General features: G+C 44.3%; 1 protein-coding gene and 1 long non-coding RNA gene across 3 annotated transcripts; both read right to left on the bottom strand.

Moving 5' to 3' along the window:
* Positions 1–1,394: 1,394 nt before the first annotated feature.
* LOC120946921 (alpha-2-macroglobulin-like protein 1) lies at positions 1,395–222,468 on the bottom strand. Of its 2 annotated transcripts, XM_040361746.1 has the most exons (38): positions 222,372–222,468; positions 219,275–219,458; positions 209,172–209,331; positions 207,231–207,283; positions 188,299–188,319; positions 184,840–184,996; positions 181,129–181,213; positions 170,971–171,124; positions 168,859–168,967; positions 168,668–168,783; positions 155,311–155,472; positions 147,807–148,043; positions 134,702–134,774; positions 133,323–133,468; positions 118,184–118,339; positions 115,883–116,011; positions 108,848–108,950; positions 103,522–103,594; positions 99,404–99,629; positions 96,949–97,069; positions 90,919–91,040; positions 89,094–89,145; positions 86,473–86,556; positions 86,216–86,392; positions 83,728–83,803; positions 59,614–59,770; positions 55,818–55,883; positions 47,724–47,886; positions 43,097–43,278; positions 39,044–39,259; positions 35,771–35,895; positions 32,275–32,365; positions 30,718–30,786; positions 26,762–26,864; positions 7,504–7,545; positions 7,239–7,367; positions 1,727–1,767; positions 1,395–1,690 (listed from the first exon to the last, which is right to left on the bottom strand). In XM_040361746.1, exons 1-38 carry the CDS (start codon positions 222,437–222,439, stop codon positions 1,553–1,555), a joined length of 4,566 nt encoding a protein of 1,521 aa, XP_040217680.1. In that variant the 5' UTR covers positions 222,440–222,468; the 3' UTR covers positions 1,395–1,552. The 2 variants fall into 2 exon arrangements, with proteins under 2 accessions (XP_040217680.1, XP_040217679.1); XM_040361745.1 differs by having other exon boundaries at positions 1,395–1,767.
* LOC120946923 lies at positions 3,650–6,457 on the bottom strand. The gene is made up of 2 exons (XR_005750801.1): positions 5,145–6,457; positions 3,650–4,324 (listed from the first exon to the last, which is right to left on the bottom strand). It is a non-coding gene; the product is annotated as an uncharacterized LOC120946923 (long non-coding RNA).
* Positions 222,469–243,793: the final 21,325 nt, after the last annotated feature.

The raw sequence follows: 243,793 nt of genomic DNA, 5'->3' as shown, positions 1-243,793 counted from the left end.
GGGGGGGGCGGGATCTGGGGGTCCCCTTTGTTAAAGGGGTCTTCCAGATTCCGATAAGCCCCCCACCCGCAGACTCCCACAACCACCGGGCAAGGGTTGTGGGGATGAGGCCCTTGTCCCCATCAACATGGGGACATGGTGCTTTGAGGTGTCACAGACCCCCAAAGCATCCTCATAATGTTAAGGGCATGTGGCCCGGTACGGTTCAGGAGGGGGGGGCGCTCTCTCGTCCCCCCTCTTTTCCTGCGGCCGACCAGGTTGTGTGCTCGGATAAGGGGTCCGGTGTGGATTTTTGGGGGAACTCCACGCCATTTTTTTTTTTACATTTGGGGTTGAGTTCCCCTTAAAATCCACACCAGACCTGAGGGGTCTGGAAAGGATATTTGGGGGAACCCCACATAATTTTTTTTTTAAATTGACGGCGGGGTTCCCCTTAATATCCATACCAGACCTGGAGGGCCTGGTAATTGAATTTGGGGGGACCCCCACGCTTTTTTTTTTATGAATGACAGGGAGTCGACAATTCATTATAGCCGTGAGTGATTTTAAATGACTTTTTCCTTCAGAAATTACACTTTTTGCAGACAGTTCTAAGCACGGGAAACATGCGCTGCTTTACAGGCATACTATACACCACCCCCTAGGTACGGAATATTTAACTGTTATTGTTTCACTTTAAGCATTATTAAATTCACTGCTCCCAAAAACTTTTTTTTGCATTGATACATGTCCCCTGGGGCAGGACCCAGATCCTCAAACACTTTTTGGGACAATAACTTGCATATTAGCCTTTAAAATTAGCACTTTAGATTTCAAACGTCCGAGTCCCATAGACTTTAACGGAGTTCTAAAGTTCACACAAACTTTTGGTCTGTTCGCAGGTTCTGGTGCTCATCCTTACTAGTGTGCATATAGGAGTCCCAAGCAAATTTGCATTGAAAATTCCTGGGCATCCCATAATTCCCAAATTCCAATCCAAGTTTAATCCCCTCAAATACAATAACAGAACAAAGCTATGGACTAGTTTATGTCTCCGAGTGACTAAGAGATGGATGTCTGGCTGGGCAGGGTGAACCACTATATTCAGCAACCCCTCCTAAGTTTTTTTGCAGGAAATCCGATTCATAATACCACAGGCAAAACTCAAGGTAACCAGTCTAACATACACTACAAGTGAACTATTGGCAAAGATAACCACACAAGGGCACAGGTAAAGATAACCACACAAGGGCAAAGGTAAAGATAACCACACAAGGGCAAAGGTAAAGATAACCACACAAGGGCAAAGGTAAATATAACCACATAAGGGCAAAGGTAAAAGGTAACCACACAAAGATAAGAAACTGAGACGAGATGTGTTAATGACCTTCAAATTAATACACAACATCTGGGCAGAGTGTCTATAGTTTTATTAAGGTTTCCATTACAGATCAGAAACATAATTCATATAACAGCAGCTTATTTAAGATTTTCCTCACTGTTTTCTATTGACAAAGATGTCAAGAAAAGAGGATTATTTTGCTGTTTGGTCTTTATAGACACTATTTTCTGATTAGTGAGCTTCTTGTGTTTGCTGGGTTTCCTGGCTAGGGTGAGCTTCGTGTGAATGATGGGTTTCCTGGCTAGGGTGAGCTTCTTGTGAATGATGGGTTTCCTGGCTAGGGTGAGCTTCATGTGAATGATGGGTTTCCTGGCTAGGGTGAGCTTCATGTGAATGATGGGTTTCCTGGCTAGGGTGAGCTTCTATGGCCTCTATGATATTGTAATCTGTTGAAAAAAAAAGAGAATGTGCATTGGATATTGTTAAGAGCTTAATTAATAATCTAGTGATAAATGAAAAGTAATACATTAGCCACTAACAGAAGAGATATTCATCCATACACTTTAAAGTGGAGTTCCACCCATAAATATAACATTACATCAGTAGTTTTAAAAAAATGTCATTAGTCCTTTAAGAAAAAACATTTTTTTTTAGATGCCTTCAAAGTGTTGTTGCTAGGCAGAATAGTTAATCTTCCCACTTCCTGCACCTAGGTGCTTAAGCTTCCTAACCTACACCGCACAGACTCCTGGGAATGTAGTGGGTGTAACTTTCCAGGAGTCTGTGCACTCCCCAGTCTCGAAGAATCATGTGACTTGGACAGTACAGGTGCTGAAACCTGATCTGAAACCTAATACACTGCTTGTGCAGCACTGAGCATGTGCGAGATCTGCAAGGCTGAAATCCAGGAAGTCATACAGTCTGGCTTCATGATGCCCACACTTAAGATGGCCCCAGTCAATTTCTATTTTATAAAGTGTCTAAATGCTGTAACAACCTAACAAAACGGACCTTAGTTTACAGACTAACTTTACAAGAATACATTAAGCTTGTGTATTACAGGGGTATTTATATTTAAAAAGTGAAATTGTGGCCGGAACTCCGCTTTAAAGACAGGTATACATCTGGTATTCATTCTGTCTGCCTCCTTTTACCACTCTACCTGTGCGGTACATTACATGGCCAAATGTTAACACCTACAGTATATGAGCTTTTTGGACATCCCTTTCCAAAACCATGGGCTTGAGGATGCAGCTATAACAGCCACCATTCTTTCTCCCTAGAGTGGTGTGTATGCGAGAATTTGTGCTCATTCAGCCAAAAGCACATATGTGAGGTCAGGTACTGATATTGGATGAAAAGACCTTCTAGATTGTAAGCTCTAACGAGCAGGGCCCTTTGATCCCTCCTGTATTGAATTGTATTGCAACTGTACTGTCTTCCCTGATGCTGTAAAGCGCTGCGCAAACTGTTGGCGCTATATAAATCCTGTATAATAATATAATAATAATAATAATAATAATAATAATAATAATATGATAATAATAAAGACCTAACTTGAAAATGACACTCCATTTCATTCCAAAGGCATTAGGTGGGGTTGAGGTCAGGACACTGTGAAGGCCACTAAAATACCTCCACACCAGAATTAATCTAGGTTTTTATGGCCTCCCCTACTTAAATGCTAATATACCTAAAGAACTGAAGCTCAGGGCAGAAAAAATGATGCTACAGTAAATAGGAGGAGTGGAAAAGACTTAAACAATCCATTTGCTCACGACAAAAGAGCACTAGAAACGGCTGTTCTGGATGACTGTCTGGAAGATCCTGGAAGGCGACTCCATCGAAATCATGTTTTTTGTTTTGTTTTTTAATCATCATACTGACCTAGGTGGATGCAGCATTGGACCGATGCTGCATCTGTCCCCCGCGGCCTCTGCACTAATAAACGAGTGATCGAACACCGAAGATGGCTCGGTTCTCACAGCTCCCCGAACAAAAGAGCTCCCCCCCCCCCCCCCCCGTGCTCACTGGAGCGCTGAGCTGTGGATGGACGGGGAGTGGCCGTCTCAGGCTCTCAGCGGCTCGCTGAATAACTAGACACATATAACCTATGATATAATAATAATAACAAGATCAAACATTACATTTAAATAAATATTTTTTATATATATACTTTTGGACACTGCATGAAGATATTACCAGCACGTTTTATGTCTATGTTTTTATAATGGACTTTTTTTATATCATTGAGGATTTGTGTTTGATCGTATTATTATTATATCATAGGTCATATGTGTCTAGTTATTAGTTTAATAGTTATTTAATTTTTTTTTTTTTTTTTTTTATATTTACTGCTATTTTCATTTTATTTTTAGCACTACACATTTGTTATATCAGTTTGTATTGTCACATTTGGGAAGTGTGGGTAGTGTTGGCAGCTGTTTTTTTTATTTTATTTTCACAATTTCATATTCAAATACATTTTTATTATTTTATTTTATTAATATTTTATATTTTGCTTGATTTTCACTGTAGGGTAGGAGTGTAGAAGCTCACAAAGTTTTTTCCACTTGCCATATTAATACACTGCAGAGATTTCTAAGCTTCCTTGTTTGTACTGTAAAGAACCTTAATAGAAGTAAAGTAAGGCACCAAGAAAATCAGCAAATGTGCTTTTTTTGAGAAAGGTATATTTTCTACCTGTTAACTGAAAGCTTACAGCAAACATGCCAGACATTTTTAAAACGTTTAAAGTTCTTAAAACTTGCTCTACAAATTTTCTGCTAGCCGGAAATGTTTCTTTGTGCCCTTCAGATTTGGTTTCATTTTTAAACTGAGAGTTTAACCGCCCTGACTTTAACTGCCCTCATCAAAGTTGGTATTCCTGACTGAAAGTTATAGCAGGGACCATTCCTTTAAAATGTTTAAATACTTAACATGTTTGCTCTGTTATCACAATTAAAAAATATATATATTCTGAGAACTGTATGAGGTTAATACCTGCAATTAGGGTTGTCCCGATACCACTTTTTTAGGACCGAGTACAAGTACCGATACTTTTTTTCAAGTAGTCGCCGATACCGAATACCGATACTTTTTTTAAATGTGTCCCCAAATGCAGCCATGTCCCCCCCATATGCAGCCATGTCCCCCACATATGCAGCCATGTCCCTCTAGCCATTTCCCTCACATATGCAGCCATGTCCCTCTAGCCATGTCCCTCACATATGCAGCCATGTCCCTCACATATGCAGCCATGTCCCTCACATATGCAGCAATGTCCCTCTAGCCATGTCCCTTACATATGCAGCCATGTCCCTCTAGCCATGTCCCTCACATATGCAGCCATGTCCCTCACATATGCAGCCATGTCCCTCACATATGCAGCCATGTCCCTCACATATGCAGCCATGTCCCTCTAGCCATGTCCCTCACATATGCAGCCATGTCCCTCTAGCCATGTCCCTCACATATGCAGCAATGTCCCTCTAGCCATGTCCCTCACATATGCAGCAATGTCCCTCTAGCCATGTCCCTCACATATGCAGCAATGTCCCTCTAGCCATGTCCCTCACATATGCAGCCATGTCCCTCACATATGCAGCAATGTCCCTCTAGCCATGTCCCTCACATATGCAGCAATGTCCCTCTAGCCATGTCCCTCGATGCGGCGGCGCGATGCGGCAGCGGCGGGGGGGGGAAGGGGGGGGAAAGTATTCTATTTAGGTATCGGGGGTATTTGCGCGAGTACGAGTACTCCCGCAAATACTCGGTATTGGTCCCGATACCGATACTGGTATCGGTATCTGGACAACCCTACCTGCAATGATGGTATTCAGCGTATTACAGTGATATTAAAGCTTCAGATTTTGTTAACATTAAAATGAACATGTTATACTTACCTGCTCTGTGCATAGTTTTGCACAGAGCAGCCCCGATCTTCCTCTTCCCGGGTCCCCCGCCAGTGCTCCTGGCCCCCTCTCTTCTGCCGAGTGCCCACAGAGCAAGCAACTAGCAATGGGGGCACCCAAGCAGTCTCGCTTCCAAGCTGCTGCTCTGCGTGTCCATTCACACAAAGAGCCGTGACTCAGGTTGCTCCTGTATCTCCTCATTGGCTCACTGGCTGTGATTGACAGCAGCGGGAGCCAATGGTTCCTGCTGCTGTCTTAGCCAATGAGGGAGAGTCCCCAAAGAGCAGAGGCTCTCGTGCACAGCACTGGAGGAAGATCGTGTTTAGGTAAGTATTGGGGGGCTGCTGCATATTTTTTTTTTTTTAACTTCATGCATAGTACGCATGGAGGTAAAAAACCTTGAGCCTTTAGAACCACTTTAATTTCACATGCCTTAATATTTTTATTTACACCTTTGGCAAAAATAAGACATTTGTTATCTTTATATGTAGTTTTTTTTTTTCATCTCATTTAAAATTTCAGTCCTAAATACCAGATACAACATTTGCAATTTCTGTCAAAAAGTGACAACCAAATTATGAGCCATTATAATATTTCTCAGGGTTGGTGAAGCCAATAATCACCAGATATAAAATTGTATTTGTATTAAAGCTTAAATGTAATCTGCTTATATACGTCTTCCCTGGTTTCTTCTTCCCCATGCTAATGACAATAAAATACAATTTTAAATAAAACCCTTCCATTTTCTTTACATACCTGACTTTAGATCCAATGATGTCATCAGATTTCTGTGCTTCTCTGGCAAATCATGACTGATGGGAGGGATAGCAGGGTTCTACACATAGCTTCCTGAATGCATTTCAGCACCCGGCTTTACTACACCTTCCAGGGGCCTTTAGCCCTGATGCAAGCAGTAGGCTGGTCCTAAGGGGGGACTTGTGCAACTATGGACTAAATGTCAGTCTGGGGTAGTGGGCTTTTCCTGGGAAGGCTCCTTTGAGTAACACTGAGCTTCTACATTTGAAATGACTGAAATCCAAGGAATAAAATGAGTGGTCCAGAGCCAATCAGGCTTGGGAGAAGAGAGTGCTTGATAGTGATTGGTGTCTTCCAGCCAAGAGATTAACCAGGCTCTATTGGCTTGCTCTAATGAAAAGCTCTTAGGGCCTAATCCTCAAAAACCTGGCGCAACGTAACTTTTTCCATTTAAGTTACACCGCCGCAAAATCTCTAACTAAGTGCCCGATCCACAAAGCACTTACCTAGAAATTTTGAGCGGTGTAACTTAAATCCGGCCAGCGCAAGGCGTTCCTCTTCTCCAGGGGGCGATTACCATTTAAATGAGGCGCGCTCCCACGCCGGCCGTACTGCGCATGCTCGTGACATAATTTTCCCGACGTGCATAGCGCGAAATTAGGTTACGTCGGGCTTTGTGGATTGCGACGGGACAATAAAGTTGCGTCGGGTAAAAAAAAAGATACGGCGCCAAAAAAAAAAATTGAAATTTAAAAAAAATCGCGTCGCGAGCAAGAAAGGTCTGTTTTTACAAGGTGTAAACAGTTTACACCTTGTAAAAGCAGCCCTAATTTTGCGTTTGCAAAATAAAACTTACGGAGAAAAAACTAAGCTGAAAAGCTTCGTGGATCTCCGTAAGTCCTAATTTGCATACCCGAGGCGGCATTTCGACGCAAAATGCCCCCCGCGGCGGATGCGGTACTGCATCCTAAGATCCGACAGTGTAATTCAATTACACATGTCGGATCTTCGTCCTAACTATGGGAAACTGATTCTGTGGATCAGTTCAATAGTTAGGACCAGGGATACGACGGAGTAACAGCAGTTACTCCGTCGTATTTCTTTTGAGGATTTGGCCCATAGTGTGCAATGAAATCAATAATTTCAGCCCAGGAGATAAGCCTCCACAACTGTGCAAGACTGCAGGTAAAGCTGGGATTCAGCTTTACGTAATAGGACATTTTGAATTATTTATGGATTATACTCACCATGGAAGAAGCACCATTTGGCATTCACAACGCTGTGATCATAGCAGCAATGGTTCTGTTTACACTCTTCCTCTGTGATTCCTGGTTTACCACAGTCCCTCCTCTCAGCGGCATGTGCATTACAGTGAGCTATTAACGGGGAGAAAAATGTATACGTCACGAGAAAGGTTAAGGTTGGGATCTCCTGAAGGTCAGTATTATATTTAGCTGTGACCGCTATTCAGATAAGACTAACACAAGCAAAAGAAGAAAAAAAAATCCTTACCTTGACTGCAAGGGGTATTATATGTAGCGTGAGATTTGATCACTGGAGAAAAAAAAGAACATTAGATTAGGGCAACAGGAAAGACATGATAAACATTGACATTTCCAATGACCAACCTTTGCTCTTAAATATACCCAGATTTTAAAACTGTTAGAGGGTGGTAGTGAGGGCAGGGGTGGGCAAGAAGTAAAAAAAAAAGTAGGTGGCGTGGGGGGTGAGCACATAACTATATGAGGGGGAGGGAAGTGAAGCAGTGAGTTGGGGGGGGAAAGAAGGGAAGGAAACGCGAAGGAGTAAAAGCAAGGAAAAGGTACACAACCATGACAAGTGACCAGTAAAACGGAGGTAATGGGAACAGCAGAGAAAAGTGGGGGGGTTAAATATTAAAGCGGGGGTTCACCCTATCGACAGTAAAAAAAAAAAAAATTTTTTCTTTTACCTTTAAATCAGGCACTGTAGCGCGAGCTACAGTATGCCTGTCCCGAATTTTTTCCCCCCATACTCACCTTGTAGTCGTCCATCGAAGATACCGGGGAATGGGCGTGCCTCTGGAGACGGAGGATGATTGACGGCCGGCTCTGGCGCGTCACGCTTCTCCGGAAATAGCCGAAATAGGCTTGGTCTTCACGACGCGTGCGCATAGCCTGTGCGCACGCGCCGTGAAGAGCCGAGACCTACTCCGGCTGTCTTCGGGGAGAGTGACGTGCCAGGGCCGGCCGTCAATCATCCTCCCTCTCCATAGGCACGCCCATTCCCCGCGGGAGCCGGAATCTACGATGGACGACTACGAGGTGAGTACGGGGTTAAAAAAATCGGGACAGGCATACTGTAGCTCGCGCTACAATGCCTGTCTCGATGGTAACATCATGGGATTGTGGGTGAACTACCGCTTTAAGGGATATCCAATCACAGGAATGATGCATATTTTGGAGAGTACCTCTATTATGACAGGTTTCATTTCAAAATTATAATGGGTATAGAATCGTAATTGTGTTTTTATCTGAAAATTAGTTCTAACATAATGCCAAGGATAAAAAAGTACAAGTGGAACCTTGGTCTTCGAGTAACGCATTTTGAAAGACGAGCAATTTAAAAAAAAAAAAAAAAAATCTGACTCGCTTTGCGAGGTTTGTCTCAGGGGCCTCACAAAACAAGCAGAAGTCAAGCTAATGGGGTGTGCAGTACCGCATTTGGCCAGAGGTGCGGGGGCGCCGGTGACACTCCAAAGGGTTCGTAAATATTCGGGATCACTCATAAATACTCCATTCCCGGGTGTTTCCGAGATCAGCTGATGGCCACGTGCGCAATTGCATGCAATAGAAGTCAATGCAGAACTAATTATTTTTGTTTCCATTGACTTCTATGGGGAAACTCGCCTTGATATGCGAGTGCTTTGGATTACAAGCATTCTCCTGGAACGGATTTCCAGTTTTTTGAGGAAGCAAGATTTCGCGAAACCGGTCGGGCGGAACGTGTGTCACATCGGATCACCCCCCATTGATTGCACTTTTCCTATCTATTTGGACGGGTCGTTTTGGTTTGCTTCCGGCTGGAGCTCCAAATTGACATGCCCATTTTACACTGCTTACATGTAAGTGTGTTTTTGTCTTCTTTTAAATAAATGTCATCTATGGTTTTACACTATTGCGGCCCTTATGTGTTTTCCATGGTACTCGGCATCCAAGTTTTCCATCCAGTGGTTTGAGACGGGGATATACATCATATGCAGCCCATCCACTTTTCAACTACCACAGTGTTTATCTACACGCTCTCTGGGGTCCTCTTTTAATTAAGGGACCACTGGACATCTGGTAAGCAGGCACATTAACCATATGGTGGAGGCTCTTTTTTCTATTGGATCGTCACCGCAGTTTATGATCAACACTTGTGGACTGTTTTTTTCTGTTTCCTTCACTGCACTGGTGATCAGGACTTACGTTGCTTTTGCAAAGACTCTGCTTATTTATTTATTCTTTATGGTTTGCAAAATTCACGAACAATCAATTGTGTCATGATTTTTAGGATCTATCTTGACTCTTATATTTAGCGCATCTTGTTTTTCTTTTTTATGTAACCGATGAAGCTGACTGATGGTCAGTCGTGCCTACACACCATCAGTTAAAAAACCGATCGTGTCAGAACGCGGTGATGTAAAACACAACGACGTGCTAAAAGAAATGAAGTTCAATGCTTCCAAGCATGCGTCGACTTGATTCTGAGCATGCCTGGATTTTTAACGGATGGACATGCCTACAAACGATCGTTTTTTTCTATCGGTTAGGCATCCATTGGTTAATTTTAAAACGTTTCAAATTTGTTAACTGATGGATAAATAAACGATGGGGCCTACACACGATCGATTTGGTCTGATGAAAACGGTCCATCAGACCGTTCTCATTGGATTGACCGATCGTGTGTACGCGGCATAAGTGTAGCAATAAGTTGCTAAATGTTGTACCTTCATTAAATGTAACCATATTGCTACACTTAGAGGCTCCTCTCTTCTCTTTTATACTCAGTTGTGACATGATGTTACTCTTATATCAAGACATCGCTTGTATATCAAGGCAAAACGCATTAAAAATGTTTGTTCATCTTGCAAAACACTCTCAAATCAAAGTTTTACTGTACGAAGTGTCTGACAAACTGTGCAGCAATATACAAGTAGACACTAATGACCAAAGCAGAGATCTCTAGCCTAAAACCTAAATCTTAATTTCCTGCAAATATTTTTTGTTCCATAAATACTTTTATAGTCAGTTATAATAAAATGTTGAATTTATCAGAGCTCAGCAACAGTAGGTTTAGTATATGGATACTGGACACCATGCTAGATTTTGTGCAGAGGTCTTGAGGATTAGTGTTGCTCACGAATATTCGCATTGCGAATATTCGACTCGAATATAGCATATTCGAGAAATCGCGCTATATTTCGAAATTCGCGGTGAATATTCGCAATTCCGAATATTCGATTTTTTACAATTTTTTTTTTGAATCAGATCACATCCTAGATATCTCCATCGACGTCTAAAAGCATTGCTGGTATCATTAGAGACCCTGGGCCGAGTAGCTGAAGCGTTCATTGAATTTTCCAGAAAGATCGCAATGCGATTATTCGGCAAACGCAATATCGCGCGATTATTTTCCTCGCCCCGATCTTCCGCATCAGAGCGATTTTTACAGTTTCATTTTTAAAACAGATCACATCCTAGTGATCTCCATAGACGTCTGAAAGCATTGCTGGTATGATTAGAGCCATTGGGCCGAGTAGCTGAAGCGATCATTTTATATTGCCGAATATTCGCAATGCGAATATTCGGCAATAGGAATATTGCGCGATTATTTGCTCCGCCCTTTTGCATCAGAGCCAATCAGAGTTCTCCTTCCACACTCGTCACAGGTTAGCAACCAATAGGAACCTGCCTGCATGGACATTATATAAGCTCACTCCCAGCACCATTTCATTGCAGATTCAGAAGCTGGCTATAGAGTGTGGAGGCTGTTTCTGTGTTCCTGGTTTCCTGTGTCTTTGTTCTTGATTGATTTAGATCATCACCAGCATTGCTATTTAGTGATTCCAGTGGATCTTTTCCAGTATATCAACTGCTTTTTTCAAAGCAATAGACCCAAGAGCTTTTTTCAAAGCTACGTTTTGTGCTGTTTTGTGCTGTTTTTTTCATTTGTGTTACTGTTTGATCCTGCAATCCTCCCTGTTCAGTTATATTTGCAAGAGATTTCAGAACACATATTGATCTGAGCTTTATAAAAGAGCTTTTCTAAAAGCTAAGTTTTGTTCATCTTGTGTTACTGTCAGATCTTGCAGGTTCGCTGTTCAGTGATATTTGATAGGCATCTCAGTTCAAATTTTGTTTAGTTTTCCCTAAAGAGCTTTTATAAAAGCTAAGTTTTGTGTTCAGTTTAGTTAAATTTTGTGTAGTAAGTGTACACACTGTTAGTGTACATTTATTTCATCTAGCTTAGCTTAGTGTGTGTTTAGTGTCTGTGTTTTGTGTTTAAAAAAAAAAAAAAAAAAAAAAGTTAGTGTTTGTTTAGTGCTTTTTTTTTTTTTCTTTAATTTTGTAGTCCTTGTCTGGTGTACTACTTTTCTTATAGTTTAGTAGCTGTCTGTGTACGTCTTTGTCTGCGTGCCTGTCTTGTAAAAAAACACAAAAACACATTTTGTTCACATTTTCCCCCCCAATAAAGTTTAACCCCCCCACACACATATCAGCAATTATGAGCGGCATCCGTGGCCGTGGCAGTAGGGGTAGGGGAGTTACTCCCAGTGCTGGATCGCTGCCAGCACGGGGTACCTCTCGTGCCCCTACTAGTGGTAGAGGATCGGGTGCAAGGGGAGTACGCCTGATCCGGGAGTTCTTCCCATCGGGCAGCCGCCCGATATTGCCATCTCAGGCTCAAGTAGTGGTGGACTACATGGGGCACAGCAGTGCCACTGAGTCGTCGGTCCCGACTCACAGTAGTACCACCATTACACCATTGCCTGTACTACCCCCCCCCAGCCCCCAAGAGTCCAGCATCTTACTGTTCGACAGCGACAGTGATAGGGATCTCTTGGGGGAGGCCATGCATCAGGCAGACCTCCAGCTCTGTCCTGATGGTCAGGACCTTTTTGAAGGGATGGATGAGGAGGATGGGATACCTGCTGGCAGTATCCCAGAGACATCCCTTCAAACTGGTGCTGCTGTTTTGGTGCAGGAAACAGCAGCACCTAGTCAGACCCAGGCGTGGGTGAGGGGACAGCGGAGCCAGGCTAGAGGCTCCATGTCACGTGGTTCCCTCAGACCAACACATCTCAGCCCTTGGTCTGACATCTCTGGGGGCGAAGAGGGTGACCCATCATGGTTGCCATCTGACGCGTCGGCTCACTACGTCAGTGACGACGGGGAAGGTAGGCACCCTGGTGAAACGGTGCGCCAGGTCACCACCAGGGAGACCATCGTCAGGGTCTCCACTGGTGATGGCAGCAGGAGGTGTCAGGAGGAGGAGCAGCAGCAGCAGCAGCAGCAGCAGGCAGCTCCACCTGTGCGCACCGAATCCCAGCAGGTGCAAGTAAGCGTCACCCCATCTGACAGGAGGGCGGTGCTGAAGTCACCTGTCTGGAATTTCTTTACCCTGGTGGCAGACAACCCTACCGTGGCCATCTGCCGGATTTGTAAAGTGAGGGTGAAGAGAGGGAAGTGTTTGGCTCGGGTGGGTACCACAGCCCTGAACCAGCACCTGAGGATAAACCACTGGGCGTTGTATGAGGAGATGAAGCGTGGTGGTGGTAGCAGCGCCACCACCACAAGTGAGCAGGGTACAGCAGCCCCTGCCACATCTTCATCTGTTTCCAGCAGGTCATGCCCCCCCGCTCCCTCTAGTAGAGGTACTGGTACCGGCAGCCAGACCTCTACTTCCACAGCACCCTCCACGTCTGTGTCCCGCACTGCCGTCCGGCGCCAGGCGTCGATTTCAGACGCCTTTGACCGCACCACTCCCTTCCCCCCTGGAGACCGACGTGTGCGTTCCCTCAATGGGCTCCTGGCAAGGGTTATTGCCCAACATCTGCTGCCCTTCAACATAGTTGACAGCAACCCCTTCAGGCAGATGTTGGAGCAGGCCCAACCCCAATGGCGTGTCCCCAGCCGCCATTTCTTTGCCAGGACTGGTGTCCCTGCCCTACACCAGCACATTGTGCAGAATGTAACCCTGTCGCTGGATCACGCTGTCAGCGACAGGGTTCATCTGACAATGGATGGCTGGACCAGCAGGCATGGGCAGGGACGCTACATCAGCTTCACGGCCCATTGGGTTTCCCTCCGAGGCGTCGGTGAGGGATCGTCGGCAACCGATCTTGTGGTGCCGCCCCGGGGTGTCCAGGGGAGAACTGCTGGTCTCCCTCAAGCCACTGTCTCCGCAGCTGCTGAGCCTCCCAGCAAGCGCCCCCGTAGCTACTCAAGTGTGGGGCACGTGCGCTGTCAGGCCGTGCTCCAGCTTGTTAGTTTAGGGGACCGGAGACACACTGCAGAAGAAGTGCTGAAAGCACTTCAAGCTCAGGTCCAGAAGTGGCTGACACCCCGGAGGCTCCAGCCAGGTATGGTTGTCTGCGATAACGGCAGCAACCTACTCGCCGCCCTCCATGCTGGCAGTCTGACGCACGTGCCCTGTCTGGCACATGTCCTCAACCTGGTGGTGCAGAAGTTCCTGCGCACTTATCCAGGGTTGAGTGACATTGTGGCAAAGGCGCGTAGGATTGCCAGCCACTTCAGGCGCTCCCCAACCGCTACCGCGTCCCTGTCCAAATTGCAGCGGAAGTACAATCTGCCCCTTCACAGGCTGATTGTGGACAGTGTGACGCGGTGGAACTCCACCCTCCACATGCTGAAGAGGTTGTGGGAGCAGCAAAGGGCGGTGAGGGAGTACCTGATGGAACTAGGCACTCAGAGGGCTTCACCACAACTCCCTTTCATCGCCTGTGCGCAGTGGGGGCAGATAAACCAGGTCTGCCAAGTGTTGTCCTCCTTCGAGCAGGCGACCAAGATGGTCAGCAGTGAGCAAATTGGCCTCAATAGCGTGCTGCCAATACTGTTCATGCTGGAGAGGACACTAGATCGCCTGCTCGAGGCTGGGGAGAGTGCCTTGGTGGAGCAGGAGGAGTCAGCAATGCTCCACCGAGACCAGGGCCAGGACCAGGAGGAGGAGGAGGAGGAGGAGGATGATGATGAAGAGGAGGAGGAGGTGGTTGCTGGTGTCGTCCCGGAGTCAGGGCCTGGTCAGGAGGGAGAGCCGGTGTTGGGGGCACCGATAGTCCGGGGGTTGGGCATGTCTGAGTTTGACCAGCAGCGCCTCAGGGAAGAAGAGTCGCACCTCATTCACCTGGCCAGCATTGAGGAGTCACAGCGGGCTGTGCTCTTCCCCATGGCTGCCCACATGCTCAGATGCCTCAGGAGGGACCCCCGGGTTAAGACCATCAAGACGAGGGATGATTTCTGGATGGCCACCCTTTTGGATCCCAGGTGCAAGGGGAAACTGGAGCAGTTCATCCCAGCCAGCCGGAGGCAGCACCGGATGGAGGAACTGCAGGCAGCCATTGTCAGACGGTTGGAGCAGGCAACTCCCCGGCCTCCAGTTGTCCCCCCTCATCTCACCCAACAGGTGGCTGCACCCAGCTGCAGCCGAGCAGGGGACCTAATGGAAGAGATGAGGATGTTCTTCCAAACCGAGCGACCCAGTACCACCACCAGCAGCAGCAGCAGCAGTCACCACCAGCGGCTGGCCCACATGGTGGCAGACTACATGGCGTCCGTCGGTGCTTCTGACAGTATGAGCACCGACGACCCCATGGAGTACTGGGTTGCCAGATTGGACACCTGCCGCGAGCTCGCTCAGTATGCGCTGGAGTTATTGTCTTGCCCCCCCTCCAGCGTACTATCTGAGCGGACATTCAGCGCGGCAGGTGGGGTGGTCACGGACAAGAGGACCCGTCTGTCCACAGAGTCCGTGGACAGACTCACATTCATAAAGATGAATGAGTCCTGGATCGGCGGTGACTTTCTGGCACCCGTCGTCGGTTCAGGGCGCTGAAGGGTCCCTTGCCATGCATTCCCTGATGAAGCCCCGGACCTGATGTATTTACAGTGCTGAATATAACTATTTCAACATCAGAGAAAATCAATGTTAATATTTGGTACAGTAGGCTTTCTTTGCAATTACAGCGGTCAAACATTTCTTGTAGTTTTACACCAGCTTTGCACACACTGGAGGAGGGATTTTGGCCCACTCCTCCACACAGATCTTCTCTACATCAGTCATGTTTCTGGGCTATCGCTGAGAAACACGGAGTTTGAGCTCCCTCCAAAGATTCTCTATTGGGTTTAGGTCTGGAGACTGGCTAGGCCACGCCAGAACCTTGATATGCTCCTTACAGAGCCAATCCTTGGTTATCCTGGCTGTGTGCTTTGGGTCATTCTCATGTTGGAAGACCCAGCCTCGACCCATCTTCAAAGCTCTAACTCAGGGAAGGAGGTTGTTGCCCAAAATCTTGCAATACATGGCCCCGGTCATCCTCTCCTTAATACAGTGCAGTCACCCTGTCCCATGTGCAGAAAAACACCACCAAAGCATGATGCTACCACCCCCATGCTTCACATTAGGGATGGCGTTCTTGGCATGGTACTCATCATTATTCTTCCTCCGAACACGGTTAGTGAAATTATGATCAAAAAATTATATTATAGTCTCATCTGACCACATGATTTTCTCCCATGACTCCTTTGGATCAGTCAAGACAATTATGTCAGCAGTTATTTCACACCCTATATACTCTTATTAAGACTGCTGTACATCATGGCAACTCCTGCCCATGTGATATGACTCTGTATCAACTACTACTGTTAATACTACTACTGCTGCTTCTGCTGCTGCTGCTGCCCAGTCAAGACACCTATGTCAGCAGTTATTTGACACTCTATATACTCCTATTCCTACTGCTGTTCATGATGGCACCTCCTGCCCATGTGATATGACTCTGTATCAACTACTACTGTTAATACTACTGCTGCTTCTGCTGCTGCTGCCCAGTCAAGACACCTATGTCAGCAGTTATTTGACACTCTATATACTCCTATTCCTACTGCTGTTCATGATGGCACCTCCTGCCCATGTGATATGACTCTGTATCAACTACTACTGTTAATACTACTGCTGCTTCTGCTGCTGCTGCCCAGTCAAGACACCTATGTCAGCAGTTATTTGACACTCTATATACTCCTATTCCTACTGCTGTTCATCATGGCACCTCCTGCCCATGTGATATGACTCTGTATCAACTACTACTGTTAATACTACTGCTGCTTCTGCTGCTGCTGCCCAGTCAAGACACCTATGTCAGCAGTTATTTGACACTCTATATACTCCTATTCCTACTGCTGTTCATCATGGCACCTCCTGCCCATGTGATATGACTCTGTATCAACTACTACTGTTAATACTACTGCTGCTTCTGCTGCTGCTGCCCAGTCAATACACCTATGTCAGCAGTTATTTGACACTCTATATACTCCTATTCCTACTGCTGTTCATGATGGCACCTCCTGCCCATGTGATATGACTCTGTATCAACTACTACTGTTAATACTACTGCTGCTTCTGCTGCTGCTGCCCAGTCAAGACACCTATGTCAGCAGTTATTTGACACTCTATATACTCCTATTCCTACTGCTGTTCATCATGGCACCTCCTGCCCATGTGATATGACTCTGTATCAACTACTACTGTTAATACTACTGCTGCTTCTGCTGCTGCTGCCCAGTCAATACACCTATGTCAGCAGTTATTTGACACTCTATATACTCCTATTCCTACTGCTGTTCATGATGGCACCTCCTGCCCATGTGATATGACTCTGTATCAACTACTACTGTTAATACTACTGCTGCTTCTGCTGCTGCTGCCCAGTCAAGACACCTATGTCAGCAGTTATTTGACACTCTATATACTCCTATTCCTACTGCTGTTCATCATGGCACCTCCTGCCCATGTGATATGACTCTGTATCAACTACTACTGTTAATACTACTGCTGCTTCTGCTGCTGCTGCCCAGTCAATACACCTATGTCAGCAGTTATTTGACACTCTATATACTCCTATTCCTACTGCTGTTCATGATGGCACCTCCTGCCCATGTGATATGACTCTGTATCAACTACTACTGTTAATACTACTGCTGCTTCTGCTGCTGCTGCCCAGTCAAGACACCTATGTCAGCAGTTATTTGACACTCTATATACTCCTATTCCTACTGCTGTTCATCATGGCACCTCCTGCCCATGTGATATGACTCTGTATCAACTACTACTGTTAATACTACTGCTGCTTCTGCTGCTGCTGCCCAGTCAATACACCTATGTCAGCAGTTATTTGACACTCTATATACTCCTATTCCTACTGCTGTTCATGATGGCACCTCCTGCCCATGTGATATGACTCTGTATCAACTACTACTGTTAATACTACTGCTGCTTCTGCTGCTGCTGCCCAGTCAAGACACCTATGTCAGCAGTTATTTGACACTCTATATACTCCTATTCCTACTGCTGTTCATCATGGCACCTCCTGCCCATGTGATATGACTCTGTATCAACTACTACTGTTAATACTACTGCTGCTTCTGCTGCTGCTGCCCAGTCAATACACCTATGTCAGCAGTTATTTGACACTCTATATACTCCTATTCCTACTGCTGTTCATGATGGCACCTCCTGCCCATGTGATATGACTCTGTATCAACTACTACTGTTAATACTACTGCTGCTTCTGCTGCTGCTGCCCAGTCAAGACACCTATGTCAGCAGTTATTTGACACTCTATATACTCCTATTCCTACTGCTGTTCATCATGGCACCTCCTGCCCATGTGATATGACTCTGTATCAACTACTACTGTTAATACTACTGCTGCTTCTGCTGCTGCTGCCCAGTCAAGACACCTATGTCAGCAGTTATTTGACACTCTATATACTCCTATTCCTACTGCTGTTCATGATGGCACCTCCTGCCCATGTGATATGACTCTGTATCAACTACTACTGTTAATACTACTGCTGCTTCTGCTGCTGCTGCCCAGTCAAGACACCTATGTCAGCAGTTATTTGACACTCTATATACTCCTATTCCTACTGCTGTTCATGATGGCACCTCCTGCCCATGTGATATGACTCTGTATCAACTACTACTGTTAATACTACTACTGCTGCTTCTGCTGCCCAGTCAAGACACCTATGTCAGCAGTTATTTCACACCCTATATACTCTTATTAAGACTGCTGTTCATCATGGCACCTCTTGCCCGAGTGATTTGACACTGTATTGTCAATGTCTACTACTACTATTACAGCTCAGTCAAGACACCTGTGTCCCAATTTTTTGGTACACTATTGAATACTATGACCACTACTGATGCTGTAAAGTATTCCCCAAGTGTTTTTATGCTATGTATTACTATTACCACTACTGCTTGTAAATCATGCCTGTGTGATACTTAGTGGGAATGCTTTAATAAGCATTCCTAGTATGGATACCCGTAAATGTATTAATCTTAATTAGTGTGAATGCTTTAATAAACATTTCCAGTATTGATATCCGTAAATTTAGTAATCTTATTATTCCTTAAGTTTTTTGGTTCTGCGTAACTTCGGCATACTTTCAGCTATTGAGACCATTCAACTGTAAAAATGTTCGTCTCGTTCAGCTAATGATGGGACTTCTTCAAGTTTTTTTCTACTTTTTACACTTTTATAAATTTTAAGCTTTTAGACCCTTTTTTTAAACATTGAAGTCAATGAGAACATCCTTTTCCCCTTTGAATTCACATGCCATGCCAAAAGTTTCAGCTACTTCATACTTTCACTTACAGACACTGAAAAAACTTTAAAGCGGTCACAAAATATTTAGCTATCCGGCTATGACTTTTCAGATCGTTATCGTTTACAATTTTTTGGTGAAAACGCAATTTACGTTTTGCGAATTTTTCACAAAAATGCAATAGGTTATAATGTAATCCTATGGAGGGGATTTAGAGTCTGTCATGTGACCTTAACATTGGAGATCTTTGTAATTAAAAATATCTTTACAAAAAGGGGAAACAAATTGGTCTCACGCCCACAAGATCTACTTTTCATACACAATTTTTAGATCAAAACGTAGCTATGCTTGTCTGGTTTATGGCAATGTGACCAATTCTGCGATACGTATTTTAGTTTTAATTATTGGAGCAACAGCCAGAAATTATGTCTCATAGACTCTCATGTGAAATTATCTAAAAAATGTTGCTGCAGAACTCACAAAGACGCTCTTTTCTAAATCGCAGAAATGGCCACATTTTTAAGTTTATCTACATAAATTTCATATCGATGCGTTTACAAGGGCCGTGTATTTCAAACGGTGTAGTCGTTGTATCAATTGCATGTACGTTTGAGGATTTATTAAGCTTTGTTTGGAGGCTTAAATCATGTATTAGATCTGTGAATTAAAAGCGTTTGTAATGTTATTTCTTTCCATAAATAACTTTCCTGACCTCAGTGCAATATTCCTCCTCACTGACCTGGGGGGGAGGGGAAACCTATTGAGGGGGGAGGGGCGACCAGGAAGTCAGCATACTCTATACTTTGCAGATAGAGAAAGAAGCTGTGTGTCCTAAAGATAGTGTAGTGGTTATGGTGAATGTCTTTGGCAAGGGGCTCACCAATTAAGCTATTCAGCATTCCCACTCGCATTTTCCTCAGGAAATGCATTGTCTAGTTATATTATATTTTAATACTCCTGCTGCTGCCTCCATGCTGAGTAAAGCTTCATGACCTTTCTGGCACAGCGGATCCACCAACAGCCTCCGCTACAAGCTACCAGACCGGACTACCAGACCGGATCTAAACAGCAAGTGTAACTATAACAATGAACCTTATGTTAAACCCTGTTTTGCGGCATTTATACTGCAACCATTGGGCTGACTGCAAGAGCTCATCTGCATTCTCTCTCTTTCTTGCTCTCCCTCTCTCTCTCTTTGTATATATATATATATATATATTGTTGCTTTTGTTATGTTCATTTTTCAACAGTTTATTTTGTGTTCGTCGTGTCTGTGTCGTGTGCTTTAGTTTGTCCTAGGTTAATGTTAAATAAAATAATAGTATAAAATGTTTTTGCTTATTATGAAGTTAAATGTGTTGATGTTGATTTGTTTGATGTGAAGTTAGATGTGTTGAAAAACCTACAACTCTATCTCAAAAAGAAATGAAACATTTCCAAAAAATAAGTTTTTTTAATACAAAAATAAATTTAAATATAGCTCTCAATCCGTTTTTGAATGCGGTGCATTTCCGCAATCTGACCCGATAGCTGCTGCTCTAGCAGAGCATTTTGTTGGTTGAGGTAGCTCATCTTACGCTGGTTCTGAAGGATCTTCTGGTGCGTCTTTTCAATGAGTATATTTTGCCTCTTCAGATCTCTTGATGCTTTTAGGATATAATAAAAAAACATTTGGATTTCAAATAACGTTACCAAATAAATAAATATTTTTTTTTGCTTATTAATCAATCATTATCATGTGTATACACTTGTTATGTGTCTAACACATCCCGGGAGTGCAGAATTATTAGGCAAATGAGTATTTGGACCACATCATCCTCTTTATGCATGTTGTCTTACTCCAAGCTGTATAGGCTCGAAAGCCTACTACAGATTAGGCATATTAGGTAATGTACATCTCTGTAATGAGAAGGTGTGTGGTCTAATGACATCAACACTCTATATCAGGTGTGCATAATTATTAGTCAATTTCCTTTTCTTTGGCAAAATTGGCCAAAAGAAGGATTTGACAGACTCTGAAAAGTCCAAAATAGAGAGATATCTAGCAGAGGGATGCAGCACTCTTAAAGTTGCAAAGCTTCTGAAGCGTGATCATCAAACAAAAGAAGCGTGTGGAAAAACAAAGGTGCAAAATAACTGCCCATGAACTGAGAAAAGTTAAGCGTGCAGCTGCCAAGATGCCACTTGCCACAAGATTGGCCATATTTCAGAGCTGCAACATCACTGGGGTGCCCAAAAGCACAAGGTGTGCAATACCCAGAGACATGGCCAAGGTAAGAAAGGCTGAAAGACGATGACCACTGAACAAGACACACAAGCTGCAACGTCAAGACTGTGCCAATAAATATCTCAAGAAAGATTTTTCTAAGGTTTTATGGACTGCTGAAATGAGAGTGAGTCTTGATGGGCCAGATGGAAGAGCCCGTGGCTGGATTGGTAAAGGGCAGGGAGCTCCAGTCCGACTCAGACGCCAGCAAGGTGGTGGTGGAGTACTGGTTTGGGCTGGTATCATCAAAGATGAGCTTGTGGGGCCTTTTCGGATTGAGGATGGAGTCAAGCTCAACTCCCAGTCCTACTGCCAGATTATGGAAGAGACCTTCTTCAAGCAGTGGTACAGGAAAAAGTCACCATCCTTCAAGAAAAACATGATTTTCATGCAGGACAATGCTCCATCACACGTGTCAAAGTACTCCACAGCGTGGCTGGCAAGAAAGGGTATTAAATAAAAAAAAGTAATGACATGGCCTCCTTGTTCACCTGATCTGAACCCCATTGAGAACCTGTGGTCCATCATCAAATGTGGGATTTACAAGGAGGGAAAACAGTACACCTCTCTGAACAGTGTCTGGCAGGCTGTGGTTGCTGCTGCACGCAATGTTGATGGTGAACAGATCAAAACACTGACAGAATCCATGGATGTCAGGCTTTTGAGTGTCCTTGCAAAGAAAGGTGGCTATATTGGTCACTGATTTGTTTTTGTTTTGTTTTTAAATGTCAGAAATGTGTATTTGTGAATGTTGAGATGTTATATTGGTTTCACTGTTAAAAATAAATCATTGAAATGGCTATCTATTTATTTTTTGGTTAAGTTGCCTAATAATTCTGCACAGTAATAGTAGTCACCTGCACACACAGATATCCCCCGAAAATAACTAACACTAAAAACAAACTAAAAACTACTTCCAAAAAAATTCAGCTTTGATATTAATGAGTTTTTGGGGTTCATTGAGAACATGGTTGTTGTTCAATAATAAAATGAATCCTCAAAAAATACAACTTGCCTAATAATTATGCACTACCTGTATACTTCTAGCATCAATACCATATTATGGTTCTACAATCTGACAGGTGCGCTTTATATGTTGTCCATTTTTATATCTACATTTTGTTGTTGAAATGTTATTAATCATTGTGCACATATTTACCTTCCTGAATGAGGCTCACAGGACCGCTCTCTTCCTCCTGCTCTTCTGCTTGAGAAGTTGGGGTGGTGGGGGGGGGAAGCTCCTCAGCTTGCTCCTCAACAGGAGCTGGGGTTGGGGAGTGGGAGGGCCCTGGCTGCTCCTCCTCATCCATGTCCTCCTCTGCCGCATCCTCCTCTGCCGCATCCTCCTCCTCCTCCTCATCGGCCTGGCGCCTTCTGCGCTTGGCGCGGACAACTGGCATTGGAGCTCCTATAATAACACAATGTTCATATATTATAAAAATGTTTTCTAATGACGTATGCAAATTCTGTGTACTGTGCTGTATTGTATATGAATACAAATTGATTTATATAGACAGTTAACCAATGGGACAATGTTATATTAAAGGGTCTTGTGGGCACTACAGGGGACTGAGCGTGAGCTGGGATGCAACCATGTTAAAATGAGCTGTTTTTGTCTCCTTTGTTTTGTTCAGACCATCTCATGTTAAAAAAAGGGCCTGATGGAGCACACGGGATTACTATAACAACCCCACTCCTAACACAGGAATTTAGTGGTAATCTATATATATAAAACTCAACGTGTGTGTGTGCATAAATGTATGTATGTATGTATGTATGTATGTATGTTCCAGCATCACGTACAAACGGCTAAAGATATTTATATGAAACTTGGCACACAGGTTACTTATATGTCAGCCACAAACATAGGATAGGTGGTTTAAACCTTACCCACCCCCACTTGCCATGGTCGGGGTTTTTCTTTAAAGTCCCATGCAAAGCAATGGGAAAATTATGTTCCCACATAACTTCTGTGTTCCTGTCTGCTGCCCCATGTCTTTTTTCAACAGTACTATGAATACCTTGGCCGGTGGTGATATATGTTAGCACAACATGGCATCTTGGTTAACAACATCTGACCTTACATGAATTACATATGACCTTACATAACTGTCACCAAAGGAGCTGCGGTGGCTCCACGCGATTGCCACTGCACTGACAACTGATTCACCTCTGCAGCTAGGGGTTCGGATCCCGCTCTCGGCTACCTGTGAATTGAGTTTGGTGGTCTCAGCCCCGCCACTGGTGGGTGTGCTATGCGAGGTTGGGTTGGGAGGACCCCCTCACACCCGCCATTGCCAACCGGGGCATGGAGAAAGGTGGCAGATTGCCTCTGGGGGAGGCCTCCCAACTCCTGCAGGCCGGCTCCTCTCTCTTTCGAGTTCACGCACAAAATACACTTTTTTAAAAAAAAACATAACTGTCAACAATAACTTACCTGGATGATATTTAGCCCGAAGACGTCTGACATTACCCATTTGGCGCCTCTTTAGATCAGACCACTTCTTAACAATGGCCTTGTGGTCATGATGGCCGCCAAAGTCAGCGATTAGGGCGCTGACCACAGCCCTTTTCTGTGGCTGCCGCCGCAGGTCATCGTATCCTGTTTCCAGGAACTTCTGCAAGATGAAGAACAAAGTATATTGTAATACTTCTGTTGACAGCCTTATGGATATATGACGTAAATGTATGCTATTCAACAATTGGAAGCATTCTCGCCTTATTAATCAATGACAGGGGTAACATGAAAGATTTTATATCCTGCCATTTCGGTCGCCACCTTTTTTGCATAAATATAGCAGCCATTATCATTTGCATAATTATGAATATATTATTAACAACACAGGATACACGTATAGGGGAGATATGCGTTGCTAACTCTTTTCCCTGTCAGGAGCCTAACGCCCCGGGGGGTCAGAGACGGGACCTTTTTCGGAGGACCACTGACGTATGTACCAGTCGCAGTTTTTTGTGATGTCACTCTTTAGGTGTGTGCACATTTTTCACTGCATCCGGGTGGAGTTTTTGGGTTGTGTTTTGCACGCCACAGGCTTTTCAACAGGAAAAAAACAGCTGGAGGCAGAATGGTTGCAAAACACTACGTGTTTGTTACTTAACTCTGGGTTTCAAGACCAGTCCACCTCCAGCTGTTGCAAAACTACTACTCCCATCAGCCACGGTCTGTCAGTGCATGCTAAGAATTTTACTTTTGCTGCATTTAGGGTGCCACAGTTTAGAGACCCGTGCATAAAGGCCTGAAAAATGGGGGCCTGCAGAACTTACAATACTAGAAGTGCCAGCATTCCCAGGCATGCTGGAAGTTGTAGTTCTGCAACATCTAAAGGGCAATATGTATTCGAACGTCCTTGGGCCTTGAGGACACTGAAGTCAGGACGTTCGCATACGTCCTATGTCCAAAAAAATTTTAAATTCATTATGCTAAATAACAAGGAAAAGTGCCTAAATACACATTTGCCAACCAGGGTGTCTGCAGCTGTCCAGGCATGCTGGGACTTGTAGTTTTGTAAAAGCAGGAGACACATTTTTTGTGAAATACTAATATATGATCATATATACTAACTTTTAAACTAGACTTAAATGCTGGGCTGGGCTGGGACTTGTAGTTTTGTAAAAGCAGGAGACACATTTTTGGTTAAATACTAATATCTGATCATATATACTAACTTTTAAACTAGACTTAAATGCAGTTGAAGATGATGAAATAACAGTGGTCAAAATACTTACACAAATCAGCAACTTTTCCTCAGACTTAGTGAAATTGCTTCCAACCATGTTGCTGTGTGATTGCGCTGCGATCATAAGTTGGAAACTGGCAAGGCTCCAGGAAATGGTCGCGTGTTGTTCGCGTGTTGATTGCGCTGCTTGGACCGAGATGGGTCCATATGGCTTCGGCTGTATGGACCACAGTAACTCTTTTCCCTGTCAGGAGCCTAGGAGCCTAACGCCCCGGGGGGTCAGAGACGGGACCTTTTCGGAGGACCACTGACGTATGCAACCGTCGCAGTTTTTTGTGATGTCACTCTTTAGGTGTGTGCAAATTTTTCCTTGCACCGGGTGGAGTTTTTGGGTTGTGTTTTGCACGCCACAGGCTTTTCAACAGAAAATAACCAGCTGGAGGCAGAATGGTTGCAAAACACTACGGGTTTGTTACCTAACTCTGGGTTTCAAGACCAGTCCACCTCCAGCTGTTGCAAAACTACTACTCCCATCAGCCACGGTCTTTCAGTGCATGCTAAGAATTTTACTTTTGCTGCATCTAGGGTGCCACAGTTTAGAGACCCGTGCATAAAGGCCTGAAAAATGTGGGCCTGCAGAACTTACAATACTAGAAGTGCCAGCATTCCCAGGCATGCTGGAAGTTGTAGTTCTGCAACATCTAAAGGGCAATATGTATTCGAACGTCCTTGGGCCTTGAGGACACTGAAGTCAGGACGTTCGCATACGTCCTATGTCCAAAAAAATTTTAAATTCATTATGCTAAATAACAAGGAAAAGTGCCTAAATACACATTTGCCAACCAGGGTGTCTGCAGCTGTCCAGGCATGCTGGGACTTGTAGTTTTGTAAAAGCAGGAGACACATTTTTGGTTAAATACTAATATCTGATCATATATACTAACTTTTAAACTAGACTTAAATGCAGTTGAAGATGATGAAATAACAGTGGTCAAAATACTTACACAAATCAGCAACTTTTCCTCAGACTTTGTGAAATTGCTTCCCACCATGTTGCTGTAATATTGGGAAACTGGCAAGGCTCCAGGAAATGGTCGCGTGTTGTTCGCGCAATTGCGCATGCGCGATCGAAAAATCGCAATCGCAATATGTATTTTGGTTAAAATATCATACATATTCGATTTCAGAGTGCTGCTACAGCAGTTTTCGAAATATCTGCAATAAATTTCGCATTCGCATGTTGCGATATTTCGATAAAATATCAGGAATATTCTGAGCCAATCAGAGCGCTCCTCCAGCATATCTCGAAATTGCGCAATAAATATCGCATTCGCATGTTGCGATATTTCGATAAAATATCAGGAATATTCTGAGCCAATCAGAGCGCTCCTCCAGCATATCTCGAAATTGCGCAATAAATATCGCATTCGCATGTTGCGATATTTAGATAAAATATCACGAATATTCTGAGCCAATCAGAGCGCTCCTCCAGCATATCTCGAAATTGCGCAATAAATATCGCATTCGCATGTTGCGATATTTCGATAAAATATCACGAATATTCTGAGCCAATCAGAGCGCTCCTCCAGCATATCTCGAAATTGCGCAATAAATATCGCATTCGCATGTTGCGATATTTCGATAAAATATCACGAATATTCTAAGCCAATCAGAGCGCTCCTACCGCAGTTATTAAAAAAAATCGCAATTATTTTCGCATTCGCAATAGCGAAAAATCGCATTCTATTAATTTCGATAAAATATCACGAATATTCGAATTTAGCGAATATATCTCGAATATTCGAATATATATTCGAGATATATCGCGAAATCGAATATGGCATATTCTGCTCAACACTATTGAGGATGAATGTGATAATATTCCTGTAAATAGTCATTAATGATCAGATAACTTTTACCTGTATACTCTCACATACCTGGAACATAGTAATCAAACACCGTCACTTTGGCAGGATGCAGGTTCTCCACGTGTGTGTCTTTTTCAATAGTGAAAACAAACTCTTTGCTCTGATGATCAAGCTTTAGGAGAAAACAATAGTGACAGTGATTAAGAATAAAGTAACAACCTGTGGTCAGCATCAGTATCTAAAAACTAAGAAACAAAAGAAGAACAAAGCACCGTTGCAAGCGGGGTATTGGTAGCAGGCTGAGTTCTTACAGTGAAACACCATGCAAATATTTTAAAATTCAATCCAGGTATCTATACATTAACCCTTTCGCTGCCAGAGCCATTTTTGCGATTTTTGCACACACGTTAAAAAAATATTTTTAGGCCTGAAGATTACACAAAACCCACAAATATTATATATTTCCTGAAAGCAGACACCTTAGGGAATAAAATAGTGGCAGTCGCAATTTTATGTCACACGTTACCGCAAAGGTCTAGGAAACACAAATTTTCAGTAAAAAATACAATAACGTGGATCTTAGGGCAAAAAAACACAATAAATTACCCAAATGTTTGATAAAATATAAAAGAGGAGGTTGCGCTGAGTAAATAAGAACCCAACATGCCAAACCTTAAATTTTGTTGCGCCCATGAAATGGCGTCAAACTTCAGTACTGTGTATTTTCTATAGGTGACGCATCAAAAGCCCCCTATAAATATCAGTTTAGTGTTATGTAGGAGGTCTTGTGGTAGCATTATTTCTCACAATCCGGCATGCGCAGCGATATGTAACATGTGTATCGCAACCTGCATGTCTCCCCTGTATTTTACTGAATGTTTTGCAAACATCCTTTTCCAGCTGAGCGAGCCGGGAACACCGACAGCTTGACCCAGAAGTGACATCAGAGACATTGATTCCAGATCATTAGAAGAAGGGGAGGAGAGCGGATGTGTGTTCACTCTTCTCCTTCCCCTCTACCCACCGACACCCGCCATGGACATCCTGGGCCAGCTGATGGGAGTCTGCCTGTCAGTTTCACACACAATTCCATTGGCTGCGGTCATCAGATTGTGTGTGATACCCCCCGCCATTAGGTCCGTACGACGTACAGACCTGGTGGCGAAAGGATTAAGGGACCCTTCACACTTTTGCATTTTGGTAACACCATGTACTCATTATAGCCTTGCGGTGCCACTCATTCTGAAGAGCCACTCATTCAGAAGAGCACCCCAATGCTGAGTGGCCAAAAAAGGTCAGGTCTGGTTTTAGTTGTGTTGAGGTCCATTGGCAGCCCATTGAAAAGGATGGTTTGAATTAATACAAAGTACATTAATATGCATGTAGTAATGCACCAGAATACACCCCAACGTTGTGAAGGGTCCTTCCTTAAATTACACTTGTTTTGGGAAAGTATAATGGCTCCCACAACTGACCATTTCTTCTGAAATGTTTCCTGACAGCACTGGTGTGCGCAGCCTATTGCATTAGAGTGTGCACCCCAAAGCTCAAACACGTGTGTGTGTGTGTGTGTGTGTGTGTGTGTGTGTGTGTGTGTGTATATATATTTACATAGTATCTCACAAAAGTGAGTACACCCCTCACATTTTTGTAAATATTTTATTATATCTTTTCATGTGACAACACTTAAGAAATTACACATTGCTACAATGTAAAGTAGTGAGTGTACAGCGTGTATAACAGTGTAAATTTGCTTCCCACTCAAAATAACTCAACATGCAGCCATTAATGTCTAAACTGTTGGCAACAAAAGTGGGTACACCCCTAACGTAAAATTTCCAAATTGGGTCCAATTATTCATTTTCTCTCCCCAGTGTCATGTGACTCGTTAGTGTTAGAAGGTCTTAGGTGTGTTAAATTTGATGTTATCGCTCTCACTCTCTCATACTGGTCACTGGAAGTTTAACATGGCACCTCATGGCAAAGAACTCTTTTAGGATCTGAAAAAAAGAATTGTTGCTCTACATAAAGATGGCATAGGCTATAAGAAGATTGCCAAGACCCTGAAACTGAGCTACAGCACGGTGGCCAAGACCATACAGCGGTTTAACAGGACAGGTTCCACTCAGAACAGGCCTCGCCATGATCGACCAAAGATGTTCAGTGCACGTGCTAAGCCTCATATCCAGAGGTTGTCTTTGGGAAATAGACGTATGAGTGATGCCAGCATTGCTGCAGAGGTTTAAGGAGTGGGGGTCAGCCTGTCAGTGCTCGGACCCTACGCCGCACACTGCATCAAATTGGTCTGCATGGCTGTCATCCCAGAAGCAAGCCTCTTCCATAGATGATGCACAAGAAAGCCCACAAACAGTTTTCTGAAGACAAGCAAACTAAGGACATGGATTACTGGAACCTGATCCTGGTCTGAGACCAAGATAAACTTATTTGGTTCAATTGGTGTCAGGTGTGTGTGGCAACAACCAGGTAATAAGTACAAAGAGAAGTGTGTCTTGCCTACAGTCAAGCATGGTGGTGGAAGTGTCATGGTCTGGGGCTGCATGAGTGCTGCCGCCACTGGGGAGCTACAGTTCATTGAGGGAACCATGAATGCCAACATGTACTGTGACATACTGAGGCAGAGCATAATCCCCCTCCCTTTGGAGACTGAGCTGCAGGGCAGTAGTCCAACATAATAAGGACCCCAAACACACCTCCAAGATGACCACTGCCTTGCTAAAGAAGCTGATGGTAAATGTGGTGGACTGTCTCCAGATCTAAACCCTATTGAGCATCTTTGGGTAATCCTCAAATGGAAGGTCTCTAACATCCATCAGCTCAATGATGTTGTCATGGAGGAGTGGAAGAGGACTCCAGTGGCAAGCTGTGAAGCTCTGGTGAACTCCATGCCCAAGAAGGTTAAGGCAGTGCTGAAAAATAATGGTGGCCACACAAAATATTGACACTTTGGGCCCAATTTGGACATTTTCTCTTAGGGGTGTACTCACCTTTGTTGCCAGCAGTTTAGACATTAATGGCTGTGTGTTGAGTTATGAGGAGACAGCAAATTTACACTGTTATACAAGCTATACACACACTACTTTACATTGTAACAAAGTGTAATTTGGCCCTACGGGCAATTTTGAATCGTTTGACAAGTGTTAAAATTGCTCCACAAATGCCTATTAAATTACAGTAAATGAACAAATCTTAACGCCCTGCAACCGCTGTGAAACTGCCTGCCAGAGCATTTGCGAGGCGTTACCATAGACTTGAAAGGGAGGAGTCAAACGCCTCCTGACTCGACGTGAGACTTAAATTTTGAAGCAACGCTAACGCTGTGTGTACAGTATAATGTGCTGTCTATTTATTGTATCTTGTGCATAGGTATTTGAGAGGCCTTTTTAACGCCTCTCAAACACCTGTGATCACTTTTAGTCCTATTACAAGGAATGTAAACATACCTTGTAATAGGAATAGGGCATGGCAGGTCTTCTTTGCAGTGAGATCGGGGGCCTATAAGTCCTCAGATCTTGCCTCTAGGCTGGAAAGCCTGAGATAAAAAAAAAACATGATATTGGCTTCCCACCTGAAGAAACAGCAGTGTTTACATCTCTCGAAGCCTGACACGATGTTATATTGTCTCGACCAGCCTCTGAAGGTCATAGAGATTGCCGAAGACCATCTGGTCCACGGTATTCTCTATGGTAAATGACCACCGCCAGTCAATTCATTCTCCGGCTCGTTGATCGCATGTGATTGTTTTTACATGACAGGGAATAACCAGCAGAAAAAAAGATGATATCTGTATGATGCCTGCAGCTCTCTCTACTGCCAGCCCCCCTGCTGAATTAGCAGCGCCAGACAGAGAAAACGATTTAATGATTTCAAAATATTGGGAGGTGCAGAACTTTAATAGAAAAAACAAACATAAACATACTGAATTAATACTCATTAAAAAATAATGTAATGGGCAGGTATTGTGACTACAAGATAACATACATATAAAAAATTAATATAGCTCTTACATGATCCAAGTAGATCTGGACCTCTCCAGGTAAGACATCTACTCTTCTTACATCGTAACGCCTATTCAGCTGGAATAAAAAGCATATTACAAGCATGAGTTCCTCTCAAAGATCTGTAAGAGCAATTGTGACCTAAAGAGCAGCTCTAATTTCTCATAGCAACCAATCAGATTCTTCCTTTCATTCTCTAATACTGCTTTATAAACATGAAATTAAGAATCTGAATGGCTGTTAAAAACAGTTCTTCCTTCTGACTTTTTCATAAAGTAAGCCTACATTGTGGTTGGCAGCTTCCTTGCCTTACCCACTTAAAGGATCAGTAAGGTGAAATGTGACTTATACCCCGTAGAGCTAAAATTGAATAATATATGCATCCCATGTTTTGAGTGAAGCCGTTGAGTGCCCCTGTGCTATTGATACAAACCTCCTCTGAATGGGCACACTAATGTGGTGCAGGAAATGCTGCGATCGGTGCGCGTTTCCGGCACCACATTCAAAATGCATTGCCCTTGTGATCCGCAGGGGGTGTCAGTGCAATCTAAACACCACCCCAAATGCAAGTCACAAACACAGTGTGTTTGCCAGCACCGGATCGCATGGTACAAAACAACCATGCAATCCAGTTGCAGTGAGGCGCCAAAATTGCTGCATGCAAGGCTTTGGTGCAATGCAGTGCGATTTGAGTCCATTCAAAATGAATGGGCTCAAATTGCACTGCACTGAATCACGTGTTGAATTAAACAGGAATGCGCTGTGGTTCCTGTGTGGTTCACATTCGGTTCATAGTGTAAACTGAGGCTCAGGAAAACGGTTTGCAGTTTCTACCTATTGCTTTGGTCTTCTGGGGTCCATCAGCGGCTGTCTGGGCTCCCCCCCTGCAAGAACTAACCTCCTTCATGGGAGCTCTCTCCCATGGGGATTAGTTCTTGTTGGCGTGCTCCCGTGATACAGTCTGAGGCTATAGCCGCCGACTGTATCACTCAGCCCCACCCCCCGGCACGCCGCGTCAATCATTTGATTGACAGCAGCATGAGCCAATGGCTGCGCTGCTATCAATCAACCAATGAATAAGCCGAGAAGCCCAGCCGAGAAGACAGCATGTTCACATCGTGGGACCTTTGAGGGGTTCAGGTAAGTAAACAGGGGCTCGGGGGGGGGCGCTTATCCTCAGATGTTTTTTCACCTTAATGCATAGAATGCATTAAGGTGAAAAAAACATGTACCTTTACAACCTTATAACTTATTCTAGGTTTTTTCAAACCTATCCTCAAACCCCAACCTATCCTCAAATTTTGCCTTGGAATGGTGAAGATTCTCTTTAACATCTCAAGCTGTATGTAAACCAGATGCACATAAGGTATACTGTATTTTACAGTTACTCCAGTAGAACATCTTCTCTTTCCATGTACAAAAGACAAGTTTACATCCTTTTCCTGACCTTGGTCTACCAACAAATCATAATGATTTCCCACCTTGATCTTGGCATGCTTCTCATCTATGAACTACTTCAGGTGAAGACTCTTTACATCAATCCTTCTACAAGTACATGGCACCTACCTTTCTAATGCTTTTAGCATTTGGAACATATCCTGATAAAAGTTCTGCTTCAATCATAATCATGTTGGTTTTAGTTCGTTTTCCTAAGTAACTACAAAAGAACACATTAATGTAATTTGAATCAACTCTAGGTTCTCATTTAACATTATTTTAATCAGAAACAAGAAACAATATTATAATTCAAATAAATTAAAACAAATTTAAAGTTATTTTTGTAACTTGCTTCTTTTTGAACAATATACAGCAGTATGTAGATAGGTTCTGATGAATGGTAATCATATATGACTTAGTTTACCCATTTTTGTACCAGCCTGTAATACCCCTTCATTGCCAGGCCATTTTCAATGCTGTGATAGTGTGACTGACAGACAACCAATGTTTTTATTAAAATTTTTTACAGACCATATCAAATAAAAATGCTACAAATTTTGGAAATAAACAAAGATGTTAGTAATGAAGTGGTTAAAAAAACAAAACACGGAGCTTGGTAATGGTGCTCTAAATACAGAACATCATTAATACGGTATATAGGTCATACACAGAGGGAGGAGGTGACGGGCTTAATGTACAGGTCAAAATTGGGGCAAGGAGATAAGGGGTTAATGTACAGGATAAGAGAGGCAAAGGATTAATGTTGATATACAAGTCACATAGAAATGTGATGGTGCTGAGATGTACAGGAGAGGAGGGGAGATAAAAGGTTAAAAAAAATCCCACAATCTTACCATAAATCTGCGGCCATCTGAGCCCTCGTTCACACTGAGGGCAGGTTTGAGTTCAGCTGAAATGATTTCAGTGCGAGTTTGGGGGCAATTTGAAAGACATCTGTGTGGGTTCATGCACAGACGTCTATTGAAATCATCCCCGAAATCGCCAAAAGTAGTACTACTTTTGGGAATTGGTGCAGTACCGCAAAGTCGACGTCGCACCTCTCCGGACGGTGCGGTTCCCGGAAATAGGCTCTGATTTGGCATGCGATTTGACATGTCAAATCGGCCAGATGTGAACGGGGGCTAAATTCCTCCTCTTCCTCCAATGTGAGTGTGTTTATATTTGTATTCATTGTCACAAGGCACAGAGCCACTCTGATCAGCTCTTTGCATTGGTATTGCTTTACTAAAGGCAAAAAGAGTGTTCACTTGCAATAGAAGTTGCACTTAAAATACATTTAGTCTAGTGAAAGAAGTGAAGCTCTGCTGACTTTCATCATCCAACCATGTGCAAGCAAAAAATTCTAATTACATTTTTTCCTTGGATGTGATTGAGTATACTTTGCAAAGCAAAAATTCACCATATTAACTAATCTAGAAAAATAACCTTGCAAAGTAAACATCCTATTTGTCTTTCATAAATGAATCCTATTGTGTCTATGGTCTGAGATGTCTGATAATGACTCAGATCACAGCCATTTATGGGCACACTGGGAGCCTGTGTGTTTTCTGAAGTGCCGTTTATTAAAGGCACTCTAGAAATACATGTCCACCCCTCCACAATTTCAAAACATACAGGGGTAGTAATGTGGTTAAAGACTATTTTTATGTTCTGAGTTTGCTATGAAATTTTTAAACTTGGGCCATTTTATAAAGGAGTGAAAGGTATTTGGAGCCAGGCTTACAACATAAGCAATCGCCGCTTCCTGAAGACATGTCAAACGAAACGGACGTAGAGGCGTCACCTGGTCACGTACCGAGGTCACCTCCGGTTCCCTTTGGCTCACAGCGGTGCAGGGTGGAACGCATGCCAGTGCACACGAGTCGGGACCATCTCCAACAATTTGTTTCTATGCCATCCAGCCTCAGTCCTGGGCCTTGGGTACTCCTAAAGTAAGCAGCCATTTGGCTTTTTATTTGAACATTTTTAAGTTTAAAAAACGGGATTACACTATTTCGGACCTTATCTTCTTATTTGCATATGCCGTCCTGAGTCTCCATGGGTTAATAGGCTATTCCATCATCTGCTTATTTCATCTGTTAATACCAAAGGCCAACTTGCTATGAAGCACATTTGAGCACTTTTTTTTCAGTAAAAGGGTCTACTACTTGTGGTAAGCTGCCTCCTTTTGAGCACTTTTGTGGGTGTCCTTATTAGAGTCGGTGAAGGTGGATCATTAACAGCTTTTATCACTGGATATTATTCCACTGGATGTTCGTGGAAATTGTTGTGGATCTTGCAGTACACTACAGTTCTATGGACTCATAGCAGCACATGAAACTATTGAATTTATGTTATTGTGATTATTTATGGAATATTGTTATTATATTCATTTATTTTTCACTTAATGATCACTAATTATCAAGTTTATCTATTAGGCACCTGTCACCATGGGGACTAGATGTTAACGTGTTTTTTTTTTAGATATTTAGGTTATATTAGGTAGGCTGGTGTTTCACTTGCTGTTCATTTATTTATTTATTTATTTTTGATTATAGTTATTTTTATTTAATAGCTATTAGCGCACTCACCCGTTGTTTTAATTACAACATAAGCATACCAAGAAATTAAGGCTGTGAATCTGTAGAGATAGTTACATGTACCTTGGGGATCTAAAAGACTTGCTGTTAAAAAACATGATCCTGGCAAGCCCTATTGACTGACTACCTGAACGGTCCGCCCGTGTGAAAGAGCCCAAAGGTGGCTGAATTCTGTTTGGAACCCAAATATGTTACAGCAGCAATAATTCAAAAATGTTGTTTTATATGGTTACATAAGTGCAAAACTTCTGAATAGTACTAAACTGACTTTGACCTGAACTAAAAAATAGCTACAGCTGTTGAGACCCTTGGATCCTTTGCCCAGGCTGTACTCCGGGCCTTGCCTTCCCTCCAAGTTGATAATAAAGCATACCCCTTCCAAATGCTATGCTTCATCATTAAAAAGTCAAATGGGGATTTGGCTTTTGGACAGCTAATTGAAAGGTGCAGGGCTTACTGTCAGAATACATGGCATAAGCCTGACTTAGAAGCATTTCACAGACCCATGTAAAGCCCGGGCTAAGGATCTAATGCCCTGTACAGACAAGCGGTTTTCCTGTGGGAAAAAAAACGGTCACACAAAAGTTGGGTGAACTTTTAACTGCCAAGAACGCGGTGACGTAAAAGACTACGACGAGCCGAGAAAATGAAGTTCTATGCTTCCAAGCATGCGTCGGAAATTTTGCACGTTGGGATTTGTACACACGATTGGAAATTCCGATCAGTTTTTTTCCTGGCGGGAAAAAATAAATCCTGCTCTCTATCTTTTTTCAGCAGTTTTTCCGTTGGAAAAAGTCTGATGGAGCATACACACGGTCAGGATTCCCAACCAAGAGCTCTCATCAGACTTTTTCCAACAGGAAAACCGATCGTGTGTACAGGGCATAAGCAACTCCAAGTGATCTGGGGGTTGATTTCAAAACTAACACAGATAATCTGATGCCTGAACATCAGCACTATTGTTACAGAAGGCACTTTTTTTAGTCAACTTCGCCTTTGAGTATACATTGGATGTTTGATCTCACCTGGCTTCTACATGGACATCAAACTTTGTCTGTGCATCCCGGGTGCAGACAGCTGGATCGGTGGTTACTTTAACAGAAAAGTGAACTTCACGCTCGTCAGGAACCTCAGCATAATGTAGATGTGCCTACAGAGGGATATGCGATTAAGACATTTACATTTGTGTTTTTGTTTTGTTTTTTCAATATGACATGTATAATTTTGTTTTACATAAATAGAGCTTTCTTTTGGTGGTTCACCACTTTTTTTTATCTATTGCTAAAAAACAAAAGAAAAAAAATTCTTAGTTTCTGTTATAACATTTTGCATTTTTTTTTTCAATTTTCCAAAAATTGAGAAAAAAAAAAATATTACAACTTCAAAAACTCACAGTTTCTCTTCCTAAATACCTTGGACTGTCTATTTTCCAAAAAACGGTCATTTGGGTGGTATTTGTACTGTCCTGGAGTTTCCGGGCCTCAAGAAATTACATAGGCTGTCAGTACATCAGGATTGACTGATTTTCAGATATACAGTGGGTGTACAAAAGAATCCCCCCCTTTAAAATAATCACATTTTGTGTCTTTAAAGCCTGAAATGAAGACAGACACAATTTTTGTTGTATCCATCTGTATTTTCTCTGTGCAACGTATAAAAGTAAAAGATCTAACACCAACATGTTAGAACAACAGAATTACTGAGTTGGATAACCCCCCCCCCCCCCCCGTTCCCCTCCCTTGTAAGTGTTTTGTTGAACCACATCTTGCTTTAATTACAGCCTTTAGTCTGTTGGGATTTGTCTCTACCAACTTTGCACATCTAGACTTTGCAATATTTGCCCATTCTTCTTTGCAGAATTGCTCTAGTTCAGTTACATTTGATGGTTACTGTTTGTGGTCTGCAGTCTTCAAGTCATTCCACAGATTTTAAATGGGGTTTAAGTCTGGACTCAGCAATGTAAGGACATAGACCTTTTCTAACTTAAACCACTTTGTGGTTATTTTTGCTGTTTGCTTTGGGTCATTGTCATGTTGGAAGGTAAACCTTCTTCCCATTGACAACTTTCTGGAAGCGGACAGCAGCATTTCCTCAAGAATGTAGTGATATTATGCCACATTTATTTTTCCTTCTATCCTGACAAAGTGCTCCAGTCCCCGCTGCAGAGAAGCATTCCCATAACAGGATATTACCACCCCCATGCTTTAGGAATGGTGTTATCTGGATGGTGTATTAGATTTCCACCAGACATATCGCTTGGTGTTGAGGCCAAATAATTCAATTTTAGTCTCATTTGACCAGAACACCTTTTTCCATGTGGCCTCAGAATCTTCAAGTCACGTTTTGGCACAGCTCAATGGTGACTGCATGTGGCCTTTCTGGAACCCTCCCATACAAGCAGCACAGTGGTGCAGTGAGTAGCACTTTCGCCTAGCAGCAAAAGGGTCGCTGGTTCGAATCCCGACCACGACACCATCTGCCTGGAGTTTGCATGTTCTCCCTGTGCATGCGTGGGTTTTCTCCGGGTACTCCGGTTTCCTCCCACACTCCAAAGACATGCTAGTAGGTAAATTGGATATTGTCCAAATTGGCCCAGTATATATATGTATATCTGTGTGTATGACTGTGTGTCCCAAGCGTGTCACGATCCTACGGGGTAAAATGACCGCACCAGCCAAAACAGACGCTGGCTGGAAAAAGCGCCCAGAGGCGATTCAGTTCGCATGAGTTGCGCTATACAAGTCATTCATTCACAAGCCATATTTGTGGATAATTTGTGATCATTGTCATCACATGCACACAATGACCACTCTGTCATAAATTCCTGCAACTGCTTCAGAGTTGCTGTAGGCCTCTTGGTGGCCTCTCTAGCCAGTTTCCTCCTGGCTCTTTCAGGAGCGACGTCCTGATCTAGGGGGGTCTGTGTTGTACTAAATACCTTCCACTTCTTAATAATAGACTTCACCGTGCTTCAAGGGATGGATAAAGCCTTTCAAAGCCTTTAGTATCTATCTCCTGACTTGTGCCTGGCCACAACTTTATGCAGGAGATCTTTTGACAGTGTCTTGCCACACATAGTTGATTGCTTGCTTCAGTTGCACTACCAGGGACTGAAAAGCTCCAGGAAAGCAATTTTCATGCTGAGCTAATCAAAATGACCACAGATGATCACAGTTGAATGTCAAATAGCTTTGTGCGCCATTGAGAAGGTGATTAGTTACACCTGATTGTGTTTACAAGTCATTTTAGAAGGGGGGTGATACTTTTTCAACTCAGTGATTCTGTTTTTGATTTTTGTTTATTTTTTTCCCGATATGTTGGTGTTATATCTTTCACTTGGATGTCATACAGTTATGTCGTGTACACACAGTCGGAAATTTCGACAAGAAAGGATTGAGAGCTGGTTCTCTATTTTTACGCTCGTCTGTATGCAATTCCAACGTGCAAAAAAACATGCATGCTCAGAATCAAGCAGAAGAGCCAAACTGCCTATTAAACTTCATTGATCTCGGCTCGTCGTACGTCTTGTACGTAACCGCGTTCTTGAAGGTCGGAATTTCCGACAAGATTTGTGTGACCGTGTGTATGCAGCATAAGTTTGAGCTAAAATTCCGTCAGAAAAAATCCACGGTTTTCTTGTCGGAATTTCCAATCGTGTGTACGCGGCATAAGTTGCACTGAGTAACTACAGCTCGATAAAGCAAAAAGTGTGCCTGTCTTCATTTCAAGCTGCAAAGCAACAAAACGTGGGGTGATTATTTTCCATACCCACTGTATACACCGATCAGCCATAACATTATGATCACTGACAGGTAAATCTGAAACAGAATATATATTGGCCTAAATTGATGAAGAAATTCGATTTTTAAAAATTTTCCATTGCATATGTTTTATAGCAGAAAGTAAAACAATTTTTTTTTTTTAATTATTGATTTTTTTTCTACCACCAAAAGAAAGCTCTGTTTGTGGGAAACAAAGGACGCCAATTTTGTTTGGGAGCCATGTCGCCACAGGCAATTGTCAGTTAAAGTAATGCAGTGGCGTATTGCAAAAAATGGTCAAGTGGTTAATGTTTTATTGGTACATCAGGGAGCTGAAAACTAGAAAAAAAAGGCATTAATAACATAACATCAACTTATTTTTCCTTTTTGTCTCTTTACTCGGATTTGATAGGCGACCTGCAGGTTTTATAGGTAATCTTCCCCCCCCCCCTAAAAGGGGGAACAAGATCTACCATTTGCACATTCTGGAAACATTAGAGAGCTCAAGGCGGTTGGAAAAAACAGCATTCTACTCACTTGAGTGTAAACACAGCCATCTCCTTTGATAGAGGCGGTGTAAGTTCCTGGGACTTTAGGCAGATCCACTGTTTGGACAAGGAGGCTGTTCTGCTTGGTTACGTGAACCTCTCGGTGAAATCCTGAATCACCTTCAATAATAACAGTTGAGTCTCCCTTCTTGTGGTTGACGGCCTTGGCATATTTAGCAAGAGCATGAAGAGCTAATGTAGTGTCCTGTAACATATAAAATCAATAATAAACAATGTCACTTAATTCCATATTTATCCATTTGCACAACTTTGTATATTATATGCATTCTCCCTCAGACCATGCAATCAGTAATGCAACTAAAGCTGTACAGAAAAAAATATATTTTTAGCTAAACCTCAGCTTAAATATTTGTGTACCCCAACAGTGAACACAAACATGCTTCCTGCAGTTTTAATCACACTAATACTTGGATATTTAAAGTGATACTAAATACAGTGGAACCTTGGATTACGAGCATAATACAAAGTACTTGCATATCAAAGCAAGTTTACCCATTGAAGTCAATGGAAACGAAAATAATTTGTTCCGCATTGACTTCAATAGCATGCAATACTGCATGTGGCCAGTGGTGGGGGGGGGGGGGCAATGGAGAGCCTCGGAATCACTCGGAAAGGTCACCTCGGAAGAGGACACCTCGGCAAAACTCAGAAAACCTCGGAAAGGCTTGAGAGCTGAGTATTTACGAGATTTTAAGAGCATTTCCGAACAGTGCCGACACCCCCCACCTCAGGCCAAACACAGTATTGCACACCGCTTTGGCTTGAATCCTGCTTGTTTTGCGAGATAACACTCGGAAACCGAGTCAGGATTTTTTTAAATACAGTGCTCGTATTATGAAACACTCGGTAACTGCGTTACTCGCAATCCGAGGTTCCACTGTACACACTGTTTAATTTACATTTAGCCAGATTCAGAGAGGTTTACGCCGGCGTATCAGTAGATATGCTCTGAATCTGCGCCGTCGTAAATTTAGGTGTATTCTCAAATTGAGATACACTTAAATCTAGCTAAGATACGACTGCGGGCGCTGTCGTATCTTAGCTGTCTATTTAGGCCGGCCGCTAGGGGCGTGTACGCTGATTTACGCCTAGAAGGCGTAAATCAGCGATATACGCCTATTCACGAACGTACGCTTGCCCGTCGCAGTAAAGATACGCCCTTTTACGTAAGGCGTTTTCAGACGTAAAGTTAGTCCACCAAAAATCTGGCCCAGCCAATGTTAAGTATGGACGTCGGTCCCACGTCAAATTTTTTAATTTTTACATCGTTTGCGTAAGTCGTCCGTGAATGGGGCTGGGCGTAATTTACGTTCACGTCGAAACCAATGAGTCTTTGCGGCGTAATTTGGAGCATGCGCACTGGGATACGTCCACGGACGGCGCATGCGCCGTTCTATAAAAACGTAATTTACGTGGGGTCATGCTTTATTTGCATAAAACACGCCCACCTCTTCACAATTTGAATTAGGCGCGCTTACGCCGGCACATTTACGCTACAGCGCCGTAACTTAGGACGCAAGTGCTTTGTGAATACAGCACTTGCCTCTCTAACTTACGGCGGCGTAGCGTATATGAGATACGCTACGCATGCCTAACGTTAGGCGCATCTTTTTGAATCCAGCTAAAAGTCCCTTGCCTTTCTGTATGTGGATGCAATTATTAAAAATAAAAACCTAAGTATCTTTTTTCTAATTGATATACGTACAGCTGTCACATGACCCAGATCTTTCCCAGCCTGTATGCAGGGAAACCTAAGCAGAAGGAGCTTCTAGTCCTTTGCTGCTGGTGACATGTTCAGAAAACAAACAAAAAAAAACCATTGGAATACAGTGTAAAAATAAATGCTTAATATCAATAAATTGTTTTAAATCATAATACAAATATATATTTGAAATGAAGTCTTTATTATTTTTTGGCAATAACATGGTGTAGGTGAATTTCTTCCAGTCACACACTCTGTCTTAAAATAAGAGAGAGGCGAAGCCTCCATTAATCTACATGTAATACCCCTCCCCCATTTTGTGTTTAGCTGGATAGTGGGCATGGAAGAGGGGGGAGGGATTCAGTGGTCATTTACCACTCTCTATACACCCACCTGAGTGACTCTATAGTCACATGGGCAGCTCAGATGTGATAGGGAGGGAATGCTCAACATAGAATATCACAGAAAACTGAGCATGTGCAGAGTTACCACCACAGCTGCAAAATCCCTAGCTGAATTGGGGACATGGACAGAAGGTGGAGATAGCAGGATCAACCATGTATTTTACAGAAAACAAATCTCATAGTGAATGAGTGAGTATGAACAGCATGTGGGTTTAGTGACACTTTAATAATTATCAAATTCCTGCAACCCAATGTGGGTTCCTTTCTATTCGCAGCAGTGAAATGTAGAATGGCAGATGGACAATGATGATTTTTACTGCCAAAGGTGATGCCAAGCACTTACTAATGTGTTTTGCCATGCTTAAAGCGGGGGTTCACCCTATTAATAAAAAAAAAAAAAAAAATTTCCTCTAGCATAAAATGAGGCATAGTAGCGCGAGCTACAGTATGCCTGTCTTTATTTTTTTATCCCCGTACTCACTGTGCACTCGTAGCGACAAGATTCCGACCCCCCTCGGGGAATGGGCGTTCCTATGGAGAGAGAAGGTGATTGACGGCCGTCTCTGGCACGTCACGCTTCTCCGGAAATAGGACTTGGCGCCTGCGCATAGTCTGTGCGCAGGCGCCGTATAGCGCCGTGAAGAGCCGAGACCTGTTCCGGCTGTCTTCGGGGAGCGTGACGTGCCAGAGCCGGCCGTCAATCACCTTCCCTCTCCATAGGAACGCCCATTCCCCGAGGGGGGTCGGAATCTTGTCGATACGAGTGCACAGTGAGTACGGGGATAAAAAATTAAAGACAGGCATACTGTAGCTCGCGCTACTATGCCTCATTTTATGCTAAAAAGTTGTCATGGAGGGTGAACCACCGCTTTAAAGAGGAAATAAACTTTCTCAATCAGCATGAACTATTTTAATCCTTATGCTGCTAGCCTTAGTAAATAGATAGGAAGGTATATTATATTTACATTACTATTAAGTTACATTATTATTTTACATTTCATTAGTTGCTTCCTGGTTTGTGGCATAAGTCAAAATGATGTCATGCATCCCAGGAGTCTTCATGGGAATTGTTTTCTTTCATCTAGAGGAGGGGAGCTCTCAGCTAAGAACAACCTTCTGCTTGTATGCCTGAGCTAAGGGCAGATGGATATAAGGAACTAAATGCTACATTAATCTTCTGCCCTTACTCTAGATCAGGGGTGTCAAACTGGCGGCCCTCCAGATGTTGCAAAACTACAAGTCCCATGAGGCATTGCAAGGCTAACAGTTACAAGCATGACTCTCACAGGCAGAGGCATGATGGGACTTGTAGTTTCGGAACAGCTGGAGGGCCGCCAGTTTGACACCCCTGCTCTAGATGAATGTGGCTAGAAATGCTAGGGGGGAGGGGGTGCTTTTTTCAAGTAATTTCTCAACAAAATAAAGCACTTGGAAATGGATGGATGGGTGAGCTTGCTTTGAATATTAAACATGAACTAAACAGCATTTTCAGATTATGGTTCTCAGATATAGTTAAGTTCTCGGTGAGGGAACCAGGAAGTGAACAGCTCCGGCTTCACTGTCCGATTCCCTACGGCGCATGCGCGAGTCGCGCAGCGCCGTACTCACTGTTCCCTGTTGTGTTCTGGGAGCCGAGTGTTTCCAAGAACACAACGTGGGGGGGGGGGGGCGGGAAGCAACGTAGTCCCCGCAGAGAGGACTCCCGGAAGTGGGTGCAAATACCTGTCTTTAGACAGGTATCTGCACCCCCCTGAAAGGTGTCAAATGTGACACCGGTTGGGGGGAGGGTTTCAATGAGTGGAAGTTCCACTTTAGGGTGGAGCTCCGCTTTAATCAATCTGAGATCGTCAAGGTACACTTATGTGCTAAAGTAACAGTTATAATCAGAATAAATAGAGTATTGTAAATATATAACCTGAGAAGAGTAGAAGCCACCCCATGGATTTTGTTTTGATGCAAGCCAATGGACAGAATAAGCACTTTGTTCAAGATCTTTGTGGTCGATTATCTTGTCAGAAAGCAGAGCCAAGATGGCATATGAGGATATTTCGACATCTCCATGACGATAGTCAGAACCCAGCCAGTGCTTGATTCCACCTAAATTTGGATGTACAGTGCAAATTAAAATATCTGCTTCAAGCAATACATTAACGTACATATGTTATGAGAGACATGTATAGGCTGCCATTGCTGAACTCCCTGGCTGTCATTCCAATAGTCTGGCCACAAAATATTCTGATTCGCTCATCTGGAACAGGTATAGTGGCATAGCATGAGTTGACCACAGGGGCATTTGCCCTGGGCAAAAAAATCCTAGGGGTGCAAAATTTCCCCAGACCGGCAGTAATTATTGGACACAGGATGATGATGGGGGAGATTGATAGAGCTGTGTCCTGAGAATGTGGCTGGGCAAGGAGAGACAGAGCCGTTTTGGAAGACAAAGAGGCAAGATTTGTTCTAGAGACTTTGGTGGAAACAAGTTTTGAGTTGGACTTTGAGAAAGAACCATGAAGAAGATTTCATCAATGGAAGTTAAGTAGCAGTTTAGTATATATATTGCATACATATTGTACATGCTTATTTGCTAGGAAGATTGTTTGTACATTGTAGACATATTTTTATTATACTTTGCATGCTATTAATTGTGTATCCTACAGTTTTATGTGCAGTTTTTCCTGTTCAGTAAGTACATTAATACACCACAGAGGTCTAAGATTCGTTGGCTTGTACCGCAAAGAACCTTTAACCACTAGCCTACCAGCCGCCGCAGTTTTACGGCGGCAGGTCGGCTCGGCTGCGTGAAATCACGTAATATAACGTGATTTCGCATTTCAGCCACTAGGGGCGAAAAATATGTAGAAGAATACGTATCGGGCTAAACTGAGGGGAAAAAAATGATTTTTTTTATATATTTTTGGGGGATATTTTCTATAGCAAAAAGTAAAAATGATTCTTTTTTTTTTTTCAAAATTGTCGCTCTATTTTTGTTTACAGCGCAAAAAATAAAAACCGCAGAGGTGATCAAATACCACCAAAAGAAATCTCTATTTGTGGGAAAAAAATGACGCCAATTTTGTTTGGGAGCCACGTTGCACGACCGCGCAATTGTCAGTTAAAGCGACGCAGTGCCGAATTGCAAAAAGTGGCCCGGTCATTGACCAGCAAAATGGTCCGGGGCTGAAGTTTTTTAATAGACACCAATCAAAACAGATGGCGATTCCTGTAGGCTGAATGTCATGAAACAGACCGATGGACTGTTTTCATTGGACAAACCGATCGTGTGTGGGCCCCATTGGTTTGTTTTCCATCGGTGAAAAAAAAAAAAAAAGAACATGTTTTCAATTTTTCCTATGGATAAAAAACTGATAGAAAAAAACGATCGCCTGTGTGGAAGTCCATCGGTCAAAGATCCACGCATGCTCAGAATCAAGTCGACGCATGCTCGGAAGCATCGATCTTAATTTTTCTCAGCACGTCGTGTTTTTTATGTCACCGTGTTTTGGCACAGTCGGATTTTTGACTGATGGTGTGTAGGCAAGACTGATGAAAGTCAGCTTCATCGGATATCTGACGAAAAAATACATCGGTTTAGATTCCATCAGATATCCGATCGTGTGTACGAGGGCCAGTTTACAATTTTTATGTATGCCAATTTCCAAACCTCCAGTAGGCAGCAGTATAAGGTAACTGTACCTGTTTTCTGGATTAATAATTAGAAAGAAAAGGTTTCGCTTGAAATGTGTTATATGCAAAACTTTTTGGCTTTACGTTTAAATAGAATAGGAAAATGGTTGTAACGTGAGACATTTTTATTGCTGTCTAAGTTTTTGTTTGGATGTGTTTCTAATGGTTTCTGAGGCACATTCAGATTTATAAAGTGCTTGTTCTCTCTCTCTGTATCATTGGATGAATTCCCCATACTTACTTTTGTCTGACACCCTTCAAATACAGCAATCTGCCCAACAGATATTCAGGCACACATAGATTTTAACCCTTCCCCTCCTCTATCAAAAACAAATGGAAAATGATTGGCTATTGTTGGGCTTTAAAGGCTAAGTTCACCTTTGTTCACCTTTTTTTTCTCTCTCTAAATTCCAGATCCCCTATGTAACAATATAGCATTAATGTACTTCTTTTGAAAAAATCTCAAAGTGTTTCATTAATCCCACATACACATACTTCACTGGCCTCATCCATGTTTCCAAACGTAACCATTACTTCCGCCTTACTTCCTGGACAGACTATAGGTCAGTGATGGCGAAACCTGGCACCCCAGATGTTTTGGAACTACATTTCCCATGATGCTCATGCACTCTGCAGTGTAGTTGAACACCATGGGAAATGTAGTTCCAAAACATCTGGGGTGCCAAGGTTCGACATCACTGCTATAGGTCATGACACAAGGAGGAGTTGACCAGCTGATCATATTAGCACACACCCTGCATCATGTACCCTTCTACCCACCCACCCACTCCCAGGTGTGTTTTTTAACCACTTAAGGACCAGTGCATGACTATATACATCAGCACTAGAAAGAAAGAACCGCCGCTCCAGATGATGTGCCTCAGTGATAAATAAAATAGCCCAAAATCCAGTGGGTGCAGGCAATGCACAGAGCATAAATGGGAGGAAAGAAATTTTGGACAGCCGCACTCCAATAAAAGGTAAAAAGGTATTGCCTTTTATTCTGGTAAAAAATACTACAAAAGCAAGAAAAAAACAGCAAACAGTGGGGTAATAGAGCTAACTAGTTTCACATTGATAACCAAAGTTATGTAAGCATTGGTTATCAATGTGAAACTAGTTAGCTCTATTACCCCACTGTTTGCTGTTTTTTTCTTGCTTTTGTAGTATTTTTTACCAGAATAAAAGGCAACACCTTTTTACCTTTTATTGGAGTGCGGCTGTCCAAAATTTCTTTCCTCCCATTTATATACATCGGCACAATGGCTCCTGTGGGAAGATGGACGTACCTGTATGGCCCCTTTAAGATGCGGCTTTGTGGGCGCGAGCGCGCCTTTGGCGCGGCAAGCTCCGTGAGTTCGACCACGGGTCATGCGGACTCTATGTCCATGGGGATACATGCAATCGTCTCACAGAGAGGAAGAACAGGGAAATGCTGATGTAAACAAGCATTTCCCCATTCTTCCTAGTGACAGGACACTGATCACAGCTCCCTGTAATCGGAGCAGTGATCAGTGTCAATGTCTTGTCACACATAGTTCACCCCCCCCTACAGTTAGAAGCACTCCCTAAGACACACTTAAGTGCCCCCTACTGGTTAACCCCTTTACTGCCAGTGTAATTTTTACAGTAATCAGTGCATTTTATAGCACTGATCGCTGTATCAACGACAATGGTCCCAAAATAGCATCAAAAGTGTCCGATGTGTCCGCCATAATGTTTCAGTCACGATAAAAATCGCTGATCGCCGTCATTACTAGTAAAAAAATATTATTAAAAAAATGCCATAAAACTATCCCCTATTTTGTAGATGCTATAACTTTTGCGCAAACCAATCAATAAACGCTTATTGGGATTTTTTTTGCAAAAAATATGTTGAAGAATACATATCGGCCTAAACTGAGGGAAAAAAAAAATGTTTTTTTATATATTTTTGGGGGATATTAAGTAGTTAAATGAAATCAGGCAGGCCATCGCACTACAGAATTGATGGTAGATCTAAAGGAGATTGTACAATCAGATCGTATAGTGTATGGTGAACTTTACAGAACACAGGACACACTTCTCCTGTTTTCAATACTACAGCTCTGCTCAGGGATGGACTGGCCATTGGGACTACAGGGAGTTTCCCGGTGGGCCGATGGCTCAGTGGGCTGGCTTCAGTGACAGCGGACTGCTGCCCCCCTCTGCATGGGGGGAGGGGACAAACAGCTGACTCAACAGCTATGGCCTGGGAGTTTCTCACTTCTGCCTAATCTTGTCCCATAAGGGGGGCACCGAACTGATTCTTTGGCCGGCCACCATGGGAGTGACCTGTCAAAGTGGGCCAGTCTGGATGAAGTCCAGGGCCAAATTTCTGTCCCAGTCCAACCCTGGCTCTGCTCCACATAGGCTGTTATCTCATCTGTCATTGCCTGCACATATCAAAAAGCCAAATTACGATCAATGCAATATTATAATATAGGAAGGGGAAGAAAAAAAATCGATGCCTGTGCATTTAGGGAGAAAGGTGATCATTATGAATTGCATTTCATTAAAAAAAAACCTGGGAGTGGGTGGGTAGGTAGGAGGATGGATGATACAGGGTGTGTGCTAATGAGGTCAGCTGGTAAACTCCTTCCTCTATCATGACCTATAGTCTGTCCAGGAAGTAAGGCAGAAGTAATGGATACGTTTGGAAACATGGATGAGTACAGTATATGTAGAATTAATGGAAAGCTTTGAAATTTTTGCAAAAAAAATTACATTAATGCTATATTGGTAGATAGGGGAACTGGAATTTAGATTAAAAAAAAGGACAACTTATCCTTTAATAACTTGTACAGTTTAAATTCTGTTCTTCACTCACTACTACTTACCCTCTATCTTGGCATTGTCATCCAGACGTTTTAGCATGAGCGCTCTCATCTCACTGTCTCCTAACAAGGTGAAGGCATATGCTAGGAGAGCCAATGCATGTGGTGATTTTGCAGTTTCTGCTCCTTTCTTAATGCAGGATTTGGCATTCTCCACAATTTTTTCCTAGACACAAAAAGTGGTCCATAAGCAATAGAATGAATAATAATAATAATTAAAAAAAAATCCTAAGTAAAACTGTATAAATTCTCATACAGTGCCTTGAAAAAGTATTCATACCCCTTGAAAATATTTACATTTTTTCATGTTACAACCAAAAACGTAAATTTATTTTATTGGGATGTTATGTGATAGACCAACACAAAGTGGCACATAATTGTGAAGTGGAAGGAAAATAATAAATGGTTTTCAATTTTTTTTTTTTTTAATAAATATGTGAAATGTGTGGTGTGTGTTTGTATTCAGTCCCCTTTACTCTGATACCCCTTAGCTGTGTGAGTGGCTGGAGCTGCGATGACATCACTCCCGCACATGGACTGTGCACCGGCTGCATCAAAAGTAAATATCTCCTAAATGGTGCACATTTAGGAAATATTTACTGTACCTATAGATAAGCCTTACTATAGACTTACCCAGGGCCGGTGCTACCACTAGGCAGCGGCAGTATGTAACTAATTCAGTCCCAGGCAGCTGCTCCATCCGACCTTTGGTGTAATTAGAGGCGCATCGCAGAAGTGAAACCAGCGCTAGAGGAAGGCGATGCCTCCTGTATATCGCTGCCTTCTGTCACATGGGTAGGGTAAAGGAGGTGGGGTCAGGGGTGGAGCCAAGGGGGTCGGCAAAAAAGGGATTTTTAATACAGCTTACCTGTAAAATCCTTTTCTTGGAGTACATCACGGGACACAGAGCAGCATATTCATTACTATGTGGGTTATATGGAGTACCTTCAGGTGATGGACACTGGCAATCTCAAACAGGAAGTGCCCCTCCCTATATAACCCCCTCCCATAGGAGGAGTACCTCAGTTTTGTAGCAAGCAGTATGCCTCCCAAAATGGTCCCCATAAGAGGGGTGGGAGCTCTGTGTCCCGTGATGTACTCCAAGAAAAGGATTTTACAGGTAAGCTGTATTAAAAATCCCTTTTTCTTTCTCGTACATCACGGGACACAGAGCAGCATATTCATTACTATGTGGGATGTCCCAAAGCAATGCTTACAATGAGGGGAGGGAGACATCTTCCCAAGACAAAAGGATTTAATTTAGAGATATACTTAAATCATAATAAATCCAACTTAGTTGAGAAAAAAATAATTTTAAATTTTACTCAAAGGGGAGCCCCCGGAATCCGAGGGTCTCAAACTGCAGCCCGCAGCACTGCCTGCCCAAAGGCTGTATCAGTATTCCTTCTTACGTCCAACTGGTAGAACTTTGTAAACGTGTGGACAGAAGACCAGGTTGCCGCCTTGCAAACTTGAGCCATAGAGATCTGGTGGTGTGCTGCCCAGGAGGCGCCCATGGCCCTAGTAGAATGAGCCTTTAATGATAACGGAGGAGGCAACCCCTTCAAGCCGTAGGCCTGAGTGATTAACTGTTTAATCCACCTCGAGATGGTGGATTTTGCAGCTGCCTGCCCCTTTTTGGGCCCATCCGGTAAAATGAACAACACATCTGTTTTCCGGATCTTCTCTGTAGCTTTAAGATAGGCTTTCATGGCCCTGACAATATCCAAGGTATGCAGCAACCCTTCCTTTTTGGAAGTAGGTTTAGGAAAGAAGGATGGTAATACCAAATCCTGGTTTAGATGAAAACTGGATATAACCTTTGGTAGGAAGGAAGGATGAGGGCGGAGAACGACCTTGTCCTTATGTAAAATAAGATATGGTTCCTTACAGGATAAGGCTGCCAGTTCCGATACTCTCCTGGCGGAAACCATGGCAACCAAAAATACTAACTTCCTTGTCAGTAAAACCAAAGGAATTTCAGCCAACGGCTCAAAAGGTTGTTTCTGTAAACTTGACAGAACAAGATTTAAATCCCACGGACAAAGTGGGGATTTAACTGGAGGATTAATACGTAAGACCCCTTGAATGAAGGTCTTAACTAGCGAGTGGGTGGCCAGTGGCCGCTGAAACCATACTGACAAAGCTGAAATCTGTCCCTTGATTGTGCTTAATGCCAGTCCTCTATCCACTCCTAGCTGGAGAAAACTTAATACTCTATCGATGGTAAATTTGCGAGAAAGCCATCGCTTGGACTCACACCAGCCTACATAGGCCTTCCAGACCCTGTAATAAATCACCCTAGAGACCGGTTTCCTGGCTCTGATTAGGGTAGAGATTACTTTCTGAGACAGACCTCTACCCCTGAGAATCAGGGATTCAGCTTCCAGGCCGTCAAATTTAGATGCCGTAAGGCAGGGTGGAGGATCGGACCTTGCGATAGCAGGTCTGGTCGTAGAGGAAGAGTCCAAGGGTCTCCCACTACCATCTTCAGGATTAGTGAATACCATGCCCTTCTGGGCCATGCTGGAGCTACCAGGATAACTGGTATGTGCTCCACCCTGATCCTGCGCAGCAGGCGGGGTAGTAACTGGAGTGGGGGAAATGCATAAAGAAGTTTGAAATGATGCCAAGGGCAAACTAACGCATCGGTTCCGCAGGCCCTGGGATCCCTTGTGCGGGACATGAACCTGTCTAGCTTCTTGTTCAGTCTCGATGCCATGATATCCACGTCCGGCACTCCCCATTTCTGGCAGAGTGTCTGAAAGACCTGTGGATGCAGAGACCACTCCCCCGGCAACAGAGTCTGGCGACTTAAGAAGTCCGCCTGTAGGTTGTCCACTCCGTGAATGAATATAGCCGATATGCAGGGCACATGGGCTTCTGCCCACAAGAAAATCAAGCTCACTTCTTTCTGAGCGGCCTGACTCTTGGTTCCCCCTTGGTGATTTATATATGCCACCGCCGTGGCATTGTCCGATTGTATTCTCACCAGGAACCCCTGTAGTTTGGACGTCCAAGCCCTGAGGGCTAGTCGAGCAGCTCTGAGCTCCAAGATATTGATGGGCAACTGCTTCTCTGCCGCTGCCCAAGTGCCCTGGCGAGTGCAACCATCCAAAATTGCTCCCCAGCCCATCAGGCTGGCGTCTGTGGTTACTATCTTCCAGGTCACAGGACTGAAAGTCTTTCCCTTCAGGAGATTCTGAGGGTTTAACCACCAAGATAGACTTTGCCGCACTCTTGGTGAGAGTGGCAAAGGAATTTCTAAGGCCTGAGGCCTCTTGCTCCATGCTGACAGGATGGCTGCCTGCAGGATGCGAGTGTGGCTCTGAGCGTACGGAACCGCCTCGAATGTGGCCACCATCTTGCCTAGTAGTCGCATACATAGGCGAACAGTTGGCCTTTTCTTTCTTAGAACTATTTGTATTAGCTCCTTGATGGCCTTGACCTTTAATAGGGGTAGGAACACCTTTTGTTGTTCTGTATCCAATCTCATGCCGAGATATTCCAGCTGCCTTGTGGGCAGGAATGCTGACTTGTCTCGATTTAGGACCCAGCCGAACCTCTCGAGGTACTGAACCGTGAGGGCCACTGCTCGTTCCAGGCCAGGAGACGAGTGGTCTACGACCAAGAGGTCGTCCAGGTAAGCCAGGACCGTGACCCCTTGGGTCCTTAGATTGGCTAGGATTGGGGCTAGGACCTTCGTGAATACCCGGGGGGCCGTAGCCAACCCGAAGGGGAGCGCCACAAATTGGAAATGACGCTGAGCCACCGCGAAGCGTAGAAATACTTGATGTGGCTGAAAAATTGGCACATGAAGGTAAGCATCCTTTATGTCTATGGACGCCATGAAGTCGTCCTTCTGGAGCACGGCGACAGCTGACCGAATAGTTTCCATCCGGAATGAGCGGACCTTTAGGTACGCATTTACTCCCTTTAAGTCCAAGATTGGCCTGACATCGCCGTTGGGCTTTGGGATGATAAACAGGTTGGAGTAGAACCCCAATCCCTGTTCCCGGACTGGTACTTCTACTATCACCTTCTGGCATAGCAGATGATTCAATGCCGCCATCAATGCGGCTCTTTTCACAGGGTCGCCTGGTACTCTTGACTCCTGGTAATGAGGAGGAGGGAATTTTAGAAATTCTAGTTTGTAGCCCGTGGTCACGGAAGACCGTACCCAGCAGTCGGGAATGCTGGCCTCCCAAACCTCTGCAAAGAGACGCAGCCTTCCCCCCACCATCGTGGGTGGGGGCGCCCCTTCATAAGGCCGACTTGGGGGCTGGCTTCGCAGGCTTGCGGTACCACTGCTTCTTGCCCCCCGTGGCTTGGCCATGCGGCTTATTGTTAAATCCTGATCTTGCAGGAGGCCGTCGATACTGTTTGGTATTAGAGGGCCCCTGCCCCGGGGAGGGCTGGCGCTTAAATGCGGGCCCTCGAGCCTTCTTCTTGACTGGCAAGAGAGTGCTTTTGCCGCTTGATATAGTCTGAATATATCTATCCAGATCTTCTCCGAAGAGACGTCCTCCATGGAAGGGAAACCCTACCAGGAGTTTTTTGCACGGGGGCTCAGCCTCCCAATTCTTCAACCATAAGAGCCTTCTCATATGGATTAGAAATAAGGATAAACGTGACGCCTGCTGGATGGAGTCCTTGATAGCATCCACCGTAAAGCGTATAGCCCTGGGTAAATCCGAAAATTCCTCTGCCTGTTGGGCAGGGATCAGTTTAAGCATTTGCTTAGTCTTATCTGATAATGCTTGGGCAACTCCAATAGCAGCCACAGCGGGCTGAACTATCGCCCCTGCTGAAGTAAAGGAGGCCTTAAGTAATGTTTCCAAGCGTTTATCAACCGGATCCTTAAACACCTGTACGTTTTCTACAGGGCAAGTTAAAGATCTGTTCACACAGGAGATGGCTGCGTCCACCGCCGGGGGCGCCCACCTTTTGGAGAATTTCTCCTCCATAGGATATAAAACAGAGAATTTTTTAGGTGGTAAAAAGACTCTATCTGGCTTGATCCAATCCTGAAATATGACATCCTCGAGTAGAGGATGGACCGGAAAAAACTGCGTTGCTTTGAGGCGCTCTTAATGAGCCTAAAGCTGAAACCGCCGATACTTGAGGTTCTGGTATGGGTAACTTAAATGCCTCATGGACCATGTCCGTTAAAGCTTGAACCCACAAACTTTCCCCTTGGGAGGTTGAACTAGACTCCTCAGTATCCGGATCCTCGATCTCTGAACCACCCTGGTCCAAAACGTCGGGATTATCCAATTCTCCTAGGGAAAGGATCTCTGAGTCTGAGGGTTCCTGCTCGGGTGACGGAGACCTAGTCCGCTTTCTACCCGATATAGCCTTAGCTATTCTTTTTGCCATTCTTTTCTCTAGTTCTCCTAAAGAAACAGCAAGCACCCTCTCAGTGACAAAGCCGGGGTTGGACTGAACTGGACCAGCCCCAGCACCAGATCCCCCAGGTCCCATCAGGGCGTGCCCTGATATATCCTGTGGGGAGAGCAGCGGCATAGCCGTGTCTGAGCCCTCGGATTTTGCGGGGGAATCCCCACCCTTTGTACCCTCTGACCTAGAAGCCATGGTACAATACCGAGGTACACCTGCTATCACCCAGCCACAGACGTAGCTAAGGGGATCTGCCGGTTTGGGAACGATAGAGACTAACGCCCAAACTGAGAAGGGAGATCAGAAGTACTTTCCCTTTTTCTTCTTCTTTTTTTTTTTTTTTTTTTTTTTTTTTTTATATATCCTTTTTTTTTTTTTTTTTTGAAGAGGAAAAGAAAATACTCTGTCTCCTAATAAGTATTGCCAATAGCCATCTGCTGAAAAAAAGGAAAAGGAAACCTATCTGTAGGTTTGACAGTCTATTCTTTAGAAAACGACTGTAATCTTTCCTTCCGCCACTGGGTGTCCTCAGCGAGCTCCGCACTGCGTCCTCCTCCTCTGTAACTCAGGAAGACACTGAGCTTTTTGGCAGCTACTGGAAGGGCCTCCCCTTCCTATATGTAAATCGCCGCCCACAGGGATGCGCCCCCACCCCAGCCAATGGCGCGAAAAAACTTTCATATCTCGGGCACGCGCGCGCGCGCGCCCCCGTCGGCGGGGGCCATCGCACATGGAGGAGGACGGAGCGGCGCAGCACCCAGGCAGGTAAGCCCTCAGGTAGGTCACAGACCTCCTCTTAGCATGGGAAACACGGCTCCTGTATTTCACAGAGATCCCACACCTAGCGCAGCAGACCCAGCTAAACAACACTTACCAGGGAGGACACCTATCACTGGGGGAAAAAGATTTGAATCATCCTGTCTCTGACCATAGACATAGTGATTCCTTGCCAATGCAGAGCATACCCAGGCATGACCCCCTGTGCACCTCCCTCCAGGGAATCTGCTAAGAACCAAGTTCCGCAGGCTCCCCAATACTTACCTGCTCCATGCCGCAGGACTTTTGCACAGCAAGAGGTCCAATCTTCCCCCATCTCCGTGGGTGGCGTCTAGACCTTCAGGCCCTGGGTTCCTATGAAGGAGCCACTGTCCTGGGCCCATATAGCACCCTGGCAAACAGGAGCTTTAGATGCCCAAGGTTCTAAGTCCTGGGCCCAGGGTCCAGCTCTCTAAAAAGAGAAGCGTTATGGGCAAACCCCATGGCTTTGGGGTCCGGATACTGTCCACTTTAGCACTGAGGCCGTTGGACAGATCCGGTTAGCCTGCCTTGATCCCAAGGATGTGGAGGCAAAGCTAAACCATGACCAACACCTAAGACACTGGCGAAAAAACTGAGGTACTCCTCCTATGGGAGGGAGTTATATAGGGAGGGGCACTTCCTGTTTGAGATTGCCAGTGTCCATCACCTGAAGGTACTCCATATAACCCACATAGTAATGAATATGCTGCTCTGTGTCCCGTGATGTACGAGAAAGAAATTAGGTTTCGCCTAGGGTGTCAAAAGTCCTTGCACCAGCCCTGGACTTACCTATAGGTAAAAGTCATGCATGGAAGTTTACTTTCATGTCACTTTTTGTGCTGTTTTTGGTTGTCTGACTTGTTAACCACTTAAGGACCGCCTCATGTACATATACGTCAGCAGAATGGCACAGGCAGGCACATCAACGTATATATACGTGCCCTGCTTGATGTGGGTCGGGGGTCCGATCGGGACCCCCTCCGGTACATGCGGCGGTCCCCGTGGCTTCAGGAGCGATCCGGGACGACGGCGCGGCTATTCGTTTATAGCCGCTCCGTCGCGATCGCTCCCCGGAGCTGAAGAACGGGGAGAGCCGTGTGTAAACACGGCTTCCCCGTGCTTCACTGTGTCGGCACATCGATCGCGTCATCCTATTTATAGGGAAGACACGATCGATGACGTCATTCCTACAGCCACACCCCCCTACACTAGTAAACACACACACAGTGATCCCTAAATGTTACAGCGCCCCCTGTGTTTAACTCCCAAACTGCAACTGTCATTTTCACAATAAAGAATGCAATTTAAATGCATTTTTTTGCTGTGAAAATGACAATTGTCCCAAAAATGTGTCAAAATTGTCCGAAGTGTCCGCCATAATGTCGCAGTCACGAAAAAAATCGCTGATCGCCGCCATTAGTAGTAAAAAAAAAAAAAAAAAATGCAAAAAAACTATCCCCTATTTTGTAAACACTATACATTTTGCGCAAACCAACCGATAAACGATTATTGCGATTTTTTTTTACCAAAAATAGGTAGAAGAATACGTATCGGCCTAAACTGAGGAAAAAAAAATGTTATATATGTTTTTGGGGGATATTTATTATAGCAAAAAGTAAAAAATATTGAATTTTTTTCAAAATTGTCGCTCTATTTTTGTTTATAGCGCAAAAAATAAAAACCGCAGAGGTGATCAAATACCACCAAAAGAAAGCTCTATTTGTGGGAAAAAAAAAAAACGCCAATTTTGTTTGGGAGCCACGTCGCACGACCGCGCAATTGTCTGTTAAAGTGACGCAGTCCCTAACTGTAAAAACCCCTTGGGTCTTTAGGCAGCATTTTGGTCCGGGGCTTAAGTGGTTAAGAAAATATGAAGACTGATAAGATCAAAGAACTTACATCATGGACAAGTCGATGTTCCAGTAGAGCGATGAGAACAAAAGCAGTCTGTGTGATCTCATCATCCTGAAAAAAATACATTTAAAGGGTCAGCATTTCAACAGTGATGTACCAGTTATGCAGCCAACAGGAGTAAATCCCCACATTTCATGGGTCTCTAAAAGATCAGATCTCCCCCATCATAATCCCCAGCTCTATTTACATCTGGAGTCTCACTCCTCCTGCTAAAAGACAGTAGCAGAGTAAAGACAATACAACTCCTGTCAGATTTTAATGCTGCCCATGTCCCCATTAGGGGTTGGGTTGGTAGTTTTTTTTTTATTATTGTTTTATGCTTATCCTATTGTGGGTACAAGTGATTTTAAAGGGGTTGTAAAGGTTTGTTTTTTATTTTCTAAATAGGTTCCTTTAAGCTAGTGCATTGTTGGTTCACTTACCTGTTCCTTCTAAATTTTTTTTTTGTCTGAATTTCTCACTTCCTGTTCTTTCTCAGTAAGCTTGCCCCCATCATCCGAGCCGTTCTGGCTGGGGTTAGTCAGTGAGCTCGCCCCCTCCCTTGGATGTCCCAAGGGAGGGGGCGAGCGCACTGACTAACCCCCAGCCAGAACGACTCGGATGATGGGGGCAAGCTTACTAAGAACAGGAAGTGAGAAATTCAGACAAAGGAAAAAAACATTTATTATTATTATTATTATTATTATTATTATTATTAAAGGGGTTGTAAAGGAAAACATTTTTCCTAATAAGCATCCTTTACCTGCAGACATTCCTCTTTTCACTTCCTCATTGTTCGTTTTTGCTCAGAAGTTGCTCTATTTCTTCTCTGTTCTGTTCACTTCCTGCTTGTCTGATTGTTACTCACCACCGTGAAGGGAGGCTTTACTGCGGTGGTCAGTGACGTGCTCGCCGCCCTCCTGGGAACTACATCTGTCTGGCAGGACGCTCTCTACATGTTAGAGACTTCAAGGAGGTGTGAATTACTGGGCCTGCCGCAATGCATACTGGGAAATGTAGTTCTTACATGAACGAGCGCCGCAAACCAGGAAGTGAATGAGAGAACAAAAACTAGAACGCCGGAGGTGATATAGATGAAGGAATTTAATAGGTATTTACTCTTTTTTTAACAGAATCATTACACTATTCTGTCTGTCTACCTTGCAGACATTAATTTTAGGCAAAAAATGTTTTTCATTTACAACTCCTTTAAGTAGGGAAATGGAAGGAAAAGGTAAGTGAACCAACAATGCACTAGCTTAAAGGAACCTTTACAACCCCTTTAAATAAAATATGTCCTGTGTAATGTAATAACATGTATTAGGTTGTGGTTTCCTTTTTTACTTGAACTTTTGTCATTGGTTTTGGATTCTGTGTTGTTTCCAAGGGGAGAACACCTTTATCTTTGTAGGCTGTGCCAGTATTTGTAGGTTTGTATTGTTTCTATGAGGAAAAATCCATAAATGTGAGTTGTCGCTAGGCGTAGCTCTGGATGTTTTTTGAGCGCCACACTTTTAGGACATTCAGCATTGATGAACAAGACAGCTTCCTGTCGTCAGTGGTTGCTAATGAAGCATTGGGTTTTACACTGTGGGACATTTTTGGGGATTTCACATTTTTTTAATAAAGGACTTTGTGTCTGGATGTTGTAAGCCATGTTTACCCTTTACATACCACCCAACTTTTTTGAGAAGGGAACAAGGGACACTTATTAGCAAAAGTATGTAGGCATAGATAGGACACACCCCCTGCTGGGTTACGAACAAGATAGGGTCTGTAGGTTTGTTCTTAAGTTGAATTTGTATATACGTTGAAACAGGTAAATATTTTAAGTGTAACTCCAGCCAAAAACATATTTTTAAAGTGTTATAGCATAGGGAAGGGGTAACACCCCTGCAATGTTTGTTTTGCTGTTTGTGTACCCTGTTCAGAAGATTTCACCTCACTTTTTGTCCCTGTGACAATTGGATTTTGAAAATGTTGTATTGTCATGGAAACAAGGATTTATGATAAAGCATTATAACTCATATGCCCCGTACTCCGATGGATTTTTCTGAAGGAATTCCGTTCAAGCTGTCTTGCGTACACACCAAACTCCGACCGTCCAAAACGTGGTGACATACAACACTACGACAACCTGAGAAGTTCAATGCTTCCGAGCATGCGTCGACTTGATTCTGAGCATGCATTATTTTTTCTCCATCGGAGTTCCATACAGACGAACGGAATTTCTGATGGGGCACACACGGTCGGAATATCCGATAAAAAAAATCCGTCTGACTTTTTCCATCGGAAATTCCAATCATGTCTACAAGGCATTACAGGAGTGAATTTCCCTTCCTAGGGGTAGATTTCCTCTCACTTCCTGTTGTCTGGAGTTGTTTGTAAGTTGGATGTATGTAACTTGGGGACTGCCTGTATTCCTTTATACTGGCTTGTAAAATTTACCAATGCAGAAATTTTGAAACTGGATGAAACGTTTAGCACTGGGAAACACTTTTTGAACTATAAATAGTGCATTTTATATTTAACTACAGTATTTATCTTCCTATAGCGCACACCGGCGTATAGCGCGCACCCCTGATCTAGAATGGAAATTCCTGGAAAAAAAAAAATTAATTACTTACAGGTTTGGTGTCTTGCCCGGCGTCCATCGGCGGCCTCGTCCGGTCCGGCGTCCATCTGCGGCCCTGGTGGTGTCCTCCCCGCTTCTCCCGCGATGTTTTTGAGCCGATCCCCGTTTCCTGCGCTGTGTTTGAACGCCGCCGTCGACATATACCGAGCGCAGTACACTCGGGCACGCTCGGCCACGCTCGGCTCCTCTCGCATAATGGCTAGGAGGCGGCACAGGGCGTGAACGCGAGCAGAGCCGAGCCTGGCCGAGTGTACCCGAGTGTACTGCGCACGGTATATGTCGGCGGCGGCGTTCAAACACAGTGCGGGAAGCGGGTATCAGCGTATATCGCGCACCCACGATTTTCCCCTGATTTTAAGGGGAAAAAAGTGCGGGGTATACGCCGATAAATACGGTATATAGATCAGACCAAAATGAGGGACAATTCAGGAGGAAAGAGGGACTTTGTTCTTAATCAGGGACAGTGGGGAGCTATGCCTTCATATTTCTCACATCTTCTAGCAGATCACTGACATTTACTAACAGAAGGTTAATATACATATTGCAGGCAGGAAGGATTCCAAAAAACTTGTGATGACAGAAATATGGAGACTGCTATCGCTAAGTTCTACTACTGAAGTCTAAGCCTAGTTGTTTCGATGTCAATCTATTGGGTTCAGTACTTCATAACTTGAAAAAAAATATGTGAATAGGGTGTTCTGGTTTTGACTTTGCTGGTTGCATATTCATTCCTTATTACCGAAAGGCAGAGCTTTTTTTCTCAGAAAATAGGTGCAGGAACTCAACCACGACCCCGTTCATATTTCACAAACAGTAGAAGGGTCTTAAAGGGGCATTAAATACCAGGATTGCATTCCATACAGTGCAGAATTCAGGGGGTTACATACAGAGTGCAGAGCTATCACTTGTAAACACAGAAACCAGACTTCTGTGTTTACAAGTGATTGTGGTGAGCAGGCACCAAAGGGTCTGAGCCAGAGGTGGTGAAACCGAGTTCCCCCTGAAAAAAAGCCCTGCCGAAAGGAATTTATAGACACCAGAGACATCCAGGCAAATAGTAGCGATTTGCCGTAAGCGCATCCATATTTCCCACATGGTGAGAGAATTAAAGATTTATAAGATACAGTACGTGTCAAGATATTAGTACAGAAGATCTGAATTACTCACGTCTATGTCATTGTAGAAATAGGAATCAGAACTATGAAAACATCCACTGGGTAACTGTATACTTTCCAGCCAGTGTATAGCTTTCTGAATGTCCTTCTCATCTACGTGGATAAACTGCCGAGCACAATTAAGAGCCTTAATTACCAAGGCTGTGATCCTGCAGGAGAAGAGAGGCTCCATTTAAAAATAAAAGCATTTCTAAAAACAGTTACAATTTCTATAGTGCAGAGCTTGTTCAGGAATGGCAGCAGGCAGGTGTGAGTACATCGGCACACACAGTAAGGCAAAGACTTTTGGAGGATGATCTGGTGTCAAGAAGGGCAGCAAAGAAGCCACTTCTCTCCAATAAAAACATCAGGGACAGACTGATATTCTTTCAAAGGTACAGGGATTGGACTGCTGAGGACTGAGGTAAAGTAATTTCTCTTATAAATCCCCTTTCTGATTGTTTGGGCCATCCGGAAAAACCCTTTATCCGAAGAAGATAACGTGAGCGCTATGATCAGTCCTGTGTCATTGCAAAAGTAAAGCATCCTGAGACCATTTATGTGTGGGGTTGCATCTCAGCCAAGGGAGTGGGCTCATTCACAATGTTGCCTTGGGGCCCTTTCACACTTGTGTGGCTTTTCCTGTGACTTTGGACATCAGAGTCGCATGACAAGTCTTACCCCATGATTCCCAATGATAACCATTCATATCTGTGCGACTTCAAGTCGCACCGACTCCCTGTACTACTTTGGTCCAACTTTGATGCGAGTTGAGGTCCATAGACCTCAAGTTTACACAGGCGTTCCTTGAAATTGCATCAAAATTGCGGCAAATGGCCGTAAAAAACACACAATTTTCAGTGTGAAAGGGGCCCAAGTACACAGCCATGAATAAAAAATGGTACAAACACATCCTCTGAGAGCAACTTCTCCCAATCATCCAAGTTTGGGGAGGAACAATGTCTTTTCCAGCATGATGGAGCACCTCGCCATAAGGTCTTGAAATAGAAGGGTCAACAACACTACAAATATTGACTACATAAACATAAACTTAATGTGATTGGCAATAATGAAATGCTTGTAATTATACTTTAGTATACCATAGTAACATCTGACAAAAAAGATCTGAAGCAGCAGACTTTGTGAAAATTAATATTTGTCTCATTCTCAAAACTTTTGGCCACAGCTGTATAGCATCATCTAAATGAGAGAGCAATAGCCATAATGAATAAAAAAGTCAGGGGCCCGGATTCAGATACATTGGTGTATCTATTGGCGGACGTAACACATCTCAGATACGTTACGCTGCTGTAAATTAGGGCGCAAGTTCCGTATTCAGAAAGAACTTGCGCCCTAAGTTACGGCGGCGTAACGTATGTGGTCCAGCGTAAGCCCGCCTAATTCAAATGTGGATGATGTAGGCGTGTTTTATTTAAATTACATATGACCCCGCGTATTTGAAGTTTTTTTTTACGAACGGCTCGAAATTACGCTCAAAATTACGCCGCAAATTGTCAATGTTTAAGACGTGAACGTAACTTACGTACAGCCCTATTCACGAACGACTTACGCAAACAACGTAAAATTTTCAAAATTTGACGCGGGAATGACGTCCATACTTAACATAGGATACCCCTCATATAGCAGGGGTAACTTTACACTGGAAAAAGCCGAACGTAAACGGCGTAAAAAAACATAGGATACCCCTCATATAGCAGGGGTAACTTTACACTGGAAAAAGCCGAACGTAAACGGTGTAAAAAAATGCGCCGGGCGGACGTACGTTTCTGAATCGGCCTATCTACCTAATTAGCATATTACTTGCGTAAATCTACGGAAGCGCCACCTAGCGGCCAGCGTAAATATGCAGCCTAAGATACGACGGTGTACGACACTTACGCCAGTCGGATCTTAGGGAAATCTATGCGTAACTGAATCAGTCGCATAGATACGACCCGGCAACTCAGAGTTACGACGGCGTATCCGGAGATACGCCTTCGTAACTGTTTTCTGAATCCGGGCCAATGTAAGTAAAGGTAAAAACTGAAAACATACAGTAGTGTGGTTATGTTAATAATGATAACTGATAACTGAAAACAAAGTTAGTTTCAAAACTATGGCTTAGGAGATTCTATATAAAATAAAATTACAGATCTGTTTTATTTAGAATCACAATGTATAGGCAATTGATTTTACTTTGCTTGGTAACCCCCTTTTAACCACTTCCTTACTGGGCACTTAAACCCCCTTCCTGCCCAGAGGACTTTTTGCGATTCGGCACTGCGTCGCTTTAATTGACAATTGCGCGGTCGTGCGACGTGGCTCCCAAACAAAATTGACGTCCTTTTTTTCCCACAAATAAAGCTTTCTTTTGGTGGTATTTAATCACCTCTGCGGTTTTTATTTTTTGCGCTATAAACAAGAATAGAGCGACAATTTTGAAAAAAAAAAATAATAATTTTTTACTTGTTGCTATAATAAATAGCTACATTTTTAAAAAAAAAATGTTTTTATCCTCAGTCTAGGCCGATACGCATTCTACAGTTCATATTTAGTCAAAAAATAAAACGCCGTTTCCGGGGACGGTGGTGTGAGCATGGAGGAGTGAGAGCGCGCTGGTCTAGCTGAGGTCCGTGGTGCGCTTCGATAGGAGAGCGGTTGATTCGAAACCCCCCCCCCCCCTGCGCTCGTTGCGGCTGGCAGAGAAAGCGTCTTCCGAAGCAGTATCAAACAGCTGATGTCGCGGCGGGGAAGGAGAGCTGGAAGCTCAGGAGGCACACAAGCGCCCGGTCACTCGTACATAACACGGTACATGACGGTGAGGAGGGAGAGTACAGAGCAGGTGGACGCCGGTGGAAGCAGCACCCTAAGGAGGAAATCCCTCATAGAAAGCTCCTACCAAGCCGCCGCTGTAACACCAGGAGTAGCGGCGGTGGGGATAGCGGAAGCAGAAGGAAAGCAGCTGGGCGCTGGTGCGGTGGGGGCCATAATATCTACAGTCCCAGCGAGTACAGCGGAGACCCGGGTGGCGCTGAGGGAGATAGCTGCGACAGGAAGTACCGCAGTAGCCCCGGAGGTGGAGACGAGAACGGAGGAGCAGCTCAGAGGCACCCTGCACCCCTCTGCAGAGGTACAGCTAGTATCAGTAATTACATCACTAATTACACTAGATACACGAGACCTGGCGGGGGGCTATATTGCAATGCCTACAGAAACATTGTCCGTACTACCCACACCTGAAGCTAAAGACGGGGACATGGATAATAAGGTGGGCGAAAAGTCTAGTGAAGTAAAGAAGGATGGCGGTCCTGTGGGGGAGGACATACAGCCTGACCCCCAGAATACAGGGGGGATGGCGAACGTATCTGAGCAAGAGCCACTTCTTGATATCAGACAATTAAGTAGGCTTATTCAGGCCCTCCCGACAAAAGAGGACATTCAAAAAATGTTGATGGTTATGACAGGCATGTTGAAGGAGGAAATGGAGGAGGTGCGGGTAAGAGTGTCTGCCGGGGAACAAAAAATATCTGTCTTAGAGAGCCAACAAACCACAGGGGACTGTAGGTTAGAAGCACTGGGAAAAAAAAGTCCATATGCAGCAACAGTAGCTGATTAGATTACAATTAAAGGCTGAAGAGGCTGACAATAGAAGCAGAAGGAACAATGTGCGCATAAGAGGTATACCGGAAAGCTGCGAGGGGGCGGCATTAAGAGAAGCCGTCCTGTCAATTTTTAATAAAATTCTAAAAAAAAGCCCAGGATCCCCAATAGAACTGGATAGAGTTCATAGGATCCCTACAGCACGGAATTAGAGTTACCCTCGAGATGTTCTTTGTCGGATACACTTCTTTGGAATAAAGGAGGACATTCTGAGGGAGGTATGGAAAGAAGGAAATATGATATGGGAGGGGGCGAGCATACAGCTGTTTCCAGATCTGTGCTGGCAAACAAAAGCAAGACGCCGTTTGCTGAGGCCGTTACTCAAGCATATACGCTCTCAAGAGGCCATATACAGATGGGGGTACCCGTTGGCTATCAATATAAAAAGGGCAGGCAGAAATTTCAATCTAAGAGAACCATCCCAGCTCCCGGCACTTTTTGAATTTCTTGGAGCAACGCCCATAGAAGTTCCAAACTGGCTGGATTTGTCTATTGCAGAACCAGAGATACAGAGAGCGAAGAGGGATAAGTGAAGGGATATGGTAAAACCAGCAAAGATATTTTTAAGATTCTACCCTCGAGATTGGAAGATGTGGGAGAGGAAGCACTGTACTAGACGCGAGCCAAGAGAGGACATGAGATAATAACTTGCATTCCCTTTCTTCTCCTCGCGGACTTTGGTTCTCTCTCTCTCTCCTCTATTGGAAGGAATTTTTTTTTTTTCTCTTTTTTTTTCCCGTTCTCTCTCCTATTTTTTTTTTTAGAGAAATACCTTGTATTTTGAATAGAGAGTGGTTAAGCCCGGATAAAGGGGTGTGTACAGATGTAACAAAGTCTATTTTTGGTGGGTTTTTTTTTTTTTTTCCAGTTTACCTTTTTGAGTCCTTTTTGGAGCTCTTTTTTCACCCTATAATCCGGAAAGGTCACTATTCTCTGACCTTGCCCAGACACTGGATATTGATGTTCCACTGATGGTGTAATAGTGTTATGCTTGTGTTTAAGTGTCTAAGTGTTTAAGAGATGCAGGATATGACCAGTCTCCTTGTCCACCACAGGGAGGGAAGGAATTGGATGGGAGGTGGGGGGAGGGGAGGAGGGTGGAGGGATAGGAGCATTCGGGGTCTGAGGGGGGGAGGGCGGGGTTTTTTTTTTTTCTCAAAATAGGATTTTCACGTTTTACTATTTATAGTCCGGTCTGGTGTTTCCCTTTTTTTTTTTTTCCTGGGTGTTCACATTTCCTACACCCCACGTAAGTGGAAAGGGCTATGGGGGGTGGGCGGGCTAGGGTGGATTGGCCTAGGAGAGGTCATTACCTCACCAATTATAGCACTATAAGGGGGGTTAAACACTATATGAATAAGTCAGAGTGGGGGGGGGGGGTATGAGTTAGTCGCTTGGAATCCAGGGGAGGGGCAGCGTAGGGATCCAGGGGAGCACGGGAGTAATCCCTCACAAGGGTACTAATAGAGGGATGTATGACACTGGACAATGTCTAGTACTATCTAGGCACACTAAGACACTAAAGATGAGGGGGTCTACATAGCCCACATAGGGCTAATTTATAGAAGCAACACGGGGAGGGGGGGGAATAGGGAGGGATAAATTTGTGGGGGGGGGGGTGGGAGACGACAGAGGATTGGGTAGGGAGGGGGGGTGGCAGGGGGGAGGGGTTGGTGGAGGAGAGGAGGTAGCAAGCAATCATCAAAGCTAATGAAAAGAAGGGTCGAGATTAAGGGCATAATGTGAAACTACCAGGAGCTTAAGAGCAGAGGGCGGAGAGAGAGGGGGAAGAACGGGGGGGAGGGGGGAGGAGGGGAACGTGGTGTATATAAAATGTATGTATAACACTGTGATTATGTGGATGCGGAGGTTGCTGTATGTGGATGAGGGGATCGGGGTGGCGGGGGGATCGGGGGCTATTTGGGGGGGTGGGGGGGAGGGTTTCCCCTCCCCCCTCCCCTCTCCCCGCCTGGGCCCCCTCCCTTCTCCATCTCGTGGATTTTGGGGGGGGGGGATTATAAGAGATAAATAGATGAGGGGCACCCGGACCCATGCGAAGGCGCAACTCGCCTCCGTGCTCATATACCGATCCCCATTATAGCGCCTCTCCTCCGTGTGGAGGGAAGTCAGAGACGCTAGGGGGTCCTTTTTTTTTTTTTTTTTTTTGCTGTCCGTCTGAGATCCTAGGGGATTAATCGGAGCGGGCCCTTGCTGTTTTTTTTTTTTTTTTTCGCTTCTCTCGGCACTCTCCCTCTCTCCCCGCCATCTCTCCCTCTCTCTGGTCGCGTGCCTCTGCCGCCGAGGGGAGCCTCTTTCCCCTCGACCCCCAGCCCTGAGGGAGCCGTGGGGGAACCCGGCAAAATCTCAAAATGTCAAAAATCATGGTAATGTCCTATAATGTCAAAGGGCTGAATAGCCCGGAGAAACGATCAAAACTAATGGCAGAATTATGGAGATCGAAGGCACAAGTAGTATTTCTCCAAGAGACTCACTTTAAAAAAAAAAAAACACCAAAGCTAGAAAATTATAGATTCCCAAAGGTGTATCATAGTTCCTCATCTCTAACAAAAACAAAGGGAGTATCAATTATGTTCTCAAAAATGATTTCATGGAAAGAATTAAGTGTAATACAGGAAGAGGAAGCACGGCTCCTTATTGTGAAAGGATACATTAACGACCAGAAGGTGACCCTGGTAAATGTATACCTGCCCAATGAAGGTCAAGTTGCAGCATTGGAGAGGTACACAAACAGGGTACAACAGAATGTGGAGGGGATTTTAATAATGGCAGGAGACCTAAACATCGCCCTGGATCCGATTTTAGATACATCGAGGGGAACCTCACATCTAGCATATAGTAAACTAAGCAAAGCAAATAGACTTCTACAAGAGATACAGGTAGCAGACTGCTGGAGAACCAACCATCCCCATGAGAAAGACTACACTTTTTTTCAGCTAAATATAGAACCTATTCTAGAATAGATTATATATTTATATCACAAAACTCCTTACAAAGTATAGAAGAGGCTTCCATCGGGTCCTTCTCAATATCAGACCACGCACCGACAAAATGTATACTAAAATGGGGGGGTGCCGAAGCGCGGGAATGGCAATGGAAAATCAATGAGTCCCTTATAAGAGACCCAGAATATGAAGGAAAGATAATTCAGGAGATGGAGTTGTTCTTCTCCAACAATGTGGCGGGAGAGGTGTCCCCAATGTGTATTTGGGAAACACACAAGTGTTATGTCAGAGGAATCCTGATATCCTTGGGGACTCATAGGAAACGTAAGATAGGAGCACAGATGGAAACTTTGTTAGGAGAAATTCGTAGATTAGAAAAAACACATAAAAAATCATTAGCAATACAGGTAGAGGAGAAGCTGAGGAAGGCACGAGAGGAACTGAATTCACTGCTAACGGATAAAGCAAAAGCATCCTTAAGAAGGTGTAGACAAGCTTTTTATGAATTTGGCAATAAACCAAGTAAAATGTTAGCAAGAGCTTTAGGAGAGGTAAGAGCGCAAAACCATATAGAGGGTATAAAAACATCAGGAGACAGGATAACGAAATCCCCACAGGAAATCGCGGAAATATTCAGAAACTATTATGTGAGTTTGTATCAGTTGAAGGGGGAGCAGGATTTAGAAAAAACTGGAGAGAGGGAGGGAAAAGTAAAAGATTACATAGAGAAGTCAGAAATGCCGAAGCTATCAGAAGAAATAGGAAGAAGTTTAGAAAGCCCAATAACAGCAGAAGAATTTAAAAATACGCTAAAGCAGTTAAAACCAGGTAAAGCACCAGGACCAGACGGTTTCAATCTTCTGTACTACAAGACATATGTAGAGGAGCTGTTGCCGAGATTTTTAGATGCATTCAACTCGATACGGGAGGGACAGGAGATGCCAGAGGAAACTCTTATGGCACACATAGCGGTCATAAAGAAAGAGGGGAAAGACCCAGCGCAATGCGCCAATTATCGCCCAATATCATTGTTGAATGTCGATCTGAAAATCTTCGCAAAGATCCTAGCAAATAGAATACTGCCACATATTCCTGGCCTGGTACACCAAGATCAGGTGGGTTTCACGCCAGGAAGAGAAGGCAGGGAAAATACCCAACTAGTAATAAATGCTATCCACCTCTCGCAGACATATAAAAAGCGCCTTAGTATTAGTATCTACTGATGCTGAAAAAGCATTCGACAGGGTAGATTGGAAGTTCTTGAAAGCAATCATTCAACATATAGGCCTGCGAGAGGGGATGCAAAGATGGATCATGAGTTTATACTCTAGACCAAAAGCGAAAATTAAGATAAACAGTATGATGTCAAAACCCTTCGAAATACGTAACGGGACACGGCAGGGCTGCCCCTTATCACCACTGATTTTTATTTTGACGTTAGAGCCTTTTTTGAGGACAATAAGATTAAGTACAGATATCAGAGGTATAAAAGCTAAGGGGGGAGAACAGAAATTAGCGGCATTTGCTGATGACTTAATGTTTTTTATTTCGGAACCAGTGATATCTCTACCCCCACTGCTAGCGGAGATAGATAAGTATGGTAAACTTTCAAATTTTAGAGTAAACTATAATAAATCGGAGGCAATGGGGGTAGAGATGAGCACTATACAACAACAACAAATGACTAGCTTCTTCTCATTCAGATGGACAAACTCGCATATAGGTTATCTGGGTACTAAAATCCCGAAGAAACTAAGTAGAATACATGAGTTAAACCTAGCACCCCTGGCAAGACAATTGAAAAAAGATTTACAGAAATGGGATAAGGAGGTGTTCACCTGGTTTGGTAGGATCAATATTATAAAGATGAATGCAATGCCGAGGTTACTGTATCTATTACAGACAATCCCAACAAGAATACCTCAGGGAGTCCTGAAAGAAATCAGAGCGAAGTTCGCGGGATTCATATGGGCAGGGAAACCGGCTAGAGTAAGAAGAGATATCCTAACACTACCTAAGGAAAAGGGGGGAGTAGGATTCCCGGACCCGCTAGCTTATTACGAGGCAGTACACCTGTCGAGAGTTCTGGACTGGTGTGTTATGCCAAAAAACAAACCTTGGATCCTCTTAGAACAAGCAATGACGGAGATTCCACTGGAGGGACTAATATGGCTCTCGAAAGCGGTGATACCTCAGACAGTGAAAAGACACCCGACGATAGGGACGACAATTAACATTGTTAAAAAGATATTCAAAAACCTAGAAGACGAAAATGAAGCGAATCCGATGACACCAATCCTGGGGAACCCAGCGTTCGCCCCGGGCTTGAGGGACCCAGGGTTTGCGAATTTAAAAAATAGCGGACAAACTAGATTGATACATTTTCAGAGAGAGAATCGGGTAATGACAAATGAAGAAATAGAAAGGGATTTATCCGAGTATTTAGACCCCTACAGGAGGAGACAGTTAGGGGGATTTCTCCGATCTATACGGGGACACATTAGGGTGAGAGAAACACCGTCAGAGTTCGAGAAAATGTGTCTTAGGAGAGAACCGGTGAGACACTCACTCTCTCTGTTCTACTCCTTGATAAATGAAATAAAAGCTCCGCGAGAGATAGGCTTTATCCAGAAGTGGGAAGGAGACCTAGGGGTTAGGTTCACGGAAACTCAGAAGAAAAAAATCTTCCAATTTAACCATAAAGCATCAATAGCATCCAAATTTCAAGAAGGAGGATATAAGATATTGAGCCGATGGTATAGGACACCAGAGGTATTAAACCAGATTTACCCTCAGGTGTCAAATATTTGTTGGCGATGTCAAAAAGAAGAGGGAACACTCTTACATATTTTTTGGAATTGCGAGGGGGTTAAAGATTTCTGGAAAATGGTATCTGAAGTGATAGAAGAAATAACGGAGATAGCACTAGGGGAGGAACCGTCAACTTATTTGCTATTAGATATACCTATGTCAACTGAGAAATACAAAAGATCCCTTTTGAGACATTTAGTGGTCACAGCCAGATCGTGTATCCTGGTGCTTTGGAAGAGCACATGTTCTCCAAGTAAAGCACAATGGCTAGCTAAAATCAAGGAAATGCAACGCATGGAGAACCTTACGGCATCCCTGAGGGAGGGGGAGGAGAGGGTGAGGGAGATATGGGGGCCCTATGTTGGATGGGAGGCGCGGGAGGGGGAGGATGGGGGGGGAAGACTAGGGAGAGGCGTCGAAGCTTGAAGTGCCTTTTTTTTTTTTTGCGCGTTTGGTCTTTTTTTTTCGTGGCCGAGAGAAGGGCTCGGAGGTAGGGGGGGAGGAGGGGGGGGTTGTAGTGCCTTGAACCGGGGAAGACCACGCCCAAGGGGAAAGATATGATAGGATGAAGAGGGATAGAAAGGAATAACAGTATTTGGAAATGTAAGAAATACAGTAATAGAAAACTGTTTATATTGTTTGATGTGATACTAACCTGGGTTCAAGGCAATGTAAGATGTTGAAAAATGTAAAATAAAGAATTTATAAAAAAAAAAAACGCAATAAGCGACTGGTTTGCGCAAAAGTTATAGCGCCTACAAAATAAGGGACAGAATTATTATTTTTTATTATTTTTTTTTTACTAGTAATGGCGGCGATCTGCGATTTTTATTGCGACTGCGACATTACGTCGGACACTTTTGACACATTTTTGGCACCATTCACATTTATACTGCAATCAGTGCTATAAATATGCACTAATTACTGTATAAATGTGACTGGCAGGGAAGGGGTTAACACTAGGGGGTGAGGAAGGGGTTAAATGTATTCCCTATATAGTGTTCTAACTGTGGGGGAAGGGGGGTGACTGGGGGAGGTGACCGATCTGTGTCTCTATGTACAAGAGACACCGACCGGTCTCCCCTCTCCCTGACAGCACCGCTGTCTGTGAGAGCCGGCAAGAGAAATGATCTCATATGTTTACATATGAGATCATCTCTCATTGGCCGCACAGATCGCCTACTGAACGGCCACTCCGATTGGCCGTTCACGGCGATCTGTGATTGGCTGTGTCCAAGGGACACGGCCAGCATAAAAATTTCCCCGCTGCGCGCTCGGGAGCGCGCGCGGGGAACACGGAAAGGGGCGGACGTCAAATGACGGCACCCCAGAGAAGTAGAACCACCCTGCGGCCGTATATAGTCGTACGGCCGTCGGGAAGTGGTTAAAGTGTTATTAAATCCAATAGCAAACTCTTATTATACTGTATTGCAGCTTATCAGTTCTTATGCCGCGTACACATGACCGTTTTTAATGACGAGAAAAATAAAAAAAATTTAATTGGTCATTAAAAACGATCGTGTGTAGTCTCCAGAGCATTTTTCTCGACAAGAAAAATGGGCATTAAAAATTTAGAACCTGCTCTATTTTTTCTCGACGTTTTTCACGTCGTCGTTTTTCTTGTCGTGAAAAATGGTCATGTGTAGGCTTTAACGATGGGGAAAAAAATAGGATTTTTGTACTCACCATAAAATCCATTTCTCTGAGTTCATAGACGGACACAGCCTTCTTTGACATTAGGGTTATGCTTCTTCCTACCAGGAGAGTTTAGGCAGAATTTAACAGCACTTAAAGTGTTAAAACCTTTCCTTTGTGCCTCTCCTCCCAGGGGGCGTGGCTCCCCCAGGCATAACACACACCCTGCTCTAGGAGCCTCAGTCCGTAACAAGCAGTACAAACCAAGGAGGGGTGGGTGCTGTGTCCGTCTATGAACTCAGAGAAATGGATTTTACGGTGAGTACAAAAATCCTATTTTCTCTTCCGTTCATAGACGGACACAGCCTTCTTTGACATTAGGGACGTCCCCAAGCAGTGTCAAAAAAATTGGAGGGGTGGGAAAATAACACAGCAAACCAGGTTACACCCCAAACAAAAACTGGAGTTGCTCAACGGAGAAACTCCAATCACAAACTGCCGCCCGTAACACCTGCGCCTGAAGGAGGCATCAAAAGATGCACACACATCCACCTCATAAAATTTTTTAAAAAGCGTGGATTGACGACCAGGATGCATCCTAACACCGCTGTAACACAGAGACATGATGCCGGAAAGCCCAAGAGGCCCCGATCGCCCTGGTCGAATGCGCCATAACCCGAAAGGGGGGCGCCCGCCCCTTTAGGGCATAGGCCTGAAGCACAATCCGTCGGAACCACCTAGGAACGGTGGCCGACGAGACTGCCAGGCCCTCTTGTAGGGCCAGCCACTGACACGAAAAGTGAGTCCAACTTCCGGAACGGAACCGTAACATATAAGTACACTCGTAGGGCCCGAACCACATCCAGAGGATGCAAAGTGGCCTCCTCCTGGCATTTCGGCCAAGGATGGAAGAACAATGTCCCCATCAATGTGAAAAGCCGAAACGACCTTAGGGAGAAAAAACGGCTGCGGCCGCAGCACCACCTCATCCTTACGGATGACCAAGTAGGGAGCCTTGCAAGACAAGGCCGCCAGATCAGACAGACACACGTCTGATCGAGGTAATCGCTACCAGAAATAAAATCACCTTTTGTGACAATAAACAAAAAACCTCCCGAATGTCCTCAAAGGGAGCATCCCGAAGCACCGTAAAGACTAAATTTAAGTCCCATGGGGGTAATGGAGGGCGCACCGGAGGGACCACCTGCCAGACCCCCTGACCCAACGTACGCACCCAGGAGTGCGACGCCAAGGGTCGCTGCAAGTAAAAACAGCCACAGCAGAAATCTGGCTCCTAAGCGTACTTAAGGCGAAAGCCCGAACCACTCCCTGCTGTAAAGACAGCAGAACCCTGTACACCACGTATGTACGAGGGTGCCATTTCATCTCCTCACACACAGAGATGTAGGCCTTCCATGTATGATGAGAAATCCTACGTGAGGTAGACTTTCGTGCACGCAGCACGGTAGAGACCACCGAGCCCAATAGGCCTCGGTCCTTCAGCCCCTGGCTCTCAACAGCCACGCCGCTAAAGCCGGTGGCTGTGAAACAGGGTGGAAGATCGGACCCTGTAACAGAAGATCAACTCCCAGGGGAAGACGCTAGGGGGCGTCTGCCACCAGACGCACCAGGTACGCGTACCAGGAGCGAAGCGGCCAATCAGGATTGATAGAATCCCTACAGCTTCCACTCAGTGCAACAGGCGAGGAAGAAGCTTCCGAGGAGGGAAGGTGTAAAGTAGGCGATAGTAACCCCAAGGAGCCACCAATGCGCCTGACGCGTCCGCCCACAGGTCCTTAAACCTGGCCACGAACCGTGGCACCTACCTATAGAGACGGGACGCTAGAAGGTCCACGTCCGGAGTGCCCCACATTTTGGCACAGACCCCGAAACACCTGCGGGTGGAGAGACCACTCTCCTTGGCCCAGTGTAGTGCAACTTAGGAGGTCGGCTAGCCAATTCCGTACTCCCGGAATGTACCCGGCCGATAGAGCCGGAACGAACCCTTCGGCCCACCGAAAGGATGTGCGCGACCCCCGTCGCTGCAACAGAACTCTGTGTGCCTCCCTGATGATCAACCTACGCCACGGCCGTGGCATCATCGGACAGGATCCCGACCTGTCGGCCCTGTAGATCCAGGGACCACCTGACAAGGCAAAGCTTGATTGCTCAGAGCTCCAGAACGTTGATCAGTAGGCAGGACTCCACCTGAGTCCAGTGCCCCTGGGCTGACTGGGTGCCCCAAGCGCCCCTCCCCAACCGGAGAGGCTGGCATCCGTCGTGACCACTGTCCAGTGGCCTGCAGAAAAACGACTTTCCGGCCCGAAGCACCGGAAACGCCAGCCACCACACCAGGGGAGACATGAGCAGATGACGCAATTGAATCTGGTAATCCAGAGATGACGGAAGCTAGTCCCATCGTGACAGCAATTCCCTCCGTAGTACCCTGGCGTGGAATTGGACATACGGAACCGCCTCGAAAGAGGCCACCAACGGACCCAGAACCTTCCTGCAGAATCGCAGAGATGATCGCTTCTGGGTCGGCAACTGCTGCACAGCAGATAGCAGAGTCTGAAGTTTTTCCGTTAGGAGAAAAACACTCCCGCCCCGGCGGAATCCAGGACTAGTCCCAGGTATTCCAGTCCCTGAGACGGAATCAACCCTGATTTCAGGACAATCCAGAAACCAACCGAACACTCGGAGAGCCTGACACGTGATAGACACGGGTCCACCAATGCAGAGCTCGAAGAAGCTCGTAGGAGAATGTCGTCCAGACATCCCATGATAACAAACCCCCACTGTCACAGCCGGGCCAGTATCGAGACGAGCACCTTGGTGAAAACCCGCCGAATGGGAAGGACACCAATTGAAAATGGTCCCCCTGACCGCAAAGCACAGAATCTCTGGTGCTTAGAGGATATGGGAACATGCAGGTATTTATTTATTTATTTATTACTATTTAACGTTCATGACATCCAAGGATGCCAGAAAATCCCCCTGATGGAGTGCCGCTATTACCAAGCGAATTGACACCACCTGAAAGTTTGCACCTTGACAAAACAAACGAGGGACTTGAGGCCCAGGATTGACCGGGCCCCATCCTCCGTGGGGACACAAACAGAATGGAGTAAAACCCCTGAGACCGTTCCAACGAGGGAACTGGCACAATCACTCCCCTGACCAGAAGATCCTGGACAGCACCTGACAGAGCCAACCGGCGAACCGGAGGAGGCCAGAGGCCGGAGGGAAAAAACCTGTTTGGCAGACAAGAGAGAAACTCAATCTTGTACCCCAAGGAAACCACTTTGCAACCCCAACGGTCGGAGAGGAGAGACCTCCACCGAGCCACGAATGTGCGAAGCCAGTCTCCCACCCGAGACACGGGCGGGAGCAGACCTTCAGGCGGAAGCAGGTATGTCTGCAGACTTGTTAGGCATGCGGTATCAGGTGCGCTGCTACCCCGCGGCGGGGATTTAAGCACCATGTAGACCTACCCCCACCGCACAGGGCGGGCGAAAAAAAAAAAGAACGCTCGGAAGTAGTCAAGGAGGGTCCTTGCACAGGGCGAGGTCCCTAGCCCTTCCCAGACTGTGGGAACAGCATGCGCTTACCACCCGTGGCAGCCTCAATGATGCCATTCAGGGAAGTCCCAAAAGGACCGTTCACCCTTAAAGGCCATCACCAAGGCCGCCTTAGAGGACTAGTCTGCAGACCAGCTCTTCAGCCACACAAGGCGGCGTAGAACCACTGCATAGACGGAAGCCCCGGATCGTATCCATGGCCGCCTCGCAGAGAAATTTCTGACCCTGAACCAATTGTTCAGCCAGGTCCCTAGAGGACTCGGAAGCGTCCCCTTCTTCCAGCTCCTGCAGCAGGAGCTTCGCCCTTTCAGTCGGGGCCTGACCAGGGCCCCGGCCAGAGCCGCCCTCACCGCCGAACCCACCACCGTGAATAGGGAGCGGGCCACGGCCTCCACTCTCCTATCAGCGGGATCCTGAAATGCAGGAGCCCCTTCTACAGGCAACGTGGTGGCCTTGCGCAGTCTGGACACAGGGGGGTCCACTGGCGGAGGAGAGACCTACTTTTTTTAAAAGTCCCCCTCAAGGGGGTAACGGGTTGCAAAGTTTTTTGACAAACTTTTTGCGGTGCATCCCATTCCTTGTATAACACATTGTCCAAATAAGGAACACAAAGGAAACACTTCAGCGGTGCGTGGTGGTCTGCGGAACCCAAAAGGTAATGACACGGTGGTGTCTCCACCACATCCTCAATTTTTAGAGTCTCACGCACCGCAGAAACAAGAGCTCCAACAAATTCTTGCCAGCAACTGACTCTGCAGCAGAGTCATCTTTACTATCCATGTGGGTTAAGCCCGCAGCCTCTGACATAACAGAACCAGAAAAACAGCGATTCTGTATCAGAGACATCCCCAGAAGCAGGCTCAGGGAGGGGGCGCTTTTTACCCCCCATCCGGGTACTAGCTGCTTCAAACCTTGCAAGAAACCCAGGACAGCCAACATAACAGATGTGGCAGGGGAAGGGACGTTAAGGGTTAACTCAGGCATAGCTGGAGAGGGAGACCTGGCTCAGGTTCCATAGTGTCAGCGCTGAGTCACCCACCCTGCAAAGCATGACAAAAAAAAAACACTGGTCACCTCCTTGCTGCTATGCAGAGTATGGAGGCCCCTGGTACTCACCACCCCACCCGGTGCAGCGTGGTCCGAGAAGGACAAGGTGTGCTGAGAAGCCATGCAGCGCTGTGTCTGTCTTCTCCTCAGACAGATCCGCGGTCTTTTGCAGCGCCAAAGCCGTCACACGAGGCAGACGAAAAAGCAAGATGGCCGCCGAATGCTGAGAAAACAGCATAGGACCACAGGAAAATGGCCGCCGAGCTATATAGAGCGGGGCTCCGGTAAAATGGCGGCCGTTGCGCAGCATTTAAAAAAGACAGTGACACAGCAAATGTCAGCACAAAAAAATCACCTTACAACACACATGAAAGGCCCTGTAGTGAACACCACAGCCCTCTGTAGTGACAACACACAGCCCCCGCTACACACAAGGGTCCGGGTGTATATGAGCCCCAGAAAAGAAAACCCTCACAGCCGCTACCCATAAGGGAAGGAGGGAGAGGAATAAGGGAGAGAGGAAAGCAGGGAAAAAACCCGCAGTCGACCTCCCCTGGGAACATTCCAGCCAGACCACTTACCTAAGTAAGGGGCCACTACTTACCGTCCTGCGACTACCCGGCTGGAGGTATCCCAGACAGAACCAACGTCCGTAAACGGCATGGCTGTCGGCCAGACACACTGTGACAAGGCCATAGAGACCGGTCATATGTGTGCCCTAGAACCGAAGTTCCCCGGCCGCCCCTGGAGCAACGGGGCCTGTCGTGGACGTCCCAAAGCTGAGCTAAGGGCCGGCACACGCTCGATGGCCGAACATGGGGGGACTACAAGGGTCGAGGACCCAGCCTGTCACCCAGTCGGCTGTTGATAGAAGAATCACAGAATTCAAAAATGCAGGAACAAAATAATAAAAGCGAGAAAAATCGCAAGAAAAAAACTCCAGAGTACAGAACTCCAGAAGTGCCTGACTCCTCTCCTGTCGTTAGGCAGAAAAAGACTGAGGCTCCTAGAGCAGGGTGTGGGTTATGCCTGGGAGAGCCACGCCCCCTGGGAGGAGTGGCACAAAGGAAAGCTTTTAACACTTTAAGTGCTGTTAAATTCTGCCTAAACTCTCCTGGTAGGAAGAAGCATAACCCTAATGTCAAAGAAGGCTGTGTCCGTCTATGAACGGAAGAGAAAACGCACATGCTCAGAAATAAGTTATGAAAAGGGAAATTTGCATAATCAAGCCCAAAGGGTAGCGCCATTCGAATGGAACTTCCCTTTTATAGTGCCGACGTACGTGTTGTATGTCACTGCGCTTTGTCGAGCATTTTTTATCACGATCGTGTGTATGCAAGGCAGGCTTGAGAGGAATCAAGTAGAGAAAAACTTTGTTTTTTTTCCATGACATGAAAAATGGTCGTATGTACGTGGCATTAGATGGGATGACTGCATTAACTATTTTTTTAGGCTTTGTTTCCTATGTTTTCACCTGGAAATATGGCTAGTAAGTCTGTTGTTTTTCAACAAAACATGATGTTCTGCAGATGTAGCAGTTAAAGGGTTGAGGTAAACCATTTACTACAGACAGGGGTGCTTACAATGATCAGCTTTTATTTATGTAATTGTAAACCTTTATCCTAAAAGGAACAAAACTGCTGCGACTGTGAAATGTACCGGTATATATGTAAAAAAAACTCACTCCAAAGGAAAGATCAATTTACTAAGTGTTTAATGACCCGGATTTGTTTAAGAGTCTTAAGGCCCATACACACGATACTAAAATTAGATGGGAAAATTCGTACCACCAACTGTCTGACAACTTTCGGATTGGAATCGACAGCCGATTTCACTTTTTCATCAGACAAAAGATGGATGTGCATACTATAAAGTTTTTATTAGATGTGAACTCAACATCTGATTTTCATTTCATTAGTACAGTTGTCGTACGGAAAATATCGTAACAGCAAGACTATGCATGCTCAAAAGAATACATACAAAATTATTCAACACGTTACATCACTTCTGATGTTGTATTATGGCATACGAAAATGTTCATATTGTTAGTAACCGCTTTACTTTCGACATGAGACTAAAATGCCACAAAAATCAGACGTTCAGCCGTCCGAAAATCTAAGCGTGTGTACAAGGCTTTAAGCTCTGGTGAGTTTTTTTATCTGTGTGGAGCCCACGTGTCTTCCACTGGCTGAACAATTCTTTTTTCTTTGGCAGTATACACTCCATAGAGAAGAAGGGATCTGCCGCTCCAGCTGAGTGCACTAAGCAATCAGTGTCCTCTCAGAAGCCTGGGTGCAGGCAATGCATGGAAACAAAGCTTGAAAGGAAAAAAGGTGAACAACCGCACTTCCAAAAATATATACCCCAGTGATGGAATGGAGGTTGCCACGGTATGCCTGAAGGTGGACGGCATCAACGGCTGGCAAGGTCTGAACCTTTTTCACTTCCTCCATGGCAGTCGCCTCTGTGTCTATTTGTTTGTTTGTTTCCCTTTATTTTCTGGTACTCTCCGGTACCTCTGTGTCCCCTCACGGCGCATTGAATGCATTTGCGTTCCAGGTAGGGTTGCCACCTCATCCCTTTAAAAAGGAACACATATTAATTACACAGGTTCTGTGGCTAATTAAGGTGGTAATTAGACTAATTTGGTGCCTTACCTGCATTAAATTAACCTCAGAACCTGTGTAATTCATATGTGTTCCTTTTTAAAGGGATGAGGTGGCAACTCTAGTTCCAGGGTGCCACGGTACTTCTGGGTCACGGGCGCTGCCGCCGCTCTGCGCATGTGCGGGGCCTCTGTGATAGTGAGGCCTGGCTCTCGTGTTCACGCAGTGGCAGGTGGTCCGGCGACCGCGCAGGCGCCGTTAGGCTGTCTTCACGGCGCAGGCGCGAGGTGGAGGGGGCGGTGACGTCACCAGGCCGGGGATTCGAAGGTCTGCCTCCTGTCAGTGCAGGAATTTTCCTCAGACAGTGAGCGGTGGCTTCCCCCAAGCTGAGTCTGCACCAGGATGCACTGTATGTTAAAAAAAAAAAAAAAGTATATGTATATTTTTGATAATATAAAAACAAAAAATAATAATAAATAGATGTTTTTTCTTCTGGTTGGCTTCCCTGGTCTGGGTAGCATTTATGGGTCATCCGCAGACTGTATGTATTTTTTGCTGACGTCCTGTCCAGAGGTTATGGACAGGTCACTGCCTTTTTGCAGCCAGCCCTTGCGCACTGGGTAGGTGCAGGCAAGGGGAGGGGGCTGAGGTTGCATTCTCAAGGGTTTGAGATTGCGATTGGTGTCCCCACCCCCCAATCTTTCTTTCGCAGCTCTTTCAAAAGATCGGACCAGCAATTTGTGGTCCAGGATGTCCGAGACCTTGCCAGACCACAACTTTTTCTCCATTTATTGTCTAGATCTAGACAAGATTCGCCGTCTAGACAGAAGAGGAGAAGTCACATTCCTCCTGCAACTGGAGGTGAAGTCGCATTCGTCCTACAGCTGGAGAAGTCGCATTCGTCCTGCAGCTGGAGAAGTCGCATTCCTCCTGCAACTGGAGAAGTCGCATTCCTCCTGCAACTGGAGAAGTCGCATTCCTCCTGCAACTGGAGAAGTCGCATTCCTCCTGCAACTAGAGGAGACGTTGCATTCCTCCTGCAACTAGAGGAGACGTTGCATTCCTCCTGCAACTAGAGGAGACGTTGCATTCCTCCTGCAACTAGAGGAGACGTTGCATTCCTCCTGCAACTAGAGGAGACGTTGCATTCCTCCTCCAACGAGAGGAGACGTTTCATTCCTCCTCCAACGAGAGGAGACGTTTCATTCCTCCTCCAACGAGAGGAGACGTTTCATTCCTCCTCCGACGAGAGGAGACGTTTCATTCCTCCTCTGACGAGAGGAGAAGTCGCATTCCTCCTCCGACGAGAGGAGAAGTCGCATTCCTCCTCCGACGAGAGGAGAAGTCGCATTCCTCCTGCATCTAGGAGACGCAGCATTCCTCCTACATCTAGGAGATGCAGCATTCCTCCTGCAACTGGAAAGAGACACAGCATTCCTCCTGCAACTGGAAGGAGACGCAGCATTCCTCCTGCAACTGGAAGGAGACGCAGCATTCCTCCTGCAACTGGAAGGAGACGCAGCATTCCTCCTGCAACTGGAAGGAGATGTAGCATTCCTCCTCCAACTAGAGGAGACGTGGCATTCCTCCTCCAACTAGAGGAGACGTGGCATTCCTCCTCCAACTAGAGGAGACGTGGCATTCCTCCTCCAACTAGAGGAGACGTGGCATTCCTCCTCCAACTAGAGGAGACGTGGCATTCCTCCTCCAACTAGAGGAGACGTGGCATTCCTCCTCCAACTAGAGGAGACGTTGTATTCCTCCTCCAACTAGAGGAGACGTTGCTTTCCTCCTCCAAATAGAGGAGACGCTCCATTCCTCCTCCATTCACCTTACCCACTGCCGTGACAGCCGCTCTGAACGCAGAGCCTGCTGGGGATATGGGACACGAGTCCCGGAGGGCAAGTCCTTATGTGACCAATGTGATGCCCAGGCGTCAGAGGGAAATAGAGACTGGAAACTATGAAGTATGAAAAGTCTCTGGTGAAATATGTGGTAGATCAATCCCTAAAGAAATGGGATACATCCCACACACGGAGCCAGTCCACCATTCTACATGGCTCCTTGGCTGATGCGGCCCAAAGGATTTGGATCCTTACAGCCCTACGCTGATTCTCCGGATTCTTCGGTCAGCGAGCTGGAAGGTGATGTAAAGTGTCAGCGGCCTTGATGGCTCTTTGGCTCCCCCACTAGTCAGGATGGTTAAGGAGACCCTTAGGTGGGTGGACCCTTCCACCCCCGGCTAAGCGAAGAGGTTCTTTAAGATTCTTACGGAGTTAAAGGATATCATCGGAGTGGACTATGGTGGACATGAAAACTGCTTCATCAAAAAAAAAAAAAAAAATTTTCCAGAGTATACCCCTTCATGACAGAAGAAGTGAAGTCTCTGGGAACACTCCCCCCATAGTTGCAGCATTAATACGGTTGGCTAAATGGGTTACCATTCTTTTAGAAGATCCTGCGTCCTTCAGGACGGGCTGGAGAGAAGAATAAGCCAAGACCCAAGAAAATCTATGGGATGGCTGTTGACCTGACCTGGCGCTAACAGCTATGGCTAAGGCTTTGGAAACCTGGACAGAGAACATATGTCTCCATACTCAAGCCTCGGTCACGGCTAGTGGGCCTTATACTTACGTCTGCCCCAAGGTTAGGCGTCTGTTTGATCGGAAGAGTTTCTAGTATGGAAGGTTCTGAACGCTCGGGAGAAGCTCACCCTTAAAGGCCTGGCTGGAACTTCTGGCACATCTGTGTGGACTTAAATCGTTGAAGTCGCAGGGAGCAGCGGTACATGTCCCAAGGGACGGAAATTCCCAGGGGGTATACCCCCCCCTCTCTCGTAGCACAAGAGAAAAGGTTTATGGCGACCAGTGACAGTCTTAGCTTACCTAAACAAGTATATGTAGTATGAAGGGTCAAATGTAGACTCCGTCTGGCTATTCTTAATCGACTTAAAATACTTACCTCCATGTTCTGGTGGCGAAGGAGTTTCTCAAATACCTCCGGTTGCAAGTTGGACGATAACATCTACATTTCATCTTCCTTCCTTTTGGGCTGTCAACCCCACCCAAGTCTTCTCTAGAATTCATCTGGCCATAGTGGCTCTCATCAGAACGTACGTCCTTTCACTACTTAAACCTCCTGTTGCTGTCCCAAGACAAAGGGTAGCTGCTGGTTCACAGGGAGAAGGTAGTCTCCACCTTGGCCAGCTGTGGATGGCTCCTAGATCAGTGAAAGAGCCACCTAGAACTAGTCCAGCGCCCGCTGTACTTTGGAGCCCAGCTTTGTTTTTTCTATAGTGGAAGGCACCATCCCACTCCCAGTGGGGAAGATCTCGTTTTTTCCAGAGGAGAATTTAATTTCTCTTCATGGCTGAAGACCTCATGGTATCAAAGATTATCGGCCCAATGGGCTCCACGATCCCTATGGTCAAGTGGTCCCTGCAGACGTACGCCCTTCTTTCCAGCTAGGTTGTCGACAGCAACGGAAACCAAGGGGCAACAGTCAACCTATCGAGGATGAGGGGCAACCTCTTCTGGTGGCTTCAGTTCTAAACCGGCATAATTGCCCCATCTCATGGGTCATGGTCACGGCTTATGCCAGCAGTTCCGGTTTGAGAGCCCTCTGCAGAATGGATCCTGCTCCAAGACAAATTGGCTATGCTTCTTCTCGTCCCAGGCTAGATCGTTCTGGAGCCTCAGGCAGCTTAGGGTGCCCTTCAGTCCTTCTCCCGTCTCCACAAGGGGGAGTCAGTTTCATTAAGAATGGTCGACACCACGGCGATCTCCTATATGAAGAGTTTGAGGGAGCACTCGGGGGGAGGTCAAGCCCATTCTGTCTTGGGACCAGAAGAACCTGTCCAGCATTTCAGCGGCTTGCATCCCCGGAGCCCAGATTGTCCAAGCGGACTTCCTGACGCGTATTCGGTTAAACACCAACAAGTGGTCTATTCATGTGCAGACATTCAAGTGGATCCTGTTCCTGGGAAGTCAATTCCGAAGTGGATTTATTCTCTTCACTGGCAACTTCAAGCTTAAGAGGGATTTCACTCAGGGCCGTACAGTTAAGGCCTCCGGTATGGATGTCCTGACAAATCGATTGGGTTCCAAGAGGGCATACGCCATTCATCCTCACGTTCCTAAAAAGACCTCATGCGGAAGCGATCTAAGTGATGGTAGTAGCTCCTTATTGGCCGCACAAGCTTTGATTTTATTTTCCCTCCTGAGCTAGCTCAGCTTTTGGGATCAGGTGCCTCATCCTCTCAGGCTGGATTCTTTTTTCCTCGAGGGTCAGTTCTGCACCCCTGTCCGGTTTGGGTGCACTTTAAGTCTGTTTTTTCATTCTCATGAGCTCTAAGGAAATGGGCATGAATTGGGTATTTAGGGAGGCTGAGCCTCTGTCAAGAATGATTGCGGCCTGAATCGTTCAGTCCATCCAACAAGCTTGTAGAGTCGAGGGCTTGGCTCCTCCGGAGCCAGTGAAGGCACTTTCCACCAGGAGTATGGTGGTTTAATGGGCAGCAGTCCAGCACATTGCTCCAGATGTTATCTGTGAAACGGCCCTATGGCCTCCATTAAGACCTTATGTCACTTTTGTACTGAGCCTGCTTCGCTATCTTCTGTGATTTTGTATTTGTAAATCCTGTTGGTTGACGGGTCAAATTTAATTTTTTTCTGTTCATCCTACCCACCCGTGTGGTTTGGCTAGTTATTTCCCACACATAGGCTGCCATGGAGTCAGTCAGGAAAAGGGAAAATTTATTATCAATACTTACCGTAATTTTCCTTTCCTGATGGACTCCATGGCAGACGGAGTTCCCACCCTAAAGGTTAATAAGGGGTCCAAGAGTCGGCTAGTTACGGAACACAGTACTGATAGGTGAGCTGACTTTTATGGGTATGGGGTCCTATAGCATTGGAGAGGAGGCGGGATTAACCACACGTAGGCTGCCATGGAGTCCATCAGGAAAGGAAAATTACGGTAAGTATTGATAATACATTTTCCCTTTTTTAGGGCTGTGGAAATTATCTATTAATTCATAGATTAATCTTTAATTTTTTTGATCGGTCAAAATTTTTTTGATCGATCAAAATTCTTTTGATTGGTACTCACCTCTCCGCCAGCTTCCGGGCCTTCAGGAAGTTCAGTCGGAGATCCGGTGACGTCACGGACACCAGCGGGGCTTGCCGTGTCCATCTGAAGGGCTCCTTTGCTGTGCCTTTATATCTGCATGGGCTGTTACACTTCCCTCTATCACTTCCATCTATCAACCTGGGATTCTACAGCCATCCACCGGGAGTTCTGATAGTTCCCTTCATGGGACATCTACATGCCGATGGACTAATGTTAACCTCTCCTCATCTGGATTCAGCAGTGGCATCGTTGTACCCATTTTTATACCAGTATCATACTTAGCTACATGTTTTTATGACTGCTTTTGCTACCGTTTGGTATTACTCACACCATTTGTACAGTTTATGTAGCTACATCGATTTTATCTCCAGTGCAATATTTTTTTTGTTACCTACTTGAAGACTATAAAAGTTTTAATGCTATTCCCATCGAGCGCTGCCTTGGTGTGTTTTTTATATCCTGCTATGCATTTTTCCAGTGGTTGGTAGCTGGACTGGGAATCAGCCTGCAAGGAGATCAGCTAAAAGTAGTTGGATCTGTATGTGCGTTATAATTACCGAAATTAGTCGATTAATCGATTAAAAAAAAAACTATTAATCGAACAGAAATGTTTTAATCAGTAACAGCCCTAATTCTTTATCAAAATAGAACAAAAGATGCAATTTCTGTTTTTAGTTGCTCAATTAATACATACCATTGGTTAGCAAAACCGCCAGGAAAGGCAGCAAATCCCCCAGTCTCATTTTTGAATGTTAGCTGTTTTTGGTAACCTGCAGAGAGAAAGTGGTGTGTTTTATATTGTAGTCTATACAAAATGTTATGTTGAAAAGTCAGAGATAACACAGCACTCCATGAAATCATTGACACCCATATTCCTCCTTATATCACAAACTGAAGGGAGAGTTATAATATCCTTGTTTTTTTTGTTTTTTGTTTTGCCATCTATGTCAATTGAGGGGAAATTTCCCTTTACATCCTGTTCCACAGTAAAACTGAGGGGAAATCCCTGAAACATGAGGGAAACCCTGGTTTTAACCAGAACTAGTGTCCCAATTTGGAGATTTCCCCTCTATTCCTGTTTTGAGAAAAGCCAAAATGTGGGATTTTCATTCACTTTCACTCCTGGTGATCACAGTAAACAGGAAAAATAAAGATAACAAATCCCCCTAATGAGGGCATAGACCAGGGGTGCCTAACCTTTTGAAGGCCAAGGGCCACCTAAGCAAATTGGTAACTGATCGTGAGCCACAATGAGCGCAGCGGGAGGATGACAGGTCCGTGTCCACGGACACAGCCCACTCTACTCTATGGGCCCTCTGATCCAATCCGATTCACCCAGACAGAAGGGGGCAGATCCATTTCTATTATTTTTTTAGGTAAGCGGATGTAAAAAGGCACAAGTCTGTTTACATCTGCTGCTCCATAGAGGTGAATATTAAGTCTGATTGAGTCAGACCGATCATGTGAAAGGGGCCTAAGGCTGCTTTCACACTGATGCACTGCGATTTGCCCAAACCGTGGGTGCAGATCAGTGCACCTGTAGATTTTCTGTGGGTTAGCTGCACTTTGCCGTAAACTTCTATTATATCGTGCAGGTGTGGCGCACTTTCTGAAAGCGCAAAAAACCCGCAGGTAATAACAGAAGTCTATGGCTCAGTGCTTGTTTCCTCTACTAGCAGCTTCATTCACAAAACTGCTGATCTGGATGGAGGGTCAGCAACCCGTGATCTGGGCTTCCCAACCTGCTAACTCAGAGCAGGAGGCCGAGGGCCACATGAGAGGGCTCCGTGGGCCACATTTGGCCCCCGGAAGGTGGGGTATTTTCCACGCCAAATATTAATTACAGTGAGATTAACACACGTGTACAAATAAATGTCCCCGGACCACTGGTTGGGCACCCATGGCATAGACAGCAACTCAAACGTGAAAGGGGTTCTAATCCCTCTCCACTGTGCAAAAGTCAAAATGTTATGCCTTTAGTTATACTTTAAACCACAAGCTTGAACTGTCTAATCTAGATCCCGCTCACTTTTGTATACACCTTTTTCTGCAAGTGCCACTATTTTATGTTCACATCTTTTTACCATAGACCTGATTTAGTAAAAAAAAATAATAATAAAAAAATGATATATTTAAAAAGACAAAGTGTTTCTCCTAGTATTCATTAAAGCAGAACTACACTGCATCTGAACATTATAAACCAAAAAAGCTATTTCATTTATTGTTAATATTCAAAGCAAACTCACCCATCCCATCCATGTATCCATGCTTTATTTTGCTTAGAAATCACTTTAAAAAATACCCCCTATCATTTCTGTCTGTAACCATCTTGAGTAAGGGCAGATGATTCATGTAATTCATGTAACCTTTACTTCCTGGAATATATCTGCCCTTAGCTCAGGCATGTAGGCAGTGGTGGCAATTTCATCAATGAAAATATTTTCATTGACAAAATTCACATGATTTTAATCGACTAACTATATCCCAGACCTGAGGCCATATTAAATTAAGGAATGTCCTGGACCACTGCATTTTCATCTTTGCTTTACTCCACTCCATCACAGTTCTTAAAGTTACAGGCATTACTCAGTACACAATGAATTGCTCACTGTAAGAGGTCCACTGTGTAGAGCACTTTGACTTGATAAGAACTTCTAAACAGTAACTCTTCAAATGCAAAACACCCTATTGTTATTACAGCCATCTACCCCTTTGTCATATACCAGGTACCATCCTGATGACACCATTCACAAGAGAGAGCCTATGGTTCAGACTCTGAGGCCTTGATGGACCATGCCACAAACCAACAAAAGAAAGTCAGGGGTGGCAAGGTTCACAAGCTGCATTCTTTTGAAATTATTTAGGAATCCCTCTCAAAAATCCTGCCTAGGCAGTCTGATTCTCACCTACTGGACACTGAACTACATTATGCAGTTAAGAGTGACCAGTTCCCATACCCCATTCTACTGGACTCCACCTACAGATGTCATTAATATGGGCACTAGCTTCACCCATGAAATCACTACAGGAAGGGCAAAACTAAAAGGGCACTAACACCTACCAACAAGGATAAATGCAATTTTATTGTGATTTACTATAGTCCCTATGAAGAGGCTACTTTTGGCTTTCCAGTGTTTTTTAGTCCTTGTTAGTAAGTTCTTGTTTTGGAATGCCCAACTTACCTTCAACTATGTGCTCCAAAAACTTATTTTTGGTTTCAGGTGTGAGTTCATTGGTACTCTGCAGATATTCAAGGGAATAGCAATATCTAGAAAGTTTGGATACACACTGCTCCCCACATCCATCTGGTAAATTAAGTATATTCTCCAAATTAACGATGATGTTGCCCATGATATCACCTGTCAAAATAGGATTGTAATAATGAGAGAAAATAAAATAAATGTCCTTACAAAATGATATTACAGTATTTGGTCCTCACCTACAACAATGATGTGGGCACGTTCAGTTCCTGGAATCAGCCTGTCTGGGATATTTAAGGTATATGATACTTTTTGGGTGGTATCTGGTATGAAATGAGAGAAAGGGAAATAGGGTGAACAAGATAAAAGAATAAAACACTAGAAGACATTTTGAAAGCAGATCGATTTTCAGTTACAAACACATCTAGAAAATAACATTGATGTCTAACACTACATAAGAGCAGACAATATATGTTAAACTTCAGACAAATAGCCAATTACGGTACACAGATGAAATGCATATATAGGAGCTGTTTTATTTACTGCAGTTCACTAACACCTACAGGGTTTTTTCCTCCCCTCAACTTGTTATAGGACAATGAAAGGAAAAGCAGTGATGAGCTCATCTCTCTGTCACTTCATTCTCCTCCTATCAGCATGTTCCTTGTTAACATAGAAGCACTGCAGCACACCTGAATGGCTCCTTGTTCTGCTTCTACCTTTCCCAACACAAGCTCTGTTGCACAGAGATTTTAAGACCTTAACTTGCATTTAACAAAATACATGTAACTAAAATTGTATTAATGGATATAGAGCTGTGTCACCCTACCAAGAGTACATTTATGGTGTTAGATTGTCACAATCAGTCTTTTTTATATCCTTCAAAATAGAGTACAATTCGGTAAACTGGTGCAAGAGAGTTTCTACTCCCCACATAGCTTTCTATGCTGTGCTGTATACATACACATCTGTGACACAAAAAGTTTAATACTGAGTTGATGCTTACGGGAAGACTTCTATTTACAGTCAATGCCTATTTTTGGCCAATATATATAAGAAAACATAAGCAAATTAATTGGCATGCTTTGGATCCGAAAACAAAACATTGGCTCAATGTTACCATGGTACTTTAGATGACTTCAATATCATGAAGAAATATTTTATTATTAAAGCGGAGGTTCACCCTAAAAACATGTATATAACATTACATTCTGCATACTTCCAACATTTACAGTATGCTGTTTTTTTTTTTTTGCTGTACATACCGTATTATTGCTATTTTCCACCCGGCTTCCGTGTACTCACTCCCGCAGGAGAAGGCGTTCCTATGCAGAGGTGCAGTGTCATGTGGGACTTCGCCCACATGATTGACGTCTTGAGAAAAACTTCCCCCCCGGCGGATAAGGCGCGTCACGAGTTTCCGAAAGTAGCCGAACTGCGAGTCGGCTCTATACGGCGCCTGCGCACCGACTAGGAGCTGTGTAGAGCTGACTGCGCAGGCGCCATATAGAGCCGACTCGCAGTTCGGCTACTTTCGGAAACTCATGACGCGCCTTATCCGCAGAGGGAAAGTTTTTCTCAAGACGTCAATCATCTGGGCGAAGTCCCACATGACACTGCACCTCTGCATAGGAACGCCTGCTCCCGCGGGAGTGAGTACACGGAAGCCGGGTGGAAAATAGCAATAATACGGTATGTACAGCAAAAAAAAAAAAAAAACAGCATACTGTAAATGTTGGAAGTATGCAGAATGTAATGTTATATACATGTTTTTAAGGTGAACCTCCGTTTTAAAGTGGATTTCCACCCAAAAGTGGAACTTCCACTCATTTGTCTCCTCTCCCATGGGGGAAGGGTGGACAGGATACCTGTCTTTGACAGGTGTCCTGTTCTCACTTGGGGAGTCCACACCGCGGCCCATGATGTCACTGTGGCGCTCCCTCCTCCTCCCCCAGACGCATTTTACAGATCGTCACACAAGCTGGAGTGAAAACAGTAATTCTAAGGCCATTATTCATGGTTAAAGTGTTTGTAAAGTCACTAAAGTGACTCTGTTTACACAATGTAAACGATCGGCGGGTTCCAGTGGACATCGTGTCCGCCAGACCCACTGATTGGCTCCCGCCGTGTCAAATCACAGGAATAAAAAACAATGTACAGGTATGTTTTTTCGCTCAGCTTGGTCGCCCTGCTGCAGTAAATGTGCGGTGGGCGGTCCAGAAGTGGCTAACCAGATAAGGACCGCCCTATAGCAGATTTACTGCTACAAAGCATCCGTCTTGTGCGGAATTATGTGTGAATATACACGTGTATATATATATATATATATATATATACAGTATATATATATATATATATATATATATATATATATATCTCCTGCACGCTGTCAGTGGGCCGCTTTTGCTGTGATTACTCACAGCATTAGTCAAACTGTGGGTGCCGGGAACTGGATATCCACCGGCACTCACCGATTGTTAGACAGAGACACAGAACAAAGTTTGTAATCATGTAGCAGTTTCACTATCAATGCCTATGGAACTATAGAGATAGACAACCTTGATTCAGAAGGCGGATATCACATAGTAGATCCAATGTGTGAAAAATAATACAGTAGTCATTTGTTTTGTGGTTGGCTAGGAATAAACCAGTGACCCATGCAACAAATAGCACATAAGTAAGAAATTTCTTCACAGTCTGATCATTCTGAAAATAAAAACCTGTCTCATATGTGTGTGTATATATATATATATATATATATATATATATATATATATATATATATATATATATATATATATATATATATATATATTTAGCCCTGTTCATACATATCCTGTGCCCACTACCTTTCCTTTACCTGCAGGATATAGAAGATGGGTCTCTGTGATTTGCTCTTCATATCCCATGGGCTGAAAATAAAAAAAAACATGATTAAATGTTGAAGTAATATGATTACTGAAGTCTAATATTGAGGAAGAAACATGTAATTTGGTCAATTGTATGTAAAAAAGGCAATTACCGCTATGACTTTTATGCACCTATTACATTCAATGAGATTATATATCAGCCTAGAGTTTAAAGGGGTTGTAAAGGTTTGTTTTTTATTTTCTAAATAGGTTCCTTTTAAGCTAGTGCATTGTTGGTTCACTTACCTTTTCCTTCGATTTCCCTTCTAAATGTTTTTTTTTTCTTTGTCTGAATTTCTCACTTCCTGTTTATCCTCAGTAAGCTTTCACCCATCATCCATGGGGGTTAGTCAGCCAGAACAGCTTACTGAGGAGGAACAGGAAGTGAGAAATTCAGAAAAGAAAACAAAGAAAAAAAAAAACATTTAAAGGGGAAATCGAAAGAAAAGGTAAGTGAACCAACAATGCTCCAGCTTAAAGGAACCCATTTAGAAAATAAAAAACAAACCTTTACAACCCCTTTAATAGGAATGTGGAAAATTTGTCATTTAATTTTATTTTTTTGATGGAGTGAGAAGGGATGGTACAACTCTTGCATCTTTATCGCTGTTTGTGTCCCAGTTGTGTAGATTTTGCACCAATTCCTGTCCTACTACAGTAATACAAAAGCCTGTATTGCTAATTGTGTTCTTGTTGAAGATATTTTCCTTATTCCTATTCCAGTGACAAAACACGCAGTGAAAGGTAAAGCTTTTGTGTGGATCGCTAAATATTTAAAATGCCTTTTATGGTCCTCTTCTAAGTGTAGCTGGTCCTGTGGATTCCTTCCTGCTCGCTTCACCAATGGAAGAATGACAGGATTGGACTCGGGGAGGAAGGACCATGCCTTTTCTCCCCTGCCCAGGCCAGCATTAGGGAGCTGGAGCAGCTGTGTCAAGGAAAGGTGTGGCTGCAGCTCTGTATACTCTGGCCACCGCTCTGTGACTTCCTCCCCTTCCTTCTACCAACAGCGGGAAGATGAGAGACAAAAGAGGATAAAATATAGTAGAAAACACCTGTAGTAATTCCCAGTTGTGGTGAGCAGTCAGTGCACTGGCTTGTAGTGTCCTCCTAGCACTTGAGCAAACGTTTAGATAAAGGAAAGCCAGCAGCTCGATCTTCCACAATGAATGTATTAATCCTGGTGTGGTACAAAATAATACAGGGCTTACGACTTTCAGCGTGCAGCCTTAGTCATAGCCAATGGCTATCGCACACTAGTTCTCCAAAATTGCAAGGGTACTAAATCTATCAATATCTCAGATGTAAAAATACTAGATACTAAATAATACTAGATACCTTTGAAAGTCTAATAGCTTAAATACCCTATCATGCTCATCCCTTGACAAATCTTGGAAAATATGGACTGAAAATAGATATAAGCATCATATCTCGCTGACATTGTTGTTAATACTGTCACTACTTACTCCTAGTCTTGCATATCTTGCTTATGTGTACCATCCTGCGTTCTGACACTAAGCATGTGGTCACAATTGTGTGTTTTTCTTGTTTTGTTACTCCTTAAAGATAATAAAAATCTATAAAAAAAAAGTGAAAGTAAAAGAAAATCCCTAATTTTGGGTTGTCTGCAGAACAGTAATAGAAGGGAAATCGTCCAAAAGGTAACCCTGGTAACAATAAGGGATGCCTTCGCATTGGGGGACTTGTTCTGACTTCCTGTTTTATGAAAACAGTTTTGTCCTAAGTTCTACTTTAACCTTCATGTTGAGTCCTCACCTTGACCACTATGGTTTTTTCAATGGAATCTGATTTGTGATCCTTTGTTATCAGAAGATGGTCTTCCTTGCAGTCCCCTTCAATTTCCATAGATCCACTTTCTATATGAATCTTGATTTTATCTGAAAAACAAAATAGGAGGGCTTTAACATCCAACCAAATCCCTCATTATTAAATACTAAATTGTAATTATTTTTATATTCGTGGCTATTACTTTTTAATCACATAGCATCAGTGAATTGGGGGGTTTCAGCAACATAAGAGGCACAGCACAGTCTGGAAGCTTAATTTATTTCAAGTCAGACCCCTTTCACACTGGGGCATCTTTTAGGTGCTTTAACGTTAAAAAAAAGTGCCTGTAAAGCTCCCGAAAGAAGCCTTATCTGCAATCCCAATGTGAAAGCCTGAGTGCTTTCACAGTGAGGTGCTTCACTGGCAGGGCGTCAAAAAAAAATCCTGCAAGCAGCTTCTTTGCAGCGCCCCTTCCCATTGAGGTGCTTTTTTTTAAACGTCAAAGTGCCTGAAAAACGCCCCAGTGTGATAGAGGTCTTAGCGGAGCTTTACCAGCGTTTTTCGAGCACTGGCAGTGTGAAAGGGCTCTGAAAGCACTGGGATTGCAGATGAGGCTTCTTTCAGGCGCTTTTGAAAAACGCCCCAGTGTGAAAGGGGTCTAAACCATATAAAATAACTTCTTATAAAATGACATATGTATAAACAGTACATATATTTTTTTACTTACAGCCCACAGGAAAACATTTTCCTTCCCATGCGTCAGAAAGTGCTTCAAAGCATTAGGGAATATATTTTGAATGCTCTATTTTATACCCATGCTAACTGAGATTAAAGCTGGCCATACGTTACACAATTATCTTATTCAATTTCCTTTAGATTTACCTTCAACTATATAGTGCAAAGGCCTGCCTGATTGCATACAAAATTGAAAGTGTTTAGCAGGGGTCAAGTCCTGGGGAAAAAAGTGTGGGAACTCTCACCCAAGATCCAAAAAAATGATACGCTCATATGCATAATTACTAAACCGCTTGCTTAGAAAGAAGCAAGTTCTTTCTAAATCCCGCGATAACTCGCGGCAGACCTCTGCAATGTCTCCTGGGAACAATGACAAAAGTTCCCAGCAGAGACATTGCGGCATCGAGGAAGTAACGGAATACCGCACACTACCCAATGAATCCATATACAGGAAGCGGCCAGTAACATAAAGGATTACTAAGGTTCGCCTGCCCCTGACAGTGACTAGAGCTGGGCATCGCCGCTTAGTGAAGGATTGGCTCGGGTGGCTCGGCTGCTCTAGTCCTGCAAAGGGAACTGCGTTCCTGCTGTGAAAAAAGTGCAGGAACTCCGTTCCCGCAGCACTTGAGCCCTGGTTTAGGCTTGACCTCATATAATATGGTTTTGGAAAAAAAATCTAAAGGAAAATTGTACAAGAAGATTCTGTAATGTATGGCCAGCCTTAGGTATTATTTCATGGTGGCCACATATCTGTTGTTTTTTTTTTTTTTTTTAATCAAGAAAAGGTTTATTGAAGCAAAAAAGATAATCATACAGTACTGTAGGATGCGTACAAAAAAATAAAAAACAGCTTACATGTGTTCACAACTGGGCGAATGCCCATCCAAATAAAACATTTAAGGATATACAGTAACATTAGTCCGTACAGTATTGCTTGTACATGGAACCAGCATCCTTGAGGACACCAACCTTACGTAGTGGAGGTCAGCACCTCAATGCACTGGACTCCAGGCTCTATTCCGTCTTCCCAACTATCCCAACACACCCGAATCCCTCCACATATATCACCCCATGCCTCACGGCATAGGCACTCAACGGACCTGTTTTATGTGCCATTACCCTGTAACTCGTGAAAAGACAATGATCCAAGGATCCCTACCACACCACAACCTGTCGCACGAGACACACCTGGACATCTCACTACCTGTCCTGACACCAGCCCACCCTTGCCCAACCTTCAATTATCCCCTTACCCTTGCAGTAGTCTCTCCATGATCAATTGGGTGGGGCCCAATCCCGGTACATCTAACCAGGGTTGCCATAGTGAGTAAAACTTCTTAAGTGATTTCCTATGTTGATAAGTGATCTTTTCTCTTATTAGCAGGCTATTTACCATCTTTACCCATTGTCCCTCTGACGGTACTCTGGGGGTGATCCACAATCTAGCTATGGCCTTTCGTGCCACATACAGCAGCCTCAGTACGGCTGTATGACCATTAGGAGAGAGTGATGGTACCTCGAGGGCACCTAAAAGGCATATCACTGGGTCATGTGACAACGAAAAGCCATATGCCTGGGAAATAGTGGTAATGACATATTTCCAGTAGCGGAATAATTTCGGACACTTCCATAGCATGTGTAGTAAATCTCCCTCTTCCACATTACATTTGGGACAGATTGGGGAGTCTCGTATTCCCCATTTGTATAGTCGGGCGGGGGTTCTGTACACTCTATGGAGGAGGTACAAATGCGAGAGTCTATGTTGCGCTGAGACTGAGACCAAAGGAGCAGAGGTCACGCACATCTCCCATGTATCCCCGTCAATGGGACCTAGATCAGTTTCCCACCCCTTCCTACATGGCAATTCGGACGCATCGTGAGTGACACTCAGCAGCCTGGAGTAGACTTGTGAAATCATGCCCTTTTTGTCCTTATTGAAAAGCACATCACTATGGAGGGGGTGCCTCACTATACTTATAGGGAAAAGTCTGGCTTCTTTCTGGGCTGCATGCCGTAATTGAAGATATTTATAGAATTGAGTTCTGCCCAACCCAAACTCCTCTTGTAGATCTGTAAATGACTTAAGGATTAGACCATCAAACAGTTGTGTAATGTATTGGATCCCTGCATTGCCCCACGGCCTGAAGCCTTCGAGTTTAAGGAGCTCCCTGAAGTAAGAATTTTTCCAAATTGGGGTGAAAGGGCATACTCCTCTGACACCAAGACTGGACCGGACATATTTCCAGAGCGTATTGAGCAGTATCACCGTGGGTAATGTCTGGTCTAGATGCGTGAACCCCGCTTCTAGGTGTGACACCGCAGGGAGCGTTGACCCCTGCGGAATCAGCGGCGCACGTACCGGGTCCCCGTGGTCTATCTCCCCCCAATTTCCTACATGTTGAATTTGCGAAGCTATAAAATAATAACGAGCATGAGGGACCGCTAGACCACCTTGGTCCTTGGCAAGTTGTAGTGTACTAAGTTTTATGCGTGCAGTCTTACCACCCCATATCAGATCCCTAAACTGAGCATCAATCTGAGAAAACCATCTATGTGGTATCCAGGTCGGGGCATTATGAAAAATGTATAAGAGTTGGGGGGCCCACACCATTTTGACAAGGTTTGCTCTGCCTGTGACAGATAGAGGGAGTTTTTTCCAGGACGCACACTTCTGTCTGAATTTAAGTAACAGTGGTGTCAGATTCTTGGCCAAGTATTGGGTAGGATCGGGGGTGATTTGAATACCCAAATATTTAAATTCATTTACCACCACTATATCCCTGGCGCAGTTTGGGAGACTGTTTGTCATGGGATCCAGTGGCATGAGTACCGACTTGTTCCAGTTGATGCTGAAGCCAGACAGATCCCCAAAATCGGCTATCAAAGACATCACATTACTCAAAGACTCCCGTGTATCACCTAAATATAATAGCGTGTCGTCTGCAAATAGAGAGATAACATCCCGCCCCGTTCCCCTGACAAAACCTGCGACCCCTGGAGACGCTCTCACGTGAATCGCCAGGGGCTCCAGTGCCAGGGCAAACAGCAGGGGCGACAGTGGGCACCCCTGCCGTGTGCCCCGATAGAGTCGAAACGACCCGGATACCTCCCCGTTGACTCTCATCCTCGCTGTTGGGGAGCTATACAACAATTGCACCCATTTCAAAAAAGAGGGTCCCACCCCAAACCGCTGCAGCGCCTCCCAAAGGTATGGCCATTCCACGCTATCGAATGCTTTGGCTGCATCGAGAGAGAGTATGGCCCTATTACCTGGATTGTCTACTGGGACCTGAATATTTAGGAACAGCCTACGTAGATTTTGTGCCGTGGATCTCGTGGGAATGAAGCCTGATTGGTCCCTATGCACCACATTGTGAATGCACTTGGACAGTCTGGTTGCCAGGACTCTAGCCAGAAGCTTGACATCGAATGTCAGGAGGGAAATGGGTCTGTATGAATCTGGGGAGAGCGGATCCTTCCCAGGCTTCAACAACATATCTGTTGTTTAACAGTAGCAGACTTGCAGATTCAGTTAATTGCAAACCAAAAGACAAAAAAGTTTATTCTGTTACTGAGTTTGGGATAAGAATAGTGGGCGGAGCTATGCACACCTTTTCTGTTGGTGAACTTTTTATCCAGAACTCCGGTATATACAGGATAATCATTGGCTTTCTAAATTCCACACCATACAAGCCATTCAGGTTGATTTACCATCAAAGCAATTAGGCTGTTCACTTAGCAAAGTATTTTCACATTGCAATGTCATTTTCCCTTGGCTTAGTGCATAAAGTGAAGCTTTGATGACTTCTATCATTCATTTGTATTCAAGCAAAAAAGATGTTGCTAAATTTTTGTTTTGCACGTGATTGGGTATTCTTTGCAAAGTACATTTTTACCACATTTACTAAGCTAAGGATAAATTATCTAGACAAGTGAAGGTAATCTATTTCTTAAAGGGTAAGTTCACCTTTACCTGCTGACCAGCTGACCTGTACTGTGGCAATCCCCGGTTCTAAGCCCTGGTATACCCGTAGCAGGTGTTTCCAAGGCTTAGAAATCCCCTGAGCTGAATTCCAAAACATTGTTTTGGAGCATTCTAATTGATCAGCACGTCACATTAGCAGCGCCGACCAATCAGCAGCCGCATAGCCCGTCCTGTCGTCCTGTCAGATGTGAAGACAGAGAGAGGATTTCTAACCCCCTGGCGCAGATATAACGTGGCTTAGAGACAGAGATTGGTGTGGTCCAGGTCAGCGGGATCAAGGGGGGAGAGGAGGGGGACCTGTGTAAGTTCACCTTACAGATTTTTCTGTAAAGGTGAACTTACACTTTAAAGTGATTGTAAACCTATGTTTTTTTTGTTTTTTTAATAACAAACATATCATACTTGCCTCCACTGTGCAGTTCGTTTTGCACAGTGTGGCCCGGATCATCGTCTTCTGGGGTCCCATGACGGTGCTCGTGGCTCCTCCTCGCATTGGTAAACCCTTTGGCAGAAGCACTCTCCCTGGGGGTTACTTTGTGGGTGCGCTCCCAAGTCCAGCATTAGCGTGCATAGACACAGAATGCCGAGCTCGGCCCCACTTTGGAAAAAAAAAGAATAAATGCAAATTTTTCTTGCATATTTCTAAGGAGCCTGTAGAGTAGACCATTACACCTGTAAGCAGCAGATCACAGGTGCAATATCAGGCTCCTGCAGACTCTCAGGACAGTTTTCTGCCCGTACCTCCCTTACAGAGAGGAAGTTATTGAGAGAAGGAAGATCACCAGCGCTCTCGCATTTCATTGAGAACTACAAATCCTCGGCACAATGGCTGACTCGCAGTCTATTCATTCCCAGGAAACTGTGAATAAATAATGTGGCCGAGTGGGCAGAGGCCCACACGGCCATGCTGATTTCAAATTGTGACAGTGGGTGCAGGGAGAAGATCCCCCTGTCACCAGAGGTGCATGCTGTACATGTTACCTGTCACACCCCAATATGGGTGTAACATATAACATGTTCAGAAAGGTGGACTTAGGCTTTAAGTTTTATGCTAAAGTTGACCACATGAATTCTGAGCCTTAATATGAAGTCAGCCTTCCTTAATTTCTTTCACGAATACATATACATTAAAAGTAGTATATGTGTTAGGATCTGCCCTATCATCCAATTTTTCCTAACACAGCTTTAGTCATAAGTAGATGAAAGCTATAAATCAATGAATTACAGCCTGCAGGCAGAGCTGCCAACTTCTCTTCCTGGGTAAGAGGAAAATATATTGTAATAAAGTCAAACAGTACCTAGTTTTGTAGCTGTGGCATCCCAGCTGAAATGGCTAACATGACCATCACAGACACATCGGGCTTGGTCTTTGCCTTGGACTGTATGGATACCATCAACTTCAGATAGAGACACTGCCACCTGTGAGAATGAGATAGCACTTTAGAAAGAGAGAGTTGGCAAACTTATAGTATCTATGTGGAATTGTTTAATAAAAATTCTTGATTCAAATAACAGCATCAAAAAATTCTCTTCCCACTGTAGGATGTTGAAACTGAAGCCGGCTATAGATGGCTCAAATCTCAGCCAGGTCAGCAGGGACTTCACCTGCGATTTGAACCTTTAATGGGCAGGCTAATTGTACCCAAGTTGATCGATCAATCAACTTGGGTACATCAGCCTGTTGGATTTTTCATGCAAATATTGCCAGCAGTTATAGCCGAGAAAACACAATAGCTTTAATGAAAGGGATACCCCTATCAGCACTGACTGTGCTGATGGGGAAAGAAAATTGCACTTTCTTTGGCCAGCTTGCGTTTCAAATTATGTTGACTACACACCACTGAGTTGTCACAGGAGCAGTAAGTGACAGAAAATCTTTCAATTAGCAAACTTGTCCTGGTGACAACTCTCTAAGAGGGCATATCCCCCTCACTTTGCAGAGATCTCCTCTTGCTTTCAGCTCTTGCTACACTGGGACAGGTGGTGAGGGGAAATCTCTTTTATAAGCATAAGGAGGAAAAGAAAAAAGAAAAGGAGTCTTGACTATCCTCTACTCTATACAAATTTAAAAGCAAAAAAAAGTTTTGTCTTTATGTACACTTATTTGTTCATTTTATGTCTTTTGAAGCTCTGGCCTTTAGCGAAAATATTGACCCCTGCAGTATAAAATACACCAGCATCATCTGTGTATTTTCTCATTGCCTTGACTGATAATTTGGTATAGAACTGAAAGTCAAGTGAAGCTACAAAAATGTTAAAGGGCTCCATTCCCCACAGGAGCTCCCAGACCTTCGTTCTCTGTATTCTGAGACATACGTCTTCTGGCACATCTCAAAGCTTGAAGTTTGAATAAAAACTATGATTAAACTGTGAGTTTGGATACATGAAGCACTTTTACATTACTAATGTTGTACTTGTGCAAAGTGCTACTCAAAATTCAAAGCAGCCATCAACAACAAAGCAAATGTTACATAGTCTGTGAGCTTAAAACCTGCGTGTGTGCTTTTATGTTAATAGTACATTGTATACCCCTGTATGTTGTGGTCGTTTAGGTGCCCATCTAATAGTTTTTTTAAATTATCGATGCTCCTCACTGAAACCACTGCTTGTGGAAGAGAATTCCACAGCATCCTCTATACAGTTTAAGGTTAAACCTCTTCTCTTCTAATTTTAGTGAATGGCAGCGTGTCTTTTTAGATTCCCTTGCGCGGAAAAGTTCTCTCTATTGTGGGGTCACCAGTATGGTATTTATACATTGAAATCATATCCCCTCTCAAGTGTCTTTTCTCCAGAGAGAATAAGTTCAGTGTTTGCAGTCTTTCCCCATAGCTAAGATCCTCTAGTCCAGGGATTTGCAATTAGTGGACCTCCAGCTGTTGCAAAACTACAAGTCCCATCATGCTCTGCCTCTGGGCGTCATGCTTGTGGCTGCAAGAGTCTTGCTATGCCTCATGGGACTTGTAGTTCATCAACAGCTGGAGGTCCGCTAATTGCATATGCCTGCTCTAGTCCCTTAATTAGCTGTGTTGCCCTTCTCTGGACTCTCTCCAGTTTCAGCACATCCCTCCTGAGGACTGTTGCCCAGAACTGGATAACATACTTCAGGTGCAGCCGGACCAGAGTCTTGTAGAGTGGGCGAATTATCGTTTTATCTCTGAAGTTAATCCCCTTTTTAATGCATGCCAATATTCTGTTGGCTTTGCTTGCAGCAGCTTGGCATTGCATGTCATTGCTAAGCCTGTCATCTACTAGGACCCCCAGGTCCTTTTCCATCCTAGATTCCACCTGAGGTTCTCCCACTAGCGAGTAAATTGTATTAATATTTTTGGCATCCAAATGCATTATTTTACATTTTTCAATGTTAAACCTCATTTGCCATGTAGTTAATTAATTTGTTTAGATCTTCTTGCAAGGTTTTCACATCCTGCATAGAAGTTATTGCCCTGCTTAGCTTAGCATTGTCCACAAATACTGAGATTAAGCCGTTTATCCCATCCTCCAGATCGTTTATGAACAAATTAAATAGGATTGGTCCCAGGACAGAACCCTGGGGACCCCACTTTCCACGCCATTTATCACCACCCTCTGGACTAGCCCCGTAGCCAGTTTTTAATCCATGTACTCACCCTTTGATCTATGCCATGGAACATCTTTTCTAAGCTGCTAAAATAATATTTTTGATTGGTTGCTATGGGTAACTGCAAGATACTACTTATTATAGTATATTATTAGATCATGGCTGATTGGTCTTACCAAAATACATTTCTTCTCATAGCTGAAGATTTGGGCATCAATTTTAAATTTCTCTCCTTGTACCACAGAGTAAGGTATAATTAGGTCAATGTGATAATCCTGGAAGGTGACAAGCCCAACATTTCGGATCTCCCCAATACCAGATTTTCCCAGACACACGGCGTCTGTCTCCCATTTGGTGATACTGTCTGGTGTCTTCAGGTTTAGCACAGTGTGGCCTTCTGGACTGTGAGGGGAAAAAAGGGTCTGATGAAGCCAAACTGCTTAACACACAATTGAATCAATTTTATATGGAACAGTTTTATCTTCTAATAAACGACTAAAGTGGCATAAATACTTGTATGATCCACCGACACCTGCAGTTCTACAAAGAGGGATACATCTTTCAGAATCTGCACATTTTCAGTCTTCTTTCTGCAAGTTGAGATATTAATGAACATATGATGGCCACATTAGTGATGGATTTCCATCCATGGAGCCTGTAGGCACAACACTTTTGGTACCGAAAGTTAAACCTATCTGCAAGAATCTCTTCTGTTTCAAAGAACTTTTTGTTTGTTGAATCCTTTCACTGCCAGAGAAATTTTTGCTTTTTTTTTTAACACATGTTTAAAGTGGAGATCCACCCATATAAAACTCAGCAGCTACAAAAAGTGTAGCTGCTGACTTTTATTATTCGGACACTGAAATGTCCCAGGTGCCCGCGAGCGTACGAAAGCCCCGCTCATCTCCCCCTCCTCTCTGTGGTGTCGGGAATGCACTGCGCATGCACGAGCCGCGCCCTGATTGGCCAGGCAATCATCTGGTACCTGTGACGTGTCCCAGATGATTGCCGAGAGGGAGGGGGAGAGGTGAACTTCCTTCCGGCGCCCCAGAGCCCCGGGAGGAAGTGGGACCGGAAACCTTCTAAAAAGAGGGTTTCCGCTCCCCCCAAATGTGGCATGTCAGGGGGTGACCTACTCTTAAAGCGGAAGTTCCATTTTTGGGTGGAACTCCGCTTTAAGGCTGGATTCACACCTATGCAGTTTTGGTGCTTTTTGCATTTTGCAGATTTGCACTACAGTCCATTTACCATGGTTTCCTATGGAAAATGTTCAGTAGTGCAAATCTGCAAAATGCAAAAAGCACAAAAAAATGCATAGGTGTGAATCCAGCCTAAGACCTGATTCACACCTATGCATTTTTTGAGTTTTTTCAGTTTTGCAGAAACACACTACATTCCATTTAAAATGGATTCCTATGGGACCAGCAGATTGTGTTTTTGGTTCCATAGACTTCAATGGATCAAAAACATGCATTGTAAAACGACTTCAATAGTTAAAAAACATGTATTAACGATGGATTCACACCTATGCATTTTAAGTGCTTTTTGAATTTTGCAGATTTGCACTACAGAACGTGTTCCATGGTAAATCATGTTAAATGGACTGTAGTGCAAATCTGCAAAATACAAAAAGCACTAAAAATGCATAGGTGGGAATGGGTCCTAAGGCCTGGTTCACACCTATGCATTTTTTAGCGTGTTTTTAGTTTTGCAGAAACACACTACAGTCCATTTAACATGGTTTCCTATGGGACCAGCAGGTTGTGTTTTTGGTTTCATAGATTTCAATGGATCAAAAACATGCAATGTAAAACCACTTCAATGGATCAAAAACATGTATTAAGGCCTGATTCACACCAATGCATTTTTTGTGCTTTTTGCATTTTGCACTACAGAATGTGTTCCATAGAAAACCATGCTAAATGGACTGTACTGCAAATGTGCAAAATGCAAAAAGCACTAAAAATGCATACTGTAGATGTGAATCCAGTCTAAAAAATGAAAAATGCACCCGGAATATGCAAATTGCAACCGGCATAGGTGTGCACATATTTTTGCAGAAAAATTGTGCATTTATTTATTTTACCTTCAGGAGCCTGGAAAGCACAGCATCCTCGATCAGCAGATCACAAGTGCAATATCAGGCTTCTGTGGACAAGCATTGCAGTTTTCAGCCCGTACCTCCATAAAGGTTGTCAGTTTGAAAACTACAGGGATTGTGAATAAACTACAGTGCCATCACCCTCAGAACTACAAGCCATGTGCCAGTACTTGTAGTTATTAAATTCACAGGAAACTGTGAATGAATGACGCGGATGTGTGGGTGAAGCTCCGAACAACCAAGCTCTCTTCAAAAAATGACAGCGGGAGCTTCAGAGGTGATGCAATGTAAATCCCTATGCCTGTTAAATCTACCCAGGTAGAGGGGAGGGAGACCAGCGAAGTCAATTTGCTGATCTCCACTTCCATTGACTAACCTGGAAGCAATGTATAAAAAATATGACCAAGGCTCTCGCCGAAATGCATCCATTTTTTTTTTTATTAGCACTTTTATGTAGTCAATAAAATTTCCAGCTCCATCTATTCGTGATCTACACTCCATTACATGCATTAGAGGACAGGTGAGACATCAGAGGGCTTTTAGACTCTTGATTTCTTATTAAAGAGTACCTGTCACTAAAAATACATCACATAGGGGAGTTTTTGTGCTCTGTAATTAAAAAAGTATAGTACAAAAATTTTTTGGGCGATACACATTACATATCGTCACACACGCCACAGTGAGAGCTATAATTCTAGGCCCATTATTCATAGTTAAAGTGATTGTAAAAGTTTGTTTAAAAAAATAAAAAATAAAACACAAACATGTTATACTTCCCTCCCTGTGCAATCCTCCTCTTCTAGGGTTCCCGGGCAGCCCTCCTAGTTTCACCCCCTCATCGAGTGCCCCACGGAGAGCCGCTCGGGCACTCTCCTGAGTCCATTAACACAGACAGCAGGACTCGGCCCCCGTCCGGGCTCCCGTGTCACTGGATTTGATTGACAGCAGCTGCTATCAATCTATCCAATGAGGACCCGAGAAAGCGGCTGGAGCTGCTGGGCTCATGCTCATTACTGGAACGATTGGGATTTTTGTGCCCTAACTTTACATTAGTGTATTTTTTCTATGAATGTTTGCGCTTCATAAACCGTTGTGCTGAACTTGTATGACATAAAAGATTGGAACTACCTCTTTACTTACCTGCTTTCATAAAATATATAGGGCTAGATCCAGGTAGGGAGCGCGTATTTGTGTGCGGGCGTAGCGTATCCTATTTACGCTACGCCTCCGCAACTTTGACAGGCAAGTGCAGTATTCACAAAGCACTTGCTCCGTAAGTTGCGGCGGCGTAGCGTAAATTGGCCGGCGTAAGCCCGCCTAATTCAAAGAGGTGGGCGTGTTTTATTTAAATGAATTGTGACCCCACGTAAATGACGCTTTTTACGAACGGCGCATGCGTATCCCGGTGCGCATGCTCCAAATTAATCCGCAAAAAGTCAATGCTTTCGACGTGAACGTAAATTACGCACAGCCCTATTCGCGAACAACTTATGCAAACGACGTAATCGACGGAAAATTCGACGTTGGCCCGACGTCCATACTTAACATTGGCTGCGCCTCATATAACAGGGGTAACTTTACGCCGGAAAAAGCCTTACGTAAACGGCGTATCTGTACTGCGACGGCCGGGCGTACGTTCGTGAATAGGCGTATCTAGCTGATTTACATATTCTAGGCGTAAATCAGCGTACACGCCCCTAGCGGCCAGTGTAAATATGCAGTTAAGATACGACGGCGTAGGAGACTTACGCCGGTCGTATCTTAGCAACATTTAAGCGTATCTCAGTTTGAGCATACGCTTAAAGTTGCGACGGCGCAGATTCGGACTTACGATGGCATATCTACTGATACGCCCGTCGTAAGTCTTTCTAAATCCGTGGCCATAATGCGTTGGGGTCTTATGTAATATTCAGACCTAAAATGATTTTTAAAACATTTACACAAAAAAATGCAAAACCGCCTATGGCAGTGAAGCAACTCCTAAAAAAATTCAAATACAAATAACATTTTATGAAACAAACTAAACCAAAACTACCCTAAATACACCCTCCCTTCCTAAAAATTAAATTAAAAAAATAAGAATGTTTTCCTTTAAGCAAATTTCACCCAAGCAGCTTATTGAGGGAGATGTCACTTTGGTGACAACTTGCAGAAATCACTTTGCTCATCCCTACTGAGCAATAATCTACTTACCCAATCAACACTAATTCAAACAGCCAGGTATCTGGGAAGTTACTTCTGGGGGAACGCTCCTCGACCTCTTGTTCTTTGGATTTAAGATAAAAAATTGAGTTATAAAGAAATAGTGATATGGTAAAAGAAGCTGCTATGGAATGAAATAGAATTTGTCATAGAAGGCGTACACATTTGGATTGATTAACTAAAGACAAATAGGCCATTAACTTTTCAAAGGAATTTTCTCTTAGTTTAGTAAATGAGGTGGAGCTATACTGAAATGTATTATTCAATGTGCAAGCAAAAGTACTTTTTTTTTTCTTGCATGTGATTGGGTATTCTTTACAAAGTAAATGTTTTGGAAAATTCTCTTGCAGTAAAAATGTGATGTTTGTACTCATCATAAAATCTTTTTCTTCTGAGTACATTGAAGGACACAACCAGCTTACTAGAATGACCATAGGGTATTGCACCACCTAGGACAGGTGGCTCCTGCTTGTGCCCAAATCTTCAGTTAGTAACCACTGCAGTATAGAGCCATATAATACCAAGTGAGAAGTCAGTAAACAGGGTGGGTGCTGTGTCCTTCAATGAACCCAGACAAAAAGATTTTATGGTAAAAACAACAATCAAATTTTCTTTTACATTCAAACGTGGGAAGCAGAGGCAGAATGATGAAAATGTGTAGATACTCCCGCACGAATCAACCAATAAATACTGTATATATATATATTTATATCACTGTAAATCCTTGACTGCTGCTGCCAATATAAACTTGTGTTCCCACACATTGAAAAATAATTAAATTAAAATGATATGGCACTGCCTGTGATCTAAAAAACAAATAAAATATTATTGTTATTTTTTTGTGTTCACAACTCCAGTGCAGTAAGTGTTTCATGCAGTGAAATTTAAAACAGATAATGATATAAGCTACTAGGGGTCGTTCCCCCTTTTTCTTTATTGTGCCCCTTTGAAAGTCTAAGGGACATTTACTTTTTATTTACAGGATCATGCTGTGCCTTTAAGCACATCGTGACATGGCTGGGTATGGAGCAGAAGTACCAATGTGTCCTATGGAGAGAGAGCAGCATGACTGGTCGCAGCTGTAATCCCGCCGAAAGCAACGGATATTGCTCCAGTCCACATTTGGAACAGTGAGAAAAAAGTCAGACTAGTCAAAAAGGGGTGTTTTTTATATTTGTTTTGGATATCAACGTCTAAGATCCTCTTCCTTTAAAGCATGTTATACAGCACAGTGCGTGTGCTGTGTAATTTTGCTCCTTGTATCACCAGAAATACCTGGCTGATCCTGCCTGGCTATGCCCTCTCCTTTGTAAACTGACCACGGTTTATCATGGCTGCTGAGCCCTGACACCATGGTCAGTTTATGCGCCTTCATCATCCGCTGTGTCTCCTGTCTCTCCTCTGTGCTCTCCTCCATCCTCTCTTCCCTGCCTGTCAGCTCCGTGTATGTGCCCACCCCCGCCCCTCCTGCTGTGCAAATTAGGGTTAAATTTACATTATCCTCTCGGTTGATTCATGTAATGTGACTGTGCTTTATATAGAAAAAAGGATTTTTGTAATCACCGTAAAATCCATTTCTCTGAGTTCATAGACGGACACAGCCTTCATTGACCTTAGGGTTATGCTTCTTCCTACCAGGAGATCTCCTGGTAGGAAGAAGCATAACCCTAAGGTCAATGAAGGCTGTGTCCGTCTATGAACGAAAGAGAAATTAAGCCTTCTACCTGTCTCAGAGCGCCGATCGGCGCTCACATGACCCGCTGCCTCTTTCTGCAGATGGGGGAAAGAAGTGGTAAGCTGCAGATGGGGGAAATAAGTGGTATGCTGAGGATGGTGGGAAAGTAGTGGTAAGCTGCAGATGGGGGAAAGAAGCAGTAAGCTGCAAAGGGGGGAAAGAAGTGGTAAGCTGCGGATGGGGGAAAGAAGTGGTAAGCTGTGAAGGGCGGGGGATATGGTAAGCTGCGGATGGGGGAAAGAAGTGGTATACTGCGGATGGAGAAAAGAAGTGGTATGCAGTGAAGGGGGGAATGTAATTGTAAGCTGTGATCAGGGAGAGGAGTGGTAAGCTGTTAAGGGGGGGGGGGGGAGTGGTAAGCTGCGGATTGAGGAAAGAAGTGGTAAACTGTGAAGGGGGGAAAGAATTGGTAAACTGCGGACGGGGGAAAGAAGTGGTATGCTGCGGTATGGGGGAAAGAAGTGGAAAGCTGTGGATGGAGGGAAGAAGTGGTAAGCTGCGGATGAGGGAAAGAAGTGGTAAGCTGTGGAGCAGGGAAAGAATTGGTGTGCTGTGGATGGGAGAAAGAAGTGGTGTGCTGTGGATGGGAGAAAGAAGTGGTGTGCTTTTGACAGGGGAAAGAAGTGGTGTGCTGCGGATGGGGGAAAGAAGTGGTGTGCTGTGGACAAAGGGAAAGAAGTGGTAAGCTGTGGATGGTGGAAGGAAGTGGTAAGCTGCAGATGGGGAAAGAAGTGGTAAGCTGCAGATGGGGGAAAGAAGTGGTAAGCTGCAGATGGGGGTGGCCGCAGGGGCATTGTTAGGGGTGGGCTGGGGAGGCTGGAGCCCCGAATTGGTCCATGAAAAGCCCAGAGTCTCGGCGATGAAGCACTTAACTATTAGCCCTGAGTGCCGCCAAGGCTCGCCCAGTCAGTGTCCCTCAAGCTGGCAGCGTGAGCGGGCCGGTAAAGGATTGCCCTCTTGAATGAATGAATGAATGAATGAAAAAACGTATAAAGCGCGGCGCATGCGAACTGAATCGCTTCTGAGCGCTTTATTAAACTGCGCTGCGCTGAAGGGGAGGTGGAGGCGGAGCGGCCAGGCCGACAGCTGCTGAACCCGCCAGGAGCCGACTGAGCAGGGGGGGGGGTAGGGGAGGCTAAGGATGCCACTTGTTCCGCACTGCTGAAGACAGCCTTGCCACCCGCTGGTACACTGTCTGCAGCAGAGCGAGTGTGCTGTGAGTGAATCACGGATCATTCACTTCCCTGCCAGGCAGAGTGTTCTCCGCCCGACAGGAGCTTCCTAGTCCCGCCCGGCGTGATGTCATTCACAGGAGGCGGGAAGAAACAGTCAAGGAGAGTGTGCTGCTGTGAGGAGTCAGTGAAGCCCCATGCAACAGTCAAAGTAAGTTTTCTGAAGCTAAAAACGTAACCTAAATCACTGTTGTAGTGGCATAGCTGTGTCAACCTGCCTGAAGTGTTTAACTCTTTGGGGGGGGGGGAGTTTACATTGGTATTTGAAATATGCAGCATGGAGGGGGTTATTGTATTACTATACATTAGTGACCAGTGGCAGTTAATTAACCCCCTTGTGCTGCATTTGTGGTACCGGTATCAGAGTTAATTAACCCCTATATGGTGCAGCATCAAAAGGTTCATAAACTCCGATACCAGTGCCACTAATGCAGCACAAAGGGGTTAAATAACTGGCACTGGTCACTAATGCATCAGTGGTGTATTTTATACTACGCACCCCTCTCGTGTACATACTACCCACCCCTCTCATGTACATACTACCCACCTATACCCACCCCTCTCGTGTACATACTACCCACCTATACCCACCCCTCTTGTGTACATACTACCCACCCCTCTCATGTACATACTCATATACCCACCAGGTCAGTGTGGTCAGGTCAGTGAGGTCAGGTCAGTGAGGTCAGTGAGGTCAGGTCAGTGTTCTCCTCCTCCATCCCATGTCCTCCTTCTCCTGCTCCATCCCTTGTCGTCCTCCTCCTCCTCCATCCCATATCAGTAGGGCAGTGAACGGTGTCAGTAGTTTTTTTATTTGTATTATTTTTCTGCAGCAGAAAGAAGTGATAAATCTGCAGAAAGTGATTGTAGGAAAATTGGTAAAATGCAGCCAATCTATAAGAGTCACAATCTCTCTGCTAGGCATGAGGCAATCACAGTGATGTCACCCAGACTTGATATTAGGGATTCTGTATCCTTGCTGGAATATTTGTGCAGCACTCTGTAGTGATCAGAAGACTTGATCAGCTTACATAGTTTATAATCATAGCAGCAAGCATAGTGAAGGGAGATTAGATGGGAGCATGAAGATCATAGACACAAAGCAGTGACAGGACAGATTTTAGAATTAGCAGACCCACATGAAAAGTTACTGGGGGGGGGGGGGACATAAATTGTGGGATATCAAAGTAATCCGGCCACTACCTGTAACATAAAGTTCCACTTGGCACTTCCCAACATCTGCAGGGGAGGAGCCAGGACATGGATGCAGAAAAGGGGTAGAGGGGAGCCCTGTCATTTCATGCTGATGACTGGAGGGGGCGTGCCAGGGACAGAAGTGCTTTTCCTGACAATCACCGTTGAGCCCTCCCCAGCACTCCGCTCCCCATCTCCTCCATCTGCTGCCTGGATGAGCTCCATGGCATGTAAGCAATCTCTGCCTCATCCGATCTTCTCCTCCTGCTGCTCCCCCGACACACAATCTCCTCAGTATCTGCAGCTCTACAACTTGTAATGTGAAAGAGATCGGGCGCCGGGGGAGCGGCAGGAGGAGAAGATCGGTTGAGACCGGCAGACGCCCCCCCCCCCCCCGTTTCGGTCCTGATCCCAGGCACCAGGAGCTGTCTTGTGGCCTTGAGACACTCAATACTTTCAGCCACTAAGCCACACTTCCTGGTTGCCGGGGGGAACACTAAACTCACCCCTCACAGGTGCCGCCGAGTAGAATCTTGGGATACACCCAGATTGGTGGAGGGGAAAGTGGGTGGAAACAAGTAGCTACCGTAGCTGTCAATCATCCAGCCTTCAGGCAGCAGATAGAAATGATTCCCGGGCTTGGGCCGATCGGGACGTCCAGGGCCCTTGAAATGCCTGGGTCCCTTACATGAGTGTGGGTCGTACCCCTATGATGGCGGCCCTGGGCATAGGTGAGCTGTGGTCAAGGGCTGCAGAGGTGAAACATGAATGGGGGCACAGAGGTGAGGTGAGCAATGGATGGTTACATTGGGGGAGATATGCAAGTACTGTCCCTTGTGCTAATAATTTTCTCTGTGCCCTGTGTGATTCATACACCTCATCACTGCAGAGAACACTTTCCTATGCTCTGTGTTATGCACTACTAAGTGCGGTACTCTGTGCCTTTTTGGGCCTTGAGCAGTACACAGATTTGGCGCTGCTTTACTTCTCTTCCCACGGAATGACGGGGTTGGGGGCAGAGATTTGTCTGGGGAGGGTGAGTTCCTGCACTTATTCTCTGAGAAAAAAAGCCCTGGTAGGAAATACCTGAATAATGTACATTGTTTATGCTGTAGCTTGCATTTTAAGTTAACATGAAGTAAAGGACCTAAAGTACCTTTCTTGACTTTCTTGGTTGTACTACGAGGAGCAACCGAATTATCAACACATTCCACTGGCTTCTTGACATGAGTGTTGGTGAATAAACTCAGTTGGCTTGCCTAGGTAGTCAAAAGCAGTTATTAAGTTTCATGAATAACTATGAAAAACAAAGAATTACACATAGATTGTTCCAGTTTGTCATTTAAAGAGGAAGTAAACCTTCCTGTATACTTTGTACCTATAGGTAAGCCTAGAATAATGCCGGAAGCTTTTTATCGGATATTCTGTCCGTGTGTATGCCCCATCTGACTTTTTCCATCTGAAATTCCGACAGATTTAGATAGAGAACATGTTCTCCATTTTTCCAATGCAAAAAATTTCATTCGTCTGGATGCAATTGCGACGGACTAAAAACCACGCATGCTCAGAATCAAGTCGACGCATGCTCTGAAGCATTGAACTAAATTTTTCTCGGCTCGTCGTAGTGTTGTACGTCACCGCGTTCTTCACTGTCGGAATTTGGTGTGACCGTGTGTATGCAAGACAGCTTGACGGAATTCTATTAAAAACGGGTTAACCGGTCATGTGTACAGGGCATAATGCTTACCTATAGGTGCTGCACTGTAAATATCTCCTTAACATGCGCCGTTTAGGAGATATTTACTGTATACTGCGCTGATGTCACCAGTGCATGTGCTCTAAAGGAACGGTCGCCGTGCTGTTTCTTCAGAAACGTGTGCCGAAACCGGCGGCTCCCGCACGCGTGCGCAGAAGTGACCTCACGCGGCTCTGGCCAGTCACAGAGCTGGAGTCCGCGGTCTCGGAAGGAAGATGGGTGAAGATGAATGCGGCCTCCAGCAGGAACGATGCAGGCTTCATTTGCAGGTAAGCGTCACATAATGTATTAGTAAGGATGAGCTCAGGCGAGTTTGCAACCCGTACTTGCAGAGCCCGCCATTAAGTCGGCAATGCAAATCGCTAATAACAGGCAATGAGACATTTTCCCGATCCGCAGCTGCAGAGATCGAGAAATGTCACACTGCATGCGATTTGACTTCCTGGCGGGCTCTGCACGTGCAGGTTGCGCACACCCCTGAGTTCATCCTCATGGGCTAGTATGCATCGCATATGCTTTTCCTTTGCAGGGAAGAAAAAAAAAACAATCAGAGTTTACTTATTTTTTAATAATAGGTTCTGTTTAGGTGAACCTCTTGTTTTATTTTGAAAAACATTTCTGGGATCTTTATAATGAATAGCACTGTTAAGATACATTACACCAGAGATTCATTTTTCACTACATTATACATTTATAAAGAACCTGGCCAAATAAAGTTGTAATAACTGGGTTAAAGGGGGTGGAATACATAGGCTTCCATTGGTAACTTTATCTATAGGCTGCTTCATTGTTTGGTGAGCGACTGAGGCTGAGCAAGTTTGCAGAATAGGATCCTGGGAACCATAAACTTCATAATTGGCATCAGGTTATTGAATCCCTAAGTAATAAAGCTAGAGGCCAACCAGAGAACAAGCACATTCTGAAGAAATTTAGTATTCTAGGCATACACTGTAGCTGTTTTGGCAAGAAAGTGAACCTGAGACGTTTTTTTCTTAAAGTGTGCTGGATAACTAATTTATTCCCATGAGGTGTATTTCACCTCCAGCATCAGTGTTGTTTTGTATTTAAAGTGGGGGTTACAGGCATAATTTTATTTTTTTGCAAGCTAAAATTAATCGCATTAAAGGGGTTGTAAAGGAAAAACATTTTTTCCCTAAATAGCTTCCTTTACCTTAGTGCAGTCCTCCTTCACTTACCTCATCCTTCCATTTTGCTTTTAAATGTCCTTATTTCTTCTGAGAAATCCTCACTTCCTGATCTTCTGTCTGTAACTATACACAGTAATGTTACACTTTCTCCCTGGTGTGGAGAAAGCCTGCTGAGGGGGGGAGGGGGTGAGCAGGCAAGTCAGGAGACTCTCTACTTTGCAGATAGAGAAAGGAGCTGTGTGTTAGTGAACATCCTGACACTCCTGCTCGCCCCCTCCCCCCTCAAGAGGTTTTCTCCACACCAGGGAGAAAGCCTTGCAGTACTGTGTGTAGTTACAGACAGAAGAACAGGAAGTGAGGATTTCTCAGAAGAAATAAGGACATTTAAAAGTAAAATTGAAGGATGAGGTAAGTGAAGGAGGACTACACTAAGGTAAAGAAAGCTATTTAGGGAAAAAAAATCCTTTACAACCCCTTTAACCACTTAAGGACCGCCTCCTGTACATATACGTCGGCAGAATGCCACGGCTGGGCACAAGCACGTACAGGTACGTCCTCTAAGTGCCCAGCCGTGGGTCGCGGGCGCACGGTCCGAAGCTCTGTGACCGTGACCGCGGGACCGATCGCTGCTGAAGTCCCGCGATCGGTCCCCGGAGCTGAAGAACGGGGAGAGCTGTGTGTAAACACGGCTTCCCCATTCTTCACTGTGGCGCCGTCATTGATCGTGTGTTCAGTTTTATAGGGAAACACAATCAATGACGTCACACCTACAGCCACACCCCCCTACAGTTAGAAACACAAATGAGGTCACACTTAACCCCTTCAGCGCCCCCTTGTGGTCAACTCCCAAACTGCAATTGTCATTTTCACAGTAAACAATGCATTTTTAATGCATTTTTTGCTGTGAAAATGACAATGGTCCCAAAAATGTGTCAAAATTGTCCGCCATAATGTCGCAGTCACGAAAAAAATCGCTGATCGCTGCCATTAGTAGTAAAAGAAAATAATTAATAAAAATGCAATAAAACTATCCCCTATTTTGTAAACGCTATAAATTTTGCGCAAACCAATCGATAAACGCTTATTGCGATTTTTTTACCAAAAATAGGTAGAAGAATACGTATTGGCATAAACTGAGGAAAATTTTTTTTTTTTATATATTTTTGGGGGATATTTATTATAGCAAAAAGTAAAACATATTGAACTTTTTTCAAAATTGTCGCTCTATTTTTGTTTATAGCGCAAAAAAGAGGTGATCAAATACCACCAAAAGAAAGCTGTATTTATGGGGAAAAAAGGACGCCAATTTTGTTTGGGAGGCACGTCGCACGACCGTGCAATTGTCAGTTAAAGCGACGCAGTGCCGAATTGCAAAAACTGGCCAGGTCCTTTAGCTGCCTAAAGGTCCGGGTCTTAATCGGTAAATAGTCCCTAAAACATATTAATAGCTCCCCAATCGTTCCAGAAATCATTGCAAACACTTGCCTTATATCCTCCAGCTCATGTTGTAGCCGTATCCATCATATGTGTGGGCATGTGAAGCCCAGTTCCTTTTTCTTCCTGGTTTTCAGAGAGAGGTGCATGCTGGGTGATTTTTAGGCACGGTAATGCCCAGAGACTCCTGGGAAATGAGTGTCATCATTTCCCAGGAGGCAATGGGGTCTTAGGACAGGAAGTTGAACCACCTAGGACCAGGAAATAGGCAGATTACGAAATCTGCCTAGTAACAGCCAGATAAAAGTGAGTACATTTATTTTTTAATTATTTTATTTTTTTACATTAAAGGCAAGCTGTTAATAGAAAGTTCATTTTTAGGGTGGAACTCCGCTTTAAGAATTCACTGATGTCAGATAGAATAGCTATTATAATATACTTCTGCAGCTGTGGCTCTCATAGACAGAAACAACACTGTCATTTGTCCGTGCCCCTCTCCCCTTGCCTATTTACAGAATGCTTTGTATTTTATGAACTGTCCACAAAATACAAAGAATTCTGTGAAAGGACAAGGGGAGAGGAGGGGTGGACAGTGCAGCTTCTGTGTATTGAAGCCGCAGCTCTCCTGTTGCTGCAAATTATTATGATATCATGATATCTATATATTCTTCTATGGTTGAAACTAAATAATGCAGAAACGGCAGTGATCCTTGAGATGGTATGCATCCCATGGAACTGAACAAGCTGTTACCCAGCACATTGTCAGTATTTTTTTTCGCATGAAGTTCATTCAATTAGAAGTAAACTCCATGTTTTGCAATTTGAATAAGAGTTGTTTTTTTGGTTAAAGCGGAGCTCCACCCTAAAGTGGAACTCCCGCTGATCGGAACCCTCCCCCCTCCGGTGTCACATTTGACACCTTTCAGGGGGAGGGGGGTGCAGATACTTGCTGCCGTTGTGTTCTGGGAACACTCGGCTCCCAGAGCACAGCAGGAGCCAGTCAGCAGGCGCAGCGCGACTCGCACATGCGCCGTAGGGAACTGGGCAGTGAAGCCGGAGCGCTTGACTTCTTGGTTCCCTCACCGAGGATGGCGGGGGGGGGGGAGGGGGCAGCAGAGTGACGAGCGATCGCTGCGGACGGAGCTGGACTCCAGGAAAGGTAAGTGTCCTAATATTAAAAGTCAGCAGCTGCAGTATTTGTTGCTGCTGGCTTTTAATATTTTTTTTTCAGCGGAGCTCCGCTTTAAGAGAAGGTTATTATACTGGTCCTTTTTTCTTTCTTTTTTTTTTTTTTTTACCATCTGTGTCCCATTGATGAAATTTTCCTTCAATCTGTTCCATTTCCAAAACAGGAAGTGATAGGAAAGCCCACCAAAGTGAGGAAATCTCTAGTTTCACCAGGTTTCCACAGTGTTCCCACTGGCAGATTTCCTGTATTCCTGTTCTGTTGACAACTTGCACTGTAAACTGGACAAATAGAAAGGGGGGATCTCCCTAATGAAGGCACAGACAGTAGGGTTGCACAGATACTGATGCCAGTATCGGTGCCAATACTAAACATTTGCATGAGTACTTGTAGTTGCGCAAATGCTCTGATAACCAAAACTGATACCTTTATGGTGCGATTTAAGCCCATACAAAATTAATGCGGTGTGATTCCTGTCCGAATCACATGCGGTTTCCTGCACTGCAAGAGGGGAGGGAGTGGGATAGAGTGGGGCCAAGCCACCAATAGTTTAGCAATATTTATTCAATAAAAGGGCTAAAATTAAACTGTATTAATCTCACAGACATCGCTGATGACAGGCCTAAAACAAGCCCAGTGGGGTAACCGCAATCCAAAGTTCAGTCCCCACTAGAACTGCTGGAGAAAGACGCAGTGAATTCCAATCAAAGTCGTATTTTGGAGGCCAAATCACACCTCCTTCATCGGCCTTGATTGGCCACAGCATCCTGAACATCTTATTTGACAGGTTGATTCTCCCGTGGCATATATCTAGATACCTGGTACATCCAGATACCTGGTATGGATATTTATCATGCCCCAGCCAATACCTGGAAGGAGTCATTCTGAAGGTGACTTGGGATGTGACAAAAATCTTTAGGAGGTCTGAGCAGAGTTCTTTCCTCTCTAGGGAAAGTTCCAGTTCTCTTGGGGATGCTGCCCCTAGGATAGGGTGACCAGACATCCCCAGTTTCAGGGGACAGTCCCCTGATTGAGGACACTGTCCCCAGACCAAGTCTGTCCCTGGTTTTGTCCCCAGATGGGATTTATTGGGGGCAGGAGCAATTTTAAAGACAATCAGTGCAGAATTAAAATTAAAAAATTTGAATTACACCCCCCCGCTCCGCCGTGCCTACTAGCACAAGGGGGTTGTATTTTTTCCATTATCTGCGCCCCTTTCTGATGATCATGTGCTGGTCGGAGCGAAATGAAATATTTCTTCAGTTTCGGGCGCATGCCCATTCAGCTTCGCTCACATGTTCTTCTGCCTTGGCTCAAATCCTGGCCAGCCACCTGCCTATCTCTTTGCCTTCCCTGGCGGAGTGATCTTCCTCCGCTCCCCACCCAGTAGTAGCCGGGGGCCCGGAGAGTAAGACTGAAGCGGACGGCGACAGGCAGAGAGTCGCTGATTGTTGCCATTACTAATAAAGAAAAAATATGTCCCCGGATTTCTTTTAAAAATCTGGTCACCTTACCCTAGGAGAGAATTAATGAGGCAAGAGTTTGCCATCTGGGCCTCAGTGGGAACTGGGCCTGGAGGAAATTGCTAATAGACAATTTTGCAAGGGCACTGTCCTGAAGTCCTGGTCTGGAGAAGGATCTTTAATTTCCCTACTGAGGATCTACCTGTGAATTCTGGGTGGCAGACAATTCTTGGGGCATTGTGAGTATGAACTGGTTTAGTACTGTAGTGTGTACTGCTCCTGTAAGGATTTTCTACTAAAATATCTGTCCTCTCATTGATTGTTATTAACATTTTGGAGCATCCTGTGACCCCCAAACCCCTCTCCTGTACTAGTTATTCAGCAATAGATTTTAAACTGAGGCTGAATTGTCGAAGTGCATGGACTGGAAGCAAGGGAGACCTGGGTATATTCTCAGCAATCCTCCAGGGGTGAGCACTACACATGGAATTTATATACTGTGAGGATAGGACCCTGTGCTGGGTGAGAAATGGCTATTTTACGCCAGATTCTGTAAAGAAACACATGATAATTGGTCAGCTGTGTTTTGGGTTTTTAAAGGCTGATCTGAGCAGCATTCAGGGCCCCACCCCACCCCACAGACAGGAGGTCTGTGCTAAGGAGTCAGGTGACTCCCAAAAGCTCTGTGAGAGAAGACAGAGTGGATGCATCTCTGCAGGAGGCAGAGGTGATTACTGTTGGAGCACCAAGAGATAAGCTAGGTGTGTGCTTAGCTGCAGCAGGACGTAAGCTAGGTGTGTGCTTAGCTGCAGCAGGACGTAAGCTAGGTGTGTGCTTAGCTCCAGCAGGACGTAAGCTAGACGTGTGCTTATGGCTAAGAAGCTGGTAGTTCTGAGGAGCAGAACGTGGGGCCTAAGTTTAAGACCTGAACAGCCAGATGGCAAATGTGAAAGCCGGGAGGCTGAATTATTGATGTATTTCCAAGATACAGGAATGATGAAAACCCCCTGCGAGGGCTACTTTTGTTTTCTTTGAACTTTACTTTAAAAAAAAAAGTGGGCTACCAGCCCTTAAAAACTCAGTATCGGATTGGCGTCTCACTGAAAAAACTCATCTACCTCTGATCCCCCAATCTCACAATACATAAAATTAGAGTAACATATAGTGAACAAAGCATAAATTACATATGTTTAAATAGACATACCTTAAACAGAAATGAAGTATCAAACACAGGATGCCAGTTAATAACGGCTGTCTGATTTTCAGGGCAATGGCCTTCTTCCTGTTCAAAATGATGCCTATAATATCCATAGGGTCTTGATAGACTCCTTTGCTGTAACATAAAGCAGATTACGTTATATAACTACTTGCAGTTCCAGTTAAAAAGTAAACTCAGAAAGGACTTTTCTGATAGGATCCAGGGACTACTGCTAAAGAATAGCAGAGATGATGGCGTTTATAGATAAATGAGTGTTTAAATAAATAGATATGTGTGTTTATTCATAGGTCTGATTCTTTTCCCCTTTGAAATAGTCCCTGGCAACTGATGATCTTCATTACAGCATCTCCCACATGAAAAACTCTCACCCTAAACAGTGACGGACAGTTATAGAGGCCAACAGGAAGCTATCAGAGAACACTCAAGATGACATTGATAGGCACAGTACATGCCAACCTGGATGGTGGCTTTCTTTATAATCCAGTAGCAGCTGTAGGTTAGTGTTGAAAAGCATGAGCATTATCAACTACATCCATCCCCCAACAAATACACTTACCCATTACCCACCCAGATAAAAGTATGGCATGGTTGTAGCTGGAAGGTCACATCTTTGTTGACTTTAAATCATATTTGTCCATCAATAATTTCAAACTAACCGCTAACAGTTGACAATAACAAGTCAGTGCCAGCCACAGAACCGAGGATACCCAATATAACTAAGTTAAAGGCTTGCCTTAACCATCAGTCCAGGAAAGACATCTGATTAACCAAGGCCCACTAAGAGCATCAATTATAGACCAGTTTAAGGGTGGGAAATGTCAGGAAGCAGGAACACATCTGTCAGCTTGATACATTTTCTTTTAGCATTCCTTGCATCTATACATAGGTCCTTTTCCCAACACACATCACCACTAGCACTACGGATAGCTAAACCATCTATTTTACTTCCCTGAATATTTAAAGTGGTTGTAAACCCTCACATATACCCACTGAAGTGACTAGCCCCAGGTGATGCACATGGATGAAGGAAAATCTTCCTACAAAAGTTGCACCTGTTTATCTGTAACCCTCTCTCCTCTAGAGCAGTTCAAAGTGCCCAGTTTACACTGCATTTCTGAACTTCAGAAGGCAAGGGGAGGGGATCTGATGTCATAAATAGCACAGCATAGCCCAAAGACCTGAATGTAATCTGCAGGCTGTCTACTGGTTTAGGAATCCACTCACCACCTACTATTAATCACAAGGAGAGTTGACCTGATGCAGGGCCGCCATCAGGGGGATACAGGCAGTACACCTGTAAGGGGCCCGGATGGCAACCCCCTTTAGGGGTCCGGAGTTCCCCAGGGGCCCGGAGGCCCACAGGGCACCAGATGGCAACCCCCCTTTTTTTATTTATTTTTTATTAAAAAAAAAAAAAAAATTTTAATATTTTTTTATTTTATTTTTTATTAAAGGGCCAATTATATATATATATATGGGCCCAGAGGTCCCCAGATGGCAACCCCCCTTTTTGAAAAAAAAAATTATATTTTATATATATATTTTTTTTATTTTTATTAAAGGGCCCAGAGGTCCCCAAGGCCCCGGATGGCTACCCCCCTTTTTTTATATATAGTTTTCTTTATTTCTTATTTTTTTTGTAAAGTGCCCCCCCCCCCGCTTCTCAATTCGCGGCAGCTCCCCTCTTAATTTTAGGGCGGCAGCACCCCCTCCGGTTCTCTGCTCCAGAGGGCCCATGCCTGCTGTGTAAGGGGCCCCATAATTCCTGGTGGCTGCCCTGACCTGATGGGGAACTAGTGTCTCTGAATCCCTATCTGGCACTGCCCACTCAGCTACAAAACTCCTGTCTGTGTGACAGCTGCAGAACAGAAACAGAGCTCAGTTGCACATAGGATGGAGTTTCCTTGTGTACAAGCTGGTCTCAGTGCACCTATGCATGTGATACTTGCCCCAAATGAATGCAGCTGGTTCAACAGATACATGAATCTGTCACCTCCACTGATATTTTTCATGCAGCCTGTGGCACAATGGAATCCTAAAGAGTGTCATAGACGTCCTTTATGAATTCCCCAGATTGTCGCCAAGACCTTTTTGCACTCCAAATTTACAAGATATCCTGTGTTATTTCCAGAGGCCCTCTCTGAGCTCCTTCAATGGGGCATTTAATTGATCGGTAGCCACTTATGTAGTAACAGGTACAACTGTGGCACTCACATAAAATGACATTTATTCATCAGACTTAAAGTGACACTTGTCCACACAGGCCAAACATATATTTACACTTACAACTTGAGCTGCAAATGAGACATTTTCATGGGGGTATTGAAGTAAGTATCCTTTATCCACAGAGCGCACACTGCATAGTGACCCAGCCTCTGCCGACACGTCCAGATTCACCTTTCCTCCAGGATGGACTTGTTGTTCAGAGAATTTGAGCTGAACCTGAATAAAAAAGTTGCAGAACAGAAGTCAACATTTTCACAATTCTCCTCTACTGGTAATAAGTATTACTTCACCAGCTTAAAACCTGCCTTTTATTGTGCAGAGTATTGAAATCATGGACTGGAAGCTTCCTGTATAGGGATGAGCTTCGTGTTCGAGTCGAACCCATGTTAGATTCGAACATCATATATGTTCGACCTTTCGTTTCGAAATACGAACGTTAGGGGCCGTTCACGCCAAATTCGAGTGGCGCATCATGGCCCATAATTCACTGCGGCATCGTAGTGCATTGCTGGCTGATGATTGGCCAAGCATGCACTATGACCCACATGCTTGGCCAATCACAGGGCGCAAAAAACGGAGAGCCATAATTGGCCAAAGCTAGGGTGGCTTTGGCCAATTATGGCTCAGGGGGTTTAGTACATGCCCCACACTATAAAAGGCCGCCTGCAGGTCGGCCTTGTGTAGTGTGTTGCGGTGGTGGTTAGAGAGATTGAGAGAGAGACAGAGAGTGTCATTTTTTTCTAGGTAGATAGAGCAGGCAGGCTAGTCAGTTAAAGTTACAGTGTGTAGAGGGTATATATGCATCCCAGGTGTTGTACATATATTTATACACTGTATAGTTTAGTTAGTTCAGCTATTCCTAATTTACAGGCAGGTGATTGTGCTAGCTGCAGTATTCTCACGTGGTGTATTGCCTGTGTCCTCTGCAGTGTGCACCATAAAGCTACTTGGTGTGTACTGCCCGTGTCCTCTGCAGTTTGCACCTAAAGCTGCTTGGTGTGTACTGCCCGTGTCCTCTGCAGTTTGCACCCAAAGCTACGTAGTGTGTGTACTGCCTTTGTCCTCTGCAGTTTGCACCTAAAGCTACTTGGTGTGTACTGCCCGTGTCCTCTGCAGTTTGCACCTAAAGCTGCTTGGTGTGTACTGCCCGTGTCCTCTGCAGTTTGCACCCAAAGCTACGTAGTGTGTGTACTGCCTTTGTCCTCTGCAGTTTGCACCTAAAGCTACTTGGTGTGTACTGCCGTGTCCTCTGCAGTTTGCACCTAAAGCTACGTAGTGTGTGTACTGCCTTTGTCCTCTGCAGTGTGCACCATAAAGCTACATAGTGTGTGTACTGCCTTTGTCCTCTGCAGTTTGCACCTAAAGCTACTTGGTGTGTACTGCCCATGTCCACTGTAGTTTGCACCTAAAGCTACTTGGTGTGTACTGCCCGTGTCCTCTGCAGTTTGCACCTAAAGCTACGTAGTGTGTGTACTGCCTTTGTTCTCTGCAGTGTGCACCATAAAGCTACGTGGTGTGTACTGCCTTTGTCCTCTGCAGTTTGCACCTAAAGCTACTTGGTGTGTACTGCCCGTGTCCTCTGCAGTTTGTACCTAAAGCTATGTAGTGTGTGTACTCCCTTTGTCCTCTGCAGTTTGCACCTAAAGCTACTTGGTGTGTACTGCCCGTGTCCTCTGTAGTTTGCACCTAAAGCTACTTGGTGTGTACTGCCCGTGTCCTCTGCAGTTTGCACCTAAAGCTACGTAGTGTGTACTGCCCGTGTCCTCTGCAGTTTTCACCTAAAGCAACGTAGTGTGTACTGCCCGTAGCCTCTGCAGTGTGCACTATAAAGCTACATGGTGTGTACTGCCTTTGTCCACTGTAGTTTGCACCTAAAGCTACTTGGTGTGGACTGCCTGTGTCCTCTGCAGTTTGCACCTAAAGCTACATAGTGTGTACTGCCTGTCTCCTCTGTAGTGTGCACCATAAAGCTACGTGGTGTGTACTGCCTTTGTCCTCTGCAGTTTGCACCGAAAGCTACTTGGTGTGTACTGCCCGTGTCCTCTGCAGTTTGTACCTAAAGCTATGTAGTGTGTGTACTGCCTTTGTCCTCTGCAGTTTGCATCTAAAGCTACTTGGTGTGTACTGCCCGTGTCCTCTGCAGTTTGCACCTGAAGCTACTTGGTGTGTACTGCCGTGTCCTCTGCAGTTTGCACCTAAAGCTACGTAGTGTGTGTACTACCTTTGTCCTCTGCAGTTTGCACCTAAAGCTACGTAGTGTGTGTACTGCCCGTCTCCTTTGTAGCTTTCACCTAAAGCAACTTGGTGTGTCCTGCCCGTGTCCTCTGTAGTTTGCACCTAAAGCTACGTAGTGTGTACTGCCCATGTCCTCTGCAGTTTGCACATAAAGCTATGTAGTGTGTACTGCCCACGTCCTCTGCAGTGTGCACCATAAAGCTATGTGGTGTATACTGCCCATGTCCTCTGCAGTCTGCACCTAAAGCTACTTGGTGTGTACTGCCCGTGTCCTCTGTAGTTTGCACCTAAAGCTACTTGGTGTGTACTGCCCGTGTCCTCTGCAGTTTGCACCTAAAGCTACGTAGTGTGTGTACTGCCTTTGTCCTCTGTAGTTTGCACCTAAAGCTACTTGGTGTGTACTGCCGTGTCCTCTGCAGTTTGCACCTAAAGCTACGTAGTGTGTGTACTACCTTTGTCCTCTGCAGTTTGCACCTAAAGCTACGTAGTGTGTGTACTGCCCGTGTCCTTTGTAGCTTTCACCTAAAGCAACTTGGTGTGTCCTGCCCGTGTCCTCTGTAGTTTGCACCTAAAGCTACGTAGTGTGTACTGCCAGTGTCCTCTGCAGTTTGCACCTAAAGCTATGTGGTGTGTACTGCCCGTGTCCTCTGCAGTGTGCACCATAAAGCTACGTGGTGTATACTGCCCGTGTCCTCTGCAGTTTACACCTAAAGCTACAAGGTGTGTGTGTACTGCCTTTGTCTGCAGGCCATTAGTATGTCTGGGAGGACAACAAGGAGAGGCAGAGAGTCACGAGGGCAAGCAGGCTCTGCGTCTAGAGGCAACAGTGCTGGTCGTGGACATGGTGCATCCTCATCAGCACGTGGCTGTTGGACACGCTCGTCCTTGTTTTCGGCAGCTGGCCGCGTTGACCCGCAACATGTCGAAGACTTGGTACAGTGGATGACCAAGCCGTCCTCATCCTCCTCATCCTCTCTCACCCAGGCTCAGGGTACTTTTTCTAGCAAAGCAGCTGCCAAGGCGTCCTCTTCCCTCTGCTCAATGGAATCAGTTACTCCTTCCCTAGCCCCACCATGTCCTCCTGAGGAGTCCCCCGAACTGTTTGACCACAGTGTTGGGTACATGCTGCATGAGGATGCACAGCGTTTTGAAGGCTCCGATGACAGCTAGAGGAAGGCAGTATTGTGAGCCCAGAGAGAGGGGGTGCCCAAGAAGGACAGCAATCTGGCAGTCATGTTCCCCCAGCTGCAGCATACTGCCAGGTTTTCTACAGTGATGAGGATGGAGGGGATGATGAGGTCACTGACTCTACGTGGGTGCGTGATAGGAGGGAGGAGGAGGAGAAGGATTCACTGGCACGTATCCAACAAGGCAGGATGCCCTCCAGGGGCCAGCTTAAGGGCAGCACACCGACTGCATCACAACGCAGAGCTACGCATATGCAGGGCGCTGCTGTGTCTCAGCGTTATTCCAAAAGTTCTTTGGTGTGGGCCTTTTTTGAGACGAGTGCATCAGATCGCACCACTGCTATTTGCAACATATGTCTCAAGCGTATCTCGCATGGCCAAAACATCACTCGCTTGGGCACCACATGTTTGACCAGACATATGTCAACCTGCCATGCAGTTCGTTGGCAAGCGTACCTCAAAGACCCACACCAAAGAACAAAGCGGACCTCTCCTTGCCCCTCATCAGCTGGGATCTCCAACCCCACTATACCCTCAGTCCTCTCTGAAGCCTGCACTGATAGGACTGAAGGTGTAGAATTAGATGTGTCACAGCCTAGTTCATGCAGGCAATCTACTATCGGTACACCGATGGCAGATTGTACCAGGCAAATTTCCCTGCCCCAGTTGCTGCAGCGCCAAAAAAAGTTCTCTCCCAGCCATCCACATGCCCAGCAGTTGAGAGACTGGGGGGTTACAAAATCCAGGTCCTGCACAACGTGTTGCTGAGGCTTCGGTCAGTCACAGAAGGAGCGGTGGAGAAGGTGGCCGTCTGACCGATGCGTTCAGACAATTTTTTAGTCCGCAGCCCCAAGGTATGACCGTTCCAGCAACCATCGCCAGCGTCTGTTTTACATGGTGCGGGAATACCTAGGGGCAAGATCAGACTTGGACACCTTTCCCACCGAAAATCCTCTGGCTTACTGGGTCTTGAGGATGGATCACTGGCCAGAGCTCGTACAGTACACAATTGAGCTACTGGCTTGTTCTGCATCCAGCATTCTTTCAGAATGCACATTCAGTGGTGCTGGAGGCTTTGTAACCGATCACAGGGTGCGCCTCTTCACCGACTCGGTCGATCGACTGACCTTCATAAAAATGAATCAGGCTTGGATCACCACCAGCTACCAAGCACCTGATGCGGATGTAACTGAGTAATTTTTTTGAAAATGTCAGATCCCTTCAAGACTGCCTATGCTGATACTGAGTGACTATCCTGTTATGCTGAGTGACTATCCTTTTCCTCCTCAATGATCATGCTGATAGCTTGTAAGAACATTTTTGGTTCTGGACACTGCCACCAGGGGCTAAGGCCCAATTTTTCTGCCCCTGTTTAACAGGGGCGTGTAATTACAATTTTTGATGCAATACTTTGCAGCGGGCTCATTCCTGCGCTACAACTCGAGTATCTGTGAGTGGTTGCAGTGTTGTGGCACCAGCACCACCACCAACAAAGGCATGTAATTACAATTATTGATCTAATATTTCTTAGCAGGGCCCATTCCTGTGCCCACCAAGAGTAACTGTGAGGGCTTACAGAGTTATGGCACCAGCGCCAGCACCAAAGGCCCAATTTTTCTACCACTGTTCAACAATGGCATGTAATTACAATTCTTGATATAATAGTTCACACAGCAAGGCGCTCCAGCGCCCACCAAGACTAACTGTGAGGGCTTACAGTGTTGTGGCAACAACAACACCTAGGCCCAAATTTCTCCAGAGTATATATGGCAGGCCCCTACTTTCAAACATCCAACTTACAAACGACTCCTACTTGCAAACGGAAGGAGACAACAGTAAGTGAGAGGAAATCCACCCCTAGGAAGGGAAATTCTCTTCTGTAAGAGGTGTCTCCTGTCCACTGATGCTTTATCACCAATTCTTGTTTCACTACAAAACCCAAATTTTCAAAACATCATTTGTCATTGGGACAGAAAGTGAATTGCAATCTTCTGAACAGATGCGCACAGACAGCAAAACAAATGTTTACAGGGGTGATAACCCTTCTCTATGTTTTCAGAAAAGCTTAAAAATAGATTTTATGGCTGGAGCTACACTTTAAAAAAGTACCAGTTCAAAATTACAAACAGATTCTACTTAACAACAAACCTACAGTGCCTGTCTTGTTTGCACCGCCTGTATAATGCTTTTCAAAGTATATAGGGCCAAAGGGGCTTGTAATGACCTGGGGGGAGTGGGGGGAAACCCATGCTATTTTTCTCAATGATTTTCATCCATATTGCAGGGACCAGACATTACATTAAAGCCGCAAGCAGTTTTAAATTACTTTTTTCTTATAGTAATCTCATTTTGTGCAGGGACAGTTCTAAACACGTGCCACTTCACAGGCATACTATAGACACCCAGCAGGTACGATATTTAAAGGAATTTTTAATTTTTTTTATTTCACTTTAAGCATCATTAAAATCACTGCTCCAGAAAAAAATACAGTTTTTAAAACTTTTTTTTCCATTGATACATGTTCCCTGGGGCAAGATCCGGGTTCTCCAACCCGTTTTCCGACAATAACTTGCATATTAGGCTTTAAAATTAGCACTTTTGAATTCAAACATTCGAGTCCCATTGACGTCAATGGGGTTCTAAAAGTTTGCGCGAACGTTCGGTCCGTTCGGCTCATCCCTATTCCTGTATAAAGCAGAACATCTTTACTATCATGGAGGATATCTTCATCATGGTTTTACACATCATGTAGACAGAAACAGGAACAAGAAGCATACAACTACGTACACTTAGAGCGAATAAACGTACCATAGAGACACACTACAGTGCCACCTGCTAGATAGATAGGTATAATGCATACACTATATATAGTTCGTAGTACTTTATATTACATGTTTTTCTTCCTACACCTTTGACATGGACTAAGATGTACATTTTTAAGTGAAAAAAAACCCACTAAACAATCTTTCACTAATTCCAAAAATGTTATACATGAATTTACCGGCATATACAGTAGAACCTCGGATTACGAGCATAATTCGTTCTAGGAGTATTCTCGTAATCCAAAGTACTCGCATATCAAAGCGAGTTTTCCCATTGAAGTCAATGGAAACTAAAATAATTTGTTCCGCGTTGACTTCAATAAGATGCAATACCGAATGCAGCCAGAGGTGGGGCGCCAGAGAGGGCCGAAATGGCCAAATGAGGTACTGCAGGCCAATGTTCGCCTTTTCTCGGCTTCTGCGCCCCCCTACCTCAGGCCACATGAGGTACTGCAGGCCTATTTTCGGCTCCGCTTGGCTTCTGCACCCACTGTACCTCAGGCCAAATGAGGTACTGCAGGCCCATTTAGCTTGAATTCTGCTCGTCTTGCGAGTCAACACTCGCAAACAGAGTCAGAATAAAAAAAAAAAAGTTGCTAGCAAATTAAAACGCTCTCTCTCTCTCTCTCTCAGGCGCATGCGCGGCTTCTGAAGATGGTGGTCGCATAGAGGGAGAGCTCCGGTCCCCGTCTCACTATCCGCGGCTCCTGCTAAGCATCTAAAGGTGACACAGCTCCAGGAGTATACCGAGCAAGTGCCCGATTCTCCTCTCAGCATCATATGGGAAAAATCGGCTTCCAAAAAACCGTCTATAGAGGTATTTTTCCGCCACCACTCCTGAGGCCTGACCGCGATATGGAGCGCTTCCTGTATAGGCCGCAATCCCCAGCCTCGGGTATCTCGGCCCCTACAGCGGACAATGGATCCCAGCAAGCCCAGTCACCAGGGACCACGGACATGGTCATGGGCATCCGCTGAAATTTTTTCAGAGAGGGGCGCTTTGGCAGCGGCGATACACAGTCGCATTTAACCCTTCCTTCAAACGATAGCGGGGGTTAAAAGAGCCCCGCTAGCGGCCGAATAGCGCAGCTAAAACGATGGTAAAGCGCCACTTTACCAATAACACGGCCAGCTGGCAGTGTGAAATATCTCTTGAGATAATTCAGCTTCACTCCATGCCCATTAAATATAGCCTAGAGAATGTACAGAACCCCCTTCAGCACAGATGGACCCCACCTTCAGCACAGACCCCCCCCTTCATCACAGACCCCTCCATTCAGCACAAATGGACCCCCCTTCAGCACAGACCCCTCATTCTGCACAGACCCCTCCATTCAGCACAGATGGACCCCCCTTCCGCACAGACCCCCCATTCCGCACAGGCCCCTCCATTCAGCACAGACCCCCCTTCATCACAGATGGACCCCCTTAAGCACAGACCCCCCTTCAGTACAGACCCCCCCTTCAGCACAGATGGACCCCCCATTCAGCACAAACCCACCTCCCCCATCCCATTCAGTACCTCAGATCAGCCATCAGCTCAGCACAGGCACAGCAGGTTCCCTCCCCCTGTGTACACATAAACACTGGAAGGGGGGGCGGCTTCACTCTGCTCGCTGTGCCTGTGTGACAAAGATGGGGTCCAATACTCTGAGAGACCTATACGAAAGTGAGGCCTTCACTCGCAACCTAGGTCTCCCCCCTGTCCCTGAAGATGATCTTCAACTCCCTGTCCTGAACCCCAAGCCTCTAATGACACCGGCCAAGATCTGGACCCCTGTGCAACGCAGGTCGCGAAAGGCATTCTCTACTCCACAGCGGGCTGATCCTTCCAGATTCCAAACCTGAAGAATCTTGCTCTTGTGGAATTCCTTACAACCTCCTTTATTTCTTTTTTCTCATGGTCAGTTGATGACTGCTCTGACCGTGTCGGAGTTCTTGGGCCCAAGAACCACATCTACTGTGTGTTATATATTTGTTGATCACGCTAATGATGCCTACTTGAACTTCCGGTCCTGTGCTCTTTGAATCCTCTTATGTTTGAACTGACTGCCACTATGGACAGCCCCCTTGGATGCTTCATTCGATGGCTCATCACGGATCGGCGCTGACTGTTCTCTCTGTTGAGACGGGGACCCACCCTCGGATCTCGCAGGTTGCCATGCCCCTCACCCTAACCCCAGGCCGTTGTCTGTGTTCCCTGGAGTTTTTTCATCTTCAGGGCTTTTTGAAAAAATGTGTTTTCAATTTAGTTTTTTGTCTTCAATTTTTTCTTGAATTTCTTTTCTTTTTTTTTTGTATTTTCTTTTCTAGGTCTTTTTTTTTTTACCTTGCTCAGGTATCTAGTGCTTTTTTTGTTGCACTATTTCAACTTATGAGCTTGTTTGCTTTATTGTGTTCTGCACCATGGTTATTTTACAGTTTAGTTCTAGTTTCTGTTACAATAGCGGTATTTTTGATTGATTTATTATGGCTCTGAAGATTTACTCCTGTAACGTGAAGGGTCTGAATTCCATTGGTAAAAGATGGCAAGCTTTGAAGGAATTCAGGTCCTTTGGTGCGGAGGTGATTATGGTTCAGGAGACTCACTTCAAATCTGGGGGTTCCTTTAAATTTGCGTCCAAACAATTTCCCACAGCATATATGGCTTCTGATCCATCTGGAAAGGCAGGAGTAGCAATCCTTATTAAACGCTCCTGTTCGATTCGTGTCCTTTCCTCATACTTGGACTCTGGGGGTCGTTTCGTGCTCCTGGACTGTAGTCACCTGAATACACAGTTTACATTCGCAAACATATATGCCCCTAATGTAGGCCAAATTGGTTTCCTCTCAACGGTCTTTGAGAAATTACAAGCCATCTCCCATCCCTTTATGATTTTGGGGGGTGATTTTAATGTGTGCATGTCCCCGACCAAGGATAGACGGGCCCTATTTCAGGATACTCCAAGAAGTGCTGTCCAGAAGTTGTCTGCCTCGTTTCGTAAACTGACTAGATCATATAACCTTTTTGACACTTGGAGAGTGAAACACCCGACTCAGAGGGGGTTCACCTTTTATTCCCCGCCTCATAAGCTTTACTCTAGATTGGACCACTTCTTTGTAATGGCCCCCCTGCTCCCATATGTTGTCCCCTCTGAGATTAACCCAATTACCTGGTCGGATCATGCACCCATTTAGATCGATATTGTATTGTCTGCTCCAACCCCCAGGACTTGCCACTGGCGTCTCAATGACTCCCTGATTAAGGATCCATTGATGCAAGCCCAGTTGCAACAACAATTATCTGAATTTTTTAATTTAAATGTGGGTTCAGTGGCGGAGATTTCCACCTTGTGGGAGGCCCACAAAGCCTTTTTCAGGGGGGAGTGCATTTCTGCTAGTTCTCGTTTAAAACGAGACTCCATGAAGCTTAAAGCCGATCTTCTGGCTCAGCTCAGGTCTGCGGAGACGCTCCTCCTTGATTCCCCCACAGTGGAACGATTGAGGGTGGTGACGTCTTTACGGAACCGTATCAAATCTTTTAATATGAACAGGATTTCTAAATCTATGTTATGGGCTAGACAAAAGTTCTACGAATACGCCAACAAACCACATGGAATGCTTGTTAATAGATTGAAACCACGTCCCCCACCTCTCGATTCCTGATCATCTACTGCAACCGGATGGTACTCCTACGTACTGTCCCAAAGCTATGACGAGGTTTTGGAGACTTCTATGGGAAATTGTACAACTGTTTGAATGCTGACTGGATGCCCCAATTCTCTCAGGTTAGCTTTGAGGTCTTTATGTCTTCCTTGGCCTTGCCCAGGTTATCTACCGAACAAAACTCAATACTTAATGCTCCTGTCTCCTTAGAGGAGATAGCGGAGGTAATAAAAGCTCTCCCAACCCATAAGTCCCCAGGTCCAGATGGACTCTCCTATGCATATTATAAAACCTTTTCAGAAATTTTAAACCCTCATCTACAGTCTCTGTTTTCCTCCTTGCTCAAAGGCACCGTCCCCCATTCACACTTTTTGCATGCATCCTTGACTGTTATCCCTAAGCTGGGTAAGGATCCTTCATTTCCAGATAATTATCGTCCCATTGCATTATTAAACTCAGATTATAAGATCTTTACAAAACTACTGGCCAACCGACTTTCCCCGTTGTTGACGGCTTTGATCCATAAAGATCAAGTAGGTTTTGTTCCCACAAGACACGCAGGCGACAATACCAGACGGACTGTAGATTTGATAGACCTTTTAACCAAAACTAAGCAGGCAGCAGTTGTCTTAAGCCTAGATGCGCAAAAAGCGTTTGATCGCCTTAGCTGGCCTTTTATGTTTGCAGTCCTTGATAGATATGGGTTCTCTGGTCCTTTTATTCAAGCCTTACGAGCTATTTATTTCACTCCCTCATCTCAGGTACAGCTTTCCTCCTGTCTGTCTCGACGGTTCTCCCTTAGTAATGGCACCAGGCAGGGGTCCCCATTGTCACCCTTGCTGTTTATTTTGAGTCTTGAGCCTCTGGCAGCGGCCATCAGGCAACATCCGGATATATGGGGGGTCCCGTTGAGACAGAGGGACTATAAGCTATTGCTCTTTGCTGACGACATCTTGCTGACCCTTACTCACCCTTCTACCTCCTTACCTGCCTTACACGACACTATCTACGTTTGGTGTCTTGTCTGGGTTTAAAATTAATCAGTCAAAGACGGAGGCATTACCAATGAATGTATCACGAGACATGCTTACATCTCTCCAGGACAAGTTCAATTATCACTGGTGCTCTTCTTCATTGAAATACCTGGGAGTGTATATCACTTCCTCGTACTCCACCCTATATCAAGCTAATTTCCCCCCCATGTTTGCGTAAATAACCCGTCTCTTGAATCTGTGGGCCTCTCTTCCCTATCTCTCTTGGGCAGGGTTAATGTCCTTAAGATGTCGATACTGCCTAAAATGTTGTACCTTTTTGAGACTCTCCCAACCTCGGTCCCTATGTCGCAGCTGAAACTTCTCCAGAGGTGATGCTTCAAGTTTATATGGAATAATGCTTCCCATAGGATTGCACAGTCAGTGGTGTATGCTCTTAAACATAGAGGAGGTCTGGCAGCGCCAGACATTATTAAATATTATTACGCTTCTCATCTTCGTACACTAACTTCTTGGGTTTCTAGAAAGGCTCCCTCTGGATGGGCAGAGATAGAGATGGGGATTACTGCTCCAGTACACCCCTGTTATATGCTCTGGCCTTCCTCCACTAAATTTATGCCCCAGCTGAGATCTTTATGTCTGGCCCCGATGCTGTTTACCCTTGCCATTTGGAGGAGGTGTGCGGAGCGGTTCTCCCTTTCCTCCAAATGTTCTCCCCTAAAGAATGTCCTTTTCAATCCGGAAATACCTGATGGTATGTCTTACGGGAGGATGTATCCATGGACTCAGGCTGGGGTCTTTCAGCTGCGACATCTGGTTAATCCGGTGACACGTATTTTCTTATCATTTTCGGATTTACAATCAAAATATGACCTCCCAGCCTCACTTCAGTATTCTTATTTACAATTTAAACATTTTTTTCTTTCTACTTTCCCCTCGCTCTGGTTGGAGAGGCCCACATATTTTGAACTCTTATGTGTTGCTGGTCCCTATGAGTCCAAACAGATCTCATCCATATATAAGATTTTACATGAAACTCCTCCCCTGACGGACTTCACACATGGCTATATGAAAAAATGGTCTACTATTCTACAACGCCCAAAATCGTTATTGGATTGGGGGAAAATATGGGCCAATACGTCAAAAATCTCACGTTGTGTAGTGCAGAGGGAGACTGCCTTTAGAATTATGTTATTTTGGTATAGGACCCCGAGCTTACTGCACACTCGTGACTCCACCCTTTCTAAGCATTGCTGGAGGTGCGGTGGGTCTGTGGGTTCCCTTTTCCATATTTTTTGGGACTGCCCCCTCATTGGCCCTTTTTGGATAAAGATTCAAGAGCTCCTGCAGAAGCTGCTATCTAATCCTGTGCCTTTGTCGCCTATACACTTCCTTTTGGGCTTGTCCCTTTCGTAAGTAACTGCCTAAAACTTCGCAGAAACGTATGTCCTTTGTTCTTTTGGCTGCAAAGAGAGCCATTCCTAGGCTATGGCTCTCCACTTCACCCCCCACTCTCCTTCACGTCCTTTCTATCATAGCTGACACACGTAGAATGGAACATTTGACCGCTAAGGTTGATGACACTTTACCTCTTTTTGATAAGATATGGAAATTAAGGGACGATTCTGAGTTCTCATCGGATTCTTTGTCTGAATCTCTTCAGGACACTTGATCCCCATGGTGCTTCCATCTGTTTATACTATGTTTCTGTGCTTTTGTTTTGTATTTTTTTTTTTCACTTGGAACTGATCATTCTCACTGAGTTATGTTTATCTCAGATTACGGTTTGTCTGCAATGCTTTGTTGAATGTTTGTTAAGAATTGTCTTGCCAGACTTTACCTGTGTTCCTGATATGCTTATAGTTCGATTTGCTTTGTATTACCGAAAGTTGAAATACCTTTTCTCTTGTGATATGCTGTACATTGTCTTTAAACTTCTATAAATAAACAATTACAAAAAAATAAAAAATAAAATAAAACGCTCTCAAACCAAGTTACTCTTAAACCGAGGTTCCACTGTATGGGAAAAACAGGCTCTACCCTGGGGTTGCATCTGATGATTTTTTCTGCTGATAATATACAAAGGGTGACTGTCGCCATTGGTATGAGCAGATTTTTATTTTGGAAAAATTGGTTTTGTCACAAAATGACTGATTCTAAATTTCACCAGGCAGAAACTCTCACTTTATATAATATATATTCTGAGGGAAAATAGCGCTAGGTCTTATTTTTGCGGTAGGTCTAGCCCTCCCGCCCTTTGCTTATATGTCATGGCCGTTATGTGGTGGTTTCACCTTGGCGTCAAGGGGGACTTTTTGATCTTATAAAAAATATTATAGTGAGTGGGCCTGAGTTTGTAATGACTAGGTCAAAAAGATGTTTTTTGAAATCGAAGTTTATTGGGAAGTTTACAAGTGTGCAAATATTGATGATACAGCATGAGCCATGGTGGCCAAGCTGCTTCGAGTTATATTGGGCCATATTCTCATAGAAGTTACGATGGAGTATCTCAGGATACTCCATCGTATCTCCCTTTTTTGGCCCGTGTATCTATGCGACCAAATCTTAGAATCATTTTAGCATAGATACACTTAAGATCCGCCATCTGTAAGTAACTTACACTGGCGGATCTTAAATGTAATGACGCCGGCCGCCGCTAGATGGCATTTACGTGAAGGACTCATTTGCGTATGCAAATGATCCTTCTACGCCGATTCCCGAACGAGTTTGCGTCGCGTAACCGTCGCTACTGTTGTTTGCGTAAGCGGAAATTTAGTCCTGCTATATGAGGAGTAAATTTCCGCAAGTCGTTCTTGAATACGACTTTACGTCAATGACGCACACGTCGGCCTCATTGACGTTTTCCGCCGAGAACTGGAGCATGCGCACTGGGCTTTTTGAAGCCCGGCGCATGCGCAGTTCATTAGAATCGGGGGCGCGCTTAATTTGAATACAAGCCGCCCCCTTGGAGATCCGCCAGGCTACGCCGGGGCATTTACACTCCGCCGTCCCAACTTATGGAGCAAGTGTTTGGGGAATACAGCACTTGCTCCTGTAAGTTGGGACAGCGGAGTGTAAGTGCCTTAAGCGCAGCCCGCGGATTTTTAGAGAGAATATGGGCCATTGTTATTTAAATGCTATTGAGTTATTACCTCTTGTATCTCTTGACCTTCCCTCTTAGATTGTAAGCTCTAAAGAACAGGGCCCTCTTAAACAACTGTATTCAAGTGTATTGTATATGTACTGTCTACCCTCAAGTTGTAAAGTGCTGCGTAAACTGTTGGCGCTATATAAATCCTGTATAATAATAGTAATATAGGGCCAGATTCACATAGGTCGCCGCATCTTTGAGGCGGCGTAGCGTATCCTAGCGTATCAGAGAGGCAAGTGCTGTATTCTCAAAGCACTTGCCTCCTAAGTTACGGCGGCGTAGCGAAAATGGGGCCGGCGTAAGCGCGCGTAATTCAAATGAGGATGAGGGGGGCGTGTTTTATTTAAATGAATGGTGACCCGACGTGATTAACGTTTTTTACGAACGGCACATGCACCGTCCGTGTACATATCCCAGTGTGCATTGCTGCAAAGTACGCCGCAAGGACGTATTGGTTTCGACGTGAACGTAAATTACGTCCAGCCCCATTCACAGACGATTTACGCAAACAATGTAAAATTTCAAAATTTTGACGCGGGAACGACGGCCATACTTAACATTGACTACGCCACCTAGGGGGCAGCTTTATCTTTACGCCAGCATACCTCTTACGGAAACGGCGTATCTTTACTGCGACGGGCAAGCGTACGTTCGTGAATCGGCGTATCTACTCATTTGCATATTCTACGCCAAACTCAATGGAAGCGCCACCTAGTGGCCAGCGGAAATATTGCACCCTAAGATACGACGGCGCAGGCTGTCGTATCTTATGTAGGTTTAAGTGTATCTCAGTTTGAGCATACACTTAAACATACGACGGGCTTAAAATTCGAGTTACGTCGGTGTATCTACTGCTACGCCGGCGTTACTCTTTGTGAATCTGGCCCAATAAATACAACTTGTCCTATCTTTTAAAACTAATTTATCTGAGCCTGGTGTCTTGTGTATTTCCTTAATTAAGTTATGCCTTTCTGCCTGTCATTCCATTAAATCAGTGACTATATGCATACCACGCTAACCCAGAGAAACCAGTTGGTTTAAAAATACTTTAAATTTTTTTTAAAAATGTTGTATAGAATGTGGGATGTGTCCAACAGATTATTGCATTTTGCAAATAGTACAGTAATTGCATTTTATTGCATTAAATATGACACAGTTTTTACTCACCTTGTTTCCAAAGCATGCAGAGACTTCAAAAAAGGTGAGGCCACTGAGGGTTTCGCCTTTTGACAGCATAGTATAGACAAGCAAAGTAAAATGTGGTGATAATCTGGCATCTAGATGAACCTTTACAGAGAAAGACCCATGGACAGCTAGACAGAAAACATACATATTGTAAATTAGGAGGAAAATGGTTAAACATCTAGTTACATCTCATAACAGGATGTACTTTGTCCCATAGGGGGCAGAATAATGGAAAAAAAAATTATGATATTTCTTCTTTAAAGACAGCCATGGCTTTGGTTGGGTCTCCGGCCAGCCAACGGACGTGCTTTGGGTCTTGCCTGTTGACTTGGGTCTCCCCATGAGATGGGAGATCCCGGGGCAAGCCACAAAAGGTGGCAGGAGGGGGGGTGTCCCCTCCCGCTGCTTGTAATAACAGCCGAGTGGCTGGTTAGCCACATGTTGGCTCTAAAAACCGGTACCTGGGTGATGCCTGCAGGCACAACTACTTGAGCAAAATGACCTACAGGTAGGTGATTTTGTGCCAACTGGTTAATCTAAGGGCTGCCTTAGGCTTCATACACACGATAGGAAAATCAGAAGGTAAAATTCGTAAGATAAGCTGTCTTCGGATTTTTGGATCTTTAGTATGGTGCTTTCGACAGTCAATATGACTTTTTCGTCAGACAAAAGCTGGATGTGCAGGCTATAAAATTTTTGTTGGATGTGAACTTAACGTCTGATTTTCGGATTGGTCAATACATAAATTGTCACACAAGTCGAAAATACAAAACACACATGCTCGGAATCAAGGAACGATTGGGAGGAGTTTGGTCTTGTAAACTACTGTTCGTAATCTAGAATTAACATTTGTGATGCGGCAGTTGATGAAATGTTGAAATGCAGCGCACATTCCCATCTTCTTTAATGGTATAATAATGAAGCTGCTTTGCTGGTGATACTGATGTAGTTATGCCAAACGTATCTTAAAATGCATTTGTTTTGTATGATATGAAAATAGTGAATCAAAGCTCACCAAATTTCTACTAACGCAAAATTAGCTGAAGGGGCCCAAAGGGTGGCGCTTGAGAAATAAACTTCCATTTTATACTCTCATAGTAGGTCACTACGTTCATGTTTGTCAAACGACAATTTGCGGATAGTTAGTATGCTAAACAAAATCCTGCACACGCCCTTTTGACAAAAATCAGACGCTCAGTTGTACAACAATCAAACCGTGTGTACAAGGCCTGAGTCTAAAATAATAATTTGCTCTTAAATGAAACCCAAGTTGCTCTATCCATTTATTCCATGTTAAGGGCCATTTATAATATGAAGGACTAAATTCAACCCTGTTTATATTTTATCTTAACTATACTTACTTGAACCGCTTGATTTCGCTATGATATCCACTTTATGTTCTTCATGAGAATAAATTCCATCTTCATTGGCTACCTATAAAACAGGATAGAAAATAATGTTGATATCAGTATTATTATCAATGGATAACAGGATTACTGTCCTGACTTTTATTGTAAAATTTGAAAGGAAAGTGGTGTAACGCTTTATATGCTTAGCCTAATGAAAACACAATGTCCAGTTTGTAGCTAATGCTGAAAAGATCGTGTCATGGTTTACCATGTAGCTCAGTGGTAAGAATTCAACAAGGAGATCTGACTTTTCTTGTTGGATCTATTTGAAGCTGAATGCCAGACAAGCATCTGACCTGATATTATAGAGACTATGCCCAAGTCTGCAGACCAGAACAGAAACCATGGAAGTTGGGGATCCATCAATAAATATATTTTGTTTTGTGTAATTTCTGTAACTGGCTGACTGGAAACATATGGGATGGAAGATGGACAGGGTGTTTAGCTAATTGCTTGAAGTGCAGCAGCGTTGCAAGGGGGAAGTGGGGGGTGCGGTCCACACCCGGGTGACACCCGCCAGAGGGGTGACACCCGACACAGCGCTGGATTGAGAGAGGTGCCGCGGCTCTCTCCTCCTCCTCCTTCCCCTGCGCACTCCGGTATCTTTACTGTGACTATACAATGTTCAGGAAGGGAGGAGAAGGAGAAAGAAGGCATAGGCAGACAGCTCAGTGCTCAGTGCCTGCATGTCTTCCGGGAACCGGCACTGCAATCCCCTATTATTGTGACAGGCAGGCGGTGAGAGGTGGCTCAGTTGTGCTCCGTACTGTGCAAGTGCTGCGGCTGCGCAATACAGGGTGGGCATTATCCAACAGGGGGGACCCTCCTTGTCAGGACACCTGTCGCCTATTACAATTACACTCTTCACAGCCGACAGAATCTAGGTTCCTCCTCCACACTGGCAGTACATCCACAACAGGAGGAGAAGCCTAGGAGGAGGGACATCCATGTGGAGAAAGCCGCGCTGTTCTAAGGAGATTAAGCTGGGAGGATTTACACTGGGCTGCTCAGTCTAAAATGCCTGGGTCTATTTTTTGTCCCAGTCCAGGCCTGGGTGACACTATTAAGAAGGAAGTGATATCCGACAGTGATGGCATAATCCCCATCCGTGACAGTGCATGGATTGACGCACTGGCATAAACCACAACATTTACAGGGGCTGGTTTGGGGTGCGCATTGTGATTGTGTGCTGCTGCCTCGAAACTAGCCTGCCCAGTGCCCTGGCAGGCTAGACAGAAGACAGCCTGATGCACTAGCCTGCCCAGTGTCTACTTCTCTGTTCTGTTCCTGCTATCACTCCGCAGCGGCAGAACAGAGCATTTTGGCAGGCTAGGGGGGGAGAGCCTGCCACACCAATTAAAAAAAAAAACGTCATGGGTTCCCCTCCAAGAGCATACCAGGCCCATGGGTCTGGTGCGGATTTAAAGGGGAACCCCCCTACGCCGAAAAAACGGCGGGGGGGTCCCCCCAAAATCCATACCAGACCCGTATCCGAGCAGCAGCCCGGCCGGTCAGGAAAGGGTGTGGGGACGAGCGAGCGCCCCCCCCTCCTTAACCGTGCCAGACCGCATGCCCTCAACATGGGGAGGTAGGTGCTATGGGGCAGGGGGCGCACTGCGGCCCCCCCACCCCACAGCACCCTGCCCCATGTTGATGAGGACAGGGCCTCTTCCCGACAACCCTGGCCGTTGGTTGTCGGGGTCTGCGGGCGGGGGGCTTATCGGAATATGGGAGCCCCCTATAACAAGGGGGCCCCCAGATACTGGCCCTCCACCCTAGGTGAATGAGTATGGGGTACATCGTACCCCTACCCATTCACCTGGAAGTAAAGTGTTAAAAATAAATAAACACGCTACACCTGTTTTTAAAATATTTTATTAGTCAGCTCCGGGGCCCCCCTCTCTTCTTTAGCTCTTTCACGAGGGGGGGCTTGCTTCTTCCGACGTCTTCTGGGGGGGGTTCCAGTCTTCACCACCGTCTGGTTCTCTTCCGCTGGGTGGGGCCACTTTCTTCTTCCGCTCTTTCACAGTGGCCACCTCCCGGTCTTCCTCCGATGTCTTCGGCGGGCGGGGGGAGGTGCCAGGGCTTCTGTCGCCTTCTGCCTTCTCCTTTTGCCTTCTTCTTCTTCGCTGTTGACACGTCGCTTCCTCCCGCTGTAATGCCCTGTGCGGCGTCTCGCACCGACTTATATAGGTCTCTTTTTTTTTTTTTTTTTTTTTTTGTTCCGCCTCAGAGAACTATCAGGAGACTTAATCAATTTGCGTTCATTCGCAGTCTCCTTAGTTCACATCATGGTTCGAAACTTCATCCCACCCTCATTCCACCCCCATCCCTTAACCCCACCCTCCCGCCCTCCCCTATCTCCGAAATTCTGTCTCATATTGTATCTCTCTTTGCCCGTTATACTTCTTACACTATATCATCCTATCTATATACCTCGGTGAAAGTTTAAAATTAACCCAGTCCTGCCATTTTAATTTAAATCCTCCTTCTCCTTCCTCTCCCATGAACCTGAGCTGTTCAGCATAATATATATCATTGATTTTGCAAAACCAGCTCCTCTCTGTTGGGCTCATAGGGTCCTTCCATTGATTGGGGATCAGACTCTTTGCTGCATCTAGTATGTGGGGAAGTAAAGTTCTCATGTACTGTTTGGTTGACATTTCTGTCCCGTGGAACAGACAGACCCATGGATCAGGAGGTATTTTAATTCCGGTTATCTCCTCAATTACTAATAATACGTTATTCCAGTATGTTTTAATTTTTGGACAGGTCCACCATATATGTGACATAGTACCCACTTCGAGACAGCCCCTCCAACAATATTTGGAGGTATCATCTCGATAATGGTGTGCTATGGCCGGGGTTATATACCACCGTGCAAAACATTTGAAGTTCATTTCGATCAATGCACAGTTAGTTGAACTAGTATGCGTCTTTTTTAATATTTTCCTGACCTCTAACTCGGTTTTACCCGTTTCCAATTCCTCTTCCCATTTATTAATATAAGGAGGGAAACCGGGATCTTTCAATCTCATCAAAATTTTGTAAATTGAGGAGATCCCGCCCCTTCCTTTTGGTGCCAAACACAAACGCTCCAAAGGGAGCAGATTTCTATCTGACCTCGGGGGGGAGGGGAAGGAATCTACAAAATGCGTCAGCTGCATATATCGCCATCTGTTCAGCTCAAACAATTCTTTTTTTTTACTTAATTCCTGGTAGGTAAGAATTTTGCCGTCTTTTAATATATCTTTTAATTGTGCATCTGGTTTTTTAATCCAGTTACCAAACAGGCCTATTTTCCCTGGTGCAAAAAAATTTGTGTCGAATAGAGGGATTAATGGGGAGTTAAAGCCCCATCTGTGCTTTTTGTGTGTCCTATCCCATATGGACATGGATGCCAATGTGATCGTGTGCATGTGCGTATTTTGTTGTCTGAAATGTGGCGGTATCCAAATCTCTTTTCCTAACAGTGACTTGTTTGAACAACTTTCTAATCTAACCCACCTTTTCTCATTGTTATCTCTAACCCAATCAACCACCCGTGCCATGTGAATAGCCGTATAATATGTGTAAATATCAGGTACCCCCAAACCACCATGTTCCTTATCTCTAATTAATATTTCCATACTTATGCGCGTTTTTTTGCTCCGCCATATAAACCTATTTAATAACTGTTTTAATATTTTAAAGTAAGCACCCGGTAATACGATTGGTAACATTTGAATTTTATATAATATCTTAGGGAGAATAAACATTTTAAAACAATTTATTCTCCCTAGTAGAGATCTTTGTCTAGATGCAATTCTCTTTAAATCTATTTTAATATCATTTAATAACGGGATAAAATTCTGTAAGTAAATTAGCTCAGGGGATGCTGTGATATTAACTCCCAAATATTTTATCTCGATATCTTTCCAAATAAATGCAAACTCTTGCTTATATCTCCGTACGTCCTGTGCATTCACGCTAATATTAAGGATTTCTGATTTTAGAGGATTGATTTTGAAATTTGATACATCTCCATACAATTTAAGAGTTTTTAATAGATTCGGGAGGGTTATAGTTGGATTCGTTATATATAATAAGATATCGTCGGCGAATGCTGCGAGTTTATGTTCCCCATTATTTGTTTGAATCCCCCTGATGTCCGGGTTATTTCTAATCCCGTCCAGCAATGGTTCCAAAAATAAGATAAATAAAAGAGGGGACAGGGGGCACCCCTGTCTGGTCCCATTGAACATCTCAATGTCCCTGATAGTATCACATTCACCTTGACTCTTGCTGTTGGGTGTTTATACAGAGCATTTATCCACCCCATCATTTTTGGACCGATCCCAATGAACTCCAATGTGTTCAGTAGAAATCCCCAGTCTACCCTGTCGAACGCCTTTTCGGCGTCTATAGACAGGAGTAGACCTGGGGATTTACTATCTTTTATTATCTGTGTTAACAGGAGTGTTCTGATGCTATTGTCCCTACCTTCCCTCCCGGGGACAAAGCCTACTTGATCAGTATGTACTAAATCTTTCATGATTATTTTCATTCTCCCGGGTAAGATTTTGGCAAACAATTTTACGTCCGCATTTAATAACGAGATGGGTCTAAAACTAGAACATAAGGAGGGATCTTTACCTATCTTGGGAATTATTGTAATAGCAGCCTCTAATGCCTCTCGGCGAATATCCCAGTTTGAACCAATACCGTTTATATAAGAGCACATCCTGGGGATCAGAATGTCACTGAACTTTAGGTAATATGCAGTTGTTAACCCATCGGGGCCTGGGCTTTTCCCCTTTGGTGACTCCTTTAAATTGTTACGAATTTCCATTTCCGTTATAGGTTCTTCTAAAAAGCTAATTTTATCCTCGGGTATTTTATTTAAACATGTGTTGTTTAGGAATTTTTTTGCATTATCACTTCTCCTTTTAATTTTTTCGGGGGGGGGGGGGTCCCCTTGCGATATCGAATATAACTTCCCATAGTATTCTTGAAATACTCTTGCGATCTCAGATGTTGTATGTACCTTACCCCCTTTGCCCGTTTGAATGCTTTCTATAAAATTACCCTTAGGTTTGTTTTTGAGCCCTTTTGCTAGGAATTTACCCAACAAGTCTCCCCATTGATACTTCTCTTTCTTACGTCTATGAAATGCCGCTCTATTTTCATATTCAATAAGATCTCTTAATTCCTCTCTTTTTAGGATAACATTGCGCTCCGCTTCATGCCCTCCTGTTTGTTTATGGGTCTGTTCAAGATCAAAGATAATTTTATATAACTCATCGTATTTCTTCTTACTTTCTTTTTTTTTCGCTGATCCTATTGCGATCAGTATGCCCCTAATATAGGCCTTGTGAGCCTCCCAAACTAATGATTCCGGCATATGTTCTGAGCAGTTTGCCTTGAAATACCATTCTAATTCCCGTTTTATCCTTTCTACAACCTCTTCATCCTGTATTAAATCCTCGTTAAGTCTCCATGTGATGTTACTTTTGGGAGCTCCCTCGATTTTTACATTAATTGAAACTGGCGCATGATCCGACAGGGTAGTTATTCCAATTCCAGAACCTGTCACTACATCCAGTGAGCTATGATCCACTAAAAAGAAGTCGATCCTGGAGTACGTCCCGTGTACAGCGGAGTGGAATGAGTAATCCCGTGTTTTCGGATGTTGTATTCTCCAAACATCTATCAGTTGAAGTTGATGTAATTTTTTTTTAAGTAATTTTCTTTGTGCATCTCCAGTCCGCTGTACACGAGACGTACAGTCGACTTCTGGATCCAGACAGAGGTTCATGTCGCCAGCAACAACTACCCGGCCTATCCTGAAATCCATAAACATCTCGATGACCCCCCTAAGAAATCTCATGGAGTTCTTATTTGGACAGTAAATATTTGCAATAGAATAATCCACTTCATTTATTTTTCCTCTAAGTAAAAGATACCGCCCCTCGGGATCTGCTTTTCTCTCTCCCAGGACAAATCTTACTTCCTTGGCAAAACCTATGGCAACTCCCTTTGCCCGTTTAGTCGGTGAGTCTCCGTAGTACCATAGTGGGTATTCCGGTGAACTTATTTTAAGATTTGACTCCTGCGAGATATGTGTCTCTTGTAGGAGTACTATATCTGTTTTAAGATGTTTTATTTCTCTTAGAATATTGCCCCTTTTTAAAGGGGAGTTTAGTCCCCGTACATTATATGAGAGTATTTTTAAGGTTCCTGTTCTATCTACCAGATAGTCAATCTCCCCCCAACCACTCCCGCTACTTTATTGTTATTATTGTAGGTCTCTGTAGATTGCAACATATCAATCTTAATCTTGTATAGACAGGTTTTCCAATAAGCATCAGGGCAAAACCTCAACAGGTAACGTATTTCTGAAACAGATAATCGGAGATACTCCCCCCCGAACCCTCTCCCTTGCCCCCCCACTTCCCCCCACTTCTTCTGCACTATAACCACCCCATTCCCCCTATCCCTCCCCCCTCCCCTACCAATTGGGGCATTACGGCCTTAAATAGGCACATGGATCCGTGACCAACCTACTCCACCCGGCCCTACGGTTCACGCCCCGGAGGTTGAGCTCTGCATGTGGGGCTACATCCAGGACTGTCACCACCAACCCCCCCAACCCAAGGGGTGGGGGCGGGTGAGTAGCCCCGGGGCCCCGGCAACCCCCCGAGCACATGCCACCCAGCCCCCCCCCCACACCCTCCCCCCCCCCTACCACCGAACCCCCACCCCATCCCCCCCGCACCCCACCCCCCGACATCTCGCATCATCATTTTCAATTCTGGTTATTTATCCTATGCGGATCGTTTGATTATTTTCCTCTTTTATTTCGTGACATAAGGTGCCATGTCTGATGACCCGGTATAGGAGATATCTTCTCCTGTGGTTCACTCCAACCAGGTATCTCTATCAATGGGATCTTCAGTCTCTTACAAAACTTTGTCATCTCTTCAGGGAACCTTAGGGTCGCGGACCTGCCCTCCTTCTTCCCAATTAAACACGCTGGGTAACCCCAAGAATATTGGACATTGTGAATTTTTAAATGTTCGAGTAGCGGTTTTAATAATCTCCTTCTAGAGAGGGTCTCAATAGCAAGGTCCGGAAAGATCTGTAAATCAGTCTCATTAAATGTAACCAGCCTAATGGTTTTAAGACGCTGCCAAATCTGTTCTTTATCTTGAAAATTATGAAATCTTGCGATCACATCTCTGGGTATTTCCGCTGCCAATTCCGCCGGTTTTCTAATCCTATGAATTCTCTCGAATTTGATTTTTTCCGTTTCTATTTTACCCAAAATGTGTCCGAATAATTTATCAAGTTTCTCTTGGAGGTCTTCTCCTTCCTGGTCCGGTAAACCGCGGATCCTCAAGTTTTTCCTCCGGTTACGGTTTTCTTGATCTTCCATTCGGTACCGCAAATTCCTTTGTTCCATTTGTAATTCCTTCATTTGCATTTTTAACTCTGTCACCTCTGCTGCTTGATTATCCAGTTTTTCTTCCGTTTCTTCCACTCTTCTCAATAGGTGACTCATGTCTTCATGTACAATCGATATCTCGTTTTTTAACGAGAGCTCCATTCGTGAGATGGATGATTCTAATCGTGAAAACATCTCTAATAACTCTGTTTTTGATGGAGGTAAATCTTTATGGGTGGCGCCCTGTAGTTCCGCGACATCCTCATCTGTCTCTCTGATTGACACTGTTTCAGAATATCTTCTCTGTCCATTTTTTTGTTGGCCTGATGATAATCTACTTTTGGCCCCAGATGTTTCACTAGGACAGTCTTTGGAAGCGTTTTGTGTCATATATTTTTTTATAGTGCCAGGGCTGGCACTTATTTTGGGGGCGTTGACTACGGCACCCCTAACTGGGCGACCTCTCATTTCTTATACCTTATACTCTGATACTTGCACAGAAATGATAATGGTCGACCACCCAAATGCCCTGGTCACAGCCAATTGATCGGCTATGAGAGTTTTCAATCCTGAACAGTTATTCCACTACTGACCACTCAGACAGCTCCGACGGTTGAATAGCGGACTAATGAAATAAGTAGTGAGGCAAATATTTCCCTTCTAGCAGATCTTCTAGCAGATCGGGAGCTCGTCAGTCCATCTGACTACCGATAACCAATTTTTCATACAGAGGGACCATCGACAGGCAAAAAGCAAAATCAAAAAGTGACTCACCGTTGGATTACAGTCCATTACAGGAACAATTACAGGAATGAGTTGGGGCTATAGTTACCCGTTGATGAACCTCTAAAGGAAGGCATCTATGGTCTGTAGGGCCCCTCCTGAGCAGCAAAATCAAGGGCTGCCGAGGAAAGAGAGAAAGGAGAGAAAAAAAAAAGGAAATTCCTTTCCCCTCTTTATCTCGTATCTCCTGCACATGCGTCTCCCATCCTTTGAGTGTGGGCACACTATTCCCCAGACACCCCTTGTAACCACTTAAATCACTTAAAGCTGCTGTAATTGCTGTAATTGCTGAAATGAATTGTAATCATTGTAGTCACTTGTAGTTGCTCGCAATTAGCTTATAGTTAGTGACAGTTAGTAACAGTCTGTTATCAGCTATCTGCTTCGGCTTCAGCCTTACCGCAACAGTGCACTGCGTGCTGACACTCTGCTGACACTCTGACACGCTGAGTCAGACGAGTCAGGCTGCTCCTCCACACATCTCCACAGCAGCACAGCACCACACAGCCCGCCCAGCGCTCGGAGCTCGAGACTTCAATGCCTAGCATCACCTCCTAGAATCGGAACTCCCACATACCGAGGTAGAGCAGCGGGGGGGGGGGGGAGCGGGTGAGGGGCGGGGGGGGAAGGGTGCAGGCAAGGACGAGGGGAGACCGGCTTTGCGCACGCCCGAGGGATCCATGGAGCCCACGGAGCTCCTCAAACTAGCAGCGTGTCCTGACGAGCACCCTCATCAGGCCCCCCCCCTTATATAGGTCTCTTATGACGTCACAGTCCCATCATGCTCCGTGCACCCGGAGCATGATGGTACTGTGACGTCAAAAGAGACCTATAAAAGTCGGTGCGAGCCGCCGCACACGGCATTACAGCGGGAGGAAGCGACGTGTCAACAGCGAAGAAGAAGGCGGAAGGAGAAGGCAGAAGGCGACAGAAGCCCGGGCACCTCCCCCCGCCCACCGAAGACATCGGAGGAAGACCGGGAGGTGGCCGCTGTGAAAGAGCTAAAGAAGAAAGCGGCCCCCACCCGGCGGAAGAGAACCAGACGGCGGTGAAGACTGGGACCCCCCCCCCAGAAGACGTCGGAAGAAGCAAGCCCCCCCTCGTGAAAGAGCTAAAGAAGAGAGGGGGGACCCCGGAGCTGACTAATAAAATATTTTAAAAACCTGTGTAGCGTGTTTATTTATTTTTAACACTTTACTTCCAGGTGAATGGGTAGGGGAACGATGTACCCCATACTCATTCACCTAGGGTGGAGGGCCGGTATCTAGGGGCCCCCTTGTTATAGGGGGCTCCCAGATTCCGATAAGCCCCCCGCCCGCAGACCCCGGCAACCAACGGCCAGGGTTGTCGGGAAGAGGCCCTGTCCTCATCAACATGGGGGCAGGGTGCTGTGGGGTGGGGGGGCTGCAATGCACCCCCCTGCCCCATAGCACCTACCTCCCCATGTTGAGGGCATGCAGTCTGGCACAGTTATGGAGGGGGGGCGCTCGCTCGTCCCCACCCCCTTTCCTGACCGGCCGGGCTGCTGCTCGGATACGGGTCTGGTATGGATTTTGCGGGGGAACCCCCGCTGTTTTTTCGGCGTAGGGGGTTCCCCTTTAAATCTGCACCAGACCCATGGGCCTGGTATGCTCCTGTAGGGGGAACCCATGCCGTTTTTTAAAAATTTTGATGTGGAGTTCCCCCTCAAGATTCATATCAAACACAGTGCCTGATATTGGCAGGGATCCAAGTCGGATCCCTGCTCATTGAAAGTCGGACTTCAAGTCCAGGGCAAAGTAGGATCAAAGTAGTATCCTGTTCATGAAAGTAGGATGGATGTAGGACCAATGTAGGATAAATGTAGGACCAATGTAGCAGAGCAAAGTAGGATGAAAGTCGTGTAGTATAGTGTGAACCCAGCCTCGGGCTGGGTTCACACTACTACACTACTTTCATCCTACTTTGCTCTGCTACATTGGTCCTACATTTATCCTACATTGGTCCTACATCCATCCTACTTTCATGAACAGGATACTACTTTGGTACGACTTCAATGATATAGGATCAATGTAGGACCAAAAGTAGTACAGGGAACATTTTCAAAGTCGAATCGACTTGTGTAGGACCAGTTAAGACAGCTCTCATAGGGAAACATTGATTTTCACACGTCATGCTACATGAGGCTCCCAATGTAGGACCGTTTGTAGGACAAGTGTGAACCCAGCCTTAAGCTGATAAACTGTAGTTTATTGGCGTTTTGTCTTTTTTTTTTTTAAAGTCCATAAACTGAACTCTATGTTAACCTTTGTGCCCATGCACACCTGTTTTTTTTTAGTGTTAATGAGCTTTGAAATTTATTGGCTTTTTCTGAACGCCCGAAATTTGCATTCAAAGTGCAGTTTTTCGGCAGGAAAAAACGCTAAAAACCGCAAAACGCTAAAGAATGCTCATAAACGCTCAAAAAGCTGACGTATTTTTTTGCGTTTTTTTTATCCATTGAAAAAAAAAAAAAAGCTACACTGAAAAACGCTGATTAAAGCTATTGCAAAAACGCTAAAAAACGTCGAAAGGCTCCCTGCAAAGCCACTGGCATTTTTTTATAGTTTTTTTTCGCTTCAGTGTGCATGGAGCCTGAAAACAGAGGCAACCCCGACATGTGCAAATAAATGACATGTTAAGAGATACTGCAGCTATACACATGTAATCTTACATTCTGGATGAAAATTGTGCTGCTCATAAATCCCTATATGTGCTTAACCATTCAGGTGTGCGGTTACATGCGTACAGCCATGGTGTCTGTCCTGCTATAATTGATTTGTACAAGCTACTGCCCATGGCTGTATGCAAACATGTTTGACTCTTGAGCACAAAAATATGCTCCTTCTTGATGATATACAGCCCCCTGTGGACGTACAAATTGCTTTCAGAAAATGTATAGTTTGGTTTCCAAACCAAAAGTTGTAGGGGAAAAATAAATAAAGGAAATTTGCAAAAAATGCTCTGCCCATATTTCAGTATGGCCATTTATATTAGGGTTGCCCTGATACCGATACTAGTATCGGTAACGATACCAAGCATTTCCCCGAGTACTTGTACTCGGGGAAAATGCTCTGATGCACCCGATACCTGACTGTCCCCTGTATCCTCCTCCAGTTCCCCCATCTGTGCTGCTCTCCCCCTTTGTGCTGCTGCTGTCCTCCTCTGTTCTGCTCTCCCCCTCCATGCTCCGTGTCCCCCCTCCATGCCAGTGCTGTCTTCTTCCGTTCTGCTCTCCCCCTCCATGTTCTGTGTCCCCCCTCAATGCCGCTGCTGTCCTCCTCCGTTCTGCTCTCCCCCTCCATGCTCTGTGTCCCTCCTCTGTGCCGCTGCTGTCCTCCTCTGTTCTGCTCTCCCCCTCCATGCTCTGTGTCCCTCCTCTGTGCCGCTGCTGTCCTCCTCTGTTCTGCTCTCCCCCTCCATGCTCCGTGTCCCCCCTCCGTGCTTGGTGTCACCCTCAATGTCCCTGTCAGGGCACAGACCTTTCACGGTCACATTCCCCAGTTGGTTCTGGGTAGAATCGAACCTGGGACCTCTCCATTTTCAGGTCCGGCTCTTTGTCTCTGAGCCACTGCTCAGTTCTATTCTGTGTGCTGTCCGTTGGAGCCTGGTTCTGAACCTGTACTTCTGTGGACCAATCAGTGGCCAGTGCGGCCTATTTAAGCCAGCCCCTTCCCCTTTGCTAATTGCTGGTTCGTTGTCAGCTTTACCCTGTGAGAGAACCTTGAAACCTGAATACCTTGACTATTCTCTGCCGTCTCCTACACTTGACCCCTGCCTGCTTATCGGATTTGCTGTTGTCTCCTGCCCCTTGACCTTGGCTTGCTCTCACGGACTTCCTCTGATCTCTCCAACTCCTGACCCACGGCCTGTGACCCGGATTTGCCTTGTTTCCTGTTGGTCCCTTCTGAACTTACCTGCCTGTTCCTGCCTGATCAACGACTGTCCCCAGTCCTCTGCACCTGCCCTGTTTTCGTCAGCTGCACCAAGTCTGCCTACCAGTTCCCGGCACCGGTGCCTCCTTGTGCCGTCCCTCCTCTGTTCTAACTCCAGGGAGTGGTCTGCACAGGGTCGCAAAGGTGAGCCGCCCTCAGCATCTCGGCCTCGGTGAGTACTTACCTTAATGGTCCTGACAGTCCCCCTCTGTCAGGATGGAGAGCGGCGATAGGAGCCGTTAATCCTGGCTCCCACCTTTTCCGAATGATCAGAGTCAGTAATCACTGACTGTTCATTCATATAACTGAAACATTGTAACCTGTGTTTACGATGCTTCAGTTTATGAATGGATAGGAGCCTCTGTCTCCTGTCCATTCATTTTCAGTGCAGCTGAGAAAGGGACTGGGGAATCTGTGTCCTTAGTCCCTTTCTCTGTCTCAAAGGGGAGATGTCAGAGGTCTGTTAAGACCCCTGATATCTCACCAAAGCCCCCCAACAGGGCTAAGAAAAAAATAAAAATAATCTTGCAATAAATAATAAAAATAATTAATTGTAAAAAATAATACAAAATAAAAAAAAAACACCATCCACCCCCCCCCCCCCCTAAGAAAGCATTGTAAAAAAACAACAAAAAATAGTAAAACATTTAAATTGTAAAATAAAAAAAATACTGAAACATAACATAAAAAACAAAGTATCGGTATCGGAGAGTAATTGAAAAAAAGTATCGGTACTCGGTCTTAAAAAAGTGGTGTCGGGACAACCCTACAATAGTTTATATGAAAACCACCATTGCACAGAAGGACCACCAGTCTCTGTACATGTATATACTTATATCAGCTGAATAAAATAATGTCTTTACATCCGTAATGCTACAAGAAAAGTGAAACTTACAATGTGGAAGAATGAGATGTGGTCTGTTTTACTATCCAGCTGATCCTTATTGATGTGATAATCCACATTCACTGACAGATCAGTGTCGCATGGCAGTTTATCTTTTCCTCTATTTTCCAAATTCAGGAAGCTTTGACTTTCAGAGTAGTAGTGTTGAAGCCAAATAATACCATCGAAAAACATTCTGTACCCGATGTCCACCTCTGCATCAACATCTTCGTTATTTAGAAATATTGCCTATGAATGATAGAAAATAAATGGTTTTAGGCTTTGATTCAGCTACCAAAAGTGAAGTATTTGATAAGTTTATCAGACCTGGGAACCTTCTGGCATTTTCCCAATGACGGAAGACAATCAAAATGATTTACTCATCATGCATGGTCAGCCATTTGTCACTTTTTCAATCAGAGGTGGCTTCACAGAATGGGTAACATGAGTCCGAGGAGGAGAGAACTAGGAGGACAGTACAGTACTCTCTCCCTCTCTCCCAGCAATAATAATGTTAATAATCTGCATACTTGAACACGGGGCAGTCATATGTGATTTTAAGTAGGGATGAGCGAATCCAATTTCTCCAGAAAGACATCCTACCATCAAGGCATTTTGATATTCACATAACTCAAGAGCCAGTCTATACTTGTTTTCAGGAAGCTATGTATGCACCCTGCTGACGTCTCCCAGCAGCCACAATCTGCCTGCATTGCACAGAGGCTTGGGTGTTGCATATTTTGTTTATATGTCACCCGATACTTGCTGAGCTGTTTTTTTAAATGCACATTTTTTGAAAAAAATGGGCTTTAATGAATTTTAATGCACAAAAACGCAATATTATACCCAATGTTGCTAAAATATAAAAGATGATGTTACACCAAGTAAATAGATACCTAACATGTCACGCTTTAAAATTGCGTACACTTGTGTAATGCCGCCAAACTACGGGTACCTAAAAATCTCCATAGATGACACTTTAAATCCTTTACAGTTTACAGTTACACAGGAGGCCTGGAGCTAGAATTATTGCTCTCACTCTGACGTTTGCGGTGATACCTCACATGTGCGGCACAATCACCGTTTACATATGCACGAGGGACCGATGCATGCATTCGCATATGAACATGAGCATGTTAGGACTTTTTTTTTTTGTCACTTTTATTAGGAGGAACAGCATTCCTTGTGATAGCATAGGCCATGACAGGTCCTATTTATGGAAAGACCTGGGGTGTTTTTCCATAAATAGTTCTTGTCGCTTCTGGCTTCTGATGTCACACAGCAGGAGGAACATCATAAGTTGCTCTCAGGGCCACCATCAGGGGGGTACAGGCAGTACACCTGTAAGGGGCCCAGATGGCAACCCCCTTTTTAGGGTCCCGGAGGCCCCCAGATGGCAACCCCCCACCTTTTTTTATAAAATATATATATAATTTTTTTTTCTAAATATATATTTTTTTATTAAAGGGCTCAGAGGTCCCCAGGGCCCCATGTGGCAACCCCACTTTTTTTTAATGTTTATTTTTTTTTTGTTTATTTTTTTTTATTTTTTTGTTAAAAGGCCCAGAGGTCCCCAGGGCCCCGGATGGCAACCCCCCCTTTATTTTATGTATTTTTTATAAATGTTTTTTTTATATATTTTTATTTATTTATTTTTTATTAAAGGGCCCAGAGGTTTATTTTTTCTTTTTTATTAAAGGGCCCAGAGGTCCCCAGGGCCCCAGATGGCTACCCCCTTTTTTTATATATTTTTTTCTTTTTTTTTTTAGAAAGGCCCCCCAGCTTCTCAATTTGCAATTTGCGGCAGCACCCCCCCCCCCCCGGTTTTCTTCTCCAGGGGGCCCATGCCTGAAGCTGTGTAAGGGGCCCCAAAATTCCTGATGGCAGTCACATCCTTATCAGGCTCAACGATTGCTCGTGAGAGACCTGTAAATGTAATCCAGTGGCTTCAAAGTCGCCTAGAATTACTTTTACAGTGAAGGGAATCGCCAGCTTTAAAAAATGATCTTTGTCATCATCACCAGCTTTAAAAAATGAGCTTTGTCATCAATGCAGCTGCAGCAATTACCAATAAATAACCCTTACTGTCCAGCACTGTTCCTATTTTACCTGCATACCCCTCAACCATCAAAGATTCTGTGGGATTGTTTTAGGATTTGAACACATTACTTATACTGTATGTCTAAAAATTAAGTGGTAGATGGTTATTTACCCAGTGCAAAATAATCCATATGGAAGTGGAGTATAAAATATATCTAACTTCAGACTCCCAAGGGGATCATCCCGGTTACGTCATGCAAAAACAAAAAGTATGTAGGTGGAACTTTATATTTACCATCGAGAGTCAGACAATGAAAAAAAGGACTGGTTTAATGTTGAAAAATGTTATTACATTTATATATAAAATACTCATGGGCAAATACCGTCATTATTAACCATTTACCGACCATCTGCCATCGACTGACAGTGGCAGAATGGCACCCCTGTGCAAATTTACGTAGCTGTACGCTTTAAGAATTATAGGGGACACACATGCGCCGCTGCATGACATAGGAGCCAATGCGCATCGCCGGCGGCCCCCGGCTACCCGTGATTGCTCCTGAGGAGGACAAAATGGAGATCTGTCTATGTAAACAGACAGATCTCCGTCCTGTCAGGGGTGAGGAGACTGATCTGTTGTTCCTACTGCTTTGGAACAACGATCAGTCTCCTTCCCCAGGCATGCCCATCCCTCCACAGTTAGGCCTTGTACACACGGTATGAAAATCAGAAGGGAAAAGTCTGAAGACGAGCTGTCCACGGATATTCGGATCGTTAGTATGGTGCATTCGACAGACAATTGGACTTTTACATCAGACAAAAGCTGGATGTTTAGGCTATAAAATTTTTGTTGGATGTGAACTCAACATCTGATTTTCGGATGGTCAGTACAGAAATCGTCACACAAAAAAGTCGAAAGTACAACCACGAATGCTCGGAATATAGGAACGACTGGGAAGAGTTTCGGTCTTGTAAACTACCATTCGTGATCTAGAATTACCATTCGTGACACGGCAATTGATGGCATGTTAAAAGAGCAGCGCACATTCTCATCTTCTTTAATGGGATATTAATGAAGCTGCTTTGTGGTGATACTGATGTAGTTATGCCAAATGTATTTTACAAGGTATTTGTTCTGTACGATCTGAAAATTGCAAATCAACGATCACCAAAATTCTACTAACACAAAATTAGGGGGCCCAAAGTGTGGCGCTTGAGAAATTAACTTCCTCTCTTTATAATTTAAATATAAGCCTCTTAATGTAAACAGTAGACACAGAAAGTTATAGTACCATCATCCTGGAGATCAATTTAGTATAGAGTAAGAGCTGAAGGGACCCCAAAGGCCCAAAAGACCAAAAAAACAAACAAAGGGGCAGGGGCACTATATCGGTACTAGATAAGAAAAAAGTAGAATGGAGAAGTAGTAGAGATAAAAGATATATATCTGTTTATTTAACATAGTATAAAAAAACAAGGGACACACATAATCATAAAATACATAAAAAAACAGCAATGTAAAGCGATGGACATATTGCACGACCAACCATACAGGTCACCGAGATGGAATGAACCCTGAACACAGGGTGGCGATAAAAAATAAGGGGGTCATACAAGGCAGGATCTCTCCATCTGTGTTCAGGGTTCATTCCGTCTCGGTGACCTGTATGGTTGGTCGTGCAATATGTCCATCGCTTTACATTGCTGTTTTTTGATGTATTTTATGATTATGTGTGTCCCTTGTTTTTTGATACTATGTTAAATAAACAGATATATATCTTTTATCTCTACTACTTCTCTATTCTACTTTTTTCTTATCTAGTACCGATATAGTCCCCCTGCCCCTTTGTTGTTTTTGGTCTTTTGGGCCTTTGGGGTCCCTTCAGCCCTTACTCTATACTAAATTCCTCTCTTTATACTCATAGTATGTCACTACGTTCGTGTTTGTCAAACAACAATTTGCAGAAAGTTAGTATGCTAGACAAAATCCTGCACACGCGCTTTTGACAAAAAACAGACGCTCGGTCGTCCAAAAATCAAACCATGCGTACAAGGCCTTAGAAACATCTCCCTAGGACACACATTTAACCCCTTGATCGTCCCCTAGTGTTAGCCCTTTCCCTGCCAGTGACATTTATACAATGTAATCAGTGGCTATTTTTAGCTCTGATCGCTGTATAAATGTCAATGGTCCCAAAATACACACCTTCTCATTCAAAGAGTTTTCTTTATTTTCATGACTATGAAAATTGTAGATTCACACTGAAGGCATCAGAAATATGAATTGACACATGTGGAATTATACATAACAAAAAAGTGTGAAACAACTGAAAATATATTTAATATTCTAGGTTCTTCAAAGTAGCCACCTTTTGCAGCAGACACATCTCTAGAACTGTTAAGAGGAGACTGTGTGAATCAGGCCTTCATGGTAGAACATCTGCTAGGAAACCACTGCTAAAGAAAGGCAACAAGCAGAAGAGACTTGTTTGGGCTAAAGAACACAAGGAATGGACATTAGACCAGTGGAAATCTGTGCTTTGGTCTGATGAGTCCAAACTTGTGATCTTTGGTTCCAATCCCTGTGTCTTTGTGCGACGCAGAAAAGGTGAACGGATGGACTCTACATGCCTGGTTCCCACCGTGAAGCATGGAGGAGGAGGTGTGATGGTGTGGGGGTGCTTTTGGGGATTTATTCAAAATTGAAGGCATACTGAACCCGCATGGCTACCACAGCATCTTGCAGCGGCATGCTATTCCATCCGGTTTGCGTTTAGTTGGACCATCATTTATCTTTCAACAGGACAATGACCCCAAACACACCTCCAGGCTGTGTACTGTAAGGGTTATTTGACCAAGAAGGAGAGTGATGGGGTGCTGCACCAGGTGACTCCCTCTTGAAGCTCATCAAGAGAATGCCAAGAGTGTGCCAAGCAGTAATCAAAGCAAAAGGTGGCTACTTTGAAGAACCTAGAATATGAAATATATTTTCAGTTGTTTCACACTTTTTTGTTATGTATAATTCCACATGTGTTAATTCATAGTTTTGATGCCTTCAGTGTGAATCTACAATTTTCATAGTCATAAAAATAAAGAAAACTCTTTGAATGAGAAGGTGTGTCCAAACTTTTGGTCTGTACTGTATATATAAAACAAATTCCATAAATCTATCCTCCATTTTGTAGAAGATATAACTTTTGCGCAAACCAATCAATTTTTCTTTATTATTATCTATTTAATTATTGCGATTTTTTTTTTTTACCAAAAATATGTAGAAAAATATATATCAACCTAAACTAATGAAAAATGTGTTTTTTTATATATTTTTTGGGGGATATTTATTATAGCAAAAAGTAAAAAATATTGATTTTTATCAAAATTGTCAATCTTTTATTGTTTATAGCGCAAAGAAAAAAACGCAGAAGTGATCAAATACCACCAAAAGAAAGCTTTGTTTGGGTACAGCACCGCACGACCACGCAATTGTCAACTAAAGCGACGCAGTTCCACATCGCAAAAAAATGGCCAGGTCAGGAAGTGGATAAATCCTTTTGCGGCAGAAGTGGTTAAAAACAGTTAACCATGTGTCACATGTGGCAATCAAGGATGGTAAAGATCAATCACATTGTAGTGTCACATTTGATGGACAAGATAACCTAAGTCAGTCTTCATGTTTTGCGGGCCATCCTGCTTCATCAGAACTGTATGCATCGTGTTGACTAAGTTATTCAGTCACAGGTACAGTAACTTGCTTTTGAGGACAGCTTTTGATGATGCAAGGTTTAAAACATCCTCGTTTGGATGTTGTCCCTATATAATGATTGTATTTTCTCTTCCAATTACAAATTACTGTACCTGTGACTGAATAACTTTGTGAATATGATATATATGGTCCTGGTGAAGTGGAGTGGCCCACAAAAGGTGTAGGCTGACTTGGATTATCTCTTGACCATCATGTGTAACATTTTGTTGTGATTGCTCTGTATCATCTTTGATTGCCACATATATATTTTTTCTATATGGATTGTTTTTTTTTTTGTTTTTTTTTATAGTGTGAAAATTTTAAAAATAATTACTAAATACCACCAAAAGAAAGCTCTATCTGTCTCAAAAAAAATAATTAAAACATTGGGTACAATGTTGCATGACCAAGTAATTGTCAGTCAAAGTATCACAGCACTGGAAATTAAAACTAGCCTGGTTATGAAGGGGTATTACAGGCTGGCACTTTTGTGTTAAACACAATCCCAACATCCCATGCATCCAGCCTGTGTCTCTGAGCCAGTGCACAAACACTTGTTCCAACATCTGGCTCCTGCTCAATGCAGAAACCAAAGATGTAGAAACAATGGAAGCTAGCCTGACTAGGCACCCATTCACATCTGAGCATTTTGTAGCTCAAAGCTCCAAAATTCTCAACATCCTAAATCCCACACATTTCAATGATGACTGTTCACACATGAAGACTAATGCCCCGTACACACGAGCGGTTTTCCCATCCGAAAAAAAGATGTTTTTTCCGAAGGAATTCCACTCAAGCTTGTCTTGCATACACACAGCCACACAAAAGTTTGTGAACTTTTGACTGGCAAGAAAGCAGTGACGCAAAAGACTTTCAGCAAGTCCAAAAAACGAAATTTTCCTAACTTCATAATTAAAACGACGTTGCCTACACACCATCGTTTTAAAAAAATTATCTAGCAAAGCGCGGTGGCGTACAACACGTACAACGGCACTATAAAGGGGAAGTTCCATTCGCCTTTGGGCTGCTTTAGCTGATTCAGTGTTAGTAAAAGACGATTCACACTTTTCTGTCTGTTACAGCGTGATGAATGTGCTTACTCCATTATGAACGGTAGTTTTACCAGAACGAGCGCTCCCATCTCATAACTTGCTTCTGAGTATGCGCTGTTTTTTTACGTCGTTTTAGCCCACACACGATCATTTTTACAACCCGAAAAACAACATTGTTTAAGACAAGCAGCATGTTGGGAAATTTTTTTTGTCGTTTTTCAGAACCTGAAAAATGATGTGTAGCCCACACACGATCATTTTAAATGACGTTTTTGAAAAACTACGTTTTTTTCATGGCGAAAAATGATCGTGTGTACGCGGCATTACACTCCAAAAGCTACATGAACTATTTTGAGGTAGCTTTGGCCCAGATTTGTTTTTGGCCCCATAGAATTTATTAGAACCACCTACTGTATAAATTATGAAATTTACTGTTTTTACGGGCATATTGCAGGCTTTTTTTTTGGTTGTAAGAATTGGTCTCTTATCTCTAGTGCTTTCCATAGGCTAAAACAACAATGCTTGAAGCTTGAATACATGCTGGTGTTCCGTTACTAAAAATGTTGTATACACTTCAAATAAAATGCCTAAAAATCACTCTGTGAATGCAGCCTAAAGATATGCTTAAGAATACAATATACTGTAAACTGTAAAAATGTGCATGAGTGTAGTAGTAACTTACAGATAATCCTACACTGTCACCCCATGAATCAGTGTTAACTGTAAAAGAAGCCACTCCATCTTTGTCGGTTTCTAGTGTTGCAAGCTTTTTAGAATCTTCATTTGATACTATTGCCACAGACACATTAGCCAATGGTTGATTATCCTCATCAGTCACTTTAATCTGTGGGAGAGAGAAGGACATTTTTGATCAGAAAGTTGACATAAACATCCAGACTTACTTACAATATTTTGTAACACATTTGCAGAAAAATTGGTCTTTGGGCATTGGAGGTGCCTTCATCCCATAACCTAGAGGTACTTTTGATGAAAGCAAGAATTGGTCTTGCTGTAGAAAATTTAAATTTGATGCCCATGTCAAACAGTTGCGCCAAAATTGGGCTTTGGGTGTTGGAGGTACCTTCACCCCATAACCTTCTAGAGGTATTCTTGATGAAAGAAAGAATTGACCTTGCTGTAAAAAATGTGTATTTAATGCACCTGTCAAACAAGTGTGAAAAAATTGGATCTTGTGTGTTAATTGTGAAAATGAAACCTATACCAAAAAAATACTTCAAGATAGAATCAACACCCACAAAGCTAGGCAGCCTTGACAGTCTTGCAGAGATTTGAGATCCCAATAACACTTAATCAGCATCAGCATCATGGGTTTGATAGCTGCTGCTAATCCAGGACTGATATATTTTTAGAAATGTCACCGGGTCAACAGTCTGTGGACAGGCGTGCTCTTTTATCTGTGGCAGTACTCAAAGCCCGTTTGAAAGCATGCTGGATGCAAAGCACCCCAACAGCTCAATTGCATATTGGGCAAGTTCTGGCCAGTGGTCTACTCTCATGACCCAGTAACCCAGTGGATCGTCTACTGGAAAGCTCTCCATGTCCGTTTTCTTCCCTAGATAATCTTCCACCATATGATGCAGACGCTGCCGATGGGATATTGAAGCCAACAGTCCTGGGCGCCGAGGACTAAACAAATTTTGAAATGCATCACTGTGGTTGCCCCCTTCTCCACTGCTCCTCATTTGACCGACAGAAGCCTCAAAACTAGCTTTTCAATGAGACTGTAACCTACCAAAGTCTGGAAAGGCATTACATGAACTCCTCTTTAGGGTGTCCCCAAGATATTTTATCCTGTGCGCCCTTTGCGAGGGCAGGATAAGTTCCAAGACTTTCCCCTTGTAACAGTGGTCAAGGAGGTTTGCCAACCAATATCAATCCTTATCCTTGATGCCACAAATTATTGGGTCCTTTCGCAGACTTTGAAGAATAAGGGAGGCCATGCACCGCAAGCTTGCGGAGGCATGAGAAGCAGAGTCCTCAGGGTTACTGAGGACTCTCCTTCAGCCCACCCCTCTCTGTCAGCCACAGTAGGGTGCATCGTGCCAGCCAACCACTGACCCACAGCAAGGTGCCAGCCAGCCACCTACAGCGACATACCCACAGCAGGGTCAGGGTGCCAGCCAGCCACCCTGGGTGACCCATCCACACCAGCAAACCAGCCAGCCACACAAAGGAGCCAGCCTGAAATGTCCTGACACTTGCTGAGAAGATAGAGCAGCCCGAGCGATGGCACAGGTAAGGCTGCAATATTGGCAATGGTCTGGCTGCATTTCTTTGGCAATGGTCTGGCTGCATTTCTTTGGCAATGGTCTGGCTGCATTTCTTTGGCAATGGTCTGGCTGCATTTCATGGGCACTGGTAAATATTTTGGGACACCATTTGGTTAAGAATATTTTTTTTTCTTGTTTTCCCCCTCTAAAACATAGGTGCGTCTTATGGTCAGGTGTGTCTTATAGAGCGAAAAATACGGTATATATATATATATATATATATATATATATACACATACATACATATACACACACACATATATACACACACACACTGTATATGTCTATGATTTTTTACTATTAAAATATAACTAAAGCCAAAACTTTTATTTTTTTATTTTTTTGGACAGTGGACATGGATAAGATCACTTTTTGTATTGCTGACTGTGCCCCCATTAGGGAGGTTTCCCCTTTCCATTTGTCCTGTTTACCATTATAATGGAAAGTTAAAGTAAAAGAAAATCACAAATTTTAGGTTGTCCCCAGAAAAGTAATAGAGGGGAAATCCTCCAATGGGCACACTAGTGCTGGTGACCTGGGAATCCCTAAGAAATTCCCCTAATTTGCAGGGGTTTCCTCTCAGTTCCTGTTTGGCTATGAGACACAGATGGCGAAAAAAAAATGTTTTGAGCTGCAAAGTTGAATAAGTAGTGTAATAGTATATTTGGGCTTGGTTTGTTAATGTAGTAGAGAGAGGGAAAGTGTTGCAATCATAAGATATTCTTCCAATGAGAAGTAAGGCACTACAGAGGCTATATTGGATTGTCAAATCGTTTTTTTATTTTTGAATAATATTAATTGTATTTTTTATTTCCTTAGCACAACATATTGAATTTTACTCCTCAGGAAATGTCAAGGATAATACTATATCAATAACAATAGCTAGTAGTAGTAATTGACACCATAGGCTTAAGCTGGCTATACACTGATTAAACTTTCGATCAGTGTGTGGGCGAAGGGACATGTTGAATTTTTTTTGTCAACCAGCTGCTTCAGCTAATAAATGCTTAAGTTGGCTATAACTCCAGTTATAAATAAAAAATATGCCCAGCCATTAAAAAAATACAGCTTACTGCAATATCTGCCTTGTCCCCAACACTGTCCAATGCAGAAACTTTTCTGCCAATCTTATGCTGGGTTAGAAGACAGTTATTTTTTGTTTTATTTAACTTGTTTTTTGTTTTTTTTTTCGTTTATCAGATCATTCGTTATGATCGGCATTCGTTATTTTGATCATTCATAACTTTGGATGCATTTAAATTTGTTATGTTCAATTCATATAGATGCAGCATTCATTATTTCAGATAATTTGTAGATTCGGATGAATTCATATTTGTTACATTCAATAACAGCCAAATTTGAAAGGAAATTCCAATATCTAAAAAAGGGATTTTTAATACAGCTTACCTGTAAAATCCTTTTCTTGGAGTACATCACGGGACACAGAGCGGCATTCATTACTATATGGGTTATATGGAGTACCTTCAGGTGTTGACACTGGCAATCTTCAAACAGGAAATGCCCCTCCCTATATAACCCCCTCCCATAGGAGGAGTACCTCAGTTTTGTAGCAAGCAGTATGCCTCCCAAAATGGTCCCCAAAAAAGAGGGGTGGGAGCTCTGTGTCCCGTGATGTACTCCAAGAAAAGGATTTTACAGGTAAGCTGTATTAAAAATCCCTTTTTCTTTATCGTACATCACGGGACACAGAGCGGCATTCATTACTATATGGGATGTCCCAAAGCAATGCTCACAATGAGGGGAGGGAGAACATCTCCAAGACAAAGGATTTAATTTAGAGAAATACTCAAATCATAATAAATCCAACTTAGTTGAGAAAAATAATCTTAAATTTTTTAAATTTAACTCAAAAAAGAGGAGCCCCCGGAATCCGAGGGTCTCAAACTGCAGCCTGCAGCACTGCCTGCCCGAAGGCAGTATCAGTATTCCTTCTTACGTCCAACTGGTAGAATTTTGTAAACGTGTGGACAGAAGACCAGGTTGCCGCCTTGCAAACTTGAGCCATAGAGATCTGGTGGTGTGCTGCCCAGGAGGCGCCCATGGCCCTAGTAGAATGAGCCTTTAATGATACTGGAGGAGGCAACCCTTTCAAGCCGTAGGCCTGAGTGATTAATTGTTTAATCCACCTAGAAATGGTGGACTTTGCAGCTGCCTGCCCCTTCTTGGGCCCATCTGGTAGAATAAACAGCACATCTGTTTTTCGGATTTTCTCTGTAGCTTTAAGATAGGCCTTCATGGCCCTGACGATATCCAAGGTATGCAGCAACCCTTCCTTTCTGGAAGTAGGTTTAGGGAAGAAGGATGGTAATACCAAATCCTGGTTCAAATGAAAACTGGATACAACCTTCGGTAGGAAGGAAGGATGAGGGCGGAGAACGACCCTGTCCTTATGAAAAATAAGATATGGTTCCTTACAGGATAAGGCCGCCAGTTCCGATACTCTTCTTGCGGAAACTATGGCGACCAAAAATACTAACTTCCTTGTCAGTAAAACCAAAGGAATTTCAGCCAACGGCTCAAACGGTTGTTTCTGTAAACTTGACAAAACAAGGTTTAAATCCCACGGGCAAAGCGGGGATTTAACTGGAGGTTTAATACGTAAGACCCCTTGAAGGAAGGTCTTAACCAGCGAGTGGGTGGCCAGCGGCCGCTGAAACCACACTGACAGAGCAGAAATCTGTCCTTTGATTGTGCTTAATGCCAATCCTTTATCCACTCCTAGCTGGAGAAAACTTAAAACTCTATCAATGGTGAATTTGCGAGAAAGCCATCGCTTGGACTCACACCAGCCTACATAGGCCTTCCAGACCCTGTAATAAATCACCCTAGAGACCGGTTTCCTGGCTCTGATTAGGGTAGAGATTACTTTCTGAGACAGACCTCTACCCCTGAGAATCAGGGATTCAGCTTCCAGGCCGTCAAATTTAGATGCCGTAAGGCAGGGTGGAGGATCGGACCTTGCGATAGCAGGTCTGGCCGTAGAGGAAGAGTCCAAGGGTCTCCCACTACCATCTTTAGGATTAGTGAATACCATGCCCTTCTGGGCCATGCTGGAGCTACCAGGATGACTGGTATGTGCTCCACCCTGATCCTGCGCAGCAGGCGGGGTAGTAACTGGAGCGGGGGAAATGCATAAAGTAGTCTGAACTGATGCCAAGGGCAAACCAGCGCATCGGTTCCGCAGGCCATCGGATCCCTTGAGCGGGATATGAACCTGTCTAGTTTCTTGTTGAGTCTTGATGCCATGACGTCCACGTCCGGCACTCCCCATCTCTGGCAGAGTGTCTGAAAGACCTGTGGATGTAGAGACCATTCCCCCGGCAACAGAGTCTGGCGACTTAAAAAGTCCGCCTGAAGGTTGTCCACTCCTGGAATAAATATCGCCGATATGCAGGGCACATGAGCTTCTGCCCATAGGAGAATCAAGCTCACCTCTCTCTGAGCGGCTTGACTCTTGGTTCCCCCTTGGTGATTTATGTATGCCACTGCTGTGGCATTGTCCGATTGAATTCTCACCGGGAACCCCTGCAACTTGGACGTCCAAGCCCTGAGGGCTAGTCGAGCTGCTCTGAGCTCCAAGATGTTGATGGGCAATTGCTTCTCTGGCTTTGCCCAAGTTCCTTGGCGAGTGCAACCATCCAAAATTGCTCCCCAGCCTGTTAGGCTGGCGTCTGTGGTTACTATCTTCCAAGCCACTGGGCTGAAAGACTTCCCCTTCAGTAGATTCTGAGGGTCTAACCACCAACACAGACTTTGTCGGACTCTTGATGAGAGCGGCAAAGGGATATCTAAGGCCTGTGGCCTCCTGCTCCAGGCTGACAGAATGGCTGCCTGGAGGATGCGAGTGTGGCTCTGGGCGTACGGTACCGCCTCGAATGTGGCCACCATTTTGCCTAGTAACCTCATACATAGGCGAACAGTTGGTTCCTTCTTGCTTAGAACCAGTAGAATTAATTCCTTGATGGCTTTGACTTTTATCAGAGGCAGAAACACCCTCTGTTGTTCTGTGTCTAATCTCATGCCGAGATATTCCAACTGCCTTGTGGGCTGGAATACTGATTTTTCTTGATTTAGGACCCAGCCGAACCTCTCGAGGTACTGGACTGTGAGGGCCACTGCTTGTTTCAAGCCAGGAGACGAGTGATCTATGACTAGGAGGTCGTCCAGGTATGCTAGGATTGTGACCCCTTGAATCCTTAGATTGGCTAGGATTGGAGCTAGGACCTTCGTGAATACCCGGGGGGCCGTAGCTAACCCGAAGGGAAGCGCCATGAATTGGAAATGACGTAGAGCCACCGAGAAGCGTAGAAATCTTTGATGTGGCTGGTAAACTGGAACATGAAGGTAAGCATCCTTTATGTCTATGGATGCCATAAAATCGTCCTTCTGAAGTGCGGCAACTGCTGACCGCACGGATTCCATCCGAAATGAGCGGACCTTTAGGTATGCATTTACCATTTTTAAGTCCAAAATTGGCCTGACATCGCCGTTGGGCTTTGGGATAATGAATAGGTTGGAGTAGAAACCTAGCCCCTGTTCTTGGACTGGTACCTCTACTATTACCTCCTGAGAGAGTAGATGATTCAATGCCGCTATTAATGCGGCTCCCTTCTTGGGATCGTTTGGTACTCTTGACTCCTGAAAATGAGGAGGAGGAAACTTTAGGAAGTCTAGTTTGTAGCCTGTAGCCACGGAGGACCGTACCCATTTGTCGGGAATGCTGGTCTCCCAAACTTCTGTAAAGAGACGCAGTCTTCCCCCCACCTTCGAGGGTGGGGGCGCCCCTTCATAAGGCCGGCTTGGGGGCTGGCTTTGCTGGCTTGCGAAACCACTGCTTCTTGCCTGCGCCGGCCTGTCCCTGCGACTTGTTAAAATTTGCTTTCGCAGGAGGCCGTCGATACTGTTTGGTATTGGAGGGCCCCTGCCCAGGGGAGTACTGTCGTTTAAACGCAGGCCCCCGAAACTTCCTCTTGGTGGGCAAAAGAGTACTTTTTCCGCTTGAAATGGTCTGGATGTATTTGTCCAGGTCTTCTCCGAAGAGTCGTCCTCCATGGAAGGGAAACCCTACCAGGAGCTTCTTGCATGGGGGCTCTGCCTCCCAGCTCTTTAACCATAAGAGTCTTCTCATATGGATAAGGGATAATGATAGGCGTGACGCTTGCTGGATCGAATCCTTAATCGCATCTACCGTAAATCGTATGGCCCTAGGGACGTCCGAAAATTCTTCTGCCTGCTGGGCAGGAATAAGTTTAAGCATCTGCTTAGCTTGATCCGATAATGCTTGCGCAACCCCAATTGCAGCCACAGCTGGCTGCACTACTGCCCTTGCAGTAGTGAAGGAGGTCTTCAGTAGCGTTTCCAAGCGTTTATCAACCGGATCCTTGAACACCTGTATGTTTTCTACAGGGCATGTTAAAGACTTGTTAACACATGAGATGGCTGCGTCTACAGCCGGGGCTGCCCATCTCTTGGAAAATTTCTCTTCCATAGGATATAAGGCAGAGAATCTCTTTGGTGGTACAAAGATTCTATCTGGCTTGGCCCAATCTTGGAACATAACTTCCTCTAGTAGAGGATGGATCGGAAAAACCGCATTGGTTTGAGGCGCTCTTAGTGAGCCTAAAGCTGAGACCGTTGATACTTGGAGATCTGGTACTGGCAAGTTAAACGTCCTATGGACCAAGTCTGTTAAAACTTGAACCCACCAGCTCTCCCCTTGGGAGGCTGCGCCAGACTCCTCCGTACCCGGATCCTCGATCCCTGAACCTACTTGGTCCTTGTCCAAGAGGTCTTCCCATTCCTCTGCGGAAGGGACCTCCTCGTCTGAGGGTTCACGCTCGGGCGACGGAGATCTATTCCGTTTTCTGCCCCGCATAGCCTTGGCTATCATTTTTTCCATTCTTTTTTCCATCTCTTTTAGAGAGGTGGACAGTACCTCGTCCGTGACCATCCTAGGGTTGGACTGACCCGTGCCAGCTCCAGCCTCAGATCCCGATGGTCTCACCAAGGCTCCTTCTGGGGAAAGTAGCGGTAAGACTTTGTCCGAGACCCCGGACCCTCTGGGGGAATCCCCACCTTTTGTACCCTCCGAACCAGATGCCATGGTACAATACTGAGGTACGCCCGCTACTTAATGGTGTTTTGGGAAAATAAATAGTTGTTGCCCACAAACCCTTTCTGGGGAAAAATGCCTTTCCTTATTAATCTTGGCTTTTTTTTTTTTTTTTTTTTTAAACCAAAGAAAGAAAAACCATTCTGTCCCCCTTTAGTAGTATTTGCCAATAAAAACTGCTGAAAAGAAAAAAGAAAAAAGAAACCCTATCTTTAGGGTGAAAGACAGTCTGTTTGCAGACTGTAATACTTTTCTTTGGCCACTGTGTGTCCTCGGCGCCCCACTCTGCCGCTCTGTCCTCCTCTCTCAGTTCCAACACATCACTGAGCTGGGAACTCTTTGGAAGGGCCGCCCCTTCCTTTTACCTACGGGCCCGCCCTTCCCCTTCAGAAAAACGGCGCGAAATTGCGCCCATATCACGGGGACGCGCGCGCGCGCCCGCCGCGGGGGGGGGGGGGGAGGCCCACACGAGGAGGTCAGAGGCTGATCCTGCCGTACAGGCCAGGATCCATAGAGCGGCACTGATCTGTCTGCAGCAACCGCCTGGACCTCTCTGAGCAGGCTTGCAGGTAAGAGCATTCACTCCCTTTACATAAGAAACCTCAATAGATTCCCAGGGGCTTCTCTTAAGAGAATTGTCACTATACACACAGGCCCTTTTCAATGCTACTAGCACCAGTTGCAATACTACCAGGGAGGTCACAATTATGGGGATTATACACATATATATAGTCATCCTATCTTTAAGATATGTGACTCACCTTGCCAGATGCAGCGCATAAACCATAGGCATGTCCCGCTGTGACCTTCCCCCAGACAAAACCTGCTGCGAACCAAGTTCCGCAAGTTTTCCCTTTCACTTACCTGCTCCATGCCGCAGGACTTTGCACAGCAAGAGGTCCAATCTTCCCCCATCTCCGTGGGGCTGTCTAGACCTTCAGGCCCTGGGTTCCTATGAAGGATCCACTGTCCTGGGCCCATATAGCACCCTGGCAACAGAAACATTAGGCCCCCAAAGGTTTCTAGGTTCTGGGCCCAGGGTCCAGCTCTCTGTGACAGAAAGCATTATGGGCTATACCCCAATGGTTTGGGGTCCGGTTACTGACCACTTTAGCACTGAGGCCTTTGGACAGAACCGGTTAGCCCACCTTAATCCAAGGATGTGGAGGCAAGCTAAACCATGACCAACACCTAAGACACTGGCGTAAAAACTGAGGTACTCCTCCTATGGGAGGGGGTTATATAGGGAGGGGCATTTCCTGTTTGAAGATTGCCAGTGTCAACACCTGAAGGTACTCCATATAACCCATATAGTAATGAATGCCGCTCTGTGTCCCGTGATGTACGATAAAGAAATTGAATAGTTTATAACTATTATTATAGTTTTTAGTAGTATTATTATTTATTATTAATAAATTATAATAAAAAAACTATAATAATGGTTACCGGTAATAATTTAATTAAAAAAACTAAATTATCCAAATGCTTTCCGTTTTTTCGTATCTTCGTTCTTATTTTCGGATTTTCGTTCTTTATGATTTTCAGATTTTCAAATTTTGGGATTTTTGTTCTTTCGAATTTTCGTTCTTTTAGAGAATTTTTTTTTAAAACATTTGTCAAATAGTCTTTTGTTCATTCAGATGCTTCCAAATGAACGAATAAGCAGAATTTTGAAGAAAAAACTAATTTCACATGTCTAAGACAAACCTCCTGGGGGAAGGTCACAGAGTTGGCTTGGGCTTACAGTACGATACTATAGAGAGCAGTACTGACAAAATAACATCAGTGTCATTCACTGTGAAAATCAAATTGTCTTGCTTTCCTGCAGGAAGAAGAGGAAAGGATGTATGAAGAGTGAATTTTGGAAACATAGTTAGAGGTGTTGTGATGTGTGTGGTGGTTGGGGTGTGCTTAAAGAAATGGAGACTTGTTTTATGTTGATCCACATAAGCACAAAAACAAAGCAATTCATTACTTCAATCTTCCACCATATGATGCAGATGCTGCCGATGGGATATTGAAGCCAACAGTCCTGGGCACCGAAGACTAAACAAATTTTGAAATGCATCACTGTGGTTGCCCCCTTTTCCACTGCTCCTCATTTGACCGACAGAAGCCTCAAAACTAGCTTTTCAATGAGACTGTAACCTACCAAAGTCTGGAGAGGCATTACCTGAACTCCTCTTTAGGGTTTCCCAAAGATATTTTATCCTGTGCGCCCTCTGCAAGGGCAGGATAAGTCCCAAGACTTTCCCCTTGTAACAGTGGTCAAGGAGGGTTGCCAACCAATATCAATCCTTATCCTTGATGCCACAAATTATTGGGTCCTTTCAAAGACTTTGAAGAATAAGGAAGGCCATGCACCGCAAGCTTGCGGAGGCATGAGAAGCAGAGTCCTCAGGGTTACTGAGGATTATAGTATGTAGAACTGCCTCCTCCCAGCCACGCACTACTGCTACGGTTTCTGGGGATGAAAAACCATCTCTTACGGTTTGACGCATGTCTTCCCATGCTTCAATGCCTCCAAAACTACCAAAATCCTCCTCCACCCTCTCGTCTTGTGTATTATGTGGCAGTGCAAGAATGGTGTCTTCATAAAGTGAGCCTTGAGAGGAAATTAAGTCCTCCTCTTCCTCCCGCTGCTCTGCATTATTAATGTTTAGTACCTCCCAAGCCTCTGTCCTCTGAACTCTTCTGTTCACCCCTTCAGTCTCCTTGCACATCACTAGATCATATTCTAATAAATTACATATCAGTATTGATGTCAAACCACTTACTAAAAATCAGTCTTTCAAAAACTGGGTACTATTATTTTCCCCCATCCCTGGACTTGGAGCTGGCCACAACTAACCTTCCCTTGCCTCTTACCAAGGTGCCAAGTGTAATAATGGACAGTGACATTTACTTCCAGACCCAAATCCAATCACTATCCACATTTTGCAGTCTTAACCGCTAAAACATTTTCCACCACCAAGCTACTAAAAAAAATCCGCTTAAATTTTGTCGTTTTTTGTGTCATAAAAAATGATCGTGTGTGGGCTAAAACGACTTTTAAAACAACGTTTTTAAACACGCGCATGCTCAGAAGCAAGTTATGACACGAGCTGGAATGGAACAGAGTGCCGTCGTACTTGTTGTACATAACCGTGCTTTGCAAGAGCATTTTCAGAAAACGATGGTGTGTAGGCAACGTCGTTTTTTAAAATGAAGTTTGAAAAACTTCGTTTTTTTCATGAGAAAAAACAACGTTTTTTTACAAGACAAATAACGACAGTGTGTACGTGGCATCACTCTCTACACTACAATAACAAACAGAGCCAGATATACTATTACACTGAGGCGACGCACAGTGCAGTGGCTCACATACACCAACCCCCCCCCCCCCCATCCTATGAGGCCTCAATCTTAAAGTTTGTAGCTATTGTTTGCTTCTCCTCAGAGTGCGCTCTAAGTATGTATATCAGGGCCGCTGATAGAAATCATGGGGCCCCGTACAGCCTACCTGACAGGGCCCCCTTCAGCTCCACCCCTGGTCCCGCCCCTGGTCCCTCCTTTAGCTCCACCCCTGGCCCCGCCTTGAAACTGTCTCTGCAGCACGTTACGGCATTGGCACCTGGAGCAGAGAACCGGGGGGGGGGGGGGCTGCCGTCTGAAATTGAAAAAAAAAAAATTATATATATATATATATTAGAATTTTTTTTTTTAATAAAAAATAAATAATAAAAAGGGGGGTTGCCATCCGGGGCCCTGGGGGCCTTCGGACCCCTGGGGACCCCCGGACCTCTAAAAATAAATAAAAAATAAATGGCCCTTTAATAAAAATTAAAATGAAAATATATTAAGAAAAATATATATATTTTTTATAAAAAAATAAATAAAAAAAGGGGGAGTTGTCATCTGGGACTCTGTGGGCCTCCGGGCCCCTGGGGACCTCCGGACCCCTAAAAAAAAAAAAAGGGCCAGTTGTACTGGCTTATCAGCGGCCCTGATGTATATGGATGTGTGTGTGTGTATATATATATATATATATATATTGGATTGTCAAATCGTTTTTTTATTTTTGAATAATATTAATTGTATTTTTAATTTCCTTAGCACAACATATTGAATTTTACTCCTCAGGAAATGTCAAGGATAATACTACATCTATAACAATAGCTAGTAGTAGTAATTGACACAATAGGCTTAAGCTGGCTATACACTGATTAAACTTCAGCCAGTCCAACATGGACTTTCGATCAGTGTGTGGGCGAAGGGACATGTTGAATTTTTTTTTTTTGTCAACCAGCTGCTGCAGCTAATCAACTGCATTTTTTGATCAGTGTATTCTGACAGCATTGGTTGCCGCTGTCAGAATACAATGTCCTGGCAGAGGGGAGTCCTTAATCTATCTCCCTTTTGTGAATGGAGGAATCTGGTGATGTAAGGCCCGCTGTAAGAGCAATTACATATCACCAAAAGCAAATAAATGCTTAGGTTGGCTATAACTCCAGTTGTAAATAAAAAATATGCCCAGCCATTAAAAAATACAGCTTACTGCAATATCCGCCTTGTCCCCAACACTGTCCAATGCAGAAACATTTCTGGCAATCTTATGCTGGGGTAGAAGACAGTTATTTTTTGTTTTATTTAACTTGTTATTTTTCGTTTATTTGTTATATTTAATAACAGCCAAATTTGAAAGGAAATTCCAATATCTAAAATGTAATAGTTTATAACTATTATTATAGTTTTTAGTAATATTATTATTTATTATTAATAAATTAGAATAAAAAAAACTATAATAATGGTTAATAATTTCATTAAAAAACCTAAATTATCCGAATGCTTTCCGTTTTTTCGTATCTTCGTTCTTATTTTCGGATTTTCGTTCTTTATGATTTTCAGATTTTCAAATTTTGGGATTTTTGTTTTTTCGAATTTTCGTTCTTTTAGAGAATTTGTTTTTGAAAACATTTGTCAAATAGTCTTTTGTTCATTCAGATGCTTCCAAATGAACGAATAAGCAGAATTTTGAAGAAAAAACGAGTTGCACATGTCTAGGACAAACCTCCTGGGGGAAGGTCACCACATTGGCTAGGGCTTACAGTACGATACTATAGAGAGCAGTACTGACAAAATAACATCAGTGTCATTCACTGTGAAAATCAAATGGTCTTGCTTTCCTGCAGGAAGAAGAGGAAAGGATGTACTGTATGAAGAGTGAATTTTGGAAAAATAGGTAGAGGTGTTGTGATGTGTGTGGTGGTTGGGGTGTGCTTAAAGAAATGGAGACTTGTTTTATGTTGATCCACATAAGCACAAAAACAAAGCAATTCATTACTGCAGGGGTATGCAGCTTCAGTACTGTGAAGTCTAGTGAGGCATGGTAAGACTCATGACCACAAGCATGACTCCCAGAGGTAGATGCATAGGATTTGTTGTTTTACCATAGCGCAAAGGCTAAGCCTGACTAGCCCTGCATTATTCTCTGAAGCAGGGTCTAAAAATGAAATTAAACATATTATAATAATGATTTGCACATTTTCCTAATCAATAGTATTTACACATGTGGTAAACAGATTTTACAAGATAACAACTCTGTATTTCTTCCTTAATTTTCATTTTCTCTATACCTTGCCACTGAATGGAACTCCTCTTTGGAATAACAGTCCAGTATGCTCAAATTGTATTTTCTTATCGCTACTAGTAGTACTGAGTTGGAGCTCAGCTGATGCTTCCTCCTTGTGGCCTGGAAGACAGAGATTTACGGTTATATTCTTGGCTAGTACATTTTTAAGCTCATAGTTATTTTCTAAATTCATACCTGTGCCATCCTCTGTCAGTGTAGCTACAATCTGTAATTGCTTGTTTTCATATGAGAATTTGAAAGCATGAAGGTCGATCTCCCTGGATAGACACCCCTTACTGTCAGTCTAAAGGAAAGGACATGCTGAAAGTGTCAATAGTGTATAAAGTATAGAAAAATGCATTTGAAAAAGATAAGGTGCAACATTTCAGAGAGAAATGGAGGAACAATTTAAGAGAAAGGAAGAGGAAACAAGCTTACAAACTTTATCATATAGATATAAACTTCATACTGTATCCATTCACTATTACAAATTAAAAAAAGGCTAAATCCTTTTAGATTTCATAGGCCAAGCTTAATATTTCAGTCAAGCCTTAATTGTCACGTACCTAAGGTCTCTTTATATGCATATGAAGAACCCATAAGTATAGTGCTGGTAATTCAGAATGATTGTTTTTGTGCACTCTCAAGGGGATATTCCACAGTAATATATACAAGGATTCTTCAAAAAGTTTTCGCACTTTTTTTTTATACGTTTTGCAGCTATCTTCACCACAGCTTGACAACTCTAAAGCCCTGTACACACAGCCAGGATTCTCGTCAGGAAAAAAAACATTGTTTTTCCTGACGAGATTCCTGGCAAGATTTTCTTGCCTGCCGAGTGTACACACGTACGAATCAAAAGAACCGCCATTCTTTTGAATGGCACGAACGCGGTGACGCCATCGACTACGACAAGCATGCGCTCGTCACATTCGATGCAGTTGCCGCCATCTTGCTTCACCCTACCTATGCCTTGGAAGCTACCGCAAATGCGTCAAAGTCATTTTGAGCATGCGCGGGTTTCCATGGAGGCAGGTAAGTATACACACGCTCGGGTTTCTCGGCAGGAGAACACTGCCGAGAATCACAACGAGAAAATAGAGAGCAGGTTCTCTATTTTTCTCATCTAGATTCTGGGCAGTTTTCTCGACGAGAAACCTCAAAGCATCGTACACACGCACAGGTTACTCGGCAAGAAAGCTCTGCCAGCAGTTTTCTTGCTGTTTCTGTCCAAGAAAACCGTGCGTGTGTACGAGGCTTTATACCAGGCACGTCCTAAGTCCGGCCCGCGGGCCGATTGCGGCCCTTGTTCCGGTTTAATGTGGCCCCCCTGGTAATTTGGATATACATATCCCGGGCCACTAAAGATATATACTGAATTCATTGGCGCTACCTCAGAGGGGACAGGAAAGGGGCAGAACTAGCGCCGTCAGATTTCATACAGGAGAATCTCCCTTTTACTCAGTGGCATTTGTACTAGAAAGTCCCATCTCCTGGGCTGCCATTAGATGACGTTCTGTCTATCATTGGACTTTGTATTAAAGAGGCCGCTGAGTAAACAGGAGATTCTCCTGTATGTAATCTGTTTGCGCTCGTCCCACCACCCCCCTGTTCCCTCCGAGGCTGCAGATGGGAATGGATCAGGCTGCACTGATAGCAATGGGGAGGCTGCACTGATGAGAAGCGAGAGAATTCTTGTTGAGCAGTGCTCTGACAAACACACTTGGACCGAATTTTTAATGGTTCAAAGAATGTCAGGCAAAATGGTCGGCCCTCACGCATGTTCACTTCATCAAATCTGTCCCTCTTTGAAAAAAGTATGGACACCCCTGCTTTATACTAATATAGAAAATAATTTAATCCGGATGGCCGTTAAGAACCATAAAGCAAAAGATGCAATCAACAGCTGACATGTTTCACACCGTAACTACTGGTGCTTACTCATAGCTGGCTCTTTAGGCAATAGACAGGAATTTATATAACTCTTATACTAAACTGCACGGCACATGACACTCGACAAAATGACTACTCTTCCCACCCTCACTGTTTCCATCAAGAATATAAAAGTGCAGAAACGTTTTGAAGACCCCGTACAATTATTTAAGGCTGGTTACCGTGGTAATTCAACTAAAAAGCCAACCTTGGGCTTTAGTAGCTATGCCAAAGGTGGAGGGAAATATCCAAGCTTGGATCACAGACGGAAATAAATACTTTGACTGAGAACCACATCTTGCTTCCCTCCTCCCAAAACAAGAAGTTTTCATTTAAGGAGTATTTTTTTGTAATTGTAGGAGAAAAGCCACTTACCTTAGCGTGTGTTATTTTTATACATTTTTCTGAATCGTGCTCATCATCATCATCAATTACACCGCAGCATCCGTATAATGAACGACACACAATATGAGTTTTTGGACAGATTTCAATGTTTAGGTTACCTTGTACTGGCTTTCCGTAGGTGTAACTGGAAATTGAAGATGAGAAATAGGCCGTTTATGTACTTTTTTTTTTTCAGTTTAAAATAAATTTATTGAAGAGCAGTACAGTACACGTTATTGCCGCCAGCACATTCTGGGGCCAGTATTAAATACGTACAATGCTTGTCAAAGTATTCATGTCAGATAAACAACCATCTTTAGAGGAAAAAAAAAAAAACCCCAGGTCACCCACCCACTTCGTATGCTAACAATTACATAAAAGCAGGTATCACCTATAAGTGCACTTAATTCCATTGCCAGTCCCGACACCCCCTATGGGCACAAACTGTGTCGGGGACAGGCTAATTCGATAAATTCAGGAGATACATTCTTAAACACAGAACTCATCTCGCTGCTCCAGAATAACAGAAACCTCCAGAGTCGGTTGAGAGCTCTAAAGTGAGGAGATTAATACTAGGATCTACCAGTTCTTTCCTCCTCGGAGAATCCTAACGATACCTACCGAGGCATACAGAAGCTCCTGTGGTCCTAGAGCTGTATGAGCATCAAGTTCTAGCTAAAGCAGACCGAGGTACAGTGACTGCTATCAAACGTTGTATTAGTGAGAACAACAGAAATAAATAATATATATATATAAAAAAAAAGATAGCCTAAAGATATAGGAACAGAAAAAGAGAAAAGGAGAAGAAAGAAGGATATTGCCAGCTACAGACTGTAAACAACTGTAGAATTCGCCTAAGGTTCCAGCGTGAGGGATATACCAATATGTCTAGCCCAGGGCTCCCAAATAGCCTCAAATAGATTAGTAGTGTTTAGAATTGAGCTAATCATTTTCTCTTGGTTCATGATCCAAGATATTTTCCTCTTGGCCGCCGAGACAGATACCGTAGGTTGTTTCCATGCCCCAGCTAAAGTAGTTTTTGCCCCTAAGAGCATAAAATCAATCAGTTTTTGAGTAATTTTGGGGGCTTGTGGGATGCGGACACCAAGCAACGCTATCTGTGGGGACTTCACCCATTACTTTTCTGAGGAGGTGAAAGATTTTATTCCAAAATCCTCTAATTTTTGGACACTCCCACCAAATATGTAGCATGGAGCCCTGGGTTTGACATTCCCTAAAACATAGCGGTGAGGCGGTCGGGAACATCGCCGCCACCCTACTAGGTACCAGATACCATCGCATTATAACTTTCAGATTAGCTTCTATTAGAGAAATGTTAACAAGTCCTTTGAAAGCTCTCGTTCCTACCTTGTGCCATTCCTCCAGGTCCCAGGTCTCTTGTAGATCTCTTTCCCAAGCCTCCATGTACGAGAATTTGGACGTTGGTTCCGATAAGGATGTGTATATTATAGATATGCCTCCCCTTTGCTCCGCCTTTTGGCTACACCATTGCTCGTAGCGAGTGAAGATCGGGGGAGAGGACTTGTTTTTCCAGAGCGATGATACAAAGTGATAAATTTGAGAATATCGTATTTTCTCAGAGTCCGGTAATTTCAACCTCTCCACGTTTATGTACTTTTTACATAAATAAATCTGCTATGTCTAACTCAGTGGTCTTCAAACTGCGGCCCGGGGGCCGGATGTGGCCTTTTCCCAGCCCTTGGGGCACTATTCCTCCCTCTGATACAAAACACTGTTCTGCCAACTAACATCAACACTGGGGCACCATTTCTCCCACTGGCAGCAACAATGGAGAACTATTACACCCAATGTTACCAACAATAGGGCATTATTTCTACCACTAGTACCAAATATGGCATGTTTATTTCCACGGGGAAAAATTCCACTCCAGCTGGCACAGTGCGGCCCCTCTAAAGTCTGAAGGACAATAAGCTGGCCCTTTGTTTAGAAAGTTTGGAGACCCTTGGTCTAACTAATGCAGAAATGAAAAGCACAAAAGAAAAATGGTGACTGATGTAGCGCCCCCTTACTTTCAGTATGGGCGCTACGCTAAAGTTAGTGGGAGAATGGGAGAGTTATTTTGCTCCCATTCCTAATTTGTTAAATTTAGGCTGCTGTCATTCTTGAACTGTCCTGTAGGTCAGTCTGCGCTCCAGGGTTGCCGATTCCACCCCTGGGAGACAGTTGGCGCTAGAGGGGTTCTGGCAGAGCTGCTTTTCCCCAGCAGCCAATTAGAGGAGTTTTCCCTCGCGGGGCATGCTGGGGGAGAGTATATCTGTGGCAGACGCCATTTTCTTTTGTTCTTCGCGCATTCCAGGTGCGGCACCCACCTTTAGGGTGTGCGCATCCAATGGACCCCAGCGATATGGCTTACCAGGCCAGGGTCGCATGCTACGCGGAGCTCCATGCTGCTCCATTCTCTCTACCTCATGTTGATGTTGGTCGTGTTGGGCCGAGAAATAAAATCTCATTCGCTGATTGGACATTCGTTTACTACTCTACTCCCTACAATCACCCTAGACAACGATAAGAGGTAACTTAATACGCCGATCCCAAAACAACCAGCGGCTCCTGAGGGGGTAGCGCTACACTGAGATTGCTGTCCTCCTTCTGATATGCTAGTTGCCCTGCTGTATCTGATTTTATTAGTGATTGTTAGAAAAGTGTCAGAATTCCCTGACTACATTTTCCATGAAATTAATGCAGAAATAACTGAAGCCAGTGTTTCCTAAACTGTCACACTAAAAATCTAAACAACCACTATTTTATTGTCTAGGATGTCTGCTATTCGAAAAGATATATAGCTGGATTCAGAGAGAGTTAGGCCGGCGTATCAGTAGATACGCCGACCTAACTCGGAATCTGCGCCGTTCTAAGTTTAAGTGTATTCTCAAACTGAGATACACTTAAACCTAGCTAAGATACGACAGCCTGCGCCGTCGTATCTTATTGTGCAATATTTAGGCTGGCCGCTAGGTGGCGCTTCCGTTGAGTTCGGCGTAGAATATGTAAATGACTAGATACGCCTATTCACAAATGTACGTGCGCCCGTCGCAGTAAAGATACGCCGTTTACGTAAGGCGTTTTCAGGCGTAAAGTTATTCCATCAAATAGTTGGACTAGTCAATGTTAAGTATGGCTGTCGTTCCTGCGTTGAAATTTGAAAATTTTACGTGGTTTGCGTAAGTCGTCCGTGAATAGGACTGCAGGACGTAACTTACGTTCACGTCGAAACCAATACGTCCTTGCGGCGTACTTTGGCGCAATGCACACTGGGATATGTACACGGACGGCGCATGCGCCGTTCGTAAAAAACGTCAATCACGTCAGGTCACCCCACATTAACATAAAACACGCCCCTCATCCTCATTTGAATTAGGCCGGCCCTATTTACGCTACACCGCTGTAAGTTAGGAGGCAAGTACTTTGTGAATACAGTACTCGCCTCTCTAACTTAAGGCGGCATTGCGTAAATACGATACGCTACGCTGCCTTTAAGTTGCGGCGTCTCTGAATCCAGCTAAAAATGTTTGGGGATTTTATGTAATCTCCAGGCCTAAAAAAAAATTTGTAACTGGTGTTCATTAGGAAAGTAGTGGAAATTGTCACCCAGTAAATCTTTTTACAGCGAATATTAGCTGAAGTCTGGGGTTTTGGTGACTCCCATTGTAGAGTGCTGGCATGTACCAGGTTGCAGTGATGGGGAGTTTAAATAAATGTGTTTCAGTTCGAGGGAAATCTAGAGTGGCAGGGTAGCATAAGAAATAAATGGAAAGGAACAGAAAGTGGTGACATGAAGTACCTAGAGTGTAGAAGGGTCAAAGACGGGGCTACAGTATATATACTGTAGGATTAAGTTCAGATAGGGCCCAGGAAAAGAAAAAAGGGTGGGATAATTTTAGGGGGGGAGGCATATGACTAAACTTGGAGGTACTACAGGAGAAGAAGGGAGCTGGACAAGTGCTCCACTGTGCTCATGGAATTAGAGAGAGGAGAGGCAATCTGGAAGTGGCTGCAATTCCAGGAGTAAAGATACTATTGTGGTTAGAAATGGGGGTCTCAAGTATTCCTAATCCAGTCTGATCATCTTGTGCATCTACCCTGCTTCTAAATCATGCACCAGAAGACATTATCTGTAAGCATCAGTAGTCTTCTAGTACATCCAGCATGCTCCTGTTTGAGTAAATTTATCTAAGTGGCCATGAGATATGGATGAAAAATTCCATGTCTGCAATTTTGTTTTACCCAATGAACCATTTTTTATAGGGTTGGAGATCAGTGTGACTGCCAGTAAATGGGAATGGACTGCCTGGGAGCATTTATCATGCACATAGTAATGTAGGAGGTATAGGAATGGTGTGAAATTTAGAGTTGCCCAACACAGAGGTAGTAATGTGAAGCACTGTCATCCACAAAGGTGTCCCTGGCCAATGTTATTCTGTCCCAAAATGAATATTTTCAGAAAAATGTATGAGCTTGGGGTTGGGGATAGGACCATTACTTTTTGAGGAAATTTAATGACATCCCTGGTTTGAAATCCAGTTTCATGCACAGGGGAGAGACGGGGCCTGGTGAGTACGACAGAATTTCACAGGATTTACAAGTTGCATAAAACCTTGTTAGTTAGTGTACCATCTATGTGTCAATGGGTAAGGTTTATCTTGCCGATAAGTTTATAGGCCAGCCACAGTTTGGAATACAGCGCTTTCCAGTTCCACCTAATCCTGTGCACAGTGGAAGTTGCATTGCTTTATTTGCTGATATGCCCAGGAGTATTTTTTTAAGTCTGAGAGGCCAATACCTCCCCTTTTATTTGGGTACAGGTAGGTATGTAAGGCTAATTCTGGGAGTGGCATTATTCCAGAAAAACACCTGGATAGTCCTTTGTAGTGAGGTAAAAAAAAAACCTTAGGTAAAAATAATGGAAGAGTCCAAAAAACTTACAGATACCTTAGTGGGACATTCATCTTCAGTACCATTGCTCTGATGAATCAGAACTGCTGTAATTTTGTCCAGTTGGTCATTGTATTTTTTTTACACCTGGTGCTTAATTTCAGATATTTCTTTTCCAATAGGGGTGTATTAAAAATGCAGAGCTATTCATCCTGTGAAATTGCATTTTCATGCGTTCTGTGTGAATGGGGCAAAAATTCTTGTTGGAAGGCTATCCATGTACACAGAATACAATGAATCTGGAAAATGCTGCATTGTGGGCATTAGATGGAGCTGATAATCATAAACAAGTCACTCTACTCTGTAATAACAAAAAAAAAATCTGAAAAAAGCATAATAACGTTCATTTTTGCCCCCGATCATACAGAACAAATGTACATGCAGTTTCACAGAATAAATAGCTCTGTGAATTTCTTATAAAGACATCCTTAACAGTTAAAGTAACAAGGATTTTACCAGACGAGAAGAAAAATCTCCAACAACATTACAAACAAACAAACTTGGCAGAGTAGGGGAGTAGGAGGAGTCTCCAAGAAGGTTGACATATGGGCCTCGGAATGATGCAAATAGAGATTGTGATGCAGAGGCACCAGTAGGGCATGGACACTTGCAGATGTTTTCATTACTGGGGCTGTCAGATAGAGGTGATTTCTGGCCAATGATGTTCCATGTATGTATGACTTCTTAGTACTTTGGGGGGGGGGGGTAGAGGTAGAAAAGTCAAGGTGCACTAAAAGTGCATTTATGCTACAGGAAAACCAATTTCTCTGCGCATTTGAGCCTGTCAGCCTCTGGTCTGCATGCTGAATCAGAAATACTTTTTTATAAATATTGTTAAGTCCTGCATATTTTACTCAGTCTAGATCAGCAAAGGAAGACTGAATAGAAATCTTACTTTCTTTCTGCAATCACAATTTCCAATCATCATTTCGTGAGTGCATGCAACCTACAGCCGTGGCCAAAAGTTTTGAGAATGACCCAAAAATGTATTTTCACAAAGTCTGCTGCCTCGGTTTTTTATGATGGCAATTTGCATATATTCCAGAATGTTATAAAGTGTGATCAGATGAATTGCAATTAATTTCCCTCTGATTTTTCCTGTGTTGATGTGTATTGTAACTGTACTGTCTGCCCTGATGCTGTAAAGTGCTGCGCAAACTGTTGGTACTATATAAATCTTCTATTATTACTATAATAATAATAATTGTAAACCCCCTCTTTGCCATAAAAATTTACTTAATCCCATAAAAAAAAAACATTTCCACTGCATTTGTGAAGAAGACTTCAGGGCACCCAAGAAAGTCCAGCAAGCGCCAGGACCGTCGCCTGAAGTTGATTCAGCTGTGGGATCGAGGCACCATCAGTGCAGAGCTTGCTGAGGAATGGCAGCAGGCAGGTGTGAGGGCATCAGCACACAGTGAGAAGACTTTTGGAGGATGACCTGGTGCAGGGCCGGCGCAACCACCAGGCGGACCAAGCGGCCGCTTGGGGCGGGCAGGTCCGCAGCCTGGGATGGGGCGTTAAGATGACCTTTTTTTTTATTTACTGTCCGGAGTTGCCGCCGCCCTCCGGCGCCCGGTGTCCCGCTCCAGGGCTCGAGTTGCGGGAACGGCGTCTGTAGAGGAGAAGGGAGGGAGAAAAAGTTTCACTGGCACCGCACTGCCCCGCCCCCTCCCCGGCGAGCTGTTGCAGAAGAACAATAACATCATTAGCATGTGACAAACCGAGTCTCTGCTGCCTGACTAGTAACTCCCCCCAGCAGGAGATCGTGGCCAGCACTAGCTAAACTTCTCTTCCTTCCCTGCTGAAGGGAGCATGCTGGCTGCTTGTAATTTTTTTTTGTGATGGACGCTGATGAGCTGACCAGCCAATCTGCAGGCACTTGATAGGGCTAGGTGCATGCAGATTGGCTGGTCAGCTCATCAGCGTCCATCACAAAAAAAAATTACAAGCAGCCAGCATGCTCCCTTCACCAGGAGAGAAGAGAAGAGAAGTTTAGCTAGTGCTGGCCACGATCGGGTTTGTCACATGCTAATGATGTTATTGATGTTAGGAAGCAGCATGGATGGAGGGTAAGTCACAGAAATTGTGTGTGTTACTGTGCCCCCCCCCCCCAGCAGACTTTAATTAAACTCCTGTTTAAAGGGAAACCTGGCTGAGGTTGACAGGCTGGCATTGTGAAGATGGATGAGGATGACTCTGGGTGGATATGAGAGTTACATTGTGGAGATCCTCTTCACAATGTAACTCTCATCCCCACAGAGTCATCCTCATCCATCTTCACAATGCAACACAATCATCTTCATCCCCACCCAGCACCATCCATCCCTCTCTAACGCATCCCCTGCACCATCCATCCCTTTCCACAACACATCCCCACCCACACCCAGCACCATCCATCCCTCTCCACAACGCATCACCACAACGCATCACCACCCACGCCAAGTACCATCCATCCCACTCCACAATGCATCCCCACCCACCCCTCTCCACAACGCATCCCCACCCACCCCTCTCCACAACGCATCCCCACCCACGCCTAGCACCATCCACCCTCTCCACAACACATGGCTGTGGAGGAGGCGGGTACAGAGAGAGGTGGCTGTGGAGGAGTCGGGTACCACCCACCCCTCTCCACAACGCATCACCACCCACGCCAAGCACCATCCATCCCACTCCACAATGCATCCCCACCCACCCCTCTCCACAACGCATCCCCACCCACCCCTCTCCACAACGCATCCCCACCCACGCCTAGCACCATCCACCCTCTCCACAACACATGGCTGTGGAGGAGGCGGGTACAGAGAGAGGTGGCTGTGGAGGAGGGGGGTACAGAGAGGTGGCTGTGGAGGAGGGGGGTACAGAGAGGTGGCTGTAGAGGAGGGGGGTACAGAGAGGTGGCTGTAGAGGAGGGGGGTACAGAGAGGTGGCTGTAGAGGAGGGGGGTACAGAGAGGTGGCTGTAGAGGAGGGGGGTACAGAGAGGTGGCTGTAGAGGAGGGGGTACAGAGAGGTGGCTGTAGAGGAGGGGGGTACAGAGAGGTGGCTGTAGAGGAGGGGGGTACAGAGAGGTGGCTGTAGAGGAGGGGGGTACAGAGAGGTGGCTGTAGAGGAGGGGGTACAGAGAGGTGGCGGTAGAGGAGGGGGCACAGAGAAGTAGCTTTATAGCCCTCTCTGTACCCCCCCTCCTCCACAACCACCTCTCTGTACCCCCCTCCTCCACAACCACCTCTCTGTACCCCCCTCCTTAAAATGACTAAGATTGTATTTTTTTTTCTTTTTTAATAATTATGAGGTGGCACTGGTGGGCAGTAATGAGGTGGCACTGATGGACACTAATGGGCTGAACTGGTAGGCAGTGATGAGGTTGCACTGACAGGCTGAACTGGTGGACACTAATGAGGTGGCACTGTTGGACACTGATAGGCTGCACTTTACCTCTCCACCCTAAACAATAACCTCCTCCCCAACCTAGATTTTCTGAGATAATGAAAAAAAAAAAAAAAAATATCGGCCATCGGCCGCCCCAATTTTGAAATATCGGCATCGGTATCGGCCAGAGAAAAACCCATATCGGTCTACCTCTAGTCTGCACTGTAGGGGTGTCTGCATTGTAGGGGTGTCTGTACTGTGGGGGTCTGCACTGTAGGGGTGTCTGTACTGTGGGAGTCTGCACTATAGGGGGGTCTGTACTGTAGGGGTGTCTGTACTGTGGGGGTCTGCACTATAGGGGTGGGGGTCTGCACTGTAGGGGTGTCTGTACTGTGGGAGTCTGCACTATAGCGGGGTCTGTACTGTAGGGGTGTCTGTACTGTGGGGGTCTGCACTATAGGGGTGGGGGTCTGCACTGTAGGGGTGTCTGTACTGTGGGAGTCTGCACTATAGGGGGGTCTGTACTGTAGGGGTGTCTGTACTGTGGGGGTCTGCACTATAGGGGTGGGGGTCTGCACTGTAGGGGTGTCTGTACTGTGGGAGTCTGCACTATAGGGGGGTCTGTATTGTAGGGGTGTCTGTACTGTGGGGGTCTGCACTATAGGGGTGGGGGTCTGCACTGTAGGGGTGTCTGTACTGTGTCGGGTTGGGGTCTGCACTGTAAGGGTTTCTGTACTGTGGGGGGCTGCACTATAGGGGTGTCTGTACTGTGGGGTATGGGGGTCTGCACTGTAGGGGTGTCTGTACTGTGGGGGTCTGCACTATAGGGGTGGGGGTCTGCACTGTAGGGGTGTCTGTATGTCGGGTGGGGGTCTGCACTGTAAGGGTGTCTCTACTGTGGGGGTCTGCACTATAGGGGTGTCTGTACTGTGGGGGTCTGCACTGTTGGGGGGTCTGAACTGTTGGGGGTGTCTGTGTAATGGGGTCCAGAGGTGCAGGGTGCTATGTAATGTAAAGGGGTCCAGTGGTGTATGGTGCTGTGTAATGTAAAGGGGTCCAGTATGTTTTACATTTAGTAGTATGGTGTATATTATACTAAGAATTTCTGGTGTGGCGTGGTTACAAAAGCACAAATTAGTGTGTTTTTTTATATAAAAAAATTATTGAAAGAAACATTTTTGCAAGGGAGGTGGGTGGCCGTTGGGGGGGGGGGGGCGCCAAAATGGAGCTTCGCTTGTGTAGGCAGAAATCCTTGCACCGGCCCTGACCTGGTGTCAAGAAGGGCAGCAAAGAAGCCACTGTTCAATAAAAACATCAGTGACAAACTGATATACTGTAAAAAGTACAGGGATTGGACTTCTGACAACTGGGGTAAAGTAATTTTCTCTGATGAATAGGTGGGTGAACAAAAAAACCCCACAAACTGAAAAACTCCAAGCATTGATTATGCAAGAATGGGTTGCCATCAGCAGTTGATTGACAGCATGTTAGAATGAATTGCAGAGGTCTTGAAAAAGAAGGGCCAACACTGCAAATATTGACTCTGCATAACCTTAATGCAATTGTCAATAAAGCCTTTGACACTTAGGAAATGATTGTAATTATACTTCAGTATACCATAGTAACATCTGACAAAAAGATCTAAAAACACTGAAGTAGCAGACTTTGTAAAATTGTATATTTGTCACGGCTGTACTATTGTATGCAGGTCTGGGATTGCTAGCTGCCAGAAATAGGACTATAAGTGCAGCATGGGCCTTGGGCTTCAGGGATAAAAAAACAGTGCTGCCATTGATCTTACCTGCCACAAATGTCCAGATTAAAGGATTTTGCTGTAGAAGCCACAGTGGTTGGCAAGTTGATGTGTACCTCAAACCTCTTCAGAACTGAAAAAAATAAAACAATATAAAGTACTCGTAGGAAAAGAAAACATGTTTTATTCAAAGAACAACTTTACACAAGCAACAGGCCAGGCACATGTGCACAGACGTGGGCATAGGTGTGTGCACGTGCTTAAACAGGTGTGTACCTGTCCCTATATAAACAAGGCTGCAGTATTGGCTCATCACTGTTTGGTCTTACAGCTTTTGTGTGATTTGTTCCTGCTGCCTGTGTTTGACCTCTGATCCTGATTTCTGACCTGGCTTGCTCCTGACCATGCATGTCTGCTATCTGCCCTGCCCGCGGCTTGCCCCGGGATTCTGCTTCTGGCTCTGCCTCCTGTTCATGCCCGATCTTCTTCATCATTGTTGACACTGGCTTGTGACCCGACTTTCCCGCTGCCTGCCGTTTATGCTTAAATTGCCCAACTGTTACCGACCCAGTTTGTCTGACCCTGCATCCCGCTCATCCAGCCTGCTACAGCTCCAGCAAGTTCACATATGGCTCCAACTCCCTGTTACACATCCACAGTCTCCCACCAGCCAAAGCATTGTGCCAGCTCATCGGCCACCAGCCTGTTTGGCTGCCACATCCACCTGCTGACTACTGCTACCCACACAGACTACTAGACTGATCTCGGGTACTCATACCCCACCATGCTCCCTTAGCTGCTGTCTCATTACCAGTGACCCCCAAGCCGAAGCTGTACGAGAGGCCTTCCTCTTCAGGCTAGGCTCACTACCAAGTATGTGACACTCATCCTACAACAGGTCTCATTTTAAATAAAAGAAACTGGAGTGAAGCTAATTGGGGGGTTAATTCCTTAGCCTTTAATAAACTGCTAAATAGGCTGATAAATTCATTGGAACTGTTTTACCTGCCAAAGAGTTTGTAGCTGGAAAGTGGAATTATGGGAGATTCTCACAGCTCCATTGCTATTATATGATTTTTCTTTTTGATCAATCATGGTAGCAAGTCTGTTTTTTTTACTCCTGCTTGCATTGAGGTGGTCCAGTAAGGGGACCCCTCAACAGTATTCTATAGCAGCAGCCAGTGTATGACAACCCAGTCATGTTCTTCATTGATTTGTAATTGCAATCTTCATTTATAAATTAATGTAATGCATAAATTGTAAAAAAAAAAAACCTCTGTTAACCCTAATTCGCTTTTATTAAAGTTTATATCAGGGCAAGAACTATTTTTTTAGCTTCAAGATAGAGAGGGAAAGGATTAGAACTCCTCTAAGGTTTTTACTGTTATTAGGGACCCAATTCATTACCCTCACTTTCTGTTCTGCTGACAAGTTTCATGGTACTGGAAGTGAGAAAAAATCTGCAACAAGGACACAGAAGGAAATTACATTTGTCAAAGGTTCTAGCATTACATTTTTATTTCATCTGTGTTGCTGTTAGAAAGTTCCCCTCGTTTCCTTCCTGGAACAGGACAGAAAGTGAAGGAAAATCGTTCTAATGGATCACTGTATGGCAAATAAAAAACTGATAGGGGTTATACCCTACTGTACTCTATCCAAATATAGGAAACAAGTTTTGAATGTACATACAAACTGCAAATTGAAAATTTCATTTTGAATTAGTTACTATAACAGGAGGGCCGTGGGACCCAGAAGCTCTTAGAAAGCATGAGCCAGAAAATAATAGACAGTCAGAATATATATTGGACTACCTGAGATGGGACTATTATTTAATTATTATCCACAATATATTCCAGGATATCTGTGAGAACTGGTTGCTGTTTGTTGATTCTGAACTCAACAGGTTAATTGAAAAAGTGACTCATTCATGTGGGGACACAACTGCTAGGTGTTAATGTCATCAACTCAAGCCATCTGTCTGTCTGGTGTGATGTAAATGAATCTAGGATGGCTTGTGCTAATTGACCCTGTATTGTGTGAAGGTCTATTGATGTCTGAATTATCAGTTGTAGTTAATTAGCTCATGTAAATTATGTCAGAGCCGGAGTCAGAATGTCTGACCAAAAGATGTGTATTGAGGGGGCTTGTTAAGAACCATTGTATGATGTTGTGGGTGGAGTTGGGTCCTTGTTCATTTGAACTGCAGTATCCTAACTGTATATAAGAGCCTGATTTTCTCAATAAAGGGTCTATTCGTGTGGAACCTCAAACAGAGCTGTGTGTCTCGTTATTGGGGTTCGTTTGCCTGCCTGTGGAGTGTCAATAGCTGTCTTGGGTTCGGGAATGGAATATCTTAAACGGCTTTAACCCCTGTCCCATTTGGGGTTTCGTTACAGTTACCTCAGGTCCCAGTTGTAAGAACAAATACATAATGTTGATGAAATTCTGTCTCTCTTTCATCATGCTCATTATGATTAAATCACATTACTTTATTCATATTGCCACCCTTTTTATTTCAGTAATCCATTGGTCCAAAAGTTGTAACTTACCAAAGTCATTGAACAGTGGCCATCAATCCTTCAATTGAGGAAAAGTGAAAAAAAGTGCTGGACCCATAGGATTATCTCAATGTTATTGGCATCTTAAATTATTGATGTTGATGTAAATGATCTGGGCTCGGATTCAGAAAGAATCGCGTAAGTTTGGGGCGGGTGTAGCGTATCTCATATACACTACGCCGCCGTAACTTAGAGAGGCAGGTACCGTATTCAGAAACAACTTGCGTCCTAAGTTACGGCGGCGTAACGTATATGGGCCGGCGTAAGCCCGCCCAATTCAAAGTAGGTTGGCAGTGGGCGTGTTAATAATATGAACCGTGACCCCATGCAAATGAGGGGCCGAACGAACGGTGCATGCCCCGTCTGTGGACGTATCCCAGTGCGCATGTGCAGAATCACGTCGCAAATACTCAATGCTTTCGACGTGAACGTAAACTACGCCCAGCCCCATTCACGTACGAATTACGCAAACTATGTAAACCACGTAAAATTCAACGCTGTTCCGACGTCCATACTTAACATTGGTTGCGCCTTATATAGCAGGGGTAAGTATACGCCGGTCATACGCCTTACGTAAACGGGCGCAAGTACGTTTCTGAATCAGAGTATCTAGCTCATTTGCATATTCTATGCGTAAATCTACGGAAGCGCCCCTAGCGGCCAGTGTAAATATGCACCCAAGATACGACGGTGTAAGAGACTTACGTCAGTCATATCTTGGACAAATTCTAACGTAAATGCCTTTCTGAATAGGTGTATAGATGCGACGGCGCAGATTTGGACTTACAACGGCGTATCTGGAGATACGCCGTCGTAAATCCTTTCTGAATCCGGGCCCTGGTTCCCCAGCAGGCAGCTTCTAAGCCACACCACTGCCAAGAGGTCCAGATAAGACGTTATTCCAATTAAAGTAAGGGAGACAATCCAAAAACAAGCCAGCACATTTCAGGGGGTCCAAGAGCACCCCCATCACACAGAAGCTCAGTGTGCAGTGAAATCAGAGAAAGTAACTTCAGTACAGGAGAGTAGCCTGTACAACTAAGCAAGACTAATGGTAAGGTTGGAATTCAACTTTAATGAACAATATGATTTATTTTGCATGTTAGATCTAACAAAGTAATTTTGTGGAACTACTTAGTTTGGATCGTTTGTAGCACTGTATTTATTCTTTACCTGTATGTCACAGATTACCATAACTCACCATAGTCAGCCACAGTAAAGGTTTTCTTGCATTTATTAGGTATGGAAAATTTGTAGTCTCCAAGACTTAAATCGTTTGCCAAATGGTAAGTCAAATCAGCGAACCCATGATCAGTAGACACATTCAACCACTGTCCAATGTGGTGTTCATTGGGATCCTGTAAAAAAAGACAAATTCTTAAACTGTAAAAATGGCTTAGCAGGGATGAACATTCCATAGGCCGCGTACACATGACCGGTCCATCCGATCCATCCGATGAGACGTTTTCATCGGTTCACCGCTGAAGCAGACTGATGGTCTGATGTGCGTACACACCATCAATTCAAAAACCGATCGGGTCAGAACGCAGTGATGTAAAAAACACGACGTGCTGAAAAAAACGAAGTTCAATGCTTCCAAGCATGCGTCGACTTGATCCTGAGCATGCGTGGGTTTTGAACCGATGCTTTTGTGTACTAACCATCGGTTTTGACCGATGGTCAGCCGTCCATCGGTTCGATTTTAAAGCAAGTTCTCAAATTTTTGTCCGAAGGACAACGGACCGATGGGCCGTACACACAGTCGGTTTGGACCGATGAAACTGAACTTCAGTCCGTTTTCATCGGTTTGGACCGGTCGTGTGTACGTGGCCTTAGGGTAAGCATGTATAAGAAATAAGCTTGATAGTAATAATCTTATCATTATATGTTAAAGTTTTAGAAGCCCTGTTATGCTTTCAGTATTAAATATAAACGGGAGCGGCCATATTTGTTCATAAAATGTGCAGGCTGTAGGTGCTTGGTTTGCAGTGCTGCAGAATGGTTGTGCTTTTATGTTTTTGTTAAAATGCAGTTTTTTGCAAACAATGGAGTCACTTTTTTATAGTTTATTACTGTCCCGATCTGAAGAGGACAGTCTGTTTTAAACTACTGTTCAGTTCTTAAATCTAGAAACGAAGCATACAGTTATTGGGTAGCCATTTTGTAGAAATATCAGCCTACTGCTCTACAGCCTGATAATAATCTGTGCATTTCTCTGTGTTTTTGGTTTAGCAGTTAAAAGAGAAGCAGTCTTGGATAGATAGCGGTTTGAAACAGATGAAGGACAGTAGAAAAAGACCAAGGGGTCCATTGAGTCTGCCTCATTTTTATTTTCTACTTTTTTGTCTTCCTGTTATTGTAAGTTTGCACTAGACTACATGCCAGCAGAGGCCAAGACAAGCAAGAGAGTGATTGCATAGCAACTCATATATACAAAGTGGCTGATATTTCACCATATGATAAAGTGGTTGTTAAGATTATATATATATATATATATATATATATATATATATATATATATATATATATATATATATATATAAACACTGGCATCCCCCTCTGCTTTATGAAGATATAAAGCAAAGTATGCCAGTTCTTTTTTAATTATAATCCTAAATGCCTCTTGCACAGTATTTAGGATTATTATAAAAAAAGGTATTTATTATTATAATTAAAAAAAAAAACGGACACACTGTGCTTTATATTTTCATAAATCAGAGGGGATGCTGGTGTTTTATATACATTACTTTACAGGAATAACGGCAAGAGTGGAGGAGCAGGGAGGAGATTGGCTCTCATTACACAGACTACTGAGCTGACAGGCAGGGAAGGAGGGGAAGAGGGAAAGACTGTCCACACAGCATGATGATGGAGGGACATTAACTGACCACAGTATCATCAGCAGCCATGGTTACCGTGGTCAGTACACAATCAACAGATGACTACAGTCATTCTTTTGGGGTTGAAAAGGCCATAGCAGCCATTTATTAAACAATACAATAACATGCTATTATCAAAAATACATCTATTCTTTTTTTAAATATCTGAACATCAATGGCCACAACATGAGTACAGTAACCAACTTCAAAATCTAGCATCTTAGAAGGCAATTCGTGTTCGACCGACTGGCTGGATCTACCCCTGAAATAGACTTCAAGGCCCCCAGCCGCAAATACACTGACTCAAGGACAATTTACTATTTAGATACCCTTGATACAGCCAAATGCATCTTAATCCATTACTACCTTAAATTTACTAGGGTAGGTACACCCATACCTGAGATGGGCCCAACCCCTCATTCTCCAAACTTAAACCATCACTGCCTGCCAACTGCTACAACACATACCATGTAAAAGAGACAATCCCCCAAACCCAAAATCACATAGTAGCACCACAAAGCAATCCCCCCCTTTGGCTAAACTTCCTGAGGGACAAGAATGAAAAGTAAAGGCAAATGGCTGAAAGGAAAAACTGAGAACCAAGAGCAAAAACTTTTTATGGGAGGTAGGGCAGAAGAAGCTTATTCTACACTGTAGGTATATAAGAGATTCTTTCCCTAGGGAAAAAACACTGTGCTAACACGTGAATAAATATATATTAACCTAATTAAAGAAGCCGCCAGTACCTATTACTCAAGATACCCAAAGTAAAAAAGACTTAAAATACAAAAAAGGTACAGAGCTAAAAATATTGAGTGATAATAACCAAATAAGTGAAAAATAGTGACAAATTCAAAAGAATGTCAATAAGATGATATAAAATAAACGTTTAAAACCAATATTATATCAATGTAAAAGTCCCAAGTAGTGAAGTGTTTAATAATTTGAAAAAAGAAGGGAGGTGCGCTGAAAAAATCTTCTTCCACCAAAAAGGGACACCCAGGTAGTGAGATGTAGTCTCCTTACCGAATCCACTGAGCGCTATATCAGCGGTCAGTAAGGCACAGGAATTATTATAGTCTTCCCAATCAGACTTTCTCCAGCAGGTGAATGGAAAGGGCAGATCCTCAGCAACAGTCCCCAACACATGGAATAAGGTGGCTCATATATATTGGAAAAATGAACAAAAACACTCCATAGTGAAGTACTGCAAAGATCGCGGGTTTAATAAAGGTTGGGTTGCACTTACAGTTAAGATAAATTAAAACGGCATGGGATAGACAGAAAGTGGCGTTTTGATCTGATCCAGTCCTGTCAGCTGGTCTCCGTGTGTGTGTGTATCTCCTTGTGAGCGTAATGACGTTCCACGCAAAATCCGGCCGTTCCAAACCGGCGGCATCCGATCCACTAAAAACAGACGGATGGGGATCCATTCCCCATCTATCTGGTGGATCGGATGTAAACAGACAGGCAGTCTGTTTCCATCCAACGAAACCAAAGAGAACAGCTAGCTGCATAGTGGAGCGGACATGGACCTGTCCTCCGCCTGCTCAGCAGGGATCACCACTGAGCAGGCAGATTTGCTTGGATGGATTCTACTCCATCTGAAAGGGGCATTACAGTGTCACCTGCTAATGTAAATGACATATTAACACCATTTCTGTATTTTACTACAGTTTATTAGAGAATAGGGCTGTACACCATTTGACGACACCAACAAGAAAAACATTAGTTGCAAGATACAAATAATAACGTTGGAACATATTTTTAAAAGTACTTACCAGCAGCAAGATTTTTTCATACTAAAATACAAAAGTGAAAAAAATAATAATAAATATACTATAAGCAATAAAAACAAAAACAAAAAAGGCATTAGCTACATCGCTCCATATAACCACCTAATCTTATGGGTTGTACTACCTACTAGGGATGAGCCGAACATACCCGGGTTCGGTTCGCACCAGAACGTTCGAACAGACCGCGGGTTCGTGCAAACATTTAGAACCCCATTGAAGTCTATGGGACTCGAATGTTCGAATTCAAAAACGCTCATTTTAAAGACCAATATTCAATTTAATTTTGGAAAACGTCTTGCCCCAGGGAACATGTATCAATGGAAAAAAAAGTTTTAAAAACGGACGTTTTTTCCGGAGAAGCGATTTTAATGATGCTTAAAGTGAAAAAAAAAATGAAAAATTCCTTTAAATATCACACCTGCTGTGTGTCTATAGTAGTGGCACGTGTTTAGAAATGTCCCTGCACAACATGAAATTATTATAAGAACAAAGTAATTTAATACTGCTTGCGCATGTGCTGTGTGGCAACAATATATCGATTATTTTAGGGGTGGTGGGGGGGGCCATTATTTTTTTTGTGAAAGCAAAATTGTAGAAAAAAGGGCACCCCTCAAACATACTGTAATTGGAGAGCAACAAAGAGCCACGTGCAAAGTATTGCATCAAAAATTGTTATTAGGCACCCCTGTTAAACAGGGGCAGAAAATTTGGCCTTAGGCACAACACAACACTGCAACCCCTCCCAATATCTGTAATTGGAGCGCAACAAGGAGCCACGTGCAAAGTATTGCATCAAAAATTGTTATTAGGCACCCCTGTTAAACAGGGGCAGAAAAATTGTGCCTTAGGCCACGTGCAAAGTATTGCATCAAAAATTGTTATTAGACGCACCTGTTACACAGGGGCAGAAAAATGTGTCCGTAGGCACAACACAACACTGCAACCCCTCCCAATAACTGTAATTGGAGCGCAACAAGGAGCCACGTGCAAAGTATTGCATCAAAAATTGTTATTAGGCGCCCCTGTTAACAGGGGCAGAAAAATTAGGCCTTAGGCACTGGTGGCGGAGCCCAGAAAAACAAAATTTCTTACTAGCTATCAGCAAGAAAAGTGAGGAGGAGAAGGATATTCCATCAGCAGCATAACAGGACAGTCACTCAGCATCAGCATAACAGGTCTCAAAGGGATCTGACATTTCAACAAAAAATTATTATTCAGTAACATCAGCATCAGGTGCTTGGTAGCTGGTGTTGATCCAAGCCCGATTCATTTTGATGAAGGTCAGTCGATCAACAGAGTCGGTGGAGAGGCGCACCCTGTGATCGGTCACAAAGCCTCCAGCAGCACGGAATGTGCGCTCTGAAAGAACACTGGATGCAGGGCAAGCCAGTAGCTCAATTGCGTACTGTGCAAGCTCTGGCCAGTGATCCATCCTCAAGACCCAGTAAGCCAGAGGATTTTCGGTGGGGAAGGTGTCCAAGTCGGATCTTGCCGCTAGGTATTCCCGGACGATGTAAACCAGACGCTGGCGATGGTTGCTGAAACCGCTCAGACCTTGGGGCTGTGGACTAAAAAATTGTCTGAACGCATCGGTCAGACGGCCACCTTCTCCACCGCTCCTTCTCTGACTCACCGAAGCCTCAGCAAGACGTTGTCCAGGGCCAGGTTTTGGTAATCCGCCCGGTTCTGTGAACGCATTGTACAGACCCTTCTGCAAGGCCTCCCGCAGAAGTTTCATCTTCTGCTCCCTCTGCGATGGCAACATAAGGTCCGCTACCTTACTCTTGTAATGTGGATCAAGGAGAGTTGCCAGCCAGTAATGATCCCTCTCCTTGATAGCACGTACACGAGGATCCTTACGCAGGCTTTGCAGGATCAGGGAGGCCATGCAGCGTAGGTTTGCAGAGGCATTCGGGGCACAGTCCTCTGGGTCACTGAGGACGACAGGATCCGCAGCCACCTCATCCCAGCCACGTAAAATTCCACGTGTTCCTTGGGACTGTAAATGATCCCTTGAAGACTGCTGCTGTTGATGCTGAGTGCTAGGCTCCACCTCCATGCTGCTGATACAATCATCCTCCTCCTCCTCCTCCTCTTCCTGTGTGCTAGGTGGGCAAGCAGGAACAGTGTCTGGATAAAGAGGTAAGGAAGTCCTCCTCTTCCTCCCTCTGTTCTGCCTCAAGGGCCCTGTCCATTATTCCACGTAGGGTGTGCTCCAACATGTGAATAAGCGGGACAGTCTCACTGATGCATACACTGTCACTGCTCACTATCCTCGTGGCCTCCTTAAATGGTGACAGGACAGTGCATGCATCCCTTATCATGGCCCACTGGCGTGGGGGAAAAAAACAAGCTCCCCTCACCCAGTTCTGCTGCCATATTGGCACAGGTACTCATTGATGGCCCTCTGCTGCGTGTGCAGCCGCTGCAGCATGGCCAACGTAGAGTTCCATCTGGTGGGCATGTCACAGATTAGGCGGTTCTTGGGCAGGTTGTATTCCCTCTGGAGGTCTGTCAGCCGAGCAGTGGCATTATATGACCTCCGGAAATGCACACAGACTTTCCTGGCCTGCTTCAGGACATCCTGTAAGCCCGGGAACCTGCCCAAGAACCGCTGCACCACCAAATTGAGAACATGCGCAAAACAGGGCACATGGGTGAGTTTTCCCTGTCGCAGGGCAGAGAGGAGGTTGGTGCCATTATCGCTGACCACGATTCCAGGCTTCAGCTGGCGTGGCGCCAACCACCTCTGAGCCTGCCCCTGCAGAGCTGAAAGAACCTCTTCCCCAGTGTGGCTCCCGTCTCCCAAGCACACCAGCTCTAGCACCGCATGGCATCTCTTGGCCTGCATTCCTGCGTAGCCCCTCGTACGCCTACGGAGCACGGCTGGTTCTGAGGAAACATAACCACAGGAAGAGGCCACAGAGGAAGAAGAAAAGCAGGGGGTGGATGAGAGAGGTGTGTTACAACCAGTAGTAGTGTTTTGGAGGCGTGGTGGTGGAACAACCTCCAAAACTACTGTACCTTGCCCTGCGTCCTTCCCAGCTGCCAGCAGAGTCACCCAATAAAAGACAGGCAACGTCCCTGTCCATGCCTGCTGGACCATGAGTCAGCGGTAAGATGCACCTTACCACTGACCGCCCTGTCCAGCGAGGCATGGACATTGCCTTCCACATGCCGGTAGAGAGCCGGAATCGCCTTCCGTGAGAAAAAGTGGCGTTTGGGTACTTGCCACTGAGGTACTGCACATTCCACAAAGTCACGGAAGGGGGCAGAATCTACCAACTGAAAAGGTAGCAGTTGAAGTGCTGGCAATTTTGCTAAGCTAGCATTCAACCGCTGGGCATGAGGATGGCTGGGAGTGTACTTCTTTCGGCGCTGCAGCAGCTGGGGCAGGGAAATTTGTCTGGTACCATCAGTAGATTGCCGCATGTACTACCACTACTAGGTTGTGACACACCCATTTCTACAACTTCAGTGCAGGCTTCAGAGAGGACTGGAGGTCTAGTGGGGTTGGAGGTCACAGAAGGGCAAGGGGAGGTCCGCTTTGGTCTTTGTTGTGGGTCTTTCTGGTATGCTTGCCAACGAGCTTCATGGCAGGTCGACATATGTCTGGACAAGCATGTGGTGCCCAAGGTGATGTTTTGGCCACGCGAGATACGCTTGAGACATATGTTGCAAACAGCAAAGGTACGATCTGATGGACATGTTTCAAAAAAGGCCCACACCAAAGAACTTTTGCTGTACCGTTGAGACACAGCAGCGCCATGCACAAGCGAAGATGTGCCACGTAATGCAGTTGGTGTGCTGCCCTTACGCTGACCCCTGGAGGGCCTCCTCCTCCTCCTCCTCCTCGTAGAGTCAGTGACCTCATCATCATCACTGTCGAAATCCTGGCAGTATTGCTCCAGCTGGGGGAACATCACTGCCAGATTGCTGTCCCTCTTGGCCACCCCCTCTCCCTGGGCTCACATCAATGCCTCCCTCTATCTGTGTTCCGTCATCATAGCCTTCAAAACGCTGCGCATCTTCCTGCAGCATGTACCCAACACTGTGTTGAAACAGTTCGGGGGACTCCTCAGGAGGACATGGTGGGACTAGGGAAGGATTGTGTGATGCCATTGTGCAGAGGGAAGAGGACGCCTTGGCAGCTGCTTTGCCAGACAAGCTACGATCAGTCTGTGTGAGAGAGGATGAGGAGGATAAGGACGGCTTGGTCATCCACTCCACTAATTTCTCTGCATGTTGAGGTTCAACACGGCCAGATCCCGAAAAGAAGGGCGAGCGGCCACGGCCACGGCCACATGCTGAAGAGAATGCACCACATCCACCACCAGCGTTACCTCTAGATGCAGAGCCTGCTTGCCCTCGTGACTCTCTGCCTCTCTTTGTTGTCCTTCCAGACATATTAATGCGTTCAGCTGCTATGTAACAGCACACGTGCAGTGACACCAACTGTGTTCAGGTGCTATGTAACAGCACACCCGCAGTGACACCAACTGCGTTCAGGTGCTATGTAACAGCAAACGTGCAGTGACACCAACTGCGTTCAGGTGCTATGTAACAGCAAACGTGCAGTGACACCAACTGCGTTCAGGTGCTATGTAACAGCAAATGCGCAGTGACACCAACTGCGTTCAGGTGCTATGTAACAGCACACGCGCAGTAACAACAACTGCATTCAGGTGCTATGAAACAGCAAACGTGCAGTGACGCCAACTGCGTTCAGGTGCTATGTAACAGCACACACGCAGTGAGAACAACTGCGTTCAGGTGCTATGTAACAGCACACGCGCAGTGACAACAACTGCGTTCAGGAGCTATGAAACAGCAAACGTGCAGTGATACCAACTGCGTTCAGGTGCTATGAAACAGCACACGTGCAGTGACAACAACTGCATTCAGGTGCTATGAAACAGCAAACGTGCAGTGACACCAACTGCGTTCAGGTGCTATGTAACAGCACACGCGCAGTGACAACAACTGCGTTCAGGTGCTATGAAACAGCAAACGTGCAGTGACACCAACTGCGTTCAGGTGCTATGTAACAGCAAACGCGCGGTGACACCAGCTGCGTTCAGGTGCTATGTAACAGCACACGCGCAGTGACAACAACTGCGTTCAGGTGCTATGAAACAGCAAACGTGCAGTGACACCAACTGCGTTCAGGTGATATGTAACAGCACACGCGCAGTGACACCAACTGCGTTTAAAAGAAAATTAAATAAAAACCTGCGCTAGGATGTCAGAGGTAAAAAGCTGCTGCCTCCCTAAAAAAACTGTCCCCTAAGGAACAGGTGTAGATAATAGATATATGGATAGGGATGTTGGCGCTGCTATGTAAGCACTATGTGAAGAGCTAGATGAGGGGTATATATCACAACCCCCTGATAGGACGCTGGGTATGCAGTGTGTTCTGACAATACTCCTCAAGAAACTACAGTAATGAAAGTCCGCAGTTAATATGTGCTACTGGTAGAATGATAGAATACAGTGTGTACTAATACACAAAATATGCTATTCACTGCACTAACCCACAGTGTATAACATTCTATACTTAGGTAGCTATATATGGGGTATCAACTGCAGATACTATATTCTTGATAATAAACCCCTGCTGTATGGTAACAGTTAGATGTAACAAGAATACAGCTAGGTGCATAAATCACATACAACTCAACCCAATCGATCATCCACGCCTCTATTTAGACACAATCTGTCCGGGCGCAATAATACTAGGTAGGCTCCTGTCCCCTTAACAGGAAAAAAGGGGGGGGGGGTTATTGCTGTAAGCGTGCCCCAGATGGAGCAGTGGGTGGACTATAAATGTACACTAATTATAACATACATGTATAAAATGTGGAATAGAATGTCCATCCTGGGAAAAACATTGCACAAACTGTCAAAAAAAATATTTTGTCAAGTAAATATATAGTTCAACATTCTTCTTTCTGTAATCGAAACCATAGGAAAATATACAGAAAATCTTAGTAGTTTGGAAAGAAGTCCAACAGACAGGTGGGTGTGAAAGTGGTGCCTCTGTCACACAACTCCGAGTGCTCCCGGTGCTCCCCTCAGGCTACCCCACTCACCAGATAGAGGTCCCCTCTTGGGGTAATCCGCATATATCGGGGGTTTCAGGAGGCCACTGCTGTTAGATGCTGCTGGATCCCTCCTCCTAAGCGTGTATGGTGTTGCTGTAGATCCAGTTGGTGTGGTTCCCTTGGTTCCTCAGATAGGAAAAAAGCACATACAGGGGGCTCCGATGGTGTAATAAAGTTTTGACAGCTTGATCTTGTAAAAACGCTGGTTTATTCAAAAAGCATGTGGATACAAACCACTCACAAGCAACATTTAAAAAATAATAAAAGTAAAAAACTCATAAAAAATAATAATAATATTGAATGGCAATGTCCGCACCTACTGGCTGGTATTAAGGTGTGCGGGCTGGCTGCCAGTCAGACGGTAATCCCCTGCGGGCAGGTGGGCAGAGGCCACCAATGATAAAAAATAAAGAGGATAACTGAAATCACTCGTAGCTGAATTGGCTGGCTTCAATTCGCCCTAGATGCCGGCTCAGCCTAGCTACACAGAGTGATAGCGTGTGTGTCCTAGGTGGTGGCGTGCGTTCCAGCCAAACCACCTCTCGTACACCCGGAAGTGACGTCACACGTACAGGCCTGACGTACGTTTCGAATTAGCTGTTCGTCTTCTGAGGCTTGTCAGCGTGGCGTCAGCTGTTATGATTTATAGGAGTCGCAGAGCAATGTTAGTGATCCCCGCCCCCGGGGAATGTCCAATCGCTACACTCCATCCCCAGACTTCTAACCAATGGGGATGTAGTAGGGGAAGTACAGATTTTTATCCCGGGAAATGTCACCGCCGCTCTGCGTCTCCTCCTCTTAACATGAGATAAAGTTGCCAGTTCAGACACTATGCTATCTATGTGCAAACAGAGGCCTTATGCACCAAAACATGAAACCAATAGCTGTGTGTCCTAACATGCATAGACCTCGGGATGTTAATATTGTCATCTCTGTGCATATAGATAGATGGAGAGTGTTTTCCATTGTGGGCAAATACATTGGGTTTAAGTATAGGTGGATGCAGATTGCTGCATATAGTGACCACCAGATGTGTCGGATATTATTCCGTACATCTAGGACCCAAGACTAATAGATGCCATATGTGACTGGGGGGTCATAGTGGGAAAATAAGATCGAGTGAAATCTCGACGGGATGGCAGGAGGACCCAAGTGAAGGTCTATATATGTCATGTCCTGCACCCATCTAGTGTATCTTATATTTATAGAGATAGAGAATAGGGGCTCGCATACAGGAGGAACTCCCTTATATTTATAGAGATAGAGAATAGGGGGTCGCATACAGAATGGACTCTCATACGTGAGTAGTGCGCAAGTACGTCCGATATGGGATGGTTGGGTAATGGGTCATGTACGGTTATGCTATATTGAAGCGGCCTTCGTATTGGGACCAATAGTTACCCTGTGACTCCCCGCTGTCCGCGAAGGAATGTCATAATCCCGTATGTACATTATTTTGAAAAAAAAAAAATATATATATATAAGGGATAGTCATAAACCATCTTATGTGAAAATTAAGTGCATAATATAATAAGATAAGTGGAAAGGTAGTGTGTCTGGAGACTCTAGTTTAGAGTATTGCCGTTTGTTCCAGTATATTGGAAGACGGTGTTAATATCCAATCTACACTACATGATAGTAACGTGTCTAACTGGGTGATAGACGCGCATCCAGTTAGGATGCGTAGAAACCTAAAAACAAAAGATATGTGTATATGCGGTGAAAATACATAAAAGCTAAAAAACAAGTGTGATACATGGGCAGGTGTGGTATCATATCCACTCCCTATAAGAATTTTTTCAATTTATCCATGGTAAATATAATGTGGTGCTTAATAGAGGGTACATAAAAACTAGAAACATAGTGTAATGCAAGGGCAGATGTGGTATCATACCCAATGCCTAAAGCGTTTGTACAATTTATCCATAGTAGGTGCATTATGGTGCTTATGTGATCACCTATGATAAATAAATATTGCTAGGCATGGTTAGAGGATATATTCATCCAAACATGTCAGACAATACATGTTTATCCTACATACATAAAGATGTGGAAAATGTTGCCACCCATTTAAGCAATATAAGTGAAAAACTTAATAGTGTGTGTGATCATGAACAATTAAATCAAAGTAATGCAGTGAGAGTACTATTACATGTTGAGATGTGTACATCTCAATGCTAGGGATTGGCCAGAAAACAGTTGAGATCTATATCGACATTCAGGCCGTGTGGCACGAGAGTCCCTAACCGATAGATCCAGCTTGTTTCATTCTGTGATACTGCTATTTCTTTATTGCCTCCCCTCCAGTTGTCCTTGATACTATCTATGCCGTAGAATATAAGCCCCGAAGGGTCTTTCTGGTGTACTTCTTCAAAGTGGCGGTATAGGTGGTGCTTAGATGACCCTTTCTTAATAAGGTTTATGTGCTCCCGTATCCTAACCCGCAATTCTCTTGTGGTTCTACCTATATATAATAGGTGACATGGGCACTCAATAGCATATGTAACGTGGGTGGTGTTACACGTTATTAAATTTCTGATCTTGTACACTTTGTGGTCGTTTCTTGATCTAAACTCTGTTTTCCTGCGCGGTTGCTGCTTACTTTCTCTACACGCTAAACACCTTTGGCATTTGTAAAACCCCTTAAGGTCTGGGCATATTTCCACCTGTTTAGGGGGATTAATGATGTTGTGCACCAGATGGTGTCGAAGAGTGGGTGCTTTTCTATAGATAAATGTAGGCTTATTGGGGAGGACCTTTGACAGTATACAGTCTTCCTTAAGGATAGGCCAATATTTTTTAAGGATACTTTCAAATTCCTTGTATTGGGAACTGAAACCAGTGACAAAGGAGCATTCATTTCGTTTTTGGTTAACCTTTAGACTCTGCTTAAGTAGAACCTTCCGGTCTATTTGTGATATTTCTCTTTTCAGTTTGTCCAGGCTTTCAGATGTATACCCCTTCTCCTTAAATCTGTCCACAATGGTTTGGGCTTGCCTTTCAAAATCTTCATTAGAATCACAATTTCTTTTCAGCCTCAGTAGTTGTCCCTTTGGGATATTGGCCTTCCATTTCGGATGGTGGCAGCTGTTGATGGGGATATATCCATTCCTATCCGTATCTTTGAAGAATGTTCTAGTGTGGAGAGATGTGCCATTCTTGTAAATTTCTAGGTCCAAATATTCAATATGTTCGGTACTATACTTCCCGGTGAACTTAAGGTTGAACCTGTTATTGTTAAGATCCGCCAAGAAGAGTTGTAATGTCTCCACTGGTCCTTCCCAAAGGATGAGCAGATCGTCTATATATCGACGATACATTTTGATCTCTGGGTATCCTCTTCGATAGATGTACTCATCCTCCCAGACATTCATCATCAAGTTGGCAACGCTGGGGGCATACCGAGCCCCCATTGCGACGCCCTTTGTTTGTACGTAGTACTCATCAGCGTACCAGAAATAATTACATCCCATCGCCAGCTTCAAACCTTCTAATATGTACTGTATTTGTTCTTGTCTATATGTGGTTTTCTCATATAGAGCTGTGGCCACCCCCATGATGCCATCCTCCTGCTCAATGCTTGTGTATAAGGAACTCACAGTTCCTTATACACAAGCATTGAGCAGGAGGATGGCATCATGGGGGTGGCCACAGCTCTATATGAGAAAACCACATATAGACAAGAACAAATACAGTACATATTAGAAGGTTTGAAGCTGGCGATGGGATGTAATTATTTCTGGTACGCTGATGAGTACTACGTACAAACAAAGGGCGTCGCAATGGGGGCTCGGTATGCCCCCAGCGTTGCCAACTTGATGATGAATGTCTGGGAGGATGAGTACATCTATCGAAGAGGATACCCAGAGATCAAAATGTATCGTCGATATATAGACGATCTGCTCATCCTTTGGGAAGGACCAGTGGAGACATTACAACTCTTCTTGGCGGATCTTAACAATAACAGGTTCAACCTTAAGTTCACCGGGAAGTATAGTACCGAACATATTGAATATTTGGACCTAGAAATTTACAAGAATGGCACATCTCTCCACACTAGAACATTCTTCAAAGATACGGATAGGAATGGATATATCCCCATCAACAGCTGCCACCATCCGAAATGGAAGGCCAATATCCCAAAGGGACAACTACTGAGGCTGAAAAGAAATTGTGATTCTAATGAAGATTTTGAAAGGCAAGCCCAAACCATTGTGGACAGATTTAAGGAGAAGGGGTATACATCTGAAAGCCTGGACAAACTGAAAAGAGAAATATCACAAATAGACCGGAAGGTTCTACTTAAGCAGAGTCTAAAGGTTAACCAAAAACGAAATGAATGCTCCTTTGTCACTGGTTTCAGTTCCCAATACAAGGAATTTGAAAGTATCCTTAAAAAATATTGGCCTATCCTTAAGGAAGACTGTATACTGTCAAAGGTCCTCCCCAATAAGCCTACATTTATCTATAGAAAAGCACCCACTCTTCGACACCATCTGGTGCACAACATCATTAATCCCCCTAAACAGGTGGAAATATGCCCAGACCTTAAGGGGTTTTACAAATGCCAAAGGTGTTTAGCGTGTAGAGAAAGTAAGCAGCAACCGCGCAGGAAAACAGAGTTTAGATCAAGAAACGACCACAAAGTGTACAAGATCAGAAATTTAATAACGTGTAACACCACCCACGTTACATATGCTATTGAGTGCCCATGTCACCTATTATATATAGGTAGAACCACAAGAGAATTGCGGGTTAGGATACGGGAGCACATAAACCTTATTAAGAAAGGGTCATCTAAGCACCACCTATACCGCCACTTTGAAGAAGTACACCAGAAAGACCCTTCGGGGCTTATATTCTACGGCATAGATAGTATCAAGGACAACTGGAGGGGAGGCAATAAAGAAATAGCAGTATCACAGAATGAAACAAGCTGGATCTATCGGTTAGGGACTCTCGTGCCACACGGCCTGAATGTCGATATAGATCTCAACTGTTTTCTGGCCAATCCCTAGCATTGAGATGTACACATCTCAACATGTAATAGTACTCTCACTGCATTACTTTGATTTAATTGTTCATGATCACACACACTATTAAGTTTTTCACTTATATTGCTTAAATGGGTGGCAACATTTTCCACATCTTTATGTATGTAGGATAAACATGTATTGTCTGACATGTTTGGATGAATATATCCTCTAACCATGCCTAGCAATATTTATTTATCATAGGTGATCACATAAGCACCATAATGCACCTACTATGGATAAATTGTACAAACGCTTTAGGCATTGGGTATGATACCACATCTGCCCTTGCATTACACTATGTTTCTAGTTTTTATGTACCCTCTATTAAGCACCACATTATATTTACCATGGATAAATTGAAAAAATTCTTATAGGGAGTGGATATGATACCACACCTGCCCATGTATCACACTTGTTTTTTAGCTTTTATGTATTTTCACCGCATATACACATATCTTTTGTTTTTAGGTTTCTACGCATCCTAACTGGATGCGCGTCTATCACCCAGTTAGACACGTTACTATCATGTAGTGTAGATTGGATATTAACACCGTCTTCCAATATACTGGAACAAACGGCAATACTCTAAACTAGAGTCTCCAGACACACTACCTTTCCACTTATCTTATTATATTATGCACTTAATTTTCACATAAGATGGTTTATGACTATCCCTTATATATATATATTTTTTTTTTTTCAAAATAATGTACATACGGGATTATGACATTCCTTCGCGGACAGCGGGGAGTCACAGGGTAACTATTGGTCCCAATACGAAGGCCGCTTCAATATAGCATAACCGTACATGACCCATTACCCAACCATCCCATATCGGACGTACTTGCGCACTACTCACGTATGAGAGTCCATTCTGTATGCGACCCCCTATTCTCTATCTCTATAAATATAAGGGAGTTCCTCCTGTATGCGAGCCCCTATTCTCTATCTCTATAAATATAAGATACACTAGATGGGTGCAGGACATGACATATATAGACCTTCACTTGGGTCCTCCTGCCATCCCGTCGAGATTTCACTCGATCTTATTTTCCCACTATGACCCCCCAGTCACATATGGCATCTATTAGTCTTGGGTCCTAGATGTACGGAATAATATCCGACACATCTGGTGGTCACTATATGCAGCAATCTGCATCCACCTATACTTAAACCCAATGTATTTGCCCACAATGGAAAACACTCTCCATCTATCTATATGCACAGAGATGACAATATTAACATCCCGAGGTCTATGCATGTTAGGACACACAGCTATTGGTTTCATGTTTTGGTGCATAAGGCCTCTGTTTGCACATAGATAGCATAGTGTCTGAACTGGCAACTTTATCTCATGTTAAGAGGAGGAGACGCAGAGCGGCGGTGACATTTCCCGGGATAAAAATCTGTACTTCCCCTACTACATCCCCATTGGTTAGAAGTCTGGGGATGGAGTGTAGCGATTGGACATTCCCCGGGGGCGGGGATCACTAACATTGCTCTGCGACTCCTATAAATCATAACAGCTGACGCCACGCTGACAAGCCTCAGAAGACGAACAGCTAATTCGAAACGTACGTCAGGCCTGTACGTGTGACGTCACTTCCGGGTGTACGAGAGGTGGTTTGGCTGGAACGCACGCCACCACCTAGGACACACACGCTATCACTCTGTGTAGCTAGGCTGAGCCGGCATCTAGGGCGAATTGAAGCCAGCCAATTCAGCTACGAGTGATTTCAGTTATCCTCTTTATTTTTTATCATTGGTGGCCTCTGCCCACCTGCCCGCAGGGGATTACCGTCTGACTGGCAGCCAGCCCGCACACCTTAATACCAGCCAGTAGGTGCGGACATTGCCATTCAATATTATTATTTTTTATGAGTTTTTTACTTTTATTATTTTTTAAATGTTGCTTGTGAGTGGTTTGTATCCACATGCTTTTTGAATAAACCAGCGTTTTTACAAGATCAAGCTGTCAAAACTTTATTACACCATCGGAGCCCCCTGTATGTGCTTTTTTCCTATCTGAGGAACCAAGGGAACCACACCAACTGGATCTACAGCAACACCATACACGCTTAGGAGGAGGGATCCAGCAGCATCTAACAGCAGTGGCCTCCTGAAACCCCCGATATATGCGGATTACCCCAAGAGGGGACCTCTATCTGGTGAGTGGGGTAGCCTGAGGGGAGCACCGGGAGCACTCGGAGTTGTGTGACAGAGGCACCACTTTCACACCCACCTGTCTGTTGGACTTCTTTCCAAACTACTAAGATTTTCTGTATATTTTCCTATGGTTTCGATTACAGAAAGAAGAATGTTGAACTATATATTTACTTGACAAAATATTTTTTTTGACAGTTTGTGCAATGTTTTTCCCAGGATGGACATTCTATTCCACATTTTATACATGTATGTTATAATTAGTGTACATTTATAGTCCACCCACTGCTCCATCTGGGGCACGCTTACAGCAATAACCCCCCCCCCCCTTTTTTCCTGTTAAGGGGACAGGAGCCTACCTAGTATTATTGCGCCCGGACAGATTGTGTCTAAATAGAGGCGTGGATGATCGATTGGGTTGAGTTGTATGTGATTTATGCACCTAGCTGTATTCTTGTTACATCTAACTGTTACCATACAGCAGGGGTTTATTATCAAGAATATAGTATCTGCAGTTGATACCCCATATATAGCTACCTAAGTATAGAATGTTATACACTGTGGGTTAGTGCAGTGAATAGCATATTTTGTGTATTAGTACACACTGTATTCTATCATTCTACCAGTAGCACATATTAACTGCGGACTTTCATTACTGTAGTTTCTTGAGGAGTATTGTCAGAACACACTGCATACCCAGCGTCCTATCAGGGGGTTGTGATATATACCCCTCATCTAGCTCTTCACATAGTGCTTACATAGCAGCGCCAACATCCCTATCCATATATCTATTACCAACTGCGTTTAGTTGCTATTAAACAGCACACGTGCAGTAAGAGCGACTGCGTTCAGGTGCTATGTAACAGCACACACGCAGTGACACCAACTGCGTTCAGGTGCTATGTAACAGCACACGCGCAGTGACACCAACTTCGTTTAGTTGCTATTAAACAGCACACGTGCAGTAAGAGCGACTGCGTTCAGGTGCTATGTAACAGCACACGCGCAGTGACACCAACTGCGTTCAGGTGCTATGTAACAGCACACGCGCAGTGACACCAACTGCGTTTAGTTGCTATTAAACAGCACACGCGCAGTAAGAGCGACTGCGTTTCTATGCAATTCAATAGCCCACTTGCATTAACAGCGACTGCGTTTCTGTGCAAATAAATAGCACACATGCAGTAACAGGTAATGCGTGTATGTGCAATTAACTAGCACACGTTGACTAACACGGAGTACTATGTTTAAGCTAAACCCTAATGCAGGCAATACAACACGTTAGAGCACTGCATCAAGCACAATCTCCTGCCTGACAAATACTAATAGCAGAGCTAGCTATGCTATACAGTTTATAAATATATTTACAACTCCTAGGGATGTGAATATATTCTCTACAAACTGTAAATTTAACTATACTGACTAGCCTTCCTGCTCTATCTATCTATCTGGTAGAAAAGACACTGTGTCTCTAGCTATCTATCTCTCTAACTGTCTGACTGCTCCTCTGTTTCACAAAGCCAGAACACACTACACGAGGCCGCCGTGCAGGCTGCCTTTTATAGTGTGGGGCGTGTACTAATCCCCCTGAGTCATAATTGGCCAAAGCCACCCTGGCTTTGGCCAATTATGGCTCTTCGTTTTTTGCGCGCTGTGATTGGCCAAGCATGCGGGACATACAGCATGCTTGGCCAATCATCAGCGCTCAACGCCGCAGTGAATTATGGGATGTTTTGCGTCACTCGAATTTGGCGCGAACGACCCGTTTTGTTCGAGTTTCGACGAACGATCGAACGACCGATGTTCAAGTCGAACATACGTTTGAATCGAACGCGAAGCTCATCCCTACTACCTACAATGAAAAACTCCTTCCTCCCCAGAACACAATTAAAAATGACAATTGTCATAAGATCTCCTGAGATATAAACTGCCATGAAAATACTGCTACTCAAACTCCATGTATATGATCCCAGGCAATGATACAAAGCAAAAACAAATAAATCCCATCTTAATCATGCCCTCTGAGCATAAAATATATTTTTTTTATTTATTTTTTTACCAAACACTTTTTATTTAGTAACAATAATTATTATTTAAACGAATGCTTATCAAAGCAGAACAAATGTGCTTTTTAATTTAAAACATTTTTTGTCTATGTATTGCATAGACAAAAAAAAATGAAAAATCTATTTTGCGATGCAAACCAGGAAGTGAATGAGAGAACAGAAACTAGAATGCCGGAGGTGATATAGATAAATGAATTTAATAGGTATTTACTCTTTTTTTAACAGAATCATTACACTATTCTGTCTGTCTACCTTGCAGACATTAATTTTAGGCAACATTTTTTTTTCCTTTAGTGGCCCTTTAAGCTATTCTCCCATTTGCACTTTGTGAATGGTCCTGTAGTCTTCTGGGACCTGTGATGTGTCCCAGAAGGCTGCAGGGGAGAAAACTTCTGTCTCAGATTACCACATTGCATACGACCAGAAGTGGGAGCGGGTACCTGTCAAAACCAGATACCCAATCCCCCAGAAAAAGTACGAAATGTGGCAGTGGAGGGGGATGCAAACAAGCGGAAAGTCCCATTTTGAGTAAAGTTCCACATTAGGTAATGAGGCTAAATTAACAGACCAATGGTAGAAATGTAAAAATCGCTATGGTCCACAGGAGGTGTACAGGTATGAGAGCTGAACTCCCGGCCTTTCAGTAAAACACTAAACTATCTAACTGTCTCCAGCTGTTCATAAAAATACTGAATTTTTGGAAATTATTTTTTTTGGTTTTGTTTTGTATATACCTATAGCAAGGGTATTATTCACCTTTATCCAAAGCTACACAGTTTACTTGTATCTACAAATGCCCCTTATCTGCATATTTTATTTTTTTAAGTAAAGGTGAACTTACCCTTTAGGCCCCTTTCACACTTGTACAACTTCAAAGTCGAGCGACTTTGTCGCAATTTTGTGGCCGCAATTTTGTATCAGTACTACTTTGCCACAACTTTGGCATTAACCAGTGAAAACATACATGGTGTGAGGTAATTCCTTTTCTTTCCATAGTTGTTTCCAGTTCCTGTTTGCTTCCTGGTTGTTGTGGTGTGTTGTGACAGAAAATGTTTGCTACTTAAATATATTGCCACAGCAGTTGTCATTGCTGCAGCAGCAGTAGCAGTGCATGAGGAAGAAGAGGAGAGGACAAGGACAAGAACATTTCTTTTTTTGGGGCTGTTTGGAGCACAGGGAATAACCAGGAAGTGAATGTGTGCTAGAAAAATGTGCTTGGGAGGGGCTACTATGTTGAAAGGATTGGGTGGGACAAGGGTCAAAAAGCTGCTTGTGCTTACAGCTTGTGCTTACAAAGTCGTACTGAAATCGTGTCTATATTATTCAGGTACGATTTGCATGCTACTTGAGGGTTTAACATTGAGGTCTATGGACATCAACTTGCATGGAAGTTGGACCAAAGTAGTGCAGGGACTACTTTGAAGTTGGCATGACTTAAACACTTAAAGACCTCAGGTGTTTTTCAGATTTGGTGTTTGCAAGACTAAAACAGTTTTTTCTGCTAGAAAATTACTTAAAACCCCCAAACATTATATTTTTTTTTTTCTAACACCCTAGAGAATAAAATGGCGGTCATCGCAATACTTTTTGTCACACCGTATTTGCGCAGCAGTCTTACAAGCGCACTTTTTTTGGAAAAAAATAACTTTTTTGAATAAAAAAATAAGACAACAATAAATTTGGCCCAATTTTTTTATATATTGTGAAAGATAATGTTACGCCGAGTAAAATGATACCCAACATGTCACGCTTTAAAATTGCGCCCACTCGTGGCATGGCGTCAAACTTTTACCCTTAAAAATCTAGATAGGCGACGTTTAAAAAATTCTATAAGTTGCATTTTTTGAGCTACAGAGTAGCTCTAGGGCTATAATTATTGCTCTCGCTCTAACGATCGCGGTGATACCTCACTTGTGTGATTTGAACACCGTTTTCATATTTGATTTTATTATTTTTTACACTAAAATATAAAAAAAAAAAAAGATCACTTTTATTCCTATTACAAGGAATGTAAACATCCCTTGTAATAGAAAAAAGCATGACAGGTCCTCTTAAATATGAGATCTGGGGTCAAAAAGACCTCAGATCTCATATTTAGGCTTAAATGCAAAAAAAAAAAAAAAAAAAAGGAAAATTTGTCATTTAAAAAAATGACAGAAAAAAAATTGTCTCTTTAAGAGGCTGGGCGGGACTGACGTTTTGACGTCACTTCCGCCCAGCAGAGCTATGAGGACGGGTGGGGGCCATCTTGCCCTCACTCAAGTCCTCACTCTCCAGGCGGCAGCATCGGATCTCCTCCGCCGCTACCGACGGCTCCGGTAAGCGGCGGAGGGCGCGGAAAAGCGGCGGGAGGGGGGGGGCCCTCTCCCGCCACCGATAACGGCGATCTCGCGGCGAATCCGCCGCGGAGACCGCCGTTATCGTTTACACGGCCGCCCGCTGAAAACATGGATATCTCAGTTGTGGCAGCAGCTGCTGCCGTTACTGAGATATCCATGTTTAAAAAGAGGACGTATATATACAGTGGGGGGTCCTTAAGTAGTTAAAGGAGTTCTCTGACCTAAAACTTTTAACTCCCGCTGTGCCCGGGCTGTAAAACTATACAACATAAACTTTCACTTACCTGCCTACGATCCCCCGTTGTTCCGATATCGCTGTCCCGTTCTCCGGTCCCGGTCTCTTCCGCTTCCTGTGTGTCGGTGACTCATAGTGCGCTCAGCCTATCAGCGGCCGCAGCAATGTCCCGTCGTGGCTGCTGATAGGCTGAGCGCACTATGAGTCACCGACACACAGGAAGCGGAAGAGACCGGGACCGGAGAACGGGACGGCGATATCGGAACAACGGGGGATCGTAGGCAGGTAAGTGAAAGTTTATTTTGTATAGTTTTACAGCCCGGGCACAGCAGGGGTTAAAAGTTTTAGGTCAGAGAACTCCTTTAAAGTCGTGCCAATATGAATGGAAGTCATTGAAAATCATGGAGAATGACTTGTCATGCGATTTTGCAGTCCAAAATCCTGGGACAAGTCGTATAAGTGTGAAAGAGGACTTAAAATGGCTGTCACTTTGCCAAGAACATCAGAGTGACATCATGACTCTTGCTTGAACTATCTATAATTTGAAATGACAATGGATTGTCATGCCTTCATCTTCAGCCTTCTGAATAATGGACTTTATACTGTATATAAGCTCAGGCCAACTACTACCTAACAATATACTGTGTCCTTTTAAAGTTTGTCCAGTGCCCAAAGAGGACTCTAATGATGGATTGCTCTTCATAGTCTTGGTGCTCACATTTACAGAGTTGGTGGTATCGTGGTGTGAGCATGTTAACTTTATTTCATCTAAAGCTGGCCACACATTTTATTGGCTGATTGTACAATCAGCTATTACAATCCCTATTAGGTATACAACAGTTATACAGAGCAACTGCCTAGCTGATTGGCAACACCTTTTTTTGCCTTCTCTACTTGCATATTCATAATCAACAGAAATAGAATGTTTCTACATCATTTTATCAGTTTCTGCTCTCTGTAAAATAATAACTTACATTTTCATTTGAAATGTGGAAATCGTGGTCAAGTGACACCAGTCGGAACTTCACTGAAATAATGAAATAGGTTTCAGTAATTATAATGATAATTTAACACTTTAACACAATGAATGTGTTCTCTAACAATTGTGACAGGAAGCCAGGTAAATCTGTGGGTGTTGTCACAGACGGGAGATACATTTCTGCCTTGTTTAGACAATACACCTATTGTTATTAGGCGTCGACTGCAGAAGCAGCCAGAAAAGGTTTAAGGGTGCTGGAAAACTCCAGCTGTTCAGAATGAGGCAATAAAGGCCTCTATAAGTAATCCAGAGGATTACCACAAATTGCTGAATCCTGAGGCTTTCTGAGTGAAAGAGAGCAGTAGCTGAAAGTCTTCTGAGGAGGTGAGGTGGTGATTGATTTTTCTATGTGATAAAAATCAAAAAGAGACTATTGTTTTTCTGCTGTACGATTAGCAGTGTCTACCCAGCACTCGGCTGTGCCAGACTCCATAGATAGGTTCCTGTGTGGTGAAGGTAGACGCCCAAAGTGGCCAGGGTTTATTTTATGTTTGATTTTGTTTATGCTGTTTGGATGCTTGCACTTGTTTCCAGCAAGATGGAAGAATAAACCCAAATCTTTGTTTTCAACCGTCTTCGACTGCCTGTATAAATTCAGTGTGTAGTGACCCCATCCAGGGGGTCACACACCCCGCTACCAAGCTAACCCCTTACACAATACAAAGCAACTGAAAATTCTAGCAAGCTTCTGTCATTCCCTGCACATCTTTTGTGCAACATCAGATCCAAAATGGAAACATCCACACTCAGGCGAGAGGAGCCGAGCCTAGCCGAGTGTACCCGAGTGTACTGCACTCGGTATATGTCGGCAGTTGCGTTCAAAAACAGCGAGAGAGAATCGGGAAGAAGCGGAGAGGATGCCACGAGGACACAGAGAATGCCGCAGATGGAAGCCGGACCGGACAAGGCCGCCGATGCACGCCGGGCAACTGTAAGTAACTGTATCTGTAAATTGTCAGTATTTCTTTTTTTCCCCTAGGATTCTCCTCTAGGTTTGGGGTGCGCACTATAGGGCGGTAAATACGGTACTTTTTCACCACCAGTCTCATGAGTGCTGCATTAAATGTTTTTATATATATATAACACCGTATTTATCGGCGTATATCGCTCACTATTTTCCCCTTAAAATAAGGGGAAAATCGTGGGTGCGCGATATACGCCGATAGCCGCTTCCCGCGCTCAGTTTGAAATCCTGCGCCGACATATATCGAGTGCAGTACACTCGGGTACATTCGGCCAGGCTCGGCTTCGCTCGTCCTCGCGCATAAACATCACAGAACGTGAGTGCGAGCGACGCCGAGCCTTGCCGAATGTACCCGAGTGTACTGCACTCGGTATATGTCGGCGGAGGCGTTCGAACTGAGCACGGGAAGCTGGGACTCGACTTGAGGCGCGCGCTGGAGAAGTCGGGAGGACAACATCGAGGCCGCAGACGGACGCCGGACCGGACGATGGACGCTGGGAAGACACCAAAACTTTAAGTAATGAAATCATATAACATTTTTTTTTATAGGAATTTCGGGGGCAACTTTAGGGAGCGCGTTATACCGCGATAAATACGGTATATATATATATATATATATATATATATATATATATATATATATATATATATATATATATATATATATATATATATATATATATATATATATATATATATAAAAAATATATAAGAACAATAGCGTAAAAACAGTAATAAACTTAAAATATAATTCTTCATACACAGCAGTAAAAGAAGCACAGGCTGGCCACACAAAAAAAATGGCTGCCTAGGATAACCGCTTGAGCTGTATTCATAAGAGGCCCTTTCAAAGACAGGACTGCATGGGACAGAAATTATTTGCATTAAAGTGGAACTTCATATAACTCTTACCTATATCATTGGGCTTGTATCTAGATTTGTCTGTCTGGACGACACAGGAATAATGTTTTTTGGCTATATAAATATTCCTGGTCTCATTGATTTTCAGGTCCTCTCCTTGCCCAGAGATATGGAATGACCAGTCTTTGCTACTTTCCTCCACTGAAGGAACCTGTTTCGGAAAACAGAACAGATTTTGTTGTTATTTTCATCATGAGACTTTGTAATGTAGGTCTCCAAGCCACTGTTATTGGTTATTGAGGACATAAATGGTAGTTACATGCTGTATTGCTTACTGTCAATAGAAAAAAAAAACATGCCAATAATGATGCTTGCAACACGGCACCTTACAATAAATAGTCCCTGCGAAAGTAAAAAAATAATCAAATAATCATTACATTGAAATGAGTTAAAAACATTATGGACCATTCAAAATTTAAATCAAGGAATATTATATAGCAGGTAGCCCTGTAACTAATTAAATGGGCACTAAAACTGTGTGCTGCTATTAAATATGGAGGAGGGACTCCACCTGTCAAAATACAAGAAGGGCAAGGAGTAGAAACAGCACACAACAAATAATGTAGGTTGACTTGGTGAACTTTATTAAAAGCAATGTAAGCTATTCCTAAGGGTAAGCATGGAAGCATATGAAGCCCATAAGGATTGAGGCTCAGCTGAGGAAGAGCAGGGATTCTTGAAACGTGACCACGCCGGATCTGAGGAATGGGACTATTGGTTGGGTAGCCTGCATGCTCTCCTCTCTCTCTCTCAAGGGTAGCCTTGCTTCATATGCTTCCATTGGGAGTAGCTTACATTGCTTTTATTAAAGTTCACTGAGTCAAACTACACTATTTGTTGTGTTCCGTTTCTCCTCCTTGCCCTTCTTGCACCCCTTACTGTCCCTTTTCTAAATGTATCTGCCATGATTTATAGCATCCCTTTTAGAAGAAAAATGACTAGTATAGTGGCTGATGATTCTTTGTTAGCACCTTCTGTTTACTATTGTATTGATACCACCTGACCTAGGTCTCTGCCTGCTCTATGGGCCTGCCAAGCTGCGGTTTTACCAAACCCATAGAGTTCAAGAATACTGTACTTTTGAGCATAGGTGTGCGCAGCCTATAGCATTAGGGTGTGCACCCCAAAGCTCAAATACATACTACCGATCACTCACAATGAAAGGGACGGGGCCAGTAAGTTACATATTTACCGGCCCCTTCCCCCACTCATCCTAAAACATCCCCACAGCAACAGCCGGAGGGAGAGGAGAGTAGAAAAGCCAGCACTGCAACGGGAAGGATGGGGGGAGCCAGAACAGTAGGAGGAATCTGTGCTGCACAGTGTGATTAGGGTGTGCCTGGGCACACCTGGCACACCCTGTGCGCACGCCTATGCTTGTGAGTTAAAATTCTCTGTGAATATCAAATTTTGCATCCCTACACTCAAACACAGTGAAGTCACAGCAAATGACGCTGTTGAGAATCCTAGCACAGATGCTGATAAACTTAAACCTGTCACATAATAAAGACTTGTGTTGGTCTCTTCTGTCCTAAATGCTTCTCCCTGCCAGATCCATGTACATTTGCAGCACTGCTCTCTGCTGTTATGATGTGACTCCTGTGCGCCTGTGCAGGAGTGACAACATTCAAGTGGCCTAACAGATTGAAGCCAAAAGGAAGGCCAAGACAAGAAGCACCTGTCACCAGCTCCCTGGGGGTCTATAAGATGTAAACACTTTAATATCTACTTTAAACACATGCAAATATAGCTCTCAGTGCTCTTGAGAACATCGAAGAGCTTTGCTATTACAGGTCAATTTTAGTTTGTGTGTGTTTAGTATGTTTTAGGTTTTCCTTTAACCACTTGACACCCGGAAGATTTTACCTACTACTTTTTTGCTATTTGGGTCTGTGCTAATTTACCTGGTAATTGAGTGGTCATGCAACACTGTACACAAATTATATTTACAGTATATCATTTTTTTCACACAAATAGAGCTTTCTTTTGGTGGTATTTGATCACCATTGAGTTTTTTTATTTTCTGTGATATTAATGAAAAAATAAAACTTTTGGAAAAACCCAATATTTTTATTTTCTGTTATAAAACATATCTAATACAATAAAAATCTAAATTTCTTCATGAATTTAGGCTAAAATGTATTTTGCTACATGTCAAAAAAAAATCACAATAAGTATATAATATTTGGTTTGCTTAACAGTTCATTTAATTAAAGCCTATTTCTTTTTTTATACTAGTAATGGCGGTGATCAGTGACCTATAGTGGGACTACAATAGTATGGTGAGCAATCTGACACAAACTGATGCTGCCTGGGGGGAACACTGACTGACCAACACTGACATCAATAGTGACACTAATACAGTGATTAGTGATAATACTATACACTATCACTGTACTAATGACACTGTCTGGGAATAGGTTAACATCTAAGGATTAAATATGTGCCTAACAATGTGTAATGTGTGTGTTATGTGGTGCTTTTGCTAAGTGAATTTTGCAGGGAATAAAAAAAAAAAAAAAAACAACTGGCCCTGTTGTACCGGGCCTGGCCAGCAGGGGGGCAAAGGCAATCTGAACAGCATCGGAATTGATACAAAATAAAATATTCCTCCAGCCAGCACCCCATGACCAATCACCAGCCGATCCAAGCACACCCCACATTCACCCCTCCCCGATCCGTTCCGACTTTACAGTTTTTTTTTCCTATTCCTTGCTCCTTTTTACTGTTGATGTTCTTGTGTGTGGGATTCGGGAGGAAGGGACTACTTCTTCTGTTTCGGGCGCATGTCTCTTATGCACCCGCTCCTAATGCTGGCTCAAGTCCCAGCCTGCATATTTCCCTTCCTGGGGGAGTGATTCCTCTCACTCCGCTCATGGCGCTCTGCTCCCTTCTCCACTCGACATGAGACAAAGACTGGAGAAGAAGAAGTAGTGAGGAGAACAACGGTGGTGACGGCAGAAAAAGGAAGCAGCAGAGCTGACATCTGAAAGTGTTTGTGACTGACACACTCCAGGTAGTTATGGCCCATAACGCATGTGCTGCCTGCAGAGACAGTGCCGCCAATGCCATAATGTGCTGCAGACAGTGCCACCAATGCCATAATGTGCTGCAGACACTGCCACCAATGCCATAATGTGCTGCAGACTGTGCCACCCATGCTGCCAATGCCATAACACATGTGTTGCAGATAGTGCCACCCATGCTGCCAATGCTATAACCCATGTGCTGCCAGCACAAACAGTGCCACCCATGCTGCCAATGGTATTATGGCATTGGCGGCACTGTCTGCAGCACATTATGGCATTTGCGGCATTGGTGTCACTGTCTGCAGTACAATATGGCATGGGTGGCACTGTCTGCAGTACATTATGGCATTGGCATGTCCCGCTGTCAAGTCACTGATCGCCACCATTACTAGTAAAAATAAATAAAAAAATACATAAATATATCCCATAGTTTGTAGACACTAGAACTTTTGTGCAAACCAATCAATATACACTTCAAAAATATGTAGCATAATACATATTGTCCTGTTTTTTTGGTTATATGTTTTCTTGGTTATATGTTTTTTTGGTTATAGCGCAAAAAGTAAAAAGGCAGTGTCTGGGGAGGGGACAGGGGTGGGGCTGAGGGATGAACCAGGGGTAGGGCCCCATCAATTAGGCTGTACGAGGCCCCATGATTTTTATCAGCGGCCCTGAGTAAGGATGCACTGTACATTCAAATTCATGAGAAAATGGAAGTGTCCTGGGGGTCTCAGCTCACAGCCTACAATGATCATAGTACAGGAAACCACACTAAGGCTCTGTTAACACTAGTGTAACTTGTCATGTGACTTTGGAAAAATAAAGTGACATGACAAGTCACAGCCGATTGATTTTAATGGCACCCGTTCCCATCTATGCAACTTTGAAAAGGTACCTGCAATGCTTTGATGCGACTTTGATTGAGAGAGCATAAAGTTGGATCAAAGCTGCACTAAAAGTCGCATCAAAGTTGCACTCTAAATGGTGCAACTTTGGGGTTGCAATAGTGGAAATATAGACTAAGGCTCTGTTTCCACTAGTATGAATTGGCATGGACACATAAAGTCACATGACAAATCACAGCCCATTGATTTCAATGTCACCCGTTCCCATCTATGCAACTTTGGAAATCAGCGACTTTGAACAGGTACCTGCAATGCTTTGAAGCGACTTTGGTGCGACTTTGACCCAGAGAGTGTAAAGTTGGATCAAAGCTGCACTCAAAGTTGCATCAAAGCCACACTCCAAAGTCGCACTCTAGCCATAGGCTACATTTCCACTAGTGCGACTCCAAAGCTGTACGATTTAGAGTGCGACTTTGAGAACAGCCTTGATCCAACTTTACATTCTGGATCAAAGTCACATCAAAAGTTTCATCAAAGTAGAGCAGTCACCTTTTCAAAGTAGCATAGATGGGAATGTTTGCCTTTGTAATCAATGGTCTGTGACTTGTCATGCGACTGTATGTTTCCAAAGTCGCATGACAACTCGCACTAGTGGAAACGGAACCTTAACCTCATTACTCACACGTAGCTCCCTCAGCTGGGCATGTGCCACACAGTGCCCATCACAGTGCCATGCAGAAACAACAATGTAGTTGTACACTGTAGAAAATGTGCAGCATGTTGCATTGTAATCTATATTATAGTTTCTAACAAACATAACATACTTCCAAAGCTTGCCCTACCCCCTCTCACTCAGGAGAAACTGCTATCCAAAACAAGGCTATGATGACAGAAGGAGATCTGAGAAGGAGGAATGGGGGTAGGGTTGCCACCTGTCCAGGATTCACCCGGACAATTTGGGTTTTAAATCATGTGTCCGTAGGGGCAGGCTGAACATTCGGGTAATTGGGCACTGCCCGAGGGCCCCATACCATCAGGGTTGCCAGCCTCAGTAAAACCAGGGACAATATGTAAAGATCTGTGTTTTTTTACATCTGTACCTATAATGTGCCTTACCAACTTCCTTTTGGTCTAAAAAGCCCAAGATTATAGCTGCACCGCCTCTCCACTACCTTTTCAGTGTGGGTATGTATACTGTGTGTGTGTGTATGTGTATTCCGTGTGTGTATACAGTACTGTGTGGCCCCATAATCTATTACCTGGGGGCCCCATAATCTCCTATTGCCCAGGGGCCCCATAATCTCCTATTGCCCGAGGGCCCCATGAGTTGTCAGTCCGCCCTTGTGTGTCCGGGTTTCAGTCCACACAAAACCTGGACACATAATTCAGACCAGGCTATGGCTCCCCAAGTAATAAAGATAGTCATACACAAATCTGTTGCCACTGCCAGCGGCTGTTTGGGGGCAGGTTTGGCATCACTGAAGGGTGGGGTGATGATGTCAGCAAAAGCAACTTGGCCACACCCACTGGCACGTTCTGTGGGCTACATTACTACTCTTCTTGGGGCACCCAAATGTGTCCCATGATTTTTATAATCCTATAGTGTTTACTGCAAAGAAAAAATAAAATTTCCCTGTGCTGCAAAAGGGTTCAGGTTTGGCTTGAAGAAAAGGTGGCAACCCTAGATGGGGGTGGGATGGGCAGGTCTAGGCATGACTGTCTAAAAAGGATAGGAGAGATGTGGGCAGGGTTGGGCAATACAGGGGCAGCTAGAATTAACAGTAGGCATGCCTGTCTATAAGACAAGGACAACATTTCTCAGGAAGTAAACTGGACTGGACTTCCATTTTAAGAACAAAACGATTTTGTGCCCATCACCAGTTTGCATGCAATATATTCAGTATATCACGAGTTATATATGAATAACAAAACAAAGACAGTCTTGGTCATGGAATTGGATGCAAACTGGTGGCGGGCACAAAATCATTTTGCCCTCAAAGGGGTCGTTTTTAATTTTCTAAATATGTTCCTTTACAGCCCCTTTAAAGCAGAATTCCAGGCATGGTATACTTTTATATAGATACATTGGGCCAAATTCTCAAAAGAGATACGCAGGCGGAACTGCTGTTCAGCCTGCTTATCTCTGTGCCTAACTTTGGAAACGATCCTCAAAAGGCTTTTTCCAAAGTTAGGCAGAAGATCTGACATCTGTAAGACACTTACACGGTCAGATCTTAGGATGCAGTACCGCATCCGCCGCTGGGGGCATTTCTCATTGAAATGCCGCTTTGAGTATGCAAATGAGGACTTAAGCAGATCCACAACGCTTTTCAGCATTGTGATTTCTGCGTAAGTTCCGATTTGCTTGCGCAAAACTAGGGCTGGTTTTACAATGTGGAAAGTTAGTCACACCATGTAAAAGCCCATTCAAGCGACGGCATTTGGTATGCATTCCCGAGGGAGAACTCCACGGCAATTTGAAAAATCAAAACCGGCATGGGTTCCCCCCCCGGGAGCATACCAGGCCCTTAGGTCTGGTATGGGTTGTAAGGAGACCCCCCCTACGCCGAAAAATCGACGTAGGGGGTCCCCCTACAATCCATACCAGACCCGTATCCAAAGCACGCTACCCGGCCGGTCAGGAAAGGGAGTGGGGACGAGCGAGTGCCCCCCCCTCCTGAGCCGTGCCAGGCCGCATGCCCTCAACATGGGGGGTTGGGTGCTCTGGGGCAGGGGGGCGCACTGCGGGCCCCCCCACCCCAGAGCACCCTGTCCCCATGTTGATGAGGACAGGACCTCTTCCCGACAACCCTTGCCGTTGGTTGTCGGGGTCTGCGGGCGGGGGCTTATCGGAATCTGGGAGTCCCCTCAAATAAGGGGGCCCCCAGATACCGGCCCCCCACCCTAAGTGAATGGATATGGGGTACATCGTACCCCTACCCATTCACCTGGAGGCAAAAAGTTAAAGTTATTAAACACACAACACAAGGGTTTTTAAAATCATTTATTAGTCTGCTCCGGAGGCCCCCCCCTGTCTTCTTTATTAGCTCTAATACCAGGGGGGGCTTCTTCTTCCACTCTCCGGGGGTCTTCTCCGCTCTCCGGGGGGGGTTTCTTCTTCCGCTCTCCGGGGGGGTCTTCTCCACTCTCCGGGGGTCTTCTTCTATCTTCGCCGCTCTCCGCTGTTGACTCGGCGCACCCCGGTTCTTCTGCAGCTGTCCGGTGCCTTCTGCTTCAGCGCTGGCTGCCTGCTATCTTCGTGTGTTAGCTCAATTACTAACAGGCAGCCAGCGCGGTCTTCTGTGACGTCATGTTCTTCTTCTCCCTTCTTCCGATGTTGACACGTCGCCTCTTCTCACTGCAATGATGGAAGCGCGCCTTGCATCCCATTTATATAGGCATCACCGTCCCATCATGCTCCGGTAGGTACCCACGTGGTGGGTGCACGTGGGTAGGCACCCACCACGTGGGTACCTACCGGAGCATGATGGGACGGTGATGCCTATATAAATGGGATGCAAGGCGCGCTTCCATCATTGCAGTGAGAAGAGGCGACGTTTCAACATCGGAAGAAGGGAGAAGAAGAACATGACGTCACAGAAGACCGTGCTGGCTGCCTGTTAGTAATTGAGCTAACACACGAAGATAGCAGGCAGCCAGCGCTGAAGAAGAAGGCACCGGACAGCTGCAGAAGAACCGGGGTGCGCCGAGTCAACAGCGGAGAGCGGCGAAGATAGAAGAAGACCCCCGGAGAGCGGAGAAGACCCCCCCCCCCCGGAGAGCGGAAGAAGAAACCCCCCCCGGAGAGCGGAGAAGACCCCCGGAGAGTGGAAGAAGAAGCCCCCCCTGGTATTAGAGCTAATAAAGAAGACAGGGGGGGCCTCCGGAGCAGACTAATAAATGATTTTAAAAAACCCTTGTGTTGTGTGTTTAATAACTTTAACTTTTTGTCTCCAGGTGAATGGGTAGGGGTACGATGTATCCCATTTCCATTCACTTAGGGTGGGGGGCCGGTATCTGGGGGCCCCCTTATTTGAGGGGACTCCCAGATTCCGATAAGCCCCTGCCCGCAGACCCCGACAACCAACGGCAAGGGTTGTCGGGAAGAGGTCCTGTCCTCATCAACATGGGGACAGGGTGCTCTGGGGTGGGGGGGCCCGCAGTGTGCCCCCCTGCCCCAGAGCACCCAACCCCCCCATGTTGAGGGCATGCGGCCTGGCACGGCTCAGGAGGGGGGGGCGCTCGCTCGTCCCCACTCCCTTTCCTGACCGGCCGGGTAGCGTGCTTTGGATACGGGTCTGGTATGGATTGTAGGGGAACCCCCTACGTCGAATTTTCGGCGTAGGGGGGGTCTCCTTACAACCCATACCAGACCTAAGGGCCTGGTATGCTCCTGGGGGGGGAACCCATGCCGTTTTTTTCTTTGAAAATTGGCATGGAGTTCTCCCTCTCAGGAATGCATGCCGAGCGACGCTGACAATTTTTCTTTTTTGTTTTTGTTTTCCCGGCGCTTTTTTTTTTTTCACCCGTCGCAACTTTAGTGTCCCGTCGCAATCCACAAAGCCCGGCGTAAATTACGTTTGCGCGCTGCACGTCGGGAAAATTACGTCACACGCATGCGCAGTACGGCCGGCGCGGGAGCGCGCCTCATTTAAATTTTAAACGCCCCCCGGAGAGGAGGACCGCCTTGCGACGGAGGCACTTAAGTTACACGGCGTGTAATTTCTAGGTAAGTGCTTTGTGGATCAGGCACTTAGGTAGAAATTTTAAGTCAGTGTAACTTAACTGCTGAAAGTTAAGTTAGGCAGCTTTTTTGAGAATTTGGCCAATTGGTCCAGCTTGGATGAATGTAACTATGCACATACCTCCCAACATTTTGAGATGAGAATGAGGGACACCTACTAGCAAATGTATGTAGGGATAGGACACGCCCCCTACCGCACTGCCCCCTACCACACCCCCTTAAAGGAAAAGAATTAACCAAAAAAAAAAAAAAAGATTCATTAACCCTTTCATGACTAAGCCTAGTTCTGACATTTGGTGTTTACAAGTTAAAATCCGTATTTTTGGCTAGAAAATTACTTAGAACCCCCAAACATTATATATATCCCTGGAAAGCCAATCCTCAGCTATAAAAATGATACCGGGATGATGTCTGCAGCTGCGGGCATCATCCCGGTATAACCACCAAAAGCCGAGTACGCAAATGTGCGTACACTCGGCGGCAAAGGGTTAAATCCACAAGGACATTTGTTTTACCACTACTATTCCTTCTATATTGGCTTTTAAAACGTACACATTCAGCAATTTAGAATTTGGATGAAAGGTTTAGCACTGGGAAACACTTTTTGAAAGATTATAGTTGTATATAAAATGCACTATTTAAGATCAGACCAAAATGAGGGACAAATGAGAGGAAAGAGGGACATTGCTCCAAATCAGAGACAGTCCCTCTAAATCAAGGAATGTTGGGAGCTATATATGCATATTCCATACCTAACCAAAATCCCAAATCACGTTTGTGTTGTTTATTTAGTTGGGCGATAAACTATTGTGATTTAGAAAGTGTAACAGGTACACACACTTAACAATGAAGGCCCCTTGACCCGCCCTGCACTAAGGAAAGGGAGCCTTGACTGCTGGATGCTTGGCAACTAAGCGGGGCATCAACCTAATCAGTGAGTCGGAGTGGCTCCTTTTGGATTGTCTGCTATGGCACAAGGTGACTGGGTGGAGCTGGAACTTTAAAAAAGGCTACACAGAGGCACCCCAACTACTCTCGGGAAGATTTGACGTCACACGAGTTGTCCATCCTCCCGCCCATTGTGTGTTTTCGTCACAGCTTCTTTGCGGTTTGTACCTTTCCAGCAGTTGGCATTACTTTATGGGCTATGCCCTCAAGTTTAATTAAGGGGCAGTTTAATGCCCGTCACGCACTGGTGGTGGAGACAGGCCTCTTAGACTATACGGTTTGTTCATATGCTCACGGTAGAACCGTGACCGGCATGGTTACTTGTATGTTGAAGGTTATATACTTATGTTCAATAAAGCTGTGGCCTTGCCATACTTCCAATTTGAAGTGGTCCATGTGTCTTCTTTGGGGGCAAGGTTTTTTGGTTGGGGTTTAAATAAAAGCGGTGTTAAGACAAGCCTAAGCTTCTCAGCAGTCATGTACTTTAGAGTATTAATGTCCATTTCTTACATTATATTTTCTACTTACCAGGAAAGAGTAGCAGTGGCTAAACTCAGCTGTCGTTATGTCTTGCTTGGCTATTTCATGGATGTGATCATCTTTCCGAAGCTCTAGGTCAAGATGAAACCCATGTTCTAGACCTTGGATGGTGACGCAAGCTTTCTCCTGAGATCCCTCCTCTAACGTCTGAGGTACAAAGATCACATAGTGGCTGTAGGTAGACAGAAAGGCTTATCACAGAATTATTGCATATTTTACAGGAAAGCTGCTTTGTAATTTTTTTTTTCTTTCAATGGTCAGTCTATCCAAGTTCATATTCTGGGCTATGTGGAACTAAATAGGCCAAGTGTAATGCTCTATGCCTCAAGAAACATAACTAGATGGTGGGCTATTTAAACCACCAATATTTGTCCAAGTCTGGAATGTCAGTTTATATTTTTATTTTTTATTATGTAACGGGGACAAGTAAAATCATCCAGTATTTCATCAGCCCAAGCATCAAACTGAATTTAGATAAAGTGCTTTATATCTACGTTTGCCTTATCTATACAGAAGAACAGTGCTGAGAAATATATTACATGATATTTCAAACTGTATATATATATATATATACATAGATATATAATTTATCCTTAAATGTGGTGGCTGCATTTATTTATTTATTTTTAATTATAGTTTAATTATATTTTTTTTCTATATTTTTTTCTATATTTTCACCCCCCAGTGATCCAGCCAATAACATACTTCATGTGTTAGGATGTCTTCACTCCACTGGAGGAGCAACAGAGGCAACCCTGGACAACAGCATTGTCAGTCTGGGGAGAGGGTAGTGTAAAATGGTCCCTTTCACACTGTGGCAGTTTTCAGACGTTTTAGCACTTGAAATAGCCTCTAAAAAGCACCTGAACACTGCCTCCCATTCTGTACATTGTACCCCTACACATTCACCAACAAAGTGTAAACACATGTAAAAATGACAGGAGACAGTTTTGGACAATTCCTCTATAAAAAAAAAAAAAAAAAAGGTACCCCATACCCATTCACATAGGGGGTCTGGGATCTGGGGGCTCCCTTGTTAAAGGGGGCTTCCAGAGTCTGATAAGTCGTCCCCCCGCCTGCAGACCTTCACAACCAACGGGCAAGGGTTGAGGGGATAAGGCCTTTGTCCCCATCAACATGTGCACCCAACATGTGCACATCAAGCACCCTTTCCCATGTTGAGGGCATGTGGCCTCAGTTGAGGCCACATGCCCGCATTGATTCAGCTAATATTTGCACATGCTCAGTTGAGGAGTGGGGGCGCTCTCTCGTCCCCCCTTTTCGTGTGGGGGGCCCGCCAGGTTGCGTGCAAGTGGTTTCTCTTAAAATCCATACCAGATTCGAAGGGCCTGGTATGAATTTTGGGGGGACCCCATGCCATTAAAATATATATATATATATATATATATATATATACATATACATATACACACACATACACACACTAGGCTGTATGTATATATCAAATACATACGGCTGTATATAGTGAAGTGAATGAAGAGAGATTAGGCAGCTTAGTAGCGCGAAGGCAGTGTATTTGATATATAATATACAGCATAGTATGTGTATGTATATATACAGTACAGACCAAAAGTTTGGACACACCTTCTCAATCAAAGAGTTTTCTTTATTTTCATGACTGAAAATTGTAGATTCACACTGAAGGCATCAAAACTATGAATTAACACATGTGGAATTATACATAACAAAAAAGTGTGAAACAACTGAAAATATATTTCATATTCTAGGTTCTTCAAAGTAGCCACCTTTTGCTTTGATTACTGCTTGGCACACTCTTGGCATTCTCTTGATGAGCTTCAAGAGGGAGTCACCTGGCGCAGCACCCCATCACTCTCCTTCTTGGTCAAATAGCCCTTACACAGCCTGGAGGTGTGTTTGGGGTCATTGTCCTGTTGAAAAATAAATGACGGTCCAACTAAACGCAAACCGGATGGAATAGCATGCCGCTGCAAGATGCTGTGGTAGCCATGCTGGTTCAGTATGCCTTCAATTTTGATTAAATCCCCAACAGTGTCACCAGCAAAGCACCCCCACACCATCACACCTCCTCCTCCATGCTTCACGATGGGAACCAGGCATGTAGAGTCCATCCTTCACGTTTTCTGCGTCGCACAAAGACACGGGGGTTGGAACCAAAGATCTCAAGTTTGGACTCATCAGACCAAAGCACAGATTTCCACTGGTCTAATGTCCATTTCTTGTGTTCTTTAGCCCAAACAAGTCTCTTCTGCTTGTTGCCTTTCTTTAGCAGTGGTTTCCTAGCAGATATTCTACCATGAAGGCCTGATTCACACAGTCTCCTCTTACCAGTTCTAGAGATGTGTCTGCTGCAAAAGGTGGAAGAATGTAGAATATGAAATATATTTTCAGTTGTTTCACACTTTTTTGTTATGTATAATTCCACATGTGTTAATTCATAGTTTTGATGCCTTCAGTGTGAATCTACAATTTTCATAGTCATGAAAATAAAGAAAACTCTTTGAATGAGAAGGTGTGTCCGAACCTTTGGTCTGTACTGTGTATATATATATATATATATATATATATATATATATATATATATATATATATATATATATATATATATATATATATATATATATATATATATACATACATACATACACACACACACATACAGTATATATACACTATTTTGATGTGCTTTATTAACAGGAAAAGAACATTTGACAATAAAAACACTGCTGTTTTTGATCTTCCTCCTCTGCAAGACCTGTGACCGCCTCTAGACAAGTTTTGGATTTATATGGATCTCTGTCGGTGAGTACCTGGGCATTTACTTCAAGCTTAGCGAGTTCTGTGGCTACACTTGGAACCATATATACACACACACTACATAAACAGTTAAAAAAGGCTATAGGGCATATTTATAAAGCAACGAATGCGCCATTTACATTTACTACAGGGTAATCATTGTAACTGAAAACACATGCACCAGCAAGATTCACCTACACTTATGGATTGGTGCATGTCACATTTACTGCTTTAAAAATAGATCTATAAAGTTTTGCTTTAAAGTAGAAAAGATTAGTAATTGTCTTACGGATCTGTGGCAGATACAAGTGTTGAGCTGCAGATGACCAGGCAGACGGACACTAGGAGAAGCTGCATGTTGGGACACGTCACCTTCAATGAGTCTGAGAAATTGATCAGTTTTTATAGTAATTGCAGACATGGAAAGAGCCAATACCTCCCACTATTACCCTCCCCATCTGGGGGCAAACAAGTCCAAGGGCAAATATTAGCGGAATAAAAAGATTTCAACACTGACATATGACCTCTTATCTGTGGACTTTTATACTGTTTGTAGTTTAAATATTGGACAAAAACCAGTGTACACACCTGTACTTTTGATGGCAATCTGCAAAAATATATTTTTTTCTATTTTAGGCAATGCAGGAAAAATTGCATATATGAAGCTATACATTTTAAATAGTCATGCATTCACAAAAACCCATGGGGATATCTTTTCCCTGTGCCATAGTCAGTTTTATCTCACATGATGCATAGCTCCCAACTGTCCCTGATTTGGAGAAATGTCCCTTTGTCCCTCTTTGCTCCTCATTTGTCCCTCATTTGGTCTGATCTATATAGTTGTATATAAAATGCACTTTTTATCTTTCAAAAATTGTTTCCCAGTGCTAAACCTTTCATTCAAATTCTAAGTTGCTGCATTTGTGAATTTTAACCACTTCCCGCTAGGGTGCCCACGAGTCCCGGATTGCCCGGGACTGTGCCTAGCACCTTCATTCCGGGACAATACAATGAATGAAATAGAGGACACAGCCACCCCCTACTAACTAATAACTACATTTCCAAAACTGGTTGCTAGGGCCAGCGCTGCCTGGCATCTTGCAATCAGTGCCAATTTACTCTCAGACAGTGAGACCGGGAGCGAGGCCTGCGCCTAGTGCAGCAATGCTGTCCCCACCCACCTCGGGCATCTCCTTCTTCTCTGGCACTCAGGGGCAAGCAGCAGGGAATGGTGTGATCTTAACTCTCCAGATAGTGACGCCACTCCTTTCCTTCTACGCACGTGGCTCATGCGGAGGGAGTGACAGCAGCACTGCATCTGGTGGCAGGCTATGGGTGGCGAGCGGCGCTGCATCTGGTGGCAAGTGGCACATTCACCTGACAAATAACCTGCCGCCAAATTGCCCATCAACCCCGAGACTACATTACCCAACCTCCCCCGGCCCCCGTCATCTTTTTTGGGGGAAGGTGAGAGAGGGGGTGTGTCCCTGAATGGCAGTTTGGAAATGTGGTCACCCTACTTCCCACCCAAGAACGTCATATGACGTCCTGGACTTTCAGTGGGGATATCTGAATGATGCCTGCAGCTACAGGCATCATTCAGATATCACTTTTTTTTGCTGGCGATTCTGTGCACCATAAGAATGATCATATTGGCAGTTCTGCCGCTTGATCGTTCTTATAGGTGACGGGATGGGACGTGCCCCCTCCCGCCACCATCCGGTGCTTCTCAGGGCTCTCCCGTGCCATCGGGGGCCCTGAGAAAACGACCTGCTGGCATCGGATGGGTAGCATAGAGATGACTGGGGACCAGACGGTCCCCAGTCATCTGTATGGCCGTTGGAGGCCCGGGCGCGATGTTATGACATCACACCTGGGTACCCGGAGGCAAACAAAGCCGCAATGGCGGCTGTCGGGATGAGATCTGTAAAAACAATTTCCCCGCGAATTGACCCCGCATCTCTCCATAAAGAGTACCTGTCACGATATATTCCTATTACAAGGGATGTTTACATTCCTTGTAATAGGAATAAAAGTGATAAAAAAACTGGTAAAAAAAAAAAAAAATTTAAAACGCCCCTGTTCCCGGTAGCTCACACTCAGAAGCGAACACACACGCAAGTCCCGCCCACATATGTAAACACTGCTCAAACTACACATGTGAGGTATTGCCGCGTGCGTTAGAGCGCCAGCAACAATTCTAGCACTAGACCTCCTCTATAACTCTAAACTGGTAACCTGTAAAAAAAAATAACCGTCGCCTATGGAGATTTTTAAGTACTGAAGTTTAGCGCCGTTGCAATTTTAAAGCGTGACATGTTAGGTATCCATTTACTCGGCGTAACATAATCTTTCACATTATACAAAAAAATTGGGGTAACTTTATGGTTTTGTTATTTTTTAATTCATGAAACGTACATGCGCCCAATGCAGGCTACGCAAGGTGCGCGTAAGTTGTACGTCCGGCGCAAAGTTATTCCCCATAAAGGAGGTGTAACTCAGCAACAGACGTGCACAGGTCAGCTGGAGAGCAGCTGCAGCAGCACCGTTACGGACGAGCTGAGCAACCACACTTGCAGGACAACACATCTGTATGCCAACATGCCAGGCAGAGCCGCCATCAGGAATTATGGGGCCCCTTTACACAGCTTCAGGCATGGGCCTGGGGGGGTGCTGCCGTGAATTGTGAAAGACGAAATAAAGAAAAATATATATTAAAAAAAGGAACTAAAAAGAATAAAAAAAATGTAATTTTAAAATATCAACAACATTATTTTTTTTTATAAAAAAAAAAGGTGACTTGCCATCTGGGGTCCTGTGCTCACACACACCACATCCACTTCACATTGGTTTAGCCCAAGTCCACCATGCAGGACTTGGGAGCAGAAACGCCACGCCAAGGCCCCAATGGTGTTGCTGTCCATTCATACCACATTCACACGGTCGTGGGGATAACCTTTCCCCGACGACCCAAGGTGACACACCTTGCTGGCAGGCATGTCACCCACATTCACACACCAGTCACACTGCAGCCTGCACTACTGACCGTGTGCAGTCACTACAAAAATAAAAAAGCTCATAACCTGAGCAAACAAAAACAAAAAGCTCATAACCTGAGCAAACAAAAACAAAGCAAAGAGAAGAAAAAAAAGGTACTCATTTGCCCTGTCGTAGGCCAGGCATGGTGCCACAGCTCCGGCTCCCCAGTTGTCTGGGGGGAGCCTCGGGTGGGGGGGTGGGGCATCAGGAGGAGAATCATCCCCTGCTTTGTCCCTCCTGGGAGATGCTGGCTGCCTGCCCTCCAATGCAAGGGCAATGCGGGTGAGGACTGCGTTCGTCTGAGCCTGCATCCACAGCTGGCGGGTGGTGGTGTGCTGCTGGTGGCGCCTGGTCTGCCGTCCCTCCGCCTCGATGGCAGCCGTGTTGGCCCTTGAGGGGCTTTCCCTGATGGGGGAGGAGGGTGAGGGGCTTCCCCTGATGGGGGAGGAGGGTGAGGGGCTTCCCCTGATGGGGGAGGAGATTTGGGAGGGTCCAGGGATGATGGTATCCTCCTCGAAGTAGACACCTTCCTTAAGGTCCCCATGCTCCTCCTCAACTTCCTCTAGAGGAGAGGTGTGGGCACACTCCTCCGGGGATGGCATGAGTCGTCCAGCAGCTGACGATGGCCCAGCTCCCTCCAGCACATCTGTGGATGACACAAAGCATTCACATGTTGGTGGACCCACACACTTGTCACATGTTCCCTTGTACCCCTCACATGCTACACACCAGATGGAGGATAAAACACACTTACCTGTCCTCAAGTCCTCATCAGTGGAGTCAAAGCCCTCCATGCCCTCCACCTTCTCCCGCCCCAGACATTGGGCGATGACCTCCTCCTCAGGTGTCAACCGCAGAGCAGAAGCTGGTCCTCCTCCCGTGCCCCTGGCGTGCCTCCTCATGCTGGCCATCTTCTCCCGGACCCGACGTCTCATGTCATTAATCTTTTTACAGATATCGTCGGGGGCCCTGGTCTCATTCCCAATCGCATTGATATCCAGGGTGATCTTCTCCATGATCTCCCTCTTACGTGCCCTGCTGGTCCTGGCACTGTGGGCACCATGCAGGTAGACATCAAATTGGGCTATTGCCGAGATCAGGATAGCCCCTTCCTCCCTAGGGAAGTTTTTCTTCCTCCTCTCCTTGCCAACATTTGCAGCTGCCATCGCCAAACAAAAGTACCTTGCTTCAGGGGGGGAAACAAGCGGATGTACTTTTGCGCCGGACGGCTGGGCGTATTTATGCGCGCGGCGTAAGCCGGTGGCGTATCCCAGGAAGTTGCGCCGGTGTAGTTGTGAGCATGCGCACAGGGGAGTGCTCATACATCAGTGTCACTGCACATGCTCCGTTCATGATACGCTGGGCGTAAAACACTGCTCCATGCTCGGACCATCATTTGCATGGGGTCACACCCACTTCCACCTACACCGGCTTACGCCGAGAAAACCCAGCGTATCTTTAAGAGCAAGAGGGAGCGAGTGCTTTGTGAATCCAGTGCTCGCCTCTGTGCGCTGTGTCGGTGTAGCGTATATTAGATACGCTACGCCCTCATAAATATGCGCCGATGTATGTGAATCCGGGCCATAGTGTTTGGGGGTTCCGAGAAATTTTCTAGCAAAAAAATTATAATTTTTGCATGTAGTAGAGGAGTGCCAGAATAGGCCTGGTATGGAAGTGGTTAAAACACAATATAAAGGAATAGTAGTGGTAAAAATAAAGTCCTTGTGGATTTAATTAACCTTTTTTTTGGTTAATTCTCCTTTAAGGGAGTGTGGCAGGGGGTGTGTCCTATACCTAAATACGTTTGCTAGTAGGTGTCCCTCATGCCCATCTCAAAATGTTGGGAGGTATGCATGATGCATTAGAATACCAGCGCGAGATTCATTTTTAACATGTTTGTGGACCCTCAGGTACTTTCAATGCCGAAACTCTATGCAGTATGCTTTTATCTATTACAGGTGCATGTGCATAGCTCCCAACTGTCCCTGATTTCAAAGGGACTGTCCCTGATTTGGAATAAAGTCCCTCTTTCCTCCTCATTTGTCCCTCATTTTGGTCTGATATATATACTGTATTTTTTGGCATATAACACTCACTTTTTTACCCTGAAAATAGAGGGTAAACTGTGCCTGCGTGTTATACGCAGGGGGCTGTGCAAAGTTTTTTTTCCTGAAACTTCCCTCTTAAAGTTAGGGTGTGTGTTATACGCCTGTGCGTATTTTACGCCGATAAATACGGTAGTTGTAAGTAATGCACTTTTTATCTTTCAAATAGTTTCCCAGTGCTAAACCTTTCACCCAATTTCTAAATTGCTGCATTTTTACATTTCAAAAGCCAATATAAAGGAATAGTAGTGGTAAAAAAATAAATAAAAAAAAGCACTTGTGGGTTTAACAGATGATTTTTTATTGTAGAATTCTGCTTTGAGGGGGCATGGCAGGGGTGTGTCCTATGCCTACATCATTTTGCTAATAGGTCCCACAAAGTTGGGAGGTATGCATATGTAACTCTAGTTCCCTCACAGAAATGAATGAATACACTATTAGCTTACTTAGACCTACTTACAACTACAGGGAAGACATTAGACTAGGGGTTCTCAACCAGGGTTCTTCCAGAGGTTGCTAGGGGCTTCTTGAGCAATGAGCAATTTCTGCCTCTCAGATAAGTTCCCACTGACACCATTGATCTTTTTAGCTACTGATTGTTCATAATGACCGCAAGTATAAGAAGCATTCTTCCCACTGACCATCACATTAATGTATCATGAGTATAGTAGGTATAGTCATTTTAGAAAAACGCCGAGGGAGCTGCTTTGGTTTGTTCAGTCCGTTACTCTGCTTTTCTTTTTTTATCATTCAAATTTATGTTTATTTTCAATAAAAGTACATACATTTGTACTAAAACAGCAGTATACAATTCAGTAATACACAGTAAATAATAAATCCAATGCATTGCTTTACATAGAAGATGGTCTTGTCATAGAAACTGACTATCATATACAGCCTTATCATAAGCTATCACCATACGGTGAGAGTATAACAGATTGTAATAGTTAAAAAGAAAAGCTAGGTATAACCAATAATTTATAATTAAATAAATAAAAGGATATTTCCATATACTATATAATTCCTTAGGCTTATTGTTGTCACACAATAAAAAACCCCATGTGTGTACTGGGTCTAATTTCATGGAACTAATAAAGGACAGGATTTCTGTATAACAAAGACCTCTCTGACACCCCCACTGGGAACAGTCTGTGTCCAAGAGGTTAAGCAAACCTTTAAATCCCCCTTCCCTCCCTCCAATAATTATCACCAATACCCACCAGTAACTGTAAATATATATTTTCAAAACCCTTAACATACCTAACATCCCCGAAAATTTGGTGGAATCTTTTGAAAACCCAAACATAGGCTAATACAAATGTTTATATATATCTTTTTTTTTTTCTAAACATAACACTCTGAGAATGAGAAATAACAAAGATGTTATCCTCGTGTAAAAAACAAAATTTATCAAATCAAATAACAATCAGTGAAAAGAAAAGAAAAAAAGAGAAGAAAAGAAAGAAAAAAAAAAGAAGATCAGGGGAAAGTAAAAGGAAAAAGAGATGGCAGCCTGCCTGTCAACGAACAACATCGTCCTAAGGATATAAATATCACCACAGCCTTTATGGGATAAAAGATATTCCCATAAATTTCATCCACGGTTCCCATATTTCATGGAAAAGAGTAGACATATCCAACATGGAACAGACCCTCTTTTCTTGTTCCATAATCCATGTAACCTTTTGTTTCATATACCGGATGGAGACAGTAGATTTTTTCCACGCAGCTGCAATTGTGATCCTGGCACCTGTCAGAATGTATAGGATGAGTTTTCTAGTAACCTTGGAGGTTTGGGGTAACATCCCGTTAAGTAAAGCGATAGTGGGGGATTGATGCAAATTACAGCCTGTGACACGTCTTATTATGTTGAACACCTTATTCCAGTATCCACGTATTTTGGGACATTCCCACCATATATGTACCATAGACCCCAATCCCTGACAACCTCTGAAGCAAAGGGGCGAAGTTGACGGATACATGGAAGCCAGTTTAACGGGAACTAAATACCACCTAGTATAAATTTTTACATTAGCCTCTACAAGGGATATATTCACATATCCTTTAATGGATCTAGTATAATTACTACACCAGTCAGATAAATCCCAGTTGTTATTAAGTTCCCTTTCCCAGGCCAGCATATGAGGTAATTTGGTGTAGTTATTAGCAAGCGATTGATATATGATTGAAATATTCCCCTTCCTGATCAAACCCTGATCACAATTACTTTCATAAGGTGTCAATAGTCCAGAGATCGAGCCACTATCCCATAGGCTTTGTGCATAGTCATGTAGTTGAGAAAATCTTAATTTTTCTGAGACAGGAAGACCTAGCTTGTCAATGAAGTGTTGTTCAGGAAGTGGACCCGAGCGCGAAAAAAAACGGCCTATACGATACAACCCTTTGTCATGCCACCATTTGAACGAATCTACTTCAATTTTAGAAACAAAGAGTGGGTCTAGAAAAATACTCGATAAAGGTCTGCCTTTAGAAATTAGAGAGGGATTGTTTTTAAGTGAATCCCATAAAACAAAGGTTTGAGAAAGAGTCGGAGATAAAATAGAAGGCCTATTCTTGGTAGGACTCCACATTAATTCCTCTATCGTTAGATTCGGGGTCGCCTGCTCTTCTATATCTAACCAGTCAGGGCGTTCATGTTTAAGAAAAGTTTCCGATAACTGTGCCAATCTTGCTGATTGATAGTACCATAATAAGTTGGGTACCCCCAGACCCCCCTGTTCAGGCAAGTTATAGAGAGTGCGAGATGGAAGGCGTGGACCCTTATTGTTCCAAATAAACTTGATAATCTTTCCTTGAAAGGATTTTAGATGACTTTTAATTATCGGTATGGGTAATGATCTAAAAAGATACAAAAGCCTAGGGAGAAGAGTCATCTTAACCGAGTTAATTCTACCAATCCAACCTATATTCTGAGTCCCCCAATCTCTCAAATCTTTCTCAAGTTTTCTATACATAGGTGGATAATTGGCCAAATACAAGTTTTGGATGTTGGGAGTCAAATAGATACCTAGGTATTTGATATAAGAGGTGTCCCATTTGAATCCATAATTTTCCTTTAGTAGAGAAACCGTGGATTCAGAGAGAGAAACATTGAGGGCCCTAGACTTGGCCATATTCACAGTTAGACCTGAAACTATAGAAAATTTGTCTAAAAGAGAATATAATTCCGGTAGGGATGTATCTGGAGCGGTCAAAAACAGTAAAAGGTCATCTGCAAACAAGGCACATTTATGCTCCATTTTGGCACATCTAACTCCCCTGATGTTTGTGTTCTCACGAATAGCTATAGCCAAGGATTCCATAACTATTGCAAACACCAGGGGAGACAGAGGACAACCCTGCCTAGTACCCCTATGAATCTCAATAGGTTCCGAAAAGATACCTTGAAAGCGTATATTAGCTTTAGGATGAGAGTAAAGTGCAGATAAGATTCCAAGAAATTTCGTGCCAAACCCCCAACGTTTCATCACTTCTAACATGAATGGCCATGATACGGAGTCAAATGCTTTCTGTAGATCAATAGAAAGAAGCATTCCCCTTTGATTAGTATCACCAGTCCAACCCGAGTTCAAAATGGAGATCAGATCCACAGCCCTCCTAACCTGATCAGGACCTTGCCTTCCAGCGATGAAGCCTACTTGATCTTTACTAACATACTGGCCAATGAAAGAGGACATTCTATTGGCCATTACCTTAGTGAGTATCTTAAGATCGTTGTTAATGAGGGATATAGGTCTATAGTTTTCCACCAGGCTATGGTCTTTTTCTGGCTTTGGGATAACCGAAATATAAGCTAAATTAAGTTGCCTGTCTATGGGAACTCCACCGGTCATGTGGTTGAAGAATTTAACCATGTAGGGTGTTAAAATGCTCGAATATGTTTTATAATAAGCACTTGAAAACCCATCAGGGCCCGGGGCTTTATCTAATTTTAGGTTTTTAATTACTAACAATACTTCTTCAGCTGATATGGGAGATTCCATCATTTCTCTATGAACTTCAGTCAATTGAGGTAGATTCAAATTGTCTAGAAAATCATCCATTCCCTCTGAAGAAGAATCATCGGTGGATGTATAAAGCTTAGAAAAAAAATCATGAAAGGCCTCCATTATCTTCCTAGGATTCAGGGTAAGAGAACCATCAGTCATCCTTATTTTAGGGAGAGACCGTGATTGAAATCTGGGTGAGAGTTTATGAGCTAGCATCGGGCCTATTTTATCTTTAAATTTATAGAAATTAGCTCCAGTCCATTTCATATCTTCCCCAGCTTTGGTGGTAAGTACCAAGTTTAGGGCAGATCTAGCTGCATCAAGTGCCTGAGTAGGAAAGTTAAGAGGATCAGATTTATGTTTTTTACGGAGCTCTATATAGTTGTTTTCCAGCTTCCTTATGTCTATGTTTCTTTGTTTCTTGAGGCCAGCGGCCACTTGTATAATTTTGCCTCTGATAGAAGCCTTGTGGGCAGCCCACAGAGTTTCAGGGGACACATCTCCTGTATCATTATGCTTAAAGTATTCTAGAAGAGATTGCTCAATATCCTTCAGTAGGGCAGGGTCCTTCAAAATAGACTTATTTAGTGTCCAATGAGACACTTTAGGAGAAGTGTCCTCTCTCCTCAGTGACAATAGAACCATTGAGTGATCTGACCAAGAAACATCAACTATGTTAGACTTAATGGCAGCTGGGACGTGATGGTTAGAGATTAATATATGATCTATACGCGAATAAGAATGGTGAGGGTTAGAATAGTGAGTATAGTCCTTAATTTTGGGGTTCAACTCCCTCCAGATGTCAGTTAATCTAGACTGATGTAGAATGCGTGCTACTTGTAGACTAAGTTTAGTCGGTCTGACGATTCCATTGACAGAAGGTTTGGACTTATCCAATCCCGTGTCAAAAGCTAGGTTAGAGTCTCCACCCATAAGAATGATCCCCTCCATAAATGGTCGGAGGGTATCAAGCATCTGAGAGAAAAACTTTTTCTGACCTCTGTTAGGAGCATAATAAGAAATAAATGTGTATAGTCTGCCATCAAGGGTACCTTGTAACAATAGAAACCTACCTTCCGGATCTCCAAATTCTTTAGTCAGGTTAAAATTACAATACCTAGAAAACAAAATAGCCACACCCTTAGTTTTGTTTTCTGCTTTAGCTAGGTAAAACAATGGAAAGTGGGCATGCATAAAGGAAGGGTTGTATCGTTTAGGAAAGTGGGTTTCTTGGAGGAAAACCACATCTACACGGAGAGACTTGTATACTTGAAAAGCTTTGCGCCTCTTAACAGGAGAATTCAACCCCTGAGTGTTGTGAGTAACAACACGAAGGGGTTTAGATACATCATTCGATCCAGCCATAAGTCTTGTCGACATCTATGAACATGCAGGACCGTACAGATATCATCAATAGTCTCGCAAATACGAACAATGGCAGGCAGGCTGAAGAAACGAAGAGAGTATGAAGAAGAAAGAAAAAGAAATGAAAAAGAAATGAAAAGGAGAGATAAGAAAAGAAAAGTAAAAAAACATATAGCACAATAAACTATTAGATCGTGCAAGGTCAATTCGTGACCCAGAATGGGGGAAGAGAATGATTCTCCTTCCCTCATTCAAACAAGAAATTTTTGCATAGTCCCAGAAAAGGACTATATTCTTACCCATTGGGTCGACAAAGTGTCGACACAAGAGATAAGTTGAGGTTCAATACCTCACCGTCGTCAGTTGCCGACAAATTAAACATAACACCTTAAAACAAATTTTAGAAAAAAGGCATTTGAATCATAGGATGACCAAAAAAAGAGGAGAAAAATCTAAATAAAAACGGCATTAAACTAGATATGTAATCCCAGAGTCTTCCCTTTTTTTTAAAAAAAGAATCCGGGATAAAATGCATCTGAATTAAAGAATAAGAAATACGTCCTGAGTAAGTCTATTCAATATTCAGGGTGTTTGGTCACCTCCAATTTTCCTGTATTTGACCTTGTTCCATGGATTTTGAGTCGGACTAGTAGGTGTGTTCCTCTTGGCAGATGGAAGTTGAGGTGGATTAGTGTCCATGGCAGGTTCAAGAGATATAATTTTCAGATCAAACAGAAGTCGTTCACCTTCTTGGAAACTATGTATTACATGGTTTCTACCATTATAATTGAACTTTAAGGCGAAGGGGAAAGCCCATTTATACTTGATGTCTTTGTTAATGAGGGCAGACAATAATGGTTTCATTGCTCTTCTTCTTTGAATGGTATATGGTGAAATGTCAGAAAATATTTGTATTTTAGCACCTTGGTATTGAAGATTCTCCTGTTGTCTGGACCGTTTCATAATGTCCTCTTTAGTGGAGAAATAATGAGGCTTGACTACCACATCTCTGGGCAAACCATCTCTTCTCAGTGGACCTAATGATCTATGAGCCCTATCAATTTCCAATTTTATATCAGGCATAGATGGAAGGAGGAGTCTCATAATGTCTCGTATTGCTGAATGAACGTCCATAATGGACTCAGGAAGACCCCTAACCCTGAAGTTTTCTCTTCTTGACCTGTTTTCCAAATTGTCAATCTTAGCCTGAGCGGCCTCCAGTTGTTCTTGTAGGAAATGAATATGTTCATCATGTTGTTCAGTTTTAGAAACGTTAGTGTCCAATTTATGCTCCACTGAATCAATCCTGTTGCCAAGACATTGGAAGTCTGCCCTAATATCTTTAGTAATTTTCTCGGCCGTTTGAGCTAAACCCCTTTCCAGCATTTCAGATATCCTGTTATAGAGATCAGCAACATTGAAAGAAACTTCTGGGGCAGTTTCAACGTCAGCTGTTACTTTTATGGGGTCATGTGAGGGAGAAACCATAGGAATCCCGTGATCAGCCATTGTAGGTATTATTTCCTCCCTTACTACAGATGAAAATAAAGCTGGAGTTGTAGTAGAACTTAAGGGTGGAGGTGATGAGGAGGGCATCAAATGAGATGAGAATTGGTCATTAAACTTAGGATCCACTACAGACATCTGAGGGCATGTATAAGGAGGGGTACCCATATCAGAAAGACACTCTGATAATTGAGTTCTTATTTTTTTTGCCCTGTTTCCCCTTCATATATAAGAAGTGCTATAATGAATTTGTATCAGCAGGAGTTATGTCGTACTATATTTTAGAATCAACAGTTCACTCCTATATAAGCTCCTATAGGTGTAACAGTCCTATAACTTTCATCATTCAGCGGTTGCTAATTATGTGATCAGTCCAAACCCAGTTTTGAGCCTTTACAGTAAGTATTGTAAAAAGACCAGCACCATAAAAATGCCTCAAATTATGTATCATGCAGGTGTCATATTAGTGGATAGGTCTGCAGCTTTTGTCGACTAACATCTGACGGTGAGTAGGAACACCTCAGTAAGTTTCCATTGCAGGGATAATCATATGATAATCCGATAATGTATAACACAGGCCCTGGGCACCGTATCGAGTTGGTAACCAATCTCTGACTACTGTGGTTAGTCTATTATTGCAGTCAGGCACCCATTGTACAAAAAGTTACCTCAGTTTAGAGAAGGAATAAATATAATAAAAATTCAAAAAAGTGTGATATAATGGATTATTTAGGTTGCAAGATGTTACGGTGACCTGGGGATAAAATCCAGCTACACTCTATCAGATCCTCGCAGTAGTTTTGCAGGATAATGGTCACAAGTCACCACACACTGAGTTTTAGTCACTGAGGTGGATTATGAGAGAAAAGTGATTAATTTCAGCAGTTTTCGCCTCAGAAAAGTAGTTACACTATTTTTATATTATTATGAAGCACGAAGGCCGTGAGATGGCGGCGTTACCTCCTTGTATAGACTTCAAGGTGTGTCTGAGGGCTTCTAATGGTAAGATCAGGCTCTTTTCCCGGTCGCCGATCGGAAATATTTTGCGTTCCTCTTGAGGCAGCGTTTCATTGGTGCAAGTGAACGGGTGACCTCATTCCTAGTTTCAGGCTACAGTGTATGAATTAATTAGAAAAAAGGCAAATCCAAATCTATGCAGTCTATATCACATTAAATCAATTCAATTCCTGTGACAATATACTCTCAGGCCACAAGATTAGCGACGTTTCCCCTCACAGTTTTATTATGAAGTGCGTCAGAGGGCCTCTGGTTTATTAACTGTGCTTCTCAGATTCCTGTCAGATATTTGTCCTGGGCACCCCCCGTCGATCTATGCGATACAGACGGGAGTGAACTGGCAGATTGACGTGTCAACTGTCCCCACTGTACTCGACCGCTTCGTTGTCTGCGGCACTTGAGTCCGTGGATCACGGAGGGAGCATAGGCCTCAGGAGTGAGGGATCCGGTGCGGGGGTCTATTTAATGCCTGATTCCTAACAGGTAACGTATCCCCCTCACCCCGATTGCCATCCGTGGGGGAGAAGACACTATTAGTGTGTCGGTATCCGCTGAGTTTACCTCACTGTAGCGCGCCTGTGGGGAAGGCCTCGTAGGCCCCAAGATGGCGACGAGACTTTTCTAACAGAGCTCCGTCACGGAGCACAGCACACCTCCGGGGGACCTCTTGAAGTGACAATGTCGGTACCGGAGCATGCAGGGTGATATCCTAAACAAGGATGGAGGGTTTAAGAGCATTAATCTCCGATCCTAGGTACCGGATGGCTCTTGATTGAATTCGGCTATACGGAGCCTCCTCAGAAAGCCTCCATTGTCCTCCGCGTCAGGCCACGCCCCTCCGTTACTCTGCTTTTCAACCCCAATGAACTGTCCCAGCCCCCCTGGCACACCTAGCAATGTGATTAATAGAATAACTCAGCAGGAATACACAACACAGTTCTGTTTGTAGTTTACGTAAAGAAAAGTAAAGTTCAGGTTATCATTAGTCAGCCAGGACCTGTGTAAGTACCCAGGACTTGGTTGAAACAATTTAAAGAAAACAGTCAGGAACACTATCCAAACAATGAAACAATAGGTAACAATATGTACAGATTAAATAGACTCCCCAATAACTTTTGGTGTGTGTGGGATGCTGTGGCTAAAGGGGAACCCCAGGATGGCCTATGATACCTCTAGTACACACCCAGTGAAATGATCTCAATACCTGTGGTGTGTCCCCTTTAAGAGCAACCGCGGTAATGTCCTGGAAGCAAAGATTTGCGTTTTATTGGCCCAGATTCAGCATAGCTTGCGCTATATTTGCGGGGGAGCAGGGCAACGATTTTACCCTGCACCCCCGCAAATATTTTGCGCTGCCCTCGATTCACGGAGCAGTAGCTCCGTGAACTGCGAGGGCGCGCCGGCAAATTTGACCTGCGTAAGCGCGCGTAAGTTAAATGATCCCGCCGGGGGCGGGAATCATTTAAATTAGGCGCGCTCCCGCGCCGAGCGTACAGCGCATGCTCCGTCGGGAAACTTTCCCAACGTGCATTGCGGCAAATGACGTCGCAAGGACGTAATTTGCTTGAAAGTGAACGTGAATGGCGTCCAGCGCCATTCACGAATCACTTACGCAAACGCCGTGAAATTCAAATTTCATGGCGCGGGAAGGCCGGCTATACTTTAGCATTGGCTGCCCCTACTATTAGAAGGGGCAACCTTGCGCTAAAGTTGCCGTACGGAAACTCCGTACCTGGCTTGCGCGGGGCCCGTGCAAGCTTGTGAATCAGTGGTAGTATGCAATTTGCATACTACACGCTGATCACAATGGGAGCGCCCCCTAGCGGCAAGCACAAGAATGCAGCCTAAAATCTGCGAGGCATAAGTGCCTTATGCCACGCAGATTTTAGGCTGCAGTCGGTGTAACGAGGTTCCTGAATCAGGAGCACTCGTTACACCGGAGCAAGTAAGCAATTGCACCGTGTAACTTATGGTTACACGGGCGCAATTGCTTCTTGAATCTGGGCCATTATCTTCACCAGCAATGTAGGAGCTCTGTGGACAATATTTGGATGTGGTATTCTGTGAAAGGCATTAAAGGTTCCTGGGCAAAGCCCCCTCACCAAATCCTGTACACAGTCAGCGGTCCTCCCCTGGGCGAGCGATCAATCGTTCTTAGATGCAGGTGTGTCGCAGTGGCATTTAGTCCTTGAGCTGTTGCAGGGTGTCCTTCTTTAGCATGGACAGTCTGTTCCTCTGGGCTGGAGCTGCATGAACAATCTGTTCCTCTGGGCTGGAGTTGCAGGCTGTGTGCCCCTTGGTAGGCCAAGATTCCACACACACACACACACACACACACACACACACACACACACACACAGAGTGCAGGAGAAGCTCTCCTGATGGGGTGCAGGCACAAAGAGGCTCAGGTCTAATTTCTCTGGCTTTTTATCTCCTCCCCCCACAGTCATTTTCTGCTGCCTGATGATTGACTCGGGCTCTTCCAATAGGGAGTTTACAGATAACTTCCAATAGGGAGTTTACAAACAAGCAGTTCTGAGTGTCTGTGTGTGAAGAGAGAAAGGGGGGAAGCCCATGCTGCTGCAGCAGACAGCTGTCCCCTAAAAGATAAGATCAGCCTGGAGAAGTACCCGCTACACACTCCCCCCACCAAAGAACCTTTGGTCCCCAAAGGAAATAAAAAGTCTGTAACCTATTACATGCTTTTTATATACACACGGAAAAAACAAGTTAGTGTGCACAAGAAATTAAGACAGTTTGCACTTGCATAAAACCTTGGCAGAGGAACCTCCCACCAATGAGCACGGGAAGGAAGGTTGTCCTGCCTACAGGCCATCTTAACTGGAATGGCCCAGCTAGATGTGCCAGGGGGTGAATTGGGGTTGTTCTCCACCAAATGTGTGGTGGAAGGATCAGGTGTCTCAAGAGTCCTTTTTGAGGTGAACACAGCTTCCTCAGAGCTTTCACCCAACATGTCATAAGTCAGTCTCTTGGGTGGGTGAATAGCCCTTCCCTCTCTCTGTTCTTTTGGCTCTGGTGTTACAGGCACACTGGACTTGGCTTCATCCACAGCTTCTTCTTCCTGCATATCAGCCTCAATTCCCCCTTCTGTAAATGACTGGACATCTTCGGGGTCTGCTGTTGGCAGGGAAGATTGAGTGTCTTCCAACTCTTCAGAAGGTGGACTTTGGGGCACAAACGCAGGAGCCTCTGGTCCGAGAGTTGAAGCATCTGTCACTTTAGGCAGAGGCGAAGGGGAGTCTATCACCGTCTCTTCATCGTCACTGTTTTCATCTTCTACAGCGAGGGGTATAGACTAAGACCTAGTGACCGGATGGGATCTCTGAGGGGTCGTGGCTGTGGACTGTGGATCTGGCGGTGGTGACAAACGAACTGCTTCTGATAATGGCAGTTGCTATGCCAAGTTTTCAGCGGGCCTCTGCTCCCCTCTGGTCGGATTTGGTACACTGGGAGTCCTGGCAGTTGCTTGCAAATGACATAAGGCTGTGACTTCCAGCAGTCAGCCAACTTGTGCTTTGCAGGGACACTCAGATTCCTGTAAGAACTACATTTCCCAGTATGAATTGCGGCATGCCCAGTAATTCACACCTCCTTGAAGTCTCTAACACGTAGAGAGCATCCTGCCACACAGATGTAGTTCCCAGGAGGGGGTGAGCAGGTCACTGACCACCGCAGTAAAGCCTCCCTTCATGGTGGTCAGTAAAATCAGACAAGCAGGAAGTGAACCGAACAGAGAAGCAATAAAGCAACTTCTGAGCAAAAACCAACAATGAGGAAGTGAAAAGAGGAATGTCTGCAGGTAAAGGATGCTTATTATGTAAACATTTGTTTTCCTTTACAACCCCTTTAAATTACTTTTTTCTTAAAGTAATCTCATGTTGTGCAGGGACAGTTCTAAACACGTGCCACTACTAGAGACACCCAGCAAGTGCCATATTTAAAGGAATTTTTCATTTTTTTCTTTTTTTTTCACTTTAAGCATCATTAAAATCGCTGCTCCAGAAAAAACGACCGTTTTAAAAACTTTTTTTTCCATTGATACATGTTCCCTGGGGCAAAACCCGGGTCCCCAAACCCGTTTTCCGACAATAACTTGTATATTGGGCTTTAAAATGAGCACTTTTGAATTTGAACGTTCGAGTTCCATTGACGTTCGGTCCGTTCGAAGGTTCTGGAGCAAACCGAACGGGGGGGGGGGGGGGGGGGTGTTCGGCTCATCCCTAGTGATAATACTAAAAGCTGCTTTGCTGGTGATACTGATGGAGTAAAAACAAATGTCTATACTTTGGATTAGTGTATTTTGGTTATATGAATCAAACATATTTCTATATTTTTTTGTGGGTCAAGTTAGCACAACCCCATTGCGCAACATGTCTGCTTGACGAACGGACGTTCAGAAACAAACAAAATTGCACGAAACTGAAAATCGCAAATGCACACAGACGAAACCTCTACTAACTCTCGATTAGCAGAAGGAGCCCAAAGGGTGACGCCGGAGAATTGAACTGCCTCTTTTAAACTCTCGTCAGTACGTTGAAACGTCACTACGTGTTTGTTGCCGAAAAAGTCAGAGCGTGTGTATGCTATGGGTGTAACCGGACAACTCCCTTTGGACAAAAATCCAAGGGAATGTTTGTTTGATGTCCGACCATGTGTACGAGGCTTTAGGGTGTCCTGTGCCCTACCCCTCTCTCCTACTGTTCCTGTTGAGAGAAATAAAATTCTCTTTATTCATTTTTTTTAAAAGTGACTGGCGCCCATCTTGGCTTTCTATTTGGGGACTAGACGTGGCAGCGGTAGCAGCTCTCCTCTCCTCCATTAGTGACATACCCGAGGACTTCTCTGCTCCGCTCTCCGCCCCCTCTCCACCCGCTCTCCGGTGAAAAAAAAAAGTATCGGGGGAAGCATCGGGAGCATTTGCGTGAGTACAAGTACTCGTGCAAATGCTCATTATCGGTCCCGATACCGATACTAGTATCGGTATCGGGACAACACTACTCACAAGTGATGAATTACACAGAGGGATCTCCTGTGGAATCGGCACTCGTAGTCACACACAGTCACACCTCCTGGAACAGCTCCAATAATAGACAGAACAGCGGTCCAATGACGGGAGTTGGGACATGTGACGTTTTTCTAGGAGCCATGCAGGAGGCGGAACAGTTCATGACTGCAAGCGCCCAGTACACAGGAGATCCCAGCTCTGTGTAATCCGGCGGCGCTTGTCCTCTCCTTCCCCTCCGAACCAGCCAGGTAAACATTAGCGTATAACATGCACCCATAATTTGCCCCCTATTTTCAGGGGGAAAATGTTTGTGTCATAAACCGATAAATACGGCATATACCTAAATAAATAAAAGTTAGCATGTTTAATAATTGTGCCTTCGCAAAAACAAGTTCACGCTTTTCGAACATTTCCAGGATTGCAAACAAAGGCATTTACTATAGCACATCCCAAAAAACAACAGTGAAGAGTGAAGGCACTTTTTAGGCGTGCTCAGCTGTGTCACTACTGAGATGTTTGAACTAGGTGAAGTCAATGCCTGTTTAGATTTTTTTAAATCACTATATACAGACACATTTTTAATTCTTTTAAATCAGTTGTTCTTTAACCACTTGCCGACTGGCTTATGCCGTTAAATGTCGGCAGAATGGAACGCCTGCACAAAGTGATGTACCTGTACGTCAGTCTAAGAAAGCAGGATAGCGTACGATGCGCGCCACGGTAGCATGCCTGCGGGTCCAGCGGCCCGCGATCTCGGCGAGGAGAGGCAGAACGGGGAAATGCCTGTGTAAACAAAGCATTTCAATATTCTGCTTAGTGACATGACAGGGATCTGCTGCTCCCAGTGCTCTAGAGCAGTGATCTCTGTCATGTCAGTGGTAGACTATCACTCCTACAGTTAAAACAAGCTGAGGGACAAACATAACCCCTTGACCGCCCCCCAGTGTTAAACCCCTCCCCTGCCAGTGACATTTATACACTAATCAGTGGCTATTTTAAGCTCTGATCGCTGTAAGAATGTCAATGGTCCCAAAAGAGAGCGAGAGAGATAACACCAAATTTAACACACCTGCTCCCCATTCATACTCGAGACCTTGTAACACTAACGAGTCACATGACACCAGGAAGGGAAAATGGCTAATTGGGGCCAATTTGAAAAATTTCACTTAGGGGTGTACTCACTTTTGTTGCCAGCGATTTAGATATTAATGGCTGTGTGTTGAGTTATTTTGAGGGGACAGAAAATGTACCCTGTCATACAAGCTGTCCACTCACTACTTTACATTGTAGCAAAGTGTAATTTCTTCTGTGTTGTCACATGAAAAGATATAATAAAATATTTACAAAAATGTGAGGGGTGTACTAGCTTTTATGAGATACTGTAGCTCTTAGCGGTTGTCTCACATGATCTTCATAATTTTATTTGTTTTTGGTGTGGTGGTCCATCAGAGAAACCCAGCTGCAACATTAATTTTAATCTCTATAACTGATCTCTGCAAACTTGCTTCACTTTCCTAGTTGTTCTGCCAACCTGACTTTGGCCTGGACTGAGTTGGGAAAGATATTAACAGTGTGGGCTTGGGAGAGGTCATCGATAGCCTTATCACTGATTACAGTTCTCTTCTAATATAAGGTGATCAGGGAAGGCAAGGAGATAAGCAAGCAGGCGGTTGGCCAGGACTTGAGCCAAGGCAGAAGAACATGCAAGCTGAGCGGAAGGGGCATGCGCCCAAAACGGAAGAAATATTCCCTCCGCTCCAATCAGCACATGATCATCAGAAAGGGGCAGAGATAATGGCAAAAATACACCCCCCTAAGTTAGTAGGAGCAGCGGAGCGTGGGGGTGTGTAATTCAGATCTTTTTTTTTAATTCTGCACTGAGTGTTTGAAATTGCCCCAGCCCCTGTTCAAATCCAATGCTGGGACAAAACCGGACTTGGTCCGGGGACAGTGTACTCAATCCAGGGACTGTCCCCGGAAACCGGGGATGTCTGGTCACCCTATTCTAATGCCCCGTACACACCATCACTTTATGTGATGAAAAAAAACTACATTTTCTGTGAAGTAAAAAATGACGTTTTTGAAACTTCAATTTTCAAAGACGAAGTTGCCTACACACCATCGTTTTTCTCACAATGTTCTAGCAAAGCGAGGTTACGTTCACCACTTTTTCCATTGAAGCTTGCTTCATAAGTAGCTTCTGGGCATACGCGGGTGAAAAAACGTTGTTTTAAACGACGTTTTTTACTACAACCGGTCAATTTCTGTGAAGTAAAAGTTGACGCTTTGAAAAACGACACATAAAATTGAAGCATGCTTCAATTTTTTTTGGTCGTTTTTTAGAAGACATAAAACAACGTTTTCCCCCACACACGGTCAATTAAAGTGACGTTTTTAAAAACGTCATTTTTTTTCATCACATAAAGTGATGGTGTGTACGGGGCATAATATTAATAAATAAGAACAATGCCATTTTGTGGGATATGCAAATTGTCAACAGTATATAACAGCTTATTGTTACCTTTTAACTACTAGGTTTATTCACACACACACACACATTTTTTTTTTAAAAAGTAAATATATTGGGCCAAATTCCCAAAAAGCTGTGCAAATTTAGGATTATCTAACTAATGTCATTTAAGTTACGGCGCCCTAAGTTGGTGTCGTAAGTACCGTATCCACAGCGCATTTGCGCACAAAATTGCGCCATCCTTAACCTAAGTTCCAATGCGTAAGGCGTGGTTATGGCAAGTGGGAATGAAGTGGGCGTGCTTCATTGTAATGAGCCGTGACCCCATGCAAATGAAGGGCCGGCCGTACTGCGCACGAATCTGGACCTCACTGCGCATGTGCAGAACTTTGGTCATCGCAATCAGTGAGATAGGTAAAAGGCCAAGCGTACTTAGTTTGAGGATCGCCCTGTGTCTAAATAGCCCCAGTCAAACACACTTCTATTGCAAAAGTATTTCCCTGTGTTCCCTTCCTAAAGCAAGTTGCTTCTGCTTTGAACGTTTGTCAGTGTTTGTTGGTAAGATTTGTTTGTGAGAAAAGTTTTTGTGGAGTTGGAGGGTATAGTTGGTGTTTGTTTTTGATAATTTGTTCTTTGTTTTGATTGTTTGCCTGTTTGTTTTTGATAAGTGTTTCTTTTTTGGTGTGTGATTGTTTTTTGTTTCCCTTTTTTGCCTGTTTGTTTTTGATAAGTGTGTCTTTTTTGGTGTGTGATTGTTTTTTGTTTCCCTTTTTTGCCTGTTTGTTTTTGAACTTATAGTAGCTGTCTGTATTTTTTTTTTTGCTTGTTTTTATTTTCTTTGTTGTGTGTGTGTATTGTTGTTTGTTTTTTGGGTGAGTTCCCTGTTGCTGGGTGTTGTCTGTCATGGCTCCCAAGCGCAGGAAGCTAAATTTTACAGTGGCAGAGAAGCATATACTTGCTCAGGGCGTCATTAAATATGGGCGATTTCTCCATGGCCCTGAGAGCCACAACACCACCCCGGCCAGGAGGAAGGAGATCCTTAAAAATATCACCGATCGGATCAATGCGGGGGGGGGGGGGGGGGAGACCAGGACCATCGCTGGAGTTCAAAAAAAGATCAATGACTTGAGGAGCGTGTCCCGGAACAAGCTGGCAACGCTGCATGCCCATACC

This window comes from Rana temporaria, chromosome 8 (genome assembly GCF_905171775.1).
Source record: "Rana temporaria chromosome 8, aRanTem1.1, whole genome shotgun sequence".
NCBI classification, from domain to species: Eukaryota; Metazoa; Chordata; class Amphibia; order Anura; family Ranidae; genus Rana; species Rana temporaria.
Note: the sequence above shows the minus strand (reverse complement) of the source record. Positions and strands in the feature narration are given on the sequence as shown.

What these genes read in the sequence shown, in the direction of transcription:
- LOC120946921 (XM_040361745.1), bottom strand. Translation starts at nt 222,439, where the DNA reads ATGCAGCTTCTCCTAGTGTCCGTCTGCCTGGTCATCTGCAGCTCAACA. An exon ending in TCTCATTTGCAGCTCAAGTT is followed by an intron (nt 116,012 to 118,183) that starts GTAAGTGTAAAT and finishes TTTATGTTACAG; the next exon opens with CAAAGGAGTCTATCAAGACC. An exon ending in AACATCGACTTGTCCATGAT is followed by an intron (nt 47,887 to 55,817) that starts GTAAGTTCTTTG and finishes TTTTGTGTCTAG; the next exon opens with GAAAAAATTGTGGAGAATGC.